General features: G+C 49.2%; 1 protein-coding gene and 1 long non-coding RNA gene across 3 annotated transcripts; both read right to left on the bottom strand.

The window, feature by feature from the left end:
* Window positions 1-25,481: 25,481 nt before the first annotated feature.
* Window positions 25,482-150,692, bottom strand: SENP5 (SUMO specific peptidase 5). 2 transcript variants are annotated; one of them, XM_055817342.1, is made up of 10 exons: window positions 150,545-150,692; window positions 142,819-144,388; window positions 139,319-139,424; window positions 139,022-139,169; window positions 138,357-138,404; window positions 136,312-136,389; window positions 133,567-133,704; window positions 131,824-131,907; window positions 130,377-130,427; window positions 25,482-25,805 (listed from the first exon to the last, which is right to left on the bottom strand). In XM_055817342.1, exons 2-10 carry the CDS (start codon window positions 143,774-143,776, stop codon window positions 25,497-25,499), a joined length of 1,920 nt encoding a protein of 639 aa, XP_055673317.1. In that variant the 5' UTR covers window positions 143,777-144,388; window positions 150,545-150,692; the 3' UTR covers window positions 25,482-25,496. The 2 variants fall into 2 exon arrangements, with proteins under 2 accessions (XP_055673317.1, XP_055673318.1); XM_055817343.1 differs by lacking the exon at window positions 25,482-25,805 and adding an exon at window positions 129,193-130,285 and having other exon boundaries at window positions 150,545-150,691.
* On the bottom strand, window positions 108,003-111,616 carry LOC114011601 (uncharacterized). The gene is made up of 2 exons (XR_008749426.1): window positions 111,483-111,616; window positions 108,003-110,036 (listed from the first exon to the last, which is right to left on the bottom strand). It is a non-coding gene; the product is annotated as an uncharacterized LOC114011601 (long non-coding RNA).
* Window positions 150,693-209,657: the final 58,965 nt, after the last annotated feature.

Below are 209,657 nucleotides of genomic sequence, written 5' to 3' on the forward strand. Positions count from 1 at the left end.
CATCACCACAAACCTCCTTTAAAACTCCCCGCAGGGCCCTGACACTTCACCTCCCTCCCTCTCCAGCTGGCATCCATCGGTGCTCAGCCAGGGAACAAAGGAACACGGTTTAAAGTAGCCAGTTATTTTAAGGGCCTGCACTGGCAGTAACAGGCAAAAAATAGAACGAAAACCAGAATAACCATCAAAAGAACATTCCCTAATGCATACTTTTGCAGCAGTGCTTCCATGAATTTGGTGCAAAATCTGTTATAGGCAAAAAAATGGAAATAAAAGGCAAACCACAGCAAAGCCCATCCACAAAGCAGCAGCCGGGCACCCCGACAGGGTAGCACACTGGTCATGCAGCAGTGCCAGCAGCCGGGCGCACGGCTGATGGGATTTTGCACGTAAACTTTTCACGTGCAGGTTTCCCTTGGCTTTTCCAGCCCAAAAGCACCAATACAAACCAAACAGCTGGCATGCTGTGCTTCACTCCAGCAGCTGGGCAGATGGAGCTGCTGGGGCCCCGACAGAGCCTGGCTCGCCCCAGGAGCCACCGACGGCAAAGTTGCAGCTTTGGCTTGGCCCAAACATCCTTTGTGTCCTCTAGCGCAATTTTGCTGCCATTTCCAAGAGTCTTGTTTGATCTTTGCCTCCACACGTCTGGAGGAGCAGTCCTGCTTCTCCCTGGCCATGATGGGATGCTTTCCCATGCTGCTTGGTGGTGAGGCTCTGGGGACTCAGCTTCTTGCAAAGAGATTGCAATGTAAGATTTATCGCCTCATGAGCGCTGTATTCCTAAAAAGGGCCTGTCATGGTGCAGCCCTTTCCACCATGTGCTAGCTGGATGCTGTACTGGCCATCCTGACTGCCCTGATGTGGCTAATGACCCCCAAAGCTGGCAGCAGTGTGGGCTTTTGCTAAAAGTATTTGTATGCACCTTTATATTGGGGAAAACGTCATGAGGAGGGGTAGAGGAATGTAGGATGCATTGCTGCAGCAGCCTGTGGGTGCTGGGGCTGGTTTGGTGGACCATGGTTGGGTGACCCTGGCGTGCCCCTGCCCGCTACCTCCACAGGAGGCTGGTGGGATGGGGAGAAGCAGGGTGGTGAGGGAGGACCTGCCCACCCCACAGCAGGGTGCAAGAAAGGGCAGGGAAAGCAAACAGGCAGAGGGATATACCTGGGACTGTGCTACAAGCCTGGGCAACCTGAGCCTCAGAATGCCCCCAGGCTGAGACTGGTGGCCCTGGCACAGAAAGGGACCTGCTGTCCTTTGGCAGATGGCCAGATCTGGTCCCCTTCACCACTGTGCTGGTGCTGAGCAAGGGAGGTTGCCATGGCTCAGCTGGCCTAGAGCTGGCGGATCATGTGGTCCTCAAATCAGCTGCACCCCATCAGAAAGCAGCATCTCCTAACCCAGCCAGGTACTGCTTTGTCCCCTGCAAGGGCTACCCAGGATGCTGAAGTTTGTCCCTGAAAGCCCACAGGGCGGCATGTTTTTTTCCGCCTAACTGCTTATCGGCCCCCAAAACACTATGGAAAACAGTCCCCACTGAGCTGCAGCAATGCCAGCAGGCTGGGCCAGCGGGAACATCCCCTGCTCACCCCTTGATGGAGTCCCAAACTGCCCCCACGCTGTGCCCAGCACTATCCTCACCTGTAGTGGGGATGGCAGCACAGGGGATGGAGCCATGGGGAATGGGGACAGGGACCGGGGAGGGGACACCGACCCAAATCCTCCTGCTTGGCAGGCACAGAGACCCCTGAATGATGCCCTGAAGGCAAAGGCCAGGCTGGAGGGGTGCTGGGTACAGCCCCCCAGGACAAGCGCCATCCACCCACAGTGTTTGGGGCAGGGATGCCGGGGTGCTGGGACCCCTTCAGCCAGGGGCTCAGCAGGTGCAGCCGTGGGTGCCCCACATCCCCCACTGGTTCCTGGCCTCCAGCAGAGCATCTGGGGGGAGGTCAAGCATTTTCTTCTTTCTCTCTCCCCTCCCTTTCCAAGATGAAGAATTTAATTTTAGTTTTTACAGCTCCTCTTAGGTGGATAAATCCCTTCCTGGCGAGTCCAAGCCCTGGAAAATCTTGTGAATCTAACGCTGGCCCTTCTGGCAGTCACTGCAGCAATTCCTGTTTCTCTCCAGCCGCACTCTGTAAAGTTTTATAGTTTCCTGGTTGTAGCTGCAAGGCCCCAGCCGTGCCGAGGAGGGTGGCGGGGGGAGAGCCCAGCACTCAGGAAACTCGAGGCCAGGGAGGTGAAGCAGGGAACCGCGACCAGGTTGGATATGTCGGGCAGCTGGCAGATCCCTCTGCAGGCTCCCCCAGGCAGGGGTGTCCTGCATGCAGGGTGGCACAGTCCTGCACGTGGGGACTCGATCCATCACGGCCATCATCCTATTCCTGGGCAGATCTGGGCTAGCTCTGCCTGTATGGCATGGGGTAGTAGCAGGGAGATGCCATCTGTCACCTGGTGTGGGTCATGTGCCCAGGGACTGGGCAGAGCCGGTGCAATGGCAACCTCACTGGGGTGAGCAGGGCCCCACAGTGAGACCTGGCGCTCCTCCGAGACTGCTCCTTAATGAAAATCAGCTTTGTATCTGCTTTATATCAGCTCAGTGCTGCTCCGGCCCCAAGGGAGATGAAGAATGTGGATAGCAAACAGTGCTATGGCACTGGCCATCACCTTGCTCATCCCCATCGACCATGTGTGTGTCCCCGGAGGCGTACTGTGACACCTTCACAGGTAGGAAAGTAAGACACAGAGGTGCTCTGGCTAGGACCATCTTCGTCCTAGAGCAGGATGTGGTACTCTGCTGGCCCAGTGATGGAGGAGCCCTCTCCTCTCACTCCCTGCACCTCTGCCTTTGCAATGGTGGCAGTGTTCCTCATGGTGATCTGCTCCCCTGGGAACTGTGGGCACCTGTGCACAGGGCAGATGAAACACCACATCACCAAATCTCTTGGTTTTGTCTCTGAGCCTTACCTGTATTTGGCAACTTCCGATGGAAATTTTGGTCCCTGGAGATGTCACGGGTGAGAGGATGGGTTTGGCAGCCGTGGGAGGCAGTGAGAAGCTCCTGCTAGAATGCACTGTCGTGGTTAAAATCCTGGCTATGTTGGACTGTTATTAGGGAAGTCATGAGAGAGATGAGTGCCAATATTGGAATGCCATCAGCTCTGTTAATGCTTACCTTTGAACGCCTAAGTCATCGTGCTTGGCTTTGGCTGCTCTGTCACCAAAAGGATACAGTAAAAATAGCCTGGAGAGAGGCAGAGGGCGTGATGGGCAGGAAGGTGAATTCTGGAGGAAAAGAGAGAATTAGTGCAGAGAGGAGAGGAACAAAAGGGATATGACAGCGGTACACAGACCCCTGCACCAGCCTGGCGCCCCAGTACCGGGTCTCATGGGGTTGCAAGGCAGCACAGGAGCCAGGAGATTGTGACTGGGATGAGGACGGTTGGGTGGAAAACAGCATTTCCGCTGCTGAGTCTGCATCAGGGCTTTTCCACATCCTTCCCAGTCACCCAGCAGCCAGGGACCTGAGGGTACCTGTGGATGCTGGGGCACCCATGGGTGCTGGGTTGAGCTGCAGCATAAGGCAGGCCTGGGGATGGGGATGCTTTTGGTTGAGTGCCACATGGGGAAATGTCTCCTTGACTTCCTGCAGCAGCCAGGCTGGGACATCCCAGTCCCTCCACCAGCGCCACGTTGCTGGAGGACATCACGGGTCACGGAGCAGCAGAGAGACCTGTCTCACCCTTTACGCCCTTCCCAGAAACAAGGGGCTGGGGGGAGGCAGTGAGGGGGGCCGTAAACTCTGCATTACCACTAATTAAGCACTTGGCTGTCACCGAGGCTTCCCAACACGCCTCTTTCTCTGACACTTTTACTGTTTGGGGAAATGGTGTCTCGGGCCTTTGATGAACTCGCTATGAAGTTGAAAGGAGCTCGTGGCGCAGTGCCAGGGCCCGTCACAATTGTCTCTCGAGCTGGGGATGGGAAATGACCCATTTACAAAAGTGAGGTGATAAATTAGACCTGGGAAACAAGAGCCACTGACTGTGGATAAAAGGCAGGATGGGCCGGACCAGCCGCTGGCGCCCCTGACTGCCCCCAGCCCTGGCGGGTGCAGGTACAGCCGGGTTGGGGTGAACCCAAACTGGGCAAAACCTTGTCCTGCCGGCAATGCCAGCCTGGCACCTGGTCCCGGCTGTAGTGAGACACAAGCTGGCGGAGAAGGTAGCATGCAGAGGACTCCGGTGGTGTTATTTATAACAGGGAATTTTTGGGGTGAAGCAGATTCAAAAGCTGGAAATCCAGGGCAGGGGCAAGGAGGAGGGAAATGCCCTGCTCTCGGGCCATCAGGAGGAGCAGCTGCAATCTGTGTCCCGCCACGGAGCCAGCTTGTGGCTGGAGCTGCGGCATGGCCCCGCGTGCTTTGCCTGGGGAATGTGCAGCTCAGGGGGCCATCGGAGCCCCCCTGTGTGTCACTCAGAGTGACACCAGTATATGGGCTGGCCAGGGTGTAGGTGACAGTGAGTGCAGCCGTGCCTGCTGTCCACGCACGGGGTTCCCACACATCCTGCCAGCACCAACCCTCTTGTTACAGGGGGCTAAGTCCACCCCTTGGGTCAGTGTGGGCCATGAGGGCTGACTCCTGCTGAAGTGCAAAGAACCTACAAATTCATTTTCATACAAAGGGAACCAGGGCCACAGGGGACCCCCAGACTCCCCATGTCCTGAGCAAGTGAAGGTGTGACCACACTGATGCCCATCCCCAGGGAGCTGGGACCACAGGAAGGCAGCAGCAGCCATCTCTGTCCCCAGCCCCACCCCCCAGGCTGGGTTGATGCTGGGAGGGTTCTCCCCTCCTCAGGGCTGGCTCCAGCACCTGGTGTGGGGTAGGAGGACACCAGCTCTCTTCTTGCAGTGGCTGATTGCAATGGGCTCTCTAGGACAGCCCTGCAGGAAGGCTAATGACTGTCAATTAGCACTCGTCATGCCTAGCTGGCGGCTGGGAGGCCTGATGCAGCTGGTGATGGGCTTTGCGTGCAGCTGGAGGGAGAGTCTCTGGATTTCACACATCCGCACACAACACAGCCACTTGTTAGTTGGCCGTGAATGGACCAGTCTTCGTGTGTTCAAGAGGCTCGACCCTGCACAGCAGCAGCAGCAGCTGCTGCGCAGGGCTTGGACTGCTGCCGAGAGGCTGAGGAGGGTGGTTTTGTCAGGGCTGCAAGACCCCGGGGCCCAGAGATGCTGTTTCTCATCCTTCCTTGGGCTTCACCTCCCACCACAGCACAGGTGCCTGCCGGGATCTTGCCCTTTCCCTGGAGTGATGCAGGAGCAGCTCTCAGCATCATCTTCTCCTCAGAAGATCACAGCTCTGCACATCCCTGTGGAAGGAGGATGGGGGGATGCCTCTGCCTGCAGCAAGCTCCTGGGCCAGGTGGGTGGGCTGGGGGTCCCTGCTGCTGGACCCCAAGGGCTCTGCAGGGCAGCCTGTTTGAGCCTTTCCCTTCACAGGAGACAGCACCTCTATCCCATCCTGTATATCCCTCAAAAACCCTCCATCTGCTTTTTAGGACTGTTCCCTGTGCCCCTGCTCTTTGCCCTACATTTTCACAGCAGCTGTACTGCAACATTCCCAATACACTTGAACCTTAATTCTTTTTAGCATTATATATATGTGTGTGTGTGTGTGTGTGTGTATACATACACATATATATTCATCTTATTCTCCCTGCATTGTGTTTCTCATTAATTATTCACATCTCATGAAATAGGAATGAAAAGAGATTGCATGATGCTGGCCAGAGTCTTGCAAGAGGGAAATCAGCCCAAAGATTTCCCTCAGCCACTGCTGGGCTCCAGCATGAAACCCTTCGCCTCAGGGCACAGAGCACCTGGTGTCAGGGTGCCCTGCTGAGCATCACAGCATCAGGGGAAAGGGACCCTGACCAGAGGGAGGCTGTGGGGAGCCCCTCAGCCATGTGGGGTGGGGGACGGACTGCTCTCCCAGCTCTTGGCGAGTTCCTGCCGCAGTGCGAGACCCACTCCAGCCCTGGCTGCTGGGTTTCATTACATGTTTTTAACTGAAAGAAATCCTTTCCCCATGGAGGTACGTGCTGACTGTGATGCAGTCACATCCTAACCTCGCCTGCCATAGACTAAATAGACAGGGGCCTGCCTCATCTTCCCACTCGAAGGCAGTTTCCCATATTCCTGAGCCCTCTCCAATTTTTCCACATGTTTTCTTGAGCTAGGATGCAGCATCTGCTCCCGGTGTCACCCACCTTATACAGAGCCAGGCACATCCTTCTCCTCTTCCCAGCCTTTTCTCCTTGGGCATGCACACCCCGGCTGGAGCACAGGTGTGGTGTCCTGGGGCCACTGCCCCACACGGATGGGTACCACTGTTCTTGCTCCACCCCAATAGCACTTGCTTTTAAAAATAGCTCTTTTTACACCCCTGCCTCCCTTGTTATTTAAAAATCTGCTGCATATGCTTGATCTCTTCCATTTTCAAGAGGTTGTCAGGAAAAGAGGGCTGAAGCAGGTCCCTCTCCGTGCCCTTTTAGCCTCTCACTACACTGCCCTGTGCCCATCACCCTCTGTTCCTCCATGTGCTGGCAGAGCCGCGTTGATTCAAGCAGTGATACTGCAATATTTCCACCGCTTTGCTTCATACTCCCTGCCTATTGTAATCTTTTCTTTGCTCTTTTGACCATCAGCGTATATTGAATAAAAGCTCTTAATTGAGCTGTCTGCATTGACATGTTGGGCTTGTACTTAGTGGCTATAATTAATTTAGGACAATATATGTGAATTATCTTGATTAGTCTATCCAAGATGCATCATCTCACATGGGCCCATGGTGAATGTCATATATCTCCATGCAATCCTTCCCCACAGCAGTGGAGTCCTTCAGCCTTAACTAACCTAAATATGTCACGTTTTTACTAACACGCTGCCTTCTCCACATCATTAATGAGTGTAATAAACCACACTGATGCTAACGCTCAGCAGCCCGCCCGGCCCTCCGCTAACCTCCTGCCACAGGGAGTAGTGACTCTGTTCCCACAGCCTGGAGGTAGAAACCAGGACCTAGCAAGCTGGAGGTACCTGGATGCCTTGACAGATGCTGGAAAGGGGGTGGCTTTGTGTGGTGGATGCTGCTGAGGGCTTCCCCACCTCCCCGCTGGGCTGGCCAACAGAGAAACCACCTGTGAAAGGTCCAGCCAGGTCTCCTTGGTGGAATGCAATATGGTCAACACATGGACCCTGAGATGTGTGGCTATGTTTGCATTTCCTTAGTGTCTTTTTCTGTGGAGGGAGGTTAGTCTCCTTCAGCTTTTCATGACCAAGGAAACACGATGGTGCATCTGCTCAGCCCTGCTCTTGTCGAATCCCCCTGCCTCTCTGCAGCCACATTTTGGCCATGTCTTTTCACACCCACTGCTTGCCCCCTACAGAAAGCCCTTTCCAGGGCTCTCCTGGAAGCCCTCAGCAACGTTGGAACCTGTTTTCAGGCATGGCAGGCAATCCCCTGCTCCCGCGGGAATTCTGGCATGCCTCTGGAGCCGCCACTGGTAGGACGAGTTATGCTTATGGGGACGTGTAGTGGCTCGACCTGGAGAAGGGCTGGTGCTGGCTCCAGGGCAGGCCCTTTTTTAGAAGCGGTGTGCATCACCGCTGAGACCTCCTTTGATAGTTGTACTACAAACAAACAGGCAAATCAACCAATCCTTCAGATATCACTCAGGCAGAAAAACAATTACAGGGCTCAGGTTTCCAGCATCAACCTCACCCTGGCGCTTTGGAGAGCCTTGAAACCAGCCACTGCTTAACTCTGCATCCATTTGCAGGTCTCTCTGAAATTTCCAAACGCTGTAGAGGTATTTATCCAGTGCAACAGCGCACCAATACGGAGGAAACTCAGCAGCCCTGGCAATGCCTGATCTAAGGCAGTGGGGAGATGCGGCACACAAACCTCGGCATGTGGCAGCCTGACCTTGCCCAAACAACCACATGCTGCAGGATCCTGTTTGGGACAGACAGAGCAAGACAGGAGAGATGTTTAGGCTAAGTCTTCGGTATTTAGCTGATGGAATTTAACCCCGCTGGTTCTGATTATGGCTCAAGAAGTTCAGTTTCCATCCCAGACCACCAGTTTTGCCCACTTAAGAGCAGTCGGTATCACCTCTGACCCCCCGGCAAGCTTTATTGCTGCAGCCAGCAAGGAAGCAGTTGCATCGGCTGCCTTGTAAACCTCAGAGCCACGGAGGGCTGGTGCAGGCAAATAAAAGCCTCACAGATGCCCTCAGCCCCCACGCGCTCCCTGGGGTCCCCCAGGGCCACCCAGCATCACCGGCTCCATTGCAGGGTCCCCTGTGGGTGTGTGGGAGAGGGAAAGGGCCATGGACAGCCAGAGCGATGCCACTCAGTCGTGTAGTGGCTGGTCCATGGGCAAGGCTCCTGCAGGGACAGGGCATCCCCATGGGAGTAGGGACAACCCTCACTGACACTGGGCTGGGGTGGCTTTTCCTTGCAGTGGCTTTGGATCAGCCGTGAGTTGGTGCAGTGCCATTCTCTGCCCTGCAAGCACTTACACGGCAGCCACAAGCAAGCTTTCCTATGTGACTGCTGCCCCGAGGGATGTCACAGTACTCCTCCCCCATCCCTTGGCTGAATTACCAACACCCAACAGAGGTGGGAGGGGAGCTAACCCCAGAAGTAGCACACCCTTTCCCCACTTTGGGGGTCCCCCACTTCCTGGCCTTGTTTGCAGCCTCATCTGGTGCATATGGGCAATGGTGGGGAGCAGCCCCATTCCATTGAGTCTATGTCCCCACTGCCTGATGGGCTGGGGACTGGGAAGGTGGCCCCATGTGGTCCCCATTCCCACCAGGGTCTCTCTTCCTCATCCTGAGCCCACTCACTTGCTCGCCACCATCCCAGCTCCTTCTCTCCTTGGAGCCTCTCCCAGGCACGTGTGGTCCCAGAGGCTGTCCCCGCTCACCAGGTCCCCAGCTCCACAGCCTGTCCCGGGGTGCTCAGCTTGGGGATTTCTCCTGCTGGCTTCGGACTTCCCCGAGGATGCCACAGCCAGCATCCACCCCACTCCTGGCACAAAAGCCAGCATCAGCTTCCCTGGGATCCTGTCTTCTGGCACCTCTTCCTCCACACCCAGATGTTCCCAGCTGTGTCTGCTCCTCCTGCTGTGGCCTGGGGGTCAGGGACCAACTGGTAGCACCTTGGCTCCCATGTCCTTAGCCCTGGCGGCAATGCTGCTGGGGATCTTCCTCCAGACAAGGAATGAAAACCTCCAGGAGTTTTCCTGTTTCTGTATGGTGAGCCAAGGCTCGGGATTTGTTTTGGAAACTCTCCCAGGGGAGGCTTTTTGGCTTAAATTTTTTCTTTTTTTTTTTTTTTTTTTTTTTTCCCCCCCTCTCCTTAGAAGGATGAGGTATGCCTGGTTTGGGGTCCACAAACCTGCATGGGGTGGTTTTGGGTTTCTCTCAGGACGGTGAGTGAAGTTTATGAGGACAGAATCACATGCCCAGGCTGGCTTGCAGTTCCCTCCAAGGTGACACAGTGCCATACACAGCCAGCATCCTCCAGGAGAGCTGAAACCCACATTGCTAAAAAGCGCAATAAGCAAATGCGCAGGTGTTTAAATTAGGAAAAGTTAGCCTTCCAGGTTTCCCCATGCCTTGTAAAGCACCACAAAAAGGGCACCCGCCCGTGGTTCACCCTTTCCAGGCTGCCCCTGGAGACGGTGTCTGGTGTTAAACACCGTGTGCCCCCCAGCACCCAGTGCTGCCCTAAACAGGGTGCGAGAGCCCCGATGTGCTGCAGCAGCCATCCCCACCTCGCTGAGGCAAGGAAGCTGCATCTCTCCCCATTTGAGATCCAGGGGTTGGAGGCACTCTGAGGTGCTTGGGGAAGGAGGCAGACCTGGCAGCTGGTACCTGAAGGGACTCGGGACCCCAGAGACCCCTCAGGATGCTGTCAGTGCCAGGGCTGCGCCTTCCATGGCTTGCCAGGAGGAAGGCTGTTTTGGCAGAAGGGATGGGAGGGGTGGCTTTTCAGCGGGGAAAAAAAAAAAAAAAAAAAAAAAAAAAGGACAATTTAGGCTGAGCTGGAGTCCCCCACCTCCAAACCACTGCATGCACACAACAGGGACAAGCAGGGGCACAGCTGGACCCGGGGATGCTCTCCCGAGGGACACAACGCCAACGCTGATACTCGAGACACTTCAAACAGCACTGGCCAAAGCCCCGCAGAGCAGACTGTTGGCAGGGCTGCTGGCGCCGTCCCCAGACAGGCTCCTCGGGTCCGAGGAGGCCTGTGAGCGTTCGCCTCTATTTACATTACCAGGAATGCACAAAACAGGGGGGCACAGGCTTGGAGTTAGAGGGGGGGGGTATTGGGTGATTGTTCCCAGGATCCCCTTGTCAAAAACCCTCCCTGCTCTGTTAGTGTCTCTTGATATATGGCTTGCATTAGGGGATGAAAGTGAGGCATAGCTTGGGGTTTTGGCACGACAAACCCCATTAAACTCTCTCTGGGAAAATGAGTCCAAAAAGCATTTTGGGGGGTTGAGTCACTAACGGAGCTGTGAGCAGCATTTACCCACACCTCCGCCAGCCCGGCTTGAAAACCCAGCCAGGGCAGCAAGGGGAGGGTGCTCTGGGGTGCTAGCAAGCAGCTACAGCACCCTGCTTCATCTGCCACCCCCAGCACCCATCATCCCACTGGGGACCCGGGAGTGCTGCCAGAAGCAGGGCAGCTGGCCCAGCCCTCCCAGGGCTGTTGGTCCAGCACCCAGGTGCCCCTCTGACAGCTGAAAATTTGGGGCTGGGTGGAAGAGTTGCAGGGTTAGGGATCTTCCCTGCTCTCCCAAAGTTGTTTTCAGGGAGGGGACAGGACCCTTCCACATGGCTGCCTGATCTGTGGCTCACCCCACACTCTTCTCCCTGGGATGGGCAGCGGGATGCACTCTGCTGGCACCGCACATCTCTGGCTGCTTTTAATTCCCTCAGCGACAGTGGGGCAAACCAGGGGGGACCCAGCTTGGCCCCACTGGGGAGTACTGGGGTCCTCAACCCTTTGCTGCTCAGAGTTCAGGTGGAGCAGGAGTGAGCCATGACAGGGGAGGGCAATGGGAGCCCTTGTGGCCTAAGCTGCTGCGTAAACCCTCTTCTGCCTCCCCAGAAGCCAGGGGAGCAAAGCCAGGCAGGGAGGAGGGAGGGTCAGCAGAGCTCTGAGCCCCCTGGCCTCTTTGCCTGTTGTTCCCAGCCCGGGGAGGGGGGCAGGCAGCACAGCCACCTGCCTGCACCTCCCAGCCCCACAAAGGCCACTCTGCAGGTGATCTGCTCGAGGGCAAAAGGGGAGGGGGCTGCTGAGAACTTTCCATCACCCGGTTAAGGAGCAGGAAAATCCTTGCAGAGGCTGAGGCAGGAGTCAAAGCAGCAGTGGAGGTGACTGAGCATAGGGGAAAGGAAAATTGCTCCCTGACTGGAGAAGGCAGTCCTCTCCAAACCCAGCCCCTTTCACCCTCCATTCTGAGCTGAACTGGGCTTGCTGCTCTCTGTGATGAGAAGCCACATGAATCCTTACGGGCCAGTTGTGCAGCAGCTAGAACATGCCTGACCACAGATACAAGAGCAAAGCGATAGGAAGGGTGGGAAGAGGGCTAGCGAGGACCTTGTTTGCCTGCCCACCTCCCACCCAGCTGCCCCCATGCCATACTGCACTTGTCCCCGGTTTCCCCAAAAAGGGACCAGTAATTTGCTGGGGACCAAGGGCAATGGGCAAAGGCAGAGCAGGGTGTGAGGCAGAGCAGCAGCCACTGTGGTGAGCATCACAAAAGCCTCTGGCTGCTGCCTGCGTTGGGCTCCTGAGGACCCTTCCCAGGGGAAAGACTGGGGATCCCAGCCACAGGACATCAAACCCCAACTTCCCTGGCCTGCCATCCCTGTCCGGTGCCACTGCTCGGGGCACCCTCTGCATCCCCCGGCAGAGTGACGCCGCACAGATGCCCATGGCACGCTCTGCCTGGGCCCTGAAGGGGAAGGGGCGGCCGTCAGAAATGAGAAGCGAGGCCCTGGAAGATGTCCAGCTCTCTTTTAATTAACCTGAACAAGCCAGAGCTTAAGTTTCCGAGCCAAGCCGAAGTTTCCCTGTTAGGAAAAGCCTGCAGTACCTGGCAGTAATTTAATAACTCTCATTTTGAGCTCTCTAATAGCAGTGCCATGGAACGGCTCCAAACCCACTGGTCTCTCTGCCTTTCCGCAATCAAGTTACCTTTATTGCTTTATAGCAATATTAACAGAGATACCAGTGTTAATGCCTCACCTCAAACTCAGCTGGCAGGGCCCTGGCACAGCCGAGAGGAAACCTGGCGGCACGTGGTGAGGCTGGCCCGACTGGCTCGCGGCACGCACCCCAGCACCCAGCCCTCAGCCCGGCGAACACGCCGCTGCGCTTCAGCCCCGGCGTTGAGCATGTGGCAGGGTGAGCTGTCACCCCTGGGATGGGGACCAGCTCAGCAGTACCCTGGGATGCCTGCTCTTGGGAATGTTTGGCTGGGTGGTGTACGCAGTCACTCTGGGATCAAGCCCTTTTCAGGGTGACACTTGCACTGTTGCAGGGGTACAGGTTCCAGCCCTTTCCCAGACACCACAGCAGCTGCCAGGATCCATGGAGGATGTGGCAGGAGCCCCCTGGCACCCCTACTTCAGCAGGCCCATCTCCTGCAGCACAGCAGGAGCTCAGGTGCCCTTGTGGCAGGGACAGACTGCCTGCTCCTACTCCTTGCAGGGCTGCAGTTACCTTGCTTGTACTAACCTAGAGGAGGGGCCCGCAGCTTGAGGTGCTTCAGAAGTGCTTCTTCCTCCTCCCCCAGGGAGGGCAGGATGCCTTTCAACCTTCGAACCCACAAGAAGGAGAGAAACAGGTAGGAAACAAGTCTTTCTTTCACTTCCAGCCCAAACCTTGCTGCTCTGCAAGGAAATCACACAGCTGGCGGCATGTGAACTGTTTATAGGAGCCCCCCCCCCCCCCCCCCCCGCCCCCCCATCACTCTCAGGTGTCCCTCCATGGGGTTATCCCTGGCTTTGATCTCCCCCAGCTGACCCCTGTTACCCAGTGGCTGATGCTTTAGAGGGGTCTCCTAGCACCCCCAGCTCTGCTGCAGGTTTGCAACAGAACCTGTGTGCTCTGAGAGTGTGTTTGGAGGGCGTGCTGCCTCCTTGATGGCTGGGCATCGCAAGGAAACCTTGTCCTAAAACACAGCCCTGACTGGGGGTACCACAAATCTCATGGGGTGGCCGCCCTGCCCTCTCTGCTCTCTTCAGTGTTCAGGGGGGATGCTAGCTAGCCCAGGTGGGAAGGGACAGGTTTGTCATCACTGCCGTGAGTACCAGGCTGCAGTGAGGAGGAGGAAGGGCTGAGGAGGCAGCCAGCATGTGGTATCTTGGCTCTCCAAAACTTTGTGGTGCCATGAGTGGAGCAGGGTGCTGGCACAAGGAAGTCATGCATGCCCTGGCCCCGCTGTGGTGGTGGCAGCACCATGTCCCTGTGGAGAGCAGGATGGTGTAAAAACCCCTGGCTGCTGCTGGTTGCGGGCTTGGGAGCTGACAAAGCAGCACTGTTCTGGTTTATGGGATTGGAAACAGCTGCCTGTGGGACACAGACAACCTGACATGGCAGGGACAGGACAGGCTGCCCAGGGGGACAGGCTGACACAAAGCATGCCCTTCTGAGGGTCACCAAACCCTACTGGTCCCCACTGGTTTCAGCTGGGAGCCAGGCTGGGGCAGCAGCAGCTCCTGGGACTGGCCAGGGTTTCCTTGAGCATCTCCCAGCTTGGGTGGGAAGTTTTTCCCCAAGGCAGGGGAGCGGAGCTGAGTGTCAGTCTGCATGTGAAGCCGCTGCTAATACCTTCTTTGCTATTTTTAGCTCAGCAGCCTCGTGCTGTTGGTTTCAGTGTATTTTTTTTTTTCTCCCAGTAAATTCCAAATCTTTTCCCTCTTTCACCTTCTATTCCGGGATGCTGCCTGCACCATTCAGCTTTGATCTGCACTGATGCCAAGTGTGTTTTGAAACTCTAAGTATAGCACATCCCTTGAATTTCTCTTATCTACCAAAGCAGTAATATCCTCAAAGAGCTCTAGCAGGCTGGTTAAAAAACCTGACATCGCACGGCTCAGTCCACACCAGCTACTCCTCAGCCTGGTTCCCAGGCATCCTCCCCTCCAGAGCCCTCCGCAGGCTTGTGACCCAGGCTGCGCTTTGCTGCTGGTGTTTCGAAGTTGCTGTCAATCTTATTTTACAGCTCAGAGACTGAAAAGGGCAGCTAGGAGCAAAGAGGGCCAATATTTCCTTTTTTTCTCTCCCTCCCCCCCATCCCAATGCCTGAATGTAGCCTCGAATTTTGCATCTGTAAAATGATTGCAGATAAAAATAATAGTATTTGGGACTTCAAAATAACCAGTTTACTGATGTAGGCAGATAACCAGACAGCCAAACACAGTTGTTTGCAACTTGCAGCGGATTGCAAGGGCAAAGATCTGAAAGCTGCTTTTAAATCTGTCCCCAAAATGTCTAGTGCGTTGTATACAAATACTGTAACAAATTAATGTCAGATGCTACCCTTGGTATAATTAGGCAGGATTTAGTGTGGCAGAGCCAGCAAATTGCTACAATTTACGTGAAGCCCCTACCCAGCAGTCTGCACCCACCGCTGGTTCATCACCACTGAAAATTCATTCGTCAATTGGAGGCTGCCGGGGGTGAGCAGCCCCCACCAAATTGGCTCAGTCCTTCATGTCACTCTCCTGGGGGAAAACTGGGGGCTTTGCACTGCTTGGCCCCAAATCTGGTCCCTGGATGGGGCACTGACGCCAGCTCCTTGGGATGCCCTTTGGGCTGTGGATATCGGTGGGAACCAGCAGTGCTAATAAACTCTACATGGCCCATGAAAGACATGTGCAGCATCCAGAGCCAGAGCACTAGGAAGCACCAATCTTGTTAGTAAATCTTTTTCCTACTTTCCCCAACACACAGTATGAATTAAAAAGAGAAAAAAATAAAAGAAGTCCTCATTCCCTAGTTCTCATTAAGAGATAAAACCAATCTGGCCTAACTAAACCAAGCTCTGGCAGCGGTGGGCGCGAGTGGTGCGGGTCTGCTCCAAAGTGGAACCAGCCCCCAGCCCCATGCTTCAGGAAACGTCTCATCCAGCGAACCTCATATTTTTCCCACAAACTCCCCTCAAGCTGTAAAGCACATCTGGATAATTTTAGGCAGAAGGGGATTTTCCCAGAAAGTTGGAGGGGGAGGGTGGGGGAGGCGAGGGGCTGGTTATATTTGGAAACCTCTTTTAAGCACGGAGACCCCGTCGCGGCTGCAGCACCGTGGGGTGATGCTAAGCGGTGCAGTGTGGCGACGAGGACGGCTGTTGCTCTGGCATGGAGAAATGTCTCTGGCAGCAGCTTGGGGCCACAGGTGGGTTTTGCTCCTTGCAGCTGAATACAGGGGTGTGCTGTTGCTTGGCTTCCCTCGGCTGCCCTGGGGTGAAGCAGGGACCCAGTTAAATCCTCCGGAGATTTGCTCCAGCAGCTGCAGGGCAGCTCCGGACATGACATTGCCCAAAAGCAATGGAAAGGCAAAAAAAAAAAAGCCATTTTCAAAAGACAAAGCGCCCTGAAGGCCTCGGGGCCCAGCCAAGCGTTGCTCAGAGGGGCCGGCGTTGAGGGTAAGAGGAGGCAGCTCATCAAGGTCTTATTAGCACAGGAACTGCCGAGTGCAAATTAACGCGCCCAACTCCGGCTCGTCCCAGCCGTACGGCGAGCACCGCGTACGCAGCCACACTGAGCAGTTTAATCAACTCAGAAAGCAATTTGTTCTCTCTCTGTTTATAACCTTGACAAGCTAGCGGGTTATTTTTAAGCACACGGGCAAAGGCAAAGGCAATTCCCAGCTGGGTGGCAGCCGGCAGGCAAGCCACAGCGCCAGGCAGGTGAGCACCCCCCTGCCAGCCCTGCCACCACGGTCCAGCCTTGGGCAGGCTGCCTGGCACTGCGCGGGCAACGCCCTGCCCCAAGATCCAACCCCTCCATCTCTGTACAGCCAGGTCAGGGGCATGCTGCTGCGGGCACGGTCCTTTGCCCTGGGGCAACACGATGCCCTGATGCCATTGCCCTGGGGACATGTGCTCGCCCCGATTTCTCTGTGTTGTGCTCTGGAGAAGGTCAGAGGAGCTGAGCCGGGCTCAGGGCTCTGTAACTGAGTAAGAACAACCCAGGCACAATGTTTCCCTGGAGGGCAGGCGAGTAATTGAGGGGAACCATGTTGTAGTGACATTGCTTGCCCTGCCTAATCCCTTCCCCCTGGAGAAGGCTGTCCCTGGGAAGGGAGGATGGAGGAGATGGTGCTGTGGATGGCAGAGCCCCTCTCTGCCACCCTGGCTCTCCCCCTGTGGCATGTACCCCACTGCCCAGCCCACTCCTTCACCTCTTGCAGCCGATCTCCCAGTGAAGGAGGACAGATGTTTTGCCAGGCACCGTGCCTGCTGTGCAGCATGCCCAAGGTCACCCAGGCACTGATGTTGGAGCACCAGCCCAGCTTTTGGCCAGGGCAGGTCCCGCCCTCCTGGCTGCAGCATCCCTCCTCTCTGCTGCAGCGCTGGCCAGGTTTGCCCTGCAGAACCTTGTTCTTTCCAGAAGCCAACTGGACCGCTGTGGTGGGAGAAGGGGGACCTGGAAACCCAAGAGTAGGTGCAGCTGCCCCTAATATGCTCCCTGTCCTTGGGGTGCTGGGCCATGTTTGCTTTGGCTTGCTGCTGACCCATCAACAGCTCAGATATGCTGGTGTTAACATGATTAGCATTAAATTGGTTAAAGCTTTCCCAGTAAGCAAGACCCACAGGGTACTAAGGCCACCTCCCTGCCATGACCACTCCAGTCCCCTTGGCCCCAGAGGTGCTGGATACTCCTGAGGACGACGCTCCTGGGCAGTTCCCTCTTAGCTGGGAGCTGGAGAGGACCTAGGGAGAAGGAATTCTGTCCCAGCAATGGTATGGTTCAGTGCCTGCACTTCCAGCTGGTTTAAAGCAGTGCCCAAGTTTATAGAGAATTAGCCAGACTAAGGAATGCTATTTTTCTTTATTAGGTTAAAGGGTAAGCAAATACAATCAATCTTGTCATGTATCACAAGATGTCAGCAACTTCCCACCTCAGCCAGAAAATTACTGGCTCCTAAGTGGATTGTGGAATTACATTCATAACCACAGAAAACAAATATGTACACGTATAGTTTAATGAAAAACGCTGAAGGTCGTTACATCACATCATTATCACAAATAGGTTACTTCTGAGCTAATGTGATCAGCAACCAAACCCAGGCCATGGAGGAACCCCCACCTGGAGGAAGATGCAGCCCACGCAAAGAGGAGGTGGTATTGGTGAAGGGATCTGCAAGGGACAGAGCTGGCAAACACACCATGAACCCCTGCCTGGGCTGGTGCCCACGGCGAGCTGCTGCCCCAGCCCTGCCCCAGCCGGCCAGCCACGACGCAGCGCTCTGCCTCGTGTTTTAGTGGTGTGGCCATCTTGCGTTGTCCCTGCTCTGGCTCACTATGGCTTCTTCATTTAACAGCTTCCTAATTCAATTGCTCTTGTCCCCATCCTTCCCTTGCTGTAGGCTGCTGCAGATAACCTTGCTGAGCGCCTTTCGGCGATTTACCAGCGGGAGGGAGCCCATTAACTGATCTAAGCTTCAGAGTCACTAATTGAAGCTAATGAATTAACTAAGCAGGTGTTGATTTCCAATCTGAACCTTTAAGAAGAGGGACAGGACCTCCTCTCCCCTCTGCCCCATCTCCTTCATCCCACCGTGGTCTCCTGCCCTGATAGTGCAGGATGCTCCCCACTCCACTTGCTCGGTTCTCAGTCACACCTGGCTTGGGGCCAGCCAGGAGCGAGGCGAGAGAAGAGCCCTTTTGAGCTGGGAAAACAAAAATAATCATTGTAATAATGGATGGTAAGACCCCAAGCTGCTGCCAAGATCACGAGCTGCTCGGAGAGCCTGAAGAGCAGTGAGGCTGTAAGTCAGCTGGCAAGCACAGGGCTGCCTGCCGTGGTGGCAGGGCAAAGGGCCCGGGATGCAGAGAGACGAGGAGGAGCGCGGGCTGAAGGCTTTCCTGCCTGGCAGGATAAGGGATGTGACCCAGCAGGGTCAGTCTCACTGTGGGCAGTGTGCCACGAAGGAAGCTGTGTGTGCCAGCCGCAGCGGGCCAGAGGGCTGCTTCTGCCCTGTGCCTGACCCAGCTTTAACCCTGCTCTCCCCAAGGTCAGTGACACAAGGGTGGCCGAGTGACGGTTCATCCAGTACCAGGGTGATTGCATTGCCAAACATAAACTGCCGCTCTCCTTGCTCAGCAAGGGACAGGAACAAATCACCCCTTTGTCAGCACCGGGCTGGTGCTTTTGCAGCCCCAGGGCCCCAGCTCTGCTTGTCCACATGTCAAAGACAAAACTAAAAGCAAAAATGTTAGGTGATACTCAGCAAGGTCCCCCGGACTGCAGGCAGCAGGAGGAGGGGGTCGCCCAGGCAAGCTCTGCTGTCCTAGGGAGGGGACGTGGCAGGGTTTTCCCACCCCAGAGCAGTGGCTCCTCCAAGAGGTGCAGGGCCGGTGACAATGGTGACGCTGCCCCATGCCACTGTATCATCGTGGATGAGCTGGCTGGTGCCACAGTGGAACAGGATCAAGCCTTACCCCAGAGATGCTTGTGGGCAGGTGGTCTTGGATACGTGTCCTTCCTGGAGATGATCTGCACACAAAGCTGGCAATGCCTGTCCCCATCCCACCCACAGAGCCACGCTGCAAGGTCTCCATCACCCTTGTCACCCAGCAGGCAGGGACTGTGTTTCCCAGCCCTCAGACAGCAGCGTTTCCCCAGCATTTACTCTCCAAACCTGCCAAGGGGGCCCAGCTGCCACCCCAGGGGTCATGCAGGCAGCCTGAGCCCTGCCTGGCAGAGCCACGGCTGCACTTCAAATCCCCACCAATGCCCAGACCGTGGTGACAGGTACCATAAAACACATCCACACGAGCAGGCACGCGGCAGTGCCGAGGACTGCCTTGCTGGCTGGCTGCCTTCTCCAGAGAGCATTTTGCCTGATTCAGAAAGTGACCGCGGTTGCCCTGCCTGCCCAAGGCTCCTCCGGCAGAGCTGGGAGCTCTGGCGCTGTCCCAGAGAATTGTAGGAAAGCCGCGGCAGCTCAGAGCTGTGGAAGTGGCACCGCGTTACTGAGGTCACACAACTTGCTGCTTGCCCAGCTGATGTGGGCTGGCAGCGGCCGCACACATGCTGATGCTCACCAGGACCCACAGCAGGATGCTGTCCCTGTTCCCTGCCCAGCGCTTGCCTGCACCACCCGCTGCCTGTCAGTCACTGACGGCTTGAGTGTGCTAAACCCAGGGGCAGGCGTGCAAGGCAGTGGCACGCAGCACAGCAGGCACACCAGACAGAGTGCCAGGGGAAGCTGGATCACCAGCAGGCACAGGCACATGCAAAGTGCAGCCCCTTACACCCGGCAGCACATGCAGACCCCTAGCCTCAAGCCAGACTCTTCCACCTGAACCCAGGGCTTTCAGCCGAACCCAAATACCCTTTAAAAAAAAAAAACCAAACCAACAAAGAATCAGTGTGGCTTTGTCATCAGGGCACAGGGATGCACATGTGCACAAGGACTGTGGTGGGCTCGCTGCAGCAGCACCGCAGGCACCCCACATTTGCAGCTGCGGCACGCTGCCTCTGTGCAGGGGCGGGCAGCCTGAGTCCGCCCTGATTTATCTCCCCTCCAAATTGTGAATGAACGAACTTTCTCCCAGAATAAATAACAATTGCTCAAAAGTTATTTTAGGGCTGGTCTCGGTCGCTGGAGTTTCCGCGCCTGCCGAGGCCCATCACATTGTTTTCTGCTGCTTTCCTTGGCACAGCCCCAATTCAGGGTTCAGAAGTTATTACTATAAAAGTCAAATTGCTTTTGAGGGGGGGAGGCTGGGGGAGGCAGGGTTGAGGGAGAGTGAGGGGATGGGATTCTTGGAAAGTCTCCAGCCAGGGATAATTGGAGCTGTGCAGGGTTGGACCAGTCCCCGCCGTGCTCAGGGGAGCCTTTCACCTGGCCCATGGCCAGTGGGAGCTGGGGTGAGGAGACCTGGCGTGTTGCAGGCGCATCCCACCAGCAAGATGGGTGCTGCCAGGGCTTAGTGTGCTGGATGGGTCTTGGGGGCTCCAGGCTTGGTCCCTGCCATCTTCTGGAGAGCCCCTGCCCATCCTCCTCCTTGTGGCCCCTTCAACCTGCCCTCACCCTGCTTCCATTTAATGCTGGTTATTTCCCCATCTACAGCACTAATTACTTTCCTGTCTTGGCACTGAAGACGGCCTTAAGCCCTGAGGCATTAACATTTTATTTCCCTTCTAAAACTTCCTCTTTCAGTGTTTGCCACCACAACTCTTGGTAAATTTTTGCTGTCCCTAAAAATAAATGTCCTGCCTCTTCACACCAGGCACCACACTTGGTTGCAGTAAAGCTGGTGATGAGATGCCAGTCCCTGTCCTGCACCAGCAGCTTCTCCCTCCATCCTTCAGGTCTGTTTCCCACCTCTCTGCAGCCAGGGCTTGCCCTGAACCTTCCCCAGTGCAGCGGGGCAGGAGCAGCTCATGGGTGTGGGACCTCGGTGGGGATGAGGGCACAGGCCACCTCTGTGGCCTTGTGGCATTGTGCCCTGGCTGCTGTGTCTCATAGCCTTCAACCTAAATTTAATGCTTTTTTTTCCTTTTTAAAATGATTTTCATGAAATGATCACGCTGATGTGTCCATGCAACCTCATTAGGATTCAGTTTGCTCTCTGTCTCCCCCCAGGCTGCTTTATTTTTGTTATTTCCATTATTTAAGGCTGACCTTACAGCAATGACCAGCATTATCCTGGCAGATGAGGCCCCTGCTTTGCCAACCCCTCTGATCTGCACCCCAGAGTCCTGCCCTGGGGCTCCCCACTGCCACCCTGAAACTGGCACCTCAAATCCACCACTACACATGGTGCTGGGGAATCACTGCGAACACCCCTCAGCCAGGACTCCCAGGCTGGGAGCAGGCAGAAACACAGCCAGGAGATAAGATGTGGCTCAGCTTTGATATGTGCAGCTCGTACGCCTGGAGCAAAATCATCAAACACGGGTATCTGCTCGACGAGACGGCTGTTGGGCAGCATCGGGCAGCGAGGCTTTGGGGGGACAGGGAGCAGCAACAGGAGGTTACCTGGCAGCAGGACGTGGCAGCAGATGTGACCTGCAGAGGGGACACCTTCATGGCATCACCACGAAAGCCTGGCGCTGCTCTCGGCACTGCTTCTGATGCTTTGGTCCCGCTGGTGCTCCAGCCCAGCTCAGCTGCCCTGGCATGGCACAGGGCACATCCCCAAGCCCTTCCCTGCCCCATCGCCTGCCAGGGTGATGGGATGCTGTGCTACCTGTGATGGTCAGCGTGAGCAAATATAAAAGCATTAACTGAGTATAAAGAAGAAAAATGTGAGGAAAAGAGAGCAAGCAAGGTGAATCCCAGCTGGGCAGCTGGGAGACAGGCAGGGCACCCTGCCCTACACACCCTTGGTGTGTGGGTACCCCGGGCTGGGGCTGTGAGGCTGCTGTTCCACACCTGCAGCCACCTTGTGCCAGTGCCCGGGCATGGCTGCTGGTGAAAGGCCCGGCTCCTTGCAGCTTAAAGCCAGCAGAACGCATCCCTGGGGCCACATCCAGCCAGGCTGGTGGGCGAGGTGGGCTCAGGGCTCCTCCGGACACTTTTTCCACCTAACCCTTCCTTTTAATCCCCATGTGAGCCCCTACCACCCCGGCAGCCCCTCCGCCACCCCTCTCCCACAATAGTTGTCCACCAGGCGTAGCCGGTTCCTTCCCTAATGGATCTGGCAGCTGCTCCCTGTGCTGAGCTGCGTTTTGGTTTCCCCAAGCTGAGGTTTACTTGCACAGTCTACTGCAAAACGAGAGCTGGGGCCAGGCAGCAGTGATGCTCCCCTTGCCCCAGAGCAGCTCCCCTGCTGCTGGGTCATCCCCCCCGTACACTCGCAGGCAGTCACCAGCGTGCTGGGGCGGGGGACGCGGGGGGAAGGAAGAAATAGAGTCTCAGGAATCAGATTATGAACTGAGTAATATCACATGCGGAAGAGCCTGTGGGGAAGGGGCTTCCAGGGCTATTTTTGCCCAACAAAAGTTGCAATTAATTTGCAAAGGAAGTCGCTCAGCATTAAGAAACCCTCTGGGCAGAGCCCCGACCCAGGGATGCACGTCACATTATTTTCTCGTTTAAAAACCATCGCGCTGGTGAAGGGGGCTGCTCCCCCTGGGCTGGCACTGACGCAGAGCTGGGGGGGCTGGGGAAGGGGGGAGCTGGCTCCGGAGGGGCAGGCGTGTTTGGAGAGAGAGAGGGAGCTGAAATTAACCTTGGAAAGCATTCAAATTAGGCTGTGTAATAGGAGACCCACTTCTCTGGGTAAATTTGTTAGGATTAGGGCTCACTGAGCTGTTGAGGAGAATTCGGCGTGGCTCAGAGCCAGGGCGAAATGAAGCTCCTGGCTTGGTCGGCTGCGGGGAAGTCCAGGCTAATGGGCTTTGGTTCAAACTTTGATAGGAAAAAAATCCAGGAACAAAGGCACTAATTCTTCCAAAAGCCCCAAAATCTCAGTTTATACATTTCTGTTTATGTTCATTCATAATAGATATACACAGCTGTTCTTATCATTCATATTCAAATTCCACATGCATCTTTAGCAGTTATTACTCCCTCAGAATGAAAAAAAAAAAAAAAAAAAGCCCCCATTATAGGTGCACCATGTGGTAGAATAAAAAAGCCCCAAAACCGACCTGCCCTGGGTTGTGAATTCTCCCAGCATCTATGTCTGAGCTCAGGTTGTTGCACTGGGGTCCACCTGGGCTGGACATTTAGGGACTTATTTGAGGCTCTTTGTTATCTACCATGGACCCATCTGCTGAGCTGCCCCTGCCTGGGTAGCGAGGTGGCTGGTTCAGGTTCACTGCTGCTCCTGGCACCTGCCAGCGAGGGCACAGCTTTCCCCAGTGATGCTCTGCAAACTGGAGAGGAGTGGATGAACCTGACTTGCTCCCTAGGGCTGGGGCAGCTGTGCTCACGTTGCCCTGGGCAAACAGAAGGAAACAGGAAACTTTTCCAAATTCAGTGGTTTTCAGCTAAAAAATATAAAAATAATTGTGGTTTTGTTTCATTCAGTCTTTTCTTTTAAAAAAGTTTCTGTGTCTCACATTCTGGAGGATCTTTCCTTGCTTCCTTTAAAACTTACCCCTGGACTCCAGGCTAAGGAACAAAAAAGAGACATTTAAATCTGGATATCTCACAGAATATTTGTATCTTTAAACCTTTCTTCTTGATCCCTGAAGGTTGCTCCTACAGACAAATCTAGTGCTGTTGAGTAAAGCTCATTAATAAGAGCTAGCTGCTAGAATGAGCAACAGGGACACAGACCGCCCAGATACTTACAGTGTTGTCACTAGGTTTCAGAGTTAATCCCACTGAGAAGTTCCCCTCTTAACTCCGAGCTGTTGTTGTGCATATCCAGCCGGGGCCAGAAATGCTGCTATTGATTCTTAGGATTATTAGGGATGGCTGAGACTCCATCCCTCTGCCAGTGGACATGCAATGGTACCTCACTGTGGAGAGCAGGATCAGCAGTAGTGGGACTGGGCTGCTGTACCAGTCCCTGACCCTCCTCCTCCTCCTCCTCCTCCTCCCCTCTGCACAGTGTGCGGGCGAGACACAGGCTCTGCCATCCTGTGGCACAGACGAGGTCTGTCGCAGACGGCTCTCACCCAGGTCCCAGGGACAGGAGGGGGGTGACATGTCCTGTGGAGCAGCCTGCCGCTGCCGTATTTACATTCCAGCATAAATTGGCTTCCCCTCTCGTCTCTCACGTGTTCTGTCCCCATCCCCTCCTGCTGCGCATTCCCCCAGCTGCTGCAGCCCCTCCGTCTGGTTGAAATATCCTTTAATCAGGAGCTCATGTCTTCCAGCCACAGCAGAAGGGGAGCATCAGCCTGGGGACAGGGGACAACTTAAGCACGCCCAGCCAGGGCCCCCCATGCTGTACCTCAGCATGGTCCTCAGTTCCCCGGGGGGTGCACAGGGTGGTACCAGCATGTGGCCCCTGCTCGCCCTCAGCCCAAAGCCATGTCATCTCTGGCACTCAGGGCACAGTTTTAGCATCTGACCAGGATCTGTTTGGGTGCCTAAGAGACGTGAAGGGAGGTGTCATGCTGAGGCCGAAGGACCCCCACCCCCTGAGCTGCAGGAGAGGGGCCAGAGGAGTGGAAAGCAGGCTCACCCAGCCATCTTTTATTTAATGAACAAACACACAAAGACCTGGAAGCAATAAATCCAGAGCTTGGACTACAAAACCAAACACTCTGCAGCTCCCCCTTGGAACGGGGAGGGGGGGGGGAGCGAGAGGGAGAGGATGGCCACAAAACTAGCTGTGGAGCACATACATCGTGTCCCCTCTTGCAGCCACCCCGATAGAGGGACTGCCTGCTGAGCAACCTGGATGCTTTAAAGGGGCCCAGTCAGGGTGCTCTGGCCAAAAAAAAAGCAGCCCCAAAAAGCTGGCTGCACTAGTTCTTTTGGGCTGTTAGTCACCATACCTGAAGGATACACAGAGCATCCTTGGAAGCAGCCTGGATTGGCAGGTCCCAGGAAGAGCAGCCATCCCTCGGCCTCCTGGGAGCAGTGAGAGCAGAGCCCAGGGGTGCAGGGGGAGGACGAATACCCTCAAGGTCTATGGCATTGCCCACACCCCATGCTTGGGGTGCCAGCCGTGCAGGCAGCCAGAGCCTCCTCAGGGGCTGTGGGCCATGCATGGTGTGCCAGCGGGGTGTCTGGCTGCTGCCCCGACACGAGGCTGCCCCGGGGGTGCAGCTGTGGGATGGGGCTTGCCCAAGCCGCTCTGCCAGGCAGGGCCCTGCCTGCACGGGGGCACCCAGCCAGGCATCCCCTGGTCTGGGTGCTGCGTGCCCACGGGTGCAGAGCGGCATGGGGTGGCCAGGGCGACTCCCCACCTCCCAGTGCCCTGCAGAGAAACAACCAGAGGCTGCCAGACCCCACTGCTGCAGGCTCCTGTCAGGTCTCCCCAGCCTGGCTCTCTCCCTCCTGCTGCCAGATCCCACTTCCCCACTCCCTGCCTTGCACCAGGAGCCAAATTTTCATGTTGCTGCGCTGGCCCTGCAGGGACCCTCGGGCTCACCGCTGCCTTCCCGCGCAGTGCAGCCCATGCAGCTGCAAAGATGAGTGCGCACTCAGGCCATTGGGATTGCCCCCAAGCCAACACAGCTCACCTCAGAAAGCCCTGGTCCCTCTCGGGAGGGGACATTCCACCTCAGAGCCTTGGAGAGTCCTGCTCACAGCGAGTGGAGATTCAGGCAGGAGGATGAGGATGGAGAGGTGACAGCATGACCAATGGACAACACAAGCCATGAGTGGGATCCTCGGCCAGACCCCCACCTCCCCATGGCCACCCTGCAGTAGTACCAGCTTTCCCCACGTCCCTGCCAGATGCGAGGCCAGGCTGGGTGCCCACCAGCCTCCCTCCCCAGGACCCCGCTCACCTGGCTGCCAGCCTGCCCAGGGACCCGGGCATCTCCCCTCGCAGCTAGGGAAGCTGCAGCAGTGTCGGAGCTGCCTTCTCCTTCCAGCGCTCGGGCAAACTGCTATTTGTGAAACAAAGGTGAAAACATCAAATCAAATGGATGAGTCAGAGAAGTTCAAAAAAGGGGAGCGCGGGGAGGTGGGGGAAGCAGGATCTCCATCTCCCCTCCCACCTGCCAGCAGGCAGGGGAGCAGGCAGCACACCTCGCCTGTTGGGCAGCCCATCACCGCTTCAAAGCGGGCGCAGATAGGATCTAGCAGCCAGAGACAGCTCGAGCAAGCGCTTAGCGGAACGGAGATGGCTCCCGATAAGCCAACGTGTGAACTCCCAGGTTTAAATTAACTAATGACTTCAGATGCTGCCGATAGTCTGCAGGGGATGGGGAGGAGTGATTTATGGGGGAAGATTAAGCAGACTAATTAGGCCAGCCTCACCACTTACGAGTTTTCCAGGCGGGCTGGGGGCTGTGCCAGGAAGACCCACTGTGCCCCAGCCTTGTGGGAAGGGATGGGGAGCAAGCCCAGCTGCAGGCACCCCGGCATCCTCCTTACCCAGGAGCACGGGCTCCCGCCATGCACTTGCCTGCAGCTGCCCACTGCTGGGTGCAAACAGGGGATGCTCATGGGCTCTCTTCTGCTGTGTGAGCTGCACCTCCCCAGCCAGCTGGGGGTGGGGGGGCCCAGGCCTCTGCTCAGCCCACACTGGGCTGCTTTATGGCCACTGTAAATTACAGCCCTGCTTCCTACCTGAGCTAAACGCCTCTCATCTCCTAGGCTCTTTCTTACTAGCGGATAATTTTTATTGTTCCTAGACAACAGTCTGCTGCTGTTAAAACATGAAGCCAGGGCATGTGCGTGGCTTGGCTCTGCCCTGTGCTGACCCGCTGGTGGGGGCATGGGGAGGGATGTGCCCACCACCCATCCGCCCCTCACTGCTCCCTGCAGCCACCATGCCCCAGGCACTGCATGGGCCAGGCAGCACAGCTGCCAGGTCTCTGGGAGGGAGTACAAGGTCAACAGGACTCATACCAAGGCTCTTCCAAATCCCAGTTATATACATTCCAAGAAGCAGTGATTTCCAGTGGCTGGGGAAGTGCTGAGCTCAGCCCCACATTGCACTGACTCACTGCTCTCACGTGTAACAAGTTGCCATAGTCTCAGCCAGGAGAGCTTTTTATCACGTTATGGGAAAGCACTTGCAGTTTCCTTTTCCAGGAGCCCTGGATATAATAAAAAGGCCTCCTCAGGCTTCAAAGCGGGAGGATTTTCATTGCTTCCCGGGCCGAGAACAAAGCACTATTGAGCATGGCCAACAGTTGTTGTCTCTGTCCCTTGATGTGCATCAAGCATCCCATCCCCAGGGCTCAGCGGCGGCATGGAGGGTTGGGTTCATAGGAATGGAGACGGGTTCATCCTGCCCTTGTCCTGGACTGGGAGCACAGTGAGATGGATTTTCCCCTCTTGAATCAGCCAGGCTTCACTATGAGGTGCTGGGGTGGCCATGGGCAAGGCAAGAGGAGCACTGGTGGCCTGCCCCAGGGGCTGGCGTCACCTCCCCACCCACCCACTCAGTACCTGTGAGACAACAGGTCACTGCTGCAGTGAGTAATGCTGTTTTCAGCAAGCATTGTATGCCTGACTCTGTAAATAACACAGTTAAAAGTACCATGAAACCAGCTGTTTTCATGTTAAAATGGAAATTTAATAGTGACAAGCAGAAGCCGCAGGGGATGCAGCTTGGGCTTCCTCCAGGAGCCCACAGGAGCCGCAGCTTAACGCTGGGGCATGAACTCTCCGTCCTGCTCAAAGCTCAGCCCTGGCATGGTGCTCACCTGGAGCCGTGCAGGGAAGTGTGGGGGCTTCCTGCCCCTCGCCCCAGGGCACCCGTAGGGAGCCAGAGCCCTGCTTTCAGCCTGCTGCCTCTGGCACCATGATATGCTGGGGACAAACAGGCAGTCGGGGATGTTTCCCAGACCCCTTTGGAAAAACAGTAGCTCCTTGTCACTGCTATCAGTGCGAGCATCCCAGGCCCTTCCCCTGCCCACAGCTGGGTCTGGGATGGGATGCCTGGAGCCCTTTGTCACCAGCACAGGGGGACTGGCTGGTGAGTGCTCTGCCTGGCATGGTGCCACCAGTCCTGTCACTGGAAATGGGGTTTTGGGGGAAGGAACTGCTGCTGTCCCCGTGGCTCCTTCTCCCCCTCATGCAACACAAAGAACCGGGCTGAGCGGGGCTATGGTGCTCCCACGAGCCTCCGCTTGCTCCCCACATCCTCTACCGCCAGCCCACACTCCAGTCCCACTGCCTCCCCCCAGTTCCCTGTGAAACAAAAAGCCCTCCCGTTTGTGTGGAGCCAGAGGCAGGAAAATTCATTTGGAAAGAAAAAAATTAAAAAAGAAAAAAAGGAATAAAAAAATCAGAGGAAATAGTCTGCACCACTAATGCCGCACCGCTGCGGCCACCCGTGACCTGCTCAAGCAACATGCAATGTCATTAGCAAGCAATTACTCACTGCACAATATTTTTATTTCCCCAAACCATTAATGAATTATTTAGGCATCTCTAGGAGTTACATGGAGGATGATCAACCGCTGCTTATCCTGAGCTGTTGGCGTGGGCTGCCTCAGTGCCTGGTGGGGAGCCGCTTTTGGGAAAAGCATCCCCATCCCCGTGATGCTCTGTGTGCCCGAGCACAGCGCTGGCATTGTAAAGCTCACTGCCTCACTGCCAGCAGGGCAAAATAACTCTGGCTTTCCCTGCAAAGGCTATCTGACCAAGAGTAGGAGCTTTTTTCCAGAGCTGGAAGAGTGAAGTTCACCTGCTCCGCCTCCCCCAGCCCTTTCCTCCCCCTTCCTCCACCTCCCTTCGACGTGCTCCAGGCACCTGCCTGGTGCCAAAACCATTGAGAAATTCGGCACTGATTTGTAACGCGTGAAGGTAATCCACTGCTGGAACAAATCGCCGCATCAAGTCACAAGCTAACCTTGGCTATCTGCTAATGAACACAGGGCTGCGACGTCTAAAAGCTGCGGAGAAAGCCTGGGCTTTGGCTAGCTGGCGGGCAGCCAACTGACAGAGCGAGCTCTGGCTGCTGCTGACTGCAGCCATGGAACTCCACCGGGGTATCACCGATCTCTGACAAAGCAGTCCCCACCAGCACACGCATGGGCTTGAAGTGTCTCACCAGCTCAGCCCAGCTTGCTGAAGCAAGGCACCCCTCAGTATCCTGTACTAGGGCTAACGGGTGTGAGCTGCAGGCTCCTGAACCCAGACAAGCCCTGGGCAAAGGGGTTTTCCCACCTACTCCAAGAAGCATCTTTAATCCTGCAGATGAATGCAGTGAACACAGAGCAACGTGGTGGTAAAGGCATTCACTAAAAAAACTTTAGAAGGACGTGAGTCCTTTCATAAAATCACCCTTCCCTGTTGGAAGAGCACACGGTGAGGAAGGACTGCTGGGAAATGCTCCGGTGCTGAGCGCAGGACCTCTGGCTTGCCCGGTGCCCAGCTGCTGAAGGACACGGGAGCTAAAGGGAGAGCTGGGGAGCTGGTGCTGCAGCATGGGGAGGCTGCAGGGCCCTCTGCTCCGGAGCTAAGGAAGAAGGCTGTGTTTTAAAGCCAAAATTCTTAGTAAGGGAAGGGAAGCCCTGCTCCTGGCTCTCCCTTTCCTATTGGTACCGCTGGCAGGTTGCTGGTGCCAGGGGGAGATGCTGGCCACGTGGAATGACAGAGGAGCTCCTGGGCATTTCAGCTCATCCATAAAACCTCCCCAACCCTCCCTCTCTTGCTACTCCCTGTGCTCTCACACCAAGTGTACAGCCTCCACTGCAGACCTGTCTTTGGGCTTGTGCTGGCCGGGCTGCAGGCTGCACGGGGGCCCTGGTGGGAGTCAGCCTCACCAGCCACCATGGAGCAGCCCCCTCACCCTGGCAAGGCCAGTATCCTTCCTGGCAGCCCCTAGCACGCTTGGCCACAGGTCTCTTCCAACACTTTGCCCTCCCCCCTTGCCACAGCTCAGTTCCCTGTGTGGCTTCAATTGCCAGGGAAAGCTCCCACTGCCCCTGGCCCCTGCCTGGTGGGGTGAAACTCCTGCTTACTTGCGACCGATTGCAAAATCCCTCTTGGACCTGGGGACCATCACCACATCTCCCGCTTCCAGCTCCTGAATAACGTCCAAATCCTCTTGCTCACAGCTGCCTGGTGTCTCCACCACCCCCATCCCAGCCTGCCCAGTTTGTGATATCCCCAGCCCACCTGGTCAGCTGGCAGTGCCTCCTTCTGTCCCAATCCCCATGGGGACACATAGTCTATTCTGAGACAAAAATTTTCCTCTTTGGGGGCCTTTTCTGTGTTCCCTGCCCCAGGGCAGCCCCTGTGACCACTCCACCAGCCCTGCAGCCCCTTGGTCCAGCAGTGGCAGCATCAGCAGGGTGAGCTCCATGCCCAGGGGCACCCCAGCACCCGATGAGCCTGGCATACTCCTAGCCCAAGGCACCCAGTGAGCCTTCTGTCTTATGAATTACTTCCCCTGTGCCAAGGGGTGGGGCAGAAAGTGCTGAGGGATGTGGGTAAGGATGGAACAGCGACCTGTGCAAGCCCAAGCCTAGGTACCAGTGCCTGGGTGCTCAGCCACTGTGATTTCCAGGGGCTTGTCCCTTCCCTAGGGAAAACACTCAACCCACTTTGGCTGCTGCTGAATTCGGTGGAGCGCCTCGCCTGGGCTCAGTGGTTTGGGCAATTAGACCTTTTCCACAACGCACAGCTTCCCCCTCGCTGGTCCTTCTGATGTCTCAGTGATGAAAGCAGAGATGAGACCCGGAGGGAGGGACCCCCCGTAAGTAAGAGGGAGTTCGCAGACACCACCACATCTCCAGCTTCCCCTCCTTCATCCCCAGCCCCGCTGTGCATTATGTGGCTCTCGCCTGCAGTGGGGCCTCAAACCAGAGAAACACTCGCTTTTTTGTCAGGGCTGGTCTCCTCATGTTTATTTCCCTTTGCCGCGTGAGCAATTTCCCCTTCCCACACAGGGAGTGTCGGCCCGTAATCGTATCAAACGCGGCCGTGGGGATGGGGCCAGCCCTACCCCGCGCCAGCAGAACCAGGCAGGGACGAGCGCCCGTGCAGCCGTATCTCATCTGCCGGCATGCAGCACGCCGCCGCGCCTGCAGGAAACATATGTCACTGGTTAAACAGATCGTGAAAGCTTCAATCACTTCCTTATGGTGGAGCTGGGCTGAATTCATACCAACAGCCAGCATCTCCTGCGCCCTTTCCCGTGAGTGGGATCGGCCCTCGCCCCCGTGGGGTGCTCCCCTTGCCCCATAGAGATGGGGCAACCCCATGGGGAGCTATGAAACACTATCCAGAAAGACAAATGGTTTCTTGTCAGCACCTTGTTACCTACCCAGGTTGCTCCCCTCCACCTGCAAACTTGCTCCACAGTGAGCTCAGGGATAGAGAAAGCCTCTCCCAGATGCACAGTCCACCTCCAGGCTCCCTCCAGCAAATAAAGCCCAGAGCCTCATGCACAGCTGCTGTGGTCAGGGCACCCTGTGCCTGCTGGCAGCATGCAGCCAGAGTCCAGTAACAGCCTTGCTGGTCCCCAACCCCTTGCTGTCCTCTGGGGTGGCCTTGCAGGAGCTTGGCACGTTTCGCGGGCACAGGCTGTGCATGGAGGAAGGGACCCCCCAGTTCTGCTCATCCCCGAGAAGCTTTATGTAAAGCTTTCTCAGAGTGTCTCCCAGGGATCAGCATCTCCTGGAGCAATCTGCTCCAGAGGGACGTTAATCACACATTCTCTTTCGCTACACTGATGGGGTTATAAAGCTCCCAGTGCCAATAAAGCAGGCGGCCATGGCTGCCCCCCTCCCTGCCCCACAGCAGGGGTCTGGGGCTGCCCAGCCAGGATGCCTGCCCAGGCGGATCCCTCTTTCCGCAGACACAGGTAGGTGTCAGTGAGACAATGCATCATCGCAATGTCTCCGCCATTACACTCAGCTTTCTCCCGTGGGCTGGAAGTTGCTTTTTTTGGAAGAAAGGCAAACAGGAAAGCTCACGTGGGCTTGGTGATGAGACTAGCGGCTGCTGTCATCGGAGCCCAGCAGCAGGGAGAAGCTGGTGGGCCAGGCCAGCCTGGCTGTGGGTGCAGTTGCAATGGCAGACCACATGCCAAAGAGCTCCCCTGGTTTCTCTGCTGCCAGCCTGCCTTGCCCAGGGGTGCCTCCTGCCTCCCCACAGCCTCTGGCCACCTCTGTGGCACAACTCCCCTGGGACAGAGGGGAGCGCTTGACAATAACATCCTCCTCCTATGCCTGAAACAACAGCCCAAATCCCAGGCCTTTCCTAGGATTGTATTTCGGTGAAATCCCCACACCATCACAGAAGACCACAGCAAGACAACAGTGTTATTTCTGCAAACACCCACAGATCCCTGCCCGCTCCAGGCACTGGAGACGAGGGCGTGCAGGCTGTGCCATGTCTGCACGGCTCCCACCTCCCCAGGCTTTGCTCACCAAGGCATCACCTCCTGTAACAGCCAGTTTGCTTGCTTGTGCCTCCCTGCTCAGAAGCAGCATCAGCCCCAGCACCACACTGCCAAGAGCACCTGCTCGTCGGCTCCGGCTCCTCACTGCAGGATTGTGTTGGTTTTGCCATCGGGCTCTCCTTCCATTTCTTCTCTGCACAGCCATTTTCCTTAGCTTCTCCTCCATGGAAGCCAGCTGGATCGTCCCTTCTGCTTGCAAAGGACAAAGACCAAACCCCTGCTTGGTCTCACCAGTGTGATCTGCCCAGGTGCCTCTGCCCCAGGACCGTGCACTGTGTTAGCAGCCCTGGTTCTGTTGGTATTGGCAAATCCGATCCCAGCCGGAGCAGTGCCTCCTGCCAGCTCATTAATGAAGGGAGTACATAACAAACACCTCCCTCCCCTCCCCTGCAAGCTGCCTCTGGGATGCTCTCCTTGCTTAGTCGCTTTCTAACGCATGCGGCAGCGAGTCAGTCCCTGCATGGCCATAGCCTCGTGCGAACGATGGGAGCCACCACAGCTCTGCCAGTTCCCACACGTGCCCCAGGGAAGAGGTAGGATGGCTCTTCCACTCCCGCACACCCCTCCTGGATCCCAAAATCCATGGGGTGAGGTTTGCCTCCCACCCACATCTGCTGCTTTGCTGGTGGCCAAGTGAGCGCTGCAGAAACTGGGGCAGCAGTGTCCAGCCCACAGCTGGCTGTGTCCCCAGAGCAGCTGCCTTCCCCAGCAGGAAGGGTCTGGTGGAGGGTTGTGCAAAGGCACAAGACAGTTCACATGGCCAGATCCTGCCACCTTGATCGGTGTTCCTGGGGGACATACCTTCATTCCAGTTCATCTGCGTCTTTTTATTTCCAGAGCCCAGGAGCCATCTCCCCACCTCGTCACCTCTTACCTATTGGGGTGGAGTGCCCAGCTCCACAGGTCGTTTGTACAAATTAAACTGATTTTAAAGGGGAGAGGAGATGCAGACTCACTACCCATATACACTTTGTTATGTGCTCTGCGACCTGCTCGAACCACATAGCTCCTCATAGTTGTAAACAACTCCCATTGCTGGTTCCCAGCTTGCGTCTCCAAAAGCCTTTTTGGGCCAGACCCTCCATGCCTCCCAGTCCGCCCACAGCTCCAGTCCCTGGAATTTACCAACACTTAAAAATATTTTACGCATCCCTGTAAAGTCACACACATTTAAAGCCAGCTGAGGCCTGAATTATGTTTTAAGATGTTGTCCAATTTGTAAGCATCATAAAAACCTGAAATAAGTTATCTTAGAAATAACCACAGGGAAATTACAGTCCTGACTTGCAGCAGAGGAGGCCATGACCCAGGTGCACAAGCAAACAGCTCTCCCCGTGACTAATGCAGCCAGCGAGCGGGAGGGCTGCTGGGGCTTTCAGGGGCTATATTTTAGCCATCAAATTTGCTATAATCCTGGGCAGCTTTAGAGCAATCATTACGTAGCTCCCCTCCTGCCACAAGAGCTTGATTTTTCTCTGAGCACGCTCTTGTCACCAGCACGGGCAGAGCTGAGTCGTGCTGTACTAGGGATCTCCATGGGTGCAGGCTGCTGCCAGGTAGCAGCAAGCGAGGGATGGAGGGATGGGAGACTCGGGGAGGTGGCTGCCAGGACCCTCTGCTGCCCTGGACCTATTTGGGAGCATGGAGGGAAGCGGAGCTTGGGCTGACAGGCTTTTTCCTCAAAAAATATTACCTAGTGAGCCATACGGAGGGCATCCTGCCCATGAAAAAACTTTCCTGCCAAGCCGTACCAGGGCTCAGTCTCATGCTTTGCATTTTATCAGCATAGACAGAGGTTCGTGAATGGGGCTGTAGACCCTCAGTAGTACTAAGCACCACCCAGCAAACAAGGTGGCTGCCACCTTCCAAGTCTCCTCCAATTAATTTCTGCAAGGGACCACTGCCCTCTGCTACACAAAGAGTTGCTCCATCTTGCTTCCTTTCCATCAAGCACCTGCTACATTTTGTTTTTTATCTGAAGTTCCCTTGTTTTTGCTGCTAGCTTCCAGAGAGGGAGAGGCACCGTGGGGCTGGATGCACCCACTCTCCTCGGCATGGCGAGACCTTGCTGGGTTCCTGGACACCCTGAGAGCCTCGCATGGCACATCTGGGCCATCAGCTTCCCATAGCCTCCATGCAGGCTTTGGACATTGTGGAGGTGCACAAAAGGCAGGTCGTTAAATGAAACTGCCTGGATGAAGAGCGGAGCAGGACCCGTGCCTGTGAGCAAGCCAGCACCCAGCATGGCAGGAGCAGCCGGCCGCCTTCCCCACATTTTGCACTCTCCATCTGTCTCCAATGCAAGGCGGGAGCCTGGCGTGGAAACCCGCTGATTCTTTCCAGAGCTGCAAAACGAAGCTTTTTCATCCCAAGGACACAGGCTGCTCTGCACACTGCCCTCCTGCCTCCCTAAACTCCGACCAGATTTCACACCAAGCCTTCAAAGGGAAGGAGCCGGAGCAGCATCCCCAGCAGGCAGCACCATGGGGACCAGCCAGCCGAGCCACCGAGGCTGCTGGGGGACTGCAGGGCCACCGGTCCCCAGGGCAGGGCGGCAAGTTCCCATGGCAGGAAGGTGTTAACGAAGGCCAACCAAGCAGGCTGTGGCTCAGCCGCTGGCAGGGAATCAGAGAGCCCAGGTCTGTTTTGCTGCCAGGTTATCAGTGGATCCATCAAGCGATGCCTGCTAGACGCCAAATCTATCAGCTCTCCCATATGGATGCCATCCACACTGAGCCATTTCCTGCCTAATCGGTATCAGCCCTGCTCCTCCCTCCCCAAAAATCACTCTTCACAGCCTGCTGCAACTCTACAAATATTTTTACAACAGGTAAAAAAAGGCACTGAGTGCATCCCCCCCTGCCCAAACCTCCCCCCAGGGTGCTTGCTGTGCACCATCGCTGCACCAACTGGGATGCAGGTGCCGGAAGACATCCTTGGGGTCTAACATTACCTTGCACTCTGGATTTTTACCCCGGCTCTGCAAACATCCCCATGGATGCCGGAGGCCTCACAGGTGACACAAGCTGGACGGGACCTCCCCAGGTGCCAGGGCAGAGCCCTGGCCAGGGTGTGCCTTATTTACTGGCAGAGAGGAGTTTACCTTGCGAAGGTTTCTATGCCTGATAGCCTGGGATTATTTTGGCTTTCATGTGGTCTCTAATGAAAGGGAGTCTGGAACAGATGCAGATTCGAAAGAAAAAAGGAGGAGGAGGAAATTTCTTAGCATAGGGTTTCGGTTCCCCTGCCTATAAACAGTGCTGACAGCGAGAGGCGGCGGTGATAAACATGGAGATAAGGGCCCAGCTAGACAGGTAATTTGGCGCAAAAGGTTTGTCTGGAGAAGCTTAGACAGAAGTCGCCACATGCTGTTTAAAAAACACAAAACCTCAAGCCCTGGCCATGGTGGGCGGCTGTGCCAGGGAATTCCCTCTGCTGCTCGGGCACAGGACACCCCGGTAGCAGGGGGGTTCCCCCCGTTATTAAGCACGGGTAGTTTTCCTGCCTGGGAGATGCCCAGGGCTGCTGCAGGAGCTCCCAGCAGAGGGGCTGCTCCCAGAAAAAGCCCTTGGCATTCCCTCCACTGCCCCCAAACCATCTCGCTTCCTCATCTGATAAGCTGCCACATATTCTCAGAGTTAAACATCTTCTACAATGCATGCTATTCGAGGGAATAATTCCGCCTCTTTAAAGATTCATGGATATTGGCATTAGAGAGAAAACCAGCAGTTTTCCCTTCCTCGTGGTCAGAAATCACTGCGGGCCAGGATTGTTTCTGATAACAATAAATAGTGTCTTGGCCACAGGATCATCCCACCAGCAGTATTATTCCCAGGGTCCCAGGTAACGGGAGCATAAATCCTAAAGCTTTGAATAAAGAGTGTAAATGTTTTAAGGCAAGAGCAGCACATATAAATTGTGTATAACTTTATAAAAGCGGCAGAAAATACAGCCCTGCCGCGCGACCGGCGTAAACCTTACACAACAGCCAGGATGATTCACAGGAGCAAAGCAGCATGAATCACACAGCGGCGGGTGAAACAGGTTTCTACCCCGTACCTTTAATGCAGACAGCCCAGCTTCGGCCAGGATCTTATCAGCCCCATCCTCCTCCCTCGCCACTGGTGCATGACTTGACTTGCCGGCATCACCTTGCCGGCATCGCCGGGGCACGGTGGGAAGAGCCGGGGCAGGCAAAGGCATTGTAGAAGAGCTGAGGAGGGTTTCTTTTAAACCAGCTGGTGCTTAGCAGGGACAGCAGAGAGATGCCTATTATTTTCAGGTGATAACAATGAACCATTTCTACAGAAAGCGATGCCAAAGGAGCAGAGATTATATGAGTCCGTCCAGCACAAAGCTGTTGGAGTTGAAAGGGAAATACCCAAAGGCTCTGACGGCTCTCACTTGCCGAGTGACCTGGCTGCTAACAAAAGAGGCAGCGAGGGAAATAGTCTACTCTCCAGCAGGCGTAGAGACACGCCTCTCTTTAAGGCTGTGAGAATTGAATCGGTGGCTAGAGATGAAGGTGCTCATAAGAAGCTGAATTTTAAAACCCGTAAATTAACTAAGTAAGAGAGGGGCGAGCTGTCCTGGCTTCCTGAAAGGGAGTTCATGCCTCTAATCTGCTAGGATGCTTTCTCCCTTCGTCAGGAGGGCAAAATAAGGGGAACTACTTGACATAATATGTTTGGGGTTTCAAAGCTCTTTGACAAGGTCCCTTACGAGAGGCTATTAAGGGAATTAAATGCCTGTGAAGCAAATGGAAAAAGTAACTCTAATGGTTAGAAACAAAGAGGCAAAACGTGTATATTAATGAGGGTTACCTTTCAGAAGGCTACGGTACTCGTGGGGACGATCCCCAAGTTTTCACGTTAATACTGGTGGTTAAAGAGATGCCTTAATGATCTGGAAAAGGAGAATGAAAAATGTCATAAGAAAAATCTGGCAGAGGACCCAAATTGCACAGAGTGTTCAGAACAAGAGAAGACTACGGGGAACTTCAAAAGGCGCGAAGAGAGCTTGATGGATGGGCCAGTCAATGGCGGATGAAATCCAAAGTAGACAAATGCGCAGTCATGCACGCTGCAAGGAACAGGCCCCACTAATTCAAACAAAATGTTAAAATGCAAAGGAGTGGGAGAGATAACAGGGGAAACTCTGGTGCCAATACCTCCATCAACAGCACCCCTCACCGAGGGCGTTGTGCTCAGCCTTGGTCGCTTCACTCTGAATGATGGCATTTTTAAGCCCTGCTTTCCCTGGCAGGAGCCCAGCAGCTGCACAGGCATGGGGACCCTGCCCATCGTTGGGCACTGGGGGCTGGTGCAGATGGAGAAGATCCATCAGGTGAGACAAAGCATCTCCTCCAGTAGGAGCTGCTGAGCAAGAGACTGATTTTGGGGGCTGGGATTGCTCTCACAGGGACCCTTCCCATTGCCCAGAGGAAGAGCCCAGTGAGACCTGCCAGATGTTTATCTTGATGAATAACCTCCTGACAGCAAGGTAAGGCAAAGCCCCACACCGCCCTCCCCAGGGATCAGTCATTCCAGATGATGGCCACATTGAAGCAGCCCAGGAAGGTGGGAAGTTCCACATGCAGCCCAGGACTGACAGGATCAGCCAGTCTGGCAAGGTCCACATGGTGCCTGACCCCATGCCATCTCTCCCCTAGGACAGGGTGAGCTGCTTGTTTGCTCAGCTGGGGATGGTCCCAGCTCCCTGCTTCATCCCACTCCTCCCCAGTGCTGCCAAAACCGGCACAGAGGAGCTGGACTTTGTCAGCAGTAACAGGTCCCATCAGTGGGTGCTTGAAAGCAATAAACATCTACAGTGTCCTTGAAACAGATGCAGATGTTGAAAGGAGGTTGTTGGGAGGTGCAGGTCCATGGCCAGGCATTGGTTACCCCCAGGGGCTGGGGGACAGATGCCAGAAGGGTCCCAGCTTGCCACCCCAGTGGGGGTTCCTCTGGCATGGCTTTGACGCCTGAGAGATACCAAGATTCAGTGGGGGCTTTGCTTTGAAAGCCAGGCAGCCCAGCCCTGGCACTGGTTTTGGGACATTGCTTGTTGCAGGCTGGGAGGGCAACAGCTGTAAATACACCAAACTGGACACCACCGGGCAGCCTACAGTGAGCAGGGACCTTGCAAGGAGCAAATGGGGAAGACCTGGTGGAAATGGTGCTGGGGAGGCAAGGGGCACACAGCGAGCGAGGAGTGGGCATGGGGAGGGGAAGGCTCGTCCCCACAGAGGAAAGGGAGCAGAGGCCTGAAGACCCCCACTGGGTTTTTCCATTCACAGCTTTGTCAACGGCTACTTTTCCACAAATACATTTAAATATTTATTTCCAACAAGTGGCTGGTGGGTGGTAGAGGAAGGAAAGACACTTATTGAATAATTGTGCAACCCTCAAGAAAAGCCATAAATTACCCAGCTCTATCTGTCACTATAATTTCCAGCCAAAGTCCCAATGAATCTTTCCCAACAATAGTGTAAGGACAGGTCTGAAAATGTATTGAACCATCTAAGCACTTGGATAAGCAAAGCGGAGGCATTAATAACCGCCGCGAGACAACCCCCACTGCAGCAGGGATGGAGCATCTCAGGCCACCTTCGCTCCATGGTCTCTGCTGCAGCCCTCGCTGCCCCAGCACGAGGCAAGGGTGGCTCTGGGAGTCACCAGCCCCAGAGAGCAACTGGAGGCTTAAGTGGTTCAAAGGTTTTGATAATTCTAGGCAAGAAAACTCGACAGCAGAAAAGCATCGCTAATGGAAACCAGTGCCTGAGGTACATCTGTTTACAGGCAGGAGAGGGGCGACAATTTGCTGGTTGGCCCTGGAGTTTTGCTCCATAAAGCAACAGAAGATGGGATGTTTATCCACACAATGAATCGTGTCTCACCTACAGGCTTCAGTCCAGCATGTTAACATAAAGGCAAATAAAAAATACAGTCAATTTCTGGCCAGACAATAACAAAATACAGTAAAAATAATTTCTGTTAACTGCTTCTCCAAGAAACATTTCTTAATTCAAACACATTTTTGCCTTTTCTCCTCAAACTCTTCCAGCAACCAGCATAAGAGAGTTAAAAAAAAAATCCCAAACACTCAGGCATTGGCAGGTGGGATGGGCAAGCCCCATCTCTCAGTGGGTTTACACCCACCCCACCGATGGCCACGGCCTGCTGGGGGCAAGGGCAGCCAAACCCCCCTCTCGGGGGCAAACCCAGTCCGGAGCTGCCCAGCACTAGGCTGTGAGTCCAGTCATGCTCCAAAGTCCCCGATACGCCGTATGCTTTCACTTCACGTTCCACTTCTGCACTTCAAATGCTATTCCCACAGTGAGGATTTACTGCTGCCGGGTTTGCAGGCAGCCCTCCACCACGTATCACGTAATGCCATCTCCAAACGGCCCGCGCGGCTCTCTCCAGTGCATACAGGACCCCCATTACTCTGATACCGGAGCACTTCACAAACATTAATGGATTTAAGCCTGCAACCTCCAGCTGAAGCAGGGAAGAGTTATTACTCCTGTTTACAGAGGGGGAACCACGACACGGCAGGGCTGGCTTGCCCAAATCCATGGTGAAATCTGTAGCAAAGCAGGTGAGGGGATGTGGTTTCTTGTCTCTCGGATTAGCATCCTAATACCAAATCTGCTTTTCCCTTCCCATGAATGGCCTCCCTCCATGGGGATTTTCGGCCGTCATTGCCTGCCCAGACACATTGGGCCTTTAAACACAGGGGGACGTACCCCAGCCCTGCTCCTGCAGGAGGGTGCGGGGCAGCTCCCGGGACTCTGGGGAGTGGCTGGGGAAGGGGGGTCCCCTGGGAGACCGCAGCCTCCCCGGAGCAGGCAGATTAACGTTTCAACTTGGCTCAGTGTGACATTTCCATCTGGTTTGACAAACTAAACATTTGAGTTTGCAAATGTCAAAGTATTTCCATCAAAAATGTCGGCAGCAAAGTCTGACATTTCTTAATCTTTTTTTTGTTCCCATTCTGTGAACATTTTTGATATTTCAACTTCGTCTTGATTTGAGAGGGAAAGCACTGCAATTTTTGACTGGTTTAAGCAATTAAGTATTTTTAACCTGAGCCAATAGCTAGGTCCTGTGGGCTATTCCTGCCAGGAACAGGCATCGACAGTGGCACCAGGCAGTCCCCCCATGAACCCTGATTATTTACAGAGGGGGTCCAGAGGCACACAGCTCAGAGCACGCCAGGAAGCAAGTGGCTGAAGTTTCCTTGCTCTAAGCTGCATCCAGCCAGCCCTTCACCTCCAACTTCTTACTCAGCTCTTTCATGGGTTCACGCTGAGTTCCATCTCCAGAGGCCTGGGCAAGGGGCTTCCCACCACCTCCTGGTGCATTAGTGGAAGAAGAAACAGGAAAGTCAAAGCAGAAAGAAGAGCACGTACCGTACAGAAATCTATAGTCAGCTGCATTTTGATACAGTCCCCGAAGTACCTAATTATGCAGCTCGGATTTCTCCCTGCTCCTCATTCCAGCGATAGCTCACCCTGAATCTTTATCAGGCCTTCGGGCTTCACAGACATAAAGGAGACATTCAGCTTTCCCATCTTCCCAGCAGGATGGGAGGGCAGAGGTAGAAGGGCGACATACTGCTCTTGTCAGATTTGCAGAAAGCAATGTCAGGGAGCAGGCGTCTAAGTGCACATAACACCTAAATAAATGCCTGGCTTCCCCACGGCACTCGGGCTCTGCCGGGGAGGGATGGTGTGGAGCCAAGCAGGCAGCTGCAGCAGCGCAGGAACACGCTCTGAGGGGGTCTTAGAGGGATTTGGGAGAGGGAGAGTGTGCATGAAAATTGCATCAGAGCAAGAGTTAATTGCCAAGATTAACAGGCTCCAACAAGTGAAGGGTGAGCACTTGAAGTATGAAGTGTTGACTGAGATGCGAGCATTACCCACGGAGCCATGCAGGGCTGATGAGGAGAGGAGCAGAGCTATTTTGGAGCCATGAATGGGTTACACACACCCAGCTGCTCCCTGTTCCCAGGGGATGGGCAGAGGGACTGAATGGTCAACTGCCCCCAGGCATACCAGGGAGGATGGCTTTAGGTCACAAGGCTCCATCCAGGTGGGCAGATGTAAGGGAGCACAGAAAATGGGACCACATGCCCCCACCCTGGGGTTTGCGTATTAAAGGTGTCCCAAAGATGGGCCAAGGACAGGCATCAGCTCTGCCAAGATGCCACCAGTGTTGCCCATAGAATTTCTACACCTTTCTTTGAACATAAAGGTGAGGACATGCTATTTGCAATTAGGAACTGGTGAGCTAACCGGAGATGCTTGAGCCACCAGAAGGGAGCAGGCAGCAGGGTGCAGGTGGATGCCTGCTTGGAAAACCAGGGCCAGCTGCAAGAAAAATAAATAAAACCAGCCAGCTCTGATGCTCAGCCAACCCAGGGACACATTAACTGCACAGCCGGGGAGAGTTGTGAGGTGGCTGCACACGTTGGACAGCTTACAAGATGGATGAACACTGTGACTGGGAGAATTTGTTGCTGTTTAAATCAAATGAGGATGGACATGAAGGTACTCTACTTTGGCAGAAACACCTGGGACCGCCTACCTAGTACAAGGCAGAGGCTGAGCATGGTGATGTGCCACAAGAGGAGACTAACTGCCTGCAGGAGAGGGCAAGAAATGCCACCACTGCCTCTGTGGATGAGGGGAGAGAAGAGGGATGGCTGGGGACAGGGCTGCAGCCCAAGTCCAGAAGCAGCTTTGCAACAAGATGCTGCCATAAGGAGGTGAATGGGAACTGCCTGGGAACACGGGGCAGGTCGCAGAGCCCACACTGGCCTTCAATTGCAAAGTTGGCAGCAAAAGAATCCAAGGGAAAAGCTGAGATGCAGAAGGAAAATGCAAAGGAGAAGCTATGGAGAGTGTCTGCTCCCCCAGGCAGCAGTAGGGTGAGCAAGGAGGGTGCCTGGCCCTGTGCTGAGCTCCCAAGCATCATGTTAAGACAGGGGCTCTACTGGCACATGCCAAAAGTGGCCAGTAATGCAGAGGGATCAGGAAAGCTGGTCATTAATGACCTGTAGAAGAAAGGTGCCCACACAAATTTGCACCTTTGGGCCCCAGAGGTGGGGTGCACACAGCTCTGGCAGCCTGGGACTTTCCTGCTTAAGCCCCAAGAAAAAAAGGAAAGGGACATAACCGCACTTGGCTCAGAAAGGCAGGGGTGCTGTGGAGGAGGAGGAGGAGGAGGGCGTGACTTCCACCAAGTCCCAGAGGAAATCAGTGCAGGAGCTGGGAGCGAAGCCTGGTCTCCCCAGCTGGCCAGTGGCACACTGTGGGGTACCTGCTCCTTCTTATGAGCGCATCCCCCCAAACCAGGTTTGGAGCAGGCATGATTCATGAACTAGAGATAAACTTCTAACAAATATTATTTGCAAACATATCATTCAACTAGCTCTGTTTCTAGGTTACACAGCTGACAATTTTGTAATGCAGAAAGAGAAAAAAGATCAAAACCAGCCGACATGTCAAGGAACATAAGCCACAGAAGACAAAACACAGGGGGAAAAAAAAAAAAAAAGACTGTATTTCAAAGAGGAAAGAGAAAGAAAACATTAAACCATGGGGTGCCCGGAGATCTCCGCCAGAACCAGGCTTGTCTCCCTCTCTACCAGGGCTGGGGAAGTCAGCGGTGAAGTGATGAAAAGTTGCAAAACTGTCTGGGGTGTGTTACTGGAGGGCAGCGAACACAGCGCAGGGCACGAGATCCCCAGTGCCAAGGAGAGTGCTGCTCAACCAGTGCCCAGCACGGGGATGCCTTGGGCTATTTGTGCACAATGAATGTGTGAATGCAGCTGAAGTGAAAAGGAAGGCGCCTGAACGTCACTGCTGATATTCCCTGAATGTGTCTATGCATTGTGCAGCAGCATTCAAAACCCAAATAAACCATTATAGAATATCTATAAAGAGCAGGATAGAAAATACTATTTTATAAACCTGTCTTCACATCAAGACCAGGGGCCTTTCCAAAAAGATACACTTCAGCCAAACAAATTACAGAGCTCGATACAGGGATAACCGGATGAAGTTTAATGGCCTGTAATACGCAGGAGGTCAGGCTAAGTGAGCTAATAGTTTCTCCTGGCCTTAAAGCCTATGAATGTATGAATAAATCAAGGCAGTAGTTGTTTAGTTCCAGTCCCCCAGCCTGCAAAATTACAATGCTGCAGGAGGAGAGGGAAATTAGAGATGGCCAGTGGAAGCGGCACAGAAAGCTGAGGGGCGTTCAGGAAGCACAGCGCCGAACCACCCAAAAGCCACCGATTAAGATGCTGGGTTTTGCACAGCATGTGACTGACCTTGGAGCTGGTGGCTGGGAGGAATTGCTGGAGTGATTTACAGAAGGAAGAGGACAGCTGGGAAGGAGTGGTGGTTTCTGGGGCAGGAGGGAACATCTGCCCTGGGCTGGGATCAGCCCTGCAGCCAGCGGGACCCAGGAGGTGACGGAGGGTGGGAGCATTGGGCGCCAGAAGAGGCATCACTTCCCATCTCCTAATGCCCACGCATGGAGGAAGAAATCCCAGTGCCAAACACTGCATCCTTGGGTGGGCTGAGGCTGAGAAACCCCAGAACAAACACGGTCAGCAAGGACAGGGAAAGCACCAAAACCAGGAGTGCAAGGCAGGTGAAGCCACAAGGACAGCAGCGACTGGTGGAATGAGTTAGAGCTGACAAAATGTTCTGGGAAACACAAAGGGCTTTTAAAGACATCAGGGAAAAGAAGTGCTAGTGAGAGAAGGATAATAATAAATGAGAAAGGGGCTGGAAGGAATGAAGAGCTTTAAAATGGCTGTTGCTGAATTGCTTTTTTAAATTGCTCTTTAAGGCGATAACTAAAGAGAAGAGGCATGGTCAATTAGGAAGTAATGAAGACCTTGTAAATACACTTACTGATAAAAAGCACGTAAGGGAACGCTTGACAAGCCCAACATACACAAATCAGCCGGGGTGAGCAACATGCGTTTTGAATTATTAAGGGAATTCACTAACGAACTTAGCTAGCCTCTGCCACTTCAAAACCCACCACCATCAACAAAAATAAAATTGCAGTCGGCCACATTCCGAGCTGGCGTAACAAATCAATGGAGGGCTCGGGGAGGGGGGTGACGGGGGCTGACAGGGAAGGAAATAAACACAAAGCAAAATTAAAAAGAAAAAAAAAAAGGGGGGGGAGACTGGAAAAGGAGACTGACAATTAGTAGCCAGGAAATTCATTTCATCCGCCAGGCAAGGAACGCCACAAAATTTGGGGATTAAGAAAAAGGCATTTGCCTGCTCCTGGAGGAAAGCAAAGCCATGAGCAATGCAAAGGAAGAATTCATTAAGGACAAACCATGGTGGTCAAAGCTGACTGGTATTTTGCAGGGCATCGGACCCTCTCTGGGGGCAGGGACTGGTAGATAAAACCTGGCAGGACACATAGCATTTCACCCTGTGTCTTGGAGATCTTTTTTGGACGAATGAATCGGCTGCAAAGCAAGGCGGGCTCAGGAGCCCGCACGGTGCAGCAGCCAGCTCAGGAACCCGTGCTAGGCCTGGTCTTGTTCGGGATGAACATTCACGATTGAGAAGATAAATGGGAAAGTAATTGCATTTGCAGATGATGCTTAATCAGGTCACGCTGTGAACAGAAATAACGCAACAGGAGCCAGGATGGTTTGAAACATGGGTGGAACCGGGAGAGTGACGAGCCTGGAAAGTTGCAGGGACCTCAGAGGAGGTGTCCTCAGCGTAGGTGGTGGGGACAAGCTGGGAGACAGCCCTGGGATGGGAGGTGGCTGGAAGCAGCAGCTTAGGTGGGATTTCTCAATGCCTCTCTCCTGTGCTCTCAGCACACTGAAAGGCACCAGGGTCCCTCAAAATCACCGCTGGCACAGCAGGGTTTGCTCAGGCATTTTGCAGCACAAGGAGGCGGCTGCTTGCTGTCTTGCCTGCAGGTTTTGGGTAGGAAGCGTGGTTCTGGGGACCAGGAGAAAGCTGCTGCCCTGGCTCCAGGGGGGGCTGGGGCTCCGGCTGCCTCCTGCAGCATGGCTGGGGCTGGACAGGCACCCAAGGAAGAGGAGATGTCTATTCTGGGGAAGGGCACACAGATTTGTCCAGCACTGGGGGAAAGCTCCTCCTGCCACCCCCCAAACAGGACAGGGCAAGTAAAGCTGGGAGCCCCAGCAGAGCGGGTGCTATTTGGGAGAGCTGTCAGAGCACTCACTCCCAGGGCATCTCTGTTTCTCATCTGCCTGATGGAAGCTGACGTTGTGTGAACCTTTCCGAGCAAACCCAAATTATTTTAATTTCTAAATCCAAACAGCTCCAATTATATCATTTCCCCTGTGCAAAGCTGGGTAATGCTCTTCAGAGGATTAACTGGCAGGTAAAGAGTTTCCCTGAAAGGGCTATGACAGCACCAGGGGCAGGGGGTGCTCGGGACTGGTTTGGGGTGAGCCAAGGAGCTCACACCCTCCCCAGACATTCCTCCTGTTCAGGGACAGCTGGTGGCAAGATGGGGTGATGACTTAAATACACAGAGGGAATTTCCAAGGTTCAATTTTCTATATGTATCAGAAAAAAAAAATAATCAGGCTTTTCAAAAAAATCTTTTTGGCGAGCTCTCCTATCCACCGGAGAGGATTTTGGTTTTCCTCCTCTTGCTCTGCACAGAGCAGCCTCCCATGGCAGGCTCAGGGGGGATTTCACGTTAAGGACGAGCGACAAACGATTTGATAGTTACAGAAATGGGAGGGGGGGGGCGGGAGTGAGCGGAGGAAACATTTCCTAAAGAGCTCTGATTAATTAATTAACTGAGTTTCTTCCTACACCAGCCTTTTGCTCACAACTTCGGTGCCATCCATTTGCAGAGGGTATATTGCACTAACACTTAACATATCATAATTGTAATTATACACCTCCAGCAGCCTTTGATAATTTTTTTTCCTCCCATAAGCAGCCCTCCTCCTTTTCTCTAGGGCTGCCTCAGCACTGTTTTCCCACCGTTGTTTTACCCACAGCGTGTGCAAGGTGAGCAGAACAAACCCTGGATACAGCTCCTGCTTCTCACCCCCAGCCCCTCCCCAGCTTTTTTCACTTCCACCCCCAAACCCCATTGCCCCCAGCATCACCTCTTCCTCCTCCCATCCCCTTACCACCTGCTCCTCCATTTCTCCCTGCACTGTTTTTAACAGGGTCCCAAGGTCTCTGCTTCCAGCAGCTCACAGAGACTCTTCTCTGGTTCAGCTGTGCCCAAATCCAGGCACATGCCCCTCCATGAACGCACCCTCAGTTCCCCAGGCCAGCAAGCAGCTTCTGCCAAGCCACCCCCAGCCCCTCCAGTGCCGCTTGGTACCAGCAAACCTGGTGTCACGGGGACAAGCCATCCTGGGTCTGCCATAGGTGGGGGATGCTGACCCTGTTGCTGCTGCTGCTGCCACCACCACCACCTGCAGCATCAGTCCCTTAGCCCTGCCCTCAATGCCTTTTAGCACCTCTGGTCCCACTCCAGCATCACCTGGCTTCAGGAACTACCAAGCCCCCCCACCCACACCCCCCAGCACCCTGCCTGCACAGCTGGGGGCAAGGTGGGGGCCGAGTCTTGCTCCCACCTGGAACCCCTTTGCTCTAGGAACCACAGCTCTCCAGCACTGTCTCCCTCCTAGGCTACACCAGAGCTTGCCAGAGCACCCGAAACATGCCCCCCCAACCCCCTTCCATTTCTGGTTTAAATTCCCAGCCCCTTATCATATTACAAAGTAATCGGGGCGTCTCCAGGCTCCTCTAAACTTAAACACCTTTTATTCTCATTAAAGGGGTCCGTGCCTTTCTCCCGCTTCTCTATCTCCCAGTTAAAAGCTAATTAATTACTGTTGACTTTCCCAGCAGATGTTCTTAGGTCGGCACTGATCGGAAACGCGGTGATTTGGGAACGGCAGGGCTCCGGCGCGAGGACCAGGGCATGCGGGGTGGTGGGGAGAGGAGCCCTTCCCAGTCAGCCCTCCTTCTGAAAAGGGAGAGAAAGTGGCTGTTTATGAGAAAGGCACTGGTTGTTTTTCTTGGAAAGAAGCAAAATCCTCAGATAGGGGTAAAATCCTGATTCCACAGAAAATTAAGCAGTGTGGATTTCAGTTGGGTCTGGTCAGAGGTTTATTTCCCCTTGTACAAGAAACCTCTCATAAATCACTGCTCTCTCCAAGGGCTTTTCAAAGTGGTGATGCAAAACAGAGCTGCACTGTCCGCGAAAGGCTAGCCGGCCCCAAAGTGTGCCGGGGAGGTGGGAAGGGATGGGCAGCCAACTCCACAGTCCCACTGCCCTGCCACTGCCACACTCCCCGCTGCCCTGTGTCCCTCCTCCTGCCTCTGCTGCTCACAAAACACCAGTGAAGGGCAAGCAGGGATGAGGAAGAAATGGGTGCCGGGGGAAGGAGATGGGTGACAGTGATGGACCAGAGGGTGGATGACCTGGCAGCATGCTGTGTGCTCCGTGGCAGGGAAGGGGCAACAGTGCTGGTTGGTGGGGGTACCATCGCCATGGTGTGTAGTAGTGTCTGGGTGGGCATGGAGCATCCCGGAGAGCATGGGCATCCTAGGGGGTATGGACATCCCAATAGGCATGGGTATTCTGGTGAGTACATGCAGCTCCTGGCTGGGCTGGCATCTCCACCGCTGCCTTTGCTCTGCTGGAGCTGCAGCTGCAGCATCCTCAGTGCAGAGTGGGACACAGGGGTATGAAGCCCCTGCCAACGGGGTGCACATCAAAGATACCTTCTTCTGCAAAAATGCTGATGAAAGCACTGCAAAGCAATGAAGCTCCTGGGCTAATAGCCATGCAAATCCCCCTGATGATTACAGTGACTTTCTAATATCGACAGAAACCCCTGTGCTAATGAAATACACTGAAGTTAAGCAGCCATGGAAATGGCAGCATAGAGAAAGGCCACCAAACAGGCACTAATGGAAATCCAAATCCCCAGAACTAATGGACCGTGGTTGGAGGCAAGGGAACAGGGGTCTCCTGTGCCATTGTCCCTGGACAGTGGTGTGGCCTTCTTTGGCTTCAACTGCTTGGTGCCATTGTCCCTGGAGGAGACGTGGTGTGTGGATGGGGGTACCAGTGGATGGGTGGGAGCACTGGGCACAGAAACTGGGAAGATATGGAGGAGTTTTATCCCATTGGCCTTCAACTCTGGCACTGTTGAGGTGCTTTTTCTTGCCAGGCAGCCTCCAGTGTGGCTGGGAAGTGCTGACTGTGGAGCAGGCGCCTAATGAACACTGCTGCTCACAGCCCTGCCTGGCCTTGACAGACCGTTTCCCATCGAGATGAGGGTAGAAAATGGGATTTCAGCTTTTCCTTTTCATGGTAAATGTTTCTGATTCTGCCAGCTGATGTGTTCACCTCTCGAGTTAATAGGCAATAAGCAAAGCGGTGTCATTCTTGTTAAGGAGACAGAAAGGGCTCCATTTAAATGCAGTGTGTTGGGCAACATAAGCTCGTCTGGGAGAATACCCCATTCCTCTCTGCAGCGTTTCAGGGAGCTGGGAGGGTGGTTTGCATTTTTTCCAACAGCAGAGGCAGGCTGGGTGCATGGCTGGAATACACCAGCACTGAATATAAGGCCTTTGTCGCCTTCCAGTCAGCGCTGCCAGGGGTTTGAATCAAAGTGACCTCAGACACAGGTCCCCCAGCCTGCTCCCTCCCCAGCTATCAGGACAGACTGGGCATCCTCCCCCAGTCCCACACTGCACTGCTTGCTGCCGTTCCTTGCAGCTGCCAGAGCAGCCCAGCCCAGCCCTGTGTTAATGCTATGAATTGCATCTTGCCAGACAGAGGCAAGAAAGAGGGGCTGAACTCCTTCAGACACCATCCATCTTCCCATATGGGCTGCAAGGTGCCGGAGGTGCAGGCAAACCAGGATGCCATGTGCTGAAAGTACATTTGCTATCAAATGCTTACTACTAATTACATAAAAAATCTAAGCTTAAGATGAGGGTGAAGACACTGGGGCAGTCAGTGGGAACACTCTCAAATTGACTCATTACAAAACCCCCGTTGCTGATAGGGTCCTCTCTTCAAATAACAAGAGCTGGTTCTTCTTGCTTTATAAAATTCCATTTAAAGGAGAAATTGCAACAGCTTTCCAGCTCCTTTGATCATTTCTAAAGGTCCTTTCCAGTGCAGGAGAGAACTGCTGAGTTGAGGAAGGTGCTTGGTGGGGCTGCTGCTGGCCAGGTCCTCCTCACCTGCTTGGAGATGACATTCCTTGGTCACATGCAAAGCGCTGCTGGCCACCACAGCTGTGTTTCCAGAGCCCAGCATTGCTCTGGTGGCTGGCCAGGTTTGGATGGTGCTGGCCCACTGGTAAAAGGAGAGGAGAAATGCTGAGGGGTTTGTGACTGGGGGGCTGCTGGCGACCTCATGTGATGTCTGTGTTACCTTGGAGAAGCCCTTGCAGCCTCCTCTCCAAACTGGGCAAGTGGCAAGATCCAGGTCCCAGCTCTGAACCTGGCCATGGCACAGTGTTTGTGCGATGGGCACAGGGCAGCCTGCACCGAGGCTGGGTTGCTGCTGCCCCAGGTGATGCCAGCATGGCCACACACCTCCCCGAGGGAGCTGCCACCGCCAGGACCACGGCCGGGCTCTGCTGGGAGAACCGCTGCCAAGGACATGCAAGGTCACCGCTGAATGCCTTCTCACTGCCCTGCCACATGAGGAATCGGTTTCCTACAGCCACGCACATCCTTTGGCTTAAACACCAAAGCCTTGGCAGTTAAAACTGCTTTTCTCTTTTGTCTTTTTACTGAAGGACAGAATGTGTGTGTAGGGGAGGGAATGGCAGCTGGGTGTATTCTAATGAACCTTGATTTCTAGCAAAGCCTTTAATAGTATCTCTGTGTTGTGGTATCTTGCTTGAAAAATTAATTCAAATTGGTTTGGATATAGGCCTTTTCACAGGAGCTGAGAACAAGCTGAAGGATCTGAAACAAAAGGGAACAATATCTTGAGCTGGAAGGCGCTGTTCAGACCCAGCAAGGATTGGTGTTAGGCCTGGTTTTATCTAACACCTTCAATTAATTATCTAGGAGAGGGAACAAACAGCACCTTAATTAAATCTTCAGATGACATTACAGTGAAAAGGTGTTAGACACTGGCAGGGACATGCAAAGGGGCTGGGGAAGGCAGCAGTGCAGCGAGGAGAGGGGCAGGCGGACTCAGCCATGCCGTGCGGGAGGAAGACCCGGGGCTAGCTGGGATCTCCAGGCACCCCTTTCCCCCCCGCTGCATCCATGGAGGTGAGCAGGGAGTGGCCTCAGCCTGCTGGCTCCAGCCCCAGCATCCTATAACCCTCAGATCCCTGTAGGAGCAGATTTTGGTGCTGCCAAACCCAGCACCACTGGAATGGCACCCGCTTCTTGTGCCCACTGCCCCCATGGCCGTGCTGGCCCCAACCGTGCTGGACAGCAGAGGACTTGCACCTCCTGTGGCTCCTTGAGCATCTTTGAAGCTGCAGCTGGTCTGGGTCTGCTCTGAGGAAAGCCGAAACCCTTCAAGCAATCTATTTTATGTGGTGGGAACCAAGGGAACTTAGCAGAGACACAGCTATGGTCTTCAGTGGTAATGCCAGGTATATTAACCAAGAAACCGCGCAAAGAAATTTCTGGACAAGAAGTTAATTAACTAAGAATCGAGCTTCCAGAGGAAGTTACATAAACATTTTTGGGGAAAAAATAAACAGGCAGAATATTTCCAAGAGAATTAAGAAGAGCAATAACTATTTCAGCCTAGAAATGAGAAGCTAATATTGTGAACATAAAGATTTAAGTTTCTTTGCACTTCATACATTTTATAACAGAAATCCAGACATCTAAAACCCCAAATAAAACACTCCAATAACAATCATAACTCTGACTCTCTCTTTTTCTTCTTTCCTGGCACCCAGACAATGGCTCAGAAATGCATCTCATAACTTGAGCTCGGTGCCGGAAGTGACTTCTATAAAGTGGGATAATTAAGCAAGAGTAACGTGTTATTTTAGAAATTACATCCTCGCCATAACACGCTGGAGGAGGATGCTGAGTGGCCGCAGGCTGGGACCGCTGCTCGGCACGTGCTGGCACCCCCTCCATCGGCACCCCTCGGGTGGGGGTTGCCGGCGGCTTCAGGGCACTTGCAGCTACCCCAGGTGTACTCACGCTTTACATTTGGGAAGAGGTAGTCTTTAAATTGCACTTTAACTCCCAGCTTCGCTGCTGATGGGGAGGGCGGAGGTCAAAGCAAGGCTGCTCCTGGCAGGCTGATTAATTCAGGCTGCGAGGAGTGGGGCTGCGGTGCTCTGGGATGACAAGCACTGACATCTCCTCATGCCTTATCCTGCTGCACCGAGACCGTATTTTGCATCTTGTAACGTGCGTCAGATGTTTTTGGTGCTGTGTGGTTAATAAACCAGCCGCTGCCAATTCTCGCTCCCCTGCTTTTTTAGTGTTGGGGCTGTTGTCCCTCCTTTACATCCCAGTGTTTATTTTTCCCTGCTGTTTAGATTAGCCATAACTTCAGGTGGATGCCGGGCTTTTGTCCAGGAAAAAAAGCAATCCCACGAGCAGCCAGATCTAACAACATCTTGCAAGCACCTCTAAATATTTCACGGAGGGAGGCTGTCAGGGTTGCAGAGGAGAGGCTCTGATCTGTGCTCATTCATAGTTTAGCACATCCTCCACCTCCTCCCATCTTCACAAGCCACTGTGCCTGAGCTCAAACACACATGCACCTTCCTCATGCTGAAAATCAGCCAGCAGCTCCCCGCCAGGAGCCAGGCTGGCCCAGGCTGCCAACCCTGCTGCCCCAGCCCTGGGCTGGGGGGAGAGGAGCAGGAGGAGAGCCGCTGCCTCCAATTAATCCTGAGTGAAGTCCCAGTGCAGCCAGAGAGAGCTCAGATTTATCTCCCGACTGCCTGACTTGGCTCCTCTCCCCCAAAACATTTGGCAGCAGTGGCTGAGACGCGGTGACTGGTGAAAACCCGCAAGGGTCTTCTGGGGCTGGAGCTGCTTCAAGGAACCTGCTGAGGGTCCCTGTGGTGGGATGGGACCCTCAAGGCACCCCAGGGCAGGAGGCGCCCACCCTGCCACGCTGTGGTCGCGTGGCGCTGTGCCCTCTCACGCCATCGCTCTCGCCTGCTGCCGGCAGCCCCACCGGTCACCGCAGGCACGTGGGAGCCCAGCCCCGACTGGGACCCACGCCAGAGCTTGGGCAGAAATGCCGCGGGGAAGTCAACCCGCAGCCAGCGCCTAACAGAAAGGATGAGCTGGCTGGTTAAAGAGGTGTGAAAATAACATTTTGTTTTTTGGTTCCCCTCCCCCCTGCCCAGTACTATTAAAAGAAATGAAATCCCCGCAGCCGGGGCAGAGCCAGCCACGCTGGCAGATGCCTCCAACCTTAATGCAAGGATGGAGGCAAGCGGCGGCTGGGAGCGAAGCCGAGATGCTGCTTAACCTTGGAGATGACCCATCTGCCCAAGCAGCTTCCTCTGGCCCCGCTGCGTGGGCATGGAGGGATAAAAGGATTCATGCCGCCAGCAACAGAGCAGTAAGTCACGCTGAAAAAAATAAAAGGAGGAGCAGCAAGGGCAGAAGAAGATTGAAAAAGGGGTGGAATAAGCCTTGGGAAGAGGAAAAGGTGAAGGTGCATTTGGGTCTGGTGCTGCCTGGGGAGGCAGGCTGAGCAAACCCACACCCTCCGCTGCTCGATTCCTGCTGCGCCAAGAGGAACAGGGTATCGTGTGTCCTTTGTAAATAAACCTGTGGCATCAAAGGAGCCCTCATCCCCAGCCCCATGCACTCGCCCCAGCCCGCAGCTCTGTGAGGAGCACACCAGCACTCCCGGGGATGGAGCACAGGAAGGTGCTGGGGCTTTTGGGGGCTTGTTCACCCGCTGCAGGAGCTGGTGGCACGTCAAGGAGGGTTAATCCAGGTGTTTGGCAAAGGGAGACATTGGAGGAGTGGGTGGAGATGTCCCCATCCCTACAGGCCTGAGCAGTGGTCACAAGCTGCCCCGCTGGGGTGCTGAGCCAAGCGGTGATGGCTTTGGGAGCTGCTCCACAGTGTGACGATCTGGGGTAAGAAGAGGCTTGCGGGTGTCGCATGCCCTCCTCGGGGCCCTCCTGCCACCGCCTCCGCCCAGGCGCACAGGAGCCCACCGAGGGAATAAGAGCTGCCTTGGCTCTCTGACTTCAAAGCTGCGAGGGGAACATAATGATGTGCGAAACGCTGAGCTGCCAGCTCCCTGCGGTCGGCCCCACGTTTCCTTTGGAGTAAATAATGCCATCTAACGAGATGGTTTAATTGTGTCACTCTAATTCCACGTGAAAGGAGACAAGATTGAGTATGTGTGCAGTCACGGTGGGTGCAGGACCCCGGCCCACGGCAGGTTTCCCACCCCCTGATGCCATGTGATGTCCAGCCTGGGTGTGAGCAGCCGAGACCGCTTCAGCTAACGGGGTGACCAGCTGAGCTGCCTTGTGCAGACACCTCGGCTGCTCCAGGGCACCCTGAGGTGCACATGGGTGGGCAGTGGAGAGCTGGTGCGTGCTGGGCAGTGCCAGCAGGATGAGGGAAGGCGCTACCGCACACAGGACCCTCTGCTCGTGCCATGAGGGTCCGTGCATGGAGCTGTGATGCTGGGAGTGCTGCCAGCCTGGGGAGCTGTGAAGTGAAGCTGGGCTTCCAGCAGTGTGGAAGGTGGAGCCTGCGGCCTGAGCTTGTCCTGGTTCCATGAACATTCCTGGTGCAAAGACACGGTGTTGCCTTTGATTGCAGGAGCTGAGGGAAGGATGCCGCTCAGCCTTGCCTGCTGCTGAAGCCCCGTGCTGACACCTCAAGGCCATCCCGCTGGATGGCTGCAAACAAATCCCAGCCAGAAAGCTGGGAAACACTGGTGGCAGGATGTGCCGTACCCAGGGCACAGTCACGTCCCTGGTGATGGGCATGGCTGCTCACAGGCTGAGCGGGACTGCGAGCATCACAGGGCTGGGCTCGGCTCTGCTGGAGCAGCTCACATCCAAGAGGTCTGATCCACTTCTATTTCTTAAATTGGATTAAAAGGACAAAGGGCACAAAAAGCAGAAATGCATACAAGGGGCAAACTGAGCCTGGGAAAATCCCCCTGCAAGCCCGAGTCTTGTAGCGGGACGTTTAGGAGTAGCAGTTCCCAATTTCCATCTCCACAGCAACATCGGTTGATCTGGCGGCGTGCCCCGTCCCCCCATGCAGGCGTGCACAGCACCACGATGCTCCTGGGTGGTTTGTGGCCATTGTTGTTTCTGTGGATTACCATTTTGTTATTGTCTCCAGGCAGCCTGACCCCGGTCCCCACACCGGGGCTCCCAGCTGGGGCTCCCAGCCCCCCAAGCCCCCAGGCATGACTTCAGCCATTGGCCGTGTGCGATGCGTGGCTGAGAAGCCAACACCTGTGCTCACGGTGCACCCGGCCACCCCAGCCACTGCAGGCTCTTTCCAGGACATAAACCCTTGGTTTTCAAGGCTGTTTTCTCACCAGATGAATGAAATAAACCAATGATTAAAAGGAAAAGTAGGAAAATAAATTGCACCATGTGCAGTCGTTTGGACACCCCAGATGGCTTGTCAGCAGGGTTTGACTTTCAGGTCTACAGCACAGATGGCTACCTCTGAAGCTGAGGGAAGAGCTGTTACCCGCTGTGCATGGCAGCCCCTGGCCCTCACGGCACTTCTTGGAGGTCAGGGGCCGTGGTTCAGCCCCACAGCAGCCCTGGGGTCTTGCATGCCTCACCACGGTGTGCTCAGCAGAGTCTCCGCTGGCATGAAGGTTGCAGCAGATGGGTGCCGCCATGCCAGTGCTGTTGCATGCTGCCTCTCATGCAGCTCTGTTTGCACCAGGTGATGCCAAAACACTTTGAGAAGCAACTCAGCCAGGCACCATGCCAGGGGCAGGATGCAAGGGTTGACCTCGAGCAGGGAGCACAGTGCTGATAGGGGACATGGTGCCAGGGGGAGGCCAGGGCAAATTGGGGCAGCTCAGCAGCCATGCTCACCCCTTGCTCCCATACAGTAGTGGTGCCAACAGCCTGCCTCTCCTCCAGGAGCCTGCAGTCCTCAGAGCTCCCTTCCTCCTTCTTCTCACAGATATATGGTCTAATTTGGAGCCACAGCTCCTTGGAGTGCAGGCTGCATCAGTCTCTGCTGGGAACTGCCAGACACGTCGGTGTGGTGGCATCGGCACAAGAGAGTAGCAATAATCATTAGCACCAGGGCAGAGGGGACTCCATGCTGGCAGTGATATAGCATTTCCATTAGGAGCCTCACACCACTCTATTACTACAGCATTAGCTGGAGCACCGCTGCAGCGGCCGTGGGAGTGGAAGAGGATGTGGCTGCGGTGGGGCAGTGGCACCTCACCAAACCTCCCTGCTCTGTTTCCAGCCAAGTCACAGTGGCAATGCTTACAGCATCATCCAGGGGAGGGGAACCTGTCCCCCCATCACCAATGGGTCAGCCCATCATGCGGAGAGGTCTGTCCCAACGTTTTAGCATTTGGTTTTGTTTCCTTTCTTTACCCCCAGCTCTCTGGTTTTTATTGTAACGTTCCAAACTTTCCCCTCCACTTCCCTGCATGCAACAACATTTCCAACCTTCCCCTCCTTGGAGACTCCTGAAGGCTCCAGGAAGAGGGAGGTTTGCGATAAACAGATGGGAAATAGGGAAAATAGTCAAACAAAGAGAGGAATGAGAAGGAGAAGAGAACAAGGTGCAGATTCCTGGCCACTGGGGTGGGAGGGGGAAGCGGGAGGATTATTACGTTAGGAGCAGCTTCAAACTCCCAATTCTCAGGGCACGAAACCTGCACAATTTAAAGTAGTCAAAACAAACCCTTTGCCGCTATTTATACTTGAGCTGCCTGCAGGCGGCAAAACCTTGACTCCATATTCCAGGCCTAATAGATTCCAGGTGTTTTCCAATAAACTCCCCTCCTCCAGCAAGAGGCCTGAATAAGCTCCCAGCACCTTTTGGTCCCTCATCCCTCTTGGAGCGGCCAGAGGGAAGTGGCTGGCCTCTGGAGTGGCTGCCTCCGCTGCTGGGGCTGGGAACACAGGCTGTGAGCTACGGCTGCCGCTGCGAGGGGGGGCTTTCCTATCGAGGGGTGCAGGGCATCTGCCAGGTTACCTCTCTAGAGCTGGGCTGGCTCGCGGGGCTGACCCATGAGAGCATGGGTGGGGAGGGGGTGTGCATGGGACCAGTGTGGGGTGGGAGATGGGGTTTGCAGAGGAGGGGCTGTTCATGCCTGTTACATCCCTATTTTCCCCTCCACACATCATTATGGATGGCCACGGGAGGTCTGGCTGTGGAGGGGGTCCAGCCCCGCTGCAGTGCTGCATGGTGCAGCTCTCAAGGGTGGCTCCAGCACCTTCAGCCACCAGCTCTCTGGGGCAAAGGCTCTGCCCTGGCACTGCCTCACCACGGTGCTGGGCATGGAGCAGCCCGGGGAGCACCAGGGTAGCCCGGTGAGGGAGCACCCACCTGCCCCCCTGCCTGCAGCCCCACTCCTGAAGGATGCTTAGCCTCCTGCACAGCTGCAGACACCCTTTCTTGAAGCAGACAGGGAAAAGCAGCAGTAAAACATGCTCAGCGTTAGGCAGCCAAACCGGTGACAGGGATCCAGCCTAGGCTGTGCGTTGCCCTCTGCTTTCCTGCTGCTCTCTAAAAGGCAGTGGGCACAGAAGGGCTTTCTCTCCGGCACAACCCCCGTGCCCTCCCAGCCCGCCGTGGTGCTGCCAGTAACATGCTTTACAGCGCAGCTGCTATTCTCCACGAACCGAGCGAGGTTCATTTGCAGCTCCTCAGCAAAAGGAGCAGGTCTGGCTAAAAACAAGGTATGCTTCAGAGATTACTCATGTGGGATAAAGTCTAACCCCAGGTGCCTTATCAGATTTACCCGGCTCTCTGGCAGGAGGGTACTGGTATGGAGGTAGGAGCAGGCTGAGCCACGGAGACACACTGAAAACCCTGCTGCTACCCCCCTCCATCTCCAAAGAGGCGTGTGTGAAAGAGCTGGGAACTAGTTTTGTTTTATTCATGTCTCAGAGCCAGAGGAGGCCACAGGCATTAGCACTGCATTGCACGTGGCAGAGAAAACTCCCCATCAGTTCCTTTAGCACACGGAGAAAATTAGGCTTTAGCATCAGAATGCCACCCACAAATTTAAGGACCCCATACCTGAAGGACGCACAGCATCCTCTTGCTGCAGTGATTAATTCCTCTCCCAAATAAATCTTTGTGCCTGAATTCAATTTTTTTTCCTCCTTTGAAACCTCCAGCTGTGGCATCCTGCTTTACCTGCTAAGCTGGAGAAGCCTCCACTATCAGATATCTTCCCCTGGTGCAGCTCAGGTCTCCTCTCCTTTGATCAGCTGATTGGGATCCTTAAATTTCTCACGGTAAGCAAGTCTTGCAGCTCAGCCCTGCTGCATATCTCAGCCTGTTTCTGATCTTCTTACTGTTTTCCAATATCCTTTGCAGGAATGAGGTCACCAAAACCGGACCCCAGCTGCTCTCACCCTTACCTCCGAAGCAGCACCCACTGCGTCTGAGCTGCACCCCAGCCCAGGCTGTGCGCCTGGCACTGCCATCGTCTCTGAGGGCAGATCCCCACTGATCCCATGGCTGCGCAGCATCCCCCACACTCGGGGACTGGCAAAACACAAGCCAGGGCTGGAGAAGAAGCCTTGGCACCCTCCGGCAGCGCTCGTACCGGCAAGGGCGTGTGCCCACTCCCATAACAACCCCTGGTTGTTGCGTTTATGGTCCAGTTTGACTTTCCTGTTTTTCTGTGCCAAATTAGCAGATTTGCAGAGAAGCAGAGCCAGAGGCATCCAAGGCAGCTCGTAAGGGACAGGAGAGGGTCAGCACCTGGGGCCGGTGCTCATGGCAGTGAAACTGCTCCCTCTCCCTAGGAGCAAAAGGGGAAGAGCCAAGCCCTTTGGAGTCACTTAAAATGAAACAAATAAAAAGAACGGGTGGCAGTAAAGACAAATAGTTTTCAGGCACTGTGTTGGCATTTTGGCCTAATGACTGATTAATCTAAAGCGGAGTCTCGTTACAGATTCATGGGTGTCGATTGGATCAGATCGTTAATTCCAGCATCCACTGGCCGTGATTAGAAATCCAAAGTGGCGGAGCCTGTGCGGGAAGAATTAAAGGCTCAGGCCAGGAGGAGGGAGCAAGGCAGTGGGAAATGGGAAGGCATGGTCAGGGAAGCCATGGTGCCTGAGATGAGGGGAACACAGTGTGGTCACCAAAACAGCTGCTGCCACGGTCTAAGGACCAGTTTGCTCTGCAGTGGTGGGAAAGTGTCTTCCCATCAGGAGTAAAGACCAGCAAACACAACCCCAGGAAAGTTCAACTGTATCCCAGCCATGCTCAGGGAGACCACACTGAAAAAAAGACCCTGATGATAGGACCAGTAGGAAACATTACCCGTTGCTACCACCCCAAGGAGACCCCTAGTAGGTGTCAAGTGCCACCTAACCAAAATGCTACCAGGCCACTGCTTCATTCTGCCAGGCAAAGAGGGTATGAAGGGTCCTGGCAAGAGCAGGCTCAGCCCTACACCATCTTGCTGCAAGAAAACCAGGCTGTGCAGCGTAAATTAGTGCTGTTCTGGTCCACTGGAGCCGTTTTGCTGTCACCTTTCTCAGGAGCTTAACTCATGGCCACGGTGCTCTTTGCTGCACAGCACCTCCTGCTCAAGCATCTCTTGATGCAACAGGACCACCCCGAGGACACCTCCGGTGGGGCTGCTTCCACCTCTCACAGGCTGGCAGCAGAGAGGAGACAGCAGCGAAGCCACGTCCCGGCCAGGCTGTGTGATGGCAGCGCTGGGCAGAGCCAGCATGGCCCCTGACTCCAAAACCGGGGCAGAGGTGCTCGGCCAGGTCCGGCGCTGCCGGTCGGAGGGAGGCACAGCTCCAGAGCGGTTGCCATCCGCTCTTCAGCTGTCGGATGTCAACTGATTAATTTTGCCTGGGATTAATTAAGGAGCAGCCAGCAACCGCTGTGCCGGCGGAGGGGGCGGTGGTGACCTCCCCACGGCAGGCAGTGGAGGGAAGCCGGGGTCAGTGACCTCCTCTGCGGACACAGCCGCTGCCAGGTCAGGCTCTGACCCTGGCGGGCTGATGTGGCGTTGGCCTGGTGGCTGCCTGGGGTCACGTTTCATCCTATGGAGACACGGTGCCAGGACCGGTGTGTGGGACCGCAGCAGTGCATCACCCCCACACTGCACCCAGCCACTTCTTAGGGGTTTCCCTCCACCTTGGTGCTGGGTTTATGGCAAGTATCTTGCGAGGCTCTGTGGCAGTGGGCTCTGCTGCTCAGCCAGGACAGCTGCGAGGACGCAGGCAGGTTGTGCCGGCTGTGCCGAGCTTGCCACTGGCCCGCATGGCCAGCTGTTAAGCAGGTGCAGTGCTGCCTGGCTGGCAGATCAGTTGCCCAGTGATCGCCTGGTTCAGGAGCTGGGAGTGCTGAACGGAGGTGTTTGGGGGAATAAAAGCACCAAGGGTTAAGCGGACTTGGTGGAAACTTGAAGACACAAGGTGGGAGGCAACGAGGTGAGCAAAAGCTGTAGTGAGATGTGCAACACTGGCAGAAGCATCCCCAGGGGAGGGGTGCAGGTGAGACCCCGCGTGCTCAGTGCTCCCACACTGGCTCACCGTGCCCAGCCGTTCCCCTCCTGGCCCCCATGGGAGGACGCGTCCCACTTGTGAGGAGTGGTGGGTGCCTGCAGGACAGGGGCAGTTGCTCCTGCCGTGAGGGGTGATGATGGCCACGGCAGCTGGCACTGGGGCCATGCCGTGTGGCACGGCTGGACCTGCTTTCACTGTGGGTGCAGCTGTCCCAGCCAGGAGCTGGCCCAGCCTGCTCCTCCGCCTCAGTGCCCCGGCTGCAAGGAGGTGGATAATGACAGCCCTCTGTTTTATGTGGATGTGAACACCTGGGAGTTGCTCAGGGACACTGGCTTGAAGATGAATCACGGCAAAAGCCGGTCCTGCTGTCCCCAAGAGGAGCTGAATGCCTGGGCAGTGTTTCGCAGGCACAGGGAGTTCAAGTGACCATTCAGCAAAAACATGAGATGTGCCTTCTCTGCGGTCCTAGCAAACGTGTCCTCACACCCACAGACAGCTACCCCCTCTGCCTGCCTCTCTGCCGGGGCTAGAAAGCAGGACGAGCTCTGCTCTCCCCAGAGCAAGGGGCTGGAGGCTGTAGCAGCAAACCCAGGCTGCCAGAGCCCTGCCCGCCGCAGCCCCTGGGGACCCCTCACAACCCCTTTTCTCTCCTGGAACTGCCCTGCGGAGCAGCCTGCTCTGCTGCTTGCAGCAATCCCAGGCGAGACCCTTCTCTGTCTGGGAAAACCTCCCAGCAGAACAACTCAGAGCAAAGACAGAGGAAGGAGACTGTCTCCCGGGCCGCCGGCACTCTTTCCTGAGGGACGTGCATTAAAAGAGCTTGCAGGGAAATGAGTTCCATGGCACCAGCCAAGCCGTGGATGCTTAGGGACCACTCTGGCAGCACCGTGCATGTGGGTACAACTCAGTGGAGCCCCTCAGCTCCCATGGGAGAAGCCCTGGCAAACTGCAATGCTTCTGCAGTGCTTCCAGCACCGGAGACAGGATCATATCCCCTTCCCCTCCCAGGTGCTCTGTGCCTGGTTGTGAGGGGACACCAGCCACCGTGCATCAGTCCCAGGGCTGTTTCTCAGAGCAGGTAAGGGGGTGGAGGGCCTGCGCTGCTGGTGGTCCCCAGCCCGTCGGGAAGACCCTACGCAGGTGGCAGTGAGTGGTATCGCTTACAGGGGGCAGGCAGACAGAGTGGCTTGGGGTTCTCTGCTCCTCCACAGAGCCACTGCCATACGGAAAGGAAAAGGGGGAACAAAAAAGAAAAAAATATCCCCACCATAGGGAAGATTTGCTCCAACTCACCAGCTGGGACATTACCATTGCTATTGCAAGAGATCCCTGTCAAAGTTTTAAAAAGAAAAACTACCAGGAGAAATACATAACCTTTTCTTAACATCAGCAGCTCAATTAACTAATGACAGCAAAGCATTCTCCAGTGTCACCAGCCCCACTCGCCATGAGGAGGTGGGGGCGAGGGGGCTGCCGCATATTTATACAGCTGCGCCTGGCCTTTGGCTGGGGCTGGCTACTTACTTTTTATCTCTGGCAGGATCTCCCCTGCCTTTTGCACGCGTGCGCGCACACATGCTTTCTAGAAGTGAGCTTCACTCTGCATGAGAAGGTTAACAAATACCAGACTGCCTCTAAAAATACCTCCCCAATCGATGCCGAGCGTAAGCCAGCCCAGAGTGCCAAAAGCTGCGAGAAAAGCCATTTGTTCCCTGCAGGATCGCCCCTTTCCATCTCCCCTCTGTGCCGTTGCGAGCTCTGGATCGGTCCCATCCACCCATCCGCTTGTCCCCACCTGGCCATTTTTAAAAGGCTGGTCCCTCACCTTCCACTCTGGCAAAAGTCTCCATATTAAATCATTTGTCTGTGTCGATTGATTCAATATTGAGACGCGACTTGTAGTCACTCGTATCTAAATAGAATCTAAATTGTTATTACGGCTCCGTAGTTGCAGCTTCCTCAGCGTTGCCCCTCGTCTTGCCAGCTCTGCTCTGTCTAATTGCCTTCAGCGTGCTGAAAACATGAACGTGTACAATTTGCAGAGAAGAAATTATCATCACATCTCTTTTCAGATCTTACTAAATGCTGTTGTGTTTATTCATTCACCCTGCGATTGCTCCTGGGGCAGATAGCAGCAGGCAGGCTAATAACAGGCAGATAGCGCACACTTCTGATCAGAGGCCAAGAAGAACATGAAAAAAAGAGGGAAACACATTGCCACATGTGCCACAGGGACAGCCCCCAGCTCCCAGTGGCTGCAATGACCCTGGAGCACCGGCTGGCTCCGTCCCACTTGCTGTTCACCAGGGATGGCTGCGCCGGTGGTGCAGGAGCACTCCTTGCAACCAGGCTAGGCACTGCACCAGCTACGATGGCCACCGGGCCCTGCGAGGCTGGGGTGGCTGCAACTCATCTAGCAATGGGGAAACTGAGGCAGGAAGGGCGGTGGAGGTGGCTGGGGGAGAGTTTCAGTGTGGGGAGTCTTGCTCCTGAGGCATCTTTGCAAGGTAAGTTATTCCCCGGGGCTGAGCCAGGGCGGCAGTGGCACTGACCACAGCCAGAAGAGCCCTTTTGTGGGGAAGGCAGCAGGAACGCTGAAGGCATTGCCCCTGGGGAGCAGCTTGCTGGCACGCTGTCCCTCCTGCCAGCGCTTGGCACGCGGCCGCCACGCTGGGTACCTCTGGCAGCCGCCCCGGGAAGGGGGCACGGGCCCAGGCTGGCTGTAAATCACCCGCCGCATGTGTGTCCCTCAACTCTGACCGCGACGGGGCTGAGATTAATGAACTATCCGTTTAACCCCACTAGCCTTTAACTAGCCGTGAAGCGCAGGAACAGCTCACCAACGGCACCGGTGGGAACAGCCCTGCTCTGTGGGTGGCTGGCGGGGAGAGGATGAAGAGCCCCTCTTTTCTGGAAGAAAGCTGCCTGGGAAAGTAATTCTCTCTGAGCAGGGGGGAGCAGCCCTGCCACTTCTGCCCTGTGCAGGACATTTTTCATAATTATAAGGAAGAGCTCAGTCACAACAGCTCAACACAGCTGCAATTAATACCTAGTCTACCGCTGGCTTTTGCAGCCGATCCCTGCTCCACCTTCCGTTAGGGAGATGAATGGAGGTGAGGGCATCTCCCCAGGGCAGTGTTCCCACACTCCCAGCACCAGCTATGTGCCGGCAGCCAGGCAGCCAGGTGGTGCCAGCCCCTCTGGGGGGTCCTGCACAGGGCCCCACACTGCTAGGGAGAAGGCGTCGAGCTTTCTGGGTGCAATGGGGAAGAAGCATCCATGGCTTCAACCCCACACCCAGCAGCAAGGGCAGCTCACCCTCCCACCACCCCATCCTCTCTGCTGATGGTGGCTCATCTGCTGCTGCCCAGTGTCAGAGCGAGTGGGTTTGGGGTTTCCTGCTGGTTTCCCTCCTGGCTGCTCTGGCAGCCTGGCACTGATCCCAGCAGCACCCAACCTCAGGGTGCCTTTGCACCACAGGAGGCTTTGCAGCAAAACAAAGCCTCTGAGGCAGAGGCAAGATGCCTTTGCAGTTGCTGGTGCTGACAGTGGTGGGTCAGAGCCTCGGCTGCAGCACTGCTGTTCAGACCCTCCTAGTTGAACCTGCTGCTGTCGTGCATTTTACAGCAGCAAAAAGGATGAGGGAACTGGCTGGTGCGTCCCTGGGCTCCCTCACCAGTCCTGCATAAGGTCACACTGTAAGCCCTCAGGGCTGGGCACCAGGCGCCTGGCTCTGCGTTGCAGCTTAGTGCCCTCAAAGAACGAGCTGCTCTGCCTTCCCAGCCCCAAGCACGGCTCCCAGCTCCTTCCACCATCAATCTGCCCCACACACCCATCCAGCCACAGCATTACCCCATGCCATGAGGGGGTACCAGAAATCCCAGGGCAGGGTACCAAGGCATCTTGCCCATCTTCAGCCCCTCTTGGCTCAGCTTACAGCCCTCTTATACCACCTGAAACCCCTTTGGGTTTTTGAGACAACAGCTGCAAACACCGTAGGAGGCGAATGCAGAGTCCTCATCAGTAGCAGGACCCAGGTCCTGCTCCTGGAGGTGCGGAAGGCAGAGGTGCTGTGCTTTGTGCTCTGCTCCACCTTCTTCCCCAGCCTCAGGAAGACCTGAAGGGTGATGGCCACCCAGCAGGACAGCATTGCTGGGATCTGCCGGGGCCAGCTCCCCTCCACGTGAGCTGGGCTGGCTGGCTGAGAACCGGTGCGGGAGTCAGATGTCCCCAAAACCACAGCGCTCACTCTTTCAATATTGTTATACAGGAAAATGGAGAGTAAATATGAATGAATTCAATATTAACTGTGTGAGATAGGATGCTGTATATTCACACGGTTAAGTAAAAGAAAGTAAATGGAAATCTTTATCGCTATAGACTGCTGAATATTAATAGTTATTGTTTGAGTCGCTGCAGCGTGGAAAAGTCAATTATAACCTAAGTGTAAAAACGTCCTGAATTATAGATAAACTAGGCAAGGAAAGAGACGAATCTTCACCACACAATACAAAAAATGCGATAAAAGAAGAAATAAATGTGATAAGAACTTTAAAACAGTAGCTGTCAAAACACACTGAACGATTCTTTATATTAGTTAATGTTATGCACAAACTGAAATCTTGAAAGGGTTAAATGCCCGCATGTTAAACACTTGCTTTATTTCTGCAGCCTACACAGAGACACTGGCAACAGAGGGGAACTAACACGTTTGCATCTTCAGCGACAAAGCCTGAATTTTCTAAATAGCTCAACCCCCACACTGGGGCTGGGGTTTTCCAGCACCCTTTTGAGGACCAAAATAAATGGTCAGGTTTCCCAGTGTTTTCAAGAACTGAGGGCTGAAAATGTGAGGGCATGTGCCTTGGCAGTGGCTGCCAGACCCTGAGCACCTGGGGAGACCTTGCCTTTGGTCCCTGCCTGAGAGCGGAGCATCGTCCCTCTGCTCTTGCCAAGGCAGAAGCTGCCTTTGGGATTCTGCAGGTCACTAACTGCCAGCCTGGGAAGTGAAACAGAGCTGCTGCTCAGTCCCTCCTCATGGTCACAATCGTGACCGCTTCTGGCAGTGAGAAATCAAGATACATGCCACGAGCGCATTCCCAAAGACCTTGTGGAGGCCTGGAAGGGGCTCACTGCACCCCACATCCCTTCTTGACTGGGAAGTGATCCACGTTTCTGGCATTTGATTCCTTCCAGAAGAGATGGATGGGTGTCTCTGGGAGGTGACTCTGCTCCTTTTGGGGACAGCTTAAAGCTGGCTGAGGTCTGGCAAGGGGATGGTGTGACATGGTGTTCTGGACAGCATGCTGGGGGAGAGGGGCTGCTGTTCCCCAGCCACCCTGGCACTGCTGCAGGTGTGAAGGAAAGTGATCCTGCAGGATGTTGCCATCATTTCCCATGACCATTCCTGGCAGTGTGCAGGCACAGGAGGAGGTCACGCCTTCTTCAAGTCTCTCTGGGTATCCCATCATCCCAGTTCATCCCACTGATGGCAATGGTCTTGGCTGGTGTCCTCCAGCCCCCCAGCTGTCACTCAGCCGCTCATCCCACCTGAATTCCCATAGTCACAAGCAAACCTTTTGCTGGACCCATGGCCTGAGAAGCTCGGATGCCTTTGTGGCAGGAGAGGAGACAAGCCAGGCGATCCCAGCTCCCTTGAAGGGCCAGTAGTGTCCATTTATCGCCCCAAATGGAGGTTTCTAAACCATATTAGCTCCACATGTCATTACTCCCAGGCGATGCCAAGTGACCCATTATAGAAGGAATAATAACAGCAGATTTTCAGAGTGAGGAGGTTTGACCCAACACCAAAGGTGATGTGCTTCCTCTGCAGTAATTAATCCACCCTGCTTCCACCCCTGGCTAATGCTGTGTCATTATTTTGCAACCTGGATCCTTCAAACAAGTATCTCTGCAGGTCGGCAGTTCTCATCGGTATTGTTTATCCCTGGAGAACAGCGCTGCAGTTTATCGTATTGCCATTCACAGCTGAGAACCGCTTCCCTGGAGGAGAGGAGAGGCAGGCTGCCAGCCCGCCTCCCCCTGCCTCTGCCCAGGCTGCAACCGAGCCGGGCAAGCCGTGCCGCCTTCGTGCCGGGACTTGCCGTGCTGATCCCAGTGGGAAATTACAGGCTCTACCTGCTCCTTGGTCCAGGGGTGCTGCGTGCCCAGCTGCGATGATGGACTCGAGGCCACTTATACTCTTGTGTGAAGCAGAAATGAGGCGAAGCCTTAGCTCCGGATGGAGTGAGCCAGAGCTGCGGCTGGTGGAAATGAGGAACGCTCCCCTCACCGGCCTCAGCCGGGCTCTCCGAGAGCCTCCTGCGAGCGAGCAGTTGAGGCACCGAGCACCTCGCTGTCCTCCGTTACCATCCTCGGCTCGGATCTGCCCGCACATACCAAACCCCACTGCTGAGGTTGCACAACTATTTCCATTAGAAGCCATAATTAAGGTCAAAAACTATTTCTATTATAACCCTGCTTTACTTGCTCAGAGCTTATTGAAAAATTCTCCTTTTACTCTAATTTTTTCCATGCCCTGAGCCCAGAGGCAAATTGGGAGTTAATGTTTAAATTAAGCCTATTGAGGAGCATCCGAGAAACGTGAGCAGCACACTGTCCTGCTCCTGCCACTGCTCCGGAAACAGGCTGCATCCCCAAACCAGCACCACGTCCCGCTCTGGAGCGGGGGCATTGCTAGATCTGAGCGGAGGAGAAAGCTGATTAATATTAAGCTGATTAATATGGGACCATTGTTTAGAGATACCCCACAGAGTATTTATATTAATTCCACACCAGCACCGCGCTGTGACCCCGCTCACCATGCCCACATGCGGATATTAGTGTAGCCTGAATATTAAAACCATTTCAAAATAATGAAATCTTGGCCACAGCCAAGATCAGAGCAGCAGTGGCCGATGGACCAAGTCCCCTGCCCATGCGGTTTGCTGACGTCTTTGCTCAGCCTGGTTAACCGTCCACAGCCAAAAGATGAACCAGCACAGAAACAATGTGGTCTCAAAGCAGCCATAAGTGTTCTGGTCTGGCAGATGACCCGCTGCAGGGCCTTCAGTGCCGTGGGGTGGGAGAGGAGCTGTAGGAAGGTTACTGTCATCAGGAGCTGACATTTGGGGAGATCCTATCGCATCTGCTCTCTGTGGGGACATGGGGGTTGTTGCAATTAGTGTAATTTCCTTTAGGAATCTAAGAAAACACCAGTTCTCCAAATCTGCTGCAATTCCTACCCTTCCAGAAAGACAGGTTAGCAGCAGCCAGCCGGCTCCTCCAAACCACCTCTACTTGCAGACAGAATTTGTGACTCATTAAGGCAACAAATATGAACAAGATCAATATCACCCTCTTGGACAACTCCAGGTACTATTGGCACGGAAAAGAAATCATCTGATCTGAGGAGAAACATGCTCTGGGGCAAGACCCTGCAGGTATTCTGCGGGCACCAGGCAGCGAGGTGAAGATGAGCTAGTGTGAATGTGTAAGGGTGTTTTTTAGAGGAGGTCTCTATTCCAAAGGTAGTTTTTCCTTGCAGGAAGGCTGCTCAGGGGTGTCAGGTTGTGTGCAGGGCCCGGGAGTTGGGCAGGCTGGTCTTATGTGCATTAATCGCCTCCGTCTGCTCGCCATACGGGCTGCCACGGCCAGCCCTGGCGGGGAGAGGAATGCTTTTGTTAGCCCAGCGCACTTGGCAGCCGGGAGGGATCGCTGGAAAGCAAAGCGGGCACTTAACGAGCCGCGTCCTTCCATTATAATTAAAGCGAGACCTAGAAATCAAAGCTGTTATCTGCCTGCCCACACAACAGACGAGACACTGCCCTCGGTCACCCCCAAGCTGGGGCCTGACCCGACCCGTGGGCTTTCTGCCCAGGGAACGGCTGTGGACGCGGGCCAGGGCTGCCGGCGAGCCCCTGGCACCAGCTGGTTTAATTTACAGGTAACCTGTCTCCAGTGCCGGAGAGCGGCCGTAGGGTGGAGAGGGACCTTTGGCTGTCAGAGATCAATAGTGACAAGCTCTCCCCTTTTTCCTCCCCAGACTTAGGATGCCGGGTCACCTTCAGCCGGGAGGAAAGCTGTGTTTTTTGGCAGTGGTTCCCAGAGTAAAAGGCACGAGCCTGGCTGCTCACACGCTGCCTTGTCACATCCTGCAGTGGGGCGATCTTGGGGGATGCGGCTGGGCTTTACCCTCCTATGGAGTGGCAGCAGTGGTCCAACGGCTCAAGGGCAGCCTGACAGCAAGTTTTCATCCCAGTCACCTCAGAAGTTGCACACACAAGCATGGGGTGAGGAAAGAAGGGATTTAGCAGGGAAGACATCCCCCCCTGTTCAGCATCCCAAGGGCACCAGCATAGCATCCTCCTGTCCACCAGGCCGGGATGGCTCCTTGTGCTGGGCCAGGGTCTCCATGGCTGCTGCAGAGGAGACCAGACCTGGCAGGACCTTCTTGTTGGATCAGTGTCTAATGGCCATGCTGGGGGGAACAGCCGAGCCGGGGACAGAGGGGTGAAAGGGCAATGACTGACTCACAAACCACCCAGTCACCAGAACCAAATTCCCCTTCTAACAAGGCATGGAGCAAACAAATTATCTTTGTTGTTAGGAAATCTGTAAGCACTTATCCTTATAATTACCATCTGTGGTTTTACCATTCAGGTAAAGTAGCAGCAGCAGCTCTGATACGGGTTCGGCTCAGCCCTGCGAGCTGCTAATCAAAACCAAACCGTTTGCCTTCAGGTTGAAGATGATGTCAAACTTGATTGAACGTCCACCTTTGATGGCTTTACCTGAGACCTAACAACATCTGTGTCCTACTCACAGTAGCTCTGAAAGGTGATACGTGTGGAAGAACGAAGCTGCCTGCCATCTGCGCCCAGAAAGGGAGCAGCCAGCTCCGACCAAAACATCACAGCTTCAGGAATCAATAAAACACAATTCAAAAAAAAAATAAAAAAAGTGTAAACAACAGAGACCAAAGCCCAAAGAGCTGGTCAGAAGATTTATATGCAGCTTAGTTCAAATTTCTGTAATCTATTTAAATTAATAGCCACGTCCCATGCTAAATTGCTTCCAGAGACCAACAGCTTCCAGGTTATTTTTTTCTTTGCAAGGGAAGCACAGAGGGGGACCTCGCCGAGAGCTCAGCAACATGGTGCAACTCATCCTCCAAGGGCTGAAGCCTGGGTGCGCAAGGAGCTTGGACATGGCGGTGAGCTGGATAGGTCTCCCTTAGCCGCTGCCCAGCACCTCCCTGCAGATGAATGCACTGGGAAGCTGGTCTGGGGTTGCTGTGCTCGGGAGCGGGGCTGGGTGCATCCTCCCACAGCCAGATCCCACTGCGCCCTGCTCAGCTGATGGTGTGAGGGAGCCCTGTCCCCACCGTGCCACATGCTCCAACGCTATCTGGGCTTGCCCAACATTTTCCATTTTAAGATCTTCCCTCAATTCCTTATAACCGTGCCAGTGTTTAGCTGGAGTTTTCAAAAATAAGAAGATCCCCTGGAGCTGGGGGCACAACCCAGGCCAGGAAGATTTCAACAATGTGCCGAATGAGGTTCTGGAAAATGAAGATGGCCAAATTGAGAAATTCTTGCAGCCGCTTCAAGGAGAAGCTCAAATGCCTTCGCGTTTGTGGCAGAGAGCTGAATTTCCCCAGGGTGCTACAGCAATTTTCCCAGTGATAATTCTTCCAAGTTGTGCAATATTTTAAGCTTCTGAAACTCCTGGGTCGCCCGTGCCGAGCGAGGAGCTCGCGCTTGCTGACTGGCAACTCTGTGGATTTATCCAAGCCCCAAAATGGGGATGCAGGGGGGAGCTGAGCTCTCTCTGCGCTTGCACCTTGCAGCGGCCAAGGGGACTTACATCGCCTGGTGCAAACTCTCCCATCCCAGGCAGGGAGCAAAGGGAGAGGAAAACTGCACAGAGCAAAAGAAAGGGAGGAATGTGCCAAAATCGGGTCCAGGGAGGGCTTGGGCTCGGTGGGGGAAGGCAGGCGGGGGCAGGAGGGGTGCTGCAGAAGTGCTCAGGCTGGATCAAGGGATCCTCAGCCTCCCGAGTTGAGAAGGCAAGGCCATTTGTCAAATACCACCTCTTATTGGTGCTAGAAAGAAATATTTAACTCCCTGTGGGCCAAATGCCTGGTGTCAGCACGTACAACTTACACAAAACGGAGCAGCATCAGACTACCAAGATCAGAAACTCCAGCCAGCTCTCACCCCGTGCCTGTAAGCTCTCGGGAAGGAAGGTATTCACAAAAGAAACGATTTAGAAAGGCAGAAGTTGTCTTCTCCCTCTTTCTGTCACACACATGGTATCTCCACACAAACCCCCACCTGAGCATCGTTTGATTTTAACTCATTCTCTCTACCACATCCCACCTCTGGCAGAAACCAAACCCTGGGAATGAGAGCCCCAAAAGCTGAAAGCAGGAAAATCTCCTGGAAAACATTACACAACCCAGTGCTGTTGCGACACGTCTGAGGTATAATAAACAAGGTGCTCGACATACCAGCAATACCATCGCTCTGCCCTGCGTCACTGCCACCCACTTGCAGGAGACTTTTCTTGTCTGTCCCCAAACCTCTTCTGAGCCTTAAGAGCCAAGCTGAAATCCTGCCCCAGCGTTATCCTGGTCACCCAGCCCCAAGGAACCACCATCCTCAGAGGGAGGTAATGGCCCTGGGAAAATGGTGTTGCATGGATTTGTTTCACAGCATAACCTGCTCATCTGGGTGAGACGTCTGCCAAGGTTTCACTGATACCATTTCTGTCTACAAGCACAGTAACCGCTCTTATTGTGGATGGTGAAAGACCCTTCCGTGCACCTTGGCTACTTCAGGGAGTGCAGAGCCGCGCATGGCACCTGCCAAACCCTTTGTCCCACAGCATCCCTCTCCCTGAGGCCAGGAGCCAGCGCCAGGAGAGCAGATCAACTGGCTGAGGACGAAGAGGTTACCCCCTCTCAGCACAGCCGCTCTAAATAAACTACGTCCCACAGATTGTCATCTGAGGGTAATATTTTAACCACAAACTATTATTATTTATCCTTTATAGAGGCAGGCAGGTGCTGGAGGCACTTTACAATGAGTCATTACCGTGTAAGTTATGGCTGGGGGGATCAAGGCACTCGGTGGCACCGAGAACCACTGTTACTCTTTGCTTTGGTGTTAACTGGGAGATCCCCTGCAGAGAAACCCCCCAGTTTCTCCATGTTCCCCTCGCAGCCTTTTAACAAGCCCTTCCGACAGGCACAGCTTCTCCTCCTGCTTCTCACTGGTGACCCCTGGAAGGACCATTCCCCAGTTTCAGTGGCCATCAGCACGGTGCTAGTCACAGCCGCCCCCCCAGGAAGGATGGGCTCCCCGTGCCCCCCCAGGAACAGGCAGCTCGCAGGCAGCAGCCTGGCAGTTTTGCAGTCCTCGTTCAGGCGCTGCCATCCCCGGGAATGGGGGATGCTGCAAATGCCCCAAACTGAATGTGCACTGAGGGGGGTGGCCACTGGCCCGTCACGCCAGGCTGGAGGGGGAAAGCAGCCTCCCGTCACCTTGGCTGAGGTGGAGCAGGGTAAGCAGGTGGCTCAGCACCCTGGCCCATCGCTCGTACCGATTCACCAGGGGAAGGGAGGCTTCGGGGATGGATGATGGAGGGAGAGCATGCTCTGGCAGCCAGCCCCGTGCTGGTCAGCATCAGGCTCCCTATTCCACAGCCCCAGACACTGGCAAGTTTGTTCCTGGAAATATTTGTAAAATGTACACAACTCTCTTAATAAGTCCCACATGACATGCTTTTAAAAAAACCCACCAAAACCAACAAAGCGTCAATGTTTCCTTCAAACTAGTATCATGCTAATGCTGAGTAGCAGCGAGCGGTGGAGGACGGTGGATTTACAGCAAAGGTGAAAGGAGCAAAACCCCTGGGTTTTGGTCCCAGCTCTGCCACAGACTTGCCTGTGCCAGAGATGTCTGAGCTCACCCCCGCACTGTCCTGTGCCTCAGTTTCCCCAACCAAAACAGCAGAAGGGAGGCCAGGAAGCTTGTCCATACCCACGAAGATCTGGTGGAAAGACGTGTGAGGAAAGAGCACGTTACTGATAACTGTCCGGGGATGCCTGCAAGCCCCAGCAAAACCCCACTGGCAGCAAGGTGTCTGGGAGAGACAGCCCCGTCGCGCACAGGGCCTGGGCTCAGTCAGGGTCTGGTGCCTCGCAGGGGGACGGTGGAGGCTGCAGAAAGCTGTCTCGAGGGATAATCCCGAGTGCCTGCCACTATGCCAATGGCCAGGGAATCGGGGAGAGGAGCTATTTCAGTCTCCTTTATCAGCCTGAAGAAACCATGTGAGCAGCAGGGTCCCCGTTGACAGCTTCCCCAGCCTCATTGCTGCTGTTCCTCCTGCAGCAGCCCCAGGAGGACTGGCTTTGCCCGGTGCTTCCCCAAAACAGGCAGCATCCCCCCTGCCCCAGAGGACTGGAAGGGGAAGACACCCAGCTGAGGTCACCCCGAGGGGCTTGGCCCCTCTGGCAGACATTTGCCCTACTGAGCTACCCGAGGCATAAGGTTCAATCCCCAAATAAACCCCTCCAGGGAGCAATCAGGAAAAGGCTTATACACTCTGGAAAGACCCTCTCCATGCCAGAGAGCATCCTGCCACTCAGCTCAGCCTCCAGCACTGGGTGTCAAACATCCCACAGTGAAAACACCGCCACCCCCTTCCCCCCAGTCTTTTCACGCCACGTGCCTCCTTCCACATTATCACACCGGCACGAGCCGCTTCACCCCGTTTGCTAAAAACATCTCAATGTGAGGCCAGTGCAGCTGGCAGCTCCGGACTCACATCTCTCACACCGCTGGTTTCCCAGCTTTTACAGGGTGATGGCTGTGTGGCTCCCGGACAGCCGAGTCGCACCCTGCCACGATGGCTTTCACTAGCACAGGGAGCATTGACTGTGGGTAACACCATGGCTCTGCTGGGCTCCCAGATCCCAAGAAGTCCACGGCTGACAATTTGCATTCAGGAATGGTAATACCTTGATATTTCCAATATTTTGGTCCTGTAAAGAAAACACATCTGATGTGGAGTCATTAATATGTAATAAACGCAACCCCACTGCGGTGCTTTGACAGCCACAGTTTTTCAGAAAAGAGTGACTCTTCTGAACAGATTTTAAACCCAGACAAGCTTTTTCCTGGCAGCTGCCAGAAACTGGGATTTTAGGAGGTTTCACCAGCTCGCAAGACTTCAGAGGTGCCTTTGCCAAGGAGCCATCCGCCTTCAAACCTCTACAAAGGCACGAGCAAGTCCTGCTGCTGGCTCAGAGGGCATGACTGGGATGCTGGCAGCATGGTAGGGTCATGCAGGTGGGCAAGCTGCATTGGAGGGCACTCACCCCACAGCCCCCTGAGTGGGCTGGTGGCCTTGCAAAAAGGGGTCCTGCAGCCCTAACCCAAATGGATGGCACCACCCACCAACCTGGAGGTCTGGTGAGTTTGGGTTTGGGGATGCTGCTGCAGGGTTAGATATTTATTCCTGGAGTTTTGGGTTTTTTTCTTAATTCCGGAGACCTGGTTTCAGTCTGCAGGCTGACACTGGTTTTCGGCGCAGACATCAGGCAGCACAGCTCTTCCCGCATCAGCTCACACCTGCTTTGCAAAGCTGCTCTCCATCCAACACACACAGCCTGTTTGCAAGCTATGCGTATGTTTGCGTAACCTCGGGTTTTTTTGGCTGGAAACCAGACTTTTGGGAGGATTTCTCAGGCTTTCAAAACTCATCATGGTGCTGGGGCCATGAGTACGTGTGCTTTAACCACACAACGTGACGGGCAGGGGGAAGGAGCGGTGGCCACAGGAGGGAAAGATGGGTCTGTCCATGCTGTGAAAGCAGACTTTTTGGGATCACACCTTGCTTTTTTTCTCTCCCCTGAGATATTTTCTTTCAAAGACCATAAAAAGGTATTGGATATTCTTTCAAAGATGCTCAGGAGAGCGAGCAGAAGGAAAGCCAGCCTGCACTGTGGCTCTGTGGATAACTGATTGCTTTGCTCATTTTGGTCTGACCCAGAACAAATATGTTTCATTTTTCCAATGAGCTGGTAAAAAAATACAGTCCCCTTATTTCTAGTTTACTTAGAGCTTGGTTTTTTTTCTCTTTTATTCCCTTTTAATGCAGGGCAATTTCAGAAGAAAAAGCCAAAATAGCAATTTGAAAAACCACTTTTTAGGGCTTTCTTATTCTTGTCAATACAATTTTCCCTGCTCAGCCTGATTTCACAAATCATTTCAAGTCACCTTGAAACACCTTTTTTTGGCCCTTTCACTGCTCGCCACAGTCATCCTGCCCAGCTGCGGTCCCCAGCATACCCCAGCCAGGATGTGATGGCCCACCAGCACCTCCCGCACAGGATGCGGCCAGCAGTGCGGTGCTCCCCTCAGTGCTAGGATTGCTCTGGCTGCTCGGCTCGATGCCGTTTCCCTAGCGAAAGACGCTTCAGACTAAAGCCGAGATGTGGTTTGCCAAAATATTTGACAACACGGAGCACTGCTTGGCCAGGCGCCAAGAGCCCCATTTCAAAAGTGAAATTCGGCATGCTCCAGCCCCGGGAGCCGTTCCCACGCAGCCAGGGAGGGTGACGGCAGCGCCCGGGGATGGGGATGTGGCAGAGGGCCCATCGACTCCTTGTTTTGACCGCGGCAGAGGATGAGTGTGGCCACAGCCCCCAGAGCTGTGGGAGGCAGGCTGCACCTCTCCTGCCCAGACAACAGGATCAGGGTGCTGCTAGCACCCAAGCACCCTCTGGCAGGGCACCAAGAGCTTGCCTGTGATGAGGCATGGCTCCGGGGCAGCCTGCCCTCCTCCAGCACGGCTCCCGGCTGCAAACCCACCTTGGCAGGGCTACTGCCGGCTGCCAGGTCCCACTGGCTCCAGCACAGTCCGCAGCTGAGACGCTGGGCTGGGCAAACGAGCCCTTGCTGCATGCCAACGTTTTCCCTGCCCTCACAGGTGGCTTGGGAGGTCTGTGCCAGGCTGTCAAACGGTCCTGGCATGGCACCGTTCGCTGGTCCCTGCTTGGGAGCTCTGTGCCATATGCCCTCCTCGCCTCGGCTTTCACAGGACACCCCCCTGCCAAGAGCTATGGCTCAGGTGAGGAGCAGAGCATGGTGGGCAACAAGGCTGCCATCGGGCAGGAAAACCCCCTCATGTTGCTAAAAAGGGTAAGAACAGCTCAAAACCCCTGTGGCAGGAAGGCAGGAGAAAGGCCAGGACAGAGCCACGCTGCTTCTTTCATTTGCAACTTGGTAAGGATTTAATGGTGGGTAAATCTGTCGCATGGACCTCATCTTTCCACCCGCACTGTGAAGTGCTGAGCACACATCAGGGTGCTGTAAAACTAACTCATAATGAAAAATAAGGTCTTCCAGGATGAAAGATGAATGCGTTATCCTCAGCATGGGAAGTGTGATACAGGTGAGTGGTATATTTGGGAGGCATCCCTGCCTTACCCGCACTTTCTCCTCCTGCCTTTGCTGCGTAAGGTGTTGGGGACACCTCCTGTGCTTGACCACCTCTGCCCGGGCTGTTGTCCCTCCATCACAGCCCGCACAGGATGTCCAGAGCTGCAGCGGCTGCACGGAGAGATGCTGCCCATTGCCCTCCCACTCCTCCCCAGCCTCTGCTCTCAGGGTGGCCGGGTTTGTTTGTCTGCAACCCAAATGATCCAGCCTTCATTTGCATCACTTCGCCTTTGCGCCAGAAAGAGAACAACAAAATTAAAGAGCAAAGCACTGCAGTAAATACAAATATAAAAGCGGCGAGCAGCATCCCCGGCAGCAGTAACACATGTCCAAGAACTCCAAATCCCGGTGCAGAAAGACAGCGCTTCTGGAAAGAGGTAGCAGAAAAGAGGAAAGTCTTTTCTGAGATCCCTGAAGCATAAATCCCCGATTTGAGCTATGAAGTAGAGCATGAGGATGGAAAAAAAAAGCCCAGCCCTTTGCCAGTATGCTGATGTTCATGAAAAGAATAAATATCTGGAAGGAGAGTGGCTGTTATTGCTGGAATAACACAATCACAAAGGAACACACCGCAAAGAATTACACTGGAACTAAGAGGGATGGACGCTCGCTCTGTACGCAATTAAGCATAGCTGTGAGTCAGGGAAACGCACATTTTTCTGGAAACATTGTGCTTCTCCATAGCACAGAAACCACCTCCTGGACAGCAGGATAAAGTAAAATAATAATAATAAAAAAAAGAAATGAAAAAAGGGAACAGAAATCTGCAGTATCGTAACAGAAATCACAGATCAATGCGTTTGCCCTAGGAAATGAACAGATACAAATCAGGACTTGGCAGCTAAAGGAGTCTCACAAACAAAGCAGGAACAGCTCAAAAGGGAAGGAACAAAACCGAGAGGGAGAGGAAGGGAAGAGGGAGCAGGCTCTGGAGCAGACACCATCAATCTGCACATGTGGAGAAGGAGTCAGCAGCGGTACCTGCCTCCCGACCAGCAAAGGCTGCACATGTAAAGAGGGAGGACAAACAGCCCTGAGAAAATACAGATGATTTGCTTCCAAGGGCTTTTTCTTGCCAAAATTTACAGGCCTGCAGTTCTCAGTTAATAGATGGAGCTCCCCTTAGAGCTTCTAATGGAAGAGGCTGAAATGAAAACCACCCGCTCCCTGAGGGAGAGGGGGGTCAGATCCAACAGCCTGCGCGAATGTGTTCTGCATCATCTCTGCCGGGACAGACCCCTGGACACCTCATCACACGCCCTGAGATAACGAGCTATGTGGAAGTGGGAATGTGGATTTTTAAATTAAAAAAGAAGAAGAAACCGCCTCGCACAAAGGGATCGTCACCAGAAGAGCGCTTAGGAAATCCCAGCTTCCCAGTGTGCCCCAGGCATGTGGGGGTTTTGCTTCTTCTCCCCGGGACAGCTCCTGCCTGCCTGCTGGTGAATCCCATGGGATTTCTGTGCCTCATCTGTCTGCAGGGTGGAGAGGATAAATCCATTAAAACCGTGCAGGTTGGGCTATGCAGGGGGCTGCCTCGCCACAACATGGAGCAGCGCACGCTGTAATTCACTCAAGGTTTTAGCCTTCCAGCTCTGCTCCCCAGCAAAGAGATTTCACTGACAATTTTAAAAGAACGGGGGGGGGGGGGGACCAGGAAATAAATGTATTAGCATGGAGAGCTGCTCATATTTCACTTCAGTTCCCACTGAAATGAGGGGGGGAGGGAAGATCACTTCCCTACCAGCTGGGCTCCCCTGGAGAGCCGGTGCACCTTCCTCAGGGTGATGCTCTGCCGGGTGGGCAGGGGGACGGGGATGGCAGCCAGTGAGCACCATGCTTGCCACAGCTCAGCACGTGCTGGGCATCTGGAGGAGGCACCCAGCCAGTGGCGACCCCAAACTCGCTGTAATCAATAACTCTGCCTCGACGGAGACGCGCTCCCAGACCGGCACAGGCTGGCAGGCAGCAAATGATGTGATGGTACAAAGAGGGACCCCAGCAGCTATTAAACACAATAGGCAGCAAACTCCTCCATCGATATTCTGGACACACAACCTAACTCATGCCATAAATCACTCCCGATAACACAGAGAATACAACCTTTGCAGAATTGGCGAGGTGTCGCGCAGCTCCGTGGGCAGTGTTAAATGCAAACTGTTTAATTAACGGGATTACATATTTGCAGTTCACCTGCATATGCCCTGTGTTGTCAGCCTGTTCTCAAACATCCGAGGCAGGATGTGGCAGAGCCCCGGTGCTGAGCAGGGCACTGATGGATGTAAAGTGGTGATGGAAAAACAAGGCACCACAGAGGAGCAAGGAGGCTGGAAGCAGAGCAAGGTCCAGTTGGCCCATCAGCCGGGCTGCAACACCAGCTTAAAGTCAGCAGGCAGAGTGGGAAGGGGCTGATCCTGCCCCTTGCATGCTCCCCATTTGCACATCTAGACCCTCCTGTCACCTACAGCCCTTCTAACCGCCCCAGCCAGTCCTTTCTCCGCTGGCACCCGATGGGCAGCAGAGCTGGAGAGGGGAAGGGCACCAGGACAGATTGATGCCCACACTTGGCTCCCGGGGGACAAGGAGGCCATAAAGGTGATTTATCTACCAGGCCAAAGGCAGGAGAGTGAGCTCCCATGGAATTGGGAATATACAGCACAGTGTCACCAGGAAAGACCGAGCATAACCCAGGAGTGAAAGTGGCACGTGGGACCAGAGGGCACGCCACGCAGTAGAAAGGTACATGCAACCGTATATATAGTATGGTGCACGCATATTTAATGTATTTGCTTGGCAGATGGAATAACTTTGTTAACAGACTATTTAAATTCCTGAGGGGGTACCTGTAACTATTAGAAATTGATTTTATGAGCCTGTTATACAAACATTACTCTTCAAGGTCTAAAGCATATTGAAATTCTTCCTGTTCTCTCTCAAACAGATGGTGCTAGGAATTTTTCTAAACCTACTCGTATCCATAAATACTACCTGCCAATCCCTCTTGCAAGACAGAAACCATCCTAATTAGAATGGTAAGCCCCTGCCATCTTTTCCTCATCACACAGTTACTATAAAAATGCTCTAGAATAGGACGGTCTTGGCAAACCCCTCCCCAGGCGAGTGACTGTGAGTATTCCTCTACGTTTGTCATGATTAGACAGAATAAAAAGAGCTTTGGTGCCATTCACAAGACCTGGAAACAAGGCAGAGCAAGCGTCTGGGATGGCGGCAGGAGCAGGCAGTAATGGAGGGTTAAAGCCAGGTAGGGATGGAGGTGCGATGTCAGCAGGATCATACCTCCAACCCCAGGTTCAGTAACACACCCGGGTCTTCAGAGCATACCAAATTGCAGAGAATTTAATGTGGAAGTGTGGGGAAAAAATAATCCCCTACAACAGATTAAAGGGCTTGAGGGATTGATTTCTGAGGAAAAATTAAAAGAGCTCAATTTATCAGGCTTGACTAGTCATCAGCCAGGAGCAGGCATCAGGGTCAGGGGAGCTCAGCGAGGAGCCACAGGCACCCAGGGTATTTGCACACCTCCGGGAGCTGCCTTCTGGGTTGTTATAAGCAGAGGCAAAGGGATCAGGGGCAGGTTAGTAGCGTAAATACAACTCCAAGCTCCTTTGGGTACCACCTGCTTGTATCCCTGGCTGACTTGGTGGGTGTTCAACTAGAAATGAAATTTTGCTCACCTAGAGATCTTTCGGGGCTGGCAACAGATTCATTTAATCAAGTGGACAGATTTGTTGCAGGACAAAATTAATTTTGTTCTGGGTAAGAAGTGGAGGTAGTTGAGGGAGACGAGGGCTCCTATTCAAGGGAGAGAAACAATAGGTGGTGCGATAAGGTGCCCAGCCTCGCAGCATGAATAGCAAACTCTGCAGCTCAGATAGGCCACCGGATATTTTTTTTTCTTCACTATACTGCCATTCATGAACAACACCGAGCTCAAATACGGTCATAAAGAGCATTCACTGAATGGAAAAAAATCATTAAAAATTGTGGTCTCTTCCTGGACAACTCAGTAACAGAAAGTGCCAGCTACATTTGCTGAATAAATTGCTTGCAGGGAATAGTTTTTACTAGCTCTAAATGGGATGAAATTAAGCGTAGGGGAATGAATGCCAAGTACCACAAAACTATTCCTGGGTGTGAGAGGTACGAGGCGGGGAGCAGCCTCTCCAGGCAGACCTCAACAAAAAGTCTTGCCCAGCCCCCCCGGTACCCAGCTCTGCTGGGCACCCCACGGATTTGGGGCTGCTGGCTCTGAATTTGGCACTTCCAGGTCTCATCAGCAGAGGGCAGGGGCTGGCCACGGAGTCGAGGACTCGGGCCACCAGCCTGGGCAAGTGGGCAGCAGACTGTGGGGGTCCCCGGGTGCCCCTCAACAGCAGGTTTTGCCAGGTGTCTCCCTGCCTGTTCCAGCCCTGTGCGGAGGTTGCAGTGGACTGGCTGGATTTTGGAAGATGGCAGATCTTGCGCGCATGGGAGAGGAGCAGAGCTTGCAGGAATAAGACCACCTTTATTCCTCTTTTTAGCTGCCTAAACAGATGCTGATGGCTTCCCTGGTCCCCCGCTGCAGCCGCCAGACCCAGGCTCCCACCCCTGGTCCATGCTCAGCGCTGCCTCCCAGCCTGTTCCCTGCCCGGAGCCCGAGGGTCACCCAGGGAGGCACCACGGCACTGAGAGCGGAGGCAGGCCTGACACCAGCAACAGATGAAGCTCTCCAACCAGTTAATTTTCTAGGATTTCAGGGCAGGGAAGAGAAGAGGGTCTTATTAAAGAAAAGAAAAAGCAAAAATCCCCAATTTATTTGCTTATTCCATCTGCTGTCTTGTTTGCCCAGCTCAAAGCAGGGGCTGCCACAGGCTGAGGGCTGGTGCCTGGTAAACAGACGTTTTAAGGATATTTTGCAAACTATCCTCTGTAGAGGCAGCGTTTTTTTCCCTTTCACAGCCATTAAGGCACAGAGCAGCACAGGGCAGGGTGCATGCAGGGCCCAGGCACCCTGAGCAAGGACCCCCCCACCCCGCACAGCGGTAACAGAGGCAGTCCAGCCTGCCCTCGTGCTGTTTGCAGCTGGACCCCAGCCCCACCAGCACCTCCAGCACAGGAACACATGACGCGAGATGCCTGCAGGGATTCCCTGAGCTTTGGCCCATGGGTGAAAGGCATCTGTGCAGCTTGCAGGGAGCAACCTGGCGAACAGAAGATCCTGCCGTGCCCCTGGGGCGATGGTGCATAGCAAATTGCCATAGACAGGAGACTGTAATGCAACCCAGCAGCAGCAGAGAGCCAGCGTCGTTCTTGGCTGGATGCACAGACGCTTTGTGCCACAGAACAGGGAAGTAACAAACCCTGGCTGGGCAGGAAGGCAAGGTGGAGGTCCAGGCACCCCTGTGCAGGGAGGGGAGGCACAAGAGGAGACCAGGCACATCAGCCTCAAGATCTGAGGGCAAGAGGAATACAGCAGCGCTGGCCAGGTGCCACCCCTCTCTCCCCTGCCAACTTGTAAGCACGGGGACTGGGAATCTCTTGGGAAGCAGCTGGAGGAGGATGGGTACAGGTGAGGGCCAGAGGACCTTGGTGCAACAACTATCCTTCAGCCCTTTGGGGTTTTTTGACGCGACACAGGTCCTGGCTGCCTCTCAGGGCCACTGTGTATCTTGGGGGGTCCAGGCAGACTGCACACCCACATAGCCCCACTAGCCCAGGCAAGGAATTGGACAGCTGGAGGGCTTCAAAGACCATCTCAGATGTCCTCAACCTAAGGACTTCAGTGGCTTCACATCCTAAGCACTGCCTGTTCCAAAACAAATTCACCACCAGCCACATCACACCTTGCTGCCACAACCAGCTGTGAAACTGTGACACTTACTGCCTACCCCCAAATCTTGCTCTTTCCTCGGACAGGAGGAGACTCCACTGCTGGAGGTTCCTGCTTGCGGCCACCTCTGGATGCCTCTGAGCCAGGATCACCCCATGGCTGGGGGACACTGATGGGAGGTGCTGTGCAAACCTGGGGTAAAAGCACAGCTCTGGATCCAAACAAACTTCCCCAGGAACTGGGACCAGTGGCAGGGACATGCTATGCTGGAGGTCAGGGAGCTAAGAAGAGCACCCAGGCACCTCCCCACCAGCCCCACAGCAGGGGGAGGCAAGTGCCGAGCATTTCCATCACACTGCTATGGCACTTACAGAATCAGCCAAACGGTTAAAGAGGCTGGAGGGTTTGATTTAAATAAATAATAATAATTTAGCTTCCAAATTGCTTCCACATTGAGGTGCTTCAGGCTTTGTGCAATGCAATAAAAGCCATCTCTAAAAACAACAAAACACACACTAAAATGTTATCAGAAAAACACTACTCATTAAAATTAACAATTAAAACAAATTAGAAAGGCTTTACTGACATGGAGGGGGAGGAAGAGCATCCAAATGAGCAAAAATGCCTGGTAATTTTTAGTCACTGATAAGTAAAATAATGGTCTCATTTAGTACTGATTACCTAGAATTATTTAATTTTATTTCAAATTATTCAATTTTTGGTTGAAGTTACCTAGTAATTTTTAATTACCGATACATAATGCAATGACGAATGAGTCTTATTTACCTCTGTCTGCACAGAAGCATGCAAGAAATCAATAGGCATTTCTGGCAAATTATTAAGCGGCTTGATTAAATGACAGGAATGTTTTCCCATTAGCGGGAATTGCTGAGCCCCAGCCCAGGATGAACACGGGGGCTGGACATGGGGTAAAAGAGGCGAAGCCAGAGCAGCTCAAAGGGACAGACACCTGGAGCAGCAGCCTGCAGAGGCAGCTTTTGGGAAGCAATGGGGTCGTAGCTGGGAAAAGGCAAACCCACCCTGCCACGCTCAGGAAAGCGGCATTCGGTCCATTTTTAGCAGAGAGCAGGCTGAGCCACAGACTCTTGGCTGCCTCATTGATTTTTTCCTCCTAATGGAAACAACCTGCAGGACTGAAAATATTTGCAAACTACTCAGGTCAAAAGAGGGAGCAGCAATAACAACAGGGGTGGCGGGGAGGCTCTTCCAGGGCAGAGTCGTGCTGCGCCCCTTTCCCAGTGTCTCTAGGATGTTTTCTTTTCCCTGGGCATGCTGCCTATTTTATTTATTTTTTTTTTTCCTAATCCTTAAGCAAGGGCATTCCCTGGGTATTTGCCCCACATGGGCCAGCCTTGTTAAAGAGATGAGGTTGGAAAGGGTCAGAGGAAGAGGAACTAGCTCTGTCCTTAACCCGTGTGTGGCTCTAAACAGCCAAAAATCACCTCTCATCACCTGCTAGAGAGCTCATGCCTCATATCAGGGCCAGCTTAGGCAACACGGCGAGGCAGGATTACAGCTCAAAATGAACTTGATTAACCAGAGACAGAGCCAGCAAAAACAGGAAGGTGTTCACCAAGTGCAATGTTCAACCAAGCAAGTATGGGGCAGCAGGAGGAAGCCTAAATACACGCAGGGAGAAGCTGCCAAGGTAGCTGCTCCACAGAAAATTGCTGGGGGATGCAACAGATCGCAGGCTGAACACAAGGCAGGAGTGTTGTACTACAGCAAAATAAGTCAAAGATTAAAAAAGGAACATTGTTGGGAGATATAAAAGCACCTTGCCTCAGTGCCCTCCCCAGCATTGCCGGTGAATATGCCCCGTTTTGGGTGCCACCGTGTAACGGAGGTGGGAAATAAACTGCACGAGCATGGCCAAGGACAGCAAGACCTGCCAGAGATCTGCAAAGCCATTCGGAGCAGCTGTCTGACGGGTCGGCCGCCCCGTGGGAAGGAGATGGGAGGCAGGTGTCCGGGCCCCTCGGGTGGGGGGATGCTGCAGGGAGGAAGGGGCTCACCTGTGCTGAGCAAGAAACAGTAGGCTGAAGCTGCAGAGAGGAGAAACTCAGTTTGGATGCAGCACACTCAGCTGCAAAGTCCATCAGGAATCCCATCTCCACCCCAGAGGGACTGAGAAACCTCCAGCAAACGCAGCAGGAGCTCAGCTGGTCCTGCCTCGGTGCTGGGCTGGAGCCCTGGCAGCCACTGGTCCCCCGCAGGGGGCTGGGGAGGGGACAGGGTGCCTCCCCCCTCACCACCCCACAGTCACACAGACCCACCTCGCCCTGCCCAGCGCTGCCAGGACAGCTCAGCCACTGGAATGTTTTCAGCGGTCACTTCTATTACTTTTTTTTTTTAAATGAAAGGAATAGCTGTGAAGCACATGATAAAAATCTATAGCTTTCCCCGCCGGCTTGCAGATAGAGTCCCATGACTGTTCATATTAGAAATTCAATTCCAATCAGTGTATTGGCAGGAAAGGATTAGGGTCTGAGCCAAAACACGTTCATCCTGGCCAGTGCCTTTCCCGAGCCTCCACATGCTCCACCAGCCGCTCCAGTACTTACCGAGGGCCCACCTCAGGAGCCGGTTGCTGGAATGGCTCTGTATGGCACTTGGCTTATGCCAGCACCCCGTGATGCCCTGTGGAGGGTGTGGGCACATTCCTTGGTGATGCCTCCACATGCCCAGGCTGTGCCGGCCTGCCTCCCTCCTTCCCTGCAACTCTGTGGTGCTTGGCTGCCCAGGAGCTCAAGTGAGCCCTGAGGCTGCTGCTCTGTTCCTCTGCTGCACAAGCAATGGGGCCTGGCGAGTAAAACCCTTAACACTCCCTCCAACCCTGTTTCTGCTCCCCCGCAGTGTCCCATCTTCTGCAAGGAGCAGTCCCTACATCAAGATCCATATGGACCATGTAGCATGCAGTAACCAGGATCTTGCAGACAGCAGGGGTCTCCAGGACCCCCTTCCAGCAGCTTTGGAGCACTGTCCCATCGAGTGTCCCAGTGGCACTCCAAGCTGCTCAAGACACCAATGAGTGCACATCTCATTGGGTTCAGGTGCCTCACTGCAAAGGAGATACTGGAAACAGTCAGGAGTGGAGGATTTCAAGCCATCAGGTTTTTTAGGAGCCTGGAGATAAAGCTGAATAAAAATGAGTAAGGTAGAGGCATTACCCACAGGGTCTTATCTGATCTGGCATCCAAAGCTGCTATTGCCTCCACTTCCCTATCTCGAGGAGTTTTTTAAATGTGCATAGCTACAAATCACCCCCTTCCAGTTTAAGTGTCAAATTAAATCAAGACAAACGTTCCCCTGTTCCACATTTCCTTTGGTCCTTGGCTAAGCCCTGCAGCCCTTTCCCAAACCTCCACCTCCCACAACTGGCACAACCCCAAGCCTTTGCCTTGGGAGACATCTTCAGCCTGAACTTCCCATCACTCTGGCGCACATAACTGCTCCACCGCCAGCCCCTCTTTTCAGCAAGAAAGTTGCTGAAGACTTTCTGCAAAAGGTTTGCTGTCAAGCTCTTCCAGTCACCGGCTTTAAGCCCATAACCAGAAAAAGTCAGGCAAAGCTGGAGCTTGTCTTGGCATCCAGCTCACTCTGCGTCAGGGGTGGACACTTGTGGATGCAGCAAAGCTCTACCAGGACAGATGGCTAAATCCAAAGACAGAAAGCTAAAACCTGATAAGAAACTCATTTTTACACTAACACATGATTAATGTGTGGAACTCATTGCCATAAGATACAATGAGGCAGAGAGTTTTGTAAGATTTTAAAGATGATCTGACATTTATGCGGCTAATAGAAGTTTCTGTAGCTCCGTGAGTCAAGGTAGATAAAAGGAAGATGCCTGGAGGGGAGATAAGGCCATGTGCTTCAGAGCATAAGCTAATGACTAATAGCAAAAGACAAAGAAGAAAGCACCCCTGGGAGGCTGGGTTTTTCCTGTGTACCAGGTGTTTGCTTGTACCTTCTCTGAAGGTCCTGGCACATGTTACTGCAAGATCGGATATGCGACGAGCTGCATCCCAGGCTTGCCCCAGGACAGCAACTCCCCTGCTCCTAATTTTCTATGTTTTGTTTTGGTTTTAAATTAGACCCAGATCTCTTAAAGCCCCGAGAAGCCTCTATCATTAATCCTCCTGACACACAACCTGGCCACTTGCACTGGAAATCATTGCTCAGGGCTTGGCAGGGCTCCAGGCAGAGGGGACCGAGTGCTGACTCACAGGGGCCCCAGGGATGCTGACACCACAGGCAGGCACCAAGGATGCCAGCATAGCTGTGCCTGCTCTGGCCACCCTCCACCCAGCAACACACTGCACAGAAAGATTTTGTCTGAGCAAGAGTGTGATGCTGCCGGGACCGTGCCAGCGGCTGGAAGGACATGGGTGACTGGCAGGACAGACAGGTGCATCGCTGGCTTGGCTGGACCCCATCTCCACAGAGGGGATGGCAGCCCCCTGTGCGCTCAGGTACCCTCACTTTGGTGGCAGCTGCAAAGCACAAGACCAACATGCCACAGGTTCAGGTGGCACAGCAGTGAATCATGAGCCTCTCCTCTGTACCAGACAGTTCGGTAACATCACATATCCCAGGCTGGAGCTGAACCATAGGCACAACTTTGTAAATATGCCCATGCCGGGTATGGCAGCACTGGGGCTTTGTGTGCAATCGCAGCCACGTGCTCCCACATCCCGTCACTGTGCCCTTCCACCACGCGGTGATATTGCCACACATCCACCTCCCGCCTCCGCCGGTGTGCTGCTTCACCGCCTTCTCCTTTGAAGCCCCTTGTGTCTGTGTCTAGACATCTGGAGCAGTCACCGGCCGCCTGCTGGCATGTGCTTCATGCCTTGGTCCAACATCTCTTACCTTTGCAGAGTTTACGTGATCTCAGCCTAATCCTCCCCCAGTCTGTCTGTGGGCTCTCTCCCGCCTGTCGGCACACCGAGCTCTCTTTGTACACTATTGTCCCTCAAGACACGGATGTTTAGGTGCCGAGGACGCATCCCCTTCCCCTCCATCCAGCCACCACCCCGATGTGCAGCTCTGGAGACATCAATACAGCCTGGAGACCTTACCTTGAGGGCTGGGGGCCCAAATGATCCTTATGTCCAGACCAGTGCTTGCACACAGAAGTGGACCCCATCTTGGGGGCCAGCCCGTTGCTCTCTGCCTGGCCTGGCTCTGTGGGAGGCAGGGCTGCTCTGCCTGCACAGCGCCCAGGTGCTGCTGGCCACAGGGAAGGTCCCTCAGCTGCAAGGTGGACATGGAGATCAGAGCACTGGAGGTTGCTCATTTCTTGCATTTTGGCTTGTAAATGCTCCCCCCGCCCCAAGGCTTATTGCTTTCTAAAACCACAAAAGTCATTGTGTTTCTCCATGCTGAATTATAGAGGACCTACAAGGGCTTTCCATTCCCAACCCCAAACGCCCATCACTGAGCCTCCCAGCTGGCAGACCTCCACCCAGCTCCACTCATCACTCCCACACCTCCTCACAAACACCTGCGGAGGGTCTGAGCTCTGGCCCCACACAAGCCCTTACACATCCCACCCTGACTGCACCATGGCTTTGTCCTGAACCTGGCTCTTCCCCATGGCAAAGCTGCCAGAGCCTCTGCTGGTCTCATTGCACCCTCCTGTCCCTACCTGCCCCTCTCCACCTCTCTCCAAGAGCCCTGCTGCCAAGCGCCTTTGCTCAGACCCACTGTGCTCCTTGCCCTCACCGCAAGCCACAGCCGCCTCTCCACACCCACGTTTGCACTGTAGTGGGTTTAAACCCCCCCCATCCCCCTGCAACCCCATGGCTGAGGCTGGGCACCTGCCACGAGGGTGCTGCATCTCCCTGCCCAGCTCCACCAACGCAGCCACAGCCCCATCTTACTGCCTTCTCCAGGGGTGCTGGCCCCCGCTCACACCCCCTGCCCCCTGGCAGGGCTGGCTCCCCCCAGCCCCCCTGAGCAGGAGGCAAATTCAGCTGCAGCACTCCCAGCCCAAACAAAAATGCACGTGTAGCGCCCTGACCTCCTCCTCGTGCTGCTCCCCCACACACGCTTGTTTGTGCCTCTCCCAGTGATAGCGTGTCATTTACTGACAGCACTTCAGCCTCGCTAACGTGAGGCCAGGAGATCTCTGGGGAAAGATCGCTCTTTCTTTTAATTGTGTATTTACACAGCACCCAGCAGGGTCGGTCAGGGCACCCAAGCATGCACAGCCCCGTTGGGAGCCGAGTGGGTACCAGCTCCAGCTCATACTTGCCTTTGAGCCACCAGTTGAACAGCCACAGACCAGCACCGAGCCCACCTTGCCAAGAGCTATGCACACAAGGGAAGGATGAGACCCTAAAATAACCCACTCCGCACCAAGCTGCCTGCAGCCAGAGCTGTTGGGGAAACCCATCCCACCCTTCGTTGGTCTTTAAAAAGGCTCAGCTGCAGCTCAGCAGGGAGGGACCCAGCTGTGTGGGGCTGATGAACCTTTTAGCATCCCTGCAGGTTTGCAATGAACTGATGTGATTTGCTCCACCCTGAATTATCAGTTCCAGCCATGGGTAGCACTCTGGCATTTGTTACAAAACAGCTCTCCGTTCTCCCCTCTTTTTTTTTTTTTTTTTTTTTCTTTCTTAAAAGCAAAATATTTGCTTTAGGCAGCATTTAGCAAAGCCTGCAGTACCCACTGTCCCTGTGCTGCTGCCAGCCCCAGCTGCGTAGTGCCCATGGCCTTGCTGCCATCTTCAGGGCATCTCCCACCGGCTCCCGCTCGCCCGGGGTTATGGCAGGCTCTGCGGGAGGGCATTCCTCACCGTGGCTCCTCCGAGACCAAAAGCTGGGGGAAAAAAGCCAACAGGCAAGTTCTGGAGGACTTTCCGCAGCACAATCCAAGAATTAAAAAGCTAAACAGATTTTACGTATTAAGACTACAACCCTATAGTGCAACATTAAAGACTATTTACTTAAGAGGCTGTGGATGTTAGGCTGGGAAGTTTTGCCTTTCACAGATGCTCCGAGCAGCAACGGCAGAAGCCTGCAACCAGTGGTTCGTGGTGTTTTACCGCGTTGCTGCTGCAGCCAAAAACGCTCGTTATCCTCTGAAAGCGGAGGTTTGCTAGAGCCTTCGCGATGGGCAGCCAGGCCCTGCATGCTGGCTGCGAACGCTGTGCTGCTCCAGAATGGTGTGCCCAGGGCAGCCGTGGGACCACCACCAGCAAGTAACTGCCCTCACAGTTATATATATATATATATATAATATATATATATATATATACACCTATGTAATTATATATACAAAGCAAGGGCCAAGAGGGGACCTGGAAGAGCATCCATATATCCTTTCCTGTGCCATTATCCCAGCGTGGCATTGCCCAACCCCTCCCTCCTCCCCCCCCATCTTCTCTCCTCTGGGTAACCCTTGGGAAAGCTGGAAGAGTTAGGGATTAACAGAGAAAAATATTTCACCTAATCAAAAAAATGATATAATCAGAAGTGCTCATTGCGAGCCCAGAAACCTGATGGACTTTAAAGCTTCAAATTTAGCCTCCTGACCGCAGGGAGCCGTTCCCACTCCTCCGTTGGAGGGGAAAAGAGAGCTAACGCCTTCTGCTAAATCCAGATAACCCCGTTCATCTTCCGCGGCGGATCTTTAAAGTTTTTACTGGAGAGGCGCCAAATGCCTGGAAATCCAAGCCTCACCTCCAGCCCACTCTTGGGCCACCTGTACTTGTGCCGTGCGCCCCGCCGGCCCTGCACTGCCTCCCGAGCCGTCCTGTGGTTTCCTCCCACCCCAGACTGCGCTCCTGGAGCTCTGTCTCCGATTCATTACGTTAATTGGGAGGAACTGGAAAGCCAGACTCCGGGTCAGCAGATTTTTTCTGGGGGAAAAAAAAAAAAAAAAAAAAAAGAAAGAGCTGGTTTGGCTCTCTCTAGATATGCTTTCCGCTGCAAGAAACTGCGAGAAACCCCAGTGGGGCTAAAAGAGCCGTTTTGCCCCAATTTTTTGATTGCTCTTCTCTGTCGAGGTCTGTACCCGCCACGGACCCGGTGATGTCTCTCGTGATTTTCAAAGTTACGACCACCTGAAATTGTGTTTAGATGAGAATAGCAGCTTTCATTAACGTGTAACGTGTCCCCTGTGTGCCCAAAAAGCTCAGAAAGCTGAGGAAAAATTAAAAGCCATAATGTATTTTTTTATTCTTATTGATTTTTAAGCCTATCTCATTTTGGGGACCTGGCTCATAATTTTGGAGCGCTTGTGGGATAGTATAAGTTCCCAAAGCCTCGTGGTAGGATTGTACAAAGACTTTTCTTTGTGTTTTATTTTTCAGTAACCCAGTCTTGCGGAGAAGAGCTTTTAATATTCAGGCTGACAAAAAGAATTACTTTTCAGTATTGCGCAGTAAACCACCTGATGGGGCCACGGCACTGGAGTTCACATGGGCAAGCTGGCCAGGACCAATCTCCAGCCAAGTGTGGGACCAGCTGCCCGACCCCAGGGCTTCCTTGCTTTTCCCTGGCTTTTATTACACGATCCTGGACTAAATGCCAGAAATGTGGGAGCCCCAGGATGTGCTGGCATCTCCCGGTATTTGCATGGGGGCTCTGCTAGCAGTGCAGGGCACACCACGAGCCGCAGCTCCACGTGCATGTCCTTGCTCAGGAAGCCGTGCTTTAATCAAGGCTCCGGGATCCTTCCTTCAGTTGCCCGGGGCGGGGTGGGGATTTTAACTCTAAACACATTAGCGTGCAAGATTGAAAGGTAACGTGTCCTCCCGGGGCTGCTGAACAACGGAAAGGAGCCTGGGTTTCATTTGCACAAAGTGCGCAGTGGGAATTTCCCTAATCAAATAAAAAGAAAATGAAAAACTCGCTCTCTCCAAAAGTTTAATTCTCTTAATTACATTAATTGGAGAAACATAGGAGCCTCCTTTGCGTGTGTTTCTTCTCTGCAGAGGAGAGGAGCTGCAGGAAAGGACTTTTTTGCATGAGGGTGTGGGCTGGACCCGCATTCCCTGGCAGGATGGGATGAGGATGGAAGCGGCACAGCAGGGATGCCCTGTGGTCATCCTCACCCCTAAAAAGAGCACCAATAAGTAATGTTTTCTCCACCTGGGTCTTGGCCTGGGCGACCCCAAAGCTGTCAAATGTCTGATTCATACCTGGAAAATGTAACAGGAATTTCCGTGGGCCATCGCAGGCTCCAGGTTCCCACCAGGTGTCTGAAGGGAGACGGGGAGCAGAGTGACTCGCCTCGCCTGCTGGCTGCTCTGAGGCATTTTGGCAGCTGGGATGTGGCCTGTGTCCACGGTGGGGGCTGCACCGTGGGTCTTCTGTCAGCCCCAGCCATGGGCACCCCTGTCAGGTGGCCTGGCCCTGCTGCCCCCCTTAGCACATGGGCTCGTTAATGCGTCCCCAGGGAGGGCAGGGAGGTGACATCGTGGTGAGCAGTGGTGGAGAGGGGAAGCTGCTTCTGCCCCATTCTGCACAGCCATGGTCCCCCAGTGGCCCCCGGGATCCAGCCCCACTGGCTTTAACCCCTTTGCTGCCAGAAGGAAGGGGGGAGCTTGCAAAATAGTCTGCCACAGCATTGGATGCGTGTGCTGCCTGCCCCACTGCTGGCTGTCCTTTCCAAGTGAGGGTGCTCATGAGATGCCTTCACTGCTGGGGACCAGTCCCCCACAGCGGGGAGATGATGACGAGCTACAGCATAAATACACCAAAAATATCTGCAAATGCGTATTTACCAGCCCTGCTTAGAAATCAGTGCTTTTGAGAGATCTGGGAGGAAAAGGGGGTTTGAACTTGAACCTACACAAGGCTCAGGCTAGAAAGCAGCTGCCCTCCCCCCCACCCCCCCCTTCCAGCTTGCTTTAGGAAAACAAATACCAAAGTAGGAACCGGCATTGCTCTGCTCTTGGGCAAAATGCCTTCCTCAAAGTGTCATAATTCAGGTTTCCCTGGGGCACTCGAAGGGCCCTGGGGAGGGTCAGTGTTTGGGTGAGCTGGGGAAAACTGAGCTTAGTTGGATGCAGCATCCCCCACTGCACGCCAGCTCCCCGGCGGTCGGCCAGAGGCCCTCTCCCCACTGACACCGCAGCAGGAAAGGTGACTCTGTAACTATAGTTTTAATATATAATGGAAAAAGTCTGTGTTCGCTGTATGCTTACTAAAACAGAAAAAAAGAAGAAAATGGACATGGCCAGACCATTTGGCTGAATGCTTTTATTTGGGTAAAAAAAAAAAAAAAAAAAAGAAAAGAAAAGAAAAAGGAAAGAGCCACCTTTGTATGGAGCTCACGTCTGGAAAATTCCAGCCCAAATGACATAAGTTATGAGGAATTGAAAATTGGACTTAGAAAGGAACCGAGCACGAAACCTCAAGTACAAGCATCAGCATCCTGCCTAAAGGTCCCCATCGCCCGAGCAGAAGTCGGCAGTGGGACAGCTCCTGGGGCACTCTTGCTCCCGGCTGTGCTAAGGTAGGGGAGAAGGGGGATCCCGCTGGGTCACAGCATCCCGCTGCCTGCAGGGTGCTGGTAGAGCAGGGGGGGCAGGGGGGGCAGGCAGCTCCAGAGCTTGCACTGTGCGTAGCAGCAAAGAGCTGCTCTAAGGAGACACAAATCACCCGCAGCAAAACCCTTCACCCCAAACACCTCCTGTTCTCTTTTGCTGTCTCAGGGCAGGGTTGGAGCTACAGCCCAGCCTCACTGAACCTACTGAACTCCTGTTGTTTCACACTGGCTTAGCTCAGCTGGGGCAGCTTTGTGCCAGAACTCTCTTAAGTGAATTCACTCCTGGCTTGCTGTGGGTTGGGCTGTGCCAAGAAATGCACAGGTGCAAATTAAATCAATATACCTTGTGTTGGGGCAGCGGGGGGGTCTTTGCGGAAGGGTTTGCACGGCTTTGACCAGATTGGTTTTAAAGCCAAGCAAAGCCAAAGCGCTGCAACTTCCGTTTCCAAAAAGCCAGGCATCTGTGGGGCTTTCCCAGGCCAGCACAGCTGTACCTCCCTCTAATGAGGGCTGGAGTCACAGCGTGAGCAGGAGAAACCTCAGTGTCCCTGCTCCCAGGGACCGAGACACATGCCTGTCTCATTTTGCACAGCTCCATGTGGGCTGGCAGCTCTGTTGGCCCTGGGTATGACATTGGGAGGGGGTCCTGCCCTGGGCACCCTGGCAGAACCCCTCCACCCCCAACTCTGCTGAAGCCTGCCACAGTGTCTGAGGCTGGATGTAGCAGAATCTTCATCTGGTCACGGTCCCTGGGGGGTCATGGTACCCCAGTGCAAACCAGAGCTGGTAGGAACAGCAAACAGCAAACCGCTCCTTTTTCTGAGCAGGACACGGCCGCTCTGCCCCAGCCCACCCCCATGATGCTCCTTCTCTGGTAGCTGCAGGAGATGCTCCTTCCTTGGGCTGCCGTCCATGTCCCATGCTTGCTTGGTGCCCTAATCTGCGCTGCGTTTCAGCATCGTCAGGAGGAAGAAGGCAAGAGCTCACCATCCACCTTGCAAGCTCCTGTGGTGGGAGGCCACCTCGCAAGCCCCCATGCTATAAGACCACCTTGCAAGCCCCCATGGTAGGAGGTTACATTGCAGGCCCCCATGGTGGGAGGCTGCCACGTCCCAGGTTCCAGAGCTCTCTAGATGGGGCAGAGATGGGCCCACGGTTTTATGTTTTATTCCCGCTAATGCAGAGAGTGTGGCAGCCCCAGGTGGGCAGTGACAACCTCGAGCTCAGCTGTCCCAGGGCACTATGGAATGATGTACCCGTGTCCACAGTAAGGAATAAAATGATGCCAGAGAATGGGAAATTGTTAGCACAGCTTTGGGCTGGTCTCAGTAGCTCTGCTAAACACGGCTTGGGGTGGTGTGGGGCAGGGACCCTTCCTGGTCGGCATGGTGGACATGGTCCTATCTGGGATGCTGCGAGAGTTTGGTACCCAGGAGGTGGTGTGGTCTGTGCAGCTCGGCCTCAGCAGCCTCTCTGGCCAAGCCGTAACGAACAGCCAGAAAACACCTGGGTCTGATCCGCTCAGGCCAGCACCCACCCCATGTTCTAGCTGCAGAAGATGGGATTCAGCTGCCCAAATGCAGTATTTCCAACCGAGGCTGGTGTCTGTGCTGCCATTGTGGCCCCTTCATGGGGATTAGCCTGCCTGTGGCACTGTTCCCTAAGGCAGATGGATACCCAAGGCAGGAGCCAGCCTGTTCCCAGGCCCCGGCATGACGAGAACTGGAGATGCCCTTTGTCAAGTGAGGGTGCAGAGACCTCAGCTGGGAGCCAGGTCTTGGGCTGGGAGTCAATGAACCGAGCCGCTGCCTGTCCCCAATTTATTTTATTATTATCTACATTATTTATGGGCACCCAGCCATGGCCCCAGCAGTGGGATGGGATGTTGCACCACCCTGGCAGTGCTATCCACCCCCTGCATCAGCCCCAAGAAGCCAGCAGAGGAGGGGGATCCATGCACAGCATCATCCCCCCTCAGCGAGGGCTGGGAGAAAGGCGGGATCGGTGGTGTTATTTTACTTAATTTATGACTAAATGCCCCCAGAAGAGTTTAGCTCTTATTACTGAGATATAATGGCCTATTAAGGGAGCAGCATTCCCTGGAAAGCAGCCCAGTGTCAGTGACTCCTTATTGCGATAAGAACTTAATAATCACACGTGGGGTGAGGACAGGAGGAAGCCCTCGGCCTGCCCACTGCCGAGCCGGGGGGCTCCTTCCCCGGGCGGGGAAGGGGGCGGTGGGAAGCCCTGCTGGGGGCTCTGCTGATTGAGGAGGAAACCCCCATGCTTGTAAACCTGTAATTCCTTACTAAATGCTTCGTAATGACAACAAATGTAAAGTAGTGTCAGAAACCTCTCGTTTTCTTTTATGGTAAAGTCATGTCCTGAAGCCGAAGAAAGGAACCAGAAACAAAATAATTGCTCACTCGCTGCTTAAAATGTGCCTGTCTTCAGCATCTTCACAGCTTCTTTGACCTGTTTTCTACACTGTCCTGTGGGCAGGGTGGACAGTTTGAGCCCTGAGTGTCTCCTACCTTTCAATCAATTAATTTCAAATGGAGCTTTCAGGAGAAGGGACCCCCCCCCCCCCCCCCCCCCCCCATTTCTCAGCACATTGCTCATGAGTGCGATGGTCTTTTGTGCTTCTGGGTTTGTTATTGAACAGGGAACATTTTCTCAGCAAAATGTAAAGCTGAGCGATAAGGACTGGGCAGGAACTGATAGAGACTTTGCAGATCGAATATGATGTTGTTTATTTGACTATGATGTATATTTAAAGGTCTCAGTTACAATTGGCCCCAGGCAATCTCTAATGAGCTGCAGCTGCCTGGACTCTCATTAGCTTTAATGACATCTTCTCAGTACATTTTTCTTGGGGTAAGACCTTGTCCTCTCTATGGTTGTGCACACACTAAAACCAAGAGACATCTCACCCTAAAAGGGCAGCCAACTCAAAACAGTGGAGCAATGATAAATGATGCAAGTGCCCAGAAGAGACAAACCTTTCCTGGAAGAGTCATTGTTTATTTAAGGCAAACTAAATGTAATTTACTTTGGCACGCCTTAGAATTAAACCAGGAGGTATTTGCACGGAGGCTCAAAAAATAGGTAACAAAGTCACCGTGTGTGTTCGGCAAAGATCAATTTGCAATTTCCCTGACTTTTTGCCATTTGTCTTACTCAATGGACAACAATCCGCCTTCCCGAGAGCCACTTTTCGAGGCAGAAAAGCTGCAAGAAAAAAGCCTGGGATAGCAAAGGAGGTGAGAGGAGCAAGCACAAGCCCCAGTGTAGGCAGTGGCTCCCCGCTCCCGCACCAAGCCGGCAGGCTCCGGCGCTCCGACAGGCTGCTACCTATTGATCCTGCCCTGCCATGCGGAGCCCCGACCTTTTTTTTTTTTCTCCGCTCCGGGTATGTCTTCTGGTGCTCTGCCCCTACCGCCAGCGGAGGCCTTATCCGACTTCCATCTCTTCTTCGGAGAATTGAGGGAGCAGTCATTAATCATCTGAGCTGTCCCCTCCGTGGGAGCACAATGGCCTTCTTTATCCCGCACTTCAACAGCCCTGACATGTACAATAACAATCAGCCTTGACGTATCTGTATTGTACCAAAGAGACTTACTCAAAAGGTTTTTTAGCAACATTTTGGGTCGTAGTTAAAATATATTGGTTTATTGTAAGGCGAGCGGTACAGATCATATCGGAGATGTATACAGGTTTCTAGGTAGCGGGGCAGCATCTCGCAAACATTTTTCTTGCCGCGTTGCTAAGCCAGCCAGCTGAGGTATAGCCGGCTGTTGCAGGGAAGGTGGATACCTGCTTTCATGGGGTGCCTTTCCATCCTGATCGTTTTCTCAGGGAATCTTTCTAACGGGGAAATTTGGCTGCTTCTTACTGAGATGTGCAGAGCTTGGGAAATCCCTCTCCCAAAATGAGTGCAGCTCCCAACAGACAATGGGCAATAAAGCAGCGTCCCAGAGATGCCAGTGGACCCTGAGAGAAATCCGATGAAGCCTCTATCTCCCAACTGATGTCTTCAAAACAGTCCTGCAGCCAGGGATTTCTCCCCCACAGTGGAAATCTGGAAATTTGCCCCCAAAACTCCCAGCAGAGACGCAGAAGTCTGCAGGTGCTGCCCATCGGATTTGTCTGAGAGAGCATTCGGACCTCACCGCCACCACCACACGTGTGCACCAAATGTCTGTGCTACACCTGTGGACATCGGGCAGGAGAGGAAAAGCTGGGTACCAGGTCCCCTGGGCACGGTGGGAACAAGTGGGAGGTCAGGAGAGGGGGAGGCAGACACGGAGGATGGCAGAAATGCTGACTGAAAAGGCAGTGAGCCACCTTCACCCACGTTTAACCAGCTGAAAGCTGCGTTAGGAATTTCTAAGCCCTCCTTAAATTCCTGGGCTCCAAAATGCCACTGAACTAGCAGAGGTATTTCTGGACAAGCTGCAGGAGCTCCCAAATAACCAGGGAACACTAAAAAAATAAAGAAAGGTGGGGGGTGGGGGAAATAAAAACAGGAAACAGGTGGGATTTACTTTTCCCTCTCCCCCCCTCATCGTTTCACTGCTTTTTGCAGGGGCAATTGTACCTCCGAAGCTCAGATTAAATAGTTTGCTACAAAATAAAACTGGAACTGAGTTAACAAGCTCTGAGATTTAGGGAGACTCCACTCCGGGAGATCCACGAATAGGTCAGCGGGGCATTTCTCAGCTGTCTAGACCCTGTGGCTAACTGCTTTGCCCCTTCCAAGGCTGGTGAAACCTAAGCCTGCCGCTTCCTCGCAGCCGGGCTGCTCTGGCTCGGCCGTCCCGCAGCCAGCCCTCCGGCCCCTCGCTCTGCCCGGCAGCACCGGGCCGCGACAAGCAGCCGTAACGGAGCGACTATTTGGATTATTTCAGATCAACAGCCTTTCTTGAAATTACCAACCAGTTTCAGTCCCTTGTATGGGATAGATGGGTCGGCAAAGCAGCGCTGGGGGAGTTGCGGTGGTGAGAAGCTGCCCCCGGGACCCACGCGCTGCCCTGCGGAGCCACTGTCCCTCTCGTGGCATGGGCAGACACGGTGCCCTTGGCACCAGGCAAACTGTGCCAAGCAGAGCACGCACTCCTTGCCCCATTGCTGTTTTCCAGGATCCTGTGTTTTTAAACACATCTTTTCTGCTGGCTGCCTCCACAGACTTTTTTTTAATATATGTATTTATATATTTTTATTCTTTTATTCTTTTTCTTTTGTTTTTCCTTTCCTTTCCTTTCCTTTCCTTTCCTTTCCTTTCCTTTCCTTTCCTTTCCTTTCCTTTCCTTTCCTTTCCTTTCCTTTCCTTTCCTTTCCTTTCCTTTCCTTTCCTTTCCTTTCCTTTCCTTTCCTTTCCTTTCCTCTCCTTTCTCTGACATTTCTAGGAAAAAATGTAGAAAGAAAAAAAAACCCAGCCCCCCCCAACACCACTTTCCCTGCTTGCAGCACACAATGACGTGCCCAGCATGCCGGTGCTGGCACTGGCAGTGCCTGCTGGACCCGGTACAGCCAGAGCTGCGCGGTGGCAGCGGCTCAGCAGCAATGCCTGGCGCTCAGGGTGGTACCAGTCCCTTGGCAGGTCCAGCAGCCAAAGCAGCTTTTCCCTTTGACATAAACCACGCTCAGCTCCAAGCTCTCCTTCTTCCTCCTCACTCCTCCCCTGACCCCTCCGTGGAGGAGTGACGGGCACCAGTGGGGCTCCAGCTGCCAGGTACCACGGGTGACCGTGGGTGATGCTGCGGGCTGCGATGTGCCGGCGCGGAGCTGAGCCAGGGGCTCGACAGATGCTTTCTATTTGGTCGTGTTTTGGTGCAGTGGTTTGACGTGTAATTAGAATTATTAGTTATAAATTTAGCCTGTCCTCCCTCCCTTGGCTGCGAATGAGCCCTGATCTCCTCGCCATGTTTTCATCATTTGCAAATGTTTGCGGGGGTGACTGAATTTGGGGTGGGGAGGGCTGCTTGCCCCTGGCCACATGGCATCGACCTGCCACCCCACCTGGGGAAAGGCGTTCTGAACCCAGGGGTAGCACACCACGAGCAGCTGGTGGGGGAGAGGAAGATGGTCTGGGCAAAGAGCCCCAGGAGCACTGGGTACGGGCGGAAAGGGCTAATCAGCTCTTTCCCCCTTCTGCCACAAGCTGTGGACCCAAGTGCAGACACTTCAGCTGGTGGGGACTTGCACATCACCATATCCATCCCTCCAGGTTTTGCTTTCCAGCCTTTCCCCAAATAAAGGCTCATGCCGCTCGTGCTCAGGCCCCAAGGCTTTATTATTTCCAAGGTCATTTGCTCTGCAGCAGGGCTGAAAAGCAGAATTGCTTTCTTGCGCTGTTTATGTCTACCAGATACACACTACTTGCTTTTTCATTTGGATTCATTTTCTGTGCTGTCCTAAGAGAAAGGAGCAAAGCAATTTTCTATTTACTGCAAAATTCCAAGTGAGCAATTTTGTGGATCTGGAGATTGTCAGGAAGAGGTTACTGGACTGTGTACATGGAGGAGGAGGAGAGCAGAAGTGATAGAAGTGCATGGAGCAGGAGAGGCGATGGCTAAATCTTTTACAATCCTGTTGCTGTCTCAAGAAACCTTTGCCTAAACACTCAAGACTGGTAACTATTACTGGATGTGTGAGTAAGTCCTAGATAATTTTTTAAGTATTTGGAAAAAAACAATGCATAATGAAAACATTACGCTATTGTCGTGCCGCTGACACTGTTGGCCAGATTCTCAGCTGCTGTGAATCATGCTCTTGCCTTTGACTTGAGCAGAATTATGCCTTATTTATCCCAGCTGAGGATCAAATGTATCGGTCAGCGCTTGTACCACCTTTGCTTTGCAGTTCAGAGCAAAGCTCTGCCTAAAAAGCTGGTAAATTCCGTGATGCCTGCCCGTGGCTGTGCTCTGAAAAGCAGCTAAGACAGAAAAGCCCCGGCTACAGCTGGTTGCTGTTGCCTCTAGCCTAGCTGTGATGTGATGAGCTTTAAGCACATCTCCCGGGGCTGGGCAAGGGCAGGCAGCTGCTTTGTGGGGTCCCCAGGACGGGACCCCTTGTCGGGCAGCGTGGGCAGCGGGCTGGGGTGTGAGCGAGGGGCAGGGCTGCAGCCAGGGAGCGGGAAGCACCCGGCTGGCAGGAGGGAAGGATAAACAAGGAATGCTTAGCAGTTTGTGCACATAGATTAATTTCTATATTTTTTTTTTAGAACTTGGAATAATTTATTGTAATTACTGTTGGCTGAGTTGTGTTTGAAGAAGGCAGTGCCTTTTAAAAGGATTTTTGAAAGGTATTGAATTGGGAGGCAATTATTTTTTTTTTTCAAAATATGTTTAAGGATTATAAAAGTAATTACTGCCCTCAAGCCAGGATGTCTAATTATGTTAAACTATGGCTTAAGACAGCACAACTTTCAGTCTCTTCCTTGGGTGGCTCACGCAGGGGCAGAGAGCACATGGCACAGCTAGGGCAGGGCTCAGCACAAGTGGGGATGTCCCCATGGCACCACGGCAGTGATGCAGCCTTTGCAGAGACACAGGACAGGCGCAGGGGGGTGAGCATGAGGCCACAAGGAAGCAGGGGAAAAGGGGAAGAAAAAGGGAGAAAGGGGAAAATCGGGAGGCAGTGGAAGCAAGGGACCGTGGGCACCAAGGAGGTACTCCCATCGCCCCAGTCTCTAGGCTCAAGCTAGCCTGATGCCTGTGGGGAAGAGCTTGCTCTTGCTTTGGGGAACGGGCACACTGACCCCTCCGGGGCCTCTTCCTGCCCTGTTTTTCTCTGTTTTCCTCTGGGAGCCCTTCATGAGCAGCAAGAGAGAAGTATGCGTTTATTTTTCAAGCTTGCCTTTTGACTCCAACTCCCCTCTGTTCTTCTGCCAACGTGTGAGAAACAAGTTCAGGTTTAAAAGGCAACCTGAAATGTGCATGCACGCACAAAACTGTTTTATTTTTATAATGCCGTGATTTATGGGCCAGCTTGGGGCACGGGGGGATTTCACTGGTGATTTCTGAGTGTTTGAAGGTTGCCCATAGCGGGAGAAGCAGCCAGCGTCCTACACGGTGGGGAAGTGGTTGCTGCAGGCAGGGGGTGAGGGCAGCGAGGGCAGCACCCGGGGCGGCACCGAGGGTCTCTACAATGGTGCGGAGCAGGCAGGGATGTGTGGTGGGGCAGGAGCGGGGAGGAGGTTATTTCAGTAACAGGGATGAGAGGTGGAGCTGCGGGAGTGACAGGCAACTGCTTCTTAGGGATGTCTAACAAGCTGCTGAGATTTGGGCTCAGTTTGGAGGCGAGGGACCCAGGGGGAGGTGGTTGCTCTTGTAGGCTGAGCTGGATGGAGGCTGGATGTCTGTGCAGAGTCTGGGCACCCTCCTTTGCCATCCCTTCCGGCATCCAGTGCTGGCGGTGGGCTCGCACGGCTGATCACACACATCAATTCTGAGTACATATCACCTGGCTGATCCCTCTCTCCCCACGGCGCCTTTCTCCCCCAGGCAGCAGCAAGCCAGGAGGCTGTGGGCTGGGGGAGGACACTCCTCTTCCAGCATGTCTCAAAACAATTTCACCCCATTTAACCCAAACTGTCAAGCGGCATTGACCCAGAAAAGGCTGTTCCCAGGGGGGCAGCAGCAGGCAGAGCAGGCTGGTGGGCAGGGGGGAGGGCTGTGTCCTGCATGGTGCTGGCGAGCAGGCTGGGTGCTCAGCCCCAAGCTCAGGTGCAGCGGCCATGGCACATAAGCCCCGGGGTGCTTTGTGGTGCAGAGCTGCTGGCTCGCAGGCACCGGGGGCTCACAGAGGTGTGGAGACACTGCAAGGATGGGGAATGCAGCAGGAGGTGACAGCTATCTGCTTTCTGGGAAGAGAAAGTGCTGTGCTGCCACTGAGAGCAGCAGCTAGAAAGCAAACCAGGAGCTGCCAGCACCAGGAGAGGAACAGCAGGGCAGTTTCCAGCATCCCACACCGGTCTGGAAGTCTGTCAAGTGTCAGGGCTGGATTTATCGCTGGCTCGACTGTGCTAGATAGACTAGGGAAAATGCAGTCACAACACAAGATTTTTTTTTCGAATACAGGAAATTGTTTACCGTAGTCATTATTGTTATTGTTGTTGTTATTATTATTACTACCACTATTATTATTTCCCACTGTGGCTCCCCAGTGTCTTTTGGGTGATTTTCACCCTTGGAGTCTGCCAGCAGAAAGACTCGGGGTGTTTTTTCCCCCAGGCCACATGTGGAAGCAGCTCTTAGTGGTTTGGGTTCTTTGTATTCTGCGGATTATAAAAGGTCTCTCCTGTAAGGAGCCTGGAAAAGGAAGAGTACTAATTATTATTAACTCTGCCAAAGCCAATAATATCCTTGGGTAATTATCAGTTCACCCAATTTTCCTGTGAGCCTACTGTGTAAATACACCATTGTGAAGAGGCTGTTATTTCCTTCACACTCCACCTCGCCATAGCACTGAAGATTTCGGGCTAGTCACGTGCCAGTTGTGACCAGGCTTGTTAATTTTGGCGGGTGATCGCCACCAATAATCAAATGCAAGATGGGAAACGGCAGGAGTTGATGCGCTGCCTCCACCCTCCCAGTCCAGCACCTTCTCTCCACTCCAGCCTTGCCAAACACCTCTGAGCCCTTACCGCGGCTGGGGCCGTTTGCCACCTTCATGCAAAATCCTGTGGGATGCTCCCCAGGGACCATGGCCACCACTCCAATGCTTCCCGGGCTGGCCGGCTGCAGGCAGGGACTGTCCCACTGACCGTCCGCCTCTGCACCTGGCCCCCAGCGTGACTTTCCCTGCCACGGTGAGGTGACATGCGGCAGGGAGCCGGCGGGGAGGAAGCGTGTCTCACGGCAGGAGACCCAAGCTGCTTTCCCTTTCATCAATGCTCATTTATTTGGATTAGAGTCAGTTCTCTCCTGAATCCTTTGTTCGCTGTTTGTTATTCCACATGCACCCAGTGCTGCGCGTTCATCTTTATTAGCTCTAATTGCTTCCCCATTCTAATGGGATCTCGCTATTCGCATACAATTGAAAGGAAATGTATTCATTAAAATAATTCTCCTCCTAACTGTTGTTTAGGGCTGGTGCTGTCAGTGCCACTTGCCGTGATTTTCTCCCTGCCCACTGCCGAGCGCCGGACGGGACCAGGACAGAGGCAAAGCTTTGTTAGCGATTCCCTGTTAAGGTAAACCACAGGCTTCAGGCTCCGGTCAGTTTGGGTGATGTTTGCTGATAGAGGGCAGGTGGCAAAGCCATCTGGCTGCTTCCCGCAAAGCTTGAGGAGCACGTGAAGGGGTGGCACATGTGCTCCCAGCCACAGGCTCTCCAGGCCATACTGGGGTGGCACTTGGCCCCGCTTCCAGTCCCACACACCAGAGCTCCCCAGCCTTCACCTTCATCAGGAAGGAATTGAACGAGAAAGTGGCAGAGAGAAGATAAAGGCAGGGATGCCTGATAGCTGGAGAAACCATGCTAGGCGAAAGTCTCCAGTCAAAATTAGTGACAAGAGACGGCTTCTAGCAGCAAACAAGCCATCTTCCTGACAGCTCGGCTTCCTCCCTGGCACTCAGACCAACTTCTCCTCCTTATTTATTTCCTCCCACCACCACTAGTTAAGCATCTTTAGGGAACACTTTAATGACCCTCCTTCCTCCTCTGTTTATGCTCAGCACTCCCTCCCTTCCTGGGGCGGCTGAGGTACCATCACCGCCACCGTAGCTAAGCAACCTCCCCATTAGCACACTGGTGGCTCAGACCAAGGCGTCTCCTCACCAGCTTTACACAATTAGCCCTTCGGTTTTTGTCTGCGGTACCCCACTCCTCCCCTCCCCATGCCTCCAAATGGCTTGTTTCTGCCACACTGTCCGCTCAAATGAATAGATCTCCCTCTTGATGAAAAAAATGTCTCCTGCTTTATCACATTCCCAATCTTTTGTGAAAGCCGCCTTCCCTCCCCTGGTATACTTATGCCATAATTTGTTAAGACCGTCATGTAAGGCCAGGGATGGGAAACTGGCAGTTTCAGGGCTTGCAGAGCTGTTTCAGCAGAGATGGGCAGGATGTTCTTGTAAGTGATGCAGATGTGCAGGAGTTGTCCCCGCAGATGGGGCTGGCAGGGTCCTTCCCTGCTGAGCCACCCCATGGGCCACATTTAAGTCACTGATGGGCTACCTGAGCACGGGCACGGCTGTGGGCCAGGAGGGAGCATCAGCTTGGACCAACACCACTGCCCTGGGAGAGACTGGCAGAGATGAGCCCTGCCAGCATCTTCCACGCTCTTATTCCCATCCTGCGTCACCTCTGCAGGGGTGGCTTTGCAAACAGTACAAAAGCTGAGCCCATGCAACGTTTGTTTTCTTTAGCAGGGTATTCCTGGACCACCCCCAGTACAGACACAGCCTTGCAGTTTTCCTGGAGCTGGTCCTGGACTGGAGCTGATCTGGGAGCTTTGTTTAAAATGCAAATGATTCGGCATTGCCTAACAGCAATGGCACTAATGGGATGCGAGTTTGTGCCCGTTAATGCATCCTGCAGTACTTCTGAAGTAAGTGTCTGCTTTGTCTCTGCATTTGTCTGTCACAGAAGAACATTACCCAGGCCCCAGCTCCCATTCTATTAATATATTTGCTTAATTACGCTGTACAGAGCAAGTGCCAGGCTGGCAGACAGGCTGCAGAAGCTCCACTATCACTGGAAGTGCTCTATCAGAGAAGACAGTGGTGACATCACAGGTGGATGACATCAGCCCCATGACACACTCCTGCTCTTCCATCCAGCTCCACAAACCCTTCTGACTTTGCCCTGCCAACCTTGGGCTTGCACAACACAGATGGGGGCTACCAAGTTGCCCCCTGATAGAAGCCACACACCGCACTCTCCAGCAACTTGCCCTGCACATCCTAATGCCGGCGTTCAGCTGCTGAGCGCTGCCTCCTTCCCCAGCCAGGGCTCACCATCTATCTGCATTTTAAAAGTGCCTATCAAGCCCCAAAAGACAGTGTTAGACAGACAGTAACCATCTGCCTGCAGGTCAAGTGGCCGTGACAGGCGTCCTCTGGCCACTAAGGCAGCGAGACAGTTTTGAGACCATCTTCGCAGAGACTCCGGCTGACTGCAAGAAATCGCTACCTGCTCTGTCGCTTCTTATTCATCCTTGGGATGTACTTGAGAGCTGTCAGCTCCCTGAGTCACGGTGAAGCCGAACGTCTTGCCAAAATGTGTGCTCAGATAGCAAGTGTAAGGAATGCACTGGGCTGGGGCAGCATTCCCTGGCGCAGGCAGCCTGCACGCGGGAAGGGGGGACCCCAGCCTTGGCAGGCAGAAGCACCCCAGTAGCACTGGTAATTGCTATGGCCACCGGATCCCTGCAGGCGATGGGATACTTGTCAGCAAATGCCCCTTTACAGCCTCACCATAAGCTGCGTGAGATGGATGGTGATGCATCGAGATGTAAACAGGGCAGGTGGCTGCTCACAGCGCCTGCTCTCAGGCTGGGCATTCACACACCCTAGCTCTGCTTACGCTTTTTTGGAAGCCTTGCTGTTTATCTGGCCAAGTGGCAGGACAGCATGTATCCAGCCCGGGAGCTTTCATCTCTAAAAGCCCTACTGAGCTGCAGCTGAAGCCCAGGTCTCCTTGCCTTCCCTTCCTGCTTTCCTCCTCCCACTGAGGTCTTTTCCTGATCCTTCCTCTGCCTTGATGCTTCACCTTGGAGCCTTCTCCTCCTTCCCCTCTTCCTCCTGCATCCCTTCTTCAGGTCCCAGAACAAAATGCTAGATCCCTGCTTTTGCAGGTGGTGCTGGTGGGCTGATGCAGGGCACCCTGGTGGATGGGAATTTGTAAAAAGTCAAAAATAATCAGTCACCCCCCAAAACCTCCCCACCCACAGAGGACCAATAATGGTATCACACGGCAGCAAAGGTAGCAGATCACAGGAGGCACGTCCTGGCAAAGCCACCCACCCACCTGGCCAAAGCGGTCGTGCCTGGGTTACTGGGGGGTGGGTGGGCATTAGGCACAGAGCACTGACAGGCGAAGCCGAACCAGGGGCCAGGGCAGCCCCCGCATGGGGTGAGACCCACTCCCAGGTCCCGGGAGCTCTTGCAGTGACTTCTTAGAACTTAGAATCCTGAAGGATCCTGGGGCATTTGCAGGTCTGAGGATGCACCACGCTTCCAGGAAATAACACCCGCAGACTCTGGGAATGCATGGTGGCAGTGACAGGATGCTTTTCCTCTCTTCCCAGCCATGGAGAAGGAGGGGAGCTGAGCAGAGAGAGGACAATTCTTGCTCCAAAGAGAGTAAAATGAGATTATTATTTTTTTGCCTCATTCTGCACATAAACCTAACACTTCCTTTGAGGCAGTCCTTGAGGGCTTCCTAGACCCTGACTTCATCAAAGAGAAGAAAATTTAAAAAACCCAAGTTGTTCCACCAGAGCTGGTCTCCTGGAGCTTATAAACACGAGTGAGGTTAGAGAGGGGCAGGAGAGATGGGGAAACAGGGTCCTGATCCTGCCAAGAGCGGTGGGCAGAGAAACTGAGCGGAGCTGCTGGAGGGGACTGAGGCAAGCAGGGAAAAAACAAATTCCTGGCCAGCCAGGCCTGCCTGCAGGGAGAGGGGTCGTCAGAGCCCTTTGAGAAGGAAGACCTTGGTCCTGCAGGCGGGGGGCACATCTCCGCAGGCATCGTGCAACCCCCTCCTGACTCCTGGTGCCTTTGAAAAATCTTCTAAGTAACGCACCAGCGCAGCAGATGCTCCTCATCCTGCGGCGTGTCGGAAACCTCGGCTCTGTCAAAGCCTCGGGTTGGTGGGTTTTTTTTGTGGATCTTAATGCATCTGCTTTCTAAGCTTCTCTCCATTTACAAACCTGCGTAGGTTGTCGCTCGTGTTGCTTTACTATTTTTTACTATTTGCCTATTTTCGTTTCCCTGCCTCGTCTAACAGCCTTGTTCCCTCACGGTGATGTACCCCGGTCTCCGTCTGCCGCTCCTCAGCAGCACGTGGCCCTGCCTGTGCTCCCCGCTGCCATCGCCGGCGTCTGCTGCCTCCTCGGACAGATATCTCTGACTGACCTGACAGCTCCGTAGCATCTTGCCGCATTCCCCAGTTGAAATAATCCCCCCACACCCTGTCAGGTTTCCGCACCAGCGGCCCTGCTGCAGTTTAATTACGGCAAAGCCCCTCCTTGCGGTGGACACTTTTGCTTACCAGCAGATCTCCCTTAAGCCTCATCATCTGAAGCACTTCTCTATGTCCACTCCTCCTCCACTGGCTACCCAGGGGGAATGAGCAAACCCTGGACTTATGGTTCCTCTAAGGGTACCTGTGTGGGATCCCCAACACCCAGGGGAGCACCCAGGTGCATCTGCTCATCAAACCAAGACTGGTCTTCTCCTGGGAAATGATGCTTTTTCTCCAAACCCTGGCTTTGCTTTAGGCTCAGTGCATCGAGATTTAGCTCTTGTATCTGTGCTGGGGGCTGCAAATGGCTCTATGGCTATTGCACAGGCTGGAGTCCGTGTTCGGTTCCAAAAAAAAAAAGTAGAGCTAGTGATGGCTCTGCAGCTGGAACAGCAGCCAGGATACCCAATTACTATTTCTTTCTCTCCATCGAGCTTGTGACAACAACATTTGTGAAAAATTAAGAGGGCAATGCTCTTCCCCACTTACAGGAGGAATGAGAGCTTATCTGCCACAGGCTTCCAGATGTCATTTTATATTTTCTATAAAAATTTATAGGGAGCCCAGCTGGCCCTAGAGACACAGTTTGAGGAGCAAACAGCGAATTGCCACTTGGCAGAGGCAGCCGTGCAGCACGAGCCAGCGGTGCCGCAGCCTGTGTGACAGCACGCTGCCTTTCCCCAGCTGGGGGGCCACGGCCAAAGCAACGCTGGCACCGGCCGAAGGCTCTGCCCTGCGCGGGGCTGGAGGGGGCTCAGCCTGCCGTCCAGCAGGCAGCAGCAGGGCGGCGGTTTGGCAGCTGGATGGGCTCCTGTGAGCAGTGGGGAGGGGGATGAGCCCCCCGAGCTGCTACTGCTCACCTGCTTTCTGCCCTCCTCACGGCTGCTGCTGGATCTGGTACTCCTCCAGCAACCCCCAGCACTGCAAAACGCATAGGAGCAGAGAGGGTAGCAGGATTGGCCCCTTCTCCGACTTTGTTTCGCATTTTCAGGAACATAAATTGCCATGGTTACCAAAGCCTGGGCTCCTCATTAGCAACATTTGCTCTCGATGTCAGATTAACGAAGTTGTTTCTTCCCAGCGCTGGTGGGTGCTGAGGCTGTTCCAGCGCCTCTCGCCAGCACTTCACCTGCAACTCGCCACCCGCCTGCGGGAAGGGAAAGCAGCCACGGGGACTTGGCACCACCGTGGAAAGGTGGCAGCAGGACCAGGGGTGCAGGCTGCTTTCCAGAGCCCATTCCGCCCCGCTTCCCCCAGACCCCAATTATATCCACCCGTATCGCATAGCTGCCCCTTACCGAGCTGCAAGAACATAGCAGCTTTCATTTTCCCTCACGCACATTACTGGCAGTGGTGTCTTTGAAAGCACAAAACGTATCTGCTGCTCGTATCATCACTCGGCGATGACTACGCAACATCAATGCTATGGCCGATGTGCCTTTTTGACCCTCTCTCTCTTTCTCTCCGAAGAGGAGCTATTTAAAGCATCATATTGAACCATTTCATCTGTCCACAGAGGAACTTTGAGTGCTCCTGATACCTTCCAGCGCTTGCTGGTGCCAGCTATGGAAATGCTACCTGCGTGCTCCTGCCTGCAAGGAGGGGACAACTGCAGGGCTCACCCGCTCAGTGGCAGGGAGAGGAGCGCGCCGATGGACGGCGTGCCTGGGAACAGGCTCGGCAGCCCCGGGATGCTAACGGGGGAAGAAATGTCAGCTCCTGCCAGAAACTCTGGACCTGACCAAATGACATCAGCATGTACATCGTTACCCTGGTGATGTAATGTCATCAGGCTACTCCCCGACGGCGCGTAATCTCCTGTCACTAGGACAACACTGAAAGAAAGCATACCTGCACCAATACCTCCTCGTTTACCCAGACCTACCTAATCCCAGAGAAGCAAGTTAATAACATACATCAGCTCAGTATCTGCTCGTTTTTTATTAAACTCTGCACATAACTTCTATATTATTTTTGTCCTTGCCAACTCAAGCTGCCCTGCTTTCAGAGCCGGCGAGGACGTGCTTGCAGGAGATGTTTCATGAACAAACCTCAGGCTAAAACTTACTCGCTCTCACTATCTGATGAATTCCTATGAATAATGAAAACATTTGTTTAAAAAATAAAAAAATCCCAAAGTCAGATCGCAAGCATTTTGTGCACAGAACAGGCTGAGAGCAATTGACCAAACGATTTATAACAGGTCACTCCAGTGGCTCCTTTGGTGAGCATCTCCTCCTGGCACCCAGCAGCTCCCAGTGCTCCCGGGGCCCTTCCCACCAGTGCCTGGCACGGTGTCCGCACGAACACTTGCCCATATCTCTATCGTCCTGCTATGGATGAACGGCCTTTTCTTACCCCACTGTGGCTTAATAAGCTTCTCCAGTGAGTGGAGATGTGTAAACAGTGGTATCAGTTTTTCTGTCTGACCTGCAGTACAAAATTGTTTTCCTGCTTGTGAAGGAAATCTTCAGAGCAGAGCTGGGGATACACGAAGGCAGCCCCATGTAGACCATAAATAAACATATATAAGTGCAAACACTCTTTTATTTTGCATGCCTGAAAGCTAGAAATAATGTCTGATGCTCAGAAGAAAGGAAATATTTAGTTAAGAGAAAAAGAGAGCTGTAAGAAGGCAAGATAAACACTATATATTTATTTTTTATGGCATAAATGGAAAGCCCGCGCTTTCAGCTTTGCTGAATTATTTTATAGCATATCTCTGGCAGAAATCAAAAAAACCTGCTCGCATCCAGCCACTCAATTATTGCACCTCGCTCCTCAGTGTGCCAAAATGACATCTTAAGAACTGGCAGCAAGATTTGCCTCTGCGCTCTCCCCTTGCACGCAGGAAGGCTGCTCCGCCATGCTCAAAGGTGTCGGGAGATTTTGCAGCTTAGGTCAAAGGATGTTAATAAAGCACTTGAGCCTCCATATGGTATTTTGGCACTAAAATGTCAGCTGCTTTTCAGACACTGTACTTTAATCATTTCAGACAGGCCCCTTTTAAATGGTTTGTTTAGTTTGCTTAGAGAATAATATTTGTTATTTGGTTTTCAGAATGACTAATAAATGAACTGTCTTTGCTCGGGGAGAATAATGCCACTTAAGCAAAACCTAGTACTGCAGTTCAGAGCTATTTAATAAGAAATACCTGTCAGTGTCAGAATATATTTACTGTGCATTAGCTTTGAAGAATTGCAGAATTAGTTTTCCCCTTGCTAAGTTTACTTTATGTAAAATGTAACACATGAACTGTGAATATGTGGACAGCAAACAGACTGTATCAATGAATTCAGACTCCCCCGGAAAATGCTGACAGTGGCAAGAGAAACACCTCCTAACAGACACAACTGACACCATCAAAAGCGAAACGTGTGACAGCTGCCAAGGAGCCGCAGCCTCCTGCCTCCCTTCCCTTGTTTAAAAAACAAAATCAAATCCAAAATAACACGCTGTAGTCTATTTATCCTCTTGTTTAATCCGCTGGGAAAGCATCAGCATAATTAAACGCTTTTAACCTTTGGGTCTGAACTGGCGATCAGGTGGTGGTGGAAGGAAAACCGCGCTGCAGGGAGTGGGGGCTCTGCGTGGCCACCGAGCCTGGCACAGCAGCACCCAGCGCAGCCACCCGCTGCCCGGGGATGCGGCACCCACTGCCGAGCATCCTCCTCCCCGGTGCCACAGAGCACCGGCCCACCAGGACAGACCCATGTGTGGGGAAGAAGCAGCTCTTCTGCCCAGCTCCGGAGCTGCGAGCAGGGAGTTTTGCTCAACCCCGCCGCAGCCGCACCATTTCTATTATTCATGCGACTTGGTGCTTCCTTTCACGACCCAGGTACCGTCTCGGACTCTCCAGCCATCTGGGGCAGCTAGCTGGGAGGCTGGCGGTAGGTTGTGTGAAGCAGCAAGTTATTTACTTAGAAACTGTCTCTGTGGCATCTTGACCATCTGGAAAGAATATGGAAATGAGACTTTTAGCGAGATGGAGCTTCTCAGTTGATAAATTAACCAGGTATCTCCAGAAGTAGGCATGGCTGATAAAAGCATGCGTTTCCAAGCACATCCCAACTCGCACACACATATATAGGTGTGAGCATAAGCAATTTCCCATCTCGCCCACACATCTGGGGTCCTAAGTCACACTCCTGCAAAGCTGCCTGGATTTCTAGGCAAACAAAGCCCAACTTCCAGCCATAAAAATCCACGTGCGATGACGCGAGGCGGCAGGCAGGGCTGGATTGCAGCGCTGTGCCACCAAAGCCCTGCTGGCACCACCAAACCTGCCCCATGGGGACCGTGCCCAGTCCTGTAGGGAGGGCAGGGCTGCGAGCACCCTGCTGGGGTGGCACGGGAGGCTGGTCGGCAGGAGCTCCTCACCCCACCGTACCAAAGGTGAGGTGCCAGCGTGCGCTCTGGCACAGCACAGGGCACGCTTACCCGTGCCCCAAAGCTGCGGCAGCAAGAGCCCCGGTGCAGCGGGGGAATAACGCGTGCAGCCTGGCACACATGCAGGCACCTCTCGGCTGTTATGCCAGCCTCTTACTAATCAAAATCTCACACTGGGCGGGAGCGGATCATTTGCTGATTGCCAGGAGAGCTCCCAGGAACAGGGGGCAGCAGGACAGAAATTACAGCCGTCCTCCGAGCACTGTAATTTGTACTGGAGCTAGACGGCTCTCCCAAGCACCCCAAGACAGGACAATTAAGGCTGGCTTCCAGCCAGATGCAGGTTGCTGGGATCAGAGCACGGAGCCCCAAATTAAGCACTGCGAGAACTGAGCCGGGAGACTCTACAGAAGAAGTGTGTGAAATAGCAAAGTCCCTGGAACAGCCACCCTGCCTTTCAAATGCAAATGCCATCTCAGGGAAAGTGGTTTGTTCTGAGAGCCTCTGAGTGCTGACTTCTAATCATCTGAGCAGAGAAAATACACCCAGGAATAAGAATATGGAGAAAAGCCTCCGGGGACTGGCTGGGAGCAGGTCAGTGGCACAGGGAAACGCTCCCACCAGCTGAGCCAGCCCAGGGGCGCGGGTTCAGCTCAGCACAGCACAGCACCGCTCTGCGGGCGCAGTGGCCTGGCGTTCATTTGCACACCCCTGCCACGCTGCGCACGGCGTAAAGTCACCTCCTGCCAAGGCAGCCCTCCACCTGCTAACGAAGTGTAAAACGTCCCAAAAGCAGCTGGTGTCTCTGGTCCCTGTTCCTCTTTCAACACCGCGTACGAAAAGCAATATACAGCAGTGGTCAAACATCGCCCACACTCCCAGTGCCCCAACGAGACTTTTTTGCCCGATGCAAAACTGGATTGATAGTTGGCAATCCAATTATAAACATATAAAATTAATAATATACCTGAAAAATGAGCAAAGGATCTAGAAAAAGCAATATCCTACCTTGCCAGCCTTGTGATAACCTCCACTGGGGGTGAGGGTGTTGCTAAATTCCCCCAAAACTCTTCAGTTTGCCAAAATCTCCCTTCATCTCATGGGTTTAGCATCACCCAGGTGCCCTCCCACCCCAGGATGTCTCCTGCAGATTTTTAAAAGGGAGCTATGGGTACGGCGGAACTGGAGGTTGTGTCTTGCTGCACCTGTGTGAGCCCGTGCTCCCTTACGTGGGCATCAGGCAGCTGGATGCCTCCAGCCCCTGGTGCCTGAGAAGACGAGACCCAGCATGAGCTTCTGAAGCACCTCGAGGGGGCTGGAGCTGCCTCAGCAGAGCACGGAGCAGGGAGCAGTATCCCAGGGTGACCCGTACAGGGCAGGGGACTCTTCTGGTGAAGTCCTGCCGAGCCCAAGCTCTGCTGGCCATCAGGATATGAGCAGTTCCCTCACTTCAGGCTCATCGTGGTCTGAAGACCTCCTCCGTACTGGCACTGGCGATTCCTGTGTGCCGAGGGGCAGCACGAGAGCAGCAGCTCAGCACCTGTCCCCTGAGCCTGTGCTGCAGCTACAGCAGTCCACTGAAATTTGTAACACTTCTCTTAAAATAAGGGGGTTTCTGCCTCTATACGTAGGAATACATCGAGGCAGGTGTGCCCAGACGGCTCTGGGAAACCCACGGGACCTCAGAGTGGGATTTACTGGTTATGATACTGTGTAAACATGTATATATTTTAAAGCCTGTGATCCTCTTCTGTTAACTGACTAGAAAAGGCGATGCATTAAAGCAGAACTAAGATCTGAGAAACTGTCAGATGGTCTTGTGCACTTGTGGGGCTTGAAGCTGGAGCTGGCAGTGGTGCAGCCCTCCGGGTCCCGAGCCGGCGGCTCTCCGGGCAGACTCGTCCCAAACTCACAGCCCACTGCAGCAGCTGAGCAATACGGGGCCACAAACGCCTCTTCAGAAGGGAACAGCTCAAGAAGCTGATCCCGGGTCCTGCGCTGTGTCCTCTGAGTAACAACTCGGGCAGTGTCAGATTTTGCCGTTGCTGGAGTTTCCCCAACTGATTAGAGTCAGGGGGACACCGTCCAGTGCCGGGCTCCAGCCGCCTCTGTACCTACCAGTGCCCTGAATTTTTTCAGGAGCAGGAAGAGTCTGAGATGAGACCCTCTCCCCTTTCACCACAGGATCACGGGCAGCAGCGCTCATTTCTGAGGAACAAGCGCCCTTTTCTACAGCACTCCTTAGGCTGAACTCCCAAGGCATTTGGAAACCCTGTAAAGGCAGAAATTAGCCTGGGTTTCTAGAAAGACAGCAGAGTGTCTAATGCTTTTAAGCAGCTTTTCAGAGGCAGAAAAGATCTTCAAAATGTTTTGACTTCCAGTTTGGAGAGAAACATTTTTTTTTCTTTGAAATTAGCCTAATTAAAGGATCACAAAATTAATTAAAACACAAAATGAAATGCAGCGCTTTGCATCAGGTCGAATGAAATGTTTTAGCATGCTTTAAAATGAAATCAGAGATGGTTTTCATGTTGATTAAAGAAACCTCCCTCTCCGTCCCCAAGCTCTGGAAAACACCGATCCAAAGAAAATCCTCCTCTCCCAAATGTGCCCATCCCAGCTTGCAGCGGGGTACAGCTCTCCTTGCCCCCAAATGTCAGGGACCAGAGACTTCGTGTTTGACACTCGGCTCTCACCAAAGACACTTTGGCTGGATATTTTAAAGCGCTCCTACTTGGTGGCAGCAGCTTGTGTAAAATTAGCAGCACCCCTAATTGGGAAGGGGGGGGGTGGGCTCTGCCTGGCAGAAATGGCACCGCTGGCCCCCAGCGCGGCGGGGGCTGCCCGCTGCCACTCCCCATAGCCATCACTGTCAGCGGCGGGCTCCTGGCCACAGCTAAACTATCTGCCTGGTTAAATATAGCAAGTCCCAAAATGTCAGGAGTTTTGAAGGCAGCTGCAAAGTGGTGGCGCAAGGACAGCAGGGTTGGGTGTCAGGGACTCTGAAACAGCCTCTGGCCATGGGCTGAGTCCCTCTGACCTACCATACCGGTGCAACACCTGAGCCTTAATTGCCTCCGATGTGGCCTCATCCTGCTCCCCGGCAGAGCTGCTGACACAGCCTGTGTAGCTCTTGGCACCAGAAAACACATTTTCCTCCGACACCAAAAATTTCAGTTCACTGCAAACATCAAGAGAGCGGCTTGTGATTAAACAGTTGGGGTTTTACAGCATCCCGAGGATGTAAAGCACTATTTAAGTGATAACTATTTTTACTGTTGTTATTTATTACATGGGGCTCGTCAGCGCTGGGCTCTGGCCCCCACCACACGGCAGGTGTTCCCGGCAGGAAAAGCTGGTGGTGAGCCTCAGGCGAGCACCAGGAAAGCAGGTGGCTGTGGTCCTCCTGCTCCTTCCACGGGCTCCTGAAGGCAAAAATCACAGGGGGGATGTTCTGGCCCTAGGGAGGGTGGTTAAGCCCAGACCGTCAGAGGCATTTGGGTTGCTAAAGCCATGGGGGAGCCAAGGGCTGCTTCCCCGCAGTAAGCACCAAAACACTGCTCGCGTCTGGAGGGGTGCATCCCTACGGAGTGGGGTGAGGCACAGTCAGATGATTCTTTTTAGGGAAATGCTCCATTTTTCTCCACCCATCCTGCGATCTAGCCAAGCACAGGCAGCTCTGCTTGTCCCATAGGGCCAGGAGCAGGACTGCAACCCCCAGCCCCCAGTGCCCATGCCAGGGCTGAGGCTCACAGCTGCAGCAGGTTCAGGTTTTACGGCTCCCCACCGGCTGCGCCCTTTGCTGCCAGACATTACCTCCTCGGGCAGGCTGGTGGGCAGTGTCCCAGCAGGGCAGCTGCCAAAGTGAGATCTGCACGGAGGCATGGAGGGGCCGGCACATACATTGTCTTCCCTGCAGCCGGCTGGCTGGGCTGCAAACCAGCTGCAGCAGTTGTGAAACCTTCTTTGGGCACCGAATAACGTTCTGCAATATTGCTCATGCATTGCTGCAGCACTCGGGGTCGTTAAATGTGGAGAAGCCGACACTCCCCTCGTGATGCCACCACGATGCCACAATGCCACCGCGAACACCACGTGGACACAGACACTCCACCGTCATAGCAGAGCCCTGTCCCTCACGCACAGCCGTGCATCCTCCTCCCCAAATGGGATGCTCTCTGGGATGTGCTGCAAAAGCCAGAGAACAGCTAAGCCAAAGCACCCCTCTCCAGAAAGCTTCCAAGGGGTTAAGAGGCTGTGCACACCCGCTCTCCCCACTGCTTTTCCGACCACCTCCTCCTCCTCCTCGAAAAAGGCAAACAAAGAGGCTCTCCTAACACTACCTCTGCCTGCCATAATGGCATTAGGGGAAGGGTGGAAAGAGATCCTAGCTCTCTGCTCACATTTAAGCATACAAAAACAAACAAAACAAAAAAAAAAAAGGGAAAAGTTAAAGCCATCTGAAAGTGCCTCCCTCTCTCCCAGAAGAGTGATAAAGGCTTTTTGGCAGAGCGAGGTGGTGTTTATTTTGGTTTGTGTTGTGTTGCTGCTCTGACCCCCTCAGCTGTTAGCCGGCAAGCTTGACAGCCTGATTGTTTTTACTGGACTGCACCAGAGTTTTTTGCTTTGCAAAAGTGATCTGGGAGCAGTTTGCACCGATTGCTTCAGAGGGCTCTGACCGGGGACCATCGGCTTGTCCTGCACCGTGCCCCGTGTCTCAGGCGGGACCGCAGCCGGGGCTCAGCCCGCAGCTGGTTTAAATCATCACTTTCTTCCCATTTCACTGCACAAGGCAGCGCTTGAAGATTTTCCTTTCTATTCTGCTGAAATGTGAGTCTAATTAGATGATAACAAGGCTCTGACATTTTCTAATCGTAATCCTATCCGTGCAAGGGGACGTTATTAAAACGATTAAAATTATTGATAAAGGGGAGGAAGGACGCTCAGTCACAGCGCTCAGTATTTGGCCCGTGGTGTGGGAGGGGGAGGACAGGCCGGGGTCTGCCCCCTGGGATAAAGCCACTGCTGTCCCCGAGGGCCTGCCACTCTCTAAACACTTGCTTAAGTAACACAACGCCTCCCACCAAGGTGGAGCCTCCTATCATGACCAGGACAAGAAAGGTGGTTTTGGTGACAGAAGGTGGACCCAGCCTTCAGGGAGAACAACCAAAGCACGGCTCCATCAGACCTGAGGCTGGTAAGGAGGCAGCTGGACCCAGCGTCTTCCACATCCATGTGTGCTCACATAGCAGTCCCAGTGCAAACATCACCACTTCACATGACGTGGCTCTTAGATCCTTTTAGATCCCAAAAGGGGGAAGGGGTTTTGTTCTATGGGATGAGCATGGGGGATGAGCAATCGGGCTTTCACCTGCTCAAATGAAATTAAAGGGCACCACGCTCCCGTTCACAAGGTGAGCAGCACTTTTTAAAGCCAGGCACCTCTCTACAGGCAAGAGTCAGAAACAGAGGTGGAGAAGTCTAGAGGGCTAAAGTTTCCACAAAGTGATGGTAAACGGGGCAAGGTTTTACCTTTACTGCCTTTGGAACCCTCCAAGGCAACCGCCTGCTCCGAGCCGGGGACAGGCACGCCATGTCCCACAGCCCCACGCTCCAAGCCAGCCCCCGTGCACCCAGTGGTGCGCCACGGGAGGACATCCCAGCCATCCCGCCTAGAGCCCACCTCGCAGTCCTTGAACACCAGGGCCAGATCCACCACCACACATCGCAGCGGTCCCCAAGTCTGCATCGCTTCTGCAGGATCCCATTGTTTTGCCTGCGGGATCCTTCCCTTCGCAGGGCTCCGTGCCCAGCTCCACATCGGCCCTGTCTGGCGTGAAGGCAGGCAGCTCCGAGCCAGTTTTCTGCTCCGGAAACCTCGGGAATCTCCTTTGGTGTTTCCCAGAATAGCCCCAAGGCTCCTCTAATTTTCTACAGCTGCTGCACACCAGCACAGCAGTGAGCCGGCTCCTCCCGAAGCATCCCCCTTGGGGGTGGCAGGGATGTCGGTGGCACAGCCCCAGGAGCCGGGGGATTCCTCATCCCTGGGGAAGCCCCTGCATCTGCAGAGAACCACCAAAGCAATACCCACCTCGAGGGCCCGAGAACCGCGGGCTGCCTGTCAGCCAAGTCACCGGGGCACAGCCTGCAGGCTCCAGCGCCAGCCCTCCGCACTCCCCAGGGGCAGGGCAAACACACAGCCCTTCCTGTCCCCGTTCACACGTATCCCCGCAGCTCACGTGCTCTTGAGGATAAAACAGAGCTGGAATTTTCCCAGCAGTTGGTGACGCCCGGATTGACTGCCTGAAACACCGGCAGGCCTGCTCAGTGTGGCTACCTCCACCTGAGGGGCATCAGTCCTGGAGGAGCACGCTGCCAGAGGCAGGCGGCTGGGTCAGGGCAGCCGGTACGTGCCGAAGTCCAGGGCATTGAAGATTTGCACCAGTCTGCACACGGGGCCAAACCACCAACACACAGAGGGCCCAAGACAGCAGCGAGCCACAGTGCTTCTCAAAGAGAGAGGTCCTCCAGAACTAGCAAACCATTTGCAGAGAACAATTTATTCATCCAATTTACACCTTATTTCTCTTCACAAGCAGATCATAGTCTCCATGAAATTGCTCATTGCTAGAAATTATGCAGCAAATATTTCAGGATATGTATCTCCAGCAAATTGCCTGCTGCCAGTGCTATTTCCCTATTCACAGTCGGAAATCTGAACTGTTTTGATAGGACATACAGCTTCCATAGCATGGCTCGTTCCTTGTCACGGAGGCATGGTGCTCTCCCAGCCTGGCACCAACAAGCACCGCTTCTTAGCTTATAAATAAAAAGCTCACAACAGAATCAACCTTACAGTGCAAATATTCATGATTATGAATTTGAAAATCACTTCCTATGAATAAGCCTGCACAGTTTGCATTAAAATATGCTGCTTCAGCATCATTCCTGACAGTGTGCATGTTTGCTAGAACAGCCACAGAGAGCAAACCTGAAAAGGTCAGGAAGAGAAAGCGAACAAATTTATTGAGAAATTGAAACATATGTTTGGTGCTGGTTTAAAAAAAAAAAATCTGCTGCAAATACATGGATGGTGTCTCTGTCAGAGAGACTGTACCATGCAAAGCTCGCTATACGGGGACAGAGGTCTCAGCTAATTGAAAAACTGATTAATTTTTATACCTACCAACTTTGATATTTTGAAGGTTTTAATTTCTCTTTAAAATGATGAAGATTTCTTTGAAAAAGATTTACAATTCATATTGGAAACCCACAAAGGAGGTTTTAAGACTCTACCTTCTTATTTTAATAAAAGGTAGTTTAGATTATTTTTTTCTTGGAAATATCTTCATTAAATAGAAGAGGAACTAAAGGGCATGGTAATATAATTCACAGATGATACTAAATTAGGATATATTGTACATGGCAGTGTGGACTGAGAAATAATACAAAGGGCCCCAGAGAGATTGGAAACCTGGGTAGAAAATAAATGAGATTCAATTTGGAAAAATGCCGTCGATGCCTCTGGGGAAAATAATTTGAAACATGCGGAAACCTGGGAAGCAGGAATGGCTAACAGGGAGTTTAAAACAATAACAGTGAGAAAATTGGTCTGCAAAGCATTATGGACCCCCTCTAATGCCCACTGGAGCCAGCCAAGAGGCTCCTGCTCACTGCTGCAAGGCCCTGGGGACGGTCACCGCCGTGACCACCAAGAGCCACAAGCAGAAACACGACCGAGAGCAGGCTCGTCACCGCAGTCCTGGGCAGTACCGTGCCAAAACCCCAGTGGGGTGACCAAACCATACGGAGGTGACCGGGGAGAGGACCAGAGCAGAGTAATGCAAATGACTGACTGGGGGGAAAGCCCAGGGCTGGGAGCTGTATCTGGACATGGAGGCACAGGAGGGGAGGATGCTCTGTGGGACCATGACGAAGGTGAGGGGCAGTGGGGCAAAAGACACACAAGCTAGACTTTGACCCACCACCTCAGAGGATGCCCCAGCAGTAAGGACCAAAAGCACAAAGAGCTTTTTGACAGTACAAAGCTCTGCAGACGCATGCATTCCTGCATGCAACCCTATTCTGGGAGGAGATGGGCTGGGAGCCAGGAGGTCCCTACCTTACTCAGGTGTTTCCTCTTCTCTCTGGTTTTCCTCCAAACCTACATATGTTTATCAGAGCTGCAGAGAAGGAAGAAAACAGGAGCACAGAACAAGTGTGAGCACAAGAGAGAAGGCGAAGCAGGGGCAGGAGCAGCCTGGCCCTCACAGGACATGCACTCAGGTTAGTGTTGTCACCAAGGGAGGAGTTGGACCAAAGCTGGATGTTCACACCTCTGTCCCGACTCACAGCAGCTCCAGTCTCGCCAGCAGATGATACCATCAGGTGCTGTTACAAGTTCAGAGAAGAAAAGCTGTCTCTAATTTCACCCAGTTCTGGGGCTGGGACGGACTCACCCCCTCTGCCCAGGAGGGCAGGCAACAGTAACGTTACTGGCTCACCATCCTCGTTTCCCAAGGACCCTTTCCTCCAGAGACACCATGGCTGGCAACTAACTCGGTCCTTGCCGATCAGGGCAGGGGGTTGGACGCATCACCCTGAAACCACCAAAAGCACCGTTTCACACAGCCCCATTGGAAAGGTGCTTTACAGGAGAAATGCCTTTGAGCAGCTGACCTGATCCAAGCAAGGAATTGGCTTAATTTACAGCCAAATGCAAACACTCCGCTGGGCTGGACCTGTAATATTTGGACATCCCCATGGGATGGATCACCCCTTATTCCCCCTCCCCTCCACAAACACTGCTTCCTCCATCTCTTGGGATCACAGTTTTGAGAAAATGGAGAGGGTTAGGCCTTCTCACCCACTTTTGGTCCCTGCTTGGAGGGCTGCAAGAACGGGCTCCGATCCCTGCAGCACCTCCACGGCCGGGGGGATGGTTGCAGCCCCATGCCCACTGCCTTCCTGCGGGTCAGCTACCAAACACCGGGGTCCTGCCTGGCTGTGCGATGCCTGAACCACAACGGCCCCAACCCTCACACTCGGAGTTGCACCAGGTCAGCCTATTTGCAGGATGACAACTGATATTTTTTTTATTTTTTTTTTTTTTAAAGCGTTGGGTACTATTTCTCCAGGGCACTCAGAGCTCTGCTCACCCGTCCTCCTGTATTTCAAGAAACCATCTAAGCCTATATATTCCAGATGATAAACCCTACCTAGCAATTTTCTCCTTTTCATTAAAATTATTTACACCAGAAGAACTTAAAACAAAAATCGATTTCAGAAGAAACAAGGAGGAACAGACCAAGGACTCCTGCTTTCCGCTGCTATTTTTTAGCTTCTGAAAGTCACGCACTACGTTTATGAACTTGAGCATCACATATATATTTTAAAAGGTAATAGCACAAACACTTGTTACAGTATCCATCATTTTTTCTTGACCTTAGAAAAAATAGAGCTCGTCAGGTAACAGCATTTCTGACATTTTGAAGTTGTTTTCTTTCACCTTTGGGACAGAAATAAAATCTTTAAGCATTCTGTTGAATGAGCTTTCAGAAGTGGGGCTATGGAGACACCTAACCAAACGCAATGTTTTTGCTTAGATAAGGCTGAAACGATAAGAGACTTTCCACCAACTCTAAAATCAAATTCTCATTTTAATTCTAATAAGACTTACCATTTCCCCAGAGCATTTCAAATTAAATACAATTCTTCTTTTCCCCCAGAAGAAAACTGGCACTGGGGTGGGGCTCAGGATGGTTTTGAGAGTCCTCCCTAGATCAGAGGGAACTTGTTTTCTCTCTTCCAGGACTACTGATTTTTACACACATCTCAAACGGCTTATATCTAGCTCTCACAAGAGGGGTCCTTGAGAATGAAAGATGTGGACATATGACTGGCTCTGGAAGTCCCTGGGAAACACCAGAGAGGAGGTTTGAAGAGGCATTTTCCTGCACACCAGGACTGCCACAGCACACTGGCTCTCCGCTTGACGCCGAGCTTCAGCCAGCAAACGCTTAAAGCTGCAGCTGAGGGCAAGAGGGAAACAAGGCGATCTCAGGAACCGTGCCACGTACAGCACAGCAGCAACAGCTCACAGCCTTCGCTGCCTTCTCTCAGGTCATGGACAACTAGATTTTCTTAAAAAAGGCTAACTCACGTGATTCGAGTCAAACATTCACGTCATTTTTTAAAAATAACCCATTTCTGAAGCTGAATGCAACAGCATTCACCAAAGCAAAAACTTAAGCGTAATCTATTACCTATATAAATAAGAGATTCGCTGCCTTTGCTTCTCAGTTGTCACGGTTTCATGCACGCAGGATTTTTAACAGGTTACAAAACCAGAAAGCAGAAATCCTTCACTTTAGAATACAGCTAACACTTTGGTTACCCAAGTACATTGTGTCCCACACTAAAACATCACAGCAGTCTTTAGATTGGAAAAACTATTGATTTATATACTCCAGTGTAAATATCCACACGTTTTGTCATACAAAAAGCTCATTTCCTAATGCCAACAGTTTCCAGCCCAGCTACCAAGCGTAGGGCAAGGTGATTTTCAGCCAGCCCAGCTCAGAAGGAACAGGGGAACCAGGGACTCTTCCCGTCCTTGCTCACCCAGCAAATCTGAGCGCACTACAGAAGGACAAGAGCTACAAATTCTAGCATTTCAGAGGAAAAAAAAGCCACACAAACCATTTCAAAAAGCCTTAAGTACTAAACCAGTAGATGTAAGCCCTTGGTCTCGCAGAAGTGACTTTCGGAAATCCTCTCCATGGCTATAGAAGCTCTGGACACCCAATGAAAAGCGGCCTGTTGTGACTAGAATCCATCACATTCATTACCTCCTACTCAATCACTCAAAAATGCAAAACGTGGTTTGACAAAGCTTCGTTTCTGTATTTAACCACTTTTAAAAGTATATTGTTTATTTTAATTGCATACAATTCTTCATCCAAGTGCAGTTCAACAAAATTCAAGTTAAAAAACATCTAAAGGTTATGTTCACTTTTAATAAAGTGAAAACCCCTAAGGTTTTGAATGCAAAAATTGAACTATGCAGTTGTTTAAATGAGCATTCCTTTACCATATCATCCTCCTTGGTAAGTAGTGGTGCCATATTTAATGCAAGCAGCTATATTCGGTTGCAAATCATGTTTTAGCAATTACATTACACAGCAAGAATGAACAGCTCTGTAGTTTTTAATAAAATACACATGAGAAACAGGATCTTCAATTTGCATTTATTTTTATCTTGCTCATCCATGAAAAGTCATGTTCAAAAGCTACTTCGTCTTGTCTTTTCATCAGAGCAAAGGGAGGGTATGCTTGAGCCCAGTGTGGCTCCAGCATCAGGTGAGACAACTGTCCTGCCCAGCTCAGCACCGAGTTGCATCAGGAGGTCTCACCTCAGACGTTACACCGCCGCCGTTTGTGACGGGAAGGACACAGCAATGCTGCAAGCCGAGAAGCAGCCTTGAAATTTGGGGCTGGAAGGTACTTACAGCAAGTAAGTCCCTAGAAGGGCTGGCAAGTGGCAGTACCACCTTCCTCGGAGGGCAGCACCCTGCCCTCAGACCGTTTTGTCTCTGTCACCTCCAGTGGGTGCAGCGGTTCCCAGCCTAGCAGGTTCCTGCAGCTTTACACACCAGGGGCCTGGCACCTATGGAGATGCCAGCTACACCCAGAGACCTCGCTGTCTTCCTTCTTGGCGTGTCCCATGGACAAACCAAGTATTGCTGGCACTGAAACGAGCCTGTAAAGCTAAAATTGCTCTCCTCATTTTAAAGCCTACCAAAGGCTCCAATTCCCATTAGCAACAGACAGGCATCTCATACGTGTTTCGGCCCTTGACTGACTGACCCGATCATTAATGCTAAGAGGAGGAGGAAGGGAGAGAAGGGCAGAAGGATGTAAAATAACAGGGCTACCTGGGAAACAAATGAACTAATTGCCATCAAAACACCCAAGTGACGGGTAGTAGCTCACCGCTGTCCAGAGCGCCTTGCTCTCCTGCTGCCTCTGAGCTTGGTCAGATGCTGGAAAGGATCCCCACGTCCACACACTTAGCTCCTGCTCCAGGACAGCTCACCAACCCTGCTCCAGCTACCCCACACAGCGAGTACAGTACTTTAACATTTTCTGGTAAAGATGATAAGCCAAGTCAATAACCTGAGGAGGGAGCACGGAGCTCACAACCAACAGTATGCTCAAGGTCAGCGTGCTCAGCATTCTCCCAACGGGCTCTTTGAAGTTTTCCAGACCAAAGCCTTCTCTAGACCCAGAACTTCACCAACCAGGATGAGGATGCTGCTGGTCTGTCAACCCAAGAAAACCTATCAGCAAAGCAGACAGAATAAAAAGGATACAAGGGCAAAGCCAGCGCAGTTCACTTTCCGTCCACTGCGTGGATTAGCATAATTAATGAAGTATTTAGAAGCTTTTAGACTAGGAAGCAATGCCACCTAGTGAACAGGACGGCATGTGGCAGAGCGGGGACACCTGAAGGTGGGTGCCAGGGTGGGGTGTGGGTGCTGCGAGCTCCCAGTGCTGCCGTGGGGCTCAGCCGCCGAGCCGAGCAGCGTGTGCAAGCACTCACCAGGTACCCCACCTTCTGCACCCCCGTCTCACTAGCTACGCAAACCCAAGTTCAAAGACATTTTAAATGATGAATTATTTAAAGAAAAATGCATTTTCAGTAGGTCTTGAATTTAAATTTTCCTGCAACAAGACCTTTTAAAGCTGGAAAATATACAGCTCAAAAATGACAGATGGCTTTAAAATTAGAGATCAGATTATATGGGAATTTATAAAGGTATTGCGGAGAAAAAGCAGCACTGAATGTTACTATATTTAGGATAAAGCCTGAGCAGACACCAGCAATTAAATAAAAATTCCAAAAAATTCACGGCCCAGAGGCTGTCACAGTGTTCAGCGGTGGCTGACAGCCACAGCACAGCCCCAACTGCCTAACAGAGGGCAATTGGTTCCCATTCCTGCTCTGAACCATTTTCCATTAAAAGATCCAAATTGTGAGCAAGTCAGACTCGCCACACAAGATATTTGATGCAGCAGTTTTTTGGCGTTTTGGGTTTTTTTTTTCCCCCTACACAAATTCCTGGCTTTGTTTAGTTATTTGCAAAACCATGTCAAGTTATAAGCACATGACCACAAATCAGACAGAAGTTGCTACTGATGTGGTTTCTCCCCCTCCCCCCCTGCCTCAGCATTTGCTGTAGTAATAGTTATAAAAATAACAGCCATGATCTATGGTAGGGCAGCAGTTTGATCAGAGTAAAGACTTCTGGTATGCAGGACTCCTCTACCAAAAAATGTTTCGGCCAATTTGTAAAATTGATGGGACTCGGGAGTAATCACGCCGGAGCCAAACACTTACACGTTTGACACAGAGGGATTTTCAGTGGGTTTGATGGCGGGTGGAGGTGGGGGGTGGGAATTTGGTTTAACATACACATTCTTTATGCAAGTGCAGTGCAGACTTTGCTGAGGAACGTGCGAGACTGCAACAACCAACGTGGCAGGCAACACGCAACCAGAAGCCATCATGGCTTGGTGAATCCATGAGCCAGGAGCTGGAGCCACAGCAGCACACGCTGTTCTGCTGGTCCTGGCGTGACATCTGGTGGCCAAAAAGCACCCCGGGAAAAACCACCTGATTCAGGGTACCCCACAGCCACAGGAAAGGCCACGAGCTACAGCCCTGCCAAGAACTTCCTCAGGACCTAAATGCTCGGTTTCTAACATATGTCCTGGTAAAATGATCAAACAGTGATTTTGGGAAGTGAACTGGTATGCTCCCGGCTTTCTAAGTAGCACTGATCCCCTCAAAATACATCCCAGCTTCTTCTCAAGACTAGGGCATCCTGTCTGGGGACAATCAAGTGCCTACAAGAATCCTATAAGTGGCCATAAATTTAAGGCACTGCATTTCATTAGCCTAAAGTTCTTAAGCATCTTTTAGCTACATTTATGTTCTAAAGAAAAAAAGCATTCATCTGAAGGGTGATCCACCAGAGGACAAACCCCAAAACTCTACCAAAAATTCTGCCCTGAAGTCTCTTTTCTGCCCATTAACAGCAGCGTTTAAAGATTGCCTTCCTCTGCTAATTGCGGGAGAGACAGAAGCATTTCAGTATGCAAAACTGAAAGCAGATCTCCAAGACAATTCTCCTGAATGAGACGGGCCTACACTTATTGAAGATATACCTTAAAACTTCTCCACACCTCAGACACCTTTAAGAAAAACAAAACAAAAACACCTACCCCAAACAAGCCAGGAACTGAAAGGTGAGCCGGAATCTACTTAATTTGTAAGAGCCTTCAGGCATCTGCAGCAGAGCAGAAGCACGCTTGTCTGCTTTTCAATAGGCTGGAGCTGTCAGAGATGCTGAGGATAAATTGTCAAGCCCCAACTGTCCTAAACAAACGTGATGCTCAGCTGAATGCTGCGGAGGGAGTTTCTTCCTTTGCTGCAGTCGCTGCCTCATTAAGTTGATCTAAAATGCACGGGCTTGAAGGAAGACACAGCGTCCCTATGTGCACAGCAGAGCAATCATCCCTGCAGAAGGCATCTCTTCCCCACGTTTCTCTCCCACTCATCCCAAAGGCCTCCATAAACAGGATGGCTTCTTGGCTGTATCAAGCTCAGGTACCATCAACACGACCTGACCCACATTACCTAGTGAATTGCATCTTATTTGAGGCTCAGTTTCTCCCCTGCCCTTCCTCCCACAACACACTGATCACACGGCAGTGCAAACAGATCCCCCCCATGGATTTTCGATCCCTTCTCCTCTCAGCCACTTCCCAAAGTTGCCGGTAAAGAGCCCCAGGTAAGGTTTGCAGCTTCAAGAAAGTGCCGCATTAGGGGAGATGAGTTACCAGTGATGCTGAAATCAAACAGAAGAATTAAGAATAAGAACTCATCGGAATTTTAGGCAGGAGTTGGAGCCGCTTCGCACATGTTCCACTTACTTGTGTTGAGAGACAACAAACCAGTTGATTTCTCAAGATATTTCACTCAGTTTGCAACAGTTTTTAGCTCTGTAGTTTGTAATATTACATGCTCTGAAAACAAAATTCCATCCCCAGATCCTTCTAGTTGGTTACTCATAAAATCCGTTAAGATCAGGCACAAGCAAACCAGACTCATCTCCTTCCCTCCCAGCACCTATTACATATAAATAGTAATTATTGTTCCTGGCAAGGCTCTAGTGTCTCTTACGATTCTGTACTTTAACGATCCGATTTCTTAGTACTTTCCACCAAAGAATATATTTAACAAGCATCCACGTTTCCTCCTCCATGATAGGATTTTTAAATTATGAATGTAATAAAGACAATGATGTTGCCAGTCTCATGATTAACAGCTTAAAGAGACACTTGCTAAGCCTTCATTCCCCATTGTAACAAATTCAGAAGCCATATAGCTTTGTAAAATTCAGCAAAGACAAGATTTAACTCTATAGTTACACAGCTAAATCAACAAGCAATACAAGAAGGGCATTAATTTAGTTTGATCTAGAAAAGCAATTTAAATCCTACCTGTCCTGTTGACAGATTGGTGTTTTTTAAATGCCACCTTAGTAGAAAAAGTCTAATGCAACATTTCCACCCTTATTTATGCAATATGTGACATCTCCAATCTTGTATGTTGTCACAGCTCAAACCACAGTAAGTTATATCACTGTGATGCTACGGAACAAAGAGCATCATTAGCGTACCGTTCAGAGTTATTGAACTAATCAACTGGAGAGGCTTCTCCTAATAACACAAGTCCCCAAACAAGCTGCTATAAACAACCCCTCAACCATCACATCGGTTGCTTTTAAAATTAAAATGAAACCAAACCACTGAAAGAAAATCGGGTTTATGGTAAAACTCAGTTTTATTACTTCACAGGAACAGGAGCTTCATTCGATGCAAGAATACACCCACAAAACACAGTTGTTGCTCGGTGGAGTCAAGTCTATGTCACTGCCCAAGGTTTAAATTTCCACATGTACTTGAATAAATGCTACAGTAGATAACACCAATCAAAACCCTGACAAAGTAAAGATAGGTTAAGCATTATGCTAGAGATCCAACACAAGCCAGCAACTCTTTGCAAGCCTGTCTGGCTCGGTGATCAGTGCAAGTGAAGCATTCAAAATATCACCTTCACACTCAAGAGGGCCAGGTAAGAACAGAGCAGCAGCATGTCAGATAGCACAGAGGTCCAGCCTCCATCCTGCCAGTATCTAACAGCTCAGCACAGGCATCTCTCTACTTACCTTGCAGAATCAAGGCCACGTTTTGCATTTTTTGATTGGTATCAGCCGCGCAGTCATTTTAGACTATAGACTAAAGCAAACAAAATGGAAACTACTAATTCCTTTCCAATCGTGTTTAAGGTTTATCACAACTCAGGTAGCTTCACTGTGTCATGGGCGAGATGGAGGCCTCACCAGGTCTGGGACTATTTGTCTAAATCGGTACAGCAAGACAACCTCTTTGGAACAAGTAGTGAAATTTAAGTATCAGCCAAACCAGTTCAGAGTGATTTATAAAATTCTGAATATCACATTAATGGAATTGCTAACAGCCATAACTACAGCCACATAAATGTGCCTCCCATAATAAAAACACTCTACACAGTTCTGAATGTTTTAAGAACTGGTAAAGTAACTACAGATTATGGAGTCCATCTCCTTTAAGGCATCAAAGACATTCTCAAGGAGGAGTTAATTAGTCCAGTTTCACAGGATACACCATTACAGAGGCTGAGATTCTGACTGCCTGTGATTAATTTGAACCCTGCACCAACATACTTTGGTTACATTAGCTCTGTTTTCAATTTCCCCTCCTTTTTTTTCTCAGCGGCCTCTCACTGGTGTGTTCACAGCTGGAGACTCAAGTGTAACCCCTCTGAGCTGCCCCATAACCAACTGGAACACTTGTCAGCAAACCTCTAGACGACAAGAAAGCACATAAGTACTTTCCAACATGCATGTTTCCCCACCCTGTTCCCCAGTTCACAAGGCAGCAGATTTAAATGCAAGCCCCTCTCCCCTCTAACGATCTGGTACACATATGCACTTGCTTCAAAGCATCCGTGTTCCTGTCAAACACGAAGTTCACAGAAATACCGTGCTTTTACTGGTGCCACCAGTAAAGGGATCACGACTAAAGGCTTCTCCCAACCTCTTAAATAGAGGAAGATGGATTCCTACCAAACAGTAGCAGGCACCAAGCTTCAGGAAAGGACTACCTGTGGTCCAGCGCTCCAGCACGTTCCCATGCAGTGCAAAATAGCCCTCAATGAGGCAATTTCCACCAAAAAAAAAGGGTGTCCCAGGCTGGTACACTGTCACAGCACACCTTTCAAACTTCCTTACCAAACAGTTCAAGTTTTGAAAATAAAGGCAACGCACTTACGCAGCTCCCTTTCTGTATTTTGCTCCCTTTCTGCAGGGAGTCTTGCTTGAGGATACAGCTTCATCTGCACACATCCAAAGTGGGCACTGCTTTCAGGTCTCCTCCTAGCCACCCAATTCTCCCTCTTCACTCATGCGGGTATACACATTCCTGACAAGTTACACTGACGGAGGTGAGAACTCCTCTGTCCGCTGGGTTAGTTTCAGCCTGGATCACTTCAGCTGGTACCACAGGGCAGCAAGAGGATCTGGACCATTCATGTGACACAGCAGCGCACAGAAGACGAGAACAGCAGCAGTGGCTTACATGTTCTACGCTAGCACGTGAGAAACACCATCCCAAGTTTCAATTTTCACGGAAGTCACCCTCCGCGCTGCTCACAGTCATTCGCACCGCGAAGGTGCTGCTGTTTGTATCAGTAACACTTCAGGGAAACACAAACCACGTGCTGTGGGGTGCTGTGCACCATCCGATGGGCAAACGTATGTTTAGCCCATCTGGATCTTAAGGCTCTTTCTGATTCAGTAAGTTCCTTGTTTAAATTACTGAACCAAGTGCTTAAGGCCTTCCTTATCTTGCTAAATTAAGCCAGTCCTTGCCAGCTGCCAACAAGGGGAAGTGGGATCACACAAGGACACTGCAGGACCTTCTGTAGCACAGCATGCACACGTTTCCACTGCTTGGTCTGACGGCGCTTGGCCCTCCCTCACTTCTCCCTGCTCCGTCCCATAATCTAGGAGGGATCTGCACCTGGTTTAGCTCAAGGCTGAATTAATTTGCAAGACAGGGAAGTCAAAGGGGTTTTCCTTCATCAGAAGTCAGGGCTACATCAGAAGTCAGGGCTACGGACAGACACAAACTGAGACTGTGCAACAGATGACGTTTAGCACTGAAAATAGTTTTTCTCTGGGCTTACACTTTCTGCTGTGTTTTTCTGCCAGATAAGGTATTTGCTGGCCGTAAATAGTAGCGGTCCCATACAAGTCTCTTCAAACAAAACAAAAGTATCTCTCTTCAGCAAGGAGCACATTACAGTTTACAGACCAAGGCGAAAAAACAAGTGTCTCAAGATCCACTGCCCTCACTCACCCCTGCCCAGTGCACCACCACCACAAAGTTCTGAGCTGGACTCCCAGCCTCCCACCCCCTGGAGCAGAATGACATAATCTTGTGGTTTGTACAGCACCCACCACAAGTGCTATTATTTCCGACCAGACCCATCAGTGCTACTGAACGCAAACAAAACTAGGAATGTTTGAGACAATCAAACAGCAGATGCAGCAGAAATGAATTAATTTATATTTGAACAAAGGCAAAAGCCAATGGGAGGTTAAAGACAACAAGCTCAAAGGGAATTCATTTGAAGACAGAGCTGAAGGAGAGAGGCTGAAATGGTACATTTCACTGCATATTGTGGAACTGAAAAACGACTCAAAGCCATCTGAGATTTAAACAGTTATAGCCAAGGAGTTTATCTTAGTATCTAAGCTGTGACTCTTCAGGGCCAGCTTTATAATTCTCCTTAATACACACATCATGGAGACTTCTGCAGCATATAGGAACATACCATCAATCTGAGTGACTGAACACCTCTGTACTTTTTACTATACAGACAAGCTTTATTTGTGCAAAGGCTGCATTTTATCTATAGGGACAGGCTGATAATGACAGCTGGATAAGTGTTAACAGAACAAACTTTATTAGCAACTTGAACTATTTAAAAAAGGGGTCTCCACAAATTAAATCTGTAAATGAGTTTACTACCCTAAAAAGTGGTAATTGGGTATTATACAGCCACAACAGGGACAATGGAGCTATCAAATAGGTTCTAGCTGTTCTTTTTATGGCATTGATTTTTTTGATACATTCAAAGCATTATTGCATCAGAAAACATATCATGCATCTTTATGTTTCCAGACAAATTCACCTGTGTGTCATTTCTAGCTACATCTCAAAGGTGCACCAAATCTATAGTTTTATGGTTTTAGTTGCATGCTTTGCCTATATGCATGCTGAGATAATAAATATTAAATACAGGAAAGAACATAAGAGAACCAAACTGACATTAGGAATATTTCACGGCAGCTCTGTTATGTTCTGCCAGTTAAAGAGCTTGTCAAAAAACTGAGGTAACAACAGTGGCCACACCACTCAGCTGAGAATCGCTCAAAATTCACGGAACTTTCAGAAATTCAAGTACACAAACACCAGCTGCAACTTGTCAGAAATGCCAGAGAAATTAGGTTGGCTGCATTTTATTAGTCTATTAGCTGGCGTTCACACAGCTCCTTGTAAATCCTTTTTCTCACTCGGGGCATATCTTCCTGGGAGAACTGAAAAGGCTGGTCTAAGGCGAGGCACTTGCAGTACTGAGGAAAAGGAAAAGGCTTGATTGAAAAAAAAAGATATTTACTATATGAATAATATAGGGCACTGATATTTAAAAAGCAGCACTCTTACCTGGAGCACAAAAACCCCACAGTCACTGTCATTTTTCTGTTGTGGAATGCACTAAAAGGAAAAGAAACAAGAAGAGACATGTTAGATCTTTACTTACCCTTTTATTCTCTAATTCTCCCTTAAAGTCCAAAAGGAGATTCAGCATAACTATCAGTCATCCCGTTCTCAGAACTAGCTGTTCTGCAGCACTAGAAACTGGAGTTGTAATTACTTATTCTGATCCCAACTTTTGCAAGGTGACACTCAACACCTTGTTAGAATAACACCTAACACTTAGAAAAATATATACCGTAGGACAGAAAACAAATTACAAATCTTTCTTTCAAGTTTATTTTCTTTTAGCGACCTACACAGAACAGCTTCTCAATTAGTTTAAATAAACATTTGTACAGCATTATCTGCTTTACACAGGACCAAACTATATCAGCAAAGCCACGCAGGCCTAGAGGAAGACTACTCTCAGCATCCATGCTACCAGCAGTGGCTTTCCTCTCCCAGCCACACCACAGGGTCTCAAAGAACACGAAGAGTGGCACATCATCAGACAACAGGAGCGCGCAAGGCAGTCTCAAATGATAACTTTCAACCTTCGTTATTTCTTTAAATATGCTCAATTTTGACACGTGGAGCTAAAAAGTCCCACTCGCTAGTGCTGCTATATCTCTGGCACTTGAAGAGGAAAAGTAATTATTTTTCTTCAACTCCCAGATCATCTAATTCACAGAATACAGGAGGACAAACTCTGACTGCACAGGGTGTGCATGAGTGCAGAGAGGAATCATTTCATTATTGTTTCAGCATCTAAAAATAAACCTGCACGAGGAGGGAGCTGTTGGGAGTACGTCTAGTGTGCAATGACCTGTTTTATATCTTTGGAGCCATTATGGGATGGCTACGCAAATCACATATTCCCTCATTTACACTACACAGAAGTTATTTCCTTTTGTTGTTGCCAGACTTTGTTTACTTGTGATCAAATGCAATGTGCCACAAATAGCCCTGGAGACCAAAGCCCTCTCTCCATAGCAAATATAAAATATAGGCAGCTGCAGCATTAGTCTGTTCCCTCCCTCACCAAATCCCATTCATTTGGCATAGCTCAGGACAGTCCTTTCAGGAGAAGCGAAGAAGCTGCGTCTTCAGTTCATTCAGTCCTTGACCTTGTGCCAACATGGGCACCACTACAGGTTTTGCTGCAGGGATATTTAATTGCCTGGAGAACAGGCTTAGATCACCAAGTCACCTGCAGAAAGTACTAAAGACCTGGTAGGAGCTGAATGAGTGACAGAGCTCTAATTCCCAGGTGTAACCACCTTTGTGGCTCCTAGCACCCTCCACGTGGTCAGCATAGAACAATTTACTACTTGTGCAGATATATGGGTTTAGAAACAACCTCCTGAATTGTCTCAGAAATGCAGACTCCAGGGCTTGAAGTGCTGCCATTTACCTTTGTCACAGCGGTCTGCCAACCCTGAAGAAACTCGGGGCGATTCTTCTCTTTTGCTTCAGTCAGCAAATACTTTCGAATGTTCTTTAAAAAGGAAAGGAAAAAAAAGCAACAACATTATTCACCAGCTAAAGAACAGCAGAGAGACACTGACTTCTTTGCTGGTAGCCTTTTGACGAGGACAAATACCAGGTGAGCATTAGGAGCTGAGCTCAGATCCAGAGGTAAAGAAATGAACTCTGGTGGGTACTGTGCCTTCTACCATCCAGGCTCATTTTGGTCTGTCACGGGGAGCTTTAACACCCCTCACCCCCACCACACACTGGTATACTTAGTACTAGACTAGCTGTGGCACTCAGGCACAGAGTCAGAGTGCTCTCAGTCACGTGGAGACACGCGGTGCAGTCTGGCGTGTGTTCTCTCCTGGCTTACCTGGCTGACACCAAGACCCTTACATTCAATACGATAGCATTTTCCTGCCTGAATCTCAATACAAAATGCTTTGAGTTCTGCAGCTAATCAACAAAGCCCCAGGGAGAGTTTTAGTGACATACAGGAAAAAATAGTCTGACACAGGCGAAGAAAAGGAAGCAAGATAAATGAGCCTATGGTCTTGGGTTAAGCAAATCCTTCTACTTCTCTGTAAACAGGCTGGTGTTTTATAGCACAAGTTAAACACACTCTAGCACACCAACGTTCACCTTAGTGGGTGGATCACACTGGCATTTTGGGTATCAGCTGCCCTTCCTCTAGAAAGGGCAAGAATAAAAGCATCTCATGTTTGTGAGACATTTAAGTGCAAATGCCTCGCCTGGAGCCGGATGGGAGAGGCCACACTGCAAGACTGTAGGGCTGCTGAGAGGGACCCCTGGTTTATGCTGCAAGTTCAGAAGCTGGAGAGCATGAGGTCTCTCGCTCCCAGAACAAACATTAGCTTCATCCTCAACAAATGCCAGCAGGAAACTAGTATCTTCATTCAGAAGTCCTAGCTGGGAACTCTCCTGGGTACAATAATTACTACTCTTCTGTAAGCCAACAACTACACACAGTCAAAAGTAGAGGGCTGCTGCATCAGGCAAGCAATTAAGTTGACAAAATTAGCTTTTGTAAGAGGGTCATTACAATTTGCTAGTCCCAGCAAAAATCTCCTGGCTGCTCTCTATCAGGAAGACTGATAATTTAACTCCAATATTCAGGTTGCAGCTTCAAAAAAGGTTGCTGTTTTATAATCAGAGGTACACACCCCATACCAATGCAGACAGAGGAAAAAGGCAACACGCTGTTAATAGCGCAGTAACACGTAAACCCCAGTGGGCAACACTACAGCATCTTCAGTCCTGTTCTCTCACCCAGGCAACCTTCCCCAAAAAGGACCATAATTTATCATTTCCTACACACGTCTCAACAGTTGAAAGAATTGCCTTTACTCTCCCCTTCTGGCTAGCCTGCTTCCCTATGGCACGGGGCTTTGAGCCCCTGCTTTTTGTGGGAGTGACAAGACAGAGCCACAAAAGGTGTGCCGATTACATGGTAGGCTAATTAGACAATAGGCAATCTGACCTCAACTCCCAGCTCTGGTGTGACCCTCAAGTTCTGTGCTTCAGACTCCTCAGCAGGAAAAGCTGATTCTTATTTCATACATGACGGGACGACAGTAGACATACTGCATTTAAAGTTTAAAGCTGAACAGAAAAAGGGGGAGGGAGGTTGTTCAAACTTTGCAGACACAGCTGTAACTCTTACCTCTACGCAAAACTTAAAATGAATGCCTTGGGAATCATAAAATGAAATAATTCGATTGGGGATGTTCACAGTAATGAGGGACCAGTGGACTTCCAGGTGAATAGGAATTAACAAGAGAGTCTTTTTGAACAAGTCCACCTGACAAGAAGAACAATATACATTAGAGACAATTCCACAGGCAGAACACAGCAAAGCAAAAGGTTAATCATATCCAAGTCTCCTCTCCGCCACCCTGTAACTGAAGAATTCTTTTGCCCCTCCACTCTTTCACCACATTCCTTGTGTTTATCTCATATACAACTTACCAGCAGGCACAAAAATAGTTACAGCCCAGAAAGTTGCGAAGTATTGTACAGTACCAGAGTTAGTCACTACTGTATTTGTGGCAAAATCCTGCTCACAGTGCACTTTGACAGAGATGTTAAAGTGGGATTTCTTAAGAAATGATGGTAATACAATAGAGCCTTCATTTGGGTTAGCTATGTATCTTCAGTAATGACACTCCTGCTGTGCGAGCACCACAGATTTCTATCAAAGCTGCATCATGCATGGGTGACAGAAGCAGTTCTGATTACAAACACCCCACAAAACCAGCAAGCTGGTGCAGTTTGACTCCCTCTGCTGTAACACAGGCTCTGTGACTGTCAGGGGAAACCAAAGAAGGACCGCGTGATGCTTTGGTGAGCAGAGGAAAGGAGGGGGTGAAGGCAGAGCAGATTCATTCTTTCTTGAACTTAACTTCGTAGCAGATGTACTGTGGTCACAGGCAAGCAAAGAAGGGAGAAGGTCTTAAAGTACGGAACAAGTAGAACAGATACAACACCCCTGGCGTCTGTGTGGCAGATGAGCCCTTATGCTTTTGTAAGTCAGCCAAGCCAGGGCCTTTCGTGATCTTCCTTCTCCCGGTTCCTCTTGAAATAAGTGTCTAATTGCTGGGTTTTTGGTGGTACAGTCCAGAAAATAAGCAAAAATAGAATACTGAACTAAATGAACTCATCCTGTGGGAAGATTTCTGTGCTGCCTTTTTTTTTTTAAGTACTGTGCAATTTGAACAGTATATAATTGCTGTGCTACTGGTAAAGGCAGGTGGTTTGTAGGAAAGAAAAGTGAATTTTTTTTGAGTAACAGTGGGAAGCTGAAAACACAAAAAGGTCTGAGTGTACACAGCAGTTACCAGCCTCGCCTCGCTCACAACAGTACTCACTCACAAGCATGGATGATCCCTGCTCCCACCTGCAGAAACTGCTCCCTGACCAGATTACAACACACTCACTACACAACAATCCATCATTCTTGGAGAGAAGCAAAGAGATGTCAGCCAGCAGCAAGCTGAGGCCACAAAGGAAAACTGGAATAAGATAAATGAACTACATCTTCTGTGATGTCCAGCAATAGCAGAACCATGGTAAACTCAAGGGTCTTCATGTGACCCTAGTTGTGGGACTGCTGCAGGCATGCAAACTTCTAGCAGAAGAGTGGATAGAGTCAGCCAAGAACTGGAAGGGTTTTTAGTTAAGACCTGATGTACAGAAAGAATGGTGGCAACCTAGATTCGCTTCACCAAGGCAGTGCAGCCAGCTAGCTGACACAACAGTGGATCAGAGCAGGAGTGCCAGTGTGGGCAGATGGGACAGACACAAACAGGAGCTTTGAAAACACGGCAGCTAGGTGCAGAAGAGCACGTCCTAGGCTCCGGCTTTGTATATCCCAGGAAAGCACGTTTATAAAGCCTGGTACAATACTCTGATGTGTTTAAAAAGCAGAAACAAGTTTGCCTTAATTGCATATTGCAGGACTAAGCAGTCTGCTGAATCCTTCCAACAAACTGCTTAATTCTCATTCTTGCTTTGGAGAGTCTTCAGGAATTTAAATGTCTGAACAACTGTCCTGCTCTCATCTGGTCCCCTCCTCAGCAGCAACAGGAATACAGGTTCTGCTTTCAGAATCTACCTTCACTTCTGGGGTTTTTGCAAAACTTGGGTTGCTGGAGAAAAAGAACTTTTAAAGCATCTGGGAATATTAGGCACCAATATTCAGACTCTTTTAAAAGAGATTTTAATAAATTATACGAATAGATTTTATATTTGGATAATGAGTTCATCTCTAGGATTTCACAGATGTGTGCTATTTAAGTGCTTCTGCAGAAAGATCATATATTCAAACACGGTCCTTGATTAGTCTTGCCTCATCTCCCACATTAGAAAGGACAAATGTTCAAAGGGGGGGTGGTGGTGGAAAGCACACTGTTCTTTGTATTAGCTACCTCAGGAAATATCACAAGCCATAATCTGGTATGGGTTCTGGAAAGAAAGGTGAAGTCTGCTCTTGCCATGTTAACAACAGTTTGGCTTATTGGTCTCTAATTTCTGCTTTCTAGTACCTGTATGTGTTACTCAGGAGTAACAATTTGATTTTATCACACAATCCCAGGTTAAGCTAAAAGGTGCTCTACCATAGATCGGCATACCTGGTCCTGTCAGGAGCACCGAGAGACATTTTTTGCAGATAAATTAACGGCTTGCATGAATGTACACAGGAGACAATCTACCACTAAAGATTAAGCCATTCAAAGTACATTTTCACAACATAATCATACTAACTTGACTAGTGCCATCCTACACCTTTTATTAACCTCTCCCCACTTTGTATCATTCCTTTGCAAACACCTCCTAACCCAGTTTCAAGTTAGTGATTCAACCCAGCCCCAAAGAACCAGAGCACTGATGACACAAAGTTAAAAGATACCTTTTTAGTCCATCGTTTTACCCCATTATATCCTTTGGTTACGAGCTGTCTATGAAAAAAGCTGTTAAAGAAATGAACCTAAAAAAAGAGAGAGAGGAGGAATGAGCACAGAAATCTTCATGCAGAGTCATTCCCCTTCCCCCAGGATAATTTATACAAAACAACTTGTAATAAGGCAATATTTAATGCAGGTTTAGAAACAGAACCCAGTAGGGACAAACAGAGGCTTTGCCAACCTAAACTATTGCTGTTCTTCAGCAAGCAAATAAAGCAAGCCTTATTTCCCTATAATATATGATGTAAGCCACTGCAGCATTTATATTTACGCTTCTGTACCTTCGGGCATATCGTGTTTAATTTTTGCTGGGGACAGACTTGGGAGAAAAACACCAGGATAAGGCGTTATGAGGTTTTGTTCTGCTTTACAGGTGATTTTTTGCTGGGGACAGACTTGGGAGAAAAACACCAGGATAAGGCGTTATGAGGTTTTGTTCTTTACAGGGATTAAAGAACATTGGACTGGCAAAGTGAGGGTGGTGGAGAAGGGAGTAACTTCTGGTTTTACTTGCTGGCAGCTCTGAGACTCAAAACCCAATATTATTAAAACAGTTATGAGATTTAATCCAACAACACACTCATTTGTATTCAACTACTATGACCAGCTCCAGACAAAAAACAATATTCTGCTGTTTAAAAGCATTTTTAAGTTATACCACATCCATTTTATAACTAAAAACCTACACCTATGGCAAAAAAGTAGGCTCGTGTTAAAAAAAAAAAATTATCTAGCTCCAGGTTAACACTATTATTCCCTGTGCTTAGCTTCTTGCAATTACAGGAACAGATTAATACAAATGGAAATCTGCAACAGCTGTTTTTAATAATTCTGCTAGTGTAGAGGTGGTAGAAGGCTCGAGTTATTACTTAAAAAAAAAGTTAGAAAATTCAGCATCTGAAAACACAGTCTAACACCCATTAGCTATGCCAACAGACTTCAAAACCACATTCTGAGGTACCAGCACAAAATCTCCCATGAGGATTTCAATTATGCACTATGAAGAAAAAGCAGACACAAGCAAACAGATACAATCTCCAATACCACAACCCTAGCACACGCTTGGGAAGTACAGAGAATACTAATGAAGAATCACCATCACCACCAATCAAAGCAACAACGTTCTTTCTTCTGAGCTTGAAGATTCTAAGAGCTACATTATGCAGAGCTCATCTAAGAATGGCTTTGCTTGCTTCTTCCTTTGTGGTCTCACCTGAAAATCATTCAGCTCTACTAGTAAACAGATGGCTTTTTATAATTGCCACTGCTGCAAATTTAGTCACAGAATGGGGGTGGGATGGGGGATGTTTTCTTTTTTTTTTTTTTTTTCTTCTCCAAACTGCCACCAACAGACACTGCTGTTGGAAAGCTGTAACCATTCTGTTGAGGATGCACAAACCAAATTGCCCTGCAGAGTCAGTTCTGCCAAGGAACCAAGCAGCTCTGCATCAATTCCTATTCACCAGGCAGGCAAGCTGGCAGTTTGAGCTGTTAGGGCCCCCAGAGCTATGAGGTGGGCAGGTGGGTCAGTGCAAGCAGCACATGTGCATGGTTCAAATGCTACCATTCACGATTTGTCATCTCAGCAGAAATCCTTCTTAGTCAAAAATTTCAGCTGAAACATCAGACTGGTGAGCAAGGGCATGGATAAAAAAAACTTTTTAAGCAGGTATGCTGGGGACAGAAACCTCTAGGAGAGAAAGGATGGGCAAAACCAGGGCATCTGTCTTCTACAGGTACATCAGTAACATCAGGCTACCACAGAGACCACCTGCAGAGCTAATTCAGTAAGTTCCTGAAACAAGAGCAACAGCACTGAAAACTGCACAGGAAAGGAAGAAAATTTGACAGCAGATAGCAACAAATTATAATGAAACCACTCAGAACATCCCTGAGCTAAATCTCGAATCTGTATCTGAAATATTCAATGTTTCACCCTTCCCTCTCAATCTCTCATTAGGTACATTTGCATAATAACAAAACCCCTCACCTTGTCAGGGACTGCATCCATTACGAGTTCACCATACATGTTAATTATCTGTAAGAGTTAGTAAATATTTGAATATGTACAGAGCAATTTTGTAACCCCCAAATTCACAAGTTCCCATAAAACGTAGGACCCTTCACACTTGAAGCAGCAATAAGGAGGTGAGCAATTATAGCAACACTTTGCTGTAGTCTGAAGGACGAGCACTCCGGAACTAAGTGGTCGGCCCGCAGAGAGACTAACTGGCTGCTTGAAGTCTGCCTCAATCTGAAATGCAGTTTAATTCAATTTAAGACTACTGGTGCATGCCCTGGGCACTGCAGCCGCCTTGGTTTTTTGGCTGTGGGCCAGTCTGCTGCTTCACTCTGCTGTTCTTGTAATCTGCTCAAGCTTGGGGATGGGGCAAGATGTTAAAACCTACGTGGGTAGCCACTATTTTCCCAGAACAGTGAAACATCATTTCTTCAAAAGGTAACAGTTTAGTTGTGACACCTCTCATCTTCCAGACTTGTAACTGCTATTATTGTGCCTATTGTAAAAGCTGCTCACCATTTCTCAAGTGCAAAGTAAGGATAGTCCACCTGTAACGCAGCAGCAGGTGAACAACTGATACCCTCACGCGGGCTAAAAAGGGGTAAGGAAGCACATAAACACCAAGCATCTCTGACCTGGTCATTCAGCCAGTTCTGGCCTTCCAGTGTTGCTAAATCATCCATATCTAGCATGTGCTTATTATAGAAGACCCGGAAATCGCAAGTAGAGGTTTTTGGATGTTTTTCCCGATACTTCATGATTTCCCTGGTGATAAAAGGTTTTCTAAAACAGGATTGAAAAAGTAGAAAAAATAATAAGTCAGGGTCATGTCAAATGGACTTCTGTTCTGCTAGGTGTTAGATGTGGAGCATGCAGTAGCAATACAAGCAATTTGTCCTTTACAAAGTCTAGAATTTGATACTGCTACACACCTATGGGAGAAATCTTCATTGAAGACTTCTTTTAATCTTCCCATGACATCTTTTTCACAGAGTGGTACTAAACTGCCATACTTCTTCATAACTTCATCTAGGAATCCTTTAAATACACCAGAAAAATGAAAGTGCAAACATATAAAAAACCTTCAGAGTTCACTAGTCCGATAAAGCAGTCACTGCTTCCAAGTACGAGCAGCAATCAATCTGCACCCAACCAACACGTAACACCACACATGGCAAGTATACATTTAAGAAAAATAAAGCTCAAATTGGCAACATTAAATAAAAACGGGGGCAGGGGAAGGAGGACAAAAATAAAAAAGCAGGAATCTGATCACTCGGCTTCACAGGAAAAGATCAGACTCCATTCTTGCAACATACACACATCTCTACATCAAACTAATTATACCAGTGCTAAAGAATCCACCCCCCTCCCTATTTCAATTAACATCTTAAGTAATTTTTACTGCAACATGAAAAGCCATCAGTTTCTGCAACAGTTTTCATTGAAAACTCAGTATCTTGTCCTTACGGTATGCAGAATTACTCTCCTCAAATGTAAGCAGCCTTGGTTGGCAGAGCGTTTGCAGTCTGTTCAGCTCCTCTGCTGTTACCATCGCAAACAGAAAAGACACCAGACACTTGGCAAGTTTAACTAATTCACCCGTGTATCCTAGGGATGGCACTTAAGGTGACACAGACAGCCATGCCAGCCTGCCACTGCCTGAGAAAGCATTGGGCAACCCTAACACCAGAAACAAAGATATTAACTAGGAAATAATGAAGGGATGAATGCTGGAGGAATTAAAAAACCTAGGAAATAAGTTTTCTTTTTTTTCTCAGACATAAGACTGGAACACTGGAGACATAAATCCCACCCAAGCATCCAAAACCCTTCAAGAATGAAAGAGAATGGCAAACAAGATTTCAACACCTGCTAGTGAATAAGAGAAAAAAATCCACCAAGTTGTCCAGCTTTCTGAAAATGAATTTTCAAATGCAGCAGATAACACACCTTCTGTGTACAGAAAGCTGGATCTGAGAGCAGAGTTTAGAGAAATCGCACTATCCCAAACTCCAGGATTCTTCTCAGGCCAGGGTGTGATGGCAGAGCGCACCACTGGACACTGCAGTGTACATTCAGCTCTCTGCTTACTAAGGCTTTAGCAATATTTCCTGGAAACTTCCAAAGATCAGGATGGGAAGAAGCAAGATGAGAGAAACATCTGACAGACAAAAAGCGCAAGAACAGCAGTAAGTAAAAACTAAAAAGGGACAGAGACCCAGAACAAAGCAGAAAGAGCCAAGAAAGCAGTGAAGATACAGCAAGAAGTACACCCAGATGTGTGAGAGAAGGAAGGGAGGACAGAAAAGTGAGATCAGACAACAAGGAAGCATTCTTCACAGGAAGATAACCTTCCTTGCAACTCTGCCACACACTTGCCTAACGACTTTTATCCTTACATCTTAGTACACTGTGACAGGGAGAATACTTCTCACTGGCTAGAAGTCTAGATAGATGATGCATGGGGCTTACAAGTGTACGTTATTCTCTTCTAATATATATGTGAATTTTAAAAGGTTTTTACACATACACACAAAGGGACTATTCTTGTAGTTACAACCAACCGCAGCAGAGCTCCAGGAGACCTCTAGCTAGACTCTGACCTCACTTACACTGGTGTAACTGAGTAACTCAAGGAGGAAAATACAAAGTTCAGACCTGATGCAAGACACCCATCACAAACAGGATTTACCATGGAGCTCTGTTTGATACGTAAGAGCACATCAGAATGCACTAAATGCTGCAGCCCATTAACCTTGGAGCTCAGCTGCTGCAGAGAAACTCAAAACCCAAGACCACCTCTAACATTTATATCTCCTTCACACATCTACCCTAGGAACTCTTGCCAGGCTAGCAGTACCTTTTAGGGTGCAGTTAATTATTATTTATATACATTTATGAAGAAACATGAACTCCTGCACACAGTTATAGCAAAATTAGAACTCCTTTTTTACAGCTTTTCAGCTGAACTCAACATGAATGTGTATGTAGTGTAGACCTGGCTTCAGTCCTCGGACAAGAACCCTCAACTCCGAAGAAAATGGCAACTGGTCTCACCTACTTTCATGCAGAAGCTGGGTAAGAACTCTCTTAAAATCGTCAAGTGTGCAAAAGTTCAATGCATTTGCTGTCTGCCTTTTCCATTTTATTTATTTTCAGTTATTCAGGCCTCCCATGAACAAGAACATGACTGCCTATCAGGCCACAAAATTTTAACCTTTGCCACTCTGATACAGTCTTGGTTCTTGACTGTTACAGAAGGACTACATCCCTTTTTCTCTGGACAAACTAAAAATCCATTGCAGAAGTGGTCTGTTCACTGTGATACCAATTTCTCACATAGTGCCTGGTCTTTGCTGGCTCACATAAAGCCACAGAGAAACACATCTCACACTAAATTGCAGATATGGATGGGGAAAGCTAAATTATGTTTTCAGGTCCCATGTCTCCTTCTTTGCTTTTTGCTTTAGAGAATCAATAGCAAAATTGAAGGGCAAAAAAGCAGGCAGAGAAATCGGAGCATCTTAAACTTCAGACAATCCCTTTAACACTAGTTGGCACCGGCTTCAGGTTTATGGGCACCTATGAAGCCAATTTCGCCAAAGGAAGACTTCAGTTATCAGAACACCACTGAACTCAAATGTTATATTAATGGTACTAGGTAGCACAATGTGTTATTTTACTGCTCCTATGTGTACAGCATGCTACTATACATAAATAAGACACCAATTACTATTTTTACTATGTTCCTCTTTAGAGAGGCTATCAAATACTGCATGCTCAGCACTGAGTAAAAAAATCCCAAAGACTTTTTGTTGAACCTTTAAGACTAGTCTTGCCTTTTTTAAAAAAATACTGTCTAGTAAGATTCATTAAGCCTACTTTATGAAAAATTGCAGAGAAAATTAAGTGACAATGAGCAATATTTGGCTATTAAAACCTGAGATCGATCAAGTGATTTAGTTTCAGTCTAAGACAGAGGAAGAGAAGAGAGGATAAGGCTGGAAGGAAGTATTAGAACACTAAGGATTTTCAAAAACCAATTAAGAGAAATATTTGTCAAACATTTAAAAAATTGGAAGTTTTAACCCCATATCATCTTCTGAAACCAGATGACAAAAGACATTTTAAATGTCTATCAACATTTTCCACAAAAATTCCCATTACATTGTTTTCCCTAAAACAAGAGCAGCAGAGGCACCATGCAACTATTCCTCAAAATAGCTTGTCAGATAAGCATTGATTTGTCCTTCTTTCATGCAGCTCCCCTCTCTGCAGCCTCACTTCATTAAGTGTTTTGCTAAGCAATGTTTATAATTCACAGTAAGAAACCATTTTAATAAAGGAATTAACGCAACATGTAAACTGCACGATACACCCAGCAGTTTTCAGGAACTCCTGGAAGCCCTAAGATATATAAAAGGTATACCACAAAGCCATGTTGCCAACTGCTCATCAGCCACCCGGGAAGCTTTCTGACCGTCCCTTTTGCCTCCCTTCTGCATTTCTGATTTCAGTCTTGTGCTTTCTGGTGAAGGCTCCTCAAGAGGACTTTTGCAGTAAGGGTGATCCAGTAACTTTGCACTAAAAATGTCCAGATTTAAGGAGCCCTCTACTTCCATCTGGCTAGAGCTGTCCTCATTTTGTGCCATCTCCATGGATAAAGGTCCATTTTCAAAATTATCACTGACATTGGAATCCTGCAAGGAGGACTGCAACAGTACGATTCCATCTATACCCATAACCTCATTAGATCCTGCATCATCTTGACCTGAAACAGGAATTTCCTTTCCTGTCACGGAGATGAAAATGTCAGAGCCATGATCCTCTGCCAGAGCCCCGTTGGTCTCCACCTGGTGCAAGGTCTCTGCCTTCGGAGAAGCTCTAGCATGCAGTTCTGGCAGGGCAGCATCCACACGGCCATCCTGCCCTCCGGATTCTGGCTCCTCAGAACGTGGATCAGCACACGGTAACACATCCTGCACGTAGCAGATCTCAGATGCATGTATTTTGTTCTCCTCAGCTAAAGATTTGGGTGTAATATTGTTCATATCTGATAAGCTGTACTGGTTCCAAAGACAGCTACTTTTAGATTTCCAGTAGGAAAGCCAATTACACAATCCACTTTCAAAATCTGGCTGAAGCGTCTCTTGATGGTCCCTTGTAACTTTCTGCACCCACCTTGGCTTGATTTTTCTCAATTTGCAGGTTTTGCTTCTTGCTTGAAGTTCCAGGGATTTTATAATTCTATACCGAAACCTAACCATAGAAAGTTTCTTATGCATCATAAAGATAGATCTCTTTTTTACAGTATGATGGTTAAATTTGTAGCTCTTTATAGTTGTCAAGGGGCCACAAGTTCCATTCCACTCCCTTTGCAACAGCATTTCCTTTTATAGTTGTTTAAAACTACTAGGACTGTGTTGCCCTCATCATTATTGCTCTCCTCCCCGCTATAAACAAAACCACCTTTCTTTACAGGTAAGGCAGCACCATCCGGCGTACCACATGAGACATAATAGATATTGCCAGAGATGCTACTAATAGCCAATTTCAAATTCTTCATTCAAAGGATCTTCACTCTGAAAAGATTCATTGTTGAGTTTTCTTACTTTCCCAGATGGACTTGCGCCTTTGTGATAGGGACAGGATCTTTTTGCTCTCAGTAGTTTTGTAAGGAAAACTGTATGTTTCAACAGTAGGTTTTTGATATGTTTCTGCATTTAGAGGCACATCAGGAGCCCACCTGCTTTGGAGCTCAAGTGCCTTCCTTCCGCACTGCTGCCTTCTGTAGTTTGTTGTGATTTAAGCTCACAATCAGGTGAACACTCTGTCTTTTCTTCTTAGCTAGGAAAAATTGCTTTTGGAAGCAGTATTCCCCAGGCTGCCCAAATCCAGTGGTCCATCTTCTAGACTGGGCCAGCAACTGACTTCTTTTCCAAAGCAAGTATCTTCTATGGTTTTTCATTTTTCTGATGCATTATGATCTTGAAAAACAGCTGAAAGAATAAGGGAAATTAATTCAGCGTTATCTGGACTGTAACATAATAGCAAAACACTAAGGCACATTCCTCAGGCAACATGCCTATCTAAAATTCCACTCGTCCTCCAAACACAATCCCATGTTCCCTAGGACATTCTCACTTGCACCAAAAGGAAAAAGAAGCAATAGTTGCAATGGCTCAGTTCATAAACAGGCTTTTCTCATTTACCTTCCCCTGAGGTAAAGCAGCGAACAGGTAATCCCCACCCAGCCCACGCTCCCTGTATATAATTTCTGACTCTCTATCTAGCCCAAGGGTAAATGTCTCTCGATATCCATGTTGTAGAGCAAGCACAGTTAACTAGCTTGCACCAAAAGGCTTTTGAAAAACAAAACTCTGAAGCCCAAGTTAGTCAACAAGTGTCTGCAGATACCCGATTCCACCAGCAAGCCATGTACACCATGTACAAAGTGAACGCTTATTCTTGTGCAATAAATATTGGGAGGCACTCTGGGGACACTTCACACACACAAATTTTTCCCTTAAAGGAACAGCACTGCACATACCACCACAGAAATTTTGATTCTCTGATTAGATGAAGAATGACACAGCGTACTCTGTGAAGTGGGTCCTCTGTATTTGCAGTAACAGCTCGCTCCGTATGACACTACCACCACCATGAGCTTCTATAACCAGTGTTTATCTTTGCATTAACAAAGCAGTGTCAATACAAGACAACAGTTACCTTAAAAATCCCTTTCCCCACTAAAAACCTGCATCTCAAAGTGTGCAATAAGGATAGATTTAAGTCTACACAGAAGTGTAAAGCCTGCACGGTAGTATCTATTCATCTTAACTACATAAGATAGAAGAATCCAAAGGCAGAAGAATCCAGAAAACACAAGGGGAAGGCATCAGATGCACACACAACATAGGATGTTTCATGCAAATTGTTCCAGTCTCACCAAGTACATCAATCATGTCCTGTATTTTACAACAGTTTGCATTTTCTTAAATTCAGAAATGGACTTTCCCCCTCCTCTATCCAACTGATTCTGACTTACAGACTTACAACAAATTTTCCCTTAGCCACATCTGTCCCAAGCATTACATGTAGACATCACCTAGCTGAAAATAAAGGAGCCTATAAATGGAAATATAAAGTTAGCAATTGGACTTTAAAGGCAAATATGAATGCTAGGCACCTGCAGAAACAGATATTTCAAGTCTGACTTAAGAAGCTCTTCTGCATTTTTCACTTACTCATCTTGGATGTAAACAGCAGGTCGCTTTGTGTGTGTGCTCGTGTGTGTAGGAATTGGAGGGGAGTAGAAATGCAGAGATGATGAAAAATATCATTTAGCACTCTGGTAAGATATTGCCACCACACAGAAAACAGCCCAGAGTTCACTACCCACAACCTGGAAAGGAACCCTGCTACCTCCACACAGAGACGTGCAAGACAGTACAGCTTAACCGTATAAGCACTGCAATAGGATCTAGCTCTTTTGCAACCCTCTACTAGTCAGCATACAACTTAGTTACTATCAAAATCAGGACGTAACATCTCATCATGCCAATTTTCTCATATTTGCTCTTCTAGGACTCGCATTTCTCTGCACTAGATAGTTTATGCCGGCTTTTATGCTACAAACTGTTCATGTCTGTCTATTGTGCACCGTACCTACAAAACGGTCCCTGAGTGGCCCCAGTAAACATCAGCCAAACCACAGTATTGCTAGGACAGCTTATTCCAGCTACACTTCCATCCAAGTAGACAAAAACCAAGCCAGCAAAAGCGCAGCATTTTCAACAGCGCCACATATACAAAAGGCTTCTGCCAACAAAGCGAGTCTTGAGTGCACTGAGAGAGCACAGCACGTGAAGGTTTCGCTGCTGCTCAGTCTCAGCAACATGTGCCCAGCACCTGTGCAACATACCTGCCAGTTTTGAAGAACATTCCTGAATGATTTGGAGTCACCACTTTTCTCCTCGCTCTCTCACAGCAAAGTCCAACAAGAAGCATCCCTTCACGGGCACTACCTCAGATGTGGAAGGCAGCTGAGTGACCACTGGTTTTCTAAAAAGCCGTGGATTACACAGGAGCTGAAGCGCCTACAGCTACCATCATTTCACCCATAGTAAACTGAACTAATGATCACAGTGGGAAAAATACTGAACTAGATTCTAGCAAAGATTAAGTCTTGACAACAAAAAGAACCTGAGGCAAACTTGAATTGAGAGGCAGGAGTGGTGCCACAGTTTCAATGCAATCAATTGCAACAGCAATTGAAATAGCTCATTTGCTCACTAGTATCATGAAATCCAGCTTCTTAAACTGCAAGAAGTAAAGATCTTAGGAAAGCTATTCTACCCACCTGTTCTGCTTCATTTTTAACTTAGATCATTAAAAAATGCTTCACACTGTAACTTACAGGATTTAAAAATACTTCACATTTGTCTGTGATGCATGCACCAATTTCTCCACATTGAAAGTTTTTTTCTGTACAAAAATGTTTCTCCTTAAAACGGGAAGAAAATCTGACTCCAAGCCATTGAATCAGAGTAAAACCTTCCTGCCCTCCCCTCTGCCTTTTCAAATATAATCAATTTTGAGTCTGGATCCCTTTAAAGCAAAGGCCTCCAAGGAGCAGTTAATCCCAGTCCTAGGAGCTGAAAGAGTTCACTTTTCTAATAGCAGTATTACTTAAAGAGTGACAAAAGATAATCCATACGCAAATATTTAATTAAAGGTGCTGCTTGAAGAACTTATTTTCCCATCAGTGCTACAAGAGTATTACTGGTTTTACTTGGCAACATAAATCAGCAAGGCAAATGGACTGCTTAAAAGTGCACTGCTAGAAAAGGAACTGAAGTGAACAACGTTAAGACCAAAAAATAAAGAAAGCATCACCCAGAGTTTAAAAACCTGAAGAGAAAGTCACATCTTCATCCCATACACTGACACAGATGAAAAAACTCTGAAGTTGAGGAACTTGCACCATTCAAAGTGTAACTTGGCTAGTATAAGCCATACCTCCACGGCACAGGGATGCTGCCAAGATTACACCAGCAAAATCTTAAAACCCAGGAAAGCCCAAGATGTGTACCTCCCGAAGACCGTAAGTGAAAGTTTACTGTCATTAGTCCTCAACCCTTCTGCTGCATTTGACATACCATCTGCAAATGATTCAATACTGAAAGGCACAATCTCTTTTGCACCGACAAAGACAAACCTGAACTGTTACAGCTCTGTACTAATGGCAGATTCTAGTAATAGATCTGCTTTGTACTCTAAGCTTTTAGAAACATACTTGGGAGCCGCTCAGTTTTCAGAATAGAGACTTACCCCAAGAGCTCTGGTAAGTTACAAGCAAGTGTCACTTTATATCAACTTGACATAAAGCTCACCTAAAATTCACCTAACACCTACACAAGAGGAACAGAGGAATGCAAGGCCCTTGATCCTTTACCAAGTACCACATTCAGTGCAGATACGTGCTGTATTTCCCTTAGAGCAATTAGCAGCTCACTCCATTTGCAACTTACATGGTTGCAGCTTCTGTCACCTTCAGTGAAATGAAGTACTGGAAAAGACACTACGCGTTCTCATCTTCCACCAATTTTAAGCCTGTTACAGTTTAACCACTAATTAGTCCTTGGCAGTGCTATTTATTTTTGGCATGTTCAGAGAGCCCAGGTTTTAACTAAAAGCGCAGAAATGGGAAAGGCAGTCCCAACCGACTGCTGCTGACAGGACCCTAACAAAAGGCTTCCATCTGACACCTCATGCCTCAGACCACAGAAACCTTTTGTCCACCCATGCACAGAACAAACCCACAGCACTGCAGCTACTTCATACTTAGATCACCACAAGTTATCTAGGGCTGCATCCGGGTGGTCAGCAGATCAAGAGACACATGCAGCTGGTAATTCAAACACAGATCACTTGCTAACTCTTTGGTTGCTGTTTTTTCTCCCAGACTGCCCAGATTTTAACACTGCAATTCAAAATATAAAATAAGCTTGTTTTGAAGACCATCAGTAACATAAATAAGCAAACAGCCTTGGAAGCGTGGCCTTGTGCGGGCACGAGGAATTCATGCACAACACGCTGCCATGGGAGGCAGCGACTCCGTCAACACCCAGGAGTCCAGCCTTTCCCCACGGAGATCTGGGGCAGGCTCTCTCAAAGACAGAGGATAAGCAAGAAGGAGAAAGCAGGCCTGAGGTTAGAGAGCTGGGATATGCTGTGCAAGAAGATGCCCTCCCTCCCTCCCCCAAGCGGAATCCAAAATTGGAAAGAGAGAGAGGAAGCTGTGGAAGGGTGTCTCTCTTCAAATGACCACATAGCCAGAACTAAGCTGATAAGGTCAGGAAGTCTGAAATTATTCAAATTAGCACATGCAGAAGTAATGTGGGTTCACAGAACTGCAAACTATCTTCTCTCTGCTTTCTTCTCTGACCTGCCCAGCACAGTTCTCCGAATTGTTAACCAAAAATTTTGTCCCAGAGGTGAAACAAGCCCTGGGGGAATCCACTTTGACAAAACATAACGTATTAACACAAGACCATACAGAAATGGCCAAAGTCCAAAGTTAACAACGCATGGGAACACAGTGGGGCATGCAGCTGATGACCTCAGTTATCACACTGCAAGGTTTAAACTCTTAGTTACTTTGGTCTCTTCCCTTCTCTCAACTAGTGCTTTCGGGAACCAACCCACGATCTCACCCAGTTGGCTACGCATTTGCTAAATTTATTTCTGGCAAGATGATAATAATTTACTGACAGAAACATCCTCCTTTAGGCTAAAGTAGATTAGTGGAGATATGTATATCCGATAAGATAGCGTTTAAGAGAAATGCTGTCACAAATCACAGTGATGAAAGAGAAAAAATTCTAGACTGAAAATCCCCAAGTTACTTTTGTACAAGTAAGGCATAAGGACACAATTTTTAATCTTCAGACTTCAGATTGATTTTAATGAAGAATCACTCAAGCTTTGTCCCCTCCTTCCTGAATATGTCTGCAAGGCAGAAGCATGCAAGTCGCTGAAACTATAGTCTATCAGACTTGCTCTCGAAGCCCTGTGAAGGGAACAGAAACTGGAATTTCAGTCGAGGTCCTTACACATATCTGGGATCAAGGGTCTCCCTTAAGTTTTCTAAAGGCCTTCCTTCAGAAACGGTGAATTTTCACAAGTATTTAAACACATACTCCTGCAGCTCTGAAAAAAGATGACTTCTCTACTTGTGTTATCAACACACATAAATAAGCACAGGTGAGCCTATTACCAAAGGCAATCCACTTCTGAGCTAGAAGTCTGGGCTACAACAAGTTTAGCACGGAGATGGCTGCAGGGAGAGCATGTTAGTTAAACCCAGTCCTCAGCCGAGGAACACAGCTGTGCTGCTGCTGCCCCGGGGTTCAGCACCCACCTGTGACAGCCACCCCTGCTGCGCGCCCAGGCCCTGCCTCGCCAGTGCAGCCCAGTTTGGGAGGGCAACCAGCACAGGAGCAGGTGAGCTCTCTGCTAAAAGCAAAGAGGCTGGGGGCCTCTGTGACCAAAGGCAGCTTGGGGACAAAGAAGTGGGGCTGAGAGCTCGAAAACGGAAAAAAACACCTCTTGGAACCACTGGAAATCCCCTTCTACGGCTGCTCACCGCCACCAGCGCCCCGGCTCTCCCTGCCTTGCAGTTCCGGAGCCTGCCCGTGGCCCTCGGAGGGACTGGCACCGAAGGGCCCCGCACCGCCCCAGGACGGTGCCCGGGCTCCCTGCTCCCGTCGGCTCGGGCGAGCCCTGTGCCAGCGCCGGGAGCCCGGCGGCCGCGCCTCCCGGCAGCGCGGGCGGGCAGGCCGGGGGCAGGCCTGCAGAACGGCCCGGGAGGCGGCCCGCGGCCTCCGTCCGCCCGCGCTCACCGGTGACCGCCCCCTGGCCCCGCGGCCCCGGCCCCGCTGCTCTCCACCCACCGGGGACGGGGCGAGCCCGAGCGGCACAAGGCCGAGCGCCCCGCCGGCAGCTCCGGGCGGGCGCTGCCGCCCGCTCCCCCGGCCCGCACGGCGGGACCGGCCCGGGGCCGCTCGCCGGGCCGCGCCACCCCGCACTCGCGTGGCCCAGGCACGCGGCCGCCGCCCCGCACCGTAACGGCCCGCCGCCCCCCGCCTCACCTCCGCCCGGCCGCTCCCGGCCACCGCCAGGGCCGCGCTCCGCCCCCCCCCGCCGCACGCCGGTCCCGAGCGCGCTGCGCCGGCGCGTCAGCCCTGCGACGGGGCGGGGGGCAGCGGCCGCCGGGGCACCGCGCCTGCGCCCACGGAGCCGGGCCGGGCCAAGCAGGCCCTGCCCCGCCGGGCTCCCCTCCTGCCCTTCCGGAGGCCCGAGCAAAGGCGGCGCGGGCCTTGCCTGGGGCCCTTGTCCCTCGGCTGAGGGTGACCCTGCTCGGCCCGGGCCGGCCTGCTAACGCCGAACCTGGCGATTTAAAACACCCCGTTAATTTGTGTCTCGCTATGTGGAGGTGCTCCTGAAACACGCGGACTGTGCAATGCCGTGGCGGCTCGGGCCCCGGGCGGCTGGCAGGGCCGCTGGCCCCGGGCCGGGCCGCGGGCAGGGCTGGCGCCTCCCGGCGCTGCGTTCCGCGGTCGGGCGAACGCCCCTGCCCCGCGGCCTGGAGCCTGGGGAAGGAGACGCCGGCCAGTTCTCACTGCTGCGGTGTGTTGTGCACAGACACCATGAAAATGGGAAGCGCTCCAAAACCGCCACACTTTTGTTGCTGGGTGGAGAAAGGTTACGCTTCCTCTCCGGGCTGGGCAGCCCCTGTGAGGAGAAGCGAAAGGAATTTCTCCAAATAAAAAAAAGTCAGTGAAGCAGGGAAGATTGGGAGACCGCCACGATACATCATTTTTGCTACGGCTTTGCGCGAGGTGAACTGCTTTGTGATCACACCATACCCATTATGCTGTGCATTCCTTCAGGAATTACAGCGTCCAGGCCACAGGCTGTGAAATGCTGTAACAAAGAAACAATAAAAAAAAAGGGATAGAGAAGACAATGGGGTGATGCAACAAACAAAAAGGCAAAGTCCATGCCAAACTGAGAGTTGCTGGCTTTTATTTGTTTGTTTGAAAAAAGTCCAGCCCAGCTCTCTCGTTAAATGCAGTGCTTTCCTAAGCAACCGTTTGTTCTTCCTGTACAGTAAATCCAGCCAAAGATGGGCTAAGCAGTTTCAGAGCAACAGGATGAGTCCTCTGGCCTTTATGAAACACACAGTAAACAGGGTGCACAAGGCAATGCTCAGGCCATGAAGTTAAAACAGGAATATAATAAATGGAACGAGGATTCCTCCCCCAGTCCATCAGGGCTGCAGTGCTCTCTGGCTCTCTGCATGTAGCACTCAAACCACAGCCTGACCCAGGCAATCATTAGTACAGTCTACGCCAGGCACTTGAGACACGTAAATGGGAACCCAGGTTCGTGAGACCCTCTTAAAAAAAAAGTTATGATTTGACTTTTTAAATGTGGGGGTTTATAAGCCGCCTGGTTTTGCCTGTGAGGATCAGCCTTATCACACGTTCCTGCTTCCTGTCTGTCCACCAGGGCTAGTAGCAGATCTTTAAAAACTGGAAGCTGAGATTCTCAGATGACTAAAATGCCTGTAAACACTGAGGCTTTATGGAATGCATGAAAGACACGAGACTTGTGAAAATTAATAAATAAATAAATAAAGGCATGCATGCCAGACTTGGCAACGCTGACAGAAAGGACTGAATACCAACTGCATTACTGTAACATTTTTGTGGCCAAACTTGCAGCCCCAATGTTTTAATGATGGCAGCCTTTAGTGCATTTAACAGAAGCCTGGATTTGATTCTTTCAGAATAAAGGGCTTTTGAATGCTCTGTAAAGCAGTTTCCTGACTTCGCTGATCACTCACACAAACACCAGAACCAAATATCCTACATCTTGAGCAACAATCCCGTTAATTTGGACAGCAGTGAGCTTGTACAGGAAGCAGTTGCTGGAAGAGGACACGTAGCATGAGCTGAACCAGTTGGCTGCTCTGTATCTCATGTCGCCAAGCAAGAACAGGGCCAAGGTAAATCTCCATATAACCATGTTTTATTTGGAGGCTGCTAACAGCCAGTCTGAATTCACGAAAGAATGTGAATAGCCACATCAGGAAATTCAGGAAAAGATTGTTCAAACTGGCAGGGTTTAAGAAGGAAAATTAAAATTGTTCTTTGTTGTCCCTGCCTATTTTTCCACTTCTGAATAGGAATAAAGTTAAGGACCACTCCAAAGAGCTTGCACATTCCTTCACATAGCTCCAAGTTGTGATGTAGAGACTACACTGGCAGAAATATCTGTACATCTCAGCACAAACTTGTCAATAAATACATCGAAAGGATTGCAACAAAGTAAAAAAGTTTTTAAAAAGGTACATTCACAGCAGGCGAACTCTAAGCTGAATGCAACTATAGACAATGGAGTGTGGCTCTTTGGCCCGTGCTTCAGGAAGTCTGAAGTTTCTCCAGGCCATAAGAAACTTCATGAGGTTAATCCCTCTATAGCACAGCAATACAAGGGGTGAGAAGGAAGCATTAATGCAACAGAGATATCCCAGACTCCCCTGTGAGGAAACATCCCCATTGCCCCTGTACTTCTGCCCCTGCCCAGTTACTGAAGAGAATCTTGATCAGTCAGAGCAGCCCTGCCTCTGCTGCTGACCTCCCCACGGCCACCCCACAGACCCACATTCTACTCATGATGTTGGTGCTTCCACCCCTACTTGCTCACTTTGTCCTCCCATGCAAGGACAAACACACAGCACCTCCTGAAAAGAAGATCACTTCAGCGTATCTCAGAGGTGAATATTCTAAAGTTTAAACATTGGCTTCTATCTTACAGTTAACAAAAAGTGGCATTTCTTCTTCTCTTGAATTCAATGGACTTGGTAAAAATTAAGCCTTATATCGCCACAGCCTTGTAAATAGGCACAAACCTCATTGAGAGGTTGCCAATTTTCCAGCTGCTCATCTCACTAGAAATCAGTTAGCCCAAAGCAAGGGCCGGCAATGTAATATATGCAGCAAACTCCAAACTGGATCTGCAAAGTGGCCTGATTAAAAAAAAAAACACACAAACACCTCACAATGTTTTAAAAGCAGACTTCTCATAGCTTGTTTAGAGTGTGCTCCATGGCCTGCACAAATCATCCAAAGCAACTTCTGGCAAAGGTGAGGATGAGGGCACCTCTGACATTTCCATCACCGCAAGGTGAGGTTTCCAGTTTCTCCTCCATGATTATCACCCAATTATATAAATACAGGCAGAGCTTTTAAAATACAAACCCACTGCTACTTCCACATTTACTCAACTGCATTTAACATATCTGTACTTTCATAATTACAACACTGACAATGATTTCAGAGGGAAGGCTAATTTTCTTGAGGGAGAGAGGATGCTTAGTGATTGAGGATGATGTGTATTAACATCAACATTCTGCCCCACCACAACTCCTAGAGCAAACCTCCCTGCATCTGGCATTTCAGGGCAGTGCTCCACCCTACAGTGGCCACCAACACTTGCTGGTTGGAGACTGTTACCATTCTAGCCCAGGCTGCAGGGCACAAAATACTTCAGTTCCTTGTCCACTTTGCAGCAAATCAGAATAGCTTGGACCACCCTCACCGGTGGCTTAAGTGAAGCTACTCAGCATTGTGCTGAAGGATGAAGAGCCACACAGGCTGTCAGCTCTGCTGTGGCACTGATGGCTGCCCTCAAACAGCTGGGAGCCATGAAGTCCCAGGTGATTCTTGCTGCTTGCAAAATAATCAAGTCTCTGAGTGCTTCTCACATCTCACTCTACAGGACACGGACAGGGCTGTTTACCTGCCCCGCAGCCACGTTTTGAAAACAAGCAGATTGAAGTCAACTGGCCCCAGATATAACCGTAAAAGGGACTGAAGAAGTCAAAGAAAGGCACCCCTAACACAGCATGTAGCTTTGGACTTGGATAGTCCATAATTGTGCCGTACGTCTGCACAGACCAGAGCTCACTGAGACCACATAAAGGCTATATTTAAATTAGCTATTCCAGGTACCACAGGCAGCGTCATCATGATACCAATACAGTGCAGGCTGCAGAGCCCACTTGAGAAACAAAGAAAATATCCAGGTGATTACAGTCTGCTGCACTCTGTAGCTCACCAGGGCTGCTACTCAGCTAGGTAATTTAAAGATAGTTCTAGGTACAATCCTACATGTTTATTTAGGCAGTGAAACCAGCTGGGGAAGTTTCTTGCCTCCAGCCACTCTCACTCACTCTTGTATCTCCCTTCCACTGTCCCTTCAGATGTACCGCTACTAATATCTGTGAAGCTCACTGGAAACTGAATGCTTGCATTTATCCACATGGGGAAAAAATAAATAAAAAGAAGCGATACCCAACAGTTTTTCTCTGGCATTGCACAGGGACCACTGGAGGCAGACTGAAGCAGTCAGGGCTGGAAGGGTAGGCAGGAATCCAGTGAGCCACCAGAAAAAATGTTTATGGAACCATGGTCTTAGAATAGGTATGCCCCATCACTGCTCTTGTAGTGAACAACAACACTTACACATGCATAAAAGACGCTAGTCCAAATGGTGTTACAGAAAGGATAAATACAGTCTCTTCTCTTCCAGCCAACTGCCAATATTCTTCATTAAAACATGTTGGTTCTGTTCTCTCTAACAGTGACACACTGGGGGCAAGATCTGGAAGAAAGCTCCCTCCTGGAAGCACTGCTGATGCACAGCATCCTACTGGTACATTTTGTCCTTTGCTTGGCAGCCAAACACGGGACTTTCTTTTGATAGCGTGCTGCCTTTCACTCATATCAGATTGTGAGGGGTTATTTCATCAGAAACAAAAGAGTGAAATGGAATAAGGAATAAACTAGAAGCAGGGCCAAACTGTCATTGCAATTCTTAGAACTTGAAAGAAAAAAGAGGTAAAAGCCTCCTGCAGCAGAGAGTTGATTATCAGCTTCCCCAAATGATACCATTATTGTAATTTCCAGCTCCTTCTAAAGCAGTATATAACTACAGTTATTGCAGCATCAGAATTGTACATGGAGAAGGATGCAGAATGTGCACTGTAGGACAGAAATGAGGATGTTACAGTCGGTAAAGTCAGTTATTAGGAGAGGCTGGAGAAGCTGAGACCATCTTCAGAGAGAAAGGAGAGTGCTGGAGGGGCCTTCCCACATATTTTCAGATCAGCAAAAAGGAATTGTGTTTATGAATTTTTCTTAGCCTGGGAGAATCAACTAGGAGAAAGTAAGATCAAACGGGGAGTTCAAAATGAAGTAGGCAAGGATGTCAGCAGTTCCCAGTGTCCTATCAAGACATTCACACAATATAATCTGGAGCTTGTCTGATATATCTAAGGCTTTTGAAACATAATAAACTTTGCTTTTTGAAACATAATGAACTTTGTTTTCCAAATTAGAACTGACAAATAAAATAGCTTATTCATCTCTACTCAAAAATTACTCCAGGGAAAGAAAATCCAGGCAATTTAGTTGGCGACCTGTCACTTACAGAAAATGTTTGTGATGACAAATTTGTTTTTCAGACATGTGCTCAATTTCTGAGTTGAAGTTACAAGAGAAAGGGGAATGCCCCAACCCAAACTAGGGCCACTCCAGCTTGGGAACTATCATCTCATAGAGATGGGCATGGTTTGATTTAGGTATTTCAAGAAATGCAGCAGCAGACCAGTAGTCACTGTCAGTCTCTGCTTCAGAGACACCATTTCATTCTGTGTCCTTGAAATTTTTAAAAGCTAAGAAGACAGCATCCTGACCCCATGGAAGGATCCAAAAGTGTTCAGAAACAGCCTCTGATTCCTTGCAGTCCTTGGAGGAGCTACAGAAAAAGCCACATCCCACTGCCAAAAGAGCTAAACCTCTCTGACCTCTTCTGTACTAGTGCCTTTAAAACAAATGCAAACTCTCACATATGCAGTCAAATGAGAGATTTCTGTGCAGGGCTGAGCCCCAGGTGGATAAGCAACCTTATTACCTTGAAGCATTGGTTGTTTGCATTTAAAAGGCATCCAGTTCGGCTGGCCCACTACTAGTGATTATAAGCATTTGAACTTCAAACTGATAAACTGTTGAAGGTTTAAGCATATAGATTATTGCTAATGGCTGAGACTTAAAAGGGAAAACAAGGTTCATTAAAGGAGTCCATATTAGCTTTAGTATACTAAAAAATCCCACAAAAACTTAACCAAAGCAAAACTTGTACAATGTTACTGAAGTTAGGCTAGCATTAAGAAGTGTCAGGGAACCTACTGAGCTAGAATTTATTGTGGTATTAACCAAAATTGGCTATGTAAAAAGGAGGCATCCAGTCTGACCTTGCTGCCAGGACTTCTGAAGTGAACAGCAAAGTACATGCTCCTCCAGCACAAAGTCATGCCATGTAGATTAGAAGAGGAATCTCCAGGTGAAGAAGCCATTCTTTTTCCGTTCATAGTGGACAAACTCAGACAGTTCCTAGAAATTAAAGTTGAGGGAGATGAATCCCGCCTTTCGTGAAGAATGGTTTCTTCCCCGACTAACTTATCATCAAAGACAATGGATAGACATCCCAATCCAGACTCAATAGGTCCCAGAGCAGGGATGTGATAGGAGACTGCAGGCGGTAACCTCTGGATCCAGAAGGTACCGTCTAAGGCAGACGTTTACCTTCATGTACAGTGCAGTCACTAGCAGAGCCCAGCCAAAACCTGTAGCCAGATAATACCCTTTTTAAACACAAAAGTTCATCTCTTTCCTTACAATGAATATTTTCTTGTATTATGAAAACATTATGCTTATTGTTTCAGACAAAATCCTGACTCGTTCTTATCTGACCTAGTTGAGATTTTTAGTAGTTTCTCACATTTCTGCATTGCAGTACTGTCAATACATACCTGCAATAACGTTGTAAAGATCAGCTTGCTTCAAGAAGGCTACCTGTAAATATCCCTGTAGACTTGTATGGATAGTGATCCAGATTCTGCAGTCACTACTTTTCTTTGGATAGGAGGGAAAGATGTTCATTTAATGCATGTTAGATAGTTATTTTAACTAACATGTCTTGCACACTTATTTGTGATTCACAAGATAATGCGATCTAAAATCTTACAAAATATGTTACATTGACTTAAAAGCCAAATGCTGATCACAGCTAGCTAACTTGTTAAATTAGAATGAAGTTGGATTAACTCACAAGAAGACAAAACCCCAGCTACTCCAAATTCACCCCAGTGACCTGAAGGCTGAATATCAGCTCAATAAAGATTTTTGAGGTTACTAAAGTTCTGGCTGTTGTGCAACTATTCATCTGCAGTTCTAGAGGACATTCTTCCAGACTTTTCCTGGATTCTAAGAAAACTTAACAAGTATAAATAAATGAAAGAAATAAGCAAATGAAATAGCTGAGTTGAGCATCTTAGCAAAATACACTAATGGCTAATCATTGTGCAGTCCAAAAAAGTGAACCGCCACGATGTATTCAATAAGATATTAGAGAAAGTTCCCACTGCAGTGAAACAAAATCTATTGTAAGAGATTTCTAGATAGAGTGTGACTAATGTCAATTACAGGAGGTCTTACTTGTCTCTGTGAGGCCAGACCAGCTAGGGCAGCCTATTGATTGACTGCAGGGATTTTCATCCAGTTCATAGTCAATGAGTAGCTGCTGCTTTCATTTACTAAGCCTCACCAGTGAATTTTTTCTTGGATGGAGGCCTTGATCACCAGAAAGTGGCAGGTAGTTCCTCGGGCTTCTATGCTACTTTCTTGGCCAGGTGACGGCAGTCTGATTTAGAAGAACTGGACAAATGGTGAGGAGAACAGTGAGAACTGTGATATATTTTTGCACAGGAGAACCACAAAGTAAAATAATGCCACTGCTACAAATTGTAACTCTAATCTTTTGTAATTCATCTGGTCTTTAAGCGTAGGTTGAACTGTTCTGTAGCATTCATAGTACAATCAAAACACATCTGAATGCATTTTTTGCATTACAATGTCAGACTTCCTCTTAGGAAGAGGAAGAATCTCAGAGTTTAGGTCTGAGACAGCCTAATTTGGCAAAACACTGTGATTTAGTTCTCAGTTGGTAAAACTAGAGTAATTATTCCCTAGCTAAGGGGGCATCCTCTAAAGATAAACATGTTATGGGCACTCAGCTAGCAGAGATACTGTGACTGAATGCACAGCTACCAGAAGAGCTGGAAAGGATCTTGCGATGTTATCTGGTCCATCCCCTTGTCCCAAGGTAGGATCAAGGTAGGTGATGTCTAACCCTATCCTAAAATATATTTACATGCCCTCCCCAGCCTGGTGCCATCTCCAGATTTAATATGGATAACACCTTCCCAGGACTCACCTGCACAAACAAATCTTTGTTTTCTCACCTTCTCTGTAGTTGCTTGAGATTCTTAAAGAGCAGGTTCCTTTCTCCCTTGTCATTACTCAGAAGTTTTCAAGCAATTTACTCCCATCGATCTGTCAAGGCAAGCATACTCAGATGAGATATTTCAAGCAATATCTTCTGACTTTTCCTCCTGCCTATCCTCCCTGGACAGTCTGTACATACAGACAAGCTTTAACTAGCTGATGCCTTCAAAGTGCAAGTCCAAGTCTCTGTTAAAACTTGTCCCCTTCACTCTGAAGCTGAACGAGTTGCAGAGCCTCTGGAAGGATAAGGCCTTGACTGCTGGAGTTTTTCAAACTATGCATCCCTTTGATCCCTTTCCCAATATGCAAAAAATACTAAAATTCTCTCCTGGATTTCATTACACATAAAAAGACATGAAAGTGCAATTAATTCTTACTCATCAACAACTACCCACCAACCCTAGCTCCAAGCTAGACCATTCCGGCTACTTCAAAAAATGGTTTTGAAATTTCCATTTCCACATTGCCCTGGCAGGTATAACTGTGACTTTGCAAACAGCTACAGCTGTGTGTGCAAATTGCTTTCCTCTAAATTATTTATGAGACACTTTTGACTGATGAGATTTCTCACAACACCATGTGATAACCATTGGCAGTGGGCTCCTGAACTAGTGGGAACTCCATCACCTGCCGAGGTGCAGAAAAGCCAGCTGTTAGCAGGCACTGCATCCCCGGCTGCATGTGCGCTGAACTGCGAGGTCAAGCTCTACCTGCTTTCATCTCCTTTTCCAATATCTGCTCAATAGGAAATTTATGTGTAAGCATTGTATCTGCACATAACACACACCCTTTACTTTTGGGATTAGATCAGAGAATACTGGAGACAGCCTAATTTAGATAAGGCAGAATATAGGGTGTCAATGACCTGTGGAAGACAATCCATTTCGCTGAACAGAGTGTTTCAAGCTCTGGTCCCAGCTGCAGTAGGGGGTCTATAAAATGCAATTAGGAAAGCTAGAAATCAATAGGCTTAAATTCACCACACAGGAGGTAGTAGCTTTACCAGAAAATTTTTACAAGATACATAAACTGAAAAAGAATGGAAAACATGACTATAGACAGTACAAAGTATTTATCATGAGCCACCACTTTACCACTGCTTTTTCCTGGAGGGCTTATCACTGCTATCCAGCTAAATACTACTTAAAAAGCCATGGCTAAAGGTAACCATAAGCCCTGTTGGTTAAATAAAAAACCCAGTGTTCCAGGGACCAGCAAATTATGTCAGTATTTTTCTTTTCCTTTCCAGATATGAGTAACTGGTAGGGAGATGCAGTTGGAACGAGGTTGGCTAGAAGAAAAACTTCATGTCTTGAGTTGCAGGAGCTCGACAAGGAGCAGCCAGAGGAATGAAGCGAAGCAGCCTGCTAGAATTAATGCTCGCTATTGGTGTTTTTATTACCTTCCCAGGAGGCTATAAAGGTTGCTGGGTGAGCAACCAATGTGACATCTTCATGAGTTTCACAGCTGTGTTTAAGAACCAAATTTAAACAGGATTCCCAGCCAAGCTGTAGATGAAATTGTGTGTTTTCCTAAGCAGTACTTTTACCCTGCCCATCCCATCAATTTTAAACAATTTGAATTAACCTTGTGCTCATTTATTCTACGTATGCCGGAAGATTCACAACGTTTTCTGTACAGATATCTACTGACGCCCAATACAGGGGTTCAGACAGGAAAGGAAGGGTGACAGAGAGGGCCCACGGTGCTCCTCAGAGATGAGCTGGTATACCAGAGCCAAGTCAGATATTCTGAGCCACTCTGCTCAGTGCAGCAAAGATACAACCTGAATTGCTGTGGGAGGTGTGCAGAGGATGGTGCATAGTAAGCCGGCTGTGCATCAGGTCAGGAGGAGGAAGGCAGGGCAGAACGTGCAGTTGTCCTAAGAGCACCCAGAAGTTTCATTTCTTGATTCCCTTTCTCCCTTGCAGTGGAGACAGCTCTCTGGCCATGCCCTGTTCAGTGGGTGGCACTCGGGACTTGAAACAAATGTCCCAGCTTCCAAGCCTGCTCCTTCAAAGAGATGGGCCACATGAACTCCTTGTAACATGTTCCATGAAACAGCAGCCTGATGATAAGGAAATGGGTTCCCTACAAAAGAAGAGGAGGAAGCGGGGAGGAAGCTGATGTTCCCAGCCACCCATCACAGATGCAAAAGGAGACAGCACAGACGGTATCTGTCTGGATCTGACACAGACTAACAGCACGGCACAGGTAAGGCTAGGAAGTCATTCATGCCTCATTTCTCCCACCTGTAAATTATTCCTCCCCCTTCATCCCCACAGGCACATCATTATGATTGCTCAATTAATTAACAGTTTAAAAGAGCTCTGAGACTTTCAGATGGAAGAGAAGGATTTTTTGGATTTCTGCTTCTCCAAAATTGCATGCATAAATGCTGAACCTTTAAGTCCTTTGCTGATGATGAAGAATTACCTCCAGTTTATGGATGGGAAAGTTAAATCATGAAAATGTTAAAACACACATTTTGACAAACAGCTTCAAGTTCCAACATCCCACTGTCAGAGTGCCCAGGTACATACAAATACAGCTTGACTTTCACTCCCAATCCTGAATGTGAACAGCCACAAGTGAAGGCATTCACCCACTGAAGAGCACGGCTCAGGATCCCAAATCAAGTATCTCAAAGCTTAACCCACTCTGGAAAACCTAAACAGAAACTTACCCACAAAAACCTGAATGGAAGCAGTGTGCTTGAGTGCTCTGTCCACAACATCACACACAGCACACTTGTGTTCGGCTAGAGCTTCAGAAAAGCTTCATGCCATTGAGGGACCAGAGCAGGTCATCAGACTTTCGGAACCATCTATCACATGGCTTTCCAGCACAGCAAGTTGTAAATAAATGTATTAGAGGAGTGAGAGTTTCCCTGAACAACACAATTAAAACTCTCACATTGAAATAGAACACTGAAAGGAAATCTGCCCATTCTCCACTATTATTATGTTTAACAGAAAACCCAAGTTCCTGTCAAAAACAAAAGAATAGACAATCTCCAGCCAGCTTTAATGGCAAGATCTTTTGAAATACACAGCCATCTGTCACAGCAGGAGTGCTTATTTTTCAGCCCTTCTGAAAAATTTGGCCCTTCTTTGGGAACATCATGCTTTTGAAACTTTGCTCTCAAGCCCCTCCTAGGAACCACTTCTTCCGTGGAAGGTCCTGCTCTGTTTGTGTCTACCAGTATTGTCCTCAGTGCAGTGGAACCTGCCAGTAAAGCAGGTAGAGATGGACTTGAAGCGCAAAACTGGAAAATTGCTCTGAGCTAGCCCTAAATCCAAGGACAAATGTATAGATTAAGTCCAGAACTATCTGTACTTTCATTTACTGTTGCTTACAAAAAACATTGCAGACATATTTTACTGAATTTCCAAATGCTTGTATCTCATGAAAATTGCACCCTGAATACTCCTTTTCCCTTAGAAAGACTTATTTTCACCCTCCTCTGTTTCTTCCAGTCCTTTATCTTCCCCCTCTCACTACGGTTGACACCTTTTTCCAGGTAAAGAAGAGGTAACAAAGGACTGCAGTCACCCAGCAATGGAATGAACTGCTCCTTGCTCATAAAAGATTAACAGTGGGACCCCAAACTGGGATGGAAAAATAGCTTCCAAATAGGCATCTCTGGGGGTTAATAAAATCTGCTACACAGACAGGAAAATTCTGCAGCAGGTGAATGCACTGGGACCAGGAAAACAGAGATGGTATGATGCACAGCCCTACGTTAAAACAGAAGTATGATCCCACTGTAAACACCTGCATCTGGATCTTGCAACAATTCCCCTTCACAGAATAAACATTTTAAAGTGATGATCTGAAGACAGCCCAGCAAAGCAGAGCACTAAACTGAACATTTGCCCTTTCTACTGCTGCTGTTAGGAGAACATGTTACTGGTCTCTGTTTTAACAAATACAGATGAAGCTCCTTGTGGCTCTCTGAGATAGAGACAAAACCCATGTTACTTTTGTGGAGCAAGACCTCCAACAAATTGCTGAGATATTTATGAACACTTTTTATTTCTGAAGTGGGCCAGGAGGCTTTGAAGTTACCTTAATACCTAAAGATAAAGAGCCACACAATCCCTCTGGTGCAAAGGAAATCTCAGTAAAATTCTGGCCACATGGAAGTCAACAGCAAACTTCCCACTAGCTTCACTGTGAACAGGACTTCGGGCCATAAATATATTCTGTAGAGTGTTTCCTACCAAATGTTTGAAAATTATTTTTTCCAAAAGAAAAAAAAGTCAATTGTTTTATTGTATTTTCTTTAAAAAGCCATAACCAAACATTTCATTTTAGATTGGGGTCAATCCCACTTAAAAAATTTCCAGTTCCCACACGTCTTCACGAAGCAATAGAACTGTATTGGCCAGCAAGTTCTGACGCTAAACTGCATTGACACACAAGGGCTTGATAATGCCAGGCATTATGTTTTGAACTCTCCATCCTCATAAAACAAAAAAAATCAGCATATCAAGGTTCTTCTCCATCCCCTCCTCCCAAGTTTGGACAGAAACTCTTATTGTAATATTGCAATTTTTCAAAGTTTTTTTTAAAAAACTACAATTTGCATCGACAATGACTACCACCTGGCATAACCCTACTAAAGTTAAGAAGTCACTCTGGAATAATAAAGCATAATTCAGAACAGAATTTGGCCTAAAGAGCTCCATGTCCCAAAGAGCCCAACAAAACTTTCCCCTTGGCTCTGCTCATTCCTTTTGAGGAAGAACCCAGCGGAAGGGAGGCAGTCAGTGTGACTGCCAGTTTTGCAGAGTCCATGAAACTCTTGGGACACATGACCCCAGTTCCCTGGCTCTCGAATTTCCAACAGAGAACTCTATTGAAAATGATCCTCTCCAGGGCCCCAAGATCTTCTCCCTTAACCTTTCTGAGTCATTAAAGAATATTCAGGCTGTAATACAACAAATAAAGCAAACTTCCATTTGCTACAGCATGGTAATCTCAGAAGCTACTGAAACATTACAAACTAATGGCCAAGACCTTGTTCAGCAAGTCTGAAGCCCCAGGAACTGAAAAGAACTTCAGCATTTGCTTAAGTTTAAGCACAAGCTGAAATGCTTGGCTGAATAGGAATGGCCTGAGGAATTATGCAAATGCTTAGATGAATCCGGGTGCAAATATGAATTACTTTAGAAGACAGAGAAGCAAGCAGTGCAATTTAATCATTTTTATCTCCTTACCAAGAATGCACAAGTTCTTACAGCTAATATTACAGCATCTTCTGCTGCTGCCAGAAGCCAAATGACCTATTCTTTAACAGTCAAGCTCTCCTCATTTTCAAAGTGAAGATTAGTCCATTTATGCTGAACAGTGGCACAGAATGACAATTTCATAATACAAGGATTGAGTGCTATTCCACTCACATGTTACATTACCTTGCCCTTTTTTCCACTGCACTTCCACTTGCAATTGACTGTCATGGTAATAAGGAGGTGCTGCTTCTAATCTCAAATTGTATGCTTTCTGGGATGCTGGCAATTCATTAGATGCCGCCACAGAGTGACCAACTGGATCTGACCTTGAATCTGCACACAAAAAAACCATGGAGATATAACTTATTCATATTAACAGTCTGCATTAAAGTTACAATGTGAGCTGGGCACTTCCTCAAAAGGCTGAATAAAATGAGTGTTCAGCAACAGCACTGAAAAGGGCAGCCAGCACCTCCCAGCAGACTATCGGCACTGTCCGCAAGTGATCCCATAAACATGAAGGCTGATGTGAAACTGCTTCTACACATGACTAGTCCTTCCTTCTGCAAATACTTTCACAGGCGTGAGCGTTTTCAGGGTCGGATCCCACAGCTGTATTGCTAACAGACAGTGCAGTAAAGTCTCAAACACAGATTCCAGTTTGCCCTCCTTGCAGAAATATCAGTGAATCCGTAATATAATCTCTGACAATGTCATCATAGAAAACGAATGCTTTATGGTAGGACATCATGACCTCTCCACAAACTAAAGCAAGTCCTTATTTCACTGTGATCTGAGCAGAAATACATAGGAGAAAGTGGAAAGCAATTAATAAATTCTGCTACCAAAAAGAGGATTGTTGGTAATTACAGTACAATTGCCACAGGAAGATACACAAAAGAGCTCGCTGAGACAACATCCCAATTTAGACTGCACAACTCCAGGGACTGCTTGCTAACAAAATACAGAGTATTTTACTTCTAGGTCACTGATTTCAATCTGGCCTCAAAGGAGAAAATGACTGAAAGTTAATGCCAGCTGACAGCGGTGTGAAAGCAGTGGGGTGGATCTCAGCCCACTTCCTAGTAGATTGGAAGACACAACCCAAGTATTTGTGGTTTGTGAAAGTAATAAAGCTAAAAATTCAGGCCGTGATTCAATGATACAGCAAATCCAGCTGTAGGACTCTTAGGACAAGCAGCTGATGTGCCATACACAATTCTGCTGATTCCAGCTTGTCTGAAACCTTTTGACAAGTTAACTGTGTACAAACAGGTGCAAGGGCAGATCAGATATCTTTATGCTTTTTACAGCTGGAAGAAAAATCCAGGTTGCATGTGCCAACGAGTTCAACAGAAATACAGGTATGTGCCCATAGCTCACTGAGATCCAAACTGTGTGATATCAAGGGTCACCAAACCATGGCCTCCAAGCTTCATCCTTCAGTGACAGCAGGTGCAGGCTGTGTAGGAGCCGGCACATCGGAACTATACTATTTTATTGCTGCTGGTCACTCTGGGCTGGAGACAAATGAAGGGGCTGTCTACACCTCCGTCTGTCCTATGAAAGGGTGGAGGGTGCCAGATGGTTAGCAAGTCACCCAGGACATATAAAGCCACACAGGCATTAAATAGCATAAATAGCAAGGCATTAAATGACACCATCCTTCCTGGCACCACATCCCTGCTCATCAATGCTCCATTCATTTAAACACTTTCAAGAGAGCAGGGAAATAGGAGATCAGAGAGATGTGCTGCTGCCTTTGATAAGCCTGAAAATAGGAGCAATGTTTGTGTTAATCCTGTAGCAGTAATACAGAAAAGGTGCGATTAACTGCAGTTGCAGGAACAGTCCAGCACAATCTACTTTCCCAGTGAATTCCTCCATGGAAAGATGGGTCACAGGGCATCCAGGCAGTTGTATCTGCACTGTGTCCATGGCCTGTGCTCCAGCAGATGGCTGGCCAAAGGATTTCTTCTCCTTTTATTTTATTTTGGTCTTTTTTTTCTGAACACACAGGAGCAGAGCAAGCCCTCCTGCCAACAGCAAAGTGAATGCAGAGCATTCAGCAATGAAGGGGTGACCTTGATTAGTGTCTAATGAGCAGAAAACAGTTGCTTTTCAGGACATAATGAATTAGGAAAGTTCTGCTGTGGTCTGCCAGAATTCTTGATGCTGCTCTGAGGAATGCTGTCGGAGATGCAGTTTCTGCTTCAGGCACCAGCTAATCCTCGATCCCTCCAAATGCATTGTGTCTCCTGCTTCACTGCAAGATCACTCTTAAAGACTATGTGTTGCTCTTTATATAACATGCTATTCTTTAATCAGCAGCACAAGCAGCAGGGCAGGTCCACCAGATCCGTACCTTCAGATAGAACATGTAGACAGCTTTGGTTTAGATTCCTGATTTCCTCCTTATTTCCCCTAAAACAAGAGGATATTCTGTAAGTAGTGTCTGTCCCTCATTGCTGATAGCAATGGAGAGGAATGAGCAGCCCTGTAGACAGGAAAAGAAGAAATTCTGGATCCGCTGATATCGAGGGAAAATACACTTGCTGAGTTTTCCCCTTAGAACTCTACACCTTTGGGAAAGAAGCCAAAAGAGGTTGGATTAACTGGTGTGAAGGCATGCAAGATCAGCTGTGGCTTGGAAAGGCAATACCATCATAAAGCTGCTACTGAGAATAGAGAAGGGTTAACATGGTCATTGAATGTATCCATTAAGTCTTGGGACAAGGAAACATGAACAGTATTGGCATCGCTTGCTGGTAATAATAGTAAAATCAGGCTGATGATGGAATGGTGAAAAAAGTGGTACCTCTTCTCTACGACGTAACAAGAAACAGTGCTACCAAGAAGGCTACAGTCACTGTACACACAGCCACTTATCACTGGAATTGCAGAGAAAACCACCCCATTCAGGCCACACTATGCATTAGCAGAGGCCACAGAGGAACAGAAATCATGAACTGGTGGTAGCAGTACAGAAACAGAATAAACTAAGGAGTTTCCATATTATTTAAAAACCCTGGGCACTTGCCGTGCAAAAACTTTCCCCAGGGCATGACAGGGGCATAAAATCTGTGCTTTGAAAGGGAGAAAATTCACTGCTTACAAAAAGAAGGGTGGGAGTCACAGATCTGGAAGCCAAACGCACACAGGGTTTGCACTCTGCATGCAGGAGGGAGGGGTGTTGTAAGGGGGGTGAAAGATTTTGTGCTTTTCAGAGGTTTCTAAACCCAGAAACCTATAGCCTGCACTTCCATAAGGTACTCAGTTTTAAGCCTGAGCTCCCTTTCTTCCATTTCAGATTTTATCTGGAAAGGAAAATGTTAAGCTGTTAGCACTGAAAAAGAAGAAAAAAAAGTTAAAATGTTTTTAATTTTAAAATGAAGAAACTTCTTTATAGCTGCATAATCAGTTAAAACTTGCCTGTGGTGTTATGTCCATGTGTTAGATTTCCTTAGGGATCCATTTGCATCTGCATAATCATCTATTTTAATTGTATGATGCCATAGGGTATATGATACTGTATGGACAAGTAAAAAGACAAGGAGCTGAAGGTGGGGCAGAAAATAGAGCTACCACATTTCCATCAGCAAAAATTACTGTTGCATGCAGTCATGTGCACGGGATGGGGGAGGGAGAGTCATGTGAAATAAGTTACTTCAGTCCTTCAAGTCCTCAAAATAAATTCCTTCAATCCCTTGTGATGCAGATTCTCTCTCTTCTGTCCCACATCTCAAACCCAGTATGATTTCCTGCTCTGGACTGTGGCAATACTCTTCAAGCAGGACCCCCATCTTCTCCAGACTATGACCCCAAGCCTCTGCCATTTCAGAAGCCCCCACCTCACAGCAAACCCCTCCTATCCCAACCCAGGATCCCAGTGTTATAATTTATACATATACAAACATTTACATTATCTGTACAAAAGAGATCAGAACTTTTGGCATTTGAAAAATCCTAGATCACTTTTTTCCTAACCTTGATATGTTCCTGTTTCTAACCTAAGTTGCAATCCAGGAGCAATCCAGCAGATCCCAATTGCATAGAGTTGATATAAATAATCAGGCTTGTTCACATCAACCACAGCAGAAGGACCTCCAGGAGCAAGTTGGAGAGAGATTGGGGAAATAATGCCCTGTCCACAACCAGATCTCTGAGAAGCACATGCTATTTCTCCTACCAAGCCTGAGGCATGACTGCGCGTCTTCCTGACAGATACATCCTTTCTTTTCTCTTGCTTTTCTCCATCAGCAACTGTTGTGCTGTCTCCAGAGACCAACGCAGACAGTGGTATGTACAGTGGCAGCATACAGACATTAGCCATTTTCCAGTGACCTTTCTTAGCTGCTCTGGCCCCCATAAACTTACGCAGGTTTTGTAATGATGGGTTCTTAAGTCTTTTTCTGGAGGTGAATCCCAGCAAATGACACCACTGATGGAGGCACGGGGTCCAGTGGTGAAGCTGTCCTACCTGAGACTCTCAGCAGCACCAGGAGGTGAAGGGTCCACCTGAAAAACAGAGCAAGGCACAGGGAGGAGTTTGCAAAAATGAAAACAACTCTAGCAGAAAGACAGCCAGTGACATGAGCTGGCTAAAACAGCTGCCAAGAAGCTCATCTTTCCAAGGCTTGGTTCTAACTGTCAGCATAGCACATCCTATCACCGAAAGTCAGTTCGACAATATCTGGATTTGTAACTTTAAAGGTTCTATTACAGCTTGAGACAGGCTTGGGTGGAAAGGAGTTTCCAAATCTGGAACTGCAAGGGTGCAAACTTGGGTATAGACTGAGAACACCTAAGCTTTGACTCCTGAATACACGTGAACTTTGTTATAAGACAAAAGATGTGCAGGGTAGAACTAAGCAGCTTGACAAAAATATGTTGCGGGTCACTAACAATTTCGTAAAGAATGATTTAATGCTACCAAGGTGAAAAGATGATCCTGCAAAAGGGTAAAATATATTAAACTGGGAAAACAGTGTTAACATGGTCCATAAAGAAAATAGTCTGCAATTACCAACAGACAGGATATGGATAAGCAGTTTTCAAGAGGAAAGCCCCTCTATCTCATTAAACAGCTGCTTCGCTCCTGCGTTTTTTCCCTGTTCAACTCCTCACCTTTAATCTGCAATACTCAGCTATGCTGCACACACCAAGAATGCAAAGCTGACAAGCACAGGAGGGCCTCCCTTATCAGCTTAGGATAAAAGTAAGAGATTGAAAGGATGGATCGTCTGTGATTTTTCATTGCAGACTGGTAGATACCTTATGCCCATTGCAGAGAGGCTAAAGATTTGGAGACCTGAAGATTCATTTATCTTTAAAGATTTGGAGGAATATTGGTAGAAAATAACAGGTGAACTTCCACATAGGAAAGAAAGAAGTGCTATGGTGTTCACACCAGCAGGCCATGTGATAGCACAGGCCTGTTGCTGCTGTGTGGCAGGAGTTGGGGGCAGCCTGGTGATGCTGTCGCTCCTCCTTGAAGAGGACAGAGCACTCCCAGTGCTGGCTGTCGATAAGGGGAAGATACAAATCTGAGTCCTCTCTCCCCACAGGGATGTCGAAAAAGGGTATTTGCAAGTACAAAGACTGCAGCAATACACCACCAAGGGAAGTTTCCTCCTTATCTCAGTGAGTGCCTTATGGTCTGTAGAAAGAGGATTTCAATTTTTCCTGAGGACAGCAGGTAACGCCAGAGCACTGCTGAGCCACTGCGGCAGGCTTATGCCTGCAAGAGGAGCACAGAGACTCCCAGGTGCTCTTTCTTCCTTGCTGTCTGAATAAAGCTCCTGAGTACAGAAAAGGCAGCTTGGTCAGGGCCTTCCTTATCCTCCCCTCCCTGCTGTGATCACAGGGAGCTCCCGCTCCAGCCCTCTGATGTGTTGGCAGCCTCTATAATTTAGAGTAGCTGTGATTTATGGCTTGGACAGAGCCTGTACTTAGGGAGTACAAAGGTAGGGCTGGCCTGACCAGTATAGCTCTGTCGTTGCTGGCCCTTTGTATTGATCAGATGAGTGATGGAAGTGAAGAATTCAATTGCGTTTGCTGTCTGTAAGGATGAGCTAAGGGACGGAGGGCTGGGGGGGAGGCAGGCATTTAATTACCCCTCACACCCAGCACCGGCAGCCAAAAGCGCGATGATGACGCTCTGTATATTGATGGGGGGAATCGCTCTTGGCCACCTCCTTCTGCACCTCCTCTCACTGAAGAAGGGAACAGAAAAAAGAATGAGGAAATTTTCTGAATGCTTCATCCTGCATTAATCACATACCATATCCTCCTCATCTAGTCTCTAGGGGAATGTCACAAGCACTGAAACGAGAGAAATGAAAGGAAGTTTACAGTTGCCTAAATCTAAGAGACAGAGGTGTTTGTGGCACGCAGCATGTTGCAGCTCCCACTATAAATACATGGGCAGTTTTCCAATGAGCAATAGGGAGCTGAATCCAAACATACAACTCAGTGAAAGGCTTGAACAACCTTTAATCAGACTCCTAATTGGTCTTTCCCTCCGTTTCAACATTTGTCATTTGAGGAAACCAACAGCAGTTCCCAAATGAGCTTTTTAAAGTAACATTCAGGACATAATCATGTCTCTTTGAAAAGGGACAGTTCTAAATTCAGTCATAAATGTTTGATACTATTGTCTGCCAAATTTAGCAAATGGTCTTAGTGGGGACCTGTATTTATCAAATTACCACCTTTAAGACAAATCCTTGCGGGGAATGCATTATGCTCAGTCTGCCTAGATCTTATTCTGTTAATGAGGGCATGCCCCATCTTTTCCAAAACACCACTTCTAAAACAATGGTCCAATTTTTACATTACAGCCATGGCTGCCTTGTACTGCCTGAGTAGCTGTTGTTTAGATTCGTCCTATCAGCTCTGAATTCCCTTTCATCTCGGGTCTGCGTTATGTGATGGCAGCCCAGAGCAGTGACCTATGACTATGCTTGACTTCTTATCTCATGACATGTGGACTAACTTACAAATGCAGGTAATTAGTTAAAGATGTTTCATGACAAATTAGACTAATGGAATTGTAATGGTTAAATTAACGTCTTGGGGTCAGTTTTAAGGTCCCTTGTTAGGGGTGATAGTTCAAAATGCAAGCTGTCAGACTCTGGGAAATATCTTGTTTCTTTTAATAAAGTGCTTCTTTTGCATGTGAAAAGCCAAGGACATAACTGCTGAGATAGGGCCTGATCCAAGGGAAACAATCTGGCTGGCAGTTTCTGGATAAGGCTGTCTGCCCAGTCCTGCCCCCAGACTTTGTCCTGCAGGCAAGACACACAGTGGAGCAGAGCAGCAAGCATGAGGAAGGATCAAAGCGCACAGCTTTGCACTGCTATGAACACTAATCTCTCACTCTCCCCTTGCACCTCTCAACCAAAGATTTCATCTGACGTCTTTCTTCAGGGAGGAAGTTAATTTTGCAAAATCAAACAGTCCAACATAAATTAAATAGATAAATCATGTCCTGTTATCCGCATCCTTCCTCCAGGAGCAGCCTGCAAGTCTGTCCCTGTAGGGTCTTCTAACAATAGAGCTACTTGTTAACTCCCACACAATGCTAAGGACAAATGGGAAAGGAAGAGACAACAAAATGGAAAACATCCTTCTGCAATTTTGTCAGTCCCTGGTGCGCCCATGTCTTGAGCACTGCATGCAATTCTGGTCATGCCATCTCAAAAAGGTATAGTAGAGTGAAGAGAAGCAGCAAGAACATCAGAGGTACCAAATGGCTTCTGTAACTGAAAAGACTTCATAGACAAGGACTCATTTGCTTACCAAGCAGACAGCTGAATTCGGTTGTGATTGAGGTATTTAGCATGGAGTGGGATGGAGACAGCAAACAGGGAATAATTACTCTTTTCCCCTTATAACCAGAAGGAAACACTTTTTACACAGCGGGTAGTTGAATGTGGAGGCCACTGATGTCGAGTCCAAAGGAATAAGTGGATTAAAAAAAGATAGATAAATTCACGGGAATCCACCAACAGCCACTACCCACAGCAGCAGTTCAGACACAGCCTGGAGCTCAGAAAGTGCCTCAATACAGAGCACCAGAAGCTGGAAAGACATATCAGAATAAGGACTGTTGTCTCACTGTCCCCTTTTGTGCTCTTTTCTTATGCTTCCAGCACTGTGCTGTCTGAGACAGGGCACCAGGTTGGTCAGGGCTTTATTCTGACTCAACAGAGCCACTATCACCTAATCTTGGGTCTCTCCTCATTGCAGACAACTAATTAGCCAAGGTAAGGCTAAGTCCATTTGCCTTCAAAGGCAGCCCTGACCTCTGATGGCCATCTAAAGGAACAGCTTGATTTTCAGAGAACTGTTTTCTGCCCCAGGTTCCAGCAGTGATGAGGCACAGGGATACATATGTGTAAGTACACGTACATACATATGTGACTGGGAATGAGATGAGGTCTCTAATCACAGCCTCCATTTTTAACTCCAAGCATATGCTTTGATCTTTCCTTTTCCAACATAAACAGAGAGCAGAGTACACATTTAGGCAGACATTCCCTGCTGAAACAATCTGCACTACTCGCTGCCCGGCTAGAGAACAAGACAGCAAATGACACAAGACAGCTGTTAGCTATGTTGCTGAATCCATACTCTGGATATAATGGCAAAAAGGACAGTGCAAGGACCCCTGCAGGACAGGAGTAACATGGGTTTCTGTGTTCAGATGTCATTCCAGAGCTGGTCCAGGCAGCTCTGGCAGACACAGCACCCTCCACTGCTGTTTACCTCTTGAAACTGGGATCAGTCTATTGAATTCACCTTTAAAAACAAAAAATCATGGTAAAAGAATAGAGCTTACTACCATCTGCTTGGTACCATTTGCTTGGTCTTCTGCCTTTTAGGCAAATAGTGTCCTCAGTCGCACGATCGTTGGCTGTATGAGATGGAGAACACAGCGTGCCCTCTTCCTGACTTGTGGCACTACCCACACGTGCCCTTGCACCTGGCTGAATCTTGGGTCAGCCCTGTAACAGACCTTTCTCATGGTCGTGTGTCCCTCCTTCAGAATCTACATACCCAGGAAAACCGTTCTCCTTCAAATAGTTCACGGGACAGCAGTGCATGCACTTTTCCATGGATTTCATCCGTTCTAGTAGCTGAGGGGAAAGGAGGTGGTGCAGTCCCAAGGGCAGTGTATTACTAGCCTGAAGTACAGATGAAACAAATCAACTCCAGTTCCACTTGGGAGCCACGGTGCTGGAGCTCCTGCTATGGCAGCTTACACAGTCAGCTCTAGAGCTCCCAAAATGTCAGCCAAAATGGTGCTGTCATTGCTTCTCTTCTCTCCCACCCTCTGGAGGCCACAACTCAGAGGGAAGACTGAAGGCACCCAGTCAGTACCCAGCAGGGACAGCCAGAGATGGGGACGTTCCTTCCACTTTCTCCCAGCGTACACCCGTACAGAGTAACAAGCCAGACCCTCATACTTAAAAGGAACATTTAAATTATTAGACGAAGATCAAAGGAAAATACTTATTACTACACCTATTTTTTTTTTCAGCACAAAACCTACAGAAATGGAGAATTTAGGTATTTAGTATGGATGTAATATAGCAGTTGTAAGACGACAGGAGGAATAAGCCAAGACAAACAAACATCCACTCAATGCCTTGACTTTCTGTATCTTTCATTTCCCTAATTCCTGGCATGTGTCATTCATACCTTTTTTATATGCATCACGACAAAATGACAGACAGAAACACAACAATTTTCCTCCACAGACAAAACCAGGATTTAAAAGCCCATTAATAGAACCATGCAGAATCATTACAGTGTGCATCCTTGTAAATATGCATGCACACTCTTTTTATATCAGTTCATATACATGAAATAGTAACAAGCAGTAAACATAACAACATAAAATGAGAACCGCATGTTATTACTACGCTGCCGTTCTTTATGTGAGAGCTTTTAGCATTAATAGCTAGAGGAGTATACACACAAGTCACTGAGTTTTGAGAGAACTAATTACGTTCTGCTGGTTTCTGTTACAGAGATAGGACTATTTGGACCTTGAACATATGACAAAGAAGTGAATAATGATTTATCTTTAACATAAGAAAGAGAAAATGCTTCCCATTAGTGGAATAGTAACAGCTGTTAATTGTAGAGTATACATGTATTAGTTTGAAAAGTCTGTAGGCAGGGAAGGTATTTCAGCCTCAAGTATCCTCACAAGACACTGACATACTTAAGCTGTATTTTGCAACATGTTTGTAAAGTTAATGCTTGACAATTATTTTGTTTTAGTATTATTACACAGAAATGATGTAAGTATGGTGTTATCAAATAAATTATTCTCTAATGCACAAAACCGATGGATATAATATAAAAATTAACCTGGAATGTGAATAATATATCTACTCTAATTTAATATTTATCCTTAATCTTGCTTTGAGAAAGCCAGAAAGCAAGGTTATTCAAGTGTTTGCCTTTGTTAGAATACTTAATACTAGTAATAATGGATAATAAACACTTATATTGTTTGCTTTACTGCACAAAGATACAGATACTTCCTAAAAGAACTTTGATATTTCCATGTAGGAAAAAGCTAAGTAGAGTAACAGAATCACAGAAACGCTGGCTGGAGGGGACCTCTGAAGATCCCCAGTCCAACCTCCCATTCAAAGCAGGACTACTGCCAACACCAGACTGGGTCAACCATGACTCGACCTGACAACATCTTAAAAATATACAAAGACAGAGATTTCACAGCGACTTTGGGTGACCTATTCCAGTGCTACACCACCCGCCTGATGAAGAGAACAAGCATGACAAAGTTTACTGAGAGTTGTAGTATCTTTTGAAACACTAATGAAGGTTAACTGAAGTTTGGTCCTATGAAAGAGACTGTCCATTCCTAAAAGTCTCGTCTCACTGTCAACTCTCTCAGAGATAGAGCAAAACCCAGTTAAAGAATAGTATTTAACTGGCCTATCTCTATTTTACCTCCATGCACCCAGTAACATGGAATATTTCAGTCTCTCACCAGGGAGCATATCCTCAAAATCACCTTTTGATGGTATGGAAATGTTCTTAGTTGTATCTGATGGAAGGAGAACTGAGATGAATGGACGCTGTGTATTCAGTTACAAGGACGTCCAAAACAAAGCCAGGAACTGAATCCAGATTTCCTATGCACAGCTTAACTGAGTTAACCACAAGATCACTTTATTGTTACTTACTCTTCCTCTGCCACCAGCTACCACAAAAGGTTGAAGCAACCCTCTGAGGGCAGCATCAGTGATGACAGCATTTGCCAGGATCTGAAATTTAGACTCTCTGCTTTACTAGCTAATAAAGAGTTATACTTTATAATCACTACAAGTATGGAGCTCATCAGGATCTCATTCTGCCAGTCTTTGGCTTCATCTTCACTGAGATGAATCCTGAAGTTCCTCCTGGAGAGTGTAAAACACAGTCATTGAGTGACACACACACTGACTTTAGATTTCTATAAGATTTCAAGGATGCCACTGGAGCCTTTAGGAATGGTTCAGTCTTTAAGGAAACACCTGAAAATGAGAAGTGGGTGATGGGAATGAAAATGCAGCAGTAGGGGTGGTAAAAGCAAGGATCAGTGCATCTATTTACACTCCTAAAATGAATCAGGTGGAATGTCATTGAACATCTTACCTGAAGAGCAAAAGAAAAGCCAGGTCTCTGCTCAATTCCTATCATTTCCTGTCATTGTTGTGCTGCAGCGTCAGCTCATGTAACAGTAGGAACTGACTTCGTGGAACCAGGATTTACTCCTGAGAATGGGACCACTCAAGCCCCTGCAGAGGTGCTATTCTGTATCTGCAAACCTTCTTTGCGTTCATCTTGACAGTGATAGCTGAAAGATGCTGGATCCCATTACTATCTCTAAACACACAGTCCCCTGTTAGCCAAGATCATGCAGTGCCCCTTTTACTGCAGCAATGTAAACATTTACGAAGAGAAGACAGGGAAATATGATCTGACACAAGAAGATTAAGCTGTATGGGTTTTTCACAGGAAGCCAAGTTCTTTAGCTGTCAGATAGAAGCCACAGAGTGACGCCTATTGTTTCTTAAAGAGTAATTACTTCTGATTGCTTCCGAGTACACTAATTTGTCTTGATACAGAATGACAGCATAACCCAGAGCAGTGGATAACTGCATTACTTTACCTGTGCACAGGTTTTCTGGGGCTGGCAGTATACCCACACTGGTTTGAGCAGCACTTCTTTTTGCCAGGACATTGTACATCCACTTTGCAGTGCTGTACCCAGGCAGAAGCAAAACCTGCCACCTTGCCCCATGAGGGGTAGTGCCCTGGCTTAGTGGTGAGAAGGGATTCCAGAAAGCCATGGCTGGTCAGGAATGGGGGCTGGCTCCACAGGCAGCAGCAACATTACCAAAAGACAAGGTAGAGGACACTACAGCCAGTTTCTAGAAAGGAACAACTAAACCAAATGAATGGATTAAGAATGACAGAATGGCAATTACCAATTTTCTAATCTGCTCTTATTCTCTTATATTCCTACTTACATTATATATCTGCTACTACCTGAATCCATTCATGCACCTATGAAAAGCCTTTTGCTAATTTAATCCGAAGAAATTATTTCCAGTAGTTCAAGGGAGGCAGGAATAGAGAGACAGGAAAAACTTGCTACTTCACAACATTTTGAAATGTCACAATACACCCTGGATCCCAGTCTAAGTCTTATTCCTCAGGGTTGACTTTGGTATGTCACAATTTTGCACGCTTGTTGCAGGGCACGAAGAACCTCTGCACTAATCAGCCCTGCTTTGTCAATGCTTTGCACCTGTGGTGCAGTCAAATAAGGAAAACTTGGAAATTTCGCAAACTGAAAAATTTTGCCTAGGACTTGTAAGTCAAACCCACAGAGCTGTAGTGAGGGGTCACACAGCTGACCATCATGTTCCCAAATTTCAGCTGTCTTCCAGAAATTCAGAAGGCAGGGAGCAAACATTACACTACCTGTTTTTCCACCCTCCTGACATCCCTCAGATTCTCCTTATGCCACGTTACAAGCCATAACAGTTCCCTGCTGCTATTCACCTTTTCTGATACTTTTCTAATAATTCTTAAAAATAAATTTTAAAATCTCTTCTTTGCAGAGGGTACAGTGAAGGAGGTTCAACACTTACTGCAGATTCACTGGAACCTCAAAAAAACAATGCTGACACCCCCCCACCCCACCCCCCATTACCTTTGTGGTGGTAAATTTGTTATTATTTAAGATTTGAGAGGTCTGGCTAAGAAGTTTATCCTAAAAGAACATTCCCTTTGACTAAAAGCTAACAGCCTGTGATTGTTCCCAACTCCACACTTCTGAGCTAAGGTAATACAGGGTGTGCCACTCCTATAGGCTCCACCAAGAAGCATCTCTCCCTAAGGTCACATTATTTGCTATTTGATTCCTTCTTAGAATTGTGGCAGTTAGCAAGCTATTTAAGGAGTCCATCCCTCCCAGGGATGGATACCTGGCTTTGTTTGCATTGAAATGGTTGTTTTCTTCACCTGTGTTTTTTCTCTGAAGCAGTACTTAGGCTATAGGCTGGGTCTCTGCAACCACTTGGCAGAGAAAGGGGGAGCAGAGGGGGAGATGCTGTCCAAATGTTCTCTCACTATGATCATAGCTAATAAAGCTTCTCTCTGACCTGTTCTAAATTGTACTTGTGTGTTACAATGCTCTCGGAATCCCCAGATTCTCCAACACCTCCTAGATGTGAGCACATTCCACTGTGCTCTACTCGGCCACAGACACTGCAAAGGGAGACAAAAACTCATCAGAAAATGCAAGGGCGCAGCACCATATAAATCCCTCGGCATCATCACAGTATGCACCACAGCACCTGAGAGCTGCATAGTGGGCTGGATGTCAGTGCGTGAGGCAATCAGACCAACACCCTTCACTGCTGGCAAGTTCACTCCAGTAAATAATGAGGACTCAGAAAAAGAAGGCCTGCGGAGGATTTGCATAGCAGAGGGGAAAGAAGAATGCCACGGAGACCAGGTAGTGGTCACAGCCACCTATACCTTCCTCAAACATCCAGAGCCCCTGCTGCCTGCAGCACAGCCCAGGAGCCCGCTCCCTGGAGTCAGAGCCAACCTGGGCACCAGCTGGTGCTGGAACCGGATCAGGTCTGACGGTTCAGCACACGCCTGGTCCTCCACCACCCATCAGCCTGTCACAGCCGTGCACCTCAGTCAGTGCGGGCCCCAACAGAGTAAAATGCCAGCTTCCTACGCTCCTTCAGTGCCCAAAGCACAGGGAAGCAGAGAAAAGAGACCCATGACTTGTGCAGAGAGGTTTTTGAGAAGTTATCACCATGTGTATGGACACTCTGAGCATTATCAAAGCAAATTCTAATTACAGTCAGTACAAGCACCTGTCTGGTGCATAGACTCCATGGTATAGCACTCCAAATGCACATAGTATTTCAGAGTGACTTCAGTTATTTCCCCTGAAAATTTTGCTAGAATACCAAAGAAGGTCAGCTCATGAAAGCACAAAAGGAATCTCATGTATAATTTTTAGTAAGAATCTATTAATCTAATGCTGTCTACAACCAGAACATGAGATTTAATTCTCCACTGGACAATAGAGTTTTCTGAATTTAAAAATAATAAAAATAAAGACTCAAATGTGACCAGTTCTTAGAATAACCTATAGAAAATAAAATCAGAGAAAAGCATTAAAATAAATGTGTATTTCTTCTGGAAAACAGTATTTCCAGATTTGAATTATGCATTGTGAAATAAAAAGGACATAATAAATGTCTCTCCTCATTTGTGTGGGCTTCATGATAAACATAACTAATAAATAAGCCAAAATAAAAAACCAAGTGGATGCTAGGGATTGGAAGTCTTGTTTTGTGTTACAGAAGTAATAAAGTAATAAATCAGCATTAACATAAACACACTTACTCCTCCTCTCCAAAGGAGTTAATTGTTTCATGTTATCAATAAATATGTAACATTATTGATGGCATCTTCTTTTCTTAAATGAACCCTGAAGTCATTCCATCGATTTCAACTGAGCTCCCAAAGAACAGCTTAGACCCACCATGTCCATTTAAATATATAACTCTGGAAAGCACCTTTCCATAAGATCCGTGACACTAGTTGCCATTATTCAGTGTTTCCAAATACAGTTCTACCATAAAAGTTATTTACTGGCTTCTCACACTGCAGTTTATCACAACCTTCATTATTCCCTATAGGAGTTGCACTAAATCACCCAGCTGACAGCTCAAGCGATCCAGTTCCCTGACTACTGGTGCTTCTGAAATAATCAAGGCCCAAACCGCCTTCTATAAAGCTTCCATTTAATCAGTGCTGACATGCACCTTAGATTGCGCTTCAGAAGGTGCCAGGAGTGCCTCCAGGGTTTTGTGGCTTATCACCAAGAAGACAGACCGTTATTCTGCTGGCAGGTCACGGTGATGAACCTGGCCATTCACATGAAAATCACAGACTAGTAGGGGGACTTGCTTTAGCTACCAAGTCTGCCTGCACCTTTATAATTCTGACCTGAGCATCCAGGGGCTGGGAAGTGGTGTTATTTGGTTTTACTACAAGGGAGCAAAAAGAGCAGAAAATCCCTTTGCAGGGCTAGCCAGGTGGCAATCAGGACCAGATACCGCAACTGAGCCCTTGCCTGCACGTAATGTGTCTGGTCATATGACTGTCTCGGTCAGAGGCTGGGTATTTTTCTTCTGACAAAAGCGTTGTCAGCAGAAACTAGTTTTCTTCCAGACATAGTTTATGCAGTATGGGAAACTAGTTTGAAGTATATTGGCAAAAGATTACTATTATTCTGCCAATATAAGCCACGTCTCCACTAGGGAGCTCTGCCCCCAGCGCTCACCCAGTCAAGAAGCCCTGTGGATCGACTGACACATATACAAAGAAACTGCCTTGCTTTCAGTGGCGCTAGCATGGATTTATCCTGATAAAACTGTGAAATAGATACTGCCCCTCTGTTCATTCTTTGGCACTTGAACAGTATTCTGAAGAACCACAAGAGTCAGTGCTATAATAGTGAACCATAAAAACAGACAGAAAATATAAACACATCTGTCCCTGTGTCCCATAAAAATTAACAACATTGCACTAAAGAAATACTTTCTAAAAGTTTCAGGCAAAAAATATATTCTTTGAATGATTTTTAATTTTAAAAAAAGTGACTTTTTCTCACCAAAGACAAAACTTTAAGCAAAACGATTTTGTCAGGAATCCAATTTTCCACTGAAAAGCATGATAGACTACCCCTTAATAATAATAATAATGACAGTTACCATGCCAGTGTGCTGCAGATGAAGCAATGAAGCAAGAAAATAGCATGTTCTCTAAAAGAACTAAAAGAATAGGCAGCATTGCCCTGGACACCGTGCTAATATCGGTTTTTGGTCTCACTACAGCAGTGTTTCCTGCTAGAGAGCTACAGCTGACATGGAGCACTCCAGGCTGCTTTTCAACACCTTCACACTTGCTGCTCTCACTCAGAAAACTGTCAAGAGGGAAACTACCACATACTGCAGTAGGATGAATTTTAATTCCTGTTTTATGAATTTGCATCAGAAAACTGCAAAGGACTGATGGAAGGAGGCTTATCTGTTTCAGGAGTCACTGTCAGAAGATGCTAAGATGGAGCAGGAAAAGTCACTTCTTCCAGCTCTTGTGCAGAGGACTGCTGTCTGCAGCAGAGAAAATTATGAAAAACAAATACATAAATCAAGACATATCAGTCTTTGGGATACAGAAACATACTTGCAGCAAAATACACAAGGTCTGGAGCAGAAGATGGGGCAGAAGAAGGAAATGCTTTTCCAGCATGCATGTTCTGGTTTAGCTGAGGTACCTGCCAAAAGGCAGAGCTGAAAAAGATGGGAGGGCTCAAAAGTCCTAAGATGAACTACAAAGAAAAACTGATGAACTTATGGGACTCTGAATAATGCCTACGATGGTAAAGAAAGAGAGGTAGAAAATAGAAAAAAAATTTGGTGATTTTTTTCTTTTTTTTTTTTTGGTAGGTTCATACATTTTTCTGCTACTAAGTAAAACTCTCTGCAAAGCTGGTGCATTCTGTGCAAATACATATTCTTGCATGCATAAACTGAAAGCTTCTGAGTATCCACATGTCTGAGTCTGGGAAGATCGGTGCCCAGGTGTGAACAGCAACCTCATACCAGGGCTGAGCACTGACTCTTCAGAGCACACGCTTAACACCCAGAGTGGCTAAAAAGTCAAGCCTCTCCCAGAGCAGCCTAGGAGAGGTTTGAGGAAGGGGAGCTCTGCCAGTGCCTTGTGGGTGTGAGAGAAGCCTCTGAAATTTTTAAGTGCATGAACATTTAAGCAGGCTTGACACATAACAAAGCCTTCCAGATTATGCATCAGAAAGACTGCACGAGGATTCAGCAAGTACCATACAGCTGTGAATGAATGCGGCTGATGCTAGTGCAGTGGCTTAACTCATCATATGGACACAAATGACATGGATCACAAAGTAGCTGATGGGTTTTCCTCTCTGATTTGAAGACTGTAGTGGGAAGCGCTTGATACAACTGTCGGATCATTTTTAGACTTTGCCCATTTTCTATGACATAACTGCTTGCTTTGTTGCTTCCTACAAAATTTAGATTTACACAGCCTTGTAACCCATTTCACCAGCTGACAACATCAATAAATTGGTGACTCTGTCTCTTCAGAGCATCCTGGAGTATCCAGGGTATCCAGTCCCGCTCTATCTGAAAACAGTGGGCACTTCTCCAGTGATGCCATGAGGAGCTGGGATGAACTGAAAGGGAAAGAGGTGGATCTGCTTTTTAAAATGCCTTCTAATCAAGGGAGGAGCAAAACTGTTATCTCAGCTTTACAGATGGAAACTACAGTATAATTTGGGAAGAATCCTGCACTGTGGTGTCTAACAGTAGGTCTCTGCAGCAAATGGGCTTCTGCAGAAAATCTACATACAATTAAAGACCTAAACGCTCAGAGGCAGATACTCAGAAGTGGCAAGCAGCCCTAATTCCTCCTGAAACCAGTGGAATTTTATGGATGGAACTGAGGAAGCAGTCTTTGCACAAGAGAACTTGCTGACAATAAATCAGCAGCAAGTGTTGCAATTACTGCCCCACACAGTGTGATGCCTTGCTTGATGCTCCCTCCACAGCAAAGAAATTCTATTGATGGCGCTTCTCACAGTGGCACTGGAAAAAAAACAAACAAAACCATCTTCACAGCAGTTTTGGCACAAGGAAAGATCCAGACAACTGCCAGTCTGCACTTCAATACAAAATCCTGACCAGGAGGAAAATGACTCATGCAAAATCTGGAGCAAGACATGGTATAATGCTTTCATATGGCCCCAGACACAATTATAATTCCTCCCATCAGCTCTTCCTGCTGACATCAGCTTTCACATTGGTTTGGCCTAATAATTAGAAAAGTTCTTAGAACTTAACCAGAACATCATTGTTCCCATGGAAAACACCCCACTGCTCCTGTGATGGGAAATAGCTTTTTTCCTCTTTCCTTTTGAAAATTTTATTGCTGATCTGGCTAGGCCAGGCTCCAAGTCTAAGCTAGGTTTCAGTGTGCTTTTACGACGCTGGCTTCACATTGGCGTCTCCCACTGCTTCTGAAATCAGCCTGAGAAAATGAGCCTTTGTAGGGAGCAAGGAGAAATGTGTCAGAAAAACAGAAGAGGAGCCTGGACTATACACTGGAACAAGAGTAGGAGGGGGAAAGGCTTCTCACACTGTCCTCCCCACCCAGGTCCTGTCCCCTGGCTCCGTCCTGCTGGGGAAGGAGGAACCCTGGTGCCACAGCAAACCCATGTGAAGGTGACAGTGGCCACACAGCAGCCATGGAGAGAGGAATAAAGAGCAGTTAACTAATGTCACTTGAGACAGTCTGAGCTGCTCCTGGGGTCACTGCGTGGCAAGCAGAGAAACGATCAGAAGTAGCAGCAGCTAACAGATGTCTGGCAATACTGCTCCAAGGGAGCCCTGCCATCGTGGAGACGAGGGAGGGAGGGACAGCTGACAGCCTCTGAGGGCCAGAGTGGATGGTCCCTATTTGCACGAGAGGCTGCCAGCAGATATTCCTGCAATCCCAACCCACCCTCGGGGGAATGATTTGCGCCGGGCTTCTTTGGGAAATCCCATCTCCCACCCTCCCCCCACTATCTCCATTTTTCCTCTTAAAGATTTTGATCACGAGAGGCACTGTCACACTGCAGCTACTCAGACAGACACCAAGAGGGTAAGATGCCCTTTGGACACGGAGGAGGTAAGGGCTGGCCCTTAACTGTGCCTGGTGGTGTGGATACAGCTCTACCCAAAGCTGCTGTGGTCAAACTGTGTTTGCCTCAGGTGATGACAGGATTTGGTTCTGCACCTTCACAGGCAGGATTTTAGTGTCAGAAACTTGCATGAGATTCCAGTGGGTAAGTTATGACAGTGTCTGTCAGTTAACTGTCCCATTTACTTTTGCATGATGTTATAGGGATTTGGAGACTGGAGCCCAGCTTTAAGATGGTAATAACCATTTTGCAGCTTAAAATAAAAAAACAGTAAACCCGGTAGAGGATACAGTTAAGCAGTAAACCAGCTTAAACTCAGTATGTTTAATTTGCTTTCTCACCATCCATCATATCATCTTGGGAGAGCTAAAAGCATCTTATAAAAATTTGAAGAGTGAGAATTTTCTGGAAGGATACTTGCTTGAAAATAGATTTTTTACTTCTGGGCTATAGCAGTATTACCAAACCACTTACTTTGCACACTGACCCTTTGCCATCACCAAACAATAATTGTTAATTTTCATTTTTTAAGGACTCAATTTCAGATTCTTCCAGCCACACAAGCAGCACTCCCCTGCCCCAGCTATTCCACCGGAAGAGTTACTCAGACCACATTTCAGGTTGTATATATCAACATATATGCAATACTACTCTACAAAGCCAGGATGCTGTAAGGAGGAACATCAGCCAGACTGGGGAGCATCCCAGCTGTGCACCACCTAGGCAGACACTCCCAGGTGTAGTTACATACTCTGTTTTCTTCAAGAGTGAGATGACACCTGACTGTTTATTACTACTTCTGCACTGTGGTTTGCTGCCAACAGAGATGACCGCTTGAGGGACTGTGCTTTGTCACTGTGAGCCAGGAATGGGTACTCCTCAAGCTGACATTGCTGACAAATATTTTACACTGGGCTTTCTCTGCCAGTCTTCAGGAGGAGAAAAGGTGTTCCTAACTTGTGTTAACGTTGGAAGGGGACTCTTCCCTTCTGCTGTTCTCAAGGACAGGTAGGGTGTTCTATCAAAAAATTTGCTTGCCTACAGCACAGTCCTAGCAACCTAGCTAGCATGTAACAACCACTTATTTTTTTCTGCACATCATAACAACTAACATCACCCTATGGCCAAAAATAGCGTCAGACTAACTCCAGACAAGGAGCCAGGGCTGCTATGCTTACTCCAGTGTTACTTGCATTGGTCTCTCTGAGAAGTTGATGTGGGTTTAAATTGAATACACGTAAGAATGCACTCATGCTAAATTTACCCAGCAATACAAAGTCAAACTGAATATCAGGGGCACCCAGACAGCAGATTTTAGCACTCCATGTGGACAGCTGTTTGTTTGACGCATTGTTCCTGGGAATTGTGTGCTTGTTCTGATGGGGGCTGAGAAGGAGGATTCCTTGCTGCGCCACTTAACAGCAACAATCCCAATAGTGAGTCATCAGAATAAACAACATTCTTCAAAATGAAGTATAGTTTCCCATTACAAACACAAATTTTGCTTTTCATTTACTCAAGATATCAGAAAGAAAAAAAAAGTTAATTCTTATGAAGTGCAGAAGCAGCACCAGTTGCCTGTAACTCAGCACCAAGGGGATCGAATCACTCTACAATTAACTTTTACAGTCCTCCTGCTGTGAAGATGATTATGCCCTGATGCAGAAACCAAGTTATAGATGGTTGATGCACTCAAGACTATGTAGTGGGCCCAGCAGCTAAATCAGGAATGGAACCCAGGAGTTCCAGCCCACCACCACTGGTGTCAGTGAGGCTGGGATGTTGGGCAGATATGCTTTCTGCAAATTCATGAGTGGTTACTGTCTCCAGCTACCTGCCACTGCTTTGCCACCGGATCAGCAGGCAGGCAGGACACATAGCCTCTTAAGGACTGATCTTTTAAGCATTCTCAATCCCTATCAATCAAAACAAGACAGGTTTACTTAAGATGGCTTAAGTAATAGCTCTTTGCTAACCCAGAGGATTTTGTCAGAAGCAACTTAAGGACCCTCTTCTGAACATCTCTGCAAACAATCTGAGGATGTGATAACATCTGGAAGGGAGACACCAACAAACAACTGGGAGAGGAGGAAAGGCTGGGAGACAACACCCCTTTTTTTTAGCACAATTGGATTCAAAGATAGATATCTGATCCTGGCTTATCACAGCAGCTGACCTGAATCACCTGGCAAGAAAGGTCCCACAGAGGAACAGAAAGCTTTATTGAGCACTTATCTAGGAACACCTCCTGTGGTCCACACACCAGGTCAAAATTTTGGTACACTAAACAGAGAAAAGCACAGTTAATTAAGTTAGTGGGTTTTTTTCAGGGTAGAAAAATACCCAGAGACAATGTCTCTGAGTTTAATTTTAAGTTAAGCTCAGACAAGCCTCTCATATGCCAGAAGAATGTCCACATAAATTTTCACCCAACCTTTAAATTTATGCATCAGTTTAATCCTCTGTATTTTTCCCGCATAGACAAAGTTTTAGTTATACTGTAGGTACCGCACATTTTTCAATAAATGACACTGTCTTCCACTACAAAAGCAGCACTGATAAACAGATGCAGACACAGTTCTAGCTTTGATTCTCACTGTGACATGGAAAAAGTATTGATCAATTAGTATCAATTTAAAAAAAACCAAAAAACACACCAAAAAACAAAACCCAAACCTCCAAAATAATATCCCATGTAAACATTTCAGAAATCTTTGCTGTATTTTCCTAACACTGGTGTTAGTCAAGAGTAACTCGGTGGAAAACTGCAGAATGGTGTACAGAATCAGGCCTTTTATCAGTATTGAAAAAGGTTGTTGTCCCGTTGAGGGGATCAGTGAGGCTTTATCCAAGGTCAGGAGTTTTAGTAAGTGTAACTGACCCCAGCCATGCTGCTAGATAAAGCTGGTTAACCAAGGTGAGGAATGAATCTGTGAGGTCTCCAGAGGTTGGTCACATTGGCACGAAGCAGAGAGGTTATGAAGCCCAGCCGCTAAAGTGCTCCAAGTTTGGTTTGCCCCTCGGATGACCATGGAGATTAACACACTGTTTTTCTCTGGATTGACAGTGCTCATTTTGAAGGGCTACTTTTGAAAGACTAGAAGGTGAAAGTGCCACACAGGCACTGGAAAGATTTGCAGAGCTGCAGCAATTAGAGCTGCCTTTCCTCATGGCCAGGAGAGCAAAGGGTTGTAATGGCTCTGTAATAGCACAACCCAGGGTAGCTCTGAGGTCCTGCTGTTCCCAGTCACTCCAAGGAGACTCCCTCTGTCAAAGGAGCCAGCAAACTGCTCAGTTCTGTACTGGAGGGAGCCAGTGTTCCACCTAATGGAGAACACAACTGTGGAAGCATGAAAGGCAGCAGCACCTCTAGATGCTTCTTGGGAGTTCAGTCACAGTGAGAACTTTGAGTTTATTGGATGAAAAGATTGATTTAGGGATGAGTTGTCTATACATCAGAGTTCCTATGAGGACATCTAAAATCTCTGCTTTACAGAAAATCTCTTGTGTTAGGGGACAGCTCCTAACTACTGAAAGCATTTCAGTCACTGGCTTCATCTCTTAGCTGTGTTAGACCAGTTCAGGCCCAGTCCCTCAGGTTACCACTCAATCAATACAGCTATTGATTTCATCAGGAGCACTATCTGCATCAGATCAAATGCTAAGGAGTTCACAAGTTGCCAGGCTGGTAAAGGGTTTCTCCACAAAAGAGTGGCTCTCTTTATTGGAGAAAATGGCTCACAGATATTAACTGTTAGTGAGCTAAACAGCAGAGATCCAGCTGGTGCCTGTGATGTAGAAAAGTGATTTATTAGACCCATATGTTGCAGCAACAGGCTGAAAGGGAAAACTCCAAGTGACATCAGGAGGTGGTGAGTAAACAGCACTAGTGTAGTTTTGCCACCCTCTACACACCTGCAGTTTGTCCACTTGTACCAGTTCAGAGCCTAATCTTACATTCTGTTCTGGCCTGAATCCTGCAAATCCTGGCACCCAAGAGTACTCTCACTGAGCACTATGAGACAGCACAGCATGCATACAGCTAATAAAGCAGAAAATGTTTTGAGCAGCAGACCTTGAACTAGAAAGCATCAATTCCACCATCCTTTCAGTATGATGCATGCATTTCAAATATTACGCATACAAGGAGAACTGAAAAGTCTGCCTCAAATTGTAGCTATGTACTTCTTAGGCTAAAAATGTGGCAGTGGGGAACTGATTCCTCATCTCAGATTTTGTACGCTCTCAATCTCATATGTGTTGCAGTCTTCATTTTGAACAAAATCCTAAAGGATAAGAGAGTCATTAGCAGACTGCCATCCCATCAGCCTCAACCAATTCCAATCTCAGTATCTGAAAAACACTGAGAGGCTATTTTTTTGTTTCTCCCCCCATCTTAGGCTTTGAAGTCTTTGGGGTAGGCACCAGTCCTCTGAAGAGTTTGGAAAGTACATACTGATTTCAGACAGCAGTTGCAAGAGTATCATTGACTCTGGGATATTTCTGAACCTTGATTAATCTTTCCACTGAAATAATCTTTCCAAATTATTCATAAGACTAAAGTATATTTAATGCCAGCAATATTTAACTGATTTGAAATGCATAGTTACATTTTTTTCTCCTTTCGAATGTATTTTATGCCTAATAAATGGTTCTGCAGGGTTTAAAAAAAATCAAGGACAACTCACATTTTCACAATATAGAAGCCTTGATCTTGCATTGATTAACACAGGTTTAAGATTGACCATCAAGTTAAATTCTAGCCCCACACAAGCCAACAGCAAAACTCCCATGCAGCTAAGACTTCATCCATACCATGCAGAGCATGTCTCTCTGTAAGGTGAATGGTCTTTTAGATAGTATTGCATGAAGTAGGAGAATGGTATATTTAGAATAATAGGTATTATTATTTAATACTAATACTAGTACTAAGAATATTTTTGTAGCTTAATTGCATTCTGTACCCTAGGAGTTTGGAGCACCTCCTGACCACATTTCTGAATTAAGTTGCACAGCAAGCTTACAACATAGATATTCTCCCCCTTTTTCAGGTGGAGAAACTGAAGCTACAGAGAAGTTGAGCAACTTGGCCAAGGCTAAAAAGGAAATCTGGAATATGATCTTCAGACATTTTAAAATATTGCCAGTGGCTTAAGGTGTCTAATTTCTGAGAACTACAGTTTTGGAGAGGCTCAAAAAACACCAACAGAGGTCAGGCTGGAGGGAACGTTCAAGAACGTATATCTAAAGCAAGAGGCAGAGAAGAACAGCGATTATAAATTCCACAGACTGTGCAGACAACACTGAAGATCAGAGTGAGTGGATACCTTCTGAAAATTCTGGCATAAGGCATCTAGAAAAATGAATGATCCAATGGAGAGAGAAGAGCCTTTTGCATTACTTGTCATTCTAAAAATACCAAGCCTATACATCATCACGTGCACTGTGAGAAAAGTTCCAGTGTGAGACAAAGTTCCTGAGAACATCTTGAAGAGACAGAGCGCATCATGTGCTTTATGCGATTGTCTCTTTCATGCCTAATCCTGTTTAGCAGAACACGTTTCATTTTAGGCACACCTCTACCTACATCCAAAACCTTAATGTAGAAGTGCTTACATACATTCTTTTATTCTTCACTGAACTGGGGCTGATTTCAGCTCACAAGGTATAGTCTCCACTGAAATCAGTTTATTTCTTGCATTCTGCAACAGAGAAACTGATGAGGATAAAGAGAAGCTTTTCTAATGGATTTTATAGGTGAATTTTTATGAATTTATTGGGATCCTTAAACATGAGTTCTGTATATTTAAAAACCCAATATAATCTTTCTTTGCATTAGTTCCACTTCCTCTTGTAGAAGGCCTGACTGAAAGATGCTCTCCAACATTAAAATAAACAACAGCTCCACCAGACTACCAAATCATATGAGATTCACAGTGTAAATCCCTGAAAGCTCAGTTATAGCTGCACGCTGAATTTACACCCCCCGATCTGAAGGCTCCCAGCCTGAGCCAGCAGTGTGCTGTATTCCACCCATAAACGGCTTTAAAAGCCAAAGCTCACATCTTGAACAGCACCTGGCGAGGAGCTGTGAGATAATGCAGTCTATGGAGCTTCAGCACAATATCCCCCATGCAAGAAACTCAGAAAACCAAATGAACACCTCGTTCTGCTTATGCTGACATTTCCACACACAGCATTACCTACTTTCTTGAGATGGCAGTTCCCAATGAGCATAACAACATCCACATCCAGAAGGCATGGGTTAAGTGTGTCTGAGAGCACTGTAAGCTGCGAGTCTCCATTGAAACAGCAGAAATCACCTTGCTCTTTTCCTCATTTCGCAGCAATTCTTTTCTGCATTGACAGGAAATTTTTATTTCTATTGATTTCCTTAGACTGTCCTTAAGGTTCCTTTAAACTTCAAAATTACTAGGGAAGTTTGGGGTTGCTAACATTACTCTGTAAGTTAGGAATCTGAGGGAGTTCATTCTTTGTGCTGGCAAGCCTTCAAGCTATCTTGATTTTATCAGCTATAATTCATGTTTTGTTCACAGGACAAGCTTGTTTCTTTTGTATTATTTTGAGTCATCTCTGGAAAAAATCACCTCGCACTAAAATGTAATAAAATATGAGAAGAGATTATGACTTATTAAATTAAGCCAAAGCATACACTGTATTTTAGTGTAGTACCATCCCTGGAGGGAAAGTGAATACATTTTCTAACGAGTTCTGCTTCCAATTAGGCAGGAAAACAAGTACCTAAATTTTCAAAGGAGCCCAACACACAAGGTGCACAATGAGTACAGGATACCAGAAATCTCAGCCCACAAGCAGCCCAACAGAAACCACTGGGTGCTGACAGCTTCAGCCAAGACTGTGAGATGCACAATATGCTATTTGCAATTTTTTGCTCCTATCCTCCCCCTATAAAATCTGCTTGCTCTGCATGTATTTTGCTACATGTTTGAATCTGGAAGAAATGGTAGAGCATTTTTCATAGGCATCTTAATTCACATCTATAAACAGCTTAAGAAGAAAATGACCTTCTGCCTGTTGGATGTGTGCCTCATATCACTATGGGTCACTTATTTGAATTATTTAAGTTTGTAACATTAAATCCTCCACCATTGGAACAAACAAGGGCTTTAGTCATTGAATTTAACAGTAGTAGGATCAGACAGATATTTACTTTCAGGCTCACAGAAAAATGAAATAAGAGAACCCCCCCTATCCGTTATGCAGGCAGTGCCCCTGTATTGATAACCTTTAAAAATTATGTCACATATACATGGCACAGGAGATGACTCAGCAGCTACTAGATTTTCAGAGCAGATGGAACGTCGATGTACCCATACAAGAGATTTCTATACCTCTGCTTCTTGCTGAAGACACTGGTTCCAGTCATGGAAGCAAAGATTTTCTCTCCAAAGCTGGCTTTGCTAATAATAAGTGTGAAATGAGGATATTTCTCAAGAGGATTTTCTAAATTTAAACGCATTCTGCTTCTTAACACCTCCTATCCTACTGAGTGCTTTAGCCTACCACAGTCTAAGTGCAGTAATTAAGCATAAGTGTAATTGTTACAACTGTCTATGGCAGGACGACAGTAACTGTCAAGGAGCTGTCATGTCTCCATACTGTCCTGCTTCCAGCCCATAAGTCATGGTTGCAGGACTGAATTATTCCTCCCAATTCCCCCCCAGTTCCACTCCAGTGTGTTTAACTTCACTAGTGGTACCATGACAAATGTTACTTACACTCCATATGACTCTCAGTTCAAAAAAAGCAGGAATATGCCGTATTTCTCATTACACAACCACAACAAAATGTCAGCCAGCCCCACTGATATTTAACTTCCTTGATCCTTTTAGTTGTGATACTGGTTAAGAGGAGACACAGAGCGACGACTGAATGTGAAGCTGAACATTTGGTTTCCTTATGGATTTTGCATCCTCTGTCCACTCGTATGCAAAGCAATGGCCACTTCTACTCTAAAAATAAAACTATCACCCAGATTCTTTGACACTACTTATGCTGATCTGTTTTGGCATTGTAGCTTTATTTTCTGAAGTTTTACATGGAAACAGTGACTATAGCATATAGGTAGGAATGATTTTCAAGAAGTAAATAGTAGGGCTTGGAATTAATGAGAGGGCATTTGAGATGGCCAGTTTCTCTCTCCTTCTCTGCCAGCAAACACTAGCTCTGCAGTGCTGCTCCCTCACCATGCTGGCAGTGCCTCTCAGCCCCTTGGTTGCACTGCAGATGGGGCTTTGCCAGCCCAGCGAGGGGCAAGCACCACCTGAGAGGTGGTGTCAGCATCTGCAGATCACTGGGTTTAAGGAAGGCATGATGGGGCCTGAAATACCAGCAAGAAATGTGTGTAGGCTGGTTCCACCTCCACGGGGAGCATCCAGTGTTTTGGGTAGCAGCCTGGTGGGCAACTGAAGGGTAGAGATGGCCCAGTGCTAGAGGTGCTGTAAGCATCACTGAAGCCCAGGGCTAAAGAGGCAAGGAGGGCGGCATGGCTGAGTGCATGTGGACCAAGGGACCCTCCCCACACACCCTCACTCTCAGCTGGGCAGGGTCCTCACTGCCTTCTCCTTCACCTGTTTTCCAGCTCCCATCTTCTCCCAGTACCTCTTGGACCCTCATAACTTGCAGGGTGCACCAGAAGGGCAGTGCACAGGGCAGAGCCCGCTGGTGAAAGTGCTAACTGCTGCAAGAGGCACCAAGTCCTGGCAGCTGGGTGCCAAGGGCAGAGCTGGCTTCAGTCGCTGCTAGCTGCAAGATGCTTTGGTCCCTGCAGGGGCCAGGGTCTAAGTTGCTCTCCTGACCTAGCCAATTAGCTAGGGCCATTAGCTTTCCTGATTCCTGCCATGTCCCAGGGACTGGCAGAAGTACAGATCTTTTCCCCTGTTCTGCAAAAACATCCATATGGAAGGGCCAAAGTAGGCTGGCCCATCTTAGTGATCTCACAAGACCTTCTTCCTCATGGGCACCTGGGGAAGCAGTGCTACTGGCAATACTGGCATTTGTGCTCTCCACCTTGTTTCAGGAACCTGAAATGATCCTGCCTAATAAATCTTGGTGGTAGATCCAATCATCCATCCTTATTTCATTAGTTTTGCTGCTCTTAGAATGGCAGGCTAGTTTTTCCTGTAGCCCTTCTGAATTTCATACATTCCTTTAACTCTCAGTATTTATTTTCCCTCCGGAGTCTGAAGTAATCTGAGAGAGCAACAAACCACTGCACCATTATAAGCCCCAGTTTCTCTATCAGTGTAGCCTGAACATGTTTCTTACAGTGCTCGCTTCTGTAATAGAGGCAGAGGTTTGTACAAGCTGCCTAGCAGAGACTGATGGTACACAAGACAGGTAATTTCTGCCCAGAAAACAAGAAACATTGGGCAGTGCACCATAAAGAGCAAAACTTGCTAGGATTTGACTAAACTTTGCTAGCTTCCTCATTTAAGCTGATCAACAAAGCCAAGGGAGACTTCTGTTGCATGTATACTTCACCGCCAATGCGGAGGGAAGTCATGGGTGAGGTGAGCTACCACATTAGTGTGGATAAAGAAATATTGGCCAAGGTTGATTGGGTGGGTACAAGTCCTTCCCTTATAAGTGCACTGAAATTTCTAATGTTCACACAGATTAAATGGACATCACTTTAAGTGACATTTGGAAACTCCTTGCCTACCAAATTGCCTATCACTTGGTCATTAAGCGCAAAGTTTAAAAACATTTTCTGTAAGTCCGGTGAAATATTATTTCAGAACGTTGGTGCTTTACTCAACAAAAACAATCTTCTCATTTTTAAATGCCATGCCAAGGGTTCTAACAACTGTAGCTATAGATCATGTAACTGAAAACCTTCTAATGTGAGCTTGAGAATTTTTACTACCTCTAAAAACAGCTGGTCGTGAACATACTAGTCAGAAAAGAATACAAAACAAAACTAGTAAAAAATGTGTTGATTGGTAGTTCTCTCACGGGTATATTTAACCATTTCTTAAATACTTTTTTCCTGTCTGGAAGTGAGAATATTTACATCATTTATTTCACAGCTATCTGGGAAAAAAACCCCAACAACTAAATTCCTAATGAAATACATTTGTTTCTGACATATTCTAAACTGAAACTTGGTGTATGTACTTAGACAAAAAGTTTATTAATTTTGACTGTTCTAGGATGAAGCAAAACTCCTTGAAGATGAGTCCTAACCTCAATAATGTTTTTGAATAGATTTCAGGGATCTGTCTTCTGTAGTTCTATGTGTGCATGCACATGAATGTGGGTGTAAAAGTGAGGGTGCCTATGTACAGAGAGAAGACAGACACTAATGCTGTTCTTTCACTAAGGTGGAAAAGCATCCCTGCACTGATTTAAATGGTATTTGGTCAGAATATACTGAACTGTTTGCTCATATAATCTACAGGAACTTTTCACTGATTTCATGGGGATCTGGATTGATAGCTAGCTTTGATTTTAATTGCTAAACATTTTAGCAACAGGTACCTGGACGTAAGTAATGACCAGGAACCAATACTATATGTGTTCAGTAATCTTAACTTCAAGGGCAATACAAAAACATGCTCAAAACATCAGTCAACAGGCATTGGGAAACTGGCTTTCACCATATCTTTGCCAATTATCGTGCACATAAATCGTGCACCTTTTCACTGTGCAAAGCTGTACCAGTATACAATGGTAGACAAATAAACAAAATATCCTTTCTGTTCCTATCAGTGCCACAATAGAGAGAAGTAGATTTTTAATTTCTCAGACATTTTAATGAATAGTTAGTTGAAGGTTACTAGAAGACTTATAAAACAGGTTAGAAGAGTGAATCTGTTATAAGCTCATTCCCCAAAGCCTGGGAAAGTTAAAGCCCAACCACTCCTGGTCAAAACAAAACCTGTCCGTTAAGATCTTCATCTCTTTCTATTTATACGATATATGAACTTCACCAGCTGGTAGCAATGGAGCCTTCAAAACATAGTTCACCTTATCATTAAAGAAGCAGAGGAGTCTAGTGGTTCATACTGGTTAGCAAGTATTTGATTGACCTTTAGTGGTTGCCGAAAGGAATTGTCATACAAGCATCCATGCTGGTCTCCCTTTAATCAGTGCTCACTGCAAATTTCAGATTATATGTCTAAGAAGAGTGCTTGAAAGCCAATAGGGAAATTGATTAGCACTAGTGACCTCTACCAAAAAAGGTCAAAGGGAAAATTCCCTTTCAACTCCTCATCAGCTCTTAGCAAATGAGTGCCAGATCCCACACTTGCAGCTTAGCGGCACCATGGAAACGGGTCCAGGTGAACTGCTACCCATTACAAAAATCTGTGTTAATCACATGCATAAGGATGATAGAAATGCTCCCTGGGCTCCCCAGTGCAATGAAACAATGTGACTTAATGACATTTGCAGGATCCTATACACAAAGGGAGGTAAGAGTAGGATTTCCTTCAGAGATAATTAAGACACGGAACAGAGACATCAGCAGGGTAAAAAAGGTTAAAATAAGGAGCAAAAATCTATGCTGCTGTATCTCAGAAGTTTTCTACCTTGGCCTTTCATATCTTTGCAGTAATTTTTCAGAGTGCTTCCCCAGTGCAGGCCAGAGAGAATTTTTTATGAACTCTGAAAACAGATTTAAAATTCACAAAGTCTCATAACAACTGCTATGCTTCCTGCCACTCTCCTATATGGTCGTTTTTCAGCTGAGAACTCAGCAAAGCTCAACAGACTGACATATGGCCGTGACTGGGCTGCTAAACACCCTCTGATGTTGAGGAGATGATATTCTACAGCCTTTGGCTTGTATGATTTTTAGCGGATTCAGATCTAAGTCTCTTTTGGCTTTTCAAATCCATCAGAAAGATGGTGTGGCTGGAGATGCATTAGTACCATCTACTGTTAGTAAGTCAGCATTGCACCTCAAGCCATTTGTATGTCTCCGTGCTTTTTGTGTTTCTGCTTATTTATCTTCCGACATTATTTATTTATCTTGTAAGGTAAGATTAATACAAACAGAGGCCACTTAGGCAGAGGCTGTGACATCCACACTCAGGAACTCACAGGTGAACACATATTGCTGCAGCCAAAACACAGAGGTGGAATAAATACATCCCGATGGCTTGGGAACAACTTTCTTACCTCCCCAGCAAGTATTTGCACAATAAATACATTCCCAACTCATGAAATGAGGAAAGACTTATCTTTTATCACTAATTTAAGCTCGCTGAAAAATCCAGCTAGCTCTTTTACATAAAGAAATCGAGTGCTAGGTCAGAACATTTTCTGGTAAAAATCAGCATAGCTCCAGGGACCTCTGCTCAGGTGGATCTGAGCCAATTAACTCTGCCTTGTGTACAGAGGTCTGATAAGTGACCCTGTGCTGGATTAAGTCACCAAAAAGAGCACAGACAAGGCCAACTTTTATCGGCTGCTGTTTGCGAGCAAAGGTGAAAAGACAGTTGGTCAAGCGAACCAAACCGGGCTGAAAGCCCACAGGTATAACCTCCCTGACTCCGAGCGCAGATCGCTCCAGATTCAGGTCTGCATGATGGAGACTGCAATTCAGCTTCCCCTCCTGCAACTCCAAGCCATTTGTTTTAAGTACGTACCCTTACCAGCACGCTTAAATAAAACCGCCTTGCCAAAGGATCTGCACACACTATATGTTCACATGACTTGACATCCATTTGGTTTATCCATTTGTGATGGCAGATCTTGACCAAGCCTTTGCAGTAGATCTCAAGATTTAGCTGTTTAATCAGCATCCTCCAGCTCTCCTTTTCAAAGGATACATAGACAAATACCTAATAGTTCTGCAGTCAGTGCACACTGGCCTCCCACACAGGGGAGATGGAATTATTTCCACATTGCTGTTCCTCATCTCCGCAGTTTCTCCCTTTTATTTTTTTAAGATGGGTCTGATTAGGGCTGTCTTTGCTCTAATGAGGGCCATTGCTGGGCCTGCAGGGACTGGCCTGTGCCTAGGGCTTCTAGACTACTGCATATGCAAACACAGGCTGTGGAAGCACAGGTAAACTGCTCTGTTTCAGACAGACAGAGACAGATTATTCAGTCTGTCCAGGTTTTAGTGACTGATAATGTCAGACACAAAAAAAAGACCTTCTTTGCTGCTTAGTCTTCATTTTCCAAGAACAGAAGAGCTACTCTTCCCTAGTCTGCCCCTGTATAAGGTTCTTTCTACTTGCCTTTGAAGCCTTTTCCTACATCCACCTCCACTGAAGCTCACTCCCGAGGTGACCAGACCAGGGTACAGCACTGCAGATGTTATACTGGTTCCCTGGACAAAGGCATTCACACTTCCCTGGCCTGTTGCTCCTCAACAGACCATCAGGTACTACATTTCTTTTCCAGATGCTTCATGCTAATGGTCCAATCATCCTGAAATCAGGCTAAATGCTCACATTTTCATGTCCCCTCATTTATGGTACTGATGAGCTTATAGCACTATGTTCCCAAACATGGTTCTGCTTTTCTCTTCTTTCCTTTCTTAAGTTTTATTTCACTTCTGTTACTCCACTTCTGAAGGTCATCTGGCCCTTTGTGTAGCATATCCTGATCCTCCTTTACTAATGGTGCCCTCTAAATACTACCAGCAACTTGCATAAATGTGTCCCTACCTGTGTACTGAGAACATTAATGACTATATTAAAGCAGGATCAGTTTTAAGACTAACCTAAGATATCTGGGAAGCATCACTATCAGCTTTCCTCCAAGCTGATGCTTTTCCTATTTATAGTACATATTTTTGTCTCCCCTTTAGCCAGCAGAATTGTAACATGTAACATCTTTAGTAATTCCCCATATGGCAGCTATCAGATACCGAAGCCTAGTACCACATTTTCACTGGCTATGAAAATTGATTATCTTAAAAATAATAGTGTGACGGGACCTAACATTGGTAAAAGATTGTTAAATGATATTCCACTTTCCTCTCTTTGTCCCCCCTATCGACCCTCTCATATTATTCTTCCCTCCAAAGCCTATTCATAAGCTTTGCATGCTACTGTTACAAGTCTAGCTACCCTGTTGTTACTACTTGTAAATATAAGAAATTTTAAATTTGATTTGCTGTTCTCCTATCACAAGCCTGACGTCCCATTTGCTCATTCGTTAGATATGCCTGGGATAAACAATGTCACATGCCCAGTCTGAACAAATTCTAGGACAAAAAGTGCACGCTTCCCTCCATCAAAGTGCACAGAGCTCTCCAGATTCTGCTGTGACATTTTCTCTTTTCCACCTCTGCCAATGGCTTCTATATCCTTTAGGGGAAAGGAATGCAGGCATTTTGCTGCTAATTCCTGTTGCAGCCAGAGCAAGGCTACAGATTGTGATATAATGAGAAGATGCTGAGCAAAAGGTTTACGTACCATTCCCACCAGGCTTAAATGGATTGGGATTTCCCCTTGTACGGACCACAAACTCCTCATGCATGTCTACAAAGATCTAGCCCTTTTCAAGATTCAGTCATCTAGTTAACTCATCCTCATCCTCAGATCTGCTCAGCTACTGAAGTGTCCTCATGCCAGCCAGCAGTCTCCAGTTCTGAACCCAAACAGTGCAGGCTTGTTTTGGGGACATCCTCATCCCCAGAAGGAAATGAAGCTCTGTTTCTTCCCCAGCACAGGACTCACAGGCAAGACCCCTGCCATGGGCTGAAGTCACGAACCTTCTGGTATTTATTACTTCCTCCACCCCTTTCTATACTTTTGGTAGCCTGGCAGTCCTGGTTTTTTTTTCAAGAACCCCACAGTCTGTCACCAGGCCCTTCCTTCCTCTAGAGAGGATTCTAAGGCTTTCTCCTCTCATTTTCATTTACTTATTATATTTTAATACAGTCCTCCCTCAGACACCTCTAATAAGATCAGGCTCACCCTATGCATTAATGATCCCTGTCTGCAGTTAACTCTTTCAAGGCCAGTGCAGGATTTTTGCATGAGGTCTCAAAAATATACTAAAGAGCAAGCTGAAAGAGACTGACCGTGAACTTCTCCATATTGCATCATAGCATGATGATCTGGGTATTTACTAGAGAAAGAAAGTGCTTTGATGTTGACTTAAATGTTGTTCATTAACTTCTTTTCCATCTCCCATGTTTCAAACTATGCTGAAACACAGTATTTGTTCCTTTGGAGAACATGTTACGTAAACTTCTGATGAAAAGTAAATATTTTTTTTAAAGGAAGTGGTTATAACTGATCCAGTCTGAAATAGCTACTACAAAGGAGCAAAGAAGGTCTGTCTTTTCTGACATCATTGTGTTTAGATAGACAGATACGACAGCCATTATCACATCAGGAATAGCTTCCAGGCAATCAATGGTTTTAAACCTACTGAGAAACAGATGAGGATTTAGGGTTGTGTATCATCCCTTCTTCGATAACATATGGTTGTATTTTTTTCCATAGGCTGTGATTAGAAGTTGTAATATTTGAACAAATTCAGTCTTGCACCTAAAACGTTGGTCCGTATCACAAGCGTTACACAAAGGCCAGGAAAAACACAATTCCTATCCTTGGCACGCAGCAGCATTGCATGGGCTTTTAAGTCCTTCATGCTAAGGCAGCACTTGTCATCTACAGACATCCAGATACGTCACCAAAGTTATTCAGCTTCACCAGTGTAGGACTACCCCTATTTCACATGCAATGAAACTGAAGCTGAAACAGCCGGTGCTTCCAACCACCATTGTAATGCCGGTGATAGTTTTCCTTTGCGTCGGCGGTTTGTCCAAATGATCTCTGGAGATCCCTTCCAAACAAATTTTTATGATTCAGTGACTTGACTGGTTAGATTATCCAGGTTCCTGATGGCCGCTGTTGTTTCCTTTGTGCCACCACAGCCACTCATTGGATCTCTGTTAACCCAACTCACAGAGCTAACCCACCAAAGAACTAACCTTACCATAATGAATGATTCATTTTCTGCTGGCATAGCTCCCTGCATCACCTCACCGCATGGCCAGATGAATGACCGAGGAATGCCAGAGCAGGGTGAGAGCCTGTGGCTAGGAACTGGGGACGGGACCTCCCCTTTCTGCGGCAACTAGCGGCTACATCAGCCGACCGGTAACGTCAACCCATGCCTTAGGGGCAGACATGGGAATTGAACCTGCTCCATTCTCCACGCCTGCCCCATTTCCCCGACCTGTCACAGCGTCACAGATGTGGTTGAGTACCTCTGATGGACATCTGCCAGATTGCCCCGAGTTTGCTGCAGTTGGGAAGCGTTAGGCAGGGACCCTGGCATTCGGTCCGCAGGCACAGAGCAGCGGCTGCAAAACACTTGGCAGTGGCAGCGCCTGAGCCCAGTGCTTAATACCTGTTACTAGCACCAGCTCCTTAACTTCCTCACAGCATGTTCACCATCTCACTGAAGGTACAAACTACTGCATCCAGAATACACCTCTCTGGGACATGGCACGGGTGCAGGTTTTCCACGGTTTTCCAAACACTAAACATTACAAGTGTTAAGAGAGTTTGGCTGCAAGCAAAATATACTTAACCCCATACACAGTGCTTCTTCTAGTTCCTAGCTACTCTGAAGCATGTTTTGTTTCTAGGCTCAGGTTATTCTGCCACATATAGGTTCTTCTGAAAAACATGGACACCTTCCTGCTCTTATTTCAGGTCTGATTTCTTTGACCTTTGTTACACAGCAAACTTGAACTTCTGTTTTAGGAAAACCTGTTCATCCATCCCTCTCCTACCCCAAGCTTCCCGCAGTATTCTGCAGGCCTGTTTAACACTGCCTTGATACCTCTTGCTTTTGCTAATTTTCCATTCTGTAGTCCCTTCAAACTTGGCTAAACTGGTTTCCCAGTTCAAGCTTTCATTTAAATATCCATCACCCAAAAGCCTGAGTACAACCTTTAGTGTTAATTACGCCACATTGTCCCTAGTCTGAAGGGACAGGCTATAAACCCAGCCAGTAGGTGAGAAACATTTTTGGAAATACCTACAAAATTTTTCAAAATACCTACAAAACCCCTACAAAACCGGCTCTTCCAACCTGATTAGTTTCAGTGGAATTTAACGGGCTTTCCTATTTTCTCCTCCCACAATTCTTTCCACAGACTTCAGTTACTGGGAAGTTTAAATCTGTGGCACCTGAGATCATAAATATGAGAAGATCTCCAATCCCCCTCTCTGCTCTACCCAAGATACCAACCTGTCTGGCTCATTGCTCCCTCTCCAGTGTTTTTGGTAAAGAGAAACTGGATGGAGACAGAGTGGGAACTGAATATGGAAATAGCTACTTCAGGATTAACCTAATGTGTGGGCAATCCTGCCACAAAATAAGATGTTTTGTGTTCAGCTCCAGCTACTGAAAGGGCCTTTGGACTGGAAAAAGGGAAGTTACTCCTGAATAAAGTATGCTGCTCCGCACATATCTTCTCAGAGACATATTTCTTAAGGAATGATTACTTTTTCTGGATTTATCTGGGGGCAGCTTTAGGGTGAGTTACAGTTGATTTCAGAATGCAGAAGAAGCCAAATGGCATACATTCCTTTGAAAGCGAACTGTCTTTTCCATACAAACACATATTTGTCCTAACAATGGGACCCAATTGTGACCAAGATCTGTAGGACCTAATAGTTCATTATTTAGTGATGCAAGAAAAAAGGCTTCCCCCCACACACTACTGTTAGTACAGAGCAGAAATTGTTCATTTCATACTGACTTAAGTTTTACTTTCAACAAAACTGAATAGAAATGATTTAATCATTCACCCTCTATTTACCTTTGATATCAAAGCAAAGTTAACATAGGCAGCTTCATGATGCATGTAAAACAAATCCCACCAGGGACCATTCCAGCATTTTAGGGGAAATTATTTGTATCATTATTATTCTACTGGGCTGCCTGCAATTTTCAGATCAAACCCAATACATTTTTCCCCCAGTATCTGCAATGACTTCCAAAATTATGCAGATGATTATTTTATTAGCATGTACCCAGATGGTAGACTGCCAGGCACAGTTATTGTCATTGCGTCTAGCTCTCCATAATGCAAGAATTACTAAGAAAACAGTGCATTTGGCCACTGGTTATATAAATTAAGACCAAACCAACAGTTACAAACTCAATTCAAACAAAATCAATAAAAGGTATGTGAATCATCAGACTAGTAACATTAGACGTAATGTTAACACTAATCTTTTCATTTAAGATGTCTGGCACAACACTGAGATGTAGGACACGTCTGACAAGCTACTCCTTCCCCATATCGTAATTTCTCACTGACTTTATTTAAAGCCTGTTCTGTTTAAAGCAGTTCATCACCCATCTTGCAACTTAATCTATGGGTATATCTTAGACCACAGCTGAAAGACAAGGACCTAACAGCAGGGCAAACTACAGTAAACAGGGAAAAATGCATATTCACTTTAAAAGATCACATTTATACCATAGCAATCAGGTCCATTTGTGATGTTTACCATAGTAGAATGGCAGTGGTGTTTATTCCAAGATTGTATTTTGTATAAATGCAATGTTTGTCTCTTCCTACCTCCAAGGGATGATTACCCATATAGTTTGTAAACCCATTTTGGATATGAAAAGCACTGAGTATAATAACAGCTGTGAGAATAAAGTACCCAGTGTATTGTAAGATTACTTATTGAATCACCAAGCCATGGAACTGCACAGCTGCAAAGAACCTCCAGAGATGATGCTGTACAACGAGGCTGGATCAACTGTATGGTACGCGCAGGGGCTAATGCAGCAGGCACCCATCAGAGTCCCAGTTATTTTAGCACCCATTCTCACCCTAGGATCTTTACAGTTGCTGAATACTCCTCTCCTCCTCCCCTTGCTTTGATTTCTTCCTTTGGGTGTCCATGTCACCTCTGTGCTTCCACCCTGCAGCTGTGGACTCCTCTTTTCTGGTATCAGCACCAGCCCTTCTTCTTGAGTAGTCACAGTGGCCACCTAGCCTCAGACGTATTTGCCCTTACTTAGCCCCCAGGCCACACAGTATTTTATCCTTGCTGGGCACAAGGACTGAATATGGTCTGGGGATTCCTTCCCCCATCAAATTTTGGACCTCCCTCTCTTCTCTGCAGCACACTGCCCAGTGCACTCTGTCTTCCTCCCCAGAGAGATCACTGGGGAGGAAGGTGATGGCAGCAGAAGTCACCTGACTTCCTCTGGTGGACCTTGACAGGTAGGTAGAGAACTGCGGCAGTGTTTGTTGCTTGGAAAACCATTCCCTATCCCCATCATCTTCAGGAAGAGGCAGAAGGCCAGATCTGGCCCACAGGATATTAACTTAACCGTTTGAGTTAAGGCATTCCCCAAAAGTGTGAAAGCATAATCCATAAGAGCAGGAGTTAGCATATCAAGGAGACAGCAATCTGAACACACCTTACACCGTTTCAGAAATCTGTTCTCTATCTTTTCAGGCAGGGGTGGGAAGATTGTACTATTGGATCTGGATGAGCTGGAATCCAAGTGTTATATTAAAATCTGTATGCCACAGGAGGCTTGTGAACACAGGTCTTTTGTTGAAACGTACTACATATACTGTATCTACAGATTGGGTTTGGCTTTACACCTTGATTCTTCTGGCACAGCAGTTTGCATAAGGAAAGTCAAACATGATGACAAATCTGATAGCCAGCACTGTCTGATGCAAACATGGGAAGCATGAAGCAAGAGAAATCAAAGAAGAAAAATGCGTATTAATACACAACAGCAAACAGTCCAGCCATATTCTTGCTGAAAGGAATTTGATGTCTCGGTCAGTGCTTTGCCTAATGAGCTACCAATATCAATCTGTCATCATCTGTATTATTTGAAATGGCCTCTGCTGACACAAGGTATATTCATGTACTGGCCCTCCTGGGCACTTGAGAGTTCAAGTCCTGGCCAGTTTATACCACACTGAATGATAATGAAGGGTAACAGAATAATCATCGGCTTCCTTCTCTCAAGGGGAGGTAAGAATGTTGTTGTAGGGATCTCCCCCAGCCAAGAATGGCTTTTGATTACAGAGCAGGGAATATGAATTATTTGGTTTTCTGTGTACAAATAGTCTCTAGGAGTTCTTTGCAACAGCGCTTGAGCTCTCCAAAGCACATGTAGCGCATCTGTCCATCTGTACTGGCATTTCCACAAGCCTGCCCCAAGCATCTGACTCTCAAGAACTTGCAGGGCTGTATCAAAAGCCAAGAAAGAGACAAACACTGGCAGTAGTTGGAAATTTCAAGCAAAGAAATCCTTTAGTCCTCTGTCTCTACCTGTTTCTATAATACACACATAACATTACACAATAATCTTTAACAGTGCTTCAGCTGCACTCAGAAAATTACTTCCTCTCAAAACACCTACTGACTGAGATTTCAGGTTGCAAGATTTCTAACCAACACCCAGCAGTTCTCTCAAAAACTCAATCCTTAACTTGCACTATTATAAAACAGCATAACAGAAGCATCACAAAATGAAGCAAATCATGTGTCATGAAACTTAAGGCAAATGGCATCTACTATATTCTTACCGGTGCAAAGTTACCAGAAGATTTTGCTTCCTTTTAGAAAGTACCTGGGATTTGCCACATCATAATTCATCACGTCTTACGCTCCAGTGTTAATGCATACTTAAAACTGCAGCTGAGTTCCAGGTGAGTTATATAGCAAGATAAATAGAAATGTTTGACGCCAGTATTAACAACTTTTCTGTTAAGAATTCACAGGTTTCAAAATGTATGAACTAGACCTCACTTCCTCTTCTATAGCAAGTAAATATTACGTGTTCCATTTTGTCAGTGAAATGCTTTCCTCCAGCTAGCCCAAAGACAGCCCCATTTTTGAGACTTGTGTGTGGACTACAGGGTGGTTTCCGCCCTCCTTACATACACCCACATGCAGGCAAGATTTAGGAAGGGGCCAGCTAAGACATCCACTTTCAAAGGAATGTTTCATATCAAACTGCTCTTGGTAGCCAAAGAAGATAGGGCTCTGCCTAGAGTGGCATTGCTGTGTGGGCTCTTAAAGGCAGGTTAGACAAATACCTGACAAAACAGAAACGCAGCAGGCAAACTCACCATTTCAGGTGGTTTTTGAAATGTTTTGCCTTGTGGAGTCCTGAGAACTTTTCAGTCTAAGTGCAGCCCTCTGTATAATAAACACAGGTTTAAAAGTCATGTAACACATTACTTTAGGTAATGTGACAAGGGGCAGCTCTTCAGGCCCCGTGAAAATTCAGAGAGGTGATAGCCTCAAGTACAGGCTCAGAAATCAGATTCTTTCTGAAGAGAGTGAAAGAGACATATCTGTCAGTGACATGGCTGAATGGCTCAGAGAGATCGTGGTGGCAGAGGGGACGAGGTGATATCCAGGTGAACAGCTGATCAAGAAGGTCTGGTCTTGGCCAGGGCCTTGCAGATCAGAGGAGAAAATTGAGCTTGACGTTGTCATGAATGGGGAACCAGATGGAGAAATGACGACATACATGGCAGACTAGCATAGGGAGTAGGGTCACTCGTGCTGTAGAGGTCATCATATGGAAATGAGTATATCTGAACATTTTGAGCTATAGAGACAGATAAAATAGGGATTTCAAATATATTTGGCAGGAAGGAGAATATGATGTAGACCCAGACTGACTGTGTTAAACAAGAGGACTCAAAAAGACCCAAGATTCCCTTCAAGAGACAGACTTGGGTGTCAGGGAAAGGGTGCTGCCACCAGCAATGAAGAATGGAAATAACAAATGAAAAAATTAGAAACCCATTGAGACCAAGGATGCTTGACAGAACAGCAGAGGAGATATGCCAGAGGCAAAGGCTGAGATGCACATTACAAAATCTTATAGCCCCACCAAAGCAGTTCTGTGAGTTACCTTTACCAGTTTTATTCATAAATCCATGAGTACAAAAGTAGGTTTTTGCACTAGTCAGTTATATGTACACTTTCTAAGTGGCAGAATTTAACATCACTGTTAGGTTTAGAATTTCTGGGCTGAATATAAACAAGGATACAGCTCTCTTTCCTTTGGCATTACAAAACTTAACAAATTCAGAAACAGATCAGAAAAAGGTGTTGATGTGCACCTCTTTATATCAGTGTGACACTGGATGTTGTTTTTAATCAGCCCACTATGCTTACATTCAAACCTCCCTTTCTTTTAGACACTAAGGAGAAGGTCACCTGGGCACCTGTGTCTGTTCAGAGTGTCTCATGTTTATTGCTCTTGACAGCCTGGAGACCCTGTCTGCTGTGAATCTGATGTTGTGTAAATTAAGCAAGGAAAGCTGTAAGTCTAGCTACTTCATTGTCATAAAAGTCATCGTACTTGATGTCTAACATCCAAAATTTCAACTCCTTAGGCAGGAATGTCTACATAATTCTTTCAAACTGCACTAACTTGGAAAGACCCACTTCCCCTATTGCAAATGTGTTATTAATATATTGCCTCCATGCTATTAAATTTAAATGCCCCCCTCATGTTTTCTTTCCTAGTTCCAGTTTTTAGCCATGTGGTTGGAAGGCAGCAGAAAGAGTTGAATAAATGGGTGATTTAGGGACATGTAGCTGTAAAAAGCCTTCTTGATCATCTGCCTCACTAAAAATAAATAACTTTAATTTTTTAAAAACCCTCTTGCTTGTCAGAATTATGTAAATCTCACTGGGATGTTGATTGAGTTTGTCATGCCCCTGAAGGAGTGCTCCAAGGTGAGAAAGCATATCTGTTTGCCATCCTCCCACCTGCCATTCCTTAGCCCTGCCTGTAACAGCATGGACCCTCCTGTCACTCATGCCAATGAGCCTCCACATTGAACCACATGCACCGTTTTCAAAACAGTAGCCCAGTATAAGCAGGTTACAATTTCGTGTGCTTAATCTGCCACAGCATAAGAATGAATGTGCAGCTTTTTCTACCAAACTCAGTGGAAAAAGCACTTACTTAGAGTGCCAAGAGTGAACTTCTTTTCTCACATCAAAAATATGTCAATGCAGCTGAGCATGTGGGAATCCAGAGAGCACAGCAGGTTTCCTTAACACTTGCTACTAAATTTCAGGATTTAACTCAGCCAGGGTAGATAACATGTGGAGTTATCATGTGGAGTTCTCCATCAAAGAGACTAACAGCACCATAGAACATGACAGCACCCAGGCCAACAGTGAATTTACATCTTCAAACATTCCTTTAAGTAGAAGGAATTAATGTGGCATGTTTCAATTTGCCTTTTTAAACTGCAGCCATGTGTCTGTGGATACCCTGGTAATGCCAGAACAGTCATTGGCTCTCACAGTGAGTGGAGTTTAAATTCACTTAGGTTGACATGCTGTTCACAGAGACAAGGAGAGGTCAGTTTGACTGCAGGGTGTCTGTTTACTCAGTGTGAAATACTCTTGTTTCTGCTGTCAGATCCACTGTTTGCTCCTGTTGTTCTGCTCTGCAGTCTCTTCCCAGGTATCTAGCTTTATTTGTTCTAGGTTCTGATATGAAGCAATGATCACGAGGAACACACATATAAGCTAGAAGCCCAAAGTATAGCATAAGGACATAAAAGAAAGGGGCCAAAAGAAAAACTTTGGTAGCTGCTAATCTCTCATTTCACAGTTGACACCTATCCATCTCCAGCACAGCTTTTCCACACCCATCAAATTGCACAGGCATGATACTGAGAGAACCATGACATCCCTGCAGGGCTGAAGCAAAAATATCCTATTGTTACGAGTTGCACGGCAACATAAATAACTTTGACCTTGATAAAAGGGTAAAAAAAATATAAAAATTTAGGAAGAGGGGTCTTATATACCAGGTCAGCATAACACAGCTTAAGTCATACAGGGGCTTGAAAATCCTCAACTCAGAAAACTGGTCTTGTTACCAACTGCAACATCAAAACACACAGCAGAGAAAATGTGGAAATGGGGAGGAAAATTTAAGTCAATCAAAAACTTCACTAAGACAAAACATCTTATATAATCTTCCCACTGGGAAGAGAAGGAGAATAGACTTTCATGTGAAACAAATGCTAGTTATGTCACTCGATGTACTTGTGGAAGGCACTGAAGTATTTCAGTGGCATAGACAATAGAAGAGCAAAATAGAACAAGAGAGAACAGAACAGAAATAGACTTGGTTGGCTTTGTCTTGAAGAGTTGGTCAAAACTTAGAATTTTCATTCCACTAAAAAATTCAGAATTCTTGACAACTTTTCCTGTTCTTTTAGAAAAAAAACCAAAACAAACAAAAAACAAGGCAGTAAAGTTTTGAAAAGCAAATGAAATTTCTCTGAAAGAAACAATACCAAAACTGGGAGCCCATTTCAACCCTTTCAATTCTACTACATCTCCAGTAAGTCCAGAGGTCCCTAAATATTTACTGACTGGCGTCTGCTTTGCCTGACTCTTAGATTCATCTAATGTTTTGAATAGATCCTTCTACCCAGTGATATCAAAACAATTTACAAAATACAGTGAGTTATTTCAGATCACAGAAGTAAAATGGAAAATGGTTATTTCTATTTCACAGTTAAAAGAAAAGAGAGATTAACAGATCAAGATCAGCAAAGTTGAGTGAAAAGGAATCTCTAAGTAGGAATCTACACCAAACTATGGCACATGATCAGCCTTCCTTCCCTTAAAGACTCTCATATTAAAAAAACAATAATTATCATATAATGTTCTGCTATTACAGCCTGGTAAAAATGTTCAGACTTCACAGGGGTTTTTTGGAATTTCTGGTATAGGGACACTGGGGGATTTGGACTGTAGTGAATCTAAGCTAACCTACATCTGCTGAAGATTTGCTCATGTAGTGGAAAGGGGCCAATAAGACTATGCAAAACAATTAGTGTAATTTGTCTTCAGGTTTTTTTCAGACCTCTATGGGTTTTCATATACTTTACTTTTACATGCTGATTATACTGTCATTCAAGGAAGCAACATGCTGCCTTGACAAGACTGGTCACTTTAACTATCTGAAACTTTCTCTGCAAATATTTTCTTGCCTTAGTGTGCAGGTTTCTGCATAGGTGATGACTATATAGAAGACAGTCCTGATGTTCCAATATCTTGTGAACTCTGTGATCCAAAAGTAATGTACTTAATCAAGTGTAAAGCAAGAGGTGATTAAGTTTTGCGGTACTGTACAATGCCTGACTGCTCAGAAATGCATCTTTTGATATGGTGCAGAGAATTGGACCAGTTCTGTCTGCTTTACCAAAAAATGACATTTTATAATCTGAAAAGAGAGCCTCATAAATCCCCACAAGTGTTAAACATTGATCTGAAGCTTTAAAAAGATGATATTTATCTGTTTGCTTGTTTAATTTGTTTGAATTTTAAGCTCAGGAAGGTGTCAACTTGACATCTTGTGGAAGCAATTCTTTGGTTTTTTTCCAGATGAGGTTGAGCAGGGGCAGCAAGTTTCCAATCATCACTAGTTGTTCTAAGCATCCAACCAAAAAAAAAAAAAAAAAGAGAAAGCAAAAAAGAAAACCATCAACTCACCTTTCCATTGTGGTTTATATGAATTATTAAGAACTGAGATTCAGTGGAGCCTCAATTCTTGAGCATGGAATCAATACTATATTTTATATAACAAGGGCAGTAAAGCCAGCTTGTTCTACTTCCATCACAGTGAAGCCTTGTCAAGTCTCTCAGGCAACCTAATTCACTAGGGCCAAAGTCTAACACTACTGACAGGAAAGGTGGATTGAGGTGGATTGAGGCGGATTGAAAACTGGCTGAATGTCTGGGCGCGGAGGGTGGTGATCAGTGGCACAAAGTCTAGTTGGAGGTCAGTAACTAGTGGTGTACCCCATGGGTCAACACTGGGGTCCAGTCCTGTTTAACGTCTTCATTGATGATCTGGATAACGAGGCAGAATGTCCCTTCAGCAAGTTTGTAGATGACACAAAAATGTGAGGAGTGGCTGATACGCCAGAGGGTCATGCTGCCATCCAGAGGGACCACAACAGACTGGAGAAATGGGCTGACAGGAACCTCATGAAGTTCAACAAGAAGTCTGAAATCCTGCACCTGGGGAAGAACAGCTACATGCATCTATATATGCTGGGGCCCATCTAGCTGGAAAGCAGCTTGGCAGAAAAGGACCTGAGGGTCCTGGTGAGTACCAAGTTGAACATGAGCCAACAATGTGCCCTTGCCACAAAGAGGGCTAATAGTATCCT

Source organism: Falco peregrinus, chromosome 12, assembly GCF_023634155.1.
Source record: "Falco peregrinus isolate bFalPer1 chromosome 12, bFalPer1.pri, whole genome shotgun sequence".
Classification (NCBI taxonomy): Eukaryota; Metazoa; Chordata; class Aves; order Falconiformes; family Falconidae; genus Falco; species Falco peregrinus.

Coding starts and splice junctions, on each gene's coding strand:
- SENP5 (XM_055817342.1), bottom strand. CDS start 143,776: ATGCTGTTGCAAAGGGAGTGGAATGGAACTTGTGGCCCCTTGACAACT. Junction 139,425..142,818: donor GTTGGCAACATGGCTTTGTG/GTATACCTTTTA, acceptor GTGTATTTAAAG/GATTCCTAGATGAAGTTATG. Junction 131,908..133,566: donor ATTTTAAGTTTTGCGTAGAG/GTAAGAGTTACA, acceptor TCCTTTTTAAAG/AACATTCGAAAGTATTTGCT.